At 39.2% G+C, this 203,769-nt stretch overlaps 5 protein-coding genes and 1 long non-coding RNA gene across 14 annotated transcripts in view; 2 read left to right on the forward strand and 4 right to left on the reverse strand.

Annotated features, from left to right (window-relative positions):
• LOC128614651 (uncharacterized) overlaps positions 1-1,325 on the reverse strand; it is a 4,131-nt gene extending 2,806 nt beyond the window's left edge. The window contains exons 1-2 of one of the 3 annotated variants that reach the window (XR_008387087.1): positions 1,248-1,280; positions 379-764 (exon numbers count right to left, since the gene is read on the reverse strand). This is a non-coding gene — a long non-coding RNA (uncharacterized LOC128614651). Of the gene's footprint in view, positions 1-378 lie in introns of all 3 variants that reach the window. The other 2 variants (XR_008387090.1, XR_008387080.1) reach the window with 2 other exon arrangements.
• A 13,068-nt stretch (positions 1,326-14,393) lies between these two features.
• si:dkey-22o22.2 (neural-cadherin) lies at positions 14,394-138,354 on the forward strand. The gene is made up of 33 exons (XM_053628027.1): positions 14,394-15,946; positions 71,922-72,110; positions 74,783-75,008; positions 75,852-76,056; positions 80,860-80,971; positions 84,670-84,919; positions 87,343-87,485; positions 88,593-88,765; positions 90,182-90,350; positions 93,950-94,120; positions 94,933-95,105; positions 97,165-97,332; positions 105,804-106,053; positions 106,853-106,980; positions 108,523-108,709; positions 108,963-109,106; positions 112,988-113,271; positions 113,650-115,267; positions 115,769-115,862; positions 118,238-118,422; positions 119,381-119,616; positions 120,953-121,230; positions 121,517-121,731; positions 122,571-122,698; positions 124,075-124,202; positions 124,533-124,656; positions 127,068-127,248; positions 129,860-130,026; positions 130,362-130,626; positions 131,813-131,993; positions 133,673-133,926; positions 136,259-136,416; positions 137,878-138,354. The coding sequence occupies exons 1-33, from the start codon at positions 15,001-15,003 to the stop codon at positions 138,352-138,354; spliced, it is 8,607 nt and encodes a 2,868-aa protein (XP_053484002.1). The 5' UTR covers positions 14,394-15,000.
• A 5,544-nt stretch (positions 138,355-143,898) lies between these two features.
• Positions 143,899-150,142, reverse strand: ccne2 (cyclin E2). 2 transcript variants are annotated; one of them, XM_053634035.1, is made up of 11 exons: positions 150,114-150,142; positions 149,139-149,189; positions 148,954-149,029; positions 148,777-148,827; positions 148,111-148,256; positions 146,747-146,882; positions 146,506-146,652; positions 146,179-146,409; positions 145,958-146,069; positions 145,104-145,261; positions 143,899-145,010 (listed from the first exon to the last, which is right to left on the reverse strand). In XM_053634035.1, exons 2-11 carry the CDS (start codon positions 149,150-149,152, stop codon positions 144,903-144,905), a joined length of 1,179 nt encoding a protein of 392 aa, XP_053490010.1. In that variant the 5' UTR covers positions 149,153-149,189; positions 150,114-150,142; the 3' UTR covers positions 143,899-144,902. The 2 variants fall into 2 exon arrangements, with proteins under 2 accessions (XP_053490010.1, XP_053490019.1); XM_053634044.1 differs by having other exon boundaries at positions 149,872-150,119.
• A 2,878-nt stretch (positions 150,143-153,020) lies between these two features.
• Positions 153,021-161,128, reverse strand: tp53inp1 (tumor protein p53 inducible nuclear protein 1). Of its 2 annotated transcripts, none has more exons than XM_053634091.1 (4): positions 160,883-161,128; positions 158,792-159,122; positions 156,199-156,550; positions 153,021-155,402 (listed from the first exon to the last, which is right to left on the reverse strand). In XM_053634091.1, the coding sequence occupies exons 2-4, from the start codon at positions 158,913-158,915 to the stop codon at positions 155,150-155,152; spliced, it is 729 nt and encodes a 242-aa protein (XP_053490066.1). In that variant the 5' UTR covers positions 158,916-159,122; positions 160,883-161,128; the 3' UTR covers positions 153,021-155,149. The 2 variants fall into 2 exon arrangements, with proteins under 2 accessions (XP_053490066.1, XP_053490076.1); XM_053634101.1 differs by having other exon boundaries at positions 161,024-161,042.
• Positions 161,129-162,055: 927 nt separating this feature from the next.
• On the reverse strand, positions 162,056-182,963 carry nagpa (N-acetylglucosamine-1-phosphodiester alpha-N-acetylglucosaminidase). Of its 4 annotated transcripts, XR_008386874.1 has the most exons (13): positions 182,762-182,963; positions 177,808-178,284; positions 174,746-174,885; positions 174,481-174,589; positions 173,556-173,684; positions 171,491-171,693; positions 170,605-170,652; positions 170,164-170,292; positions 169,077-169,211; positions 167,313-167,394; positions 166,672-166,905; positions 166,028-166,557; positions 162,056-165,900 (listed from the first exon to the last, which is right to left on the reverse strand). XR_008386874.1 is itself a non-coding variant. In XM_053634056.1 (12 exons), exons 1-11 carry the CDS (start codon positions 182,845-182,847, stop codon positions 166,677-166,679), a joined length of 1,767 nt encoding a protein of 588 aa, XP_053490031.1. In that variant the 5' UTR covers positions 182,848-182,963; the 3' UTR covers positions 162,056-166,557; positions 166,672-166,676. The 4 variants fall into 4 exon arrangements, 3 of the variants coding, with proteins under 3 accessions (XP_053490031.1, XP_053490046.1, XP_053490054.1); XM_053634056.1 differs by having other exon boundaries at positions 162,056-166,557; XM_053634071.1 differs by having other exon boundaries at positions 162,056-166,557; positions 166,668-166,905.
• Positions 182,964-183,219: 256 nt separating this feature from the next.
• Positions 183,220-199,645, forward strand: ndufaf6 (NADH:ubiquinone oxidoreductase complex assembly factor 6). 2 transcript variants are annotated; one of them, XM_053634112.1, is made up of 9 exons: positions 183,220-183,504; positions 185,536-185,635; positions 187,706-187,828; positions 188,549-188,605; positions 189,259-189,361; positions 192,910-193,043; positions 197,050-197,151; positions 197,691-197,747; positions 199,129-199,645. In XM_053634112.1, the coding sequence occupies exons 1-9, from the start codon at positions 183,332-183,334 to the stop codon at positions 199,255-199,257; spliced, it is 978 nt and encodes a 325-aa protein (XP_053490087.1). In that variant the 5' UTR covers positions 183,220-183,331; the 3' UTR covers positions 199,258-199,645. The 2 variants fall into 2 exon arrangements, with proteins under 2 accessions (XP_053490087.1, XP_053490096.1); XM_053634121.1 differs by having other exon boundaries at positions 183,413-183,504; positions 185,536-185,639.
• The last annotated feature ends 4,124 nt before the right edge of the window (positions 199,646-203,769 follow it).

Raw genomic sequence — 203,769 nt, forward strand, 5'->3', positions numbered from 1 at the left:
ATAGCAATAAAGAATTATTATATAATAAATATAATTATAATAAACATCTTGATTGAATCTCCTGATTCATACACATTATGACCAGAGGTGTCAATTAGCAATTTCAGGTTTTCTTCAAAGATTTAAGCATGGCATACAGTACATGCATATTATATTTTATTTACCAAATCTATACATAGTGAATACATGGAAAAACGGTTGAGTTTTAAAAACCATCAGAGCACTGAATACAACAATAGAGGCTCTGATGCAGTGCTTAGATATAGAGTAATACACTCAAAGAACAGTAGCACATATTGTACAAAAACAGTATGTGTGTGCAGGGGAGTGTGTTTGTGCATAATGCTGGCCAGCAGGCCTGTCCTGGCCTGTGCTTACTCTTCTCCGAAACGAATGATTGATTGGCAGATAAAAAGTTTGGCACCTTCACAGAAGTCCTCATGCCTGACCTTCTGCCTCCAGGGATAGCCCTGTTTGTTTTCCCTCTCTACTCTGACTTTAGTCCTTTCTAGAGAAGACCACCTGCCAAGTCACCATATCACAGATTAAAGCGAATTTACCGCCCCTTTTGGAGTGCATGCTTTCTCCACTTCATGGTGTTAAATGTTCCCATTTGTCCTCACTCTGTGTAGTTTCTGAGCAGAGATTGCTTAGAAATTGGGTATCAGTTCAATATGAGATAAGAGCCGCTGATAATCAGCTCCTGCTGCCTGTGGCATCTCTCCAATCATGCTTTTTGTGCCCAGTTGCTTGGAAACTGTGCTCTGAAAGAGAGCCAGGAGAATGAGTGTACACTGTATTGCGGAAAAGCTGAAAAGTCTACCAAGGCTACTCTCTGTATTCAGTAATTCCATCAGATTACTTTTCTTACCAAATACGATTTAACTCATAGTTCAACTTTTTGTGTGTGCACTCTAGTTCGATTTAAATGTAGCGAATGTGTGAAATGCACACACAGAGGTAACACGGGTAGCTTTCAGCTTTTCAACAGTTTGACTATTAAATAATAAACGAAATACTTGAGACATACAAACAAACACACTCATTCAAAGAGAGAGAGAGAGAGAGAGAGTAGAAAATGTTCTGTATAATGTATAAAAGTTAGGTAGAATCGGTTATATTTGTTTATATTTGACATTTATGAGAAACATAAACAGGTTCATATTTGGGGATTACTATGTGGAAGGTCTAAGTGGCTTAAATAAACATGATTTGTCAGTGAGCTTAAAGAGCTTACATAAACTAACATTAATTTTTCCATATCTGTCTCTCTCATTTCCATGGTAACAGTGACAACATTCTTTGTACTCATCACCAGGATTCAAACACGGAATTCCAACATGGAATACATGCATGCACACACACACACACACACACACACACACACACACACACACACACACACACACACACACACTGTCTGCGGCCAGTAATCACAATCACATCCTGCACTTGTACACTAGGGTGTGATGATTAGCTAATGATTATGAAAAATATCAATATCAATGAATCAAAATATCAATGGATTTTTATAATCGTGTCAACAATATGTACATGTTTTAAAGTGCATAGGCATCCATGTAGAATGTAATACAAGAGTGAAGCTATTGTGCTGCTACCTACTGCATCACATAGTGCTGTGTGCAAAACTGTTTTCAGGCAACCCAGTTATCACAACTATTCACAGACAACATCTAAACACTGTTAATAAAACACAAAAGCACTGGTTTCATTTACAACATTCTGTATATTCTTCTTATTTAGGCAAAAGGAACCTTCAGACCAAGGTCATGTGAAGTTAAATGTGTCTGATAGAAAACACGAGGGTGAGCCGCAACACCACAGAACAAATCGCATATCGCAGTCAGACTGAATGATGGAGGCAACAAGAGAGAAGTTAAAAGAGCCATAATGGATGTTTTTTGTTTTTTTTGTTTTTTGCACCATTCTGTGTAAACTCTAGAGACTGTTGTGTGTGAAAATCCCAGGAGATCACCAGTTTCTGAAATACTCAAAGCAGCTCATCTGGTACCAACAACCAAGTCACATTTAAAATCACAGAAATCACATTTTTTCCCAGTCTGATGTTTGATGTGAACATTAAAAGAAGCTCGTGACCTGTATTTGCATTATTTTTTCGCATTGTGCTGCTGCCACATGTTTGGCTGATTAGCTAACTGCATATATGAGCAGGTGTACAGGTGTTCCTATTGAAATGGAAGGTGAGTGTATAAATTGTTAACATTATAGCCTCATATTAAATTTCAAGGAAGGGGCTTGATATTGTTTCATGTAGTAGTAATATATACTCAGCACAAAAAAAGAAATGTCCTCTCACCTTCAACTGCTTTTATTTCCAGCAAATTTCTTAATGTATGTAAATATTTGTATTACCATAAAAAAAACATTCAAGAACTAAGACATAAACTGAACAAGTTTCACAGACATTTGACGAACAGAAATGGAATAATGAGTCCCTGAACAAAGCGGGGGGGGGGGGGGGGCACAATATCAAAGGTAACAGTCAGTATCTGGTGTCCTCCAGCTGCTTTAAGTACTACAGTGCATCTCATCCTCATGGACTGCACCAGATTTGCCAGTTCTGGCTGTGAGATGTTACTCCACTCTTCCATCAAGGCATTTGCAAGTTCTTGATCACGTCTGGGGGAATACATGGTTACATGTAATTTTCCACTGCAAGGACGATCAGCTGTCCTTCCTGTATCCCTGTAGCAGTGTCTTAGTCTTACATTACAGACATTGCAGTTTATTGCTCTGGCCACATCTGCAGTCCTCATGCCTCCCTGCAGCAGGCCTATGGCATGTTCACGCAGGTGAGCAGGAACCCTAGGCATCTTTCTTCTGGTGTTTTTCAGAGTCAGTAGAAATGTCTCTTTAGAGTCCTAAGTTATTGTAACTGTGACCTTAATTGCCTTCCACCTGTAAACTGTTAGTGTCTTAAGAACTGTTGAACAAGTGCATGTGCAATAATTGTTTATGGTTCATTGAACAAGCATGAAAAAAAGAGATGGAGAAGGAGGCCAAAATGACTATATCTGCACAGGTCCATGCCCAGAACTATGTGGAATGCCCTTGAGCATAACTGTAACTCTATTTGTACATTAACCTTAATTTATTTTATGCAAGCAATTTAGATAAATGTGTTCATACCAGTTTAGGTGTAACAAGGCATAAGGAAGTATTTATATAATTGTATTTCATTAAAACAGTAACGTTAAAAATTATTTAATTATTTTTCTTAAGCTATTATGTATAATTTCTCATGCTTTCCTCCCCTACTCACTTCCTCAACCTATTATTGTAGTACTGCAAGCCAAAACCCTTAACTGAAGGGCAAGATACAAAGAAGAAAAATGTTACCCATGGATGCCACACTTTTCTGGCACTTCTCTCTTGTTCTTTCTCAGTCTATTGACAGTGTCTTGGATGATGTGCATGATATGCAAAGCTTGTGCTTCAGTACTATAATTTGCTGAAAATGTAAATAATTTCAAATTCTAAATCCTCTCACTTTATCTTCATGAAATTTATTGAACTATTTGATATATTAAATGTGACTGACAGATGGCCCCTAAACAGCTATATGCCCAAAACAGACATGTTAAAACAAGTGTGTGTTTTTACATCACACTTGCAGACCTACAGTGGTCCTTGAAAGTTTGTGAACCCTTTAGAATTTTTTATATATCTGTATATACAGTATATGACCAAAAACATCATCTGATTTTCACACAAGTCCTATAAGTAGACAAAGAAACCCAATTAAACAAGTGAGACAAAAATATTATACTTGGTCATTTATTTATTGAGGAAAATTATCCAATATTACATATCTGTGAGTAGCAAAACTATGTGAACCTCTAGGATTAGCAGTTAATTTGAAGGTGAAATTAGAGTCAGGTGTTTTCAATCACAGGTCTAAGTGAGCACCCTGTTTTATTTAAAGAACAAGGATCTATCAGAGTCTGATCTTTGCAACACATGTTTGTAGAAGTGCATCAAGGTGACTTCTGAGGACCTCAGAAAAAAGAGTTGTTGATGCTCATCAGGCTGGAAAAGGTTACAAAACCATCTCAACATTAAGAGTTTGGATTCCACCAATCCACAGTCAAACAGATTGTGTACAAATTGAGGAAATTCAAGACCATTGCTACCCTCGCCACGAAAGGTCGACCAACAAAGATCATTCCAAGAGCAAGATGTGTAATAGTCTGCAGGATCACAAAGGAACCCAGGGTAACTTCTAAGCAACTAAATGCCTCTCTCATATTGGCTAATGTTTAATGTTCACGAATCCACAATCAGGAGAACAATGGTGTGGATGGCAGGGTTTCAAGGAGCCACTGAAAGCCACTGCTTTCTGAAACTAACATTGCCCCTCTGCAGTTTGCTAAAGATCATGTGGACAAGCCAGAAGGCTATTGGAAAAATGTTTTGTGGATGAATGAGACCAAAAACAGAGCTTTTTGGTTTAAATGAGAAGTGTTATGTCTGCAGAAAGTAAAATACTGCATTCCAACATAAGAACCTTAGCCCACCTGTAAAACATGGTTTGGGCCTGTTTTGCTGCATCTGGTCCAGGACGGTTTGCCATTATTGATGGAACAATGAATTCTAAATTACACCAGTGAATTCTAAAGGAAAATGTCAGGACATCTGTCCGTGAACTGAATCTCAAGAGAAAGTGGGTCATGCAGCAAAGACAGTGACCTTATGCACACAAGTCATTCTACCAAAGAATAACTAAATAAGAATAAAGTTAATGTTTTGGAATGGCTAAATCAAACTCATGACCTTAATCCAATATAAATGTTGTGAAAGAACCTGAAGCAAGCAGTTCATGTGAGGAAACCCACCAACATCCCAGAGTTGAAACTGTTCAGTACTGAGGAATGGGCTAAAATTCCAGATATGCAATATGGGATCATTTTCCTCAATAAATAAATGACCAAGTATAATATTTTTGTCTCATTTGTTTAATTGGGTTCTCTTTATCTACTTTTAGGACTTTTGATGATAATTTTATGATGTTTATGCAGAAATATGGAAAATTCTAAAAGGCTCACAAACTTTCAAGCACCATTGTAGTTAAGCACAAGTGTTAAGGACATGTCTATATTATTTGCATTTATTAAATCTCAATTTAGACCTTCCTGACAACTGATAGTCAAACATAAGAAGAAAAGAGAAAAAGAGAGGGAAAAATAACATTATACATTTTCCAGTGATAAGAAAGTCTTGAGTATGACTCCAGTAGAAGCCGTTATGGACTGCAGGTCCCTCAGCATCTGTGAAATCCAGATGCATGAGTCATTTAGTGTGTCAACCCTTCAAAACACAGAGTAGACATGCTTTCTGCCCCAAATCAAAAGGTTAGCTGGCTGCTGTTTTTCATTTCAACCTGTCTCCTATACTGTATTTTTGTTTGTATGCACGCGTGTGTGTGTGTGTGTGTGTGTGTGTGTGTGTGTGTGTGTGTGTGTGTGCGAAGTGAATTTTGATGTATAGAGTGTCTGTGTCTCTAACAGTCATTTTCACTTTAATCCTGTAAGAATCCCCCACCACCTCCCCCTATTTCATCTGTGACCAATCAGAGCTGTCTAATTTAAACGCAATGGCCAATTTGAGTCACTTCTTTGCCAGAGCAGTGGCTCCTTTGTGTGTTGAAGAGGCCATCACGCTGACACGCACAACTTGACAGCTCAGCCATCGAGCGCTCACACTCACTCTCTGATTTGCCTTGGCCAGACTCCCAATCAAATAAAGCCCTCTGAAGACTCTCTGAAGCCACATCACACCTCACTCACTAACCTGTCTCAAAGCTTTCAGTTTGTCTTCCATTAAAACACCCATATCCAATAAACTTGGTCTTTGCACAATCATTTGTCTTGGAAAAAGGCTCTCTTTGTGTGGCAGTGATTGAGACAGTGGGGGATACAGAGACAGAAACTCAGTCATGCGCCAGATGTGGTGAATTTGCTTGTGCTGTCAGTCTGACGCCTCACGGCATATTGTGTATGAGTGCTGTGGTAGATTGTCTTCCTTTGTTTAAAAAATGATAAGCTGTCATATTAAAGGGAATGTGAAACATTTGTATCAAAAGGATGAGTGATTAAACATGAAAAGATCTGAGTTGCTCCTTAAAAAATACCAAAGCAGCTCCCTTTCTTTTCTCTGTGGCAGGATGTCAGCCTTTATGATGAGTTCTAAGAAGATAGCAGTGTAGCGAGTGTCTCAGTTGATGAACAGTCATTGCGGAATTACGCCTCAAGTCTCACAAAATTGCACGTTGTGGGTTTTTTCCTCTCTCTCACTTTGCAGCATGGATTTGATGTCTTAAATTCAGGCCATTTTGCCAGCAGTATTCATGCATGAACTCCAATTTTCTCTCCATAAAAGGATTATGCCTCCAGTATTATTACCATCCTCCCCATACACACCTTTCACTTATGAAGCACAATTGCTCTCTGATTTTCTGGCTCGAGACTACATGTATCCTGAGCTCAGAACTGGCTTGTTGTAATAGAAAGAAGAGTGTAATCAGGGAAGGTGAGGTCAAAAGGTGAAAAGGATCTCTATGATTAATCATTATATCCTTAATCTACTGAATCAAAACATGCTGAGATTTTATTCATCTCAGAAATACTGCATTGCATTACTGCTGAATGGTCCTGTGTCTACTGGTATAGACAAAAGTCAAATGAAAACCATGGGTGAAATGCTTTGAGGGTTTGTTGCCTCGCTTAAGTAAATGGTCTGCACTTATATAGCTTAGCAGTTATACAAAGTGCTTTACACTGTTTCTCATTCACCCATTCACCCACACACACACGCACGCACACACACACACCATGCAAGGTGCTAGCCTGCCATTGGGGGCACCTTAGGGTTCAATGTCTTGCCCATGGACGCATGTGGGCCGGGGATCAAATCGCCAACCCTGCGTCAACCCTGTGATTAGTGGACAACCTTCTCTACCACCTGATCCACAGCCGCCTCTCTCTTAAGGCCTCATACTTTGTGCAGAGACAACATTCAGCTGGCTTCTATGAGAAATATGGCATAATTACTGAGCAAACGGAAATCGTGCAGAGGTTTTGCATGCTGTGCTGTGCACATAGCAACTGGGTGAATTCCATGGATGAACACATTACATAACCAAGCCTGTGATTGGTCATTATAAAAAATTCAACATGCTCAAGCTGATTCTTTCTAAGATGGATGATTTTGAGAAATGGCAAACGTCTTCCTGTGGTCATGGAAATTGGCATAAAAGTTAAATAGCGCTACCTGCTGTACTGGAAACTCATACATGATGGACAATATGAAACCACAGAGAGTATGTGAAAGTGAGTAGTAAAGTAGTTGTGAAGGTGGTTTTTGTCTTTGTGCAATCCCTGCAGACATTGTCTATGCATGACATGTGCTGAGCCCTTTACACTTAGCATGATATTCAGTGTAAATTGGATGGATGGATGGACAGACAGACTGTCATGATAGATAGATAGATAGATAGGCTTGCTGGGAGATAGAAAGACAGACAGACAGTCATGTAGACAAATAAAATGTAGAAAAATAGGGAGACAGATGAACAGACAGACAGACAGACCGTTAGTAAGTTAGTTAGTTAGTCTGCCCCCCTTCTCTAGTTTAACATCTGAAACAGTCAGGAGCTCTACTGACATATCAAAAGATGGTGTGTCTTAAAGGTCAGGTAAGATCTAACAGGCTAACAGGCTGGAGGCTTGTCATGAACTCTCCTGTACTGTGAAAGGCAGTCTCCATTTTCCATCTTGATTGTCAGCAGATGTTTCACATTAGGGACCAATCTCAAAGACAGCTTCCACCCTCACACACACATCCATCAGATCGCTCTGACCACACTGTCACCTAGCAATTTGAGAACAATCAGGCTTAGTGAAGCCTATGTGAGCTGTGTCCATGTGCTTGCTGCATGTTACCCTCTGAAACTGACTGCAGCATTGGTTGATTAGCCTGCTCCTTCTGGAAAACTGGCTTTGCATAATGTCAAAGTAATGGCAGTCTTTGGAAATAATTATTCAGACTGAATGAAATTTCTGTATTGTACTTTGTCCTCATTATTGCTTCACTCCCCACTCCCCACCACCACCCCGCTACCCCCCACCCACCCAAATAGCACTAGAGCATGCCATAGTGTTTAAACATGTAGTTTTTTTTTTTTCTCTCATTGATTTTCATGCAATGTTTCTAAAATGCAATCACCACCACTGGTTGCCAGGTAGTAAAAGATTGGTTGTTTTACTGTGTGGAAAGCTGCAAGAGAGAAAGAGAAGGAATAAGGTTTTTTCCTCCACTGTGCAGTAAGATTATTCTTAAGTTGGCCACAGGCTAAAGGTGATTTACTATATTTTCCCTCACTTGCTGAGCTGATCTCTGACTGACAAATGGGAAGGCAAGTCAAACTTCATGCCAACTAATCTGGCATGTCTTCAGAATGAAAATTGTTTCTGCTACTGTTGCCCTTATTATTTTTTGCCTCCCTTTCTCTTCATTATATTTATATACAGTACATGTCTTATACCAGCATACCATATACTAACCAAATTGGTAATTGCGCAGGACTTACTATCCAAACTCATGTAAACTTCCCACATGTATTTTTGTCACTGAAAGTCTGCTGACACATTAGATTGATTTGCAAGTGCTAGATATTATCCTGGAATCAAAGCCACACAATACAATTTGCTTCACATGTCTGAGATTTTCAAGGATCCAATTTTGCCAGTGTTGATGGTAGAAAGCCTTATAATCTTATAATCCACCCTTCCTCAAATTTCCTAAAAATCTACACACCATTGTTTTTCTCTGAAACTGGAGCAGGTCAGATATTATTATGTTATGCTTACACTTGCATTTAAGAGTCATGGGTTTTGAAGCAGATCAGGCACATACACTATATTGCCAAAAGTCTGTGGACAGTTGACCAATCACACCCATATGTGCTTGTTGAACATTCCATTATAGATTTAATCCCTCTTTGCTGTTATAATAACCTCCACTCTTCTAGGAAGGCTTTCTGGAACATCGCTGTGACGGTTTGTGCCCATTCATCTACAAGAGCATTGTTGAGATCGGGTAGTGATGTTAGATGATAAGGCCTGCAGTGCAGTCAGTGTTCTAATTCATCCCAAAGGTGTTCAGTGGGGTTGAGGTCAGGGCTCTGTGTAAGACACTCAAGTTGTTCCACACCAATCTTGGCAAACCATATCTTTATGTTCCTCACTTTGTGCACAAAAGCATTGTCATGTTGGAACAGGTTTGTGCTAGGCACAATTGTGTGCTTCAAACTTTGTGTCAATAGTTTGGTGGGGAAGGCCCACATCTGGGTGTGATGTTCAGGTGTCCTAGTGTACTTCTACATTATGTTTATAACCATATTCCTCTATTTGTTACAAAAAAATATCTCACATCAGAGGCCAATACAGATTTGTGGCAAATTGGGTAGGAAGGGTCACTATGTACAACTCAACACAAAGATATTCTGCCTGATCACCTTCTTCTCATGATGAAACATTTTTATCCTGATAAGAGGGGATCTCCAGATCACAACCCAATTGCTATCCAGCGCTGTCCACCATTATCATCAAAACAGCAATTAAGGGATTATCTTTTGAAAGAATGGTGTTCATTGCTCCAGTACAGCTCCACATACAGTATGTGTCGAATATATGCTGAGGCACAGTAGAGCAGTTTTGGCAGCTTACAGTGTTACAACAGCTTACTAACACACTTTTTTTTCCATTTCCTGTAATTTGTCACCCATCTCACAAGCTTACAATACTAAATCAAGCCAAAAAGACAAACAAACACAGACAATTACTATTTAAAAAATCTAGTTGGATAACTAACAACTTCGAAACTGAGTAATGTTAAGTGATTCCGAAATTAAGGGTAATTTGGCTGGCTGTCATTTTGGTGGGCAACCTAACTTTAGGAAATATCTTATTTGTTTAGCAGGAAAAAAAAACTCAGTATCACGCTTGAATCCCCTCAAATTCCAAAACTTTTGCCAGCTCTCATCCCTGTTTTCGTTTGGGCTCTGACACTTACTCATTTTCCTTGTTGACTCTTTATATTTCTGTTGTTTTGTTGTTGTTTCTTTGACCACTTGTAATCAGATGTAGGATAACATGGTGTCAGAACAGCCCAAGACAGTGCCCCTCCACACCAACAGAGGTCACCTGAATATCCTGAATTCTAGTCATTTGCTCAATTTCCTCATGTCTACTTCCTGGTTCATTTACTATATAAAATACATATCATGCATTGGTTAAATGTGAAATCTTGGCCTATTCCTGAATTGCATAAGTTCTAAGGCATGGTTTTCTGTTTGCCTTAAAGATTTTGCTACGACCTGTTTTGGAGTCTCCTTGTTGGTTTGATGTCATTACTGTGTATGACCTCTGCCTGCTTAATGATTATGATTTTGAATTGTGATTTTCTGCTGGGCCTGGTTTGTTACTCATGGGCTGGAGTACAAGGATGCTTTCCATGTTCAAATGTCTCTGGTTTAATGCAGCCTTCACAGCACCATTGATTATTGTACCTGGGCCTTCTGTGACACTGAGATGTAGGATGCAGCACTGACGATGTATCAGTCTCACAAACCAAAATCAAGTTTCTCTCTCTCTCTCTCTTTTACTGCAATTACAAACACAAGAAAATAGGAAAGAACATCCATGTGAGATTCGTGCTCCTTAGTTTGAGCAGTGGAAAAAGTGATGATGGTGCTGTATCACAGTGTGTCATAGTATCAAAACCATGCATAATTACATGTGTTTGGCTATGCTTGGAATTAAACCAGAGTTATGAGCTTCTATAATTACATTACCGTCTAAGACGATGCTCACTCTTTATTTTTCTACCTTTCAAGCAGGGTTTTCTGTTGCTGCCCTTTTTGAGCTGTCTTGTGTATGCCTTGATTTGGTTTTCCTCTTCTCTTAGGTTTCATTAACCACTTGCATGTTTGATAAGGCTGTGAAATAGAAATTAAGCTGTTTATAAGTAATTATCTATACTTAATCTGCACAGAAATTGTGTACCTTTCTGGAACATTGGAGTTTTGTTTTTGTTATTATATATCATCAACTTGCTGGTCATGTACTGTGCGAAAGGCTTTAGAAATTCATTTCTCTGCTGAAACAATATGAGCTCTTTGCAGGACTGCAGGTGATTTTGCACCAGTATGAGAACTGATTATTCGCTTCAAATGATGCATTCTGTTGTTAGATATTATTAAATGCTTTCAAGGAGATTTTTAAATGGAGCAAACAGAATTTGGTTCTTTCATTGATTGCAATCAGAGGGGAGATTGCTGCCACTTTATGTGGAGGAGGCACAACAGAGGAATAGTTTACAGGTGGGGTTGGGGGTTGGACTGGAAGATGGGGGGGAGTGTGCTCCATTTAGGAACCAGAGTATGTGTGCCATGAGGAAGAGGAAAAACAACACTGATTACGCAGAAGCTGTGAGGCAGGGTGCTGATGGCTGAGCTGCTAGAGTGCTGATTGAGTGATTTACGTGGCTGGTGGCCAAAGAAATGAGGCATGTGCTGGGCACAGGTGGCCAATTCAGCAGCTCATAGAATTTGTGAAAGTGGCCTCTGCTGGCTCATGCTGGAATTTATCCTTATATCGAAAGCAAGCCAATACTTTTATGATGTATGTCAGTAAAGGGATCCTCCTTTTTTTTCCCCCCACAGCCATGTTTAACTATCATACAGCTGCACATTTCATGGTATTCTCTAGGATGTGTAAATGCACCCAGTCACATATTACTGGGCAAGTGTGATTGCAGTGTTGGGTTCCAGCCAGCATGAGCTACAGATGGAAACACAGATAGAGAGAGAGAGAGAGAGAGAGAGAGAGAGAGACAGCAAGAGGGAGAGGGAGAGAGAGAGACCAAGCTGAGTGATGCTCCAATGATGAGCCTTCTCTACTCCTGCTATGCCACAGGGTCACATGGGGCACTGTTACACTCCCTCACTTTTTTGTTTTTTGTACTTTTTGTGCTCTTTTTCTCACATTACAGCCACCTTCACACAGACATACTGTATATCTCAGTTCAATGCTTCAAAGGCTCCACCTGTCAGCCTGGTGAAGTTCCATATTCAAGAGAGAGGTGCCCAAAATAAGTCAATGATTCAAGTCAGAAAGCGTGAGAACAAGAATGTTGGCAGCAAACACATGTATTAATGCATTACGTTTTCCTTGGCTCAGAAATTACACATATATATGATGTATGGCAGTATTTTGTACTGAATAAGTAAAGGACAATTTGAAATTCATTTGTTTGGGTCATATTTTTATACAAATAGGTCACATGGAGATCTTCATACTTCCCACTAATGTGTTTCTGGCAACGTGTGTTCGCTGTTTTCTGTTTGTGTATGGTTGCCAAGTTCAAAGTGAAGTGATTTTAGGTAATTATAGGCCAGTGTTGGATTGCAATTTTGTGTGGGTGTGTGCATGTTTTAATCTTGCTGTCTTTAATTGCTATGACCTTAGAAGTGATCATTTTCATGGGATGGTGTCTGGCAGATTCCCCTCTATGCATTTACACTGTTACACAGAAGAAATAGTGTGAGCTAGATGGCATTATATTCACGTAGTGAGACTTGCTGGAAGAAGGAAAAAGAACCGAAGAGAATTTTGGCAACATCTTAGGGCACACTTCTTTTTTCAACATATGATAGTGCTATTCACACAAAGTGTATGCTTACTGGTGCATGCTGTTGTAGCATCTGTGTTATTCATATATTATGTTCACCAAAATTTTACAAATATGTTTTTCTCTGAATTTAGCAGACTAACTAAATGAACTCAATGGTTTTGCTGATGAAATCACGTCATTTCTTTGGTGATCGTGTAAATTAGGATTTTTTTAATGTATAAATGATGTGTATTGCTCCTATTTGGTCAGTTAATTACTTGCACACAGCAGATTCCACACAACTAAAGCTATTAGATAAGCTACTGCATAGCATTCCCTCAAAGGTGAATGACAGGTGTGGATGATGAAACTTAAGAATGAACAGAAGAAAGTGCATGTGGAGACAGTGAGGTGCTGATGTGAGGATGATCTGACAGTGGAGCAAATAAAGTCAGCCTGATTTTGGGGACAGGGTCTGGGACTGTTCTACCTTCCTATCAGTCTGTCAGAGAGCATCTGGACGATCAGTTAAAGATCTGATGCATAAAACAGAGAAAATTGATCTTAATGCAGAGGGTGGAGATGTGCTGCAAGTGGAGACAGGCAAATCCAGCTGGCATTCATTTAACTGTCAGTTGTTGTATTAGAAAGGGAAGGAGGCTGGAAAGATACGAACAGAAAAAGTACAATGACAAACTACAGATGGAAATGAGGAGGAAAGCACAACAGAAAGATGGAGGCAAGAAAAAAAAATAACTCGTCAGTCTTTGTGACCTTACATGGAGAAACTCAAGGTTTGTGAGATTGTTGCCTTTCTTCCCCCCAAGCCTGTCACTTTTTTCTGTACATAGGCATGCCAAAATATGATGAAAGACTGGCACGAGTGGCTGTGACATGACATTTGACACCATAAACTTGAAACCCATTCTGCTGTCACAGTCATGCTACCTCTTTGGGTAAATTGCTGTAATTTGTGCTATGATTCTCAGGCAAAGATTAGGCTCCCTGCTGCCAAGGATTATGACTGAGGGTTCAGGCTTAACAATCTATTTAACTTTGCAGAAAGTGAGAAATGTACAGGCGATTTCCTTGATTTTTGTATGTTAAAACATACTGATATGCATATTCATTGTAGTGAAATATCTTTTCACTCTGCAACTTTTAGGTGTACCATATACAGTTCAAGAAGAAGATGGGATTTAATTTTAGCTCACAATTCTCCACAAGAACAATTCGATTCCCATATTTTATGGTTTCTGTAATGGGGCACGGTGGCTAAGTGATTAGCACGCTTGCCCCGCACCACCAGGGACTGGGGGTTCGAATTATATTTTGTTCACAGAATATAGTCTTTGCACTATTCCCCTAAATGACAACCCTATATGCAACCTTCCGCCAGTATTTACACTCTTAGAGAAAAGTTCAAACCTAGAACCCTTAAGAGTTCTTCAGTTGTCCCTCTAGGCTGAAACCTTGAAGGTCCTATACAGAACAAAGTATTTCTGTATCAGAAATGTATCTAATAACTAAGAACCTTAATTACTTAGCGATCTACCTCATCACACATATTTGACATTTTTCGATTAATCTTTATTTAATCTTTACTTTAAATAAACACTTTATTTTATACCATTTATTTATGGTATTTATTTATTTATTTACTGGTTTGAAAAGGGCTTCCCTATGCTTTATTGATGGGGAGAATGGGTTAAGCCTTAAGATCGTTTTAGACTACCATTCCAGGATCGTTTGACGTGTAACTGAAGATATCCCGAGTTTGTATTGTGGACCCACGCCTCTTCAATAAAGAGCGGACAGTAATTTGAGGATGTGACCGTTTAAAGGGGCGGGGATTAGGAATACTGAAATAAGGAGCCCTAAAGCTCGCGTTGTGCATTTTTAAGCAACGCCTTTTCCCTTTCCACTCGTGTGGGCGGGTCCCGCGTTGTGATTGGTTGAGCGTGTGTGGGCTGGGCCGAGGACCACATGGAGTCTGTGCTGCTGTGGACCAGGGGATGCTGCTGCAACTCAGAGTTGAATGATGCCGGTCGGAGAGACGCAAACCGCAACGTCTTGAACACTTGGTTTGAGTTTCTTTCTTTCTTTCTTTTTTTTACTATTGCATCTTAAACTTTTAGTTGTTTTCTGTAGTTTCTTTAAAAAATATATATAGCCTATATAAATTTATTTATGTGCATTACGTAGCCTAACAAAGTTTCCAATCTATAATACTCATGAAAAAAGGACGTTGTGTTCGTATTAGAAAGTGACAGAAATACTTTAACCATGAAGACACGTCGACGAGAGACGAAACTTTTAGGATGGATTTGTGCGGTTTTTCTCGCCATCTTCCTTTCGTTCTCTGTCGCGAGCGCAAATCCGGTCGTTTATTTTGAGGAGATTGAGGAAAGCGCGCCTGTCGGCTCTGTAGTTCTGCAGTTCGGACGCGAATGCAGTGAGTCGGGCTCAGTGGGGCTCAGAGGCACTTTACTCGGGGAAGACGCGTCGGATTTCTCGCTCATCCACTCGGCAGAAAGAGGGTTCCTCCTGAAAACAACTAAAAGTTTGGACAGGGAACTCAAGTCGAGGTATGAAGTGACTGCACTTTTACCAGGGTGCGCGTTAAACCCAGTGGCCATAAACATCGAGGTCCTGGATAAAAATGACAACCCGCCGCAGTTTATCACCACAACTGATCGGATAGAAATTGATGAATTAACAGCAGTAGGGAGCGAGCTGCTCCGCCTGAGTGCACAAGACAAGGACGCAGGTAGAAACGGTGCGATCACGTTCTTCACGTCTCCAAACCCAAACATACACGTGGTTCCTAAAACCGGTCAAGTTGTGCTGGTCCGTTCTGTCCGCGCGCCCAGTAACCTGACTGTCCCGGTTTACGCGCGAGATAATGGAGACGTGGTGCTGCACAGTGAGCCGCTCCAACTTCACATCGCAGTCACAAGCGCGCGACTAACAGCCAAGGAAAGGACAGGAGGAAGAAGAACGAGAGCTGTTTCTGAGGAGCTCAGCTATACAGTAGCGCTGTCAGAATATGCCGAAGCAGGAGATGTGATCTTCACTGTCCCGGACCAGAAGTTTGAGGAGAAGCGCTTTGAGTTGCTGTCACCGGAAGCGGGTTCACCAGTGCGCGTGGTGCGAGAAACTGGACGAGTCTATTTAACGCATCAGCTCACTTCCTCCGTACAGGTGGTGGTGAAAATCCTAAATGTCAGAGGTAAGGCTGCACTTCTGCTTTCTGTCTCCATGGCCGGTAAAAATCCAGCTTGGTCTGACCAGCTGCCAAAACACAGGCTGAGCTGGTCACACTGGTAGCCCATCTGTGCCAGCTGATAAGTGTTGGTATAAATGAAAGGAAACACAGAGCTAATTATCACAGCTAATGCAACAAGTCCATCCATCCATCCATCTTCTATACTGCTTATCCTACTGGGTCGCATGGGGAGCATGGTGCACAAGATGGGATACACTCTGGACGGGGTGCCAATCCATCACAGGGCAGAATCACATACACATTCACACAGCCTTTCATACCCTGCAGACACTTGCATGTCTTTGGACTGGGGGAGGAAACCAGATTACCTGGAGGAAACCCCCACAGCATGGGGAGAACATGCAAGCGCTGCACACAAACCCTCAACCCTGGAGGTGTGAGCCGAACGTGCTAAACGTTAAGCCACCGTGTGCCCCACAGACAGGTCGTTTTTAGGAAAACAACACAACAGTGAGACAATTCAAAAAATCTCTTAACTTTTATTGATCAAGTAATAAAGAAGCTGGAAAATAACTTACCATCTGGCACAGATGGTCTACCAGTTTGACCAGCTTGGCCTATGGTTTGGCAGCTGTTATCCAATCAGAATGGGATGGACTGTGCTTAAAACCTCTTTCTGCTTCTGTGCTGTACTATAAAGCTTAATATTTCAGTAAAATACACCATATTGCTAACATCAGAATGTGATATGAAAAAATTTCCACCAGCAAAACAGTAGTGCAGGAGTGGCACATTTAAAAGCCTAAAATGCAATGGTATTTACATTCATTGTTTACAAAAAAAAATATTTAAGATGTGACAATACAATAAAACAGCCTGATGCCACAATGGACAAATATCCAATCAGCTACTTGTTACTATGCAGTTAGAGATAGACCAATCCCACTTTCTCTGGGTTTCGGATGATACCTGATGCCGATCTGATACTGAAATGCTTTTACAACTAAGCTGGCTCTCTGTAGGCTTCTGTTATATGAAACATCAAAGCTGTGATGGAAGCATGCTTTAAGACAAGTTGTGTCCAGTATACAGTATGTGTTAGTCAGCAGTACACACTTATAAAGCATAAAGTCTGTCAGTAGATCAGACTGAAACAAGTGTCAGATCCGAACCAATACTAATAACGTTTCAGGCCAGTCTGATCTGTCTGATACATCCATACTGTATTGTATTGTAGAAATGTTTTCATTGTCGTATTTTCGGTCATATCTTCCACCCGCACTGACATGCAGTTGGCCAGTGTTTCGAGAAGTACTGATGACAAAAATATACTGTAAAAGCATACTGTAATATAATTATTATAACAATAGCATATCATTGTATTGCCCACCTCTACGAGAAATTCACTTTTTCTGTAAAGTTGTACAACACTTTGTTTGTTGGCTGAAAAAATGACAGATAATGTAATGAATACAGCTGCATGAACTGATACGATGCATTAGGCTGGCACTGCACAATGTGTTGGTATTCTTAATGATGATCAAAATATTGTCTGATACACAGAGTAGTGCAATATGTAGATGCCCTCTCTAACGATTCATCATTTCATTGTGTATGGTAAGCAATTTGTTGTGTAGCTGTTCCTGATGAGTGTTATGTAAGTGTTGTTGTGAATCATGGCATTCATTGATCCAATAAACAGAAATCATTTTGGTCAGATTAATTCAGGTCAGTCTTCAATCATGAAACATCATGGAATTGCGAATAGTTTTTTATATATTGCAAAACATATCAAAATATGTTACCATATAATTATGTTATTTTGTCCATACCATGTAGCTCTGAGTCCTCTAATTTGCTTTCTTTATGTCATTCAGGAATGTAGATCTTAATTTAAGTTGTGTAGAATTTAATTTAAGTAATTTTCCAATAACAGCATGCCCTGTCTGTTTATAGTTACATTTAACCTTGTGGAGCGTCATTGTAACAAGTTAGTTTCTGTTTATTAGCGATAAACAGTCGTTGCCTCACCTTTACTGTCTTTTAACGTTGATTATACTAAAAAAAATGCAAGTTTAATGTTCATGAGAATTCACAAAATGCAATGTCTTCTGTTTTAAAAACTGTCAGAAAACTTAAAGTTATAGCTTTACTTCTGACCTCTGAAACATTGACACTAGAGACTCCTTCCAAAAATACTAAATTAATGTCTCTTTAGAGAAAACTTACTATAGCTATGATAACATATTAGAACTTGGAATTTGACTGAAACTACAGTGTGTCCCAAAAGTCTCCATACATAGGGTACTATGTTTACCAGCACCACGTCGGTTGTGCCTTCGTCAGTGGATGTTCATGGGCGTTCACTTCTCGGTTCTTCCAGCCTTTTTGATTTTGTTAAGAAGTTTGACAACAATGTTATGTGTGATTTGCTTGCCATGTGTCCTGTTAAACTGCATCACAAGCTTGCGACAGCTTCCCTGTCCAGCCATGAGAATCTTCTTTCGACAAAGGCATTCTCAAAGTCTATCTGTCTGTCTGTCTGTCTGTCTGTCTCTCTCTATCTATCTATCTATCTATCTATCTATCTATCTATCTAACTGTCTATATATATATATATATATATATATATATATGAGAGAGAGAGAGAGACTTTAGGGACACCCTGTATTGTCAGAGCTGCTGTTATAGAAACTTTATCAACAACATCTGACCAATCAGAATTGAGCATTCAACAGCACTGTGGTATAAGTGTTAATAATACTGAGCTACGCTAATGGAAAAAAACATTGGCTCCATCTGAATGTTCTGTCACTACTGTCACCTTGTTGAATCTGAACTGCTAATGTGCGACATCTGGCACTTTCCATCACCTGGTGTTTTTCATACGCTCCTGTAGATTGGGTTGGGGATTATCATCGGTAGATAATAAAATAAACACCATTAAAAATTTTAATTATTGCTTGTTTATTTGCGCTTTATAACACATAACTAGTGTATATTCGTTTACTGTAAATCTGACTAGATGAGCTTGTGGTGTTTATTTGTGACATTCTTTCAACAGATGTCTTCTGCTAAGTTATTCCTTTCTATATTATGGTGGTCCTATAATCACAGTATTGCTACGTTGAAGGGAACATGGTGGTTTAGTGGTTACTACGTTTGCCTCATACTTCCAGGGTTGTGGGTTCGAATTCCACCTCTGCACTGTGTGTGTGGACCTTGCAATTTCTTCCTGTGCATCAGGAGTTTCCTCCAGGTACTCCGTTTTCCTCCTCCAGTTCAAAGACGTGTTGTAGGCAGATTGTCGTTTCCAAATTGTCTGTAGTGTGTGAATGGTAAATGGTCTGCACTTAAATAGCGCTTTTTGAACCTTAGCGGTTCTACAAAGCACATTACACTGGTTCTCATTCACCCATTCACACACACACACTCACACCAATGGTAGCAGAGCTGCCATGCAAGGCGCTAACTTGCCATCGGGACCAACTTGGGGTTTAGTGTCTTGCCCAAGGACACTTCGGCAAGACACTCTATGATTAGTGGACAACCCGCTCTATCACCTGAGCCACACCCGCACCAGTGTGTGTGCGATTGTGCCCTGCAATAGGTTGGCACCCCGTCCAGGGTTCCCTGGGATAGGCTCCAGGTTCCCCACAAGCCTGTGTAGTATAAGCAGTATGGAAAATGGATGGATGATACACTGAACAGAAGAACAGTACAGTCGTGGCTATAGTCACTCCACTGATATGAATATATTGTGACACGTTGGCTAAACTGGTATAGGGTTAGTGTAAATATTATGATGAAGCCAACTAATTGCGAGTGTAAGTTTGTATGAAGTAGTTTGGGTCATGTCAGGCTTACTTTATTAATCAGGATCCAAAATGTGAGCCTATACTCACTGTTTGTTTGGATAAATCAGCAGTATTTACCCACCTGGAAATCACCAGGGACATATGCTTTGGGTATCTCAAATACCTTCTCCAGGCCAGTATATTCTGTTTTTGTGTGGGACACAAGGGTTTATTTTTGTATGTCATGGCCATATGCGGCATTATGAGACTGCAATGGACTTAGATTGTGATTGCAGTTAGGGAGTAGGGATTATTTTCTGAATTCAGAGGCTGAACAGCTTATGGCTCATGACAAGTTTACAAGAGAAACTCAGAGGCTCTTAATTACATATAATATTCATCTACAAGCTCATCAGTCTTCATATTTACCCAACTGTCTAACAGTTTATGTACACATAATCTACCTACTCTGCCATCTAGAGCTAGAAATCAGTTAACACTTCTACATGCTGAGCCTCTTCCATGGAAGCTTACTTTACCTAAATTGAAGTGATAGTTGTGAAAAGGCTGTGTGATAACAGCTAGAATGTTGCAATAATGAAAACATGATTTATCACAGCCGGTTTATATATAAAATATTTCTATTGCATCTTCTCCTTTTACAATTTTCAAATTTCAAACATTATAAACCTATGTTCCTATAGACCTTCAAATAAAAAAGACCACTTCTTTGTCACTTTAATTAAGTATTAATTATTCAGATGATTAGTGAGTGTAAGGAGTTATTATCATGCCATTAGAAATTTGAATTTAAATGAATTTTTTTTTGCATTTGCATCATATCATATGAAATTGAATTTTGACCTGTAATTGAATTCTGTGGTCTAAAGTGCAATCTAAAATCGCAAATGAATTTCATGCTTAAATGTGTGAGATTGATCATTTGAAATTCAAAATGAAGTAGGAGTGTAATCCATTTCTAAAAAAAACAAACAAAAAAAACACAACAACAACATTTAGCATTGATGAATTCACATTTTTCAAATTCACAGGTTTGCTTTCAAAATAACATCTGGATAACGCAAGCATGCATTTTGAATTTCAAATGTTCACTCAAATGTTCACACCAAATTCAGGTTCCGATTTTAGGATTTTACATTGCTGTATTGCAAGCCACAAAATTACATTTCAGTTCAATATTAAGTTTTAAATTCAAAGTAATACCGTTTTAATTCAGATTTTTGCCATTTAAATTGAATAGATTGCTAAATTAAATTAAATTCTAATGGCATGATTCGAACTCCATAAACCTAGCACTACACAGGTCTCTAATCTTTCGATATAGTACAGCCTTTGTCTCCTGCTTGTCACTTTATGCTTAGTTTTCCAAAATGTTTGATGTTGCGGGTTTGTGTGGTGGTCGTTGGAACAGACCTGTCACTTTAAACACAGCACAACAGGACAGTGCCCTCAGCAGAGTGGTGAGAAACGTGAACAGTAGAAACAGCATCTCATTCGCCACAGGTTTACTCTGTAGTTTGTATAGTGCAGAGATGTGGCCTGCAGGACGGTCTCCCCAAACACACTTGGTGAAAATAAGCCAGCACACAAGTCTTCTGGGAGGTAATTATGATAGAAACCTTTGTATGACTTAAATGTAACACAGTCTGTTTGTGCAAACACATAAAACGTGGTCACTAATTTGTTTTCCAAGTGTCTAGCATATCAAACTCTCCTACACCCACGGCGCAGGACAAACTCTGTACACGTATATGTGCGGTTACAGATGGCAGACACGATGTGGTTGATTCACTCCAGTGTCAGATACCATTTAATTAACAAGCTGCTCACAGAGTGCAGGGGGTTAACAGTTTGTCCTGCTCCATTACCCGCACTAGCATTAGCATGCAATGTGCCTCTTCAGGACTCCAGGGCAGCCTTCTAATCCCCATAAAGACCATCCCTGTGGTGCCTGCATTGCCTTAGTAAACACTGATAATGGCTTGTATGCTGAATGCGCAGAGGCTTCTCCATGCTGTGCTCCTACAAGCACTTTATTCACCCCCTCCAGGTAGTACAGCGCCCATGAAAGTTAGAAAATCCTTGCGAGGAACAACTTTATCTTTCTGGGAATGCAGAAAACACTTTGCATGAAGAGCTTGCCTGGGGTGCTGTGGAAGGGAGGTTGGAGGCTGAGGAAAATTTGTGATGAAAAACAAAAACACTGAGACTGTGAGGCAAATACAATAAAGAAAAAATATGCACATGTTCCTCTCAAATAAGCTCTGCACAAACAAATATGCAGAGTCCTTATTAGATTTGCATCTGGCTGGAAATAATCCATACTTTCTGAATGCTGGTAAGATTCACACCGTAAATAATCACCGCACATAGTTAGAGTTAGCGAACCTCACCAATTTGCTCATGCATTTTCCGTCTGTTCTGTGCCTAGTTATTGTACATTATTATCTCCAGTGTGGCAAGAGGTCGAGGGCACTGAGGAGGTTTAGTGGCGAGGCTCATGTGCTCACAACAAAGCCCACATCTCACTCAAACCTCCTCGTCAGAGTCTAGTGCCCTTTCTGTGACTCAAGCCCCCAATTATCTTCCAATCCTCCTTCTTGTCCCTGGCGTCTCACAGATGTGGCAAGTACACTGTAGTTATAATAAGGGCCACGTGCCCTTTCGCCTCCCACATACACTCAGTCATTCAGAAGAGTGCCTTTCTCATTGTGGCCAGCAGGAGCTGGAGATGTCTTCAGGTCTTCGAGAAGACATGATGGAACAAGGTGTTGGCTTTTTGGACACCTTCTGTTTGTTAGAGCTGTAAATGGAGAGCTGAATCAAATTCGTTTACAGCATGGCAAAATTTGGCTTACCATGCAGCAGGAAACTTTCGGCTAAGCTAAACTTTCACATGATGGACCACTTTATTTTATTGCATTCTTTGAAATGACAACATTTTTAAATTCTATGAAAATCCTTTATGTGCACTTCTATTAGTAGCTAGGTCATTTTCTAGTGTGAGTGACCAAGCTAGCTAGCTGTTTGAGTCTTGCGGTGGATTCAGTCGCAGTTAAAGGTTTTATTAAAGTGCAGCTATTATGTTTTTTCAAATATTACCTTTCATGCAGTGTGTTATAGAGCTGCTTGTGAATGTAAGAAGTATGCAAAGTTTAAAAAAATCAAAGTGCACGACAAAAGGAGTTATTGACTCCCAAAAGAAGGAACCGATTCTAAACAGCTGAAACGAGTCGTTAGTAATTCCAGACTTACTTCCTATACTAACCTACATAGGTTTGTAACAAAAATCCCCGCCTCTGGTCTTCACTGGCTGCTCGCTGGCAGCGGTAGACCAAGCACAACAGACTGGGGCATCTGACCAATCAGAGCAGAGTATGCTCTCTGAAAGGAGGAGTTTAGAATGAATCCTTTAGAACGGATCATTTAACGAGTCATTTGTGACACTGGGGAAAAAAAGGTAATGCTGCAGTTTAAATTATGAGCACATTAAAGTGTTTTTTGACCTTGGATGCATGTAAATCTATTGTATGTAAATTGTAAATTTAGGCACGTTTCAAAACCATAATAGGTGCGCTTTAAAAGGAAAATAGGTTAAAGAATCCAAAGCGTGAAACATAGGCATGGGCAAAACAGGCAGAGGGTCAAGCGAGTGGCAAACAGGCATAAAGATGGCAAGGCAAAGCACAAAATGAGAAACTAGGAACAAGATCAAAAACCAGAAACAAGGACACAGAACAAAGGCTTGGTACAGTGGAAACACTCAATACTTTGTGCCTGAACAGCGACACACAAGGGGTTTAATCAGGGGTGTAACACAAAACAACTCTGATTAACAAGAACACGTGAGGAGACATTCAATAACATAACAGAGTGGAGACAGGACATAACAAATACATATGTGTCAAATAAACAAAGTCAATGTCAACTCCAAACGGAAGGGCTCCGGGGAAATCGTGACACTAGCCAAGTAGACAGGCTCTACCCAACCACTGTTTATTCTCATGTCATTATAAGCTTTAATATGCAGTAATGCTGGATAATTTTCCACCATGATCTGGATCACTAGAAACACAGAAATATGATGCAAAAAACGCTGATGGCATTTTCATCAAATCTGTTCCAGAGCTTTGCACTGAACTATGATGTAGAAGGCAGGAGACAAAGAAAAGTTAAATTGCTTTTTAGATGCTCAATTTGCACCAGAATCAAGCAATTACTTGAAAAGAAATGACTGTAATAACACATGAAACAGAAATATCATTTGTAAAAATGTGGACTTCCTGTAAATTTTACTGGTAAGTCTACAGGGGAACATGTTTTTGCCGATGCAATGGATTTTATGCCATGTGACTGCTATGGCAGGTGTGGTACAACAGACATAACCATATTCATGAGGTGATGTATTTATATAGAGTAATGTCTATTTAGTATGAAAACAGAATGTTTTTGCCCCTGCTGTATGTGTGAGGCAGCCACAGGCAGCTGATTAGATGTGTCACTCACTCAGCATCCAAGAAGATGCTCAGCCATGCAGTCATACCTGGAGGATTATTTGGTTTATTAAGCTACCAGAACACATACACACACAGCTTCAGCTTCCTTCATAGATGATATGATGAAATTGTAAACAGATGAACGGTTCATCAATATAAAAACACTGCCTGTTTTTCTAACTGGAATGTTCTCTGTTGGTGTGCCCTTCATTGTCACATTTAGATGACAGAAGGAATTTTGGTGCCCAGAGGCTCTGCAGACAACCAATGTCTCATTAGATTTATTTAGTTTGTACAATTAATTCTTCTCCCATCTGCTGTGTTTAGCCTGAGGATTGGCCTGTGATCCTGCACTCACATGCTCTATAGACAGCCATTATAGAAATGTCCACAGGAGATTTCAACTTGCACTGAGGCATGCTGAAAATTATACCGTGTGTGTGTGTGTGTTGACTGGGGTGAAAGCATTAGGGTACTTGGAGGGGAGAAATGACTGCAGGATACATCTTTGCAAAGAAGCAAACTGGTCTTTTTTGGTTGTAAATGAAGCCCTGGAGAGATGTTTGCGTCTCTTTGAATCAGTGTTAGTATGAGATCAGGCCAGACATAGTTTCAGGGAGGGTTGTGAACTGGTGGTGAAGGCTGCAGGCAGACCCAGAGTGTGTGTGTGTGTGTGTGTGTGTGTGTGTGTGTGTGTGTGTGTGTGTGTGTGTGTGTGTGTGTGTGTGTGTGTGTGTGTGTGTGTGTGTGTGTGTGTGTGTGTGTGTGTGTGTGTGTGTGTGTGTGTGTGTGTGTGTGTGTGTGTGTGTGTGTGTGTGTGCGTGCGTGCAAGGTTTAGTTGCGTATTGTGATTGCCAGCAGTGAGGTGAGAGCTGTCAGTCAGGCAGACATATCAGCAGAGACCTGCTGCTGAGGCAAGAAGCAAGAGCAATTGCTCTTTTTTTTTTTAAAGGAAAAAAGCAACCTTGGTGAGCCCTACAGCACTGATTTAAAATGCCACCTTTAAAGGGGCACTGTGTAATTTTGAGAGTCCTCTGCTGTATGTGAGCCAAATTGTAATATCCGTTCAAACCCAGTTTCATTAGGAGATCAATAAGAAGTGACTACATGGAAATTGGGACCCTGGAAAAGGTTTTTCAACCTTCATCATTGTCTAATAGTTTTTGGAGTTATGAAGTGTAGCTCTTGCTATTTTGATTCAACAACACACTGGGCTGCTAATGTAATATTGTAAATTTAGCTTTAAAATAAATAAATAAATAAATAAATAAATAAATAAGCAAGCCAGAACCAGACCTTTGTCACAGTGTTGCTTTTTAGTCTTTGATTTGTTAAAACATTAACAAGCCTTCTCCTTCCAGCAACCAACTCCACATCCTCAACTGAAACTATGACCTGTATATCTTTGACTTGGCTTTTATACAAGGGCCAGAGCTGAGCATTGTTCTGAGCTTTGTTCAGGCTGGAAGTGAAGCTAAGGTCTGGGCCAGAAAAAAAGTCTAATATTAAGAAACAAGCCAAACTGGATAGTAATACTGGTCAGTATTACAAAAAAGTTATTCTAAAGTATCTTTAAAATTATATAAATATTATAAGTCTATAAACACTTTTTCAAACTTAAGCAAACATTACAAATGTTATTTCTTAAGAATTAAATATATATTTTTTAAAATAACCACCACTTTATTAGGAACACCTGTACCCCTGCTCATTCATGTGATTATGCAGTCAGCCAATCATGTAGTAGCAGTGCAATGCATAAAATCATGCAGATACAGGTCAAGAGCTTCAGTTCACATTAAACATCATAATAAAAAAAAAAGAAAAGTAATCTCAGTTATTTTGGCTGTGGCATGGTTGTTGGTGCCAGATGGGCTGGTTTGATTATTTCAAAAACTGCTAATCTCACAACAGACAGACTGGCCAGACTGGTTCGAACTGGTGGTAAAGCTATGTTAACTAAACTTCTTCAAATGTCCAGTTTTGGTGTACATTATTAAATATTTATTGAGCAAGCAATTATTTCTGCAAGCAAGTTGTATCATTTGGGATTCTGAGTTTTGTGGAATCACATTCTACACATAGAGCAAAGACTTTTAATGACTAGTTTAATAGCTAGTCCATGAAAAACATGCTATCCTTCTCTTTCTTGCTCTTCCTCTGCTTTCCTTTAGTCCTCTTTACTTGTCTGCTCAGTCAGTCATTTTGTGATCTCATTGTCCTCATCCCCTCCTTTCTGTTAATTGAACTTCATGGCAGTGCAGCAGCCATCTCCTCCATCATGTTATAATAGGTTATCGACAGGATACACAGAGTGGCCCAGAGCAGTTTTAATGATGAACTAGGACAAGGTCATCAGTGCTTCTCTTAGTCTGGGTTAAACTGCGCTGAGCTCAAGGCACACAGGGCCACCAGTGTTTTTTTTTAATCTAAATTATAAATTGGTCATGCTGGCTCAGATTTATTTTAATTCCTGAAGAGAGAGCAATGTCACTTTGTCTTTTTTTATCCTCTCTTTTGGAAGTCACTTACTTCCATGCTAAAGAAAATTGCACTCTTGGTTTAAATGTACTGATCTGGGATTTCAGCAGCAGCACCATTTATCTGGGTTGGCAGCTGGTGTTGTTAGCTGATTGAAGTTATATGAATGAGATTAAAAATAATGGAATGAACAACAGTGCTTTGGATTTCTTTTCCAACCCACTTTCATAAGGAGATCAATAAGAGGTGATTGTTTTTCCTGATATGGAACTGCGGCCACTGGAAAATGGTTTGCAAACTTCACTGTTATATAATAGTCTCTGGAGTTATGAAGTGTTGCTCTTGCTGTTGGAGATCAACAGCTGAGACACGCTGTGCTGTTGGTCCTGGTTTTTTCGTAGCCAGAGCAAGACCTTTGTCATTGCGCTCAGGTTCCTTTGCCTTCTTTACTGTGATTTGTTATAAACTAAACGGACCAATATGAGATTTGTGGATAGAGTTTCTTGGTCCTTTACTTGTTCTCTTTCTCTTTCGGGTTGGATTTGAAATGTTTTTCATATACTGTCCTCATGCTATTGGACAGTTTGGTCTATTAACATGAAAATTTTTATAGGTTGGCTGATTTGTGCACCTACTGTTGTGTTGTGGTTTGTGAGATCAGCATGTTTTCTCCCTCCTTTGCGGCTGAAAAATGAGCAAGCTAAAGCACTGACTCTCAGTAATTAGGCAAGCTCTGTTTACGACTAACATCTGTGGTGTTTCTCTCATCTTTCTCTCTTTTTCCCTCTCGCTACTCTATCTGCTGAATGTTTGCAAGTGTCTGATGTTGGTGCAGCCACTTTAGGAGCCTTAGGAATTGGAACCCAACACATAAATTTTTAAGAATTAATTAGATCATTAGATATTTTCAGGCTGCGGCTTGGTGTGTATTTGGGCTGGAGGCCTTTCTGAATCCTTTTTGTTTCTCTGTTTCTTTTTCTCTCTTTTTCCGTCAGTGTCTTGGTGAGTAGGGAACAAATGAGCATCCTGCGTTCACTGTATTCTGCCTTATGCCATGACCCACATAGACAGCTTCTTGTGAAAGAACACCTGTTTTCAAGCCCTGAGCACACAACTGGGGACACACCTGTATTACACTGTGTAGAAGCCATAAATGGTCACATACATATTACACATATTAATTGCCATTGCTGAGAGTGTAACACCGGCTGGCTGTTGCTGTGTGTATAAGGGACCAGTGCTGGTATGAGTGGATGTGGGAGTATAGTGGCATTACTGATGAAGTGTGAGTTAGAAAGGGCGTGGAAAGCTATCAACATATGCCGCAAAGTTAATTCTACAGTTTCACAGAATTAAGGCGCAAAATCAGTATTATGTAAACGTGGCAGTGAGAATCCCTCCTGTGTTATTACTGATTTCATACAGGAGTGCATTATAGCCCCAAATGATCATTTGCATACTGTTTTACAGCACCCCCTTCAAAATGCACACTTCAAAGCGAGAAAACAAACTGCTAAAAGCATGCTTTTTAAAAAAGATTTAAAGGCTGAAAAAATCAGTTAAGTAAATATGCAAACATCTCTTTGGTTTATACACATCTGAAAATCAGCAGTATTAAATTGGAGGCTGTCTCTGTGAAGTATGTGAAGGGAACACAGCTCATCTCATGAAGATCAAGATTCTGTAAGGGGTAAAAAATTCAGTCCTTGTCGTGTGTTTGAAAAAAAAAATCTTATTATGCCTAGATAGCATGGTGGGTGGGTAGTGTTACGTCCTCAGAGCACCATGGTCCATGGCTAAATTCTGCCTCCGGTTACTGTCTGTATAGAGTTTTGCCTGTTCTCCATTGTGTTTGTGTGTGTTTCCTCTTCCAACCTCACAAAAAAATATGCAGGTTACTCTAAATTGTCACTAAGTTTAAAGGTGCAATAGGTGCATGGTGCCTTGTGATGAACATGTATCATATCCAGGGTGTATTCCCACCTCGCTCCCAGGATAAGCTCCGGAATCACTACAACCCTGACTAATGACCCTAAGCAAACACAAACAGGTTATGTTTTGCTGCATCTCCTGCAGAGGAAGTCGACACACCTCAGGAAAGTATATAGTGTTAAGTAAAGCTTTGGTTGACAATCTAGCACCGATTAGATGCACTCCTCTTTCTCAGGCTTCCTGCTATATGTGATCCTGGTGCTGGCTTTAAGCTCCTCAGCATGACTGAGACAGGTCAGGGTAATTTACCTCACGTTTCTGCCAGATGACGGTGTAATAGAGGGCAGTTAACCCACAGGCAGCCCATGTTCAAAAGAGTAGAAAAAAAGATGTGGTCTCTTGATGGTTTGACTGAATAGCGACAGCTTTATGCGAGCTTGTATTATATAATACAGTTTTAACAGGACTTGGAAGCAGGACTTGGTCTATGGAAATCTGGATACTTTGTAGCTGGTAATTTGGTCTATGTGAAGAGATAGGACACTTAAGCAATGGCACTTATTTACCATTTTATTCTGTTGTTTTACACTGTTGTTTTACAAAGATAGCTTTGCCAATGATCAGAGTAATCCTTGTGTAGAATTGTACAGGACCCACCCACATGTCCATGCACATATAAAGTATGTTCAATGATGAGGCTTTTCTTTTTCTGAATGGGGTTCCTTTGTTTCCTAAGTATCCCACTATAAAATTTTAGATTATAGTTGTATGTCTCTAGCTCTGTGATTGCGCATATGTTTTTTCAATCATCTTTCTGAAATGGAGTGCTAGTAGTACCCAGAGTCCATCAGGTCATAAATATGGTCAGTGCAGAGAGGAAGCGCTGGTGTACCCCACACACCCAATCTCACCCTGGCCTCATGGAGCCAGATTGATTATCAGAGATGTGACTCAAGACCTGAAAGCAGCCCTGAATGAGAGACTATACATGCTAGGCTAGAGAGAAAGGTCAGATAACATGCTTCTCAAGTAGCAGTGAAACAAATGCACTTCTAGAAACTCTGGTTGTTATTCGCTGGAGCATTTGCACATCCACAGGCAACAATCTTGTAATAAAGAGGAAGCCAAGCTGCTTTTCTACACTGTACTTTATCATATCTGACTGCCCAGGCACTTAATTTCTATATTTGGTACACTTATTACACCTTTTTTTTTCTTCTTTTTTATATTTTAGCTCCTTGGCAGAGCTAGTGATACATTATTACCCTGGTTTATTTTGTGAGGAAAAGTTGTTCTTTGATGGCTCAATAGATTTTGTAGCGATTCTTATGTTCTGTGTAAGGAATAAAGCACAACAGAACAGCTTGTCATATTACTGTGAAACCAGAAAGTGCAAAGTCCTCTGTCCCATGGCAGAAAACCTACTGACACCCGGGACTCCTTCTAAAACTGGTAAATAAATGTCTCCTGTTAGTACCTGTTAGTTTCACATTCACTCACCCCAAACAAAAGCATTTCTACTTCATCGCTGACAGCAAACTGGTAATATATAATATAAACTGTTTTATACAGTAACATTAACTGGATATGAAATACACTCCTCTACAAATATATTTTTCTGTGCAATATATACTTTTTTCTCAGATGAATTCATCTTCATTTAAATCTTTCAACGGTGTACTGGCGCTTTAATTTAGTGCGAGGGTGAGCTTGCAGCTGGGGGGGGGGGGGGTGGGGGGTTTGGGGGGTGTTTGAAATTAGACTCGATGCCAAAACTCCCACTTCACTGCTGCTCACTTCCGGTGTAAAATTTTAGCAGTGCAGAGCTTACAGAAATTATAAACTGCAGTTTTGTCATCATTCCACACAAGAGACATCTTTACACACAGCATGAAATTGATTTGTTTTCCTGCCCTCTTTTGATTGACAGGATATAATCGGCCCTGATCATTGGATGCTTTTAAACTATCGGCTGATAGCCGACAGCGGGAAAAATAGCCTTAATCAGTATCGGCCGATACATCGGTGCATCTCTAATAAATATATATATATATGTGTGTGTGTGTGTGTGTGTGTGTGTGTATTATTTTATTTATTTATTTATTTATTTAAAAATTTTATATACATTTATATATCTAATATGTATGTGTAATTATATATATATATATATATATATATATATATATATATATATATATATATATATATATATATATATAAATTGTTCCTTTGTGGAAACCCTTAAAGATTATAAGAAGAACCTATAATTGAGGGTTTCACTCATTCTTCTGAACACAAATTCTGAATTTCAGATCTTTTAATCTCCAACGTATCCCATGTGTCCTTAATATCAAGTACAATTTCTCCAAAGTTTTTGAAACAAATATCACAGCATTATTAAATTCTCAAATCTGATTTCTTCAGACGGTGTTCATTAATTTTCTAAAATATACTTTTAAATTAATGCTCTGTTCCTGATATGCACAAAATGTGCATATCAGGATCAGATCATTAATTTAAAAGTATTATAGAAAATTAATGAACACCTTCACATATATACACCACACACACACACACACATATATATGTGCATATCAGGATCAGAGCATTAATTTAAAAGTATTATAGAAAATTAATGAACACCACACACACACACACACACACACACACACACACACACACACATATATATATATATATATATATATATATATATATATATATATATATGTGTGTGTGTGTGTGTGTGTGTGTGTGTGTGTGTGTGCATATCAGGATCAGAGCATTAGTTTAAAAGTATTATAGAAAATTAATGAACACCTTCTGAAGAAATCAGATTTGAGAATTTAATAGTGCTGTGACATTTGTCTCAGAAACTTTGAAGAAATTGTACTTGATATAAAGGACACATGGGATACACTGGAGATTAAAAGATCTGAAATTCAGAATTTATGTTTAGAAGAATGAGTGATTTTAAGAATGAGGGTTAAAAGAGTTTGCAACCCTCAATCATAGGTTCCTCTAATAACCTTTAAGGGTTTCCACAGAGGAACAAAATAAAGACCTTTCAGGATTGTAAATTGAACCTGTTTATAGTGTAGTGCTCACACCTGTTAACCTCCACCAGTCCTTGAACTTTTCTGATAATCTTTTAGTCACAGACACAGGCCTTTAACCAACAGGAGAATCACTGTCAGCAGATCTGAGTGCACTGTGTGACAAGTGATATTTGTGCTGAAACCCAAGAGGAGACATGTGAGATAACTAACATTTTTGGCTCAGGAGTAAAATCGGAGCGACAGGAGACTAAAGCATAAGTCTCTTTTACATTTCTATCTGATCTTGGTGCTGTCATTGAGAAACTATAGCGTTATTAATGAGACCTCTTTACTGATTTTCCTTATCTGTAGACATTTATATTATCTGTGCATTCACATGGATAACATTCGCAGCTGAGATGAATTTTAGGACAGTCAGTGAAACCTCTTTCAATTGCAGACATTAAAGCTAGTGACTGTAAATTATCAGCCGTGTTTATGGGCTCTCATAGAGTAAGTTTACCGCAGGGGTTGTAAAGGTCAGTCTAGCCTTTTGCTTGATTTATGAACACACAGGATATTAAGTTAAACATCAAAGAGGTGTTGAGCATGTGTGTGTGTGTGTGTGTGTGTGTGTGTGTGTGTAAGAGAGAAAGAGCGAGTGAGTTGGCAAGCCAGTAAATGAATAAAGGGAAAGATCTAGGCTATTCTTACTACTGTGATATTTAAAACATTTAAATCAGTAATTTTGTTTTTTTACATTAAAGGTCTAAAATCCTTTAAGAAAATGTTTTTATTTAAGTAAATGCAAGTTTGTCCAAATTTACAAGCACACTTTGAGTATTCCAAAAGTATTGATACTTATATTATTCAGTATTTTACCTACACTGGGTGCCAAGTAAGGGGGGAACGGTGGCTTAGTGGTTAGAACATTTGCCTTGCAACTCTGGCATTGGGGGTTCGAATCCCACCTCCATCCCGTGTACACAGAGGTTGCACCTTTGTACCTCTTGCTTCCGGGGTTTCATCCGGCCACTCCGGTTTCCTCCACCCATTCAAAGACATGTGTTGTAATCTGATTGGTATTCATTAACATGTAGTGCGTGAATGGTGTGATTGTGCCCTGCAATGGGTTATCCCCTGCCTTGTGCCCCAAGCTCCCTGGGATATGCTCCAGGCTCCCCATGACCCTGCATATGTAGTATAAGCGGTATGGAACATGGATGGATGCCAAATAAACTATTAGAAAACATAAGACTTTAACTAGCTTATACTTTCAGTATACTGTTATTTGTTCACTTGATAGACATAGTACACTTTTAAAATTTACTTACCTAAACACTGTGTTTCATAAGGTTTCATGTTAGCAATGTTTGTGTACAAAAACAGCTTTCAAATGGTATCAGAGAGATGCTTCAGCTTAAGCGCTGGCACTTGTTAGCATGAGTGTGCTGGCTGAGTGTTGTGAGCTCTCGATACCTCGTACACACTGATTGCACTTCCCAGTCCAGGCAAAGAAGCAATGGAGGTGACTGTTGCTGCTTAACTCTGCTGCTGAGAGAGAGTCTGGGGAATTTATGTCTCCTATCAAAGGCTTTTCATATTCCACTGCACATGGTAATAATTGAATGGCACAGTTATCACCGTTTGATAGTATTTTTGCATTAGACTCATCCAGGCATCAATAATGCAGTGCTCAACTAATACAGCATTCATCGCAGGGATCAGGGATTCATTTGCTAAGTAGTCCATCATCGTTTTTTCTCTTTTTCTTTGTCATTTTTACAGCATTCTGACACACTTTTCTCACTGCCTTTATTATTGTATTTTAGATTTATACTCCACTCAGATAGCATAGTGTATATTTCTGGCTTCCAGAAGTATTTTTTTTTCCTGTGCTGATTGAAAGTCAGTGTTTGTGGTACTGTTTTGCTGGTGGTGGGTGAGGTGTTGTAAGCTCTGTGTGTAAGAGAGGTGAGTAGAGCATGGCCGGAGGATGTCCGGATGCCTGCTGGTTATGCACCGCCTGCAGCTAACCTGTGGCTTGAAGGGGTCAGAGGTCGGGTAGCCCACCCTTGAGCCCCAGCAGGGCAAATCAGAAACACATGGGCTTGTTCTCTAGACCCTCCTCAACTCCTCCTTCACCTCCTTCCTCCCCCTTTTGGTGTCTGGGATTTGGCAAGAGTGCAGGAGAACCATGGATCCTGGACATCAGCCATGTGTCTCTTGGCCTTTATCGTTCTTATTTCTCTCTCTTTGTCTTTTATTCATTAACTGATATCTTCTTCCTCAGCCAGCCCTTAACTTGATAGCTGTTTCTAGAAAAAGCTAAGAATTTGAAGGAGTCTTTCTGTATGTTACAAAGTTTAATCAAGTTTATTGAAAAGATTGGAAAGTAATTGGTATTACTTTGCTTATAGTAAGTGTTCAGAGGGCAAATTAAGACTACATAAGCCCTTCATGACTACTGACCTAAACGTGCGATAGAATGTTCCCATCAATTTTAATAGCAAGTTGTCATAACAACTGAGTCAAATGATTTATTTGATATACTAGAAGTACACTAAGTTATACATTCATCCAACATAAATCATTCAGAAAGTTTATTGCACTTGACAGTTGAAATGGGCCAGTACTCAACAGCACTTAAATGTTTTGCTCTTTTGAGTACCGGACGTTTTTGCATACAGGTGCCTCTCATAATCTCATAGTATTCCACTTTACCCATACCTACTCACAGAATCACTTGATTGTTTAACTAATAATAACAGTATTTTTATGCAACATACCCAAACTAAGTGGAGTATAAGATCATGGCATATACTTCATATTGATTTCAGTTCATTTCTATAGAGTGTATGCTTCACTTCCATGTAGATGGATCGATGGGGTGTAAGCATTGTAGATACAGCAGCAGACTTGAGTGGAATTAAAGTGGCAGTGCAGTGCAAACATTGTCAGCAGTGTACACATTGTAAACAGTGTGAAAACAGACAAATGAATGGTTAAGTGGCTGTGCATATACATGTGGATGTGAATAATGGCTGGTGTTAGTTCAACTATTGTCCAATGAGCTTATCCTAAGACAATTTATAATCCTAATGTACAAGGGCTTGCATTTTACACACCTGATGTGGATTGGAACTCTTATGTAGATGGAAGTCTAACTGCTTTGTGTCAGGTTTGAACTGGCCTGAATGGAGCTAGAAGACGACATATAATCAGCTCAGAATGAGAGTGAGGGTCTTCTTGTTTTATTAAAACCAACGTATTGAACAAATCAAAGGGTTATGCAATTTACAGAAAAATGAGACAGCTGAAGTGATTGCCAAAGAGACATAAACTAGACAAGACTATATCAGTAAATGTGAAGCAGCTTATGGCCAAAACACTAATCAAAACAGGCAGAGAGCTCAGGCTTGGAATCATCACAGGTGCAATGTTGTACCGAGACTTCACTAAGAAATGTGGAGAGTCTGGGTTATTTAAAGGTGTAGTGTGATTACAAACAGATGAGTGTCATTAGTAATCAGGTGACTTTGTGCAGGGATAGGTGCTTTACTGGAGGTCATGTGATGGAGAAAAAAAAAACCCTTCCAGTTTAGGCCATGCCGAAAATTTAAGTATTGATACTGATATGAATATTTGGAGCACTAAACAGATAGCACTTGTCGCATTGTGTTGCATCCTTACACCGTGGAGCTTCAAACGGAATGGTTTGCTAAATCTAGTAACGCATATACAAATATGTCAAGAAGAGGAGTACCAGCACTTTTTCCAATTGTACTTGATTTAGATGTTATGTCTTTATGTAGCTGACCCCTTGGAATAATAATAATAATAATAATAATAATAATAATAATAATAAAATCCCTTAAGAAAAAAAAATTAAGTATAATGCAAGGGTTTTTTTTCCAAATATTTTTATTGAGAAAGAAACATACTTCCTGTCACATAGATACAATACAATTCATGTTTTGTTTTATGTTTGTTTTATTGTATGTTTTATATATGTTTAATTTTGTTATATTTTTATATATATATATATATATATATATATATATATATATATATATGTGTGTGTGTGTGTGTGTGTGTGTGTGTGTGTGTGTGTGTATACAAACAAAAAATAAAAAGCACTTTAATCAGAGTATAGAAAAGAAAAAAAAAGAAACAAATGAAAGAGTACGATCAACTGAACAACGTGCCCCTACCCCTCACCCTGGCTCATAATGGCTAACTAATATCTATATCCAGTTGTATACATATTTTAAAATCCAGCAACAGGCAAAAAATTCAAGGAGAAGTGCCTATAGCTCCATAAGATATTAAAGGGTTGACATTTGTAGAAAAACTTGTAACTACATCCCCTCCTCGTATTTTTTTTTCTCTCAAGTTTTAACAAAACCATCATGTCCTTAAGCCACTGGGAGATGGATGGATATTTAGCAGACTTCCAATGCAGCAGTAGGGAATGTCTTGCTATTAAGGATGTGAAAGCGATAATATCTTTTTGTACAGAGCTTAATGGAACTGAGGCATCAGGAACAGGAATACCAAATATAGCAATCAATAGGTAAGGTTTTAAGTCTACTCTGAGAATAGTGGACATAATTGTAAAGAAACCAGTTCAAAAACCATAGAGATCAGGGCAGAGGAAAAACATATGGCCAAGATGACAGGGAGAGCCATGGCATTTATCACACTTGTCCTCTACTTACTTCTGGATATATTACAGAAAGTCTCGACTTAGACAAATGGACCCTATGTAAAATGCTGAATTGGATAAGTCCAAGACGAGCACAAGAAGTGGTTTACTGTATCCTATCTATAGCACGTTCCCAACACTCTTCACTTATTTGTATTCCTAATTCCATTTCCCATGTATTCTTAATTTTGGTACTCGACTGATTAGTTAACGCCAGACTAAAATCATATATCCTAGAAATCATTCCTCTCTGATGTGGATTGTTTGAAAACAAGCTTTCCCAAGACTGTTCTGGAGGTGCAGAGGGGAAATTAGGAAAACATCTAGAAACAAAATTTCAAATCTGAAAATAACGAAACATAAGCATTACAGGGAGGTCATAAGTAGATGACAAGTTGGCAAAGCTATCAACGACACCATCAACATACAAATGTTTTAATTGTTTAAGTATAATGCAAGTTTATCCAAATTTACAAGCACACTTCAATAGATCTCATAGTATACCAAAAGTATTGATAGCTTTATTTTAGATACATTTTGTGCTGAATAAGGGGGGCATGGTGGCTTAGTGGTTAGAACATTTGCCTCGCAACTCCGGGTATAGGGGTTCAAATCCCACCTCCGCCCCATGCTCACAGAGCTTGCATGTTCTCCCTGTGCTTCAGGGGTTTACTCTGGGTATTCCAGTTTCCTCCCCCAGTCCAAAAACATGCATTGTAGGTTCATTGGCATTTCCAAATTGTCTGTGGTGTGTGCATGTGTGTGATTGTGCCCTGCGGCGGGTTAGCACCCTGTCCTTGTGCCCTGAGTCCCCTGGGATAGGCTCCAGGCTCCCCGTGACCCTGTGTAGGATAAGCGGTATGGAAAATAGATAGATGGGTGGATATCAGTTGTCATGGAGGGTTTATGTAGGTTGCGTGTAACACTATGAATGCCACTCTTATGTAAAGTGTAACCTATCATATTTCCAGCTCAGTTCATCAGTCAAATAACTAATGATTTATAAATTAATTAAATGGGAATTATGTGGCCTGTATCCGATGCAAATTAGCACACACGTTTTTGTAGTGTAAATGAACACAATAGTGGGTTGAATTCTAAAGAAGCGAGCTGCATGTATGAGCTTCATTTCAAGCACAAACTTTTTTCATTTTGCTTTAATGAATGTCCAATTGTACGGCTCGCCATGGAGAATAATTTTCCTGGCTGCATTCTACATAAGCTTGTCTAATTTCTCTGATTGTTCTACAATGACTATGGTTGTGTGTGTAAATTTGTTTATATATATATATATATATATATATATATAATTTATTTTAATTTTTTTTTTACAGTCTTTGGATCATACTCATACTTACAGTATAGCGTCATGTGGAAAAAAGTTGTCTATTTCTTCCAGAGACAAAAGAAGCAGCCTTTCATTGGCATGTGTTTATTCCTAATATGAGATGCCTTTCACCCTGTGTGAGTTTCTGAATGAGGGATTTTGAGGAAGAGAGGAAGAAGAGTGCATGCTGGTAGACCTGTGAAAAGCAGACACCAGATTATTTCTCACATTTGTTCCCTGGGGGTATGGTTTTCAGTGAGTGGACCGTTTGAAGGCAAACATACTGTAGTTTCGAGGGAGTGCAGAGCTTACAGTGTAAGTGTAACTCTGCTGCTAGGAAAGCCTCTGCTGCTTGTGCTGAGGTTAGTAGGCTGTGTACACATGGCAAAATTTAAGCTGTGTGTTTTAGCGATGAGGCCTGTGCACACACTTATACCAAGATGCTACACTACACTGTTTAGATAACACACACCCCTTCACACACACAACACACCTCATGATGGAGTGAAATGTGGCATTTGTGTGTGACATGGTGCACATCTGTGTACTTTTGTGTGCTGAGCACTTGCATAGACCCTGAGGAGTTCAGGATGCATGCTGTGTTTGAAGAGGGTGTCTGCTGTGTGTGCTGATGGGGATGTGCAAATTGTGTTGTGGTTTGCACCTTTCTGGAGGTTTTTTTCCCCCTTTATTCACTGAGAGAAAATGCTTACCTCCTACAGCCAATCATGTTCACTTTCAAATTTGCTTTTAGAAAAAAAAACCCTCTGTTTTAATCTATACATTTTCCATCACAAGTTTATAAAAAACAAAACAAAACAAAAAAACACACTTACACATCTAAGGTTGTTTATGGTTTGTTTGTTTTTTTGCTGCACATTCAAACAGCAACCGACAGAAATTAGGACAGTAGTTCCACCAACTTAAGAGGCTTGAGACTTTGACTAATTGGCTTTTTCCTTAGCCAGCTAATATTAAATAAAACAAAATTACCGACAGTTGTTTACAAACATTTATAAATGATACAATTTTTTGTCATAAATTAAATACCAACAAAACTACAACAAATCCATAGTGACAAAAAAGATGATGGGGCGGATGGAAAGAACAGCGAGTATTTATCAATGCACTAAGTTTTGATATGTAATAAGTCATATCAAATATGATCCAAAATCCAAAATATGTTTGTTTGTGCTGGGTTTGGAGTAAAGAACATTATACTGGCATAATTTCTGAAATAAAAGCTCTAAAAACTTGGACTGGTTAAAAAATATAAATCGGACTATTCATAAACTAACATGAATCATAAATTCATTTTCTATAATAGCAACTCTGACCGTAATCACAGGTTTATATAAATGCAGTGTTCTAATATGTTTTGACTGCTATTTGTTTACTCACGTTACACACCATCAAATTTAAATCTAAATGGATATAAGTATGACATTGTGCTTTAATTAAAAAAAAAAATGCTTGTTATTTTTGGCAAATTGCTGTGGTATACTAAAAAACCTTAGCACACTGTAAAACATTCCCCCTATAAGTTATGTGAGTGTATTTCTTCTCTATAACTCCAATTGTCATGCCAAGTTTTAGATATTGAACTCAAGTTGAAACAGTAATCAACCAGTCAGAATTGAACAATGTTGCTAGCCCAACCCTCCAAGTACCATTAGTTTCTGTTGGTGAAAATCTTGAGTAGGTACCAAAAAACAGAGCTTTGTAACTGGAATGATGTATTTTGTGTAATGGAAAAAAACATTGTGTAATGGTTATAAATTAACTTATTTGCTTATGTTGAGGATGATAAAGGTTTAAGAACGCAAGGGACTGAGAGAGGTGGACTCAGTGAACATCAGGTTCTCATTGTTCATTTAAATGTTTTTTTTCAACCTTTTTTTTTTTAACCGGAAGGAAACTGTGTGTTGAACCATTTTTCTGCCCTTACTGAGCTCTCACTTTTAATTACAACAAGAAGTCAATTCTCAGGTTGAAATGGCATCTGAATGGAGCATGAAATTACAGCAGTGTATTTGGAGCTGTTATCTACGGTGAGCTTTAACTGAACGCACATATTCACAGAGAGTAACACGTCCAACCTTTGAAGTTTCGATCGTAGCGCAAGGGACTGCTTTGATGTTCTGTGCCTGGTGTGTTTCTACTGGGACAGACCTGACACGGGGAGAGAGAGAGAGAGAGAGAGAGAGAGCATGCCTTAGATACCTCCAGGTCTGAAAGCACACAGATAAAAGAAAGTGTGCCTGCTCAGTCATCTTATGTCGTATTCGCTTTTGGGCTACAGAAACTGGAGTCTGCTGTGAGAACGAGAGACATGGCCGGAACGAGAGTCACACAGGGATACAGTAAGAGTCCATGTCCAGGCAGACAGAAAAGGAAATACATGTTTTCTCTGGGGAAAATGATGTCGCCGTTCCTCAGAGGTGTACCTCCAGTTCCATTATTCTATATTTAGCCACCCTTTTGGATTGAAGGAGGTGCAATGTAACTGATCAGACACAAACACTCACATACCCCTCCTCGCTCAGGAACCTGGGGTTGGGTTTTCTGGGTCTTCCTGACAGGCCTGAAAGTTACCAGGGTTGAATTTTACACAGAAATATGCTCCCTCGTAGGTAAAGATAAAATGAGAAAGGAGATTAATTGCTGTTCTTCTGAACTCCAGTAGTGGCCATGGTTATGAAAGGCAATGAGGATGTTACTACAGTTTTAGTGTGTTAGTTTATTAAAATGAGGGGAACAACCAAACACCCATGGGGTGACAAAGTAGAAATTAATGACATTGTTGCATTTCTTCATAGTTGCAGTGATTAACAAAGGATTTGTTTCAGTACATACAATGCTATAATGATGATTTAAGTCCCCATGAGTTAGACATATGTATAACATGAGATCTATTTTATTAATTAGGACAGAAGGATAAAACTATCAGTCTTTGATCAGAATTGGGATGATAATGCCCAAGGCATATTTGTACCCTGTGTTACCCATGAGTCCACACCCCTGCTTCAGAAGCACATTCTCATAAATGTACCAAACCATGCATTTCCCTGTCACTGGGGTAGTATTAGCAAGGATACATCATTTGTACATTTAGTGTGTATCTTTTACCTGCAGGAAATGCATGTGGTGAAGCTTTAATTAGCTTTTACAGTTTTAAAGGTACATCAGAAGTCTTTAAGGTCTAATTAGGTATTTTTAAATGTAAAAGATGCATTCAAAAGGTAGAAACATGCCCCCATAATGTAAGTGTGGACAAGAGGACACAGTGTGGACTGTATGGGTTCTGTTGAGGTTCTTTGCAGCGTTTAATAACCTGGATTATTAGGGTGAATGATTTCCATAGTGTTTCAATAGACACACACACATTTGCTTATTTGTTTACTTACTCTTACTCACACTGTCAGTCCCGCTGCACTGACTGCAGTCTGTTCTGTCAGTTTCTACAGCTCCATCTGTGCATTCAGATTGTCTCCTTTGTGTAAGCATGTGTATTTTTCAAATAAGCAATAGTAAATAAATTTACTGTTTGGATGAACTTTCATTTAAGAATCCTTCTGGGTTAAATGGAGACAGCCTCTAGAGATGCCTTGACTTTTCCTTCCACTGTCTCTTGGTTTTTTTGACTTATGAGTTACATGAAAACTAACCCACGCTCCTCACATGAGATCTCATCTTCATAAGAATGCTAAATATGTTAATTTTCAGAGGAAAGAGTGGAAAAGATATGCTTGTCTCATTTCAGACACTGGGTTGATTTTTATATCAGTCTTCAAGCAGCGTGTGTCCTCAGTAGCCTCATGAAATTCAAAACGTCTGTGGGTTTTGCATTGCTGGGTTGTCTTATGGGAGCCGCTTTATGACAGACATTTTTCCATTTGTGTCAAAGGCAGATGAAGAACTGATTTCTCTCTCTGGACTCCATGTGTTCTCTCTCTCTGACTCGGCTCTAGAGGAGGGGAAAGTGTGCTCTGGGACGCAGAGCTTCGGCAGCCAGCCTGGGCTTCCAGCTGCACTTCTGGATCTGGGCCTGAGCCTGACTGACCAGAAGTTGTCCTCTGCCAAATGCCTTCAAAAATACCCCACAGTGTCCTGGCTATGCCATGCTCCCTATCTGCTGATCCAGCTCCATACTGATTCATAGGATGCCAGTGTAGAAAAGTACACCCACACATATTACGTTTTGAACTTGAGGCCACGTTCACATATTAAATATTTAGTCCATTTAAATCAGAGCGGTTTGGACATTTGCCCTCAGGTGTAGACCAAAGCATCCTGTACAAAGTGTCTGCTGGAGGCAGTTTCAGTCCATTCTCACTCTTAATAAAAAAAAAAAAAAACATTCTGCCAGCACCCTAAAGGAATCTTCTGTCTGTCCCTCTGGAAGAAACTCTCAAAGGTTCAATTTCCCTTTCAGAAAAGGTTCCAAGTATAATCCATATAGAAACTAAACTTTTACCCTTGAGGAACTTTTTTTTTAAGAGAGTGGTGTGGATAGGCTGCAGATTCAATCCAACAACAGGAAATAAGAATCTGAATAACCAAGAAGGCTATGCATTATGGATTCCAGGTAGATATATTTATTTATTTATTTGACAAATTAAGTGCCAGTAAGGACCTGGACTGCTAGAATAAACAATATATAGTGTGTCCCATAGGTCCAACATCATAAGAGACCATTTCAAAATGGCATAACAAAAACGTTTATGTACAGAGTTTCCTCAGTATGTCCAAAATTTGTCTCAATACAAAAAAAAATCATATTAGTAGATTCATATGAGTAGTTATTTGCATTTTTATGTAATTATCCAGTTATAATTCAGCACTGGCTCCATATTTTTTTGATACTTGGGAGATTTCTGTGATTGATACTGTATGTATGCTTGCAGAGAGGGTTTGTTTTTTTCAGGCCAATCATCTGACCAATAAATGAGACTTCCTGCCCCACGTCTTCCCACACACCTCTTAGCAAATGTTTTAGGTTTTTTGGTTTGCTGATTCAGACCAAACCACACCACATTCATCAGTTTCTCAAAATCAGATTTAGACAGAACAGCTAAGAAAGTGCTCTAAAATGATAAAGAAATATAGAATTTAAGAAATGTAAAATCTGACAATGCTATTTGTTCTGCTCAGGCTCTGGCGCACTGAATTAAATGGACATCGTATGCAGTCATTGCTTTAGTTAAAGTCATTTTTTTTTTTGCACGTTTCACAGCACAGAGTATAGTCCATCCTACATAGTCTAGGATGTGTGCATGCAAGCATTGCTTTCACGCCAGATTTAGATAGCATTGTGTTCACTCTTGCCTTGTCCTGACAGAATGCTCTTTCATGCCCGAGCAATAACAGAGAGCAGGGCATGAGTTGACGCATCTCCATTTCACAGTACTGCATGCCAGCCTGAGCTTGTGTAGTGTCCAGAGAACTGCCAGATCAAAACCGATCTTCACACTTCTACAAAGCATGTTGAAAGTTTCCTCAAGCCCTGGGGTGACCTGCTTCCAAACTCACCATGCACAAATACTACATGAACTAGAGCGCTTCTCTCTCTCCATAGTGCTAAACTGAGAGTATTAACATAGAAAATACTAGCCATGGGCAGAAGAAAGACAGAAGGCACTTAACCCAAACTCTGACTTAAAATGGATTTATTTATGCTTTTAAACAATTTCTGAAGCCATTTTCTTAGTGTTCGATCTGTTTTTATTCTTGCAGATAACTTTTTGGAGCCCCTGAGGAACTTTCTGGCCTCATTATGAAACAATGTGTGATGCTTTTTATTTTACTGTTCAAAGCAAGTGATTTAAAATTGATCCAGAACTTCTGTCGATTAAGCTGTGTCTGAGGAAAATGTGTGGGCTTGTGTGCGTGTGTGTGTAGGCAGGGTGGTATTAGCCATGCTCCCTGGATGCAGAAAGGAGGGAAATGGTCATTCTCCAGGGGAGAGACCTCATTTGGACACACAATTCCTTCATTTCCATCCAGACAGTCTGCACCATTCTCACTGCTGTCTTTCCGTTTTTAGATTCGGAACACACACTTGTTCTCACACACACACACACACACACACACACACACACATAAATGTGAACATTATGAAACAAAGTGGAAACACATAGTGAGTCAATATAGGAAAGTAATATTGAGTGCATTGTTCTTCTTCCCTCTCTGTTCTGCTCCCACGTACCATTTTAACTCACAGTGTGATCCACTTTTTATTTCTCATCCCCTGCCTCTTTCCTCCATTTCTTTTCTTGCCATTCCCCAGGTTGAAAAAAAATAAGGGCGAATAAGGTAAATGCAGAGCAAAATAACCCTAAAGTGAAAGAAGCTGCTAGTTTGGGCCAGCTTATTTCATCTTTAATTATAAAGTGCAATGAATGAACATTGCAACTGAATGGAGAAAACATTTTCTTTCTGCTTCATTCAATTATGTGCGCCTTGCTCACTCTGCTTTTCTCCCTGCTGGTTTTATTTGCTGTGTGCTACACTTGACTGGCCTCAAAACATGGAGGCTAATGAAAAAGGAGGGATAGGATGAGCACTTGTTTGTCAGAGAGGGGTTCATTTCCGCAGCAGTGCCAGGAGTTCACGGAGTCACCTGCCTCCTTGTGAAGACGTGAGCGAGTTCCTGTCTATGTGCTGATGAGTGATATGAAACTACTTCCAACATGCTCACAGAAGCAGATGAAAAATGACACCACCCACAGAAAAGGGCCTACATGCCAAAACATCTTTATTGTCCCTTTGTTTAACCGACAGCCATCCTCCTCCTGCTGTCTTTTCCTGAGGTCTGTCTTTCTGCACATTCAGCTGTTTCAACACTAAGGTGTTAATAATCAAGCTTTTTTCTGGCCCACTCTTATTTCCATGGCTTGCCTTCTCCAGTCCCATTGCGCTCTGCTCTCTGTTAATTGATGTCATATTTCACACTGACATTAGGTTGCATCTCTTCCCCTAGAATTTACATTGTGCTTATCCCCTCTGTCAGCTATTCCCCAACGTCTGTGCTTCACAAGCAAATTTTCTTCCTCCTGCATTCCCCATCCTTCTTTATATATGTATAATGGCTTGCATTTCTGAAACATGGTGCATAGTTTGAGCCACTTGAAACCTGTGCCATTTAAATGTCAACCTTTGTCTTGCATGTAAGACTCTATAGAACATGGACAGGTTGTGATGTCACTCAGGGAAGAGCATTAATTGAATAACGGGGTTCAGGACTCATATGAAATCTCCAGTGACAGGTAAACTGGGAAGACCCTCAGGGTGACATGGGGTGAAGTAGAGCGAGGCGTGTTATCGTGCTCCACATGAGCCCATCTCTGGCACTCGCTGTCAGGTGACTGTAGCAGTATTTCTACTTGCACTCCTGCCACCTGAACCAGCAGCCCTCAGGGGGCCACATCCGTTTCAGAGACCAACCACCAACGCTAACTTCTTCACCTGAGCTCAGCTGAAGCGTGCAGACAGCCACGCCAGCCTGGATACCATGCAAACCATGTTACAGTGGGGGGGGAAGCAAGGCAGGTAGAAGAAAAGCACAGCAGGGCTCTTGTCCTGAGTAAACAGAGTTGTTGGAGGTGCAAGGACACAGGGGTGGTAGCTGTTAACATGCATCAAAAGCATCAGCTTGCTTAGTTATTGATGCCTTTGCATGCCTTGTTTTTTAAACCTTTAAATGTATAATTGAAGAGAGGAGAAAAATGTGAATAAATTCAAAGAGAATTATGCTTTTAAGCTGACTGATATGTTCAAAATGTAAAGGTGAAGTTCTGCTATGGCAAAAAGAAATACAAAAAATACTCTCTTTCACTCAGTATCTCTCAGCCTTGTACTCTCTCTCTCTCTCTCTCTCTCTCTCTCTCTCTCTCTCTCTCAGATTACAACTATGCTTGCTTACGGTATTTACAGAATGTAATCAAAAAGCTGCCTTAACCTTGTCAAACTGATGTCCTTAACATTTGATATAAAGCAACTATTTTATTTTAGAAAGCGAGTGTGAAACTATTTTATGCAGTGGTAGGATTTACTTTATTTGCTGTACTTGAAATTGATGTTTAATTATCTGTGCTATTTTCTTCCACCAAATACAATTTGACTTTTACTCCCTATTTAAAAAAAAAAATCTTTGCTTTCTACTCACTACATTTATCAATAATCATATATTCATAAGGTGACTTTTTAGCATCAGACAGCTTCAGTGATGTTCAGATACTGTTAATTAGCCTTAGGTAATGTTTTCCTTTGTAGGGTTTGTCTTAGAAGTCTTTTTCTTTAGTAAAATTTTATTGTACATTTACATTCATACTTTAAGTAAATATATAAGTTTTTTTATTTTCTATTTTAAATGGAGTGAGGAATTTTAAATTGTACTTCACATTTTATCAGAATATTTATTTAGATTGACCAAGTAAAGAATTTGGGTATGTTCACCACTTCTGAATGTATGTAGCTAAAATAACATTCAAAATCATATCAAAGTGTTTTTTTTCTTCTGAGTACCACAAAAAGATAACAGTGTAATGTTAGGTAGTCTTGTGCTATATAATGAAAGTAACCTGAGAAAGCCTGAAACACTGGGTATGAACAGCAAGTTATCATTAAGCAGGATCAGATGAGCTCACGTGAGGTATCTGAGTTGTGCGTGTCCAAAGCTGAAGAAACAGAAACAGCAGAGAAGTTGCAGGTGTGGAGAGCCACGATAAAGCACACACAGTCTTTGTTCTTTGAACTAAACAAACACAGATCAGGTCTGCCATCAGATCAGTGGCTGGAAATCAAAGCCACCTTTTCCAGGTTAGTGAAATGTGGAGTTGAAGTGCTTGACTGCTGGTGCTGAGAACCAGGCATTGAAACAGGAGGGTTAACAGCAGGAGTGAGGTGAAATCTGATCTGTGCTCCGCTTGAGTGCAATCAGATTGACAGGATTTGCTTTAGTCGTCTGATCTGTCAACTCTGCAGTTATATATGCGGGTCAGCATGGGTCAAAAAGACACTTTTGTGAAATTCAAGATTGTGCTAAATGAGTCCAGGATATTTAACGAACCCTTTAAGATAAGAAGACAGTTTAAATGGTGTGTCTGACAGCAGAAAGACGGTTCAAAGGAGTTCAGCAGGCCATGCAAGTTTTCATTTAGTCCAAAAGAACACCATATTAACACCAAATACTCAGCTTGAGCAAAAGGATGACTGCAGCTGAGTTAATTTAGAGTATGGAGTTTTGGTCTGCTTGTTTTCCCTTTGACCTGTCAGCACAACATCTAGACTTGGCTTAAGTGCTGCTGGAAGGTGAGAAGGCAAGCAGATTCGCTAAGCTGTTGAAAGTTCTGCTGCATGTGTGATGCCGTTCGGTGAATTGATTGGCCTTTCCTTTTACTGGTGGATGCTAGAGGACACTTTGATCAAGGAAAAATCTCAGTATGAAATGACAGATTTGATCTCAATCACATTCATCCTGCAGAGGTTCCTTTCTCTTTGAGTCCCATATGTTCATCCCTACCTCCTTCCTAACTCTTGCCCTACTTTCAAGTGATGAAAGTGGTTTCTGGGGTATTTTGTCAGGTTACCTTTCATTCATTCATTCATTCATTCTCTGTATTTTTTTTATCTGGAGCCTATCCCAGGAACTTTACATGTGAGGTGCATATGCACCCTTGATGTGATACTTTGATGAAGACATTACAAAATGAAAAGAAAAGATGTTACCAATGCACTAAAAATCTCTGTGAAGTCTGAAAAAAAATAGTTTGTGCTGATACAATATTGGAGAAATTTAATATTCTTGCAGGTGAATAAAAAAATACAGCTCTATTTTTAATGTGGAAATTAAACATTTTTTGCCACAGTGGAAAAAAGCCCTTAAGTGTTTCCCTTTCTTCCTCTGCTTCACTGTGAAGGCTGGTTGTTCCACCTACTCCTAAGTGTACGGCCTGTTGGCAAAGTCTCCACTGTGCCCAGAAGACACACTCGTACAGCATTTCCAATGCCGCCGTACCCTCTAACTTAAATAAAGCCAGGACCCCAGCATTAATGTCTAAGTTTGCTCCTGTCTGACCCAATCAGAAATTGTGCTCTTGTGGCTAAGCACCCTCACAAGTAACTGAACACATGAGTACTGATATAAACACACATGAACAGTGGTTAAATAAACACTTACCCAAACAATACTCCCACTCCCCCACTGATTTCCTCCCATAATGAGTAACACTGGCCTGAGGACAGGCCCACTGGTGCAGTTTATTTAAGCTGAAATTAGACTGGTGTTGATGGGCATAGAGAAAACAGGAAGAAGCAGCTCAACCTTGCAGCAGCTCGACCCTAACATCTACCATTCCCACTGCCCTGAAAAAGAGAGTGATATCATCTCTGCCTCAACCCTGCTTTCTACATTTCCCTCTTTTTCTATCCTTCTTTCCCCTGGTTATAATCAGAGCTGAGTTAAACGTGTACTGTGAGGATTTGATTGGCACACAATGGTATTTTAGAGGTAACAACATTGCTTGACATTTTAAAATGATTTTTTATTTATTTATAGTTTTAAACACGGTAACTCAAGAAACACCCTGTGATGTGAACTTGTCACTGTCGCAGTACTTTGATTTGGCCACCCAGAAAATCTGTGTAGCTTGACTATTAAAAAAAAATGTTATAGCTAAAAGTCTTAAATGTTCTTCAGTTTATCCCTCTGGGGAACCCATATGTAGAACCCTACAGCAGAGTGTCAGAGAGGGTTCCAGTAGAACATTTTAGGACAGAAGACAAGAAGCCTTAACTATCTACCCTTGAAGAACTCTTTTTATTATTATTATTCTAAAAGTGAGACTATTGATAACTTTTCCTGCGTATCTATTGATGTATCTTTTGGACTTAAATCATCAGTTGTGAATATGGCCACTATGTTGGTGGTGATCAATCCCACCATTTCCCTTGTTCCAGAATTGGGAGAAATATATTTTCATGGGAAGGTCAACTTTCCCAGAAACAGAACACAAAAGCCAAACCAAATAATACCACTCCCACCTTCTCCCACAGACACTCTTCATCAATTCTGCTCACTCATGCAGTTATTTATGTACCTACTCACAATAATTAATAAAGCCAGTTTCTCCCAAATATAAACTAATTAATCATTGAAACTACAGTGATAAATGAACCATGTGTGAACAAGCTGCCACGTGAAATGCGCTCCCATGTTAATGAATGCAGTTTTTCTTTGTCCTGTGAGTTTTATATCCTCTCCCACCTGCATGAACCTGTCTACTCCGGTGACAATGTCCCACCACTAGTACCAGGCTGAATCCAACCTTTTGAGCATAGTCTGTTGTTATAGATTCTCTCTGACCTGCTTCTTTTGATCATCAAATCAGTATCTAAACCTGCCTGGCCCTCTGCCATGATGTTGATGTGTTTCTGCTGTGCAGCTGTCTCTCGCATCTCAGATCAGAGATTTGGACAGAATTCTCGTACTGAAGCAAGTGTGGATCTGATTTATCACCACACTGCAAGCACACAGCTGCTGCCTGCTTCCCTGTGGGGAGAAACTTTTACAGCAATGTGAACTTTATTAGGAAACATCGGTTTATTTATCAAAGACCATGGAGGAGGTCTGAAACTTGAGCTTAAATATGTTTGTTATTAGTGCTGGGTCAGAGAAGAAAGGAGAAATGCAGGAAAGAGGAAAGGAAGAAAGTGAGGCATAGGGAAGGAGATGGTTCTGGGAAGAGAATCCAGGGCTAAGGTTGGAGGTGTGTGTGTGTGTGTGTGTGTGTGGTGATAATTCAACTGCTGCCTCCTAAAGAAAAGTTCTGTATTTACTTGCTTATCATGCTTCTTTGATAGCAAGCAAAGAGTAATAAATAAGTGTGTTTAGTATTTTGACTTTCACTAATATGTACCATGGGTGGATGGGTATTTGGATGGATGGATGGACGGATGGATGGATGCATGGATGGTTTGGATGAATGGATGGATGGGTGAGTGGGTTGATGGATAGATAATAGATAAATGAAAAACTGGGAAATTACTTTGTCAATAATCCAACCATTCTTTTTACTTGCACTTAAGTAATCAGATAACAGGTTCATTCTCAATTCTTATTCATTAGTCTGTTAATAATAAGGTTTCTACCATTTCAGTTGCTTTGCAGATTGTCAGTGAACACAAATGGAAGCACATGATGTTTTATTTTAAACAGTGACACTTTATTGATCAATATTTATTTGCACGCTTTTATGGTTGCAAATTGCGTGTAATGCTTTTCTTCATTTCCTTTGGGTATAGTGTTGAATTAATTGAATTCTTTGATGTAGAAAATTAATCTCGAACAGATTAACAAAGCACAGTTAGATTAATTAAGTATACAGTACGTGCATTGAATGACCTGATTATTTAGATAATATCTAGGTGATCTGATTGGATTTCCTGTAATCTGCTAATGATCTTAATCTGATAGGAAATGTAGTATGGCGTTTACTTGCCACTATCAATAAACTCAGAAAATCAGATATTAGTATTATTAATGTGCAACGGAAGAATCAAAACTTGTCTCTCACACATTCATTTACTTACTTCAATGTGCAAATGTACAGAATGTTAGAGAGAGAAACATAGAAGAATATAGCAAACAGCAACATTTAATAGTATGTGTTTGCTGCTTAAATCAGTGCTGAGCCTGTCTTGATGCATGCTGTAAAAATAATAATTAATAATTTTTTTACACACACACACACACACATCTGGCATGTTTTCTCACTCTTCTTAAAAGACACGCTCTGCTGGAGTCGTCTGCTGTCATTAGGCTGAGCACGCTGCAGCATGCGTCCCTGAAAGATGAGGATTTATTATTGCACATATAATTGATTTCATACTGAAATTCTGGAGGAAAGCTGCTTATGTGCTTCTGCTGTTTGTTCGGAAGGGAAAATCAAATACTGTCCCAAATAATTACAGCTGCTGTTTTCCAACAGCCCAATATAACCCCCGTCACAGCACTCCAGCTTCCTGCTCTTCCACTGCCAATTAAGCACTGGTCCAAAATACCAGACCTTTTAACAGGATTAACTCAGCGAGTTTAAAAGGTAGAGGAAATGATTAGTCCTATTACTGATAACATTAATCAGGTTAACCACCATGCCTCATTATGGAACCAGACTCTCACTCTCTCCTTCACATGCTCTCTCTCTCTCTCTTTCTCTTGCTCTGCCTTGGTCTAGTCCTTTCCCTCCTTAAAATTCGGCTCAAACACACGGGAAACCCATTGCTTCATTCTGTGGTTGATCTAATCAGCAAGTCGGTATCAATAAGTTAGGAAGTGAGTGCTGTTGGTTTGGGAGAGTGTGCAGCAGATGAAGAATGTGTATGTTTGTATATTCAGATTAAGATCTTCTGTATATTCAGAGCTAAGAGTCGTCTCCACCAGTCTGAACAGTATGTAAAGCTATTCTAAAGGATGATCAAAGCTACCAGTCTCTTCTCAGTCAATATCCATCATAAACACCTCTGTCTTTGCTCAGTGTCATCTGTGCTGCTCAGTAGATTGGTTTGTTGTAAACAGAAGTACAGTTGGACAAACTGATTTCGATAGCTGCATGAAAGTAGCACATACTTGAGAGCAGTATTACGACGCAGAAACTAAAGCATATTGAGTCTGTTGAAACCAAAAGTACTTTTTTCTTTCCTGGGAAGCCCTTAATTTCTTTTCTTTTTTTTACATTAAAAAGATCTCCTTTGAATAAATAAACAATCTAAATTTATTTGTAGTAGACATTAGAGAGTGAATGTTGAATGTAGAAGTTGCTATTGTGCTTATACGTATATTGTGAAAGATTTTAGCTGAAAAATCACTACAGAGTATGTGGGGGTGTATAAGGTTATTCAAACACTGATAACGCAAGAAACCACATATAAATTCGCATAAAAGTCACAGTATCGTATTAAAGCAGGAGCTAAAGAGATGAAACCATAGATTTTCATGTAAACATTAAGGAGAAAACTCTCATTTGTGACAGGATCAATTTGATCTAGGGTTTCATAAAGAGTTGGATTACTAATGCTGGACAAGAACAAATCCAATAAAATCTCTGTAATCCGGTTTGCCTGGATGAGGCCATCACCTCTGGGATATCCCAAAAATAAAATCTCTAATCTGGGGCCTGTGTCCTGCTGCTGGTGTAGTGGTGAAGCAGATGGACCGCTTGCTAGTATCAATATTACTTTTTTATATCAAAACACTTTTTTTTCATGAATATCATATGTTTGATGTATAGACAGAACAGAAAATGTGTGTATGAAATTCGAGTGTGTATGATGCACAAGATTTACTAATTTGACCCCAAATGATTGACATCTGCTCTGTTTATGTCACTTCAATTCCCTATTAAACACAAACGCTTCCAGTGGCTTCCCAATCAGATTTTCTAAAATTTCAGTGTGTTTCTCCTTCCCTCTCTGTCCCTCATGTAATGGCACTCATTCTGTGAGCAGGGCTGTAGGTGGCCTCTGGCCCCAGACTGTCACTCATTCTTTAGAATGAAAGATGAGCATGAAGACAGGGATAATAGCCATAACTGTGGGATGACAGAGGGATAAATAGGTCTCACCTTCATTCACATGCTGTGCTCAGAGTTGATCCATGAGATCAGACCTGAGGATGGCTATCAATCACCATTGAACATTCAATACAATTGTACTTGTATCAGTGTTTAGTCCAAATTTACTATCAAAACTTATAGGTGAAAAGCTAAAGTGCTTGTATAGTCATGTTTCATTTGCCCAGATGTTCAACTATAGTACACAGGTGCTTCAAAAAAAAATACTATGCTGTTATGAATTGGAAATATTTTGAATATGGGCAAACTTCTCAAATATTTCTCATTATGAAATTATGATACAACACACTGTTAGGCTTCAAAACAAGTTGTTTTGAAGTATAAGAAATACAAAATCTTCATTTGCTAAGACCATTTTTTGCAGTGTAACTGGCATAATTTTACCTAAATCTATGACAAGGTACACTGAAAAAAAAAAAGCTCTAGTAACTATAGTATACTGTCGTTATAGTACCTGTCAGTGCTAACATCCCCACAAGATTTCATAATGTAATTGGTTTATGTTAATACTATGTGAATTGATCACACTCACTTTACATAATTCAATATTGTAATTAGAAACTTAAATTAAGTTTAGTATAAGCAATTAAATATTTTTGCTCCACCATTTAACACAGAGTCTCATATCTTTTGTACACTTTCTGGCCACAAGTTTTAGAATCTTGAAGGTGACAAGTTGATGCCATATACACTGCTCTGTATATGTATTTCCATACACTGTATTCCAATGGGAAAAAAATCTTAAACACTGTGTCAATTTTCAGAGCAAGGTATAGTCATTTGAATGAAAAAAAGAAGTTCATGTCTTTACAGCTTTAAAAGTTATTAGAGCTTTGGTTAATTTGGTGACAAAGAACCATGTTTGGCTGTCAGTCAATTGTTATGAATGATTTATAGCTGTAGGCTTTTATTGATGAAAAGTTCCTTAGCGAAAGCTACAGTTTTGTTTATGAGACTGCGTTTAAAGAGACTGGGGTTTATATTTATCCGATTAATTAAAAAAAATCACACAAGCAGAAAATGTTCTCAGTTGATATCTTATCTAACGGGTAGTGGTTGGATTTTTTTTAACAAGGTGGAATGTTATGTTAAAGCGTATCAGTAAAATGAGAGAGTATTTAACAGCTAGTATGGAGAAGGGTTTTGGATGGCTGAAAAGACTGGTGATTTGTCCAGCCTGACATCAAGAGCCTTTGTTGCCTCCCTAGTGGTAGCTGGTTGATGATGACCACCCCTCTCTTTTTCCTACTTTTGCCCCACTTTGCTTTCAGTTATATTGAAATTAAGTGTGTCTCTGTACCACCACCAGGGGCATTTCCCAGTGTAACACCTGTGTTTCAGTTACTAAATATGCTGATGGTATCCAGAGTGGACACATTTTAACTCCCACTGCGCTCTGCAATATTGCTAACAGGAACACAAAGGGTTTTGCCCTCCACTTAATTAAAAGAATTAAAAGCCGTGTTTCCACTTTGTAGCCATGCCTGGCGGATCAATCCTCACCTGAATGCAGTTTTCAGCTGCTGACTAATTAGTTTCAGGGGGTAATGGCCAGATCAAAAGGCCTTGCATATAATTGGTGGAACCGAGAGCATGGATATCAGCATTACAGGAAACAAAAGCAGCTGTAGTCCTCAGAAATGCTAAATAATAGGGGTCAGGGCAGAACTTAGGAATATTGAAAAAAATCATCAGAAACTGCACAATTAGCGTAAATTGCACATATGTGTGAGTAGCAAGGTGGCCATGGGTTCTATCCTGAGCTTAGGGTTGCTGTGTGGAGCTTTGCATGTTGCTCCTGTGTTTGCCTGGGCTTCCTCATTTTCTTCTCACCTGCATGTATGTGGATTAGCTATGTGAAATTGCCTCATAGATGTGTATGAGTATGTAAATGTGTGTGCACATGGAAGACCTGTGATGAATTGGCGCCCTATCCGGTGTTTCCAGTCTTCCTGGGATAGGCTCTGGATCCAGTGTGACCCTGACCAGGATAAAGCAGCTACTGAAGATGAATGTATGAATCTAAACAGCACACTGCTGCCTGTCCCTGTGCTGGATCTAATATACTGGGATGCCTTGAGAAGTGGAAGATTCATAGCAGTCTGTTTTAATGTCCCAAATATGGAGTCAATTAAATATGGATGCCATTAAGAATGTTTCTGTGGGGGTGTGGAATTTTAGAGGCCTATAATTTCTGCTCCTTTCATAGGCTGAGGCTTGACAGATCACTACAGCAATCAAGCCTATGAAACACAGGCTGTATTTATTATTGTGCCTTCCGGATCCTCCAGATCACCTTGCCAATCACCACACACTGTGCGGAAGAGAGATTGAGAAAGAGATGGTTTTGAAGCTGCTCTGTAGGGTGAGGGAGAGTGTGTGATGCAAGGCCCACGGCTACATCTGAAATACTCCTCTGGCCAGACCTGGACGTTGGTTCTAAACCCAAATGCCCCACTTTCTTCCCTGCACCCTACACCCAGTCCCTATTCACTCACTCTTCTGATTCACTCTCTCGTCTTCCTGATTTTTACTATTATTCCAAGCTTGTTGTGCTGCCAGTGTTCCCGACGGCAAACACACATCAATCATTACTAATCCCTCTCTCTGTAGAATGAAGATAAATAACTGCTTCTCTCCCTCTCTCTCCTCCTTTGCTGTAATAGATGCAAAATGAAGTGTGGTGTCTGAGGGGCTTTTGGCAAAATCTGAAGGCCTATTACATTTATTTTTAAACTAATATGCAAATTTATTTCCCCAACTAGGAATATATACACTAGGATGAGCTGGGCTACAAAACCGTGTTCAAGCAAACAAACAGTTGAGCTCAGAGGGAGTGTAGATATATCCAGTTGGACCATAAATTGCTCTTGCATTTGTAGGACTATATATATATATATATATATATATATATATATATATATATATATATATATATATATATATAGTCTTCCAATTTCTGGTGGAGTTATGGGAGTCTAATTGATAGGTGAGTGATGGGTGAAGGAGGATTTGAGGCACCATTTAATCATTAGGACTGTTTTTGGTAGGACACTTATGACCTTCATGGAGGTATTGAATATTAATAGAGTGAATAATAAAACTTAGGAGAGCTCTAATGGGCTAGTACCCAGGACCTGGAGACCTCTTCAAGAGCAGTTCTCTCTCTCTCTCTCTCTCTCTCTCTCTCTCTCTCTCTTTCACACTTTCAGTGTTTCACCATTTCTCCCTCTTCCCTTCCTCCCAATCTCTCTTTCTCGCTTGCATGGAAAGTCAGTTTAATTTGAATATATTAGCACCATCTATGATTGGGAATAATACATGAAAATAACCAGTGAAATTAGACCAGAGAAGTGGAAATCTGACTGGATTACTCGAGTGTGCTGAGGCTTCAGTCTGTCTAAACGACAGATTGTTAGAAAAAAAGCATTTTCTTGGTTGAAAGCCTACTCATACATGTGATCAAATCCCCCATACAGCTTATACCCCCCTAGCCCACTCTCACACATACAGTTCTCTGTATTGAGAAAATAATTAAAGGAGTACGCCAACAAAGTGGGCATTTAACCACAGCAGGGTGTAGTTTGTTAAGGACGGCCATGTCTTGCTGTGGAGGCACAATGGTCCAGACCCTCTGAATGCCTCTGTAGCACTATCACACAACAAGACTGGTAAAAACAAAAAAGTCCAACACATGGCAGGAATCGGGCATGGAAAAAAGTAAGTGGGGCTCTAATGCTGATTGATGGGTGAGGAAAGTAGATAGCAGTGAGGGATTAATCAATGCCATACGCACCAGTGCAGGCAGGTGGGCACTTCTCATGCAGACATACTCTCACACTATGTAAAGAGGTAATAGTTGATCCACACCGCTGTTATCTTCTTCATAGAGATACGCCTCTACATTATTCATAAAGCTCTGTGCAAGCATTTCACCCTTTTATAATCTATCATTGGACAACAGTGTGAAGTATAGTAATGCCGGTATTAGCCAGGGAGATAGTAGAACAGTGTTTTATTAATTCAACACATTAGTGAAGACATGATTAACACCTCAAGTGTCCAGTTTGAAGAAGAAGCACCATTAGCGTAAAGCTATGTATCTCTGCCTCTCATCACCCATCCTTCTCTGGCACTCATCCTCTCACTCTGTCTCTCTCTCTATGCTTTAGCTTTGCTTAAGCACTGTAATGTCCTCACCCTGCTTGATGTGACTGAATTGCAAATGCTCATTATGTCAGCGAGCAGTCCTCCACCTGTCTAAATCTCCCCACCAATGGAGATGCAGGCTTGCTCTTTTGTTCCACAGATCGAAACAATGCTGGGGCATGAGACTCTGCCAAAGAGACACAGTGTCTCAGTATTAGGGTTGTTGTTGTTTTTTTTATATATGTAACTTTGTATAGGGTGATTAATGGGCACTGAGGAGGTCTCATATGAATCAGTATGGTATGTTCCTGTGGTAAAAGTACAGTGCTATAGACATACATGTATAGTCTTTGTACAGTATACAGTAGAATTACATAGTTCTCACAAGCTTCAGTAGGTAACACAATCACTGGCTTTTGCTCTGAATTTAAACAGTTGTACTAAGGAAGAATGGTATGGGTTGTGGATGAAGTGGATGTGTTTCATCTGCAGTAACCTTTCCAAGAACCCAGGAAGATTTTCAGGACTTTACCAACTTTAGGCATGCTTTCACTAGGGGAATCAGCCATAATTTTATGACCCTTTTCAGTTCCTACTCTATAATACTTACTTTTTTCAAAAACTATTAGGGCTGAGTTTGCTGTACTTAACATCACTGATTAGTGAAATACAGCTTCAATTATTAATGTACGTTTTACATAAGAGTCAGCACAGCATGACCAGCTAAGCGCAATATTTTGGCAGCATGATTGCTTTTAGTGGCATACCACTCATAGCAAGCGGCAGGTGTCAAAAAGTCCTGAAGGCTTGAAGATGGTTTAAAAACATACCTTTAGTTTTTACATTATATTCACTCAACAATGTAAAAGCAATAAAGAACACTAACTTCAATCTGAAATTTGTTGTGCCTTTTTTGGATTCACTGGCAGTTTGCATTATTTCTGTTACGGTCATGTGTCCTGCAGTAAGAGGAATTCATCCAATAAATGCCCAGATGTTGTTAGGAATAGTTCTGGAAATCTTTAGTTCTAACCTCAATGGGTGCACACACAGCTAATGACGCACCTCAATGGATAACAAGCTAAAGCAGTTAATAACTTGTTTAAATTGTGATTCTGGTGTTCAGGATTTTGAAGAGTCTTTTAAAGGCTCATCAGTGGAGGTTTCTGGGCCATGAGAAAAGACATTGTGAGGTCTTCTTTTGAGCTCCTCTACTTTCATACCAATGTAAGGAGGAAACGTGAAGTGAATTGAAGACTGCCTGCTGTATTGAGACTTCTGTCTTTCTCAATCACAGATAGTGTCCATGAACTAACAGTGCTTAATACAAAACAGTTCTTGCATATATATATATATATATATATATATATATATATATATATATATATATATATATATATAATTAGTTTTTTAAAGCTAGCAATATACTAGCGGTGCCTAGCATGTATTGTATATAAGCGGGTTTAGATGGTTTAGTGTTTGGCTTGGAGGATGAGCTACGTGAGGGCGAACTAAGGAACAGGAAAGTGAAGTAAACAGGTTTATCATCGGAGGGAGCAGCAGAGAGCTGGGGTGAACGGTTTGTCCTTATCAAAACTGCTTCCCAGAGAGAGCTGAGAGATACCTTAAGTAAGTGAAAGAGACTTGGGTTTTTCGATTAGTGCCTCACCATGACTCCAATCTCAAGAGGCTCCCCTGCGCTATTCGAATATCATTGAGTGTGAGCTACGGTGAGGAATTTTAAAAAAGAGAGGAAGATGCAGACGAAGGCATGCAGTAGAAAAGATGAGGGTGAGGTTCGAAAGAAGAGCACAGAGCAGGAGTGACGATAGACTATCAGCGGCCGTTCTCTTAATCACACCCTAACTCCCAGAGTGAGCACTCCAGACTAATCCTCAAATCTCTACAGGCTTCTGCCTCGTAGTCACTGCAGTTTCGTTCATAGTGATTGGGAAAGTAATGGTGAGAAATTGGGAGAAAGTAAGAAGCTAAGTTTAAATTGAGGCAGGACTTGACTTTCCCATGGCTCTACTCTCCTGGTGGAGGAAACACCAGTGTGGAGATTAGATGAGATTTATGGATTCTTTAAGACGTTGTTAGGCTTCTGTCTATGAGTAATCTCTGCATGACAAAAAAATAAATCTCCCCACCACCCACCTACCACCACAGTCCCTTTATTCCTCTTAATTTTGGTTGCCATTTATTTAAACAAATGGACAAATCTTCCACTTGATTACTGGAGCATGTTTTTTTTTTTTTTTACTTGGATGTGATTGTGTGTGAATGAAAGAGAAAGAGAGGAAGGGGTTGTGTTTTTGTCTGTAAGCTTATATAAAAGGTGGGTTAAATGGCTTTGTACTTGTGTTAGTGCAGGTCTTGTCTCTCCTAAGACTATGTAAAGAGTGACCGAGGTCCTAATTTGTGCCACAGCTGTAGGTGTTCCCTCTTTTGTCTCTAGCTCACACAAAACCTCCGCTTTCTTCTACATCTTCTTGTGTTTGAAAACATTGGCATTCATCAGGCTTTATGTGTGTGTGTTTGTGTGGACTGGCTCAGCATGACTGTCCCTGTCCCGTCCAGCCCTGGGTACCATTTCTTTACACGTCTACTTGAGTGGAAAATCTGGTAGTGCTGGATTTATTTCAGCTGAATGGCATTGGGAGTCTAGGCATTAGTGTCTGAGAGAACCCCATAGAGAGACCAGACCAGGCCTGAATGAAAGTGCAAAACCACCCCAACGATCACCACACCGATTTTAGTCTGCCAGCGAGACTAGCCAGTTCCAACCCCACTCTTTTCAACTTAAAGGCAATCGGACTGTCTGCAGCTGATAAACCTGCATACATTTCCTCTTCAAAGAAGGGCAGTTCTGTTTGTGTTCGAATGCACATGAATATTAGATGTCTTTTGTGGCTTATTTACTTTAACAACTTAGAGTTTCTGAACAAAAGTGGAATCTCATTCAGGTTAAATAATAAGGTTAAATACTCATATTTCATAAGGGAGGGAACACACACACACACACACACACACACACAGCCATTTACTGCTTCTGGACAGCAAGCTCTTCTGGTCTCTCTCTTTTAAGTCTGTGTCTGTGTTTTCGTGTGTATACATGAGAGACAGCTTGTCCTGAGGCCTGCAGGACTGACAGATGGGCAACTTGGAGTTTTTGCCCACCACAAGTGTTTCAGTGTTGCCAGTGTTCTTCTTTGCTACAGACTACCGCCTAGCTGAACATGAATGATGGTGATTACATCCAGTAAGACATCAAGACATCTGGCTAAGGCTCACCCACATGCTCTTTGCTCTTTGTGGATTTTTTTATAAGAAATTTCTTGACATAAATTATTACTAAACCATGAACCTTATGCATTAATATTTCAGCGTTTTATTTTCAATTCGTCAGCTATTCATAATTTACGTGACAGTTTCCATGTTTTAGGTTACTTCAGGGCTTTGAAATGTAATGTTTGTGCTTGATGACGAAAGTCGTCTAAAACAGGCTTTACTCATTGTGCTCATGTTGTAAATGTGAAGACTGGCGAGTTATTAGTGTTTTCTATAAAGTTATCGAGTGTTTTCCAACGGTATGGAGAGAAATATGGCTGCTATTGAATGACATTGTTGAAGCCACCCTTCTTCTCCTCCACTCTTTCTCTCACTATTAGATGGAATTAGATTTGATTATACATGGTTAGTAATGTTGAGCCTGTTATCTCTCTCTCTCTCTCTCTCTCTCTCTCTCTTTTTTTTTTAATCTTATTTTGTCCATGCCAATTTTATACCGATCTGCTTGGGTAGAATGTGTCTGTCTTTCCTGTCCTAAAAGGACTGGTTACATGGTGGCTTGTTGCTTTAAACTTTTACTTTGTGTTTTTTAAAGGCACACTGCATGGAGAGCACTCAGGGCTTGTTGGAACTGAAAATCGTTTTTCATTTTGTAGGTCTTGAGTCATCTGGCATGTAGAAAAGTGTACTTTAACAACAGCTTTGCTGTATCTACAACACTACAACTGGTTTGTTTTAATGTTTTCCTGTATATGTAATATCATGAATTTTTTTGTAAGCTGAATAACAGGACACTGTAATCAGGTGTTTTTTGTTTTTTTTTTTGAAGTTTTGTTCATATTGTCTGTGTGTGATTTTCCCACATGTTGCTGTTAAAATCCATTTTTTTTAAAATAACAGTATAGAGGTATTTGCATTTCAGTTTTTGCCAAACCTCCAGTAATATGCACCCATACCCTGCTTGTAGCCTGTTTGCTGAAAATTCTTTGAACATACCTGATTACATAAATGAAGTATTATTATTCATTAGTTTAAAAAAGGAAATAGGACTGAGATAGGAAATAGGATTTGCAGCAGGTTGATGTTTGGTAGAGAGAAAAGCCTGATTTACTGACCAACTTCAGGAGCCCTTATTGTTCAGCAGAGGCCAATTGGAAATGTTTCCCCTGGTCCCCTTTCCAATAAAGCCTGTCAAACTTCATCTTCATAATTGAGTTTCTGTAGAAGACAAACATAAAGCGCCTGCTTTAGAAGCAGGCTGAAGGTTTTATTTTGTTTTGTTTTGTTTTTACTGGCATTTGCCTTCAGTCTACCTCTGGCACGATTGATTCGGATCAAGGAGCGGAGGAAAATCAGATAGCTGAGTTTGACTGATCCAGAAACCAGCTGTGAGCCTAAGCCTAAGCTGTGAACCAGCATCTCCCTTCTACCACTGGGATGGGAAATATTGGTTTAGCAAAATACATAAGATAAGAAACGTACAGTATATCAGTCTGTAACTATCAGATATGATCTAAAATGCGTCAATTACAGTAAATGTTAATAGGTTGTAAAAAAGAATCTGTTGACTCTCGCTATAACTTATGCATTTACATTTATGTTAATGGGCTTTTGCAGAAGTGTTTGGTTTCCTATGTGGAAAACAAATATCTCCTTATGCTAGTACAGATCCAAAGAGTCTAAATATATCAATATGCTACATCCAGAAACAGGAATGTGATAATAGTGATGATAGCTAGGTAAATATGTAATCCATTTTGGGTTAGGTGACTTTGCTACCTGTATAGAAAAGAGTCCGTCCTCTATGCGGGCACAAGGTACGGATGCAGGATTTCACCACTGGCATTAGGCTGATTGCTTGTACTTTAAATGACTTTTTTTAGACAAGCAACAAGATTTTTTTAAATCCATTGAAATATAAACATTTTGAGTCTTTTCACTGACGGAAGTCATTTGAGTCTGTTTAGTTAAATTATTCATTCAGATTTGTTCACTGCTTCGGTGAGTTGCTCAGAATGTCCACATATGCAGCTGCCATCATTCTGCCATCCAAAGCAGACAACAATAGCTAATAATCATTGCTATTTTGTGTTATTTTCTAACATTTTTCGTCTGCCTTTATATAAAAAGTAATATTTTTCACACCCAGTCAAACGCAGACTATTATTGTGTGCATGAGCACTGACCGAATGAGCTCTAACAAGACTCTGTGAAATCACAGGCTTAATTCAACCTTTGAACATGAGAGGAGCGACTCTAGGTCATGGCTGAAAGGATTCACTGACTCAAGGAATACTGATCAGGTTCATCATATATATCATATGTTGCATAAACACATACTAGTTATACAATTCATGAATGTTTAACACTAACAAATATGATGTAAACCACAGTAATCTTTGATCATCATGAATTTGATTATAAATATGTATGGAAATGTAGTGCTTTGATTTCCACATTTCAGCTTTATGGTTTGAGTTTCAAAAGCTCAACAATAGCAGCAAAACAAAGGATTGGACATGGCAGTAACCAATACTGATTCGTTCACTTCAGAGACTCGTTCAAAAAAACTGCATATATGAAGTCAGCTTTAAAATAAACTACCTAATCAACAGGTTTATGTCTTAAGAGATTCAATGTTCTACTGTATTTGTGTGAAACATTCTGGAAATGGTAGTAGAGCAACTTAGAATGTGGACTGGATCCATGCATCTGCAGGTTCAGAGAGAGAGAAAGAAAGAGAGAGAGAGAAAGTGAGAGAGAGAGAGAGAGAGAGAGAGAGAGAGAGAGAGATGGGCTACCAGGCACCTATGAGGGATGTGTCCTGGCACTGGTCATGATCATTAACTGGCCAGAACTTTCCAAAAGCTTTCCCTTAGACTACACACATACACACACACACACACACACACACACACACACACACACACACAGAGCGTGAGTGTTCAGTGTAATCCTGGTTTTGTCACTGACAAAGAATTTAGGAAGTTAACATTTTGGCAGACACACTTTTATATATTTTAAACAAATAAGACACAGATAATTGGAGTTCAATATGCCTTTATTGATATCAGTGTCAATCTATCACTTTTAAAAAAGACAATGATATACATATACTATACACATACAAATACAACACTTTATAAACACTCTTACAACTTACAAAGGCACAGTTCATAATTGCTAAATGTGTTAGTAGACCTGTAGTATCATATCATTTCTAGAAACGTAATCACTAGAAAAACAGTGGGTCATAATAATTCAGTCCATATGGATTTCGCAGAATTTTTGGGGGGATTGTTGCGGCCAAATATGCTTGATTTTGCTGCAGCTTTTTTTTTGCGGAAAACTGTTTGAATCTGTGAAATTGCAATTGCACAAAATTGTCTTTCACGGTGATGTTTGTTGGTAAATGAGACCTTTTGGCTGTACTTGTGTTCAACTCTTTCATTCTCAAAAGTGATCTTACAAGGCATATGTATTTTCAGTAGAAGTTGGTGAGGGAAAGGAGAAGGCTGGTCAGGGTTTTTGTTGCAATTTGCAATTCACCTCACAGGCAAGCACAGATCTCTAAATATTGCAGACTGCTTCTTTAATTCAATGCGGATATGTGGCAGCCTGGGAAAACCTTTCACATGCTGAAATTTGACATTTTGCCATATTCTAATTTATGTATATATATATATATATATATGTATATATATATATATATATATATATATATATATATATATATATATATATATATATATATACACACAGTGTTTAATACTTTTTTCCTGGGTCATTCCTCTTTATTAAACATAACTTCATTTATGGACTTTAATGTTTATATTTCTTCATATGTATGGATTTCTTGAGTTAATACCAGTCTGGTGAAAATTTCATGTGAATAGCCTCATTGTTAACTTTTATCCTTTTAACCAGTATTGGGGAGGGTTACTCAAAAAAGTAATCCACTACAGCTAATTACTGCTATAAAATTGTAATCTGATTAAATTACTGATTATTGCATGTAAAAAGTAATGAGATTACTAATTACTTTACTTTCACGTTACTTTCAAAACCTATCAAACCTACAAAAATACACTACAAAGTGAAACTCATAGTTTTTTCAGTACTTTTAGCGTGCAATGTATGACATGATCAGAAAAAGTTGGATTTATCATAAAACTTGCCTCGGGTGTTGTCACTGTAGAACTACCAGACCGATAAAATATAAAACTTTTATAACTAGGCTAGTTTGGTGTCGCTAGTCAAGGGGAGGCACAACTAAGCTATCATTGTCTGGGTTTAGCTATCACTGTCACTGTTTAACAGTGTCATGCAAAGTACATTACACATGGAACTCATATAGACATTTACACACCTTGTTTTCCTTCTCAGCATCAGAGGATTTTACTGTTTCAGTTTCAACCCCTTTACTACTTTAAAAAAAAAATATTCTATAATATAAAAAAAAATACTCAGTTTCCTCTGAGTACTCTGGTTTCATCCCCAGGTCCAAAGACATGCATTGTAGGCTGACTGGCATTTCCAATTTGTCCATAGTGTGTGAATATGTGTGTGATTATGCCCTGCAATGAGTTGTCCCCACGTCCAAGGTGTCCCCCCCACCTTGTACCCCAAGTTCCCTGGGATAGGTTCCAGGCTCATCTGCTCCCCCTACATAAAATGGATGGATGGATGGATTGCCATAGGGAGAGCAAAACTACAGTAAACTGGGTTCACACAAAGTTATTAGAAGTTATCCATAGCCTTAGCACCAAATATCATCACATTCATCAATGCAGGTTTCCTATAAAACATATACAGTGACCTCTCGTGATACTGGAAAATCAGCAGGAGCCTTAATCCGGGTTCACACTGTACGATTTTGGCCACGATTTGGTCGTCTAAGACAAATTTTGAGAATCCTGAAAGATTCCTGTAATCCTAGGCCAAAGTCTGTAGTCTTTGATCGCTAGTTTGACGTGTTCCCTGACAGCCGATTAACGGCCATTGCGATCAAATTTGTCCTCCGATTAAATTCTGGCAGTGTCAGAAGATTTGAGGCACAGTCCTGTAGTGTGGCTTCTCCTACTCTGTACGAGTCTTATTGCGTGTGTCCGTTTTTCACGTCGTGACTGGTGTACAGTCTGACATTAATGATAACTGAGATCCTACGGTGTGACATGGCTTACAGCGGGGATCGTGTCCGTACAGTCTGACAAACAACAGTCACAAAGGACTATTAAAAATCACACAGTGTGCACACGGCTTTAGTCGTTCACATCTTAGTATGATACTGTATGATGCTTTCAAGCAAACGCTACAGAAATACATGTGCACTTGTATCAGAGAGAGAAAGACAGAACAGTGCGGTTTGCTTTAGCTCTGTGTTGGACTGTTGATGTGCAGCTGTCTCCAGTTCATTTTATTGAGTAGCGCTACATGTCCACAAACAGCCTCAGGCCTTTCGATCAAATCTCAGCCAGTGAAATGAAATGAAAATAAATCGAGTGCGCGAACAAGAAAGCGAAACCATATCAGTAAAAAGGAGCGATCCTACAGCTGTGCGGTTGTATTCGTTCAACATGTTCTTTTGACATGTTTCCTCTTTGGCGTAGGTCGGGAGGGGTTTTTGTTTTTCAGAGTGCTTGTTTTAGTCATTGTTTAAGAGATGACAGGGTATGAAATATACATCGTGCTTCAGCTTCAGTACAATTGGAAGGAGAGTAGAGTAGCTGAATTTGTAAGAGACAAGGACAGGGTGTGCATCTGTGTGTGTCCACACGTACGTACATGTCACATAGATGTCAGCTTAAAAGCTACAGGCCAAAGAAAACATAATTATATGGCTTGTCTGTCCCTCCCTCCTGCTCTCTCTGTCTCTCTCTCTTTCTCTCGCTCTTTCACTCACACTCTCTCGTTCTCTCTCTTTCACTCGCTCTCTCTCTCTTGGCTCTGCTCCATCATTGGTTTGAGAAATGGCCTAATTAACCTGCACAGAATGTTGTAAATGGTTGATGGCCCACGTTTGTCATTGTGTTCATTTTTCTTTGCTCAGATGTGCCCCATGTTTTTATTACACTCTCAGTAATTCGAAATGGTCCTGTTGAGTGTGTGTGTGCGTGTGCATGGCATGCGTAAACTCTGTTGAGTGCCGTTAAGGACAATAAAAAATGCTGCAATGTGTGTGTGTGTGTGTGTGTGAGAGAGAGCGTGTCCTTTTTAGAAGACAAAATGTCCCCATTATGATGGCATACAGCATGGTTTGACCTTGTCGGGATGTTTAGCTGGTGTCTTTTAAGAAAAGTGCCTTTCAAACTAGAATTCAGGATTTCATTTGGAAGTTGGATTCATTTGAAGGTTAATGTCAATGTAAAATCAATGTATGTGTGTGTGTGTGAGAGGGGTGTGTGGGGGGGGGTAGGGCTTGTTTTCATATTTTTGTTGGGACCAAATGTAGGGATAGGAATATCTGACAGTTTTGACCTTCTGGGGACATTTTAATTTTGTTTTTAATTATTTTTTTATTTAACAAGAACTGCAGCTTTTATAAGAACTGAGGTTAATGTTACTGTAAGTGTTTGGTTTACTTGTAGGCATAGCTTTATCTATATTTATAATTATGTCAGTGAAAGGTCCTCACAAGGATAAGAGTGTGTGTGTGTGTGTGTGTGTGTGTGTGTGTGTGTGTGTGTGAGAGAGAGAGAGAGAGAGAGAGAGAGAGAGAGAGAGAGAGAACTTCTTGGTAAAAGTGGGCCAGTCTATAATATCATTAATTAGGGCTCACAGTGCCCTGGTGGAACAGATGGGAGGCAGTGGCTCCTGCGCTGTTGATCCAGGGCATTCAGCCTCTGTTTTCCCCCCACAGGCCACATGCACACACACACACACACACAAACACACACACACACAAATGAAACAATGAAGCCCTGTCTGTTTCACACACAGCCCTCTGTCCATGCCTACAAATTAGCATGCATACTGACATACCTTACACTAACGGTCTACAGTCCATTACCGTTTCCATCCCTGTCACATTCACTCTTTCCTTTTTCTATCATTCAGTCTCCCCACTCTTTCTCTCTGACTGTGTGTGCATTTATGAACCCTCCCCTCCTGAGAGATTTCAATGTGTAGCTCATGACAGGAGCAAAAACAAGACAAAGGCCCTGAATTGAAAACTTAATTATAGCCATGGAAATGCATGTCATCAGTGCGACAATGAGATATACGTGGTTGAGTAGTTAATTGTGCATGAAAGGGCGCTCTTATTAGTCCGCAAAACCCAAAACACCTTCTGCAAGGCTAGAGAGGATGGGGTGATTATGGCAGCTCACCCAAACGCTCTTCAGATGCCACAAAGATTTAACGCTGCCAAGGCCTGCCTGAACACAGGGGACGCCTGCTCTGTGCCAATCGCCATGACAACACAGCCCACGCTGTCACTTATGCAGACACCTGTGAGCCTCTCCTGGTTCAAAGTGTGTGTGTGTGTGTGTGTGTGTGTGGGCAAGAGAGGGATGGAGAGCTCAGGTGGACTCATAGATGCGTTAAGGAAGACGAGCCCATGGATTCTGGAGGCATTAGTTATTATTATTGTATTATCATCCAGAAGCCAGGTCACTTACTGTCAAGGCTATCTTAATGAAAACGCAGAAACTAAGTTGTACAGAGCCCTCCACTGATATTGGCACCCTTGGTAAATATGAGCAAAGAAGGCTGTGAAAATTTGTTTTCATTGTTTAACGTTTTGATCTTTAGTTAAAAAAATTCACAAAAATACTCTGCTCTCGTGGATATCAAACAAATGCAAACACAACACAGATTTATCAAAAAATATCTTTGTTAAATATAGGTGTGCAACAATTATTGGCACCCTTTTAGTCAGTACTTTGTGCTACCTCCCTTTACCAAGATAACAGCTCTGAGTCTTCTCCTATAATGCCAGATGAGGTTGGAGAATACACGGCAAGGGATCTGAGACCATTCCTCCATACAGAATCTCTCCAGATCCTTCAAATTTCAAGGTCCATGCTGGTGGACTTTCCTCTTCAGTTCACCCCACAGATTTTCTATAGGTTTCAAGTCAGCAGTTCTGTTTTCTTACACCTTCTCACACAGCTGTATCAGAAACACATAACTACAAGTTCATTCTTTTGCGGGGGGGAAAAAGTAGTCCATCTCTGACAAGGGGAATTGTACAAATACTTTTTATAAATTGTACAAATTTTTCGCCCGAAACATTTGTCCCCAACATCTGTCCTTATACTTCTGTTGTAAGTACATTTAAAGGAAGTAGGATATCTTTGTTGTTTTCTCAGTTATGGAAAATGTGTCAAGTAGATTGAAGTCCAAATCCGTGACTCACGCCTTCAAAAGACTTCATTCATATGAAGTGTATGAATGAATAAATGAATGATAGTACTTTGAGGAGAGCACAAACTCTACATGTCCTTGTTTAAAAGCTGACTATGGTACAATGCTCCATTTCAATGCCATCTAAATCTGTCTAGTTTATATTGGCTCCTTTCACACAGTCTACGATGTACTGTATGTCAAAGCAGGATGCTAAACAAAAACTCCTGCCAAACACGATTTCCATCTCTTTTCTCCACACTGCTCTTCCGTCTTTTTGACATAAATATCCGTGACATCTTATGTATTGATATTCAAATTAGTACAGTTTTGGAAGGATTCAGAGTGCATTCATCAGCTATTTATACAGAGAGCGTATTATATACAGCACATTGCTTCATTACTGCTGAGGCTTAGTCAGGAATTATTGAGGCATAAACAAACACATGTAAGCCTTTCCTCACTTCTTTTGTTCTTTTTATCTCTGCTCACAAGCATTGGTGGTGAAAAGATTCAGAGAGAGAGAGAGAGATAGAAAGAGAGATCAAGCGAAGGAGTGGGTCAGACAGTGAAGGAGTCTGAAATTAAAGGTGAAATTTAGCAGAAGAGGGAGAAACACAGTCGCATAGAGAAGACAAGTCACATCCCAGCATTTCCCACAAGGCCTTGTTATTTTCATCATCGATGAAAGGTCAGCAACTCTCCATCCCATATTGTGTATGTGTATTTTTTTTTTTAGCATGTCCTGCCTTAAGAGTCTTTCTGACTCTCTGGCTCTCAGAGGGCTGTTTATGTTCCATCAGGATCCTCTGGTACTGTGACAGCTGCTTAAGGGAGTGTAGAGAAGGCCAGGCTTAGAGCTGAGTCGATCTTCCCGGTCGGAGGTGTGTTGATCGAATCTGTAGCCCATTAGCTGTCCGAGTGTGAGCACCTCCCACTGGGTTGGTGATGTGTGTGAGGCCCGAGTGTCCGTGTGGTGCAGGGATCCGTACAGACCCACACATTCAGAATGAAGAGGATCAAGGTGTCTTCTAGCCCCCTCACACCACAGGAAACTTCTCCTGCCTTGTGACAGACCAATTAGGACAGGGCAATAGAATGATAATGAATAGATATCAGCGATGATTAAAGTCAAGTGCACAATACACAACTTACAAAATCTCAGAATCGCTGACTCACTCACATCACATAGCTTTAATTGCCTGTGATCAGATGTTTAGCGGATGTGCTGGTGTGCACTCACAGAAAAGGGTCTCACACTACACAACCTTTGATTGCAGATAAGCACACCAGATGCCCGAATTCTTCTTTCTCATGAAAATCAATGTGAACGCTGTCTATTATGTGACTTTGTTCCTTTGTGCAGAAAAAAGAGAAACAAGAGAAAAATGTAGAGGAAGGATTGGTTGAGGAGATATTTGCAGCCAGGATTGTCTGTTCTGCAAAGAGAACTGGAGCTATAGTGCAAGGAAAAAAAGTTATTTTTATACACTGTTTATGATTGCTATTTTCGTACCATTTGGCTATGAGAGGAATTATAGAAGCTTCATTATAGAAGACGGATAAGAGTCTGGATGGGCTGGGGAGTGTTTTGCCACAAAATGAGTTGCCGACTGGGAGATCAGGACTAAATTCACATATTGTGCACTAAACATTTAATGGGTTAATGACTGACTGATGTTGATTGCTCATTTCTGAGAAGGAAATACATAGAAAACTAGAGACCGGCTTGTGAAATCAACTAATTACCTGTAATATAATCTAATATTTGCATTTTACTTATGCTAGACTGTAAGAGCAGCTTACCACAAATACTGCAAACCTGTGAATATGTCTAGCATTGGAGTGGCTACAAATAAATGAATGAAACAAACTGTACTTCCCGACAAACTGTACTTAAAGGTTGCTCTTTGATATCTCCTGAAATTTTATAGTCATTCTCACTTGTGTTTTATTTAAGTATGAACTACGATCTCTTAAAATCCTTTGAAAATATCATTGCTTCTCCTTAAATTCCTAAACCAGAGTCACTGTTTCTCCTAACATTCCTAAAAAAACAAATTCAGAAAGGAGAAATAGAATGAAATGAAAAAGAGACACGATTAAAGGAGTCAAAACAGAGAGAACAGCAATGCTTGGCATCAGCAGGATTCAAATACATTACAGGGCAATCATTTTACCACTACACTGTCTGGAAACTAGCTAAAATGGACTCTTTTTTTTTTTGCTGACATTTTCAGTGGTTAGTTTATTGAGTGAAGTTATTTTTCAAGGGTTGCACGTAGAGCACCTTAAAGCTACATTTGAGTAAAAGGAGATTGAAATCCCTTCTCTAGTGTTTAAAAGAGTTTAAGTGTTTAAAAGGTCTGCTGGGAATTTAATCAGTCAAGGTCCTTAAAAGCACCACATTTCATTCAGTGCCTTCCAAAAATAATTAACAAATTGGCAATTATTTCTTCCTTGTACAATTTTGAATGTATAGCGTGCATCATGTTTAAAACAATGTCTTGCATTGGGGTTTTTTTTCAATTGGAAACTCTTTTTCATGTGATTAGCGTACTGCATTGTGAATTCAGCCACGTACACCACAAATAATTGATGTGAATTAGTATCAGGCTCTGGTGAACAATAGTTATGGTTTATTAGCCATAGGTCATGATTCGACTGCTACGTTCTGTTTCATTAACATGTTTGTATACACAGTGTCCAATTCCATGGCGCATCTTCAGGCCATCTTTGCCTTCAAAAGCACATTGAGGAAGAGAAAATCAATCACATCCCTCTTTGTGAGTCTTTGCCTATTGATAAAGCTAAATCCATGTGAAAATCCTATATGCTAACTTCAAACCAGACACAAAACTGGAAAACAAATTTACTAGGTCTTGTCAGGAGTTTTTCCCACTCCTCCCTCATCTCTCCCCCGACCTCCTGCTCTCCCTCTCTGTTTTTTCACTTTCTGACTTGTTTTGTCTCCCTCGATCAGTCTCTGTTGACATCTTTCAAAGCCTTTGCTGTGATAAGGCAAGAAGTACAGGAAGCACCGTGATCATCTCCCTCGCTTTGGTGCTTAGATGTGAAGTTTCCTCTTATATCTGCCATTGTCTTGCTGTTGCATGAGATGTCGAAAACAACACAGTGCAAGTCTGGAGACAAACAGTAGTGACAAAAAAGAGAAACAACCAAAAATCTCTGCTGAGTCTTCGCTCTGTTTGTATTCGAGTCTCCACTTCCTGCTCTGTGACTGATATCATGACTGTTTGAGTGCACGCTGTGCATCTGTCTGACAGCAGGTGACTTCCTGAAAATGTGGAGGGGGCAACAGTGTCGAGGGTTTCTGTAAACATGTCATTTCTCTTAGTAGCCAAGGGTCCTTTGACTAAATAACTGCAGCTCAGAGGAGGAGGCTAGGTATAGGTGTACAGATCTCATGGCTATTTCATCTTTCTCTTTATTTCGAAAGCCGGTGTCACTCCCTAGGTGATTAGTCTTAAGAGCAGGGTGCTTTCCTGTTACTGCCCCACAATGCCAGAGATTTATTTCATAAGATTTTGGGAGATTAAAGGGATTTCAGTCAGCACAATGATTGTCCCAAAAAAATAAATAAATAAAATAAATCAAGAAACAGTGCATTTTATCAGAGCAGACAGGCTTTTCTGCTCATTTTAGCTTCCAGTATTCACTACAGTATTTATAATTAAGATATGTACTATTATTGTTCAAGCTATGTATGTATTCATTCTCTCTTTCTCTTTCTATCTGCAGGTGATGAGTGGTACCTGTGCAGACTATCTGTAACCCTTCCTGGTATGTCAGATCTGCAGTGGGCTATGTTTCCCGAGCCGTATCTCGCCACAGTGGAGCCTGGCGCAGCTCCAGGCTCGGTGGTTTACAAACTGGTAGTCCGACAGAGGGACGGCTCTTTGGAAGTGGCCCAGTTCTTCTTAGTGGATGGTGAGTGTGTTTTACTCTTAGCCCAGAATCCACAACCTTCTTTCATCATTAGGAAGCAGCCAATCAAGTCAAGTAGCTAATTAAATCTCTTGCTGAATTACTAAGGAAGAGCAGGGATGGGAATATGAGTGGAGAAAGCAATAGTACAGATTATACCATTATAATATTTAAACACTTAATACTATTCTTTCGTTACTCCATATTCATGTGATTGTGCTACAACTGTCGCTTGTGTGGAGAGATTGTGAAAGTTGAGATGCTTCGTACATTTAGTTATTTTTGCTTTGAATATAAATGAGAGCAGGTGCAAGGCACCATGCCTGCAACATGCGGTGAGATACACAAAATGGTCGTGTCATTAAAACACCAAATGAGGGATTATACTGCCGATTTGCTGCTAATGAATAACAAATGGATTCCAAGCTAATGATTATTGCTGTTTCTGAAATCTCATCTGCTGGGTTTTACTGAGCTGACAGTAATGCCACAGGAGCAGTGAGGCTATAATTGCTCAAAAATAATAAAAATGGCATCTTAGGGTGGCTTGGAGCTATTCTACATGCTGCTCTGACTCTACAGACCAGTAATCTGAAGCAAAACAAAACACAGTTTCTGTTCATTTATTACACATAATGATGTTTGTTAGTTACAATTTTTATATATATATATATAGAATGATTTTGAATACATTATATATATATATATATATATATATATATATATATATATATATATATATATAATGTATTCAAAATCATTCTAAATAAGACACTTTTTGTCCTATTAAATCATATTGGAGGAATTTAATTTGGGTGTTCAATCTCGTAAAATAATTGTAGCAATTGTCACTCATTAGATTGAAGTTTGAGAAGATTGAAATGAAAGGAATACTAGAGCGTCACTGTAGGGACCTTGAGCAAGATTCGTAGCTTTCAACCGCTCAGCTATATGCTTGAATCTGCACTATAAATAAACAGAGGTAATAAAATGAATAAAATATAGTTTTTTTTTCTTTTGATTTTATGTATTTAACCAGTATGGGGAATAAATTTGAATGCACAGGCCTCTCCAAATGCAAAAAATAAATAAAACCCCATTACTACAGAGATGGGAAAGCTGGAAACCTCTTTGCTTATTGTGTCATAAAATTTAAGAGCCTGTCAGGTTCCAATATACAACAGCAGTGTACCAGGGGATGGAGGTATAGAAGTCTACATGAAATATATACTATATAATATATCATTTGCATATTCATAGAATCCAGATTACTTCATGGGTTTCAAGTTTGTTTATTTTTGGAAGATGAAGCAATTTATTATTTAGCATAAAAAAAAATAAATCTTTAAAACAAATTTTGATTGACTTTACATCGTACCAAATTCAGTATCTGGAGTGTGAGATGAGTTGTGAAAGTGCAAACACGGTTTCTGACAGTTTCTCTCCCCGTCTCTTTCTCCGGCTTTGAAATGATGCTCCCTCTTCTGGGACACTGTTAGCAGTAGCGTATAAGGTGTGTATGTGTGAGACAGGCGTATTGCAGATCGAAAAATTTAGCTCTGGGTTTAGAAAAGCAAATATCATCTGACATACAAAAAAAAAAACTCTGCTTTTTGCAGCAACGGATACATATTATATCACATATCATATTATGTGGCTTCTTGTCCACGATTGTAGAAGTAGCAATATTTTTATTAACAGGTAAAACCTATTAACAGGTATATCTATCCAGCTTATTCATGCATACAGTTCAGAAATGTCAGAATTCGTTGGCCTAAAATAAAAAAAAGTCACATTAATGACATGTATACTTGGGTTAACTAACAGAGACACAGCATATCCACAGCTGTGACTTCTGCTCCACGATAACAGCTGTGCTTCATCCTTTCCCCCTTCATCGTCTCTCCCTGCACTGTGCTTCAGGCTACAATGCTTAAAACAGACTCTTGTTCTGTTATCCTGAGGGGGATTTGAAGGCCACACACACACATAGCTGACAGAAGCGTTCTCTGACCCCTTTGCCCTTCAAGTTTCTCATTTTCTTTTCAAAGGTTGACATCAGTTTTTCCAAAGAAATGAATGTGCTTTGGTCCTTAAATGATGAATATCTGTGAGTCTGGGCCTATTGTTGCTATAGGTTCCAGTTCTTGGCTCAGAGGAGAGGAACCCAGTGTGGTCATCTAAATGGTCTGCACTTATATAGCGCTTTTACCAAAGCGCTTTCTACTGTGTCTTATTCACCCATTCACACACACACTCACACACCAATGGTAGCAAAGCTACCATGTAAGGCGCTAACTTGCCATCGGGAGCAACTTGGGGTTCAGTGTCTTCCCTAAGGACACTTCGGCATGTGGAGTCATGTGGGCCGGGAATTGAACCACCAACCCTACGATTAGTGGACAACCCACTCTACCACCTGAGACACAGCCACCCCATCTGCATTAAGGCTCAATATTATGTGTACTCTGAAATGCTTTTCTGCTCACCATGGTTGCACAGAGTGGTTATTTAAGTTACTATAGTCTTCCTGTCAGATTGAACCTGTCTGGCCATTCTCTTCTCCAACACCTCTCCTCAACAAGGTGTTTTCACCCACAGAACTTCTGCTCATTGAATGTTTGTTTGTTTGTTTTTTTTTTTGCACCATCTATGTGGGTGTGCGTTTGCTGCAGGCGGTGAGGATTGTTTTGAGGTGGACAGAAGCTTGGGAGAGGTAAGGACCACAGGACGACCTCTGAGCCCTGGTAAAGAGTACACTCTGACTGTGCAAGCTGTGGACACTCAGGGCAGGAAGGGTCCTCACGCCTCAGTGGCCATACTGGTAGGCTTGCGGCCCCCTCAGTTCTCCAACACCTCCTACTCCATCTACATCCCAGAGAGCACCAGAGTGGGCCATGCGTGAGTATCCTCTCTCCTACCTGTGTATATGTGTGTGTGTGTGTGTGTATGCGCAGAGATATAATTATATACATGTGCATTTGGGGTTGTGCAATGTTTTGTGCTTATTAGAGGGTGAATAAAGTATTATGTGTCATTGCTGCCCTGTGGAGCAGTGAAGCCTGAGCTTGAGGAGAGAGAGGAAGACAAAATAGACCGATGAAGTGATGGAGGCAGAAAATCTCGGAATAATGAGAAGCAGGAAGTGGGAGTAGAGGGTTAGCGCAGGACGCAGATGCAGCGTTTTTGTCCCCAGGCTCTGAATTTGAAAGAGTGTGAGTTTGAACATGCAAATTCAAATATTTATTAAAAGAAAGTTTTGGATAAACATGAAGAGCAGTGTGTGTGCCCCCTCTGGGCACTGGCACACAACAGAGCATATTAATCTGTGAGGAGGAGGAGGAGAAGACAGCTAAACACATAAATACAACACACACACACACACACACATACATATATATATATATATATATATATATATATATATATATATATATATATATATATATATACATATATATATATATATATATATATACATATATATACATATATATATATATATATATATATATATATATATATATATATATATATATATATGCATAGTGTGAATAAAATGAAACAGAATGGACCCTAAAAATGAAATGACACCTTTTCTGCTCTGCACTTGTTTGTCTTCTCCTCTTAGCAGTATTTCCATATTCTGCTTAATTCATACTGCATGAAACAAATGCTGAATTGCCCTTTGATGTCCTATTCTATCCCACGTGTTTTTATTTGTGTGTGTGTGTGTTTGTGCAGGGTGGCTGTGGTTCAGGCTGTCTCTTTCCAGAGGAAGACTCTGTCCTACATGCTGTTGGTGAACTCAGGCAACCTGTTCAGTATAAACCAAGAGAGTGGGGCTCTGAGTCTGACCCACACTGTGGACTATGAGAGCGGACCTCACCTCCACCACCTGCAAGTCCGTGCCTCTGAAGCAGACACAGGGCTCAGCAATGTGGCAGAGGTAATCAAACACACATATACACACACCTGTGAGAACCCAGATGGCTGAATTAGACACCCAACTTTCTAAACCCTTCTCAACCACCTTTGCTTGCACATGGTCACACATGTGCTTAAAGAGTGTGTGTGTGTGCGTGTGTGTATGTGTACCATCCCTTGGGCTACTTCCTTTAGGTGTTGTCGTAGACAACACACACACACACACACACACACAGACACACAGACACACACACACACAGACACACAGACACGCACACGTACCAACATGTAATGTGCAGAATATCTTTAATAACGAGGGGCTGTTTCTCTAACTCAACAGGGCTGAAGCAATTACACACTCACACCCCACATCTGTGGCTGCTGGCAGGGGTGTGTGTGTGTGTGTGTGTGTGGTAGGTGAAATGACAGTGAAATCAGTTCTACATGCAGGGACAAGGAGAACCAGTGCCAACCAAGCCCGACTGACCACATCGTACCATCAGCTCACGTCTTAACGATAAAAGTTGCACTTAAACATACCATATACACAAAAGCTGATGATTGACCACTTGCACTCATATACTTTCTGTGCCTGAGTAAAAATTTATTTTTAAAAGCTCCCCACACCAGGTAATTGCAGTAGTTTATATTTATAAAAACCAGAAGCTCCAATATCAGGGGAAAAATATGTGGGTCCTAAGTAACATGTATCACCCTACAACACTGAAATAGTATGCTACCTGCCAGTATCAGTGTAAACTGTACTACTTAGAAAGGTAGTATGCAGACTGGGATGCGAAGAAACAAACAAGCCTAATTACCAATTTCACACCATGGCGAATATGTTTAAATGGTCTATTCCGACATTGCGTTGAGAAATAACGAGCAGAAGTTGCAAACTGAGATACTGTATGATTGTGTGTCTTGTTTCTTTGCTTTGTTCACTGACATATCTCTTCTTCTGTGCTGGTCCCTGATTCACTTGGATGACTAGCAGAAAAGAGAACTCTCTCTTCTGTTAGTCGTTGACTGCGATTGAACAGTCAAGCTCTGACTACACTCCTAGGAAAAAAGATATCATTCTGGATCTGTATCTAGAGCCTTACAATAGAGCAGTGGTCACCAAACCTCTTCCTGGAGATCTACCTTCCTGCAGGTTTCATCTCCAACCATACCTGTTTAAGTTGATCAAGAACTTCTTAGGTTGGTCAAATGGACACGATTATGACTGGAGCTAAAGTCTGCAGGAAGGTAGATCCCCGGGACCAGGGTTGGTGACCACTGCAAGAATGTTTCTCTTTTATAAAGCTAAGAACTATTTCAAACATTTTTAAAACCACCCATTTTATATGTGTGCACTGCCAGTAGTGTGGAACACACTGCAGAACCTACAGCCGACAGTCAACTTGATGTGTCATGACACTTATAGAGGGGGAATATTTCCTAATATACTCACTCTTATTGGTGTGTATGTACCTGTGTTGCCCATTTTCCACTGACATGGTACTGAAGCTCCAAGGGAACAAGGCAACCTTTTTTTGGGTACTGGCCTGCATTTTCAGTAGTGTAATTACCAATACATAATCAGTCATGGGAGTTTCTTAATGCAGGGCACAAAAGTAATAACAATGACTGGGTGTGTGGGGTTTTTTTTTTCAAACCAAGTTCCACTTCTTAATTTTATTACAGAGATGGCAGATAATTTTATTTATCTCTCTAAGAACTAGAGCAGGACTTTACTAACAAATAGGAGAATTGCCCAAGCCCATATAACTTGCCCACTAAAGGCTTTGAGAACAATTTTCTAATATTATTTATACCACAGTGTTGTTTAAATCTTGATACTGATTGTTCAGATTGCTTATCTTTCTATAACAGCATGACTCTGACATTATTGCAAGGTTTATATTCAAGCTCTTGACTGTCTGTAGCAAAAGTAACAAGAGGAACTAAATCTGAAGAGGTTCCACAAAGCTAAATGTCACTGTGAATTGACAAACCATACAGCAGACAATTCATCAAATTGTTAGTGTTAGCACATTGTTGGGGTGTAAGCATAATAAAACACTTCAGGAAGTGCTGTTATAGAAAAAGAATCAACTGTGGGGTGGTAACAGTAACTCAGAGCTTCATCACACCACCCTGCCATTGATTATATTGCTATAACATTTACTTGACCTTTTATGGCTTTATTTTTAGAATAAACACATTGGTTTAACATTTACAGCTGCAACGGTAAGCACGTACTTTTAGCTATAACTAAGGGGTTTTTTTTCAACATTGAGAATGACATACTTATAAATTTTTGCTTAAATTGCATGGATGATTGATCTAAAGGCAACATGGGGAAAATCAAACAACATAGCGCAGACTGCGTGAGACAAGTCGTATAGCCCATAATTCAAATAAAATGATATTCTTTGAACATAAACCAAATCAAATCTGGAGATTTTCTGAATCGGCTGTGAATGATTAATGCTTGTTGATTAACTTGTATAGTACATACACTATAATCAGCATTAACTGGTAGAATTATGATGTAAAGGCTGAAGCAGGTTGAACGGGGCTGTGTGACATCCTGCCTGATGCCCACACCATCTGGTTACAAGCCTTTTCTCTCTCTCACTGTGTCTGATTGCTGTCCAGTAGACAGAGAGTGTCGGCGCCCTCTTAGTGAGACATAAATATTTAACAGAGATCTCACTCCTACTGAGGCTCTTAATCTGGTTTAAGCACTCACAGCTCTTATTAGCAGTAATAGCTCTTCTACAAGTGGACAGCAGAGGACTAGAGTCAATACTGTCTCTCCCTGGCACAGACAAGAAACAACAGTGTAAGAAGTGTAACTGCAATGGTCAACTGTGTGTGTGTGTGTGTGTGTGTGTGTATGTGTTCATGTTTTTATATCTTGATGCGGACGGAGTATCCCCACAAAGCTAGCAATATCTGACAGTTTTGACCTTGTGGGGACTACAGGATTTTTTTTATGCCTCCTCCACTAGGAGGTGGAAGCATTACTTTTTCGGGTTTTTTGTGCATTCGGCCGTTAGATTCTTGTTAGTGCGCTATCTCAGTAACGAATGGTTGAATGTTTGTAGGATTGATATGGAATTATCATTGTAACCAGCAGATGAACTGATTACATTTTGGAATTGAGCCAAACAGGTCAAAAGTCTGAAATAGTTTTTCTCCAATAAGTTCCTTCCTGTTTGAAGTCCATTTAAAGGGTATTTATCGCATACAAATAGGTAGCAAGAGGATTTGTTGGTGTTTAATTTTTACAAAAAGAACAAAATTTTACAAAAGCAACAACTTTTTGGTTACCGTAATTTTCGGACTATTGAGCGCACCTGAATATAAGCCGCAGCCACTAACTTTAAAAAGAAAAATTTTTTGTACATATATAGGCCGCACTTGTCTATAAGCCGCAGGTGTCCACATTGTAACATTAGATATTTACACAGAAAGATGTTACACAAAGATTTTTTTAAACTTTTAATTAAATACGTACTGTATGTAAATGCTTTTTCCGAACAGTGCCTGTAACAACTGGTTAAAAAAATAAAAAATACAGTTGCCTACAAGGAAAAGTCATTGATCGCGATCTTCATCTTCCTCCTGCGCACTAAAACCACTAAAGTTGTCTTCTTCAGTGTCGGAATTGAACAACCTCAGAATTACTGGTACTTTGTCACACACTTCCTCAGTCTGTCTTTCGTTGTCGCTCTCAATGTCACTTACGACTCGAGGCAAATTTGCCCTTGAGCTTGTGCTGTCCTCTTCATCACGCAGCAGTCCAGCCTTTCGAAACCCGTTGGTGATAGTAGATTTTTTGACACTGCTCCACGCTGTTAGGATCCACTGGCAGAGTTGAGCAAAAGTTGCTCTTCGCATGCTATTTCCTGATCTAAATGACTGATCTGAAGAATTTAGTGTGAGTGCGTTTGATTTAATTCAAACAGTTTCATTGGTCCACTGTGACTTGTTCGGTAATTTCATTGGTCCGATGTGACGAGGCTAAATGTTTTGGCGGCATGAAGCTCGTTAGCCCGTAAAAATCCATAAATTAGCCGCATCATTGTTTAAGCCGCAGTGTTCAAAGCGTGTGAAAAAAGTAGCGGCTTATAGTCCGGAAATTACGGTACTGATGTTAAGATTAGGATTAGATTTAGGTATAGCATAACTTTAAGTAGCTGCATTAATAATTATCAGTGGCAGGTCCTTACATGGATGGAAATGTGTGTGTGTGTGTGTGTGTGTGTGTGTGTGTGAGAGTGTGTGTGAGAGAGAGAGAGAGAGAGAGAGAGAGAGAGAACTTTTCCTCCCTTTTGGCAGTGCTGTTCCTCATAGATAAGCTGAGCTCTGGGACACTGTCCTCAGCATGACTAACACACTCCTCCTATCTCCCCTCCCCACCCCCCCCACCCCCCCTCACTCTCACTACATTTATATTTGGATATTATATTTCTCTTTCACCTTTTTCCCCTTTTACCCCTTCTCTTCTTCTCTCTTTACCTCAAGCTTCTCTTTCTATTTCATTATCTCTCTTCATCACTTCTTTCTCTGCTTTTGGTCTGTTTTTCAAACAGTTGCCCACCGTCATCAGTGATTTCAGTGCTAAAGTATCACCACTAACTAAACTACCACCAGCCTTGCTGCATGCACATGTACCCACATTTAGAAAATGTACAATGGTCTCAATTATAGAGCATCAAGAAGATCTTCAGTGTTCAACCCCTCATTGTTTTTGATTATGTTCCCTTACACTCATCTCTGGTTCTTTTATTTGAAAGGCATCTCTGTCTCTCCGGTTCTGTCCCTGCAGATGGTGGTGCATATCACAGATGAGAATGACTGCACTCCAGAGTTCATGCATTCCATCTACAGCCGAGACAATATTCCAGAGACGACGCCACCTGGAACATCTTTACTGCAGGGTGAGTGAAGGACATATGGATATATGTAGCTTCTCCACATCTCAACTCATCAAAAGATAACATTTGCCTAGACGTCCTTTTGGTTTTATATAAATTGTGAGTCAAAAACTTTGCGTAAGAGTAGTTTGTACGGACTATCAGTGGCATGCCACTTGCAGCAAAGTTCAAAAATAGACTCAAAGCATGAATTTTATCTTTGTACACGTGAATATGATATAAAACACTAAAGTAATTTTCCCACATGCTGAACCACTACTGTTATTACCATTTCTGTTATTTTATGGAAAGCTCAGTGTTTATGCACAAACAGAAAATTATCCAGGAACTCTAGTTCTCGTTCACCCTCAGTGGACACACGCTGCCTGTCTCTATATGCATGTTTCTCCTGTGGTGTTTCTGGTATTGCAGCAGGTGCACTGCTTGTGGGTGTGAGCCTGCTTGACACAGTCCTGTAATTAAGAAAAAAAACTCGTTACACCTCATGGCTCTGCATGTAGCATGGTAAATATAACATAATCAAATGTTCAGGATGAAGAGTTTCAGCTGAAGCTTTACTTCACAAAAATGCAAGAATAAATACCGAACATGACTGTTCATAAATGTAACAAAGTGTAAGGTGTCAATAAAATAAAATCATATTGTAGGTACTGTGGTTAATGCTTGACCTACATTAACTTGCTTTGCAGTGACTACGTTTACATGCACATCAGATTACGTTTATGGTCTATTTTCGGGTTGCAGCCATATTCCGAATACGATGTTTATATGCGTACAGGCATCGGAATATTCCTGTATACATGGTTGATGGAAATATGCCTGAGTTGCCAATCCTAAATACCTAGCCTTCTAGGCTATATATTATAGGCTATATATATATTCCTTGCGGAATTGAGCGTGCGCATATAGCTCCCTTCAGTGGATTTTCCGAATAAGGTGTTTACATGCAATAATTTTCCCATTAAATCCGGCATATTCCAGGGGTGGGAATCAGAATTTGGGGAATCAGAATATTGTCTTAACCTGAATCGGGCAATCAGATTGCAGCGACGCAATACTAATTCGAATATTGCCAAATTGGAATATTGATGTACATGAAATCGACAATCGTGGTACTTGAGAGTTTTAATGGTTTGTTTTCATAGTGATACTGCAAACTAATATACTACTGCATCTCACTTTGTTACAATTTTTAACCCAAGTCAGCACCCATGGTTACTAAGGATATTTAGGGAGGAGTATTCAGTATTCTGTGTTAAATTTTTTTTTTTTTTTGGAGTATTCTCCCTTCCATGGTAAATGATCCAGCTTGTTTATCATGAGTATTAGAGTTGGACAAATTAGAGGGGATGAGAGGAGGTTGATGTGGATGGAGTCAGAGAGGACTGTGAACTCTGCTAAGCATTGACTCTAATGGCAGAGGCCTGCACAATGATCCTATCGCTGTAATGGACAGTGTTTTAGGGATTCCTAAAAATGGATGCTGTGATTTGATTAAGAAGTATAGAGGGCCCAAGAGATGCATTGGACGTTAAATTCATGTCGACACAAACATAAACGCAGGGAAATGGGAATTTCTTTTTAAAATACACAAGCGAGCACAGGGACATAAATGAAAGATGTGTGTGTACTTTGGGGAATGTGTGTGTTATCTCACATGTCTGCACACATCAGTAGGGATTGTATTAACATTTGTATCTCTGATGAGTATTAAGTAGTTGGGAAAAAGCTTTGAGACCATCTGTCAGGAGAATGAGAGGCTGCTCCGATGTCCAAACCTTAGAATGTCCACTATTTTGTGTCTACTACCTCGTAGAATAAATTCCCGATGATTAATGATCTTTAATTTTGCCTAGTTCTGCGCCAGCCAAAGCCTCGAAAACAAAGTGAGGCGTGGGCATTAAAAAGTATACATGTCTTGTGAAGCAGATGCACACATCCGGAATGCCAACCGCATTTATGAAATTCAATTATGTTCACATATTACCATGCGGTGCAGAACATTGCCTCTTTTTTTAGCTATTGCACTTGCTCTGCTCCGTATACAAACAGAACGAATCCTGCCTCTGATTCAGCTGATGTCTTCTCTTTTTGTTGCAGCCTCGGAAACAACTTTATATGTTGTCTGTTTTTTTTTTTGTTTGTTTTACTCTCTCTCTCTCTCAACACTGAGGAAGCAGCAGACTCACACAAACAGCAGATAGAAATGGAATTTGCTTATTGAAATGATTTCCGTTGTGTGAAGAAAAAAAACAAAGCATAAGCACAGAGCTCTCACTGACTGCAAAAGAAAGCTGAGCAGGAGGGAGTGAAAATTATTGTTGTTGTTTACCTTAAATTGGGATTATACTGTAAATTAGGTGTGGACTTTTAATAGGAACCAACAGGAAGAGAAGTGCAAGACGCTCCAATTATCGCATGAAAATATTTCTTGGCGAGGATTTAGCGTAACGTCAACCTGGCACAGACGAAGAACTGATGTGTTTAAATTATCCAGAGCTGTGAACCCAGGTCCTCACACACATGGATTAAAAATGGAAATAGCAGCCTGTAGAGATTTGCTATCAGGCTTTGTGTTTTAATGAACTGTCTGTTTGAATCCTGTTAATGGCAAAACTCTTTCTGTCCACAACCAGTCTGCATGCAGAGAAGTAGTGAGAAAACACTGCAAATGATGTGTGTGTGCGAGTGTGTGTGCGTGTGTGTGTTGCCACAGCTGTAGGCACGCAGCTCACTATTTGCCTTAGAGATTAGAGGGTCTTCATCTGCCTCTACCAAATGAGTGTGTTGGCTGGGTGCAGTGACAGCTTGCCTGAGGTAGAATGATGCAGGACTCTGCCTCTGGCTCAGTGCCTAATGACTGCAAAGCCGTCTTCGAATTTTACTTTTGATCTGCACCAGTCAACAGTCTCTTTCTTTCTCGCCACTGACAGATGGGCTCTTAAATTTATCAAATAAAGAATTGGCCCCCACGACATAGTTTTAATTAATATCGGCTCTTTTAACATGAGAGTACTTAATTAAAAAAAGAGTGTACGAATCCAACAGGCCACAGCCACAAAATGAAGATCCTTTGGCTCGTGCAAGACCAGGGAAACTCATATATATGCGCAGGGACTTTCAGACTTTTCAGTTTCACTATTTTTAAAGATGATGTTTATAATATTGGATAATATTAACATATTCAAATGCAAAAAAAAAAAAACCACAAAAGAAAAGCCACTTATTTTACTGTTTACTCTAGCCACTTATTTTACTGTTTACCTGATACTGAATCTCAAACAGGGATATAGTCCACTATCTAGGTCCTACAGTGATATTACTGAGAATATATAATTACTGAGAAGTTATTCTGGATTTGGATAACCTGGGTAGAAAATAAATTAAAATAAATATTCCTGTGTGAATGCAACTTGAAGATGGTGGATTTCTATGCGGATAGAAATTAATCTGAAACTACTGTATAAGTTTATGATTTAAAAAAAAATTATATTGCCACTTTATGATTGTGTTTAAGAGACACAATTTTCACCTTAATTCATGTATACTGTATCCTGTGTCTGGCAAATTGAAATGATAGGCTTATTAATGTTGGAATGTAAAGAAATTTGACAAATATGTGCACACAATAGCTATACACTTACACATCTCTTTCTCTCTCTCTCTCTCTCTCTCTCTCTCTCTCTCTCTCTCTCTCTCAGTGCTGGCCAGAGATTGTGACATTGGTCTGAATGCAGAGATATCCTACTTCATCCAGAGTCGGGACTTTGCTGTTTCATCTCAAGGTGTGGTCAGCCCCAGCAGGAAGCTGGATTACGAGAGGCCCAATCACATGTATGAGTGTGTGGTGGTGGCTGTAGATAAGGGCACACCCTCCCGCACAGGCACCGCCTCCATCCGCATCCGCATGGCCAACGTCAATGATGAGGCTCCTGTCTTCACCCAGACTGTGTATGTACGCTTCACGACAGCATCAACATTAACTGACAGCTCAGAGTAAAACATTTTATTTCATTTAAACACCTAATTTGGAGTACAGTTAACCTACTGAGACAAATCTAAATGATATATCAATCAAAAGAAGTGGATAATCCATTCATCAATTAGTTATGCAAGTAAGGAATAATTGGACGTGATTGGATGTACTGTGGTTACCGCCCAAAGCTGATTATTTTCCAGTACATCATGTCCCAAAGTGTTGTATTCTGCTTATACCACTGCTATCTTATTTATTAATGAATGATACATCATAACTATTATTCATTGGTAGTTGTGTGTAATGTTGTGAATCGTCCACAAATTCAATACAGTCATTCCCTCACCAGCATTTATTTTTTCTTTCTTGACCTTAATAAGACAATGCAGCTTGTCATGTTACTAAGAAACTGCAAAGCCCTCCGTCATAAATGTCATTCCAATGTCAGAAAACATAGTTACAGCTTTAACTTTGGAGTGTCAGAGAGCACTAACACTGGAAACTCCTTCCAAAAATGCTAAATAAAGGCTTGTCTGAGCTGTGTTGATGTAGAAGATGAATCAACACCTTCTGACCAATCAGATTTGAGAATTCTACAGCAGTGTGTTATAGTTTCCCAATCTGAATTTTCACTTGCATTCTGCACGTCTTTGAGTTTTGGAATGCGTTTAGATATGGCTGTTTTTCTCACCAGCTCTGTGAAGTAAAGAATTCATGTTCTTAATAGTGAGGTTGGATATGTCAAAAATAACATCCCTCTGTTTAATATGGACATTTGAAGAGTAGACTGACAATTGAATTAACTTTTTTAAAACTTGGCTCGGATGCCATTTACCAAGTTTAATGTACATGCAAATTGTTCGGCTTGTCAAAAGTCTTTGTATATAAGCATTTATTTGTCTATTTCATATTCTCTAATGTGGGGAACATGGTGGCTTAGCACATTTGCCTCGCACCTCTGTGGTTGGGAGTTCGATTCCTGCCTCTGCCCTTTGTGCATGCAGCTTGCATGTTCTCCCCATGCTTTTGGGGTTTCCTCCGGGTACTCCGGTTTCCTCCACCAGTCCAAAGACATGTGCTGTAGGCTGATTGGCATTTCCAAATTGTCCATAGTGTGTGAATGGGTGCGTGATTGTGCCCTGCGATGGATTGCCACCCTGCCCACGGTGTCTCCCATCTCGTATTTCAGTTTTTGTCTCACTGATGCTGATGGCAGGACCCAGCAGGCAGCTGCAGGCAGGCTGGCATCAAGTTTGATGGGGCATGCATTTCCTGAGAGTAGCTACAATAAGAAGCAGTCATTTGGACCGATTCATTGGAATGACAGCTGCAGTGAGGAGCTGCTGATTCACCAGATCTGCATTTCAGTGTCAGTGTAGGAGCAGAACAAATAACAGCGGGGCTGATGGGTGTTGTGAGTGAATGTGAACCTTGTTTCTATGATCATAATGGAAGCCCAAAAATAAAGCATAACACTGCAGCATGTAGGTGAGGCAGAAGTATTTTTGATATTTTTGTTTCGTGGTTTCTTTTGCCACTTCATGGATTGGGAGCTTGTTGTTGTGATGGGGCTTGTGTACTTTGGTGAACCTCAGGGCTATGTCACTGGGAGCCTTGGTGCACAGACCTGAGGGGAGAGGTCAGAGATTAAAGACCCCGTGAAAGGTACAAAACGTTTACCCTGTCTAAGACTAACAGTTACTAGCAAGCACCCCTGGAATCGTGTCATGGAGGTGGTGTCACCTGGTGACTAGGCCACTCACATAAACTTGTCAGGCTTGAAATGTAGTGGGCTTACCACTTGCAAGATGAGGGCTGGGCATCAGGTACAGTACTACTGCAGTGGCAGGCTTGTGATGGACAGTCTTCAGTGGGTATACCAATCACATTGATATTTTATATTGTAGAATTTTATTCTGTTTTGACTGTCACTTATCGATTTTACATGGGTATTTTAGTTGTAGTGTCACAAATGTGAAGACTTGGATACAAGAGCAGACAGATTTCAAGTATCATCCCCTTTTGCACCACTCAATTGATTTCAGCGGTGGCACAGTCATTACTTTTGTACTCCACATGTCTTCTTTTAATGCAAATTTATTATTAATATTTAAAGCAACTTTTAAAAACTTGCGACCCTAACATATACAAACCTTGTTTTTGGCTTTTCGTTTTTGGCTAGGCTCAGTATAAGGTTTTAAAAGCTTTAAATATAGTTACAATATAAAACCACCATAAAGATGGTAGAGGGACTTGTACTCTTCAGCAGCTGAGAGCAGAGACTGCCTGGTTGTTTGTGAGTAGTCTGGGACAAGCTTCAGAGGAAACAGATGGTGGGTTTGTGATGTTCATAGCCTGATCTCTCAATGTCTCTCTTTCTCGCTCTTGCCGTCTGCAGCTATAAGACCTTTCTGTCAGAGGATGCTGGTCCTGAGACTCTGGTGGCCATAGTGCATGCCAAGGACCCAGATGGGGACGGGGTGACATATGCCATCACTGGGGGAAATGAAGACAGTAACTTCGAGCTGGACAACCAGAAAGGTGGATAGAGGAGGTCATGACCTCTTAAAAATACACACACACAATGGGGAATGGAGTTTAGGAAGAGGTTTTGTCGTCACATGGATAAGACAATAAATAGCCCACAAGAGCATTAAGGAAAATCCCAGTGTAATGATAGTGTTTATTGTTATTTGTCATGTCTGTAGTACTCTGTAGTACTCTGTAGCACAGTATTGGATCTCTCAGCCTTAGTGCTTGGGCAGATTTCAGAGTTTTGTAAGTTTCTTTGTAAGATGTTTATGTCCACCCACATTTTGTCATTATAAAACCCAGAAAGCGTTACGGACGTGCGTATTACACTCATTGTGAATTCTCACTGCGACCAGCCAAGTGATATGGAGCTTGTGGGGAACAATTTCTAGTCAATCGCACAGGAGGAGTTATTTATCAGAATACTGTTTGCAGTAGATGTGTCGAAGATAATGATCATTGATGAACGATGTGTGAAGTGCGGCATTACCTGGTGTGGTAGCTATTAAGAGGCAAATACTTATGGTGTTGTTTTTCGACGAATATTTACAAGTCTTTGGCAAAAATTCAGCATTGTTCTGCGTTAGCTATTAATGCAGCTAGCAAAAGGATTCAAACAATCTGTTCACATGAGTCCAGGCCGGGAGATTCCCATTATTCAAACTGTAGTGTCTTGCTCTAGAGACTCCTGTGTCAATGCTGTAAGAGATGAATGGACATGATTACAACAGATGTACTGATGATTACATTTTTCTTGTACCTGTAATAAATGAGACCTTTTTACCTCCTCATTTTGATTTTCTTTCATTCATATCTTGCTGGCTTTTATGGGGAAAATAAATGTTCTCTGTGCTGCTTTCTGTCATGACCCCACACATTCAATTTGCTAGCAATAGCTCCTTGTTGTGCAGTTAAAAACTGTGTTTGTGTGAGTTTATTGCATTCACCTTTATACGTTTCTCTATAATATCGTATTGCCATCTGGCTAGTGTCTGCATTAGATCATAATGGATGCTCATGGGAGACATTTTCCTCACACGGACCACCTTATCGATATTGGGGAGCTTTTTATTTTTTTACAGTGTAATAACATGCTCTGTGCTTTGCATGCGTCAGGCATCATCAGGTTGCGCCGCAGTCCTCCTCCTAAACTGCGTGGCCTTCAGTATGTACTCAACGTCACGGCAACCGACGACAACGCAGCTGGCGGCCCGCTGCCCCTCAGCAGCTCAGCACAAGTCATCGTTGGCATTAATGATGTTAACAACAACAAACCTGTCTTTGAGGAGGTGAGACACAACATACATCAATATCTCACTCACTTGGCAAACACACATTTCACAGCAATTCTTCTGAAATCATTTAAAAGCTTAAAAATAGCTTTGTAGTTGAGAAGAAAATTGAAGGGCATCTGTAAAGAATAAATATTACATGATGTCATGCCATGATTACTTCTTAACTGTTCAGAATAACACAAACAAATGTTTTAAGAACAGTTACATACCGTTCATCTTAGTTGTATGTAGTATATCTCAGTAAATATTATATTACTTTTTGGTGATTTGAAAACTCTTTCTACTGTTGACCCATATTCACTGGCTCAGAGCAGAGGATAGGAAAGGATCAGACTGATGGGTGAGAAGGTGTAAAGGAAAAAGAAGAAAGGCAGAGCAATAGAATGATTGAATGAGCTCCTACAATCTAGTGTGTCCATGAGTAAGAGCTAAAAAAAGGACTCAGGATGATGGAGAGGTTGAGAGAAGAAGATAAATAAAAAAGAGTACAAGTGGATCAAAGATGACTTTAGGGAATTTGGGCACTGGAGAGATGAGGAGAGAGAAAGACAGCTGGCGGCAGGAGATCTGAGGGCTGTGGTGTTCGGCTGAACGGGCAGAGGCTCTGTAGTGTGTCGGGAGAGTAAGATCAGCGGAGAGCTGACCAAGCTTCCGTTCTGTTGCTGCTCTCCATGAATATTTCAGGGCAGAAATTAGCCCCCGGCACTGTGGATGCATATGAAAGAGGAGCACTAAGTGTGCCCAAGAGGCAACAACTGGCCATTCTCCAGTCACGCTGCCTGTCTCTGCTCGCATGACCAGGATTTGCCCACTGCTGCTCATTCAGGTGCAGTCGAGCCCGGAGCAGGATCAATCGAACCAGGCCACAGCATGGAAAATTTGCCTCCTTTGTGAAAAAGTGCCCCCACTGTTTCAATTTCTCCTGTACACACCAAACTCCTGCTGATTTGCAGTCATGAGCTATCTCTGCTTCTAATTGCACAATAGATTACAGCTACAGACTATCAGTTAAAATGTTTTCCCTAGCTAAACTCCATAATCCCCACTAAGCTCTTTGTGCCTTCTCTAAAGTGCGTGTGTGTGTGTGTGTGTGTGTGTGTGTGTGTGTGTGCTTGTCTCTGTACGTGTGTGTAAAAGACAATGTAAACTGCTGAAAGAGGATTGGGCTAGTTCATTGTTTTAGTCCTGCTATTGATCCAGTTAGTCGATTAATTGCCCCACATTTACACGGCCTCCCTAGTGGGCGTTGTATGGTAGACTGGGTCATGAACGCACAACGTGAGGAGGAAGAGGAGGAGTAGAGGGAGGAAAAGATGAAAGGAAAAGGAGGGGAAGAAGTGAGAAAGTATATGTCCTCATTAATTTGCAATTCTGTTTGGCCGGTGTAAACATGTTCATGTTCTCTCTCAGTGCCATAATTACAGCTTGAACGCTCTGGTGCCGGAGAACCAGCCACCAGGAACAGTGGTCCTGCACGTGCAAGCTCATGATGCTGACACTGGGGTCAATGGAGAAGTCAAGTACGGAATCATGCAGCGAGATGGAGCCTCACCGGGGTTCACCATTAACCCAGACACAGGTAGATCTGGCATCTGGAAGCTGTGTCCAAAAAGACATAATTCTAGCTAATATTCATTAGACATAGCTGTCTAATGTGTTCACGCTGAGAAATATGAACACGTTTAATACATTTTAAACCTGTATGGTGGAGGGTTTTTTGCCAGACAAATGAAATGTGGCCATTTAGACATAATCTTTTGCTAATTTGTCTTTGTCATGCGCCATAGAATGGAAAAAGAGTGGTTGTAGCATGTAACAGACAAGACCACTATATATACCAATGCTGGCAGCCGTGAGCTTTTCAGTAGTGCTGCTTCTGTCTCAGTATCCAAACCAGATTTGTTAATTTAAAACATAATTTTAAAAAAAACAACAACATTATATGGACAAAAGTAGGAGGGCACCTGACCTTCAAACCTGTATGTGGTTCTTTTACATTTTTATATTTACATTTATGTAAATATAAATATGTGGTTCTTCCCCAAACTGTTACCGCAAATCAAAGTTCATCAAAGCATACAATTGTCCACAATGTTTTTGTATGCTGTAGCATTAACAATTTCCCTTTGCTGGAAGTAAAAGGCCCAAACCTGTTCCAGCATGACAATACCATCCATCCATCCATCCATCCATCTTCTACCACTTACTCCTTCTTCAGGGTCACGGGGGATCCTGGAGCCTATCCCAAGGCAGGGTACACCCTAGACAGGGTGCCAGTCCATCACAGGGCAGAATCACATACACACTCACACATCCATTCATACACTACGGACACGCCAAGTCTTTGGACTAGGGGAGTACCCGGAGGAAACCCGCAGCATGGGGAGTACATGCAAACTCCACACACACATGGGGAATTGAACCCCAGACTCTGGAGGTGTGAGGCGAACATGCTAACCACTTAGCCACTGTGCACCCCTGCATGACAATACCCCTGTACACAAAGCAACTATTATACAGACATGGTTTCCCAAGTTTGGTGTTCAACCCTATTGGTTATTTTTGGTATGAATTGGAATGCTGAGTGGTGTCCAATGTTCATTTTGTAATGAGATATTGAGTTTTACAGTTTAAACTTTCAACATGTTGGTCTATTTTGACGTCTGTGCTTGTCATCTTATAGATCGCTAACTAGTCAAGTTGAGTCCCTGCCTGAGTCTCTGTTATAACTGTAAGTCCAAGGTTTGCTGGCTCACCACATCTCTGTTGGATTTCTCATTAATCCTTGAATTTTTTTTCTCCTGAAATACTCCTTTGTAACTGTGTTAACAATGTCTTCCTGTGATGTCAGACAGCCAGTAACTCACAGGAATAATGAAAGTACATTACCAGCCAAACAAATTAGAGTTGCTAAGCATAGTCACAAATATCCACCCATCCATCCATCCATTTTCTATACCGCTTATCCTGCAGGGTCGTGGGGAACCTGGAGCCTAGCCCAGGGAGCATCGGGCACAAGGTGGGGTACACTCTGGATGGGGTGCCAATCCATTGCAGCGTAGCCACAAATATTAAAATATAAATATTTCAGGGTGGAAGTAGCAACCCAAAAGCAGTTTCTAATCCTTTTAATTTATCTCACTAAATAAATTGTAGAGCTGCACCGATGTATCTGCCAATAATCGGTATCGGCTGATAAAGGCAACTTTTCACGCTCTCGGCCATCGGCCGATAGTTTAAAAACATCCAACGATCAGGGCCAATATATTATATCCTGATATATCCTGTCAATCAAAAGAGGGCAGGAAATCACATCGATTTCGTGCTCTGTGTAAAGATGTCTCTTGTGTGGAATGACGACAAAACTGCACTTTGTAAGCTCTATAATCTCTGCACTGCTAAAATTTTACACCAGATCTTACAGCAGTGAAGCGGAAGTTTCGACATCAAGTCAGTTTTTTTTTTTTTGCCTCACTGCTCGGGCTAAATTAAAGTGCCAGTACACTGATGAAAGATTTAAATAAAGATGAGTTGACAAAAAAGTACATATTGCACAGAAAAATATATTTGTAGAGTAGTATATTTCATATCCAGTTAATGTTACTATATATAAAAGTTGATATTATATATTACCAGTTTGATGTTCAGTGATGGAGTAGAAATGCTTTTGTTTGTGGTGAGTGAATGTGAGACTAACAGGAGGTTTTTAAGAATTCAGTCAATTAATTCTGTTAATATGAATTAATAACATTCAATAAGTTAAGACATCTTACTTTAATCTTCAGAATTTAGTTCATGTGTTAATGTTAATTTGAGTAATGTGGTTTCTGTTTATGAGACCAGTTACTGTGAAACAACTTGTTGAAATGGAGAGAAGTTTTTTATTTGCATTTCTTTCAGAATTCTGGAATTAATTATTATTAATTTAAAATAAGGTATAAAAGGCAGAACTATCAGTATCGGTCGATATCACTCTGAATAATCAGTTATCGGTATCGGCTGAGAAATTTAGTATCGGTTCATCTCTAATAAATAGTGTAGTTCACATCCTTGACCAGTCATCATGCATTTGTAAAAGCTGATCATACCTTTTGTTTTTGAGGTTAATTGGGGCTTAAGTGTAAAAGGCTTCATTACTTTGTTTGCTGTTAGCACTCCCCATAAAATATATGGCATTCCTATCTGTCCTCAGTGTGAGAAAAGCATACTATACTTAGTGTAATGCAGTCTGTTCAAGGCCACTCTGTGAAAACTGCCAAACTGCTTTGAGAAATACGGTGTGCGAGTGTGCTTTATTACTAGGCTGGTTTAATTTTCATTGTAGTCTCATGTGAGAGCAAAGTGCCAAGTACCTGTAAAAATACTAGGACTCCATTATACGTTCTGTAAAGGAACAAAAATAAAAGGTTTCTTTTTTATGGAGTAGATGAACTCTCCTGTGACCTACCCTATGTGTGCTCATGAACCACGAGTTTAAAACTGGTGTTTAAAACACCAGTAAAATGGTTTATATTTGCATTTTACACCAGCAAAATGGTTTACATTTTAAAACACCAGTAAAATGATTTACATTACATGAATTTTTATTTTGTTTCCCCATGATAATAAAATGTGTTGAATATAATAAATCTCGCACAGATAAACCCACTTAAAAGTATTACTAAACTTTTAGATCATCTAAATTAGTGCCGGGGGCATGGTGGCTTAGTGGTTAGCACGTATGCCTCGCACCTCCAGGGTTGGGGGTGCGATTCCCACTGCTGCCCTGTGTGCATGGAGTTTGCATGTTCTCCCTGTGTTTTGGGGGTTTTCTCCAGGTACTCCGGTTTCCTCCCACAATCCAAAGAGGCTGATTGGCATCTCTAAATTGTCTATAGTATGTGAATGTGTGAGAGATTGTGCCCTGTGATAGGTTGGGACCCCATTCAGGGTGTTTCCTGCCTTGTACCCAGAGTCCCCTGGAATAGTCTCCAGGTTCTCCCGTGACCCTGTGTAGGACAAGCGGTACAGAAAATTGAGGGATGGATGTATAAATTAGTGCATTAACTATTAAGTCATTTGAGGCATGGCTTGCATTTTTCCCAACAAATATAAAATATAAACTGCAGAATGTACTTTGGATGTATTTCCAGACTGACTGAACAGTGTGTGTGTGTGTGTGTGTGTTGTGGTGTGCAGGGGTGATCAGCACAGTGGTGAGTTTCGACCGGGAGAGGCAGAGAGAATACACACTGTCCGTCACAGCCACAGATCAGGCTGAGGAGCCACTCATTGGCATCTGTCAGATCACTGTGCTCATCGGGGACCAAAATGACAACGACCCCAAGTTCGAAAACAGCCGCTATCAATGTAAGAGACCGCAATCTCTGTGTCTGTGTCTAATTACCAACACAAACTGTTCTATTTGCTGTTTTCTAAAGAGTCTGCCCCATATACAGTTCCTGCCTTATTGGAAAATCCCTGTGATTTGGCTTTAATCACAAAGCTTGCCTGTGGAATTACTATAGAATTGTAGCCTGCACTATGTTTTTAAGGGCTGTTTAGTTGCTTCAGTGATGCTAAGCAAGACTGATATTTACAGATTATATTTTGTTTATACAGAAGAAACTTCTGACATATACTTCTGACTATCTTTCATTATGATGCAGCCCAGTGAATAGAGAGGTGGTGATTATCTCTCCACTCAGGCATTGACCTTTACTTAAATATTCGTCCCTTTTACTTCACATCACAGGAATCTGACACATGTTCAAAGCACAGGCTGCAGTCTACACAGAGTGCATTAGACATGAATATTAAATCTGGAAAGCAAAAAAAGGTGGAAAAAGGTGGGCCTGAGCAGCAACACTACATCATCTTAAGTCAATATTAGAATCCTTTAAAGTAACTGGGAATGAGGAGAAGGAATTTTTTTTACTGCTCTTCTAACAGATTGGTAATACGTGTTCAATAAGTTTGATGTCAGAATTCCTTTTCATCATATTAAAAGCAGTACTGGCTTAAGGGAAACTGGCTCATGAAGTATTTAACATGGAGGCTGAAATGTTTCTGGGGAACGCATTCATTTGTGCTGCAGTAAGGGTGTGACAGCAGCAGGCATTCAGACAGATGGTGTTGTTGTTTACGGATACCTGTGCTCACATTAACCCTTCCTGTGCCAGACTTCTTGAGAGAGGACACCCCCGTGGGCACAAGCTTTCTGCGAGCAGCCGCCCACGATGACGACCAGGGCACCAACGCGGCCATCACATACTCCTTAACTCCTCAGACCCCTGCCTACTTCCGCATCAACCCAAGCACCGGATGGGTGTACGTCAATCACCCTATTTCACAGGTGCGTTGTGCAGGTTACATACCGCGATTTACAGTCCCCATAAAATAGCTTCTTAGCTGTGATTTGATTCCATATGTTGATGGATTTCTTTCTGAAACATGGAGTCAGAGTGAATTGTTGAGTTGCTTGACTGACTTTCACAGCAGCCAGTAGTGTTCGAGATTCATCACACCTCCAGATCCAAATAAACCTAGCTGTATATGGAGAACAGTGATGGATTCATGGGCCTTTTTACTCTTCCTGATGAAGAAGCCCAAATGGTGAATGGAGACGGAATCACGTTCACACCTAGTCAACGATACAACATATTCTCAGTTTGATATCCAGCGCGGAGGCTGTCGCTCATTTCAGTCTTTGTTTGTTCTGTCAGCATTTGCATATTAAACATGACACATTCCAGAAGAATACCTCAGCCATGTCTGTATATATAGATATCCAAACGTGCCACAGAAGAAACAATTGCATTCTCTCATGCATAAATACATTCACAGGGAGCTGTTTCTGATGTTTCACCAATTTCCTCTAGACATGGTGTATGATGCTGTTTATTTATGAGCAGTGCTTTCCTCCTATCCTTCATTTGCTCAGTTTTTCTGTCTCAGCTCTGTGTTCTTTTTTATACTTTCTTTTGTTTCCCTTCTTTGTTTCTGCGCTGTGTGGATGCGTGTGTGCGTGTGCGTGCGTGCGCGTGCTTGTGTGTCTGTGTGTGTCTGTGTGCGTGCGTGTGTGTGGTCTTGTTTTGCTTGTGCAGAAATGTCATATCCCTGTGTTTCTCAGCCCAGCAGTGGCTAGCTCTGTCATTTTTGTGTAGGTTATATAAAACCTCAGGCTTCACTGTCTGACATTAAGAAGGATCTGTGGACGCGCACACACACCGACAGAGAGACAGGCTGTACTCAGATGATGTTGACAGCACGATTTGGCCAGGCAAGCTGCAGCAGCAGCCATGATGAATTAGTTGCATTGTGGAGTGTCAGAGCGGGAGTGTGGATCATGGATTTTCTCCCCATTCGGCAGAGCTTTTAAAGAGACCCAAATCCCCGCTCTCACACACCCACACACATACCAATCACTGCCGACAATAAGACAGAGGCTGGGTGGGAGGGGAGTACTTCAGGTGAAGCATTACACGCAGTGAATTATTAATGCTGAGTTCACATCCAACACCTTTTTGCTTTTAACTTGTCTAGATTTGAGAAGGGCTTGAGGAGTTGTTGGGAAGGTGATGAAAGGTTGAAGGCATTAAACCCCCTTCTCTCTAATTTTGCCTGCTGATGCCTCCCACCTTCTTCTCGCTTTCTACAGTGATTATGTCAGTGCAGGTCATTATGGATGTGTAGGTCTGGGCCATTTTTTCCATTAACTCAGTTGAACTCCCCACATCACATTTGTCAGAATGGATCACTGCTGGAGAACTAGGAGATGTCACCTGCATTTAGTTTACCTGCCTTCAAACAAACAACTTCTATTACGCTCTTACTCTCTCCGTCTCTCTCCATCTCTCCTTGTCTCTCTTTCTCTCTCTGTCTTACATTTTTTTGCTACATGACCTGAAAAGAGGCAGGCTTTCAAAGTGTGTTAAGTGAAGTTTTACTGCTGACTCAACTTCAGAAGTGCCTCTCCATTATTAATCGAGCAGTAATTTGAATGAAATGATGTGGAATATGTAGTACAAGTGTACTCCCCCTTTGTTGCGCAAGGCCTTGTCTTGAACGTCAAATCGAGAGGTAAAATATAGATGGAGACAAGGACTGTGCGCTACACGCTGTACTTTTGAAGTTATGTTGCCATTGTCCGTTGAATAATGCTGACAATTTTTTCATTCTTTCTCTTTCTGTCATTGTTATAATCTTTTAACAAAGCCCTAAAATCTACCACTAATAATAATTTTAAAAAATAATCTAGCTCTGAGGGAAATATGGAATGATGGAAATGCTCGCTATGTTCTCCAGCTTATATTAAAAACCAATTCCCCATCTTTAAAGAGAATGGGGCTTGCTTTAGATAAGGTCTAATCACAGGTTTGGTCTTAATCTCCTTTCTGTTCTTGTCTCATCAGACCTCACGGATCAGTCAACAAATCATTGCTACAGATGGAGGAAACCTCAGCAGCTCAGTGGACCTCACTGTCATCATCACCAACATGCACAACCAGCCACCACAGTGGGAACAGGAAGAGTACTGGGTCACCATCCCTGAGAACACTGTCCGAGACACCAAGATAGTGGTGAGTTCCTCACAGCCATCGTCCCAGCTCACTGTCAGTTGATATAGTCCTGCTGCCAAAACCTTTACATAAAAAACTACATGTACTACATAAACTGTTTGGGGGAAGTGTAAGTTTTTGGATTATCCGTGTGGGAATATCCACAGCTACATGAGGTGAATCATAATACAGAAAGATGAAGAAGCAGAAGGAACAGAGCAGGATTAGAGCGTCAGGATTAATGTGGCAGGTCTGGAGGGCAAGCCCTGGAATTGGCATTACATCACATGTTAAAAAGTTGGATTGGATCCACCTGATTTTGAAGCACAGAAAAACATGTGGTGAATTCCACACACTCATTGTACAATACAGTATGATGTACAGATGTACAGTATTGTCAGTATGCCATTCGAAATCTTAAGACCATGGCTGCGTCCGAATATCCTTAACCTACTACCTACTATACAGTAGGCAAAAAGCAGCACGCCAAAGTAGTAGTATGTCCGAATTCTCAGTATTCATGAAACAGTTCAATTCAGTTAAATTTTATTTGTATTAACAATGTTGAACAATGGACATTGTTTCAAAGCAGCTTTAGAGAAACATATAAACACAGGATACAGATTTTAAATGTGTGAATTTATCCCTATTGAGCAAGCCAGTAGTGACAGTGTTAAGGAAACTCCCTAAGATGATATGAGGAAGAAACCTTAAGAGGAACCAGACTCAGAAGGGAACCCATCCTCATCTGGGTAACAACGGATAGTGTAAGAGTAAAGGAAAGTTCATTATGGTTTTTATATGAAGTCTATTTTCTTGAACTAATCCACGGTTCAAACAGTAGGAGAGAAATACCCGGATGAGTTACTGCTTCCACTCAGATTCTGCAGTGTGGAAACAATAGACACTGCGCTATCCCATAAGGCAATGGGACTGGAGCAGAAGAGCTGTCAGAATAAAAACTGGCGGAAGGCAGCGCGTCGGCTCTTTTGAAGTTGCAGGTCACATGACAGTGTCAACATGTCCGGATTGTATTCATACTACACACGTATACTGATCAGTACATACTGTATCAATGAGCGAGCAGTAGGTACTGAATCGAATGCAGTAGGTACTGTCATAGTGCGCGATTTCGGACGCAGCCCATACTTTTAAGTCAAGTTCATGTGATTATGTTTTGCATTGAATGGTCAACTTTTAATGCATTTGAAAAAAAAACAACAACAAAGAAATCAGGCTTGCTTTAATTAATGTGCTGCAGATATATTCAGTCTCGGTATGCAAGTCGCCATAAATATTGCATGTTTCTTTAGAATTTTTTTATAGTACAAAGCTGCCAGTGTGCAGTGGCCTTTAGGGTAAAATACCTAAGGTGGACTAGTGGCTTTGTTTGTAGCTAATCCTTGTCACATCTCATCTTGTGTCATGTTTGCAATTTCAGCGTATTTTATCTGCTGTCAGCTTTTACAATCACCTCCACAGTCACAGACAATCCTCATCTGTCTACCTCACTCAGAGGGCATGCTTGTCAGACTTTGCCTTAAAATGTTTATTTTTTAAAGGAAAAACCCCATCAAAGATAGCCTGAAGGAGGATTCATTCATTCATCAGCCATTCGTTCTTCAGTGTTTACAAGCAGAAGGGCTCAGCTATTTAAGTTGCCTAAGCTGAAGTAGCATTGCATGGATGACGCAAGTGAACATTGTGTTGAATTGACCTACCAGTTAAGACTTACACTGCAAATGCTTTGCTACCACTAAGCAAAATCTGTTATCAGTTTAAACTTCCTGATTATACATAAAAAAAAAAAAAAACAAATAGTTTAGGACATGGGATAGAGGATCACAGAGCTGGCATATTAAGACATAGAATATTCTCTTAATGCTCAGGACCATGCTAAGGAAGATCGTTTAATTAATATACTCATTTCCTGACAGCACTCTCAGCACTCTCATCTCCCGATGCTCTAGAGAGTGTTCTTACCATGGATAATGATTCCTGGTCTAAACCATGTATCAGACTTTAATTTTAATACTGATATTCCTCCCTCCCTCGTCCCTTTCTCTGTCAGCCTCTCTCTTTCTCATGACCTTTCCGTGCTCCACCATCCTCCACCACCATGTTCCCAGGTAGGTTGTTGTTTAAATTTAGCAGCACTAATCTGATGTGTTAATTACACTGTGCCGAGGCATGGTTATGGATGCTTAATCTCCATATCAATGAGGTTCTTGCTCATGCTGTACACTTCTTTGTGTTCCCTGGGTTTTAGTTCTGGCCAGATTTACAGACATACATAATTACACACATGAAAATATCTCTCTAAATATATTCCCATATGGAAACACCAACAAATAAACACAGACTACATTAACTAGTTTTTCGTAACTAAAATGTATTCCATATTAGAGCTCCAGTATTGCGTCTCTGATCAGCTTATTCGTCCCTGAACTACTGTGTAATTACTAATTACTGTTAATGCCGAACCTCTGACTTGTGACTGAAGGGTCATTACAGTATCCTACACACCAACCAACACAAAGAAATGAGTCGATGAAACGCATTTGTTTTTCAAACTCTGACAGACTTTTGAACTTTTAAACCTCTATTCCATTTTCATCATGAATTTTATCTGACTTTATCTGGTGTACTTGTGTACCTACAGTCCTTATTCCATGTATGAACTTGTTAGTACAACATGATGCTTCTACACAGTGCTCTTTTGTTGGGTTGGTTTTGTTTAACTTTACACATAAGCTGTAAATTATGGTCTTTCAGTAACTGTAATCTGTTTTTAAGCTTGCGGTCTTTGTAGTGTCAGTTTAACCAGTCATAAGCCATTTCTCAATATGTGTTCTCATGTGAGCTTGCGTCCTTGTGTACTCGTTCTACATCGTCATCCACTGCCGAAGTTCAATTCAAATACGCAAGAAAGCGAGTACCGGGGACGCATGAAATTACCCGGATGTGTTCTTGATGCATCAGATGCAGACCTGAGCACACCGAACCCACTTGATGTACCAGAAGTCATTGCAGCAAAACAGTGGCATATGATGGAAGCCTAAGCTATAACTGTAGTTTTAACATCTTTTTTAATGTCAGTAATCTAAATAAATATGCATCTAAAAAGAATGATTTTGATATATGATTCAGATTGACATATATGAGGTTGTTGAAAAGTCGAATTTATCCCTCAGAAATATTTCAATTAAACTATGCTCACTTCCATCCTGAGGTAACGGTAAATTCATTAGCTTAGCTTTTAGGTAACATGAGGTTGCAGTTTCAGAGAGCTTACTACATTGAAACATGCTTAATTAGCTTTTGGTTAATCAGCCATTTAACAGTAAATCTATTAACCAGCTGAAACACATTACTTAGGGGGAGCACTGAAAATATGAGGATCCTGTCCCACTACTAGAAATGTGCTGGAACGGTCCATAGCGGAACAAGAACATCGCAGCATCTCAATTCTTGCAAAGATGCATCCTGTGTCTTCCTGTCCTTCCGAGTTTGTTTTTCTAAGGTATCCTGGCAAGACCAGTCTTCACGAGTCCGTTCTTAAATCCAGCCTGTCTGGCTGGATTTAAGTTGTGTCTATAGTTGTTGGTTTGTTTGTTTGCATTGTTAAGTTTGGATTATGGCTTTTGTATGACCACAGTTGTCACAGTTTTCTGAGTCTTTGATAAGAAGTGTACAGCAGAATGATGTGCCATTAACACCAACAAAGATGTCTTTTTGAGGTCTTTTAAGCATCTTTGAGTTGAATTTGAGGAAACCACTTGAAGCATTTGTTGTGTTGAACTATTTCAATTGCTTTTGTTTGATTTGTTTATTGCAGACAGCTGAAAGTCTGTACATTTTGACAATAAACCTGATTTGCAATGGGGGTTGAATAATTTCGATTGCAACTGTACATAGTCATGTTCCTGGCAATATGACTTGAACAACAAAGCCCTTCAGAGCAATTACAGACATTTTCTCCCCCCCCTCCACTTTATCCCTCTCTCTCTCCAAGTGCATGGTTTACTTCCTAATGCAGAGAAACTACTGCAACTGACTGTTCAAATCTGTTTCGTGCATTGGGAGGCTTCATGGTAATTTATCCTTAGAACTCTAAATACAAATTAGGCTCGTTAAACAGAATAATGCATTCATTAGGTACACCGAGCTGCCTTGTTGTGCACCAAGTGCTCTTATTCATCTCTTTTTTTTTTCTTCCTCTGCCATCCATCAATCTGTATATCTGTTTCCTTAATTAAAAATGTAAAAATCAGTTGGCTCGTTGCGGAATCATTTCATGGAATGACAATTAGCAAATTTTCAAATGCAGTAATTGCAACCTTGAGGAAATAATTAAGCGGCCTTGTTCTTGTACACGGAGACCATAATGGGGATATCATTCTCATCAAGCCCCAGTGCCGCTCACTAATAAACTCATGGGGGAGATTAATCAAGTATGGATTCACAGATCAGCCAAGTTTGTATTTCTCAAAACATTATCAAAAATTCGTGATTTAGCTAATCCATACTTGCATGAATGTTTCATGGCTAAGGACAAAAGAATGAACACAATATTTTTAGTAGGTGGATCAGGAAAGATCGGTGAGGAAAAGAACTCTAGTGATGTGTAAGAGCGTTTTGGTCTTCCAGTGCTGTCAGATTTTCTGTGCCTGTGCAGGCAAGGTGAATCCCTGTGTGTGCTTGATGTGCTCTTTAAGTATATCTTGTTCACTGAAAAATTCGTAACATATAAGCAATTGTGTGTAACAGCATCTGATACGGATGAATTTATCAAGATCTCTGTGACATACAGCATCCACTTTCACTATATGAAGTAAGAGAGACTATCTTTGTCTGTAAAGTGTTCCAAATAACCATTTCTGTATCTGTATTTGGACACAAACATGAAGTGGGCATGGACTAAACCAGATTTGTTTTATGAAATATGAACCTATGGAAATATAAATATTAAATATGGGCTACAACAGTAGAATACCACATTGGGTTCCACTCCTGTCAGCCAAGAACAGGAATCCCAGACTATCACGGGCACAGACTCATCCAAACTGGACGGTTGAAGATTAGGGGGAAAAAATCACCTGGTCTTTTTCCAGTGTCCAGTTTGGGCGAGTCTGTTCCCGTGATCGCCTCAGGTTCTTGATCTTGACTGACAGGACTGGAACCTGATGTGGTATTCTGCTGTTGTACCTCATCCACCTCAAGGTTTGATGTGTTGTGCATTCTGAGATGTTTTTCAGCTCACCATGGAGTAAAGAGCTCTTATTTGAGTTATTATAGACTTCCTGGCAGCTCAGACCAGTCTGGTCATTCTCCTCTGATCTCTCTCATCAACAAGGTCTTTCAGCCTGCAGACCCTCTGCTCACAGGATGTTTTTTGTTTTTCACATCATTCTGTGTAAACTCTAGAGACTGTTGTGTGAAAATCCCAGGAGATCAGCAGTTTCTGGCACCAACAACCATGCCACGGTTAAAGTCACAGAGACTCTGATGTTTAATGTGAACATTAACTGAGGCTCTTGACCTATGTGTGCATGATTTTATTAGAGCTGTGATTTTAACGTTTTAATTTAGTGCAATTAATTATTGGAACAATAATGCGTTCAAACGTTCAAAGCATTTAATGCACTCACATTTTAAGTTCAAAACGCCTCCAGATGGAAGCACTCATAAGACCAAAGTCTTTTGCACTATCTGCAATAAGGAATTTGCATACTATCGAAGCAGTTCTAGCCTGAATTACAGCCTGAACTCAAAGCATGTTTTAGCGAGCTCAACAGTTAGCACAACAACAGCTGTGGTCAACATACTCTGGCAAACCACCGTGACCGAGAGCACAGAAGCACAGAGCAGGCAGTATAGAATTAGTTAGTCTACACTGGAAAAACGAACTAAATCCGATAGCTAAATGGATTGCTACGGAAGTCCTAAGTGGCCATGCATTATTAATTTCTTTCTTTCTTGTTTTCTTCTGTGAGCTCGACATTTATTGTTCTGGAGGCAACAAAACCTTAGTGCAAACCCGCAGCATCATGGATGAACAGATTAATGTTTACTCACTCAAGGTGAAATAGCTCTATGTTCATCAGTGACTGACAACTTACATATTCGTGACTAACACTTGAGCAGGAGACACGCCTCTCTCTTAATGCAGAGATAAAGACCATCTCTACAGCTTGCAATTATTCCATTTTTGATGGCGATGACAAAGACGTCAACGTTCATGCAACACCAGTCCCATTGACAAGGTACGAGATTTTCTCATGATAAAATGGCATCGTGAGAAAAGAACTTTTATATCGAGATCACGAGAGAGCAAGAAAGAAAAACAAATAAAGAATGCATGGCCATTTAGGGCTTCTGTAGATTGCTGTGGACTGTAGGCCTGTTAATACGGTGGAACACAAGGGGTTGATGAAAGCATTTCGAATTAGGTCCTCCGATACAACCTAAACATTTATGGGTAATAAATTCTAATAATATCTAATAAAATCAAATACAGTACTATATTTCTTTTTGTAATGTCTGTTCAATGCTTTTCTCATCTAACGCAACAATGACTTTAAATGATCAAAATTGAGGTGTGATTGATTGCGATTAATTCGATTAATTCATCGGCACATCATGTAATTAATTTGATTAAAAATTTTACTCGATTGACAGCCCTAGGTTTTATGCATTGCGGTGCTGCCACATGATTGGCTGATTAGATGCATGAATGTGCAGGTGTACAGGTGTTCCTAATAAAGTGGAGGGTGAGTGTATATTTGTATCAATTTAGAACATATTATCTGTTCAGTCCAGATAATGTATTCATATTCTGTTGCATCCCTACTGTAGTGGCACATACCATTGGGGTAGAAATATAGCGGTGGTGTTTGGGTTCACTGTTCCCCATGCTTAACATTTTGAGTTGGTAGTCAGTTCAGGAGTAGGTGATGTGTCTCGAGGGAGCAGGCTGTTGTCAAACTGACTACGACAGGAAAGGTGAGAGAGTAGGTCAGCCTGGAGTGGGAACATCCTGGATGTCAGAGCCATGAAAGCAGAAAGCACAAGCCACAGAGCTTTTAAGGTTCATGTTCTGTGTGTCTCAGCTGAGAACATGTCCTTTCCAGAGTCAGTCAGAACCTCGGCCATGGAGGATGTCATGCCTGCCTGAACGCTTGAGCTCTGACTACTCTGAACACTTTGCTTCTTCATATTTCCCTCTGTCTCTATTCCGACAAACAGTCTTTTCCACATTACACATTCATCATGTTACAGTACTTCCATAGATGGTTTGGAAGTTGGATTTCCATTTATTTGGGCCTGTGTCGGCTTTGCCTGGACCATCGTCTACATTGTACTGGAATGTGTTTACTTTACGGTGTCAGTTGTTTGATAGTAGTTTGGGGCTAAATGTTTTTTTTCCCCCTTACGCTTGACAATTCACAGTTCATATACAGACAGATTGCAGCTGTAGCTTTTGATCGCATTTTCCCAAACCAAACTTGGTATGATGTTTTCAACACTTTAACTGTTTTTGTTCACCACTTTTCATGCTTACAAAATGCCTGAAGTGATCCATTTCTCTGTTCTGCCAATTTTTCTCCTGTTACTTAAAGCCATGAATGTGAACTGTGTCATGATGTGTCCTATATCATGATTATTAGTTTGCAAAAAATGTGGTATTTTCATGGGTCATGATGATGACACTCACAAAAACATATCTGTACCTTATAATATTGGTCAGAATTCTCCCAAATCACTCTGAGGATGTTCCTACTTAATAATCTTTTAATACCTGCATTGTTTACTTTCACCTAAGCCTTTTAAAGACATTCAAATCCTAACGTCTTGTCTCTGAAATGTCGTTTTTACCAATCTGTGAACCTAGCTGTGTGTTACACTGGTGTCTGTCCCATTCTTATGCTTGTAGATACGCTTGTTTCGCTGTGCCTTAGCTTAGAGTGACGTAACAGGGAGAAATGGAGATGAAGCTCAATCATGGGGGAGTCCAGAGTCTTTTTCAGCAGAAAGTTACTCTATAAATGTCAATATGAATTCAGTAGGAAATGAGATGGGTTACAGGTGAACTGTGCCTAATGAATTCAAGTGCTGGAGTCAGCAGTGCTACCGTATAACTGACATTTCTGCTGATCTATAAAGCCCTTTGACATATAATGCTAATTATCCTCCATGAATTTAAGCAAAAGAGGCACTTTTAGTCAGCACCTATGCTTTGTCATTAATACATCTTTTAAAATAAAAAAATAATAATTTTAAAAAACCACCTCACCCTGAACAATTATAGCACGTCCAAGCAGATTTCACTCAATTAGCTCATACTGTCACTCATTCAAAGATTTAATTCCAGCCACATACATAGACCGGTACATAGATATGCTGGAATGCCAGGTAATTAAGTGCTTCCTACGGGCACTTGTGGATGGAGTAAAAAAACAGTAAACCACTGATTTCTTTCCTACTCACAGACCATAAAAGCAACCTCTCCTCTTGGTGACCCACGTGTGACCTATAACCTGGAGGAGGGTCAGGTTCCCGAGACTAACATGCCTGTGCGGTTCTACATCAAACCCAACCGAAGGGACAGTTCAGCCTCGATTCTAGTAGCTGAGCCACTGGACTACGAGACCACTCGCTTCTTCACCCTGCGTGTCCGTGTGCAGAATGTTGCAGCAGTACCACTCGCCTCTTTCACCACTGTCTATGTCAACATCACAGGTAAGAACTGAATTAACACACTTTTGAGTGGTACTGTCAGTTACAACAGACTCTTACTGTAATATAGACTTAGAGACACATTTTAATGCCATGGAAAATGTTTCTATATCTTGGTGGGGGCCCAGTAAGCTTGGAATATCTGCTAGTTTTGATCTTATGGGGATTTGGCTGGTCCACATGAGGAAATTTTGGATTTTGTAGATTTTATTTAAAAAACGAAATGAACAAGGTTACTTTTCGGTTACTGAGATTAAGGTTAGGATTAGATTTAGGTGTATGCATAGCAATATTTTACTGTATTATTAATTATGACAACAGTAGGATAGTGCATGTGTACGTTTGAGGATGGGGCAGCAAAGAAGCAGCAAGCATCTACAGCAGGGAAGAGCAACACTTGAGACCACATCAGCATTAATTAGGGGGAAAATGGAGATTGAAATGGAATGAAAGGAAGACAAAAGTCCTCAGAAAGCTCATTTGAGAGACGTTGTAATCAGCGCTCTGCAGGGAAGAGCCAAGCTCCTCTTACTGCCACTCACCCACACACACCACCCCTGCCTGCTGTGAACTTAACAGCCTTCTTCTCAGCTCCCACTCTCATGGGGAAAGCATACGCTACACCACTCAGTAGAAATAGGGGATTTTATTCATGTCGCACATCATTATGACATCTGTAGTGTCCAGTATATTATGTGTGTGTGTGTGCTCTCTACAACCATAATAGATGTGTCCTTTTTCTGTATCTCTCTCTCTCTCTTTCTCTCTCTCTCTCTCTCTCACTGTCCTGTCTATCACTCAGATGTGAATGACAATGTTCCGTTTTTCATGTCGAGCACGTATGAAGCCACAGTACCTGAAGGGGCTGAGATTGGCACTTCAGTGGTCCAGGTTTCAGCCTCTGACCTGGACTCTGGCCTACACGGCATGGTAAGCGGACACTGAGCAAATTCTGCAGCTCTGCATGCATCACTGCTGCTGAGACACCTATGAGGGCATTATTTTCATTTGTTAAATTATGACAGATGAATTTGTAGCTTAATTCAGAGCAGAGGTCTCAGTCTCATGGTTTCAGTCTTGGCTAACAGTTTTGAAAAAGAACAGCGTCTCTTTCCTGCATGCTGTAGACACAATGCCCTCATCCCACCAAGAGTTTATGCTTTAACTTCCTGCCAAGGCTTTTTGGGCAAGGACTGAATAGAACACAATCAGGATAGCTACGTATTTAGAATATGCATGCATCTTATGTTCAGAACTAATTATACTTGTTTTATATTATGTTTATAACTAATTTTATTTACTTCTTAAAATTCAATGCCTAAAGTTCGGTACTTAAAACATGTATTATGCTTTCAAAATTCTTAAAATCAACACAACATTCTCTCCACTTTTCTGTCCATAGGCTATAACTATATAGGTTTGATGCCAAGAGAGAACTCTTTAATGCTATTGAGTTAATATTGAGTAATGAATTAATTAGATCTCGTTTTAGATCTTGAAACTTGAATCTAATGATAGGTAATTGATATCATGATATGTACTTGTATTTTTCTACACCTTTCGTTCAGTGGTTTTGATACTAAGAGGTACTGCTAGGAAGAAATGTCTTCATATCTGCAATGTAGGAGTCCACTGAAGCAGAGTTTGACTAGCCACCACAGTGATGTCTGCCACACTGGCATGCTGTGTGGATTTCAAACTTGATTAGCAGGGCAGTGGGAGCTTGTCCATGTGGGCAGGTGGGGCAGAGTCCAACCATTTACACTGACTGGCCACTTAGGAACAGCTGTACACCTGCTCATTCAATTATCCAATCAGCCATGTGGCAGCAGCACAGTGCATAAAATCATACAGATACAAGTCAAGAGCTTCAGGTAATGTTCACATCAAACATCAGACTGGGAGAAAAATGGACACGCACCGGCTTTTAGAGCAGACTACATTTGTCATTTTAAACAAATTGGTGCACGTAATTAATTTGTTCAAGTTCAAATCTCATCAACGCTCAAATGCCTATTATGGGGGCCTATTACGCTAAAACATTCACTAGATAGTACTGAAAGTCAGATGTGATAGCCTCTAAACTTAATTATGTTTGAGGCTATGTCAAACATGATTAATGTCCTGCCCCACCGAATTTACTTGGTCACGGGCCACTTCTGTAGTAGGGACAAATAAATAAATAAATGATTGGGGGGGGAATAACACTGACAACATACACTGTTACTCATGTGACTGGTACAAGAGTGGTACAAATGTTTGTTTTTTTTATGTCTGTCAGTAGCGAAGGGGTTCTAAATGTCATGACACCTTACAACAATTGTGATAGTCCGAAAATTGTATGATGATGATGTTATATCATGATGTTGATATCATGTTGTCATATTGCGCAACCGTATTCCAAGTGGCACTTCTATCTCTAGTTATACTTATTTACATGACATGACAAAATTAAAAAAATTTTCCATCAAGGTCAATTACATCATTCTAAAGGACCAGAGTGGAGATTCTCAGTTCTTCAGCATTAACCCATACACAGGCATCCTCCACACACGTGCCACCTTTGACCGCGAACAGAAGAGTTCTTACCTGATTGAGGTTCAGTCCCAGGACAGCTCAGAGTCGGCCCGGCCCGGACAGCAGGGTCAGCCAAACTCAGGTGTGCTTTCAGTCATTATCCATTATTCATCCACATCCATGTATACAGCGATAACAACCGAGCAGACCTGAGTAACCAGCTCTCTCATTACTAATGCAGAAGTGATGTCACTATAAAGACTTGTGTCTTGTGAATAATAGTGATCCTAATAAGGTTATGTAACATAAAAGGCCACTATATATACACACTATTCCATAATCTTTATTAATACTCACTGACATTAATGACTGTGGTACATTCTCCTTCTCCACAGACACAGCCTATGTCAGGATTTTTGTCACGGATGTAAATGACAATGCCCCAGCCTTCTCCCAGTCTGTATATGAGATCAGTGTGGAGGAGGACAAGGAAGTGGGCTACGTAGTCATTACCGTCACTGCTAATGATGAAGATGAGGGTAAGACCTTTGATTGCTGTCACGATGGCAACAACAGAAAAGCCCATCCCTGTTCTATAACTTTACTTGGTAGAACAATTTACACCTGCAATATATGCTAGTGTAGAGGTGAGATAGCTCCAGGCCCTCCCTACAGAACACAGCTTATTTACGGATAGTGTCACCTGTCTGATTTTTAATGTGAATTTCTCATACTGCATGAATCTGTAATGTTATTTTTGACAGCTGGAGGCTGGAAAAATAATCATAGTGTGAGGTAAACCTAGGTGGAAAATGCATTTTTTCCCCACTGAGCTTGTTAGCAAGTCTCTATGGTGATTGTGGGAGTGACACATTCAGGCCCCTGAGGTAACTATTTGATGTTGGCGCCTTTCTTTTGTTTGTCTCAAGCTGTTTTGCAAAAGAAATAAATAAATAAAATAGGCTGCTGTAATGACAGGTAAACCCTTTGTGGGAATGATGCTGAGAACCAGAGGAAGCACATTTTATGATTCTTTGCCAAAATTCACCTTTACAGAGCACTCAGGCAAATTTTCAAAACATAATATCCTGTGTAAAGTAGACAGGTTCCACATTTGCCCTGACACAGAATAGTGCTTTGGTAAGTCTGTAGCTGCGTCAAACTCTACTTCTTCTTCGAGCTTCCTGTGCTTGTGATTCATCTTCTGCTGCTGTAGATGGTTCCATATGGATCCTCTAAAGATTTGCACTTCCCAAAAACAGTTTATGGCCAACCATAGCTTCAGTGGATAATCTCACCTGGATACTGTAGATTTGTACCCGCCGTTGTAAACATAAAGACTATCCTGTGGTATTTCCAGGACTCTTATTCACAATAAATTCATTCTGATCATCCTTTCAGCATCCTTTCAATATAATATAGAGCTGAAAAAGGGTAATGATTTATAATCTCACTATTTGGTGTCACCCAGAAGAGGATAGGTTCCTCTCACTTCATGTCATCTCTTGTCACTGTTACCTCTGGTTTGCGCAGTACAGATCTTAATCTCCATCCAGATTTGTGTAAAGTTGTTTTGTGACAATATCTATATCTATTTGAACTTCATTTTAATGAAATGCTCCATCACTGAATAACTTAGAGGCATGTATTAAGCAAACTAACTCCACTTAAGTCTTAAAAAGAGTTAATCTGTTGCTGACAAGAACATGTGGATTTAACTAGAAAGGACTATGATAATAATCAGTTCAGTCATGTTCCTACGCTCTTGGCACAGGTTTCCAGGAAGGCCGATTATCTGTATTAACCAAAGATAATCCATAAAACATAAGACAATCCTATTAAGCTGTTGGCTTGCTGATCAGGCATGTCTTCTGGAAGATTTCTTATCAGTCACACTTGGCCTCAGTGTGGAGCTTGCCTTTCCTCTGATCACATCTCTCTGAGAGTTCCTCCTGCTTGATCTGGTGTTGTGTATACTTTTATTTCTAGAGGGAACATCATGTATGTCCCCTACAAGCTCTTAGAGGGAAAATGTTATGAAAATATAAAGTTGATAAAGACTGAATCGCTTAACCATTGTTTGCTAGAGCAAGATGCCTTCCTGAGAAGCAAAACTTGAAATGACTTTTGGTTGTTTATAGTGTTTTATTTATGTATTCTGATAGATGAACTGGCACAATATGCTGAAACATCTCCGAGCAATACAATGTAAAGTTTAATCAGTGGCAATGTCAATTTTTTTGCTTAGCAGACATTCATTTAATCCATAATTAGTCTAGGTTCAACAGTTTACACTGAATAACCAGAAATCCTCTGAGATTTAGCACTGACACATACAGCGTTGCCCCTGTCCATCTGAGTGATACAGGTTTAGGCAGGTCATTGTTCTGTCCAACATAGCATGCCAATCTGCCTGTTTTCAGCCCCCATGTCTTTTCACTTCGGTCCCATCAGTCCTTGCTGGTTCACTAATAGATTAATGTGCATGATGTTTCCTATCCTCATTTGCACGGAACGTGACCCATGCTCGTCTGTCATCATAAACAAACATGCAGGGCTGTGAGGGCTCTCGCCGTCCTGACAGTGCTTCACCTGTTAAATATGCTACACAAGTTTGACAAATATGGTGTGGCATGTAGCCACCATCAGCAAGAAAAGAGGAGGGGGAGAGCCCAGGGGAAGAGTGCTAGCAATAAGTGAATGTGGCTAAAAGTTCATTATGGATGAGACAGTAGCCACTGCGTAGAGGTGAAGGTGTCACGATAGCTTGCCATGCTTGGAAGGCACCGCAGTTCCTCCAGACAGCTAATATCTCAGGCTTGTCATGTGCAGGAATGCAAATCAGAGCCCAATGCCACTCTTTAGAAGGCACCCAATTCATTTTACACTGACTAGGATAAAAAGGTGGATATTAGAACAGTTAATGCCTGTTGTACGGACATTATTTATTACATGTTTTGTAAACCCTAGGAGATTTATCCTTGTTTTTAAGAATCATTCTTAAAGCTCATAAATAGTGTTATTTTGCTGAGGTGAGAATTGCGGATGGACAGTAAAGCACAGTGAATGCACTAGGTAAATTGAAAGTTATCCCAGCTTTGCATTCTTAGACAGCATGTAGTGCAGGGTGGCAGTGTGTAGGTCTTGCAATCCATAGTGCTTCAGGGAGATACACTGTATTAGGCAGCCAGTCATTAAAGAAACGGCTTTAGGCCAAAGCACCCGAGATGCCTTCAGCAAGTGCCGGGATACATTATGTTCCACAATCCTGATGTCTGGGGCTAGGATGAGTATGACACGTCTTAATGAAATTTTCACACATTCTCTCACATCACACACAGATGGTGTTTGTCTCATAAAATCTGATCCACGCTGGTAAACAGAGTCAGAGTAAAAGTTGTTTTCCTTTTTCTGTATGGCGGGTAGGCAAGGCAGGGAGGGTGGCTGGCCTAAGACAGGATACATTTTTTTTTATTCCTTATCTGTTTCAGGTTCTGCATTGACAGCTTCTTCTTGTATACATCCTCTAATGCAAGTCTAATGAAAGCCATTCCTGCGGCCTGTTTTCTATACTAAATTGCATTACCATTTTGAGGGTCACACAGCATGGCCAGATCAGTATAGACACGTAGTTGATTTGCTGTAGTTTGCTGTAAGATAAATGGATAGCATAACCTGTGATTATGTGACACCAACTGTGTGGGGTTTAATGATGAGATGGAGAAGAAAAGGAAAAGGGATGAAAGGCTTATGGACTTCTGATGTACCGCTGATGCTGGGCAACAGCCAAAGAAATTATTAGTAGAACTAAGCCTGTTTGCATACACGGCTAAGATTTATGCAAAAAGGTCACAGGAAATTTTAGATTTAATTGGAGGGATAGAGTGTGCACTGGCTTTTTAATATTTACTTAAAAGAAAATCCCTTTTTTTGAGATCTAAAGAATTTCTCGAAACCTTACTGCTAAATGTGGAGACTTACATCACATCACCTTTTCATCACATAGGAGCTAGTCTTAATCAAAGCTATGACAAGTGTGGTAGAAGCACAGTAGAGTAACTCGTCTAATCTTTTTTTCCTTTGGGGTATGCTTTGGTGGCCTTAAAAACTTTAGCTTTTCTATTTACTAATGTTACTTAGTAATGTTAATTAGTAGGGGCACTGAAGCAGCTTATTCACAGTACCAAAGAAACATTTACCCTGTCTGGAGAGCAAAAAGTCAATGAATGCAATCATTCGTACATTTAAATAATACCACTTAAAACTCATGATCCCACCTAGAACCTTGCCTTGCACCATTAAAGTCCTTTGTGTCTCACTTTCCAATCCAAAAAGCATAGATTGATCTATGATTGAGTTGACTTGGTTACCTAGCTACCACCCCAGACCAAATTTCTGACACAATCCACATCCCTAACAGGTGCCAACGCAAAGCTGCGCTACCAGATAACCTCAGGAAACACTATGGGCACCTTTGACGTTGAGCCAGAGATAGGCACCATCTTCATCGCCCAGCGGCTGGACTATGAGCGAGTGCAGCGCTACCATCTACGGTTGGTGGCATCAGATGGAAAATGGGAGAACCAAACAGTGGTGGTCATCAACATCATCAACCAAAACGATGAAGCACCTATCTTTAGCCAGACCGAGTATCATACCAGTGTAACAGAGGAGCTGATTGAGCTGCCCGTTCCCGTGCTGGAGGTGAGTGAGGGCTGAACTTTCAAATATACAAACAGCTAAAAACAGTTTTGAGTAGGCTATTTTCAACCTTCTGGTTTCCCGTGAGGGGAAACTGACTTGATGTGGACCTCCCGTTTAATATAGCCTAGTAAACTGCTTGTTTAAGTTCCTTAGCAGTTTTGTTGTTTTAATAATGACCTTTCTGAATTTAAACAGAGCAAAAATTATTTGAAATGAATATATTTGACATACCTTGTCTGTAGCTTTATGTAAACCAACTTGGAGTGAGATGATGAACGTTTTAGATTATTGTTTACAGTGTGTATTAATCTTTGTCCTTGATATTAAAAGGGGTTGCTGGGATATATTTACAGCTACTTATTGTTGGTTATTTTCCAGGTTTCAGCTACAGATCCAGACCAGGAGGCAGACCAGAGTGCAGTCAGATACTCATTACATGGACAGGGTGCTGGGAGCGAATTCACTATAGAGGAACTCACTGGAAGGATTTATGCCCAAAAGCGCCTTGACCGAGAGGACCGTTCAGCCTGGCGATTTCTAGTGTTGGCCACTGATGAAAATGGCGATGGCCTAACTGGCTTTGCTGATGTGTTGGTGGAAGTGCGTGACATAAATGACAATGCTCCCCAATTCCTGTGTGCCTCAGAAGGATGCTTTGTGGGCCATGTGCCTGAGAACTCCCCAGCTGACACCTCCATCATGGAGATGCAGGCCACTGACCTGGATGACCCTAAAACTGGCAAGAACGCTGTTCTCACCTACAGGATTGTACAGAATGTCCGAAATGAGATCAATCTCAACCTGTTCTCCATCAATCCAGCTACAGGCACCATCTATACAGTTCTGAGATCTTTGGACAGGGAGGTGGAGGACCATTACTTGGTAGTTGTGGAGGCAAGGGATGGAGGAGGCCTCTCTGGGACTGGAACAGCCACGATTGTAGTTTCAGATGTCAACGATCACCCTCCTGTGTTCACACAGAGAGTCTACATGGCCACCATGGCGGAGGACCTGGATATCAACAGTGAGGTTCTGGCAGTGGCTGCAACAGATGTGGATGAGGGAGAGAATTCTGTGATGACTTTCAGCATAATAGGTGGAGATGACGACCGCAAGTTCTTTATTGAGACAGACAAGGGGAATCGACAGGGCGTGGTGCGACTGAAGAAGAAGATTGATTTTGAAAAGCCCCATGAGCGCACCTTCAATCTCACAGTCAAAGTGGAGGATGCAGACTTCTATAGCTTGGCATATTGTGTCATACAAGTGGAGGACTCAAACGACCATGCACCTGTGTTCTTCCCCCAGTTCTATGATGCAGGGTCCATGTTTGAGGATGTCCCTTTGGGCACCATTGTGGCCCAAGTGACTGCCATGGACCTGGATTCAGGGCAGAATGGAAAGTTCTCATATAGCATTGCCCCAGAGTCTGACCCGTTTCAGCAGTTCCTGGTGGATAAGAGTGGGTGGGTGGTGGTAGCAGACTCTTTGGACCGAGAAAAGGTATCACAACATAGGCTGATAATCTTGGCTACGGACATGGGCAACCCTTCTCTTACCGGCTCTGCTATTGTTCTGGTGACTGTACAGGATGTTAACGATAACGGGCCTGAGTTTGAGGTGCCATACCGCCCCATTGTATGGGAGAACGACATTGCGCCGCAGCTTGTCCATATGAATGACACTTCCGTTCTGCTCCATGCCATAGACAGGGATAGCTCACCTAACGCAGGGCCTTTTTCCATTCGCCTGCTGATGATCACCTCAGACGCCACAAACTTTAACCTGACCGATCTGCGGAATGGCAGTGCCATGATAACAGCCCTTCGCATCTTTGATAGGGAACAGCAGAAAGAGTACCTTCTTCCCATTCTGATGACTGACAGTGGCTCTCCTCCAATGAGCTCCACCAGTACACTGACTGTTGTAATTGGGGATAAGAATGACCACCCACATGCACCCGGACACTCAGTGTTTATAGTCTACAATTATGAAGGTATGTTTTGTGAAATGTTCATCCATTATCTTTCTTGAGTGCTTAAAGTCAAATTCTACAACATTCATTTAGCATTTAACACCATCTGTTAGCTCGTCACAAACCTTAGTGGGAAATATGGTTTGGATTTTATGTAAATTTAGAGTGTTTCCTTCTAACAAGAACTCATCATGTAGCTCAAAACATGGCATGAAGCAAATAATTTACTTAAGTCCCAGGTCTAATGGGCACATAAACAGGAGCCATTTTAAAAGCTGGTGATTTCATGCCTAACGGGATTGCAGTTCTCTGTTTTGCCTTTTGGTAACTAATAGCATTTGCCCCCTACCGTGCAGCATAAGCAAGTACATGTGGGTGGGTGGTGGGTGGTGGGGGTGGGGGGGCTTCTCCCAAAAAAAGAAGGGGAGTGAGGTTTTTTACTCTCCTCACACACACAAGCACAAATGCACACAGCTTCAGGTATTGCAGTCTGTGTAAGGTGACTTTCTGCTTTTTCTGTAGGTACTCTTTCTACCACTGTACTTGGACAAGTTCAATCCCCTGATGTTGATGACTGGAGTGAAAAGGTTTACAAATTTGAAGACAGACCCCCTAGGTACTTTGATCTTTTATTGAAATTTGGTACTGGCAGCTGACACTCAAAGTGATGAGAACAAAGCCGAGCGAGACAGTGCGGACAACATCACTTGATATTATATTGGATGCTTTTAATAGTTAATCAAAATGAGATTCCGAATTTCTTCCAGAGACACAGATTCTTGTGTTGCACTTGATTAGAAAATTGATGTGTGACAGACTCTAACTCTAATGAGCAGCACATGAAATAGTGACGAGCTTCATACTGAGCCGGCTGCACAAGCTGTGACAGACATGGCACTTCTCAAAAATAAGCAAAAATATGCATCAGTATTCATAGAAGTAACAAATTTCACGTGCAGTCTGCTGAGATGAGGCCTGTCTCTTCGTATACAGTTTTCTCCGAAATTAGCCTCCTCGAGGTGTTTTGGAAAGTGTTTGCTCCTGTTAATTAGAATAAGTAACACATGAATACATTAGCAGTTTATCAGAGGCCAGTATGGCATGATGTTTGGCACACATAGCATCACTTCAACCTTGGCAGTGTTTCATTTGCTTACTTGATGGGTAATTACCTCATTTGGCACATGAGCTGGAGGTCACTAGCCACGTGGAACTGAATTGCCGTTATGTGAACATGATTGCAGCTTTTAAATTCTAATTTGAACGCCAGCCAGTGTGAGTTTTGCGACCTTGGTGTGTTTGTCCATGGTGATAAACACAGTTAAACACTTCTGTAGTACATGCATCATATTATCAGCATCAGTAGGGTAATATTAAAGGTACATTTCCACTGCATATTGATCAATATTAGGTGCTTTTGTATGTGTCACTGATATCCTTATAGATATTCTGCTTTAATGTTGTGTACAATGCCTACTCATTTTATGTATTTGAGTGCATCTGTTTACAGTTGTTTAATAGTTTATTCTCTCTCTTCACTGATTATGTGTGTCAAGTGTTGGCACCAGCTTTAGATAATATTTCAGATAATACACATACACTAAATGCTGTACTGTGCTAAGCTCTGGAGTATAATCCCAGTGGTATCATCTTAGTGTCCATTTTAGATGCAGATTCTGTGCAGTGGCTTGAAAAAGCAGCACGACGGCATTCATTTTCAAGGATAAAGGGTGATTTAAAGTCTTCCAAATTGCATACTCGCATACTAAATAGTATGCCCTCTATGGTAACAGGTAACCTACACCACTTTATAGTTTTGCTATGCAGTTTATTGCACTGGTGTGCACTTTGGCAGGCAGCCAGAGACAAAAGGCAAAGTGACCGAAAAATGTATCTGTCGGGGTTTTTTTTTTATTATTTGTTTTTTAACAGATTTTTTTCCCCCTTATCACAGCTCCTGCGCCAGTACTCACAGTGCTGCTAGAGGTTTGAAGTGTTGATTACTCAAAGGGAATGATGTCAGTGTTTTTTGCTGCACTTAGTCGGCAGCGTTTGTGAAGAGCAAACATGTTTCTAGGCTCATTCTGATACTAAACAGTAATACATGGTCGTTTCACGTTTCATTTTTGGTCAAAAGGGGCAAGACAGTTTACTTTTAGTGGGAAGACATCTGTTTTTTGGTCAGATGGGTGATTTTACATGTCTTCTCACTAAAAATATAATGTTCTTCGCCTATGCAGTGGCTACATAAGGGATGGACGTTAGTCAAGCACTATCAGGGAAATCGTAGTGAGTAGCACTGGAAGGAGAAACACATTTGCTTTGAGTAGTAAGGTACGCCTCTAGTGGTATAATTTTTATACTTGGGATATGATATGCTCATTATGAAGGCTGTTATTAGGACTTCATTTTGTACCTCTGGTATTGGGTGATCCTGCTGGCTGGATTGAAAAGATTGTATGCCACTGCTCTGGATGTATCCAGCCAAACATCTTTGACATATAAGGTTCAGCAGTGGCATATTTCTCATATTACCACAGTGAGTCAGAACTCTGCTTAGCCTGTCCAGGCTGACAGTGCCTGTGTTTAGCTGAAGTGCTGGGCTGTACTAAAGGACATCACCATGAGCCAGTGGGCAAGACCCTCTGTAACTCTATGAAAGTAAAAATGGGCAGGGACTAACAGGCTATGGGCTGCCATTTTACAGTTTAATGCCAACAGTTTGGATGGTGGACCTGTGTGAGGGCTGCAGAATCAGAGGGTGTGATGCAAAGACGGAAACATAAAGCCTCTTATTGGACTGCTTAGTTATTATTATGTCTGGTCAAAGATGATGAAAGGGAATTCAAAATGTCTACTTTGTTTAATTAGCTGTTGTTTCAGTAATCACTACTAAACCCCCAATATATACACATCCTAACTCCGTCTCTCTCTCTCTCTCTCTCTCTCTCTCTCTCTCTCACACACTCTTTCTCTCTCTGTATCTCACAGGCAGTTTATCCTGAACCAGAACTCTGGTCAGTTAAGCATAAAAAGCGGCACCCCGGCTGGGACGTACAGACTGCAGGTGCGAGTGGCCGATAAGAGTTGGCCAGATGTCACCTCAACGGTGCAGATTACAGTCAAGGAGCTGGAGGAGGAGGCGCTACTCAACGCTGGCTCGCTCCGATTCTGCAGTGCGTGATTTAACTCCTGTTTATTCACTGCAACATTCACCTCCAATATGGTCTGCTGAACAGGACTATAAAACATCTCTGTTCCCTATAATTCATTATTATTATGATCATTATTATTGTTGTTATATTATTATTACTATTATTATTATTATTATTATTATTATTATTATTATTAGGAGTACTCCAGTGCATTCAAACTGATCTTTATTCACTGCACCCCTAGTGTAGGTACAAGAAATTTGATGTAATTCCCTGTACTGAGAAAAAAACTGAAATCGCATTGGTGGCCTAAGGGCAGGGGGTTTGAATTTACATTGTCAGCATATAACCATTAATTCTTTCCTCTAAAAATGTTCCATCTCTGAAAGGACATATTATAAAGATTTAGTGCTTATGCCTTTGACTGAAGAATTCATAAGCATATTCTGCATAAATACTGAATGTATTTCACACAAGTGTTTGTCAGTCCCAATAACTGCCTTTAGACTTCCATATTAAGCAAACCCCCCCCCCCCCCCCCCCACCAGCATAGATTTTTAAATTCAAAAACTATTAAAAAGAATTAGCCCCATTGTTTAAATGTGTACAGTAATATTTTGGATATTTACTGGAGCCATAGAATCCTTTTTTTTATTAAAATTTTAATTAGATTCATGTCGAACACTGTTTATAGGTATAATAACTTTGATAATTGTTATTTTGATTCCCGCCACTGTAATATTAAAAAGAAAGAAAGAAATCACAGACCAAGTTAGAGCAACAACACTTGTGTTATGAGCATTATTATTGTTCATTCATGGTTTTAATATTATACCACTAGTCTAGTTGTTTTGATTGTTTTTATTTACTATTACCAGACTCTGATAACTACAAACCTCCACACACTTCTTCAATATGTGTTTTTGATAAGTTAGCATGGGTGTATATAAACCTGAGTTTTGGTGTTTATTGTGTGCAGATGTAACAGCAGAAGAGTTGTTTAGGGCCTCAGATGGTGAGGAGAGTTTGTATGAGCGTCTGCAGCGTCTGCTATCTGAGGTCTTACAGACAGATCTGGAGAAAGTGCATGTCTTCAGCCTGGCCAACAGCAGTCATTCTACACAGCAGCACCTCAGCTTGTGGTTTGCTGCCCATGGCTCCCCATACTACAAGCCAGAGAAACTGCATGGCAGTGTGGCTATGCACAAGGCCAAGGTAACAACAATCACACACACTCACAAACACACCCACATGCAGAGTTTGTATTTACATCACTCAGACACATAAGCGCAGACAGCTACTAACACATTACACTTTTACATGAAGTGACAATCTGCGTGAAGCATTGTGAATATTTCATGGCCTTGTAAGGTATGACACAGCGTAGTGCAGCCATGGCCAGTGAGCTGAGAAGGGAAGGAATGAAGGAGGGATAGAGGGAGGGAATAAATGGATCTGTAAATCAGGTGTGAGTGGGAGCTGTGTGAAGCCTCCGACTTTTGTTTATGCCCAGTGTTAGAGGCTGCTCTGAAAGTTTTACAAAGGCTTGTAATGAATGTGACATATTGCCCTTGGACATGGATTTCAGCCAATCGCTCTCTCTAACACACACACACACACACACACACACACACACACACACACAGAGCTATGAGATCTCATAAGGTGCCTTCATATATGTTTGCCACAGAGTATAGACTGTGCTGTAATTAGAAAATGTCTATTTCTCTATACAGTATATCATTAGACTGTGAGGTTATGCTTTGTTCATAGTCATACACACAATAGTGTGGATACCACAATTGACAGTTAAGTTCTGTCTTTCATGTTCAATCTTCTGCCACATTATGGATTATCTTGTTTTCTCATGTAAATGTGTTCCATATTGGTAACGCAACTAAAATTCATGAAGGTCCAGCTTCAGACAATTCCTTGCTAACAAAACATCAGGATGAGCAACTAGCATGACTGAATAGTGACCTTTTAACCTTTTACTGTAACCATTAGTGATTTGTTTATTAGTACTTCACATTACTCATGACATGGAGAATAAATATATACAACATTCTGTTTTCATCATTGACTTTTTTTAACAAGCCCTGTCATTACTTCACTAATCAGATTAGAGATGGAAAGTGAAAAAAATATTTTTGAAAGTGTGTGAAAACTCTTTTCTTTCTCTATATGGTTCCTTAAATAGTTTACATAAATGCATGTGACTGATAGCAACAAGCTGCAGTAAAGGATCTGCTATAGAAGCTGGAGTACTGCATGTTTGGAGTCGCTGAATTTTCATTTATTAATTTTTTTTTTCAAGTTTGACCTGTTGAAATACTTTGCTGGGTCCATCTCCGGGCTGCTTCCACTGTTTATGACCCCTGATGTAATGTTACAGACAAAATCTGTCCATTAAGAAGAATAACAACCAGTACACAGGATCAACCATCCAAACATTCAGTACTGTAATGTCATCTGTGTTTCATTTTCTGCATGGTTTTTGTATACTCCACCAATATTGGAATCTGCAATCTGTGTCTTTCCATCTTTTCAGTTGGAATCAGCCCTGGGTGTGGCCATTCTGCAGGTGGGGGTGGATGAGTGTGCCTATGCAGACTGCAGTCCTGCAGGTGGCTGTTCCAGCAGGGTGACGTTTAGTGACACTCCTTCAGTTCTGAATGGCGGGAACGCTTCTCTGGTTTCTGTCTCAGCCACTGTTACAGCTCTGTGTGGCTGCTTGGCCAGAGAGAGCAAGCACATGTCCTGCTCCTCTTACCCCCACTGCCCCTGCCTTAATGGAGGCACCTGCGTGGATACAGACATGGGCTACAGGTAATATCTCATCAAAATGGGGTGGGCAATAGGATGTATTGATGTAGTGATACTTTTATAAAAGCTGATTGTTATTTAACTAATCATTAATCATCTAATCAACATGATTAAACTTTTAATAAGGCTCTTCTATGGCACTGGGTTTTTTTTCTGACATTATAAGCAAATCCAAAAAAAGCCGCACTCAATATCACGATTTATAATGTACATATATTGTGAAAATGTCTCATATTATGTGCAAATGTTACATATTTTTTGCCATTTTGGCAACCTATGCCTGTCCTAGGTGTCAGTGTCCACCCTTGTTTGACGGCCCAGAGTGCCAGCAGACTAAGCACACGTTTCTGGGAGATGGCTATGCCTGGTTCCCTCCCATAAAGCCTTGCTTCAAGAGCCACATCTCTCTGGAGTTTATCACAGAGTCAGCCGACGGCCTGCTGCTGTATAACGGCCCTCTAGGTGTCCTCCAGCCTGGAGACAAGGGGGACTTCATTGCACTTGGTAAATTTACCCAAATGCCACAACATCTTGTATTTAGCTTGTCCCCTGCACTGTTTTTATTTCTAGTCATAAAGAACACCCAGCAAGTTGTAATCTTAATAATGAAAAACATGACAAAGCAATCGATACCATCATGATTGAGGGTTTCTACATTGGCCGTGCAAGAAATTAATTTTCCTTAACAATTAGCTGTGGGAAATAGAGTCAATAGATAATGATGATGATGATGATGAATGATGTACACTTAGTGATGAATTGATCTGAATGGAAATGTCTGTGGTCAGCACTGTAAGGGCAAATGGGATCAGAGGCAAGGCCCTCTAATAAAGGTCAAACTTTGCAGACATGCTGTCCTATCTGTTCTGTCCTGACCTCATATGATTCCAGAGGAAAACCTTAACAGGCCTTAAAAAAGCTTAGATCGTCAGTATGCTCTGTGCCTCCTGTAGGCACTTAATTATCGAGCTGGCCTTGTGCTGTTCTGATTGGAGGTGGAAAAATCGAACTTGACCACAAATTGATTGCACTGAAGCATTTTTTTTCCACCAGGGGTCTGGCTCAAACCTAAACTCGATGCACTACAGGACTCGATGCACTGTCAGTGTGTGATGAATTAGTGTGGGGAAAATGAGAAATAGCATCACCGTTGAAGCATATAAAAGAATGCATTAAGAGCTGACAGAAGAGAGGCATGGTCAGGACGTTAACACACTTAAAAGCGATAGATTGACTCACTTACTGAAAGTTTGAGAACTCAGGAATCTGAGAAGCCAATACGATATCTTATCATCAGTCTCTGTCCTTTTCTCTGACATGATGTCATCTCTGTCTCTTTCTAGAGCTGAAGAAAGGCATCCCAGTGTTGAGTGTTAATCACGGCTCAGGCACAGTCACTCTGCAGCTTCCTGCACATGCCTCTTTGTCTGACCGTCGCTGGCATCACCTCGACATCATCAGCGATGGAAAGGTAGGACCAGGACTAGGGTCGGTTACCTCCTAGATCCTGTGCTAGACTAAAGTCTCAGAGTCGGAATTCAACCAAATTTGGCAGCCCTGCTGAAAAATCCAGCTTAGTCTGATCAGCTACTGGCTAAATTACAGGTACTAGTGCAACATCATACTCATGCTGTTTTAAGGAAATATTAATGCAATTAGAAATTCATATATTTTAATACATTTACTCAAGTAGTAATAAAAATATCTTACTAGCTGGCCAAGATGGCCTACTATAGAGCTGGAAAACTGACAAAAAGTATCTAAATATGAATTTGTAAATTTTTATTGATTTTATCTTTTTTCTTTTTGTATATTTCAGTTATATACTCTTTAAATTACTCTTTGGTGTGTTTTTCTGTGGTTTATTTAATACGTTTACATTTTTTAACTTGGTAGGTAAGATTTGCCTTGAAAGACATAAACAAACCCCTATCTCAGAAAATTTTAAATCCGAAAATACAGATTTGATGTAAATGAGAGCACAGGTGAAGCAGCTGGGATTCCCGTGGAAAAATAGATTCTTTCAGAGTGGCCAAATTGTGCAAATGGCAAATCACAGCCAAATCTCACACTTGGATTCATGTGATTTCAAGTGAAGAGGTTTGGACTAGATGTAAACGAAATCAAAAAAGAAGATATGAACGTAATGATGCAAGTGCCATCAAGTCAGGTTTTTATATGCTACTGAACTAGCTAAATTCTTATTCAGCTAACTTTTTTTGTTAGCTGCTATTGATTGCCAGCAAGCCAATGTTAGCATAGCTTAACTAGCTAGAATAGTATGCTGAGCATATATTAAGCATTGAGTGTTTTCCATGACTGTAGAAAACTAGCTGTTCGAGTAGAACATAAAAATATTTTTATTTGTTTGACCACTCTGAAAGTGTCTAGTTTTTCCTGGGAATCTTGGAGGCTTCCCATTTTGCCGAAAATGACATAAAATCTGTACTGTTGTGGTTTGAATTTTTGAGATTTGTATTTAGAGTTCTGTTGTTGTTGTTGTTGTTTTTAAACAAAAAAATGTTTTTAAAATCAAATCTTGTGCCTAGTTTAAAACAAGTACATTTATTTTAATACACCACAGAAAAAAAAATTATGTAATGTGTATCTAATTGAAATATACAAAATCCATATTCAAATTCTTTTGTCAGCTTTGTCAGTTACAAATCAGACCAAACTGGATTTTGTAGCAGGGCATGGAAAATGACAGACGATCATATCTTTGTACTACTCAGAAATTAAATGCACTTTAGTCGTTGAAGTTTCTGTTACACTCTAGATTTAGTGAGTGTAAATACATTTAAGTGTGCACTCTGTATTTACTGTGTGTGTAAATATAATTTACAGGAAGTACACTTGATTGTGGACCATTGCACTGGAGCCATGGTGAACGAGGTGGAGGGGTTGGGAGTGGACATGTTTGAGACGGACCAGTCAGTGTGCAAGGTGTCTGCACATACTCCAGGCACTGAGAGGTAAAATAAAGTGAAAATAAAATTTTCACTTTATTATTGTTACATCACTTCTTTTTCCAATCACAGAGTACACACTATATAAATATGCCTTTCATATGTTATAATTGTCTCAAGCAACTTCATGTATGTATATGTGTGTGTATATATATATATATATATATATATATATATATATATATATATATATATATATATATATAATTACAACAAATGCTATACATATTTCATATAATTAGAGGACAATTAGTTTATGTTACTGTCATTAGTGTGTATTTTATTGCAGTCTGAGAGATTTCAGCTGTATTACTGTGTTGTTAATTTTCTCTATAGATTCCTGAATGTGAATCAGCCTCTACAGCTAGGAGGCGTGAAGGACACATATCCACTGCGTCACGCACACACGTACTATAAAGGGTTTGTGGGCTGCATCAGAAACCTGGTGGTGGACACTCAGGTGTGGAGATTATTCTTCTTTTCAGTCTTTATAGTATCTCTGTATTATTCATGTTTTCAAGCCATATAGTATCTCTGTCTCTCTCATGAGAGGTGTTAGCATTGTTAACAAGAAGATCCTAGCAAGTAGGGAGAAAAAAGCGAGAAAAACATTTAGAAAAATTTTGATTCATGCAACAATAAGAAACAATGTGACAAAGGTCTGGAGTGACCATTACTTAATAATAAACAGCATCTCCTTTTTTTGTTTTTAACTGAAAACACCCACTTCTTTTCTATAGGCAAGTCTGTGGCTTAGGAATTCACAGTTCAAAGTTGGCATAAACTGAAAAGTGCGTCTTTTACATACTGTGTGCTTTCTCATTCAGTGAATTGGCTTTTCCTCTGGGTGAATTTTATTCACCTTTGTTCTGACCATTGCTTTAGCTGAAAAAGCAGAAAGTGTCGTTTTCAGGTGACTCTTTTATTGTCAATGCAGTAGTGCATGCTATGATTAATTGGGTATATTTTTGCACCTTTGTATATTTAAATAGCAGTTGTTAGGGTCAGGGAGCTTTAACCTTCTTTTCAGTTAATAGACATCATGCACAAGCTCATACAGAGAAATAAGTTTCTATCAAATCTAGCAACAAGGACACATACTGTATCTGCTGGTGTTGCACATCCTGGTGTTTCTCCACATGCTGATTGAATATTGATGTCAGAACAAAATATTTAATAAATGAAGCTTATTCATATTCATGCGAAGGTTGTTTTGTTTTTAACAGAGATATGGTAATGAAACTGAAACGTGTAATAAAGAGTGACACTAGACCACCATGGGCATCTGCTTGCTTGTGAGCGCCTCCTCCAATTATGTTGAGCTGCCCAATAATTTTACATAAGTGGGATTCTAAAATATATAAGGTGACCAAATTTACATGGCTCAGAAAAAGCACGTTAGCATGCCATGTTACAGCAAGGAACTAGATGGTGGACTAAACTGGGAGAAATATTGGTGACATTGGAAAATTTTAGGTGATATTGGAAATTATTTGGTGATATTGGAATTTTTTTGTGATATTGGAATTTTTTGATGATATTGGAAAAAAAATGGTAATATTGGAAGTTTTTTGGTGATATTGGTTTGTTGGTGATATTGGGAAAAAATTTTGGTGATATTGGAAATTTTTTGGTGATTTTTTGGAAATATTCTTTTAAAAGAGTCAGAATTTGTAGGTTCTAAGAAGATTAACCTGTAACGTTTTGTAACACGTTCCTGTATTCTTCTAAAAACATTGGCTGTAATAAATGTTTGCTTCACAGTATTATACTAATTCCCAGTTAGTCCAAAACTAACTAGAAATGTTAGTGTTGTAGAAACATTGCAAGAATGTCTACAAACATTGATTAAAATGTTCTCAGAGCATCCAGAAAACATCAGTTAAGCATTCTTTTAATCCAAAAGTTTGTAGAACTGCAACGTTCATAAAATACGAAACAATTAGCTAAGAAGTATACTGTGTATATACTGTATCTAAATATACTGTGTCAGAAAAATGTTATTTTCAAATGTCAGCTGGTACAAGCACTCAAACTACAGATGTGTATAATATTGTGACCTTTCAGATACATACACTTAATTGTGCAAACATACACTTGAGTGCAAACATATGAACGATGTCAGATATACGCTGATGTGGGTTAATGCCAGTTTCCTCCCTTTTAACAAAAGCTTGTGGAACAGCTCGCTCTTTTGTGAGTAAGCAGGTTAGTTAGCTAAATAGTTAATTGCAAAACAAGTCCATGACATGTCTCACATCTAATCAAATCAAAAGTCAAACAGGAGTAATGGTTAGCTCCCTACGAGTACTGAACTGATTGGATCCATTCATCCCTACACATGGATACAGTACCAGACTTTACCCCCCAACTTTTTCATCAGTTTTCACAAACACAGAGTTGACACTCTTTCAGCGTGTGGGTGAGGGATTTATTTCCCACCTCCTGACGAGTCTGAGTCACACTGACTATTTTCTGACATGTCAGACATTTTTGTCAAGTGAGCAGAATGTTGCAACATAGCATGACATTTTGTGATGATCTCAAGTGAAATGCTGTACTATTATGCCAAAATCGGATGCATAATTGTGTAGTTTGACTGCCTGTGCCAACCGACACTTAATAGTACAATTTTAGAATGCTGTGTGCCATGATGGAGACATTTCACATAAGGAAAATCTTGTCAGTGTCTTACACCTACTTGAAGAAATATGGATAGAAAGATAGATAATTCATTAAAAAATGGTCAAATTAGACTAACCTCTATGTCTAAGGATATGACATATGAATATATACCAGTGAGGTCACCCATAGTGCTGACTCAGACTCATTTGTGTGTGTGTGTGTGTGTGTGTGTGTGTCCTTGGTCAGGTGTATGACCTGAGCAGTGCAGCGGAGAGTATGAACAGTGCCCCCGGGTGCAGTTTGACTGATGGAGTGTGTGTGACGGCGGGAGGGCCCTCCTGTGGCCTGCGTGGAAAGTGCCTTGGGGAGTGGGGCTCCTTCAGCTGTGACTGCCACCCCGGATACAGCGGACACAAGTGTGACAACGGTGAGTCGGCATGTCCGCATTTTAGAATTTATAAGCTCATAGCATTAAATGGCTACATTTTTTTTTAGAGATTTCTTTTAAACGCACAAATGGATGAGTACTACATTTATTACCCTAGTTCAAAAGTAGTATTATATTTACATTTATATTTACATTTATTCATTTAGCAAGTTCTCTTATCCAAAGCGACTTACAAATGAGGAAATACAAGCAAAGCGATATATCAAATGGAGAACAATACAAGTAGTGCTACTATACAAGATCTTCAATTGAGTTCTAGAGAAGCAAAGTGCACAGAGTAGAGGTGTGAGAGCCAGAGTAAGGTGTTTTTTGTTTGTTTTTTAAATAATGTTGGGTTGGCATTTTAGGGGTTAGTTAAGTGCTCATGGAAGAGGTGGGTCTTTAGCTGTTTTCTGAAAATACTGACAGATTCTGCAGTCCGGATTGAGGCTCATTCCATGACTGAGGGAATTCAATTCTGTTGTATTTATATAGTACTTTTAACAATGGACATTCTTCTTAACTAGCTTTTATTATATTTTATTACCGTATAATATTTTAATCATTTTTAATTGCATAATAATAATAATAGTTACATGTTTTATAACTGCACCTTATAGTAACTATGAGTGTTATATTCTTGAAAAGGGCATTGTTGTGATTTTACTGTGGTACTTAAGTTAACTGTTACTCTTCTGACACTGTTATAGGTTGCTATGGTACTGTACATGGATGCCTGCTCAAGTACAAACTATTCAGTTTCAATTATGTAACTGCCATTAAAAGATTAGAAAATGAAATAGAAGAGCTCACTTACAGAACTTTTTGCACCCTCAGTGTGAAATTACATCGTATCAAAATGAAGTGAAAAACAATCTGAAACATTTTTACATTAACCCTAAGCAGCCATGAATTATTATTATTATTGTTATTATTATTATTATTATTATTATTATTTTCTTTCTTGTTTTCTCGTGACCTCGACATAAGTTGTTTTCTTATTATCTAATAATTTAGTTTCATACTTTTACTTCACAAAACCTGACAGTTTTTTCCATTGTAGTGTGGCACTTTAATGTAAGTCCATGAAGCTGCCCCCCCCCCCCCCCCATGTAAAAAGAAATGTAATAAGATGTATGACATTTGTTTGTGCTGTGTTTGTGCTGATTTTTGCAAGGTTAGTTTTTGAGAAAATGTAGTGTTATATAATAATGTAAATAAGTGCCACAGTGAACTGAACATGTACTATGTAAAAAAAAAATAATAATAATTTTAAAAAATTTTATTAATACTGTGACATCACTCTCAGCCATAGACTTAGACTGAAATGTAGTTGTTATATCAAAAACCAAACCAGTACAAGCTAAATTAATTATGTTGCACAAATCAGCACAAACACAGCGCAATCAAATGACGAGTTTTATTCCATTGTCTTTCATATGTAATACAGTGAAACATAGCTGTCTTGCATCATACATTAAAGCAGCGGTACAGAACTTTTGCCTCGCTATAGCCATCTCTGTTTGAAACATAAAATTGCAGGTTACTTGCTGATTTTTTTTTTTTTTTTTTACCTGGGCTGTGCTTTGGCACTGCTCTTCTGCGTGGGTGATTCTGATGGTTTGAGGTATACATATGGCTTGTATATTAGCTCCAGTACTTGATAACCGACATGTAGCGGGTACGGTTTTCTTGGAGTAGAGGTGAGTTGCTCACTCTCATAACTAGCAGAAAATAAGTGCAGTTTAACCACTGACTATAGCAAAACAAACAAACACAAAAACAAAATAGGAAACTCGATATCTAGCTGAATCAAGCAAGTGCGCTAATGTTAGCTAGCTACCTATTGAGCCACTGAAATGTCTTACCTTTTCAGCTGAAAAAAAGCCACCTCTACGTCAGTCTTCAATTCCTTCAGATCTCAGAGTTTTGACAGGTTTCTTAGTTTTGACAACAGTTGATTCCTCAAATGTCACCGATGATTGCGTTTAGATCTATCCAGATTAAAAGCAGCCGTCTAGACGATACGTTTAAAGTGTAAGCAACTGTTGTAAGAACAAGCTACAAACGCTCCACCATCCTCAGCCTCCACACACAAGATATAGTAGCCGGCTCTTCTTATTTTCGTTTACGGACGTGACGTAACCACGCAAAGACGAATGACATCAAACTGACATTTTCCGTGAAATCTGACCAATCGGCTCAAATTATCAATCATTACTATAAGCTTAGCATTGCGAATCAGTGTCAGGTGAGAAGACATTGATTTTTTTTTTTTTATGTACTTGCTCAATACTTGATTTTTGTTCATTTTTAACCAAAAAAAGTTCCATACTGCAGCTTTAAATAACCTCACTCAAATTCCCTTCAAAGTTTAGTCACTTTCAGTTCTTTTTATGAGAGGTATGACAGTGATTCTAGTAGTATTAAAACTAGGAAAGACATCTGGTATCATAGCAACCACATTTGTAAACACAGAAAAACCGGGTTCATTTTCATAAAGGATGTTACAGTGCTATTTTTATTTTGTGTGAAGTAGTTTCCTGGCATGTTGTAAAGTGTGTGTGTGTGTGTGTGTGTGTGTGTGTGTGTGTGTGTGTCTATACTTTAGCTCTTCCTGAGTGGTCCTTTGAGAAGGAAAGCATGCTCAGGTACCAGCTGAGAACAGGAATCAGTTCACGCAGGACACACGCACAGTTCCTCATCAGAACCCGCTCCTCATCAGGGATCCTACTCAGCATGGGCTCCCGGGACTCGAGTGAGTTCATCATCCTGGAGGTGAGGGGTTGGATACACACACGGTGTCTCGCACAAACATACACAATTATATAGACACTCAGGGGCTTTCCACAGATTTCTAGGCCCATTGCAAAAGCATGTTCATGTTTCTTCCCTCACTGTTTCTTAAGATATTTATAGTTCAAGCCCTTTTACTTAGGGACCCAGATTAGGTCAGTTCATTCATTCCTCCCGCTGTGACAGCCCCGAATTTCAAAATGTCAAGCTAAATACTTATATAGTATTGCACAGTATATTGAATTAGTCATGACTTGAATTTGCTGTCACATTGTGTTGTCTCTAGTTTTAACATCTGCACCTATGTGTTCATGTAGATAGTAGATGGCTACGTGTGTGTTCGTGCCAACCTGGGTGATGGCCCACACACACTGAAGCTGGGGAGCCAGCGAGTGGATCACGGCCAGTGGGTCCTGGTCAGATTGAGTCGCCATGACAACGTGTTCATCCTGCAACTGGAGCAAGGCGGGGGGTCACGAGAAGTCACTGGGGTGCTTGGAAATAAACTTGAGATTGTAGTACATTCCTCCAATGTGCTTCTGGGAAATGGTGCCTCTCAGAGCACACAGGGAGACTTCCGAGGTACGTCTCAGTCTTTTCCTCCACCTCTCTCTGTCTGATATCTAATCCATGTCTCTGTCACTTGATGAACAAGACACAGTGAGCTTGTTTTAATGGCAGCAAGCAGCTCAAACACAGCCATGTGTGCCAATACTTTAATCTGAATGAAAATTAGCTCAGAAATGACATTCTGTTGTGCATAGTAGACACTACAGAGGCCTACAGCACCAGCACTACATCTATGTAGGGTGAAAACAAAGTGAATAGAAAGCTATTTGGGATTCAGCCTCACTTCATGGCAAACTTTTAACTTGCTTTTTTTTTTTTTTAAGAAATAATTAGCAGCACCAAGAAAACAATGCTGTGTGTACATAAATGTAAAGAAAAAAACAAAACATTAAACTGTTTGATAAAATGGTGATAGAGCCTCCTCAATTAGCCAGAAATAGTGCATTTGAAAAGAGAGAGTAGTTTGTGCTACATGCACTTCAGTCACTACACTAATGAACACCGATGTTTAAGTAAAAAAAAAAGTTTCAAGCCAGAGACTCCATCAGAGCGAGTCTGGGAAGAATTTGACTGAATAATGGTCTGCACTATTTCTAGCTCCTCCTGTGTGTTTCAGTACCTCAGCAAGAGAAATAACAAAGTCAGCATGGGTACATAGTTCCATTATAGATCACTTTGCAGTGGAAATTATGAAATAAGAGGCAGTTGTTTGTTAAGAAGTACCATATCACTCCATCTGGTAAAAAAGCTATAAAGGTCTCTTTGTCTTGGCTTCTCTGTCTCTGTCTCTGTCTCACTCTCTCTGTCTTTTCCTTTTCACATCTCAAGATTTTTTATTTGTCACACACACACACACACACACACACACACACACACACACACACACACATATATATATATATATAAGAAACACTAAGAAAAAAGATAATGAGAAAAATATGTACAGGAACGTGCAAAAAGGGAGGTACAAAATATGCAGTATGTTACATGTGCAAAATTATGTGTACTGACAACACAAAGTGCAAGCTAGCGCCTGAGTGTGTGTGTGTGTGTGAATGGGTGAATTAGAAACAGTAAAGCACTTTGTAGAACTGCTAAGGTTAAAAAAGCACTATGTCTTTCTCTGGAGATCCAGCTTTGTTTGTGTGTTTGGTTTAGACCATTTACCATGAATGTTTGTGTGTGTGTTGCTGTGCAGGCTGTATGCGGGACGTGAGGCTGAACAGTCACTCTCTGCCCCTGGATGGTCAGAGCAGTGAGTTTGTTACGGTATTAGAGCGGCGGGGAGTTCAGGCAGGATGCCACTCTGATGCATGTCGTGCTAAACCATGCCTGAAGCCACTGTACTGCGTGGATCTGTGGAGGAAACACGAGTGCAGGTGAGACTACAGCGTACATCATGAAACTAATGACTAGACTTTTAAGAACCACTGAAAATGTATAGTGTAATTGAACCTTGAAGTCAAAATGGCCTGTTTCATTTTTTGCTGAAAGTTCAATCATACTAGTTATATATTATATTTATTGGCTTGTCTATAATTTCATGAATGAACTCAAAAATCATATTTACACAACAGAGATTTTTAGAAGGTCATTTTGACATGTTAATTAAAATGTAAAAAATACATTTCAAATATAGCAAAAAATAAAAATGTTAACATTTTTGTCTTCAGAAATGTCCAAAAATATTATTCATGTTGGTAATATTTAAGATAAAGTTATATTAGGTGTATTATGTATACAGTTGTGCTCATAAATGTACATACTCTTTGCAGAATCTTCAAAATGTTAATAATTTAAATAAATAAATAAATTAGAGGGATCGTAAAAATTGCATGTTGTTTTGTATTTATTCCTGCCCTGAATAAGCTATTTTACATAACAGATGTTTACATATAGTTCACAAGACACAAGAATAACTGAATTTACACAAATGAACCAGTTCCAGAAGTTTACATACCCTTTATTCTTACCTCTGTGTGTTGTTACCTAAATGATCCACGACTGTGTTTGTTTTGTGATAGTTGTTCATGAGTCCCTTGTTTGTTGTGAGCAGTTAAACTGCCCACTGTTCTTCAGAAAAATCCTCCAGGTCCTGTACATTCTTTGCTTTTCCAGAATCTTCTGCATATTTGACCCTTTCCAGCAGCGGCTATATGATGTTGAGTCCATCTTTTCACACTGAGCACAACTGAGTGACTCGTACACGACTATTACAAAAGGTATAAACATTCACTGATGCTCAAGAACGGAACACAACACATTAAGAGCCGGGGGATGTAAACTTTTGAACAGGATGATCTTTGTAAATTGTTATTATTTTGTTTAATGCTCTTAGGTTTTTTTTTCCTTTAGTACTGGCCTTCAGAAGCTATAGATATTTACATGTTTCCCAGAAGACAAAAAAATAATTATTTACACCGATCATAATGTTTAAAAGTTTACACCCCCCTGGCTCTTAATGTATTGTGTTGCCTTCTCGAGCATCAGTGAATGTTTATACCTTTTATAATAGTTGTGTACGAGTCCCTCATGTACTCATGTACTCAGTGTGAAAAGACGGATCTCAGCATCATATAGTCGCCATTAGAAAGGGGTCAAATATGCAGAAGATGCTGGAAAAGCAAAGAATGTGCAGAACCTGGAGGATTTTTCTGAAGAACAGTGGGCAGTTTAACTGCTATCAACAACAACTATCACAAAACATAAAAACAGTCATTGATGTAAGAATCAAGTGCATGTAAACTTTTGAAATGGTTCATTTGTGTAAACTCAGTTATTATTGTGTCTTGTGATCTGTGGACTGACATCTGTTATGTGAAATAGCTTATTCAGGGCAGGACTAAATAAAAAACAACATGCGATTTTTATGATCCCTCATTTTTTTTTATTATTTAAATTTTGCAGATTATGCAAGGTTTATGTAAATTTATGAACACAACTATATACTATATAATCATTTAAGAGAACACCCGTGTAAAGAGTATATGCACTGATGAGAAATATGATGTTCTGCTTCTTTAGCATGTCCCCACATGGGTGTCTTCTCTCCATGCAGGTGTCCAGCGGGTCAGTTGGCTGTAGTGGATGAACACACAGGGTTGGTGAGCTGTGCTATGTCACCTTGTGGTTTCTCCACATGCCGCAACGGTGGTACCTGTCTGGCCCACTCCACCAAGAGCTACCAGTGTCGCTGCGCAGAGGGCTTCCGGGGCCAATGGTGTGAGATCAGCCAAGTTAAAACATCACACCTGGCCGCACTCAGCCCCAGCTCCATCCTCGCTATAAGCATGTGCCTGCTTGTGTTCTTCGGTAACTAACACTTTAATCCTCACCTCAGTCCCATCGACACATAAAAGGCATAATAAACATGGAACATAAATGGAAGGTTTTATTACACAGCTCCATATCAGCATTGTAGTTGGACTAGGGTTATAACTATACTGTTATAGACTTAAATGTACAGTTTTAAATGTTTTTGTATACTGTTTGATAAAAGGGGGGGGGGGGCAATACTTGTAGGTGCAGGACCCCTCTGGAGACATCCATTATTAATTAATAATGTGTGACTACAACTTAACATATAATAATAAGATCAATAAGTCATGGCCATGAGGTAATAAATATATATTTGAGCATCACTGACTGATTACTAGGCTAGGTTTATGTATATAAATCAATATCATAAACACAGCAAATGATTCATCATCAGACTTCTCAATTTTATATATATATATATATATATATATATATATATATATAAACTATACACCAACCAATATTTGACTCAAGTTCCTGAAATTTAAAATCACAATATAAAACATATCTTAACTCACACTTATGAGTAAAGCTCATGGTTATATGTGGGGGGTTTTTTTCCAGTTAGGAAAATTTCGTTTTATTTGTTCTTGAAGCTATGACCTATGAAGCGCAATAATACATTCATAATAATTTGTCCACTGCTTGTGAGGATCTTGGAGAAAGACACAAGCTGAGAGATGATTTTTGTCCATGAGTGTAGATAAACTGTCTGATGTCCATGGCCACATTAACCTGAAAAGCGTGATATTGGGCTTGTAGTTATTGTACGGTGTGTTTTTACACCCTTCTGTAGCTAATTTGGACCATCGGTGCAGTGATAGAGATACAGTCTGTTCTTCATTAGCATTATTAGTTGCACACAGTTTTGTTGTGAGAGTGGCAGCATCGGGAAGTCAACAGATTGATAATGAAAGAGAGATTAAAGAGAGAAGAGTCCTGGAGCAGAGACAGGTGTGTGTGTGTGTGTGTGTGTGTGTGCAGACAGTTTTGTGTGTCACTCCTGACAGGTGACAGCTACACTGCTAATATGATCGGTTGACAGTTTCCTTATCAACCTGATCAAAGGCATCTTTCCAATACATGCACACAGAACCTTTCCTCATACCGGCTGTAATGAGAGTCAAATAAAGCACAACAGAAAAAAGAGAAGCACACAGCATTGCTTTAAATAGGTATATCATAGTTGGTGGGAGAGTGCAGAACGCTGCCAGTAGAGGGCGTCAATTTATTTCACATGTTTTAATGCAGCGGTTCTTAAACTTTTTTCTTTTTTTTTATAATCAGGGGCCACTAAAAGAAATTAGGCACATTATTTAATTAATTATGGCTGTTTTAAAGCCAGAAAGTTTTTTTTTAAAGTTACTTCCACCCATTTTTATTAAAATTGTAATTTCGATTAACATTACTTATAGGCGTAATAACTGTACGGGGGCACGCTGGCTTAGTGGCAAACCTCTGGGGTTGGAGGTTCGTGCATGCCCTGTGCATGTTCTCGCCAGTGCACGCCCTGTGCACGCCTTACATGTGCTCGCCAGGCTTTGGGAGTTTCCTCAGAGTACTCCGGTTTCATCACCCAGCAGGCTGATTGTCATGTCTAAATTGTCCGTAGTGTGTGAATGGGTGTGCGATTGTGCCTTGCCGTGCATTGACACCTCGTCCAGGGTGTCACCAGGGTGTTCCCCGGGATAGGCGACCCTGTGTAGGATAAGCGGTATGGAAAATGGATGGTGTGTTGTAACAACTGCAAAAAAAAACAAAAAAAACAATCAGACCCCACTTTGTGAACCATGGCTTTAATGTAATAGTGGAGAACAATAGATATTAACGGACACTATGTATATATGTATATCCATGTATATGGGCAGTGGTAACTCAGTGCTTAAGGTGTTGGCTTACTGATCAGAGGGGCATGAGTTCAAATCCCAGCACTACCAAGCTGTGACTGTTGGACCCTTGATCAAGGCCCTTAACGCTCAACTGTTCAGTTGTCTAAAAAAAATTAGATAAATGTATATCCCTCTGGATAAGGGTGTCTGCCAAATGCCGTAAATGTATAAAACATTTATAGAAGACACATACATATTCAAACACACACACAAACCAGTTTTAGGTTCTATTCTGAGGAGATGTGATTAAAAATGTTGTGTTTAATAATAATATTATGAAGTTATTAAATATGTTCTACATTGAATTGTGACACTACAGTTTCTGGGGTAACACTGGGATTAAACGAACAATTAGGCAATTGCATTCTTCTATTTTCTTGTTTTATCACTTCATGTTTTCTTCTTCTGATTGAACACTTTGCTCTTGCCTTCTGTAGCTGTGCTGGTGGCGGTGACTGTGTGGAACCAGAAGGGCAGTGAGAATAAATTCCGGAAACGCGGTGTGTACCACATTCCAGCTGAGCACGAGAGCTGGGAGGACATCCGGGAGAACATCCTCAACTACAATGAGGAAGGCGGAGGAGAGCAGGACCAGGTACATTGTAATCAGAGCACTGGCACAGAGCACAGGGATGATATTAGATTAGATGATGCATCTAATCTAAAGCAGGAGGCTTGTTTGTATGATTTCCACTGGATGGCAGTATAGTGTCAGTTTTAGGCAGGATTATTATACAGCGAACTAGGGCAACAGATAAGCAGTGAGATGATGGATGAGTTGAACTTTATGGAAAATTTATATTAATGAGATAGCACAGCTGTGACAGGTGTGAAGCATGAAAATATATGAATTATACAAGCTTCTGTGAACACAAGAACAAAACAAAAAGGCCAGTGTATCAAAGCATAAGAAAGTGATAGTGACTACATTTACATTGAAAACAATAATCTAATTATTGACCTTATTCTGAATAAGACAATATTCTGTTTAAGGTGTTTACATGAGTTGCTTTTAGAATATCCCTTTCATGTTCCCGTTTTACGTTATAGGACATAGATCGATAAATGGCACACATCATGACTTTAATCGGATTAAGGTAATCAATAATCGCTGTTTACATGGACGTTTATTAATCAGAGTATTGTCTTAATCGGGTTAATATCAGATTATTGCTGTCCATGTAAACGTAGTGAGTGATGTGTTTGTGTGTGGTACCGGTACGAGTGGATCAGGTTCCTCAGTGATACTGGGGTTTCTAGGTAACTTTTGGTCCAAACTGGAGCAAAATTGATACCTTTGATTGTTTATTATTTGTATGGTATCATTCTCCAAATAGTTCAGTGAAAAAAAGGTCAACAAAGCTTAGAAATCACCAAAAAAAAGTGGAACACTGAGCCGGTAAACGCTCTCTCCAGGTCAGGGCTGCGGTGGATAATACTGGGTACAAGGCTGGAGAATTCACCCTGCTTGAGATGCCAGGTCAGCATAGGGCACCATACACAATCACACATTCACACACTTATTCACAAATAAATGCAGTCTGGCATAGCCTATGTGCCTGCCTGAACTGCTGGTGGAAACCAGAGAAAAAAATAAACCCATGCAAACACTGTTCTGGTTTAGGCCACACCCACTTCAGGTTTAAATCCAAACAGAGATACAGATACGAATATATGGAGTAATAAACAGATGTAGTGTCATCAATTTACACCCCTAAACTGAACACTTATAGGTGGCTCAACAAGATAGATGTGTCTAATAAACCGACCAATAAGAATACACAGTGTCTAAAAACCCCAGCAATACTGGTGTGTCTGAAACATTGAAACCAGTGCCACACCCACAACCATGCCCAGTCAGTGTTAGGTATAAGGTAGCTGCCTAACATTTTGGACAACTCTGTGTATTTTATGCATCAGCAGTTCCTTACTTGTTTCAGTGTTTATACTCTATCACACAATGAAACTATTCTATGCTTACCCACGAAGCTGGTCTATCAGGTTCTCTGCTATTAGTAGTTTCCTCATTCTGCACGTTGTTTTTAATTCCCCCAAGAATGCCTACGACATCACTGAGCTGAAGAGACCGTTCTGCTCCAGCTTGTCTCAGTCCTCCTCATGCACTACAGCGCCCCTTATCAAGTCTTCTCAGGGTTCTCAGGAGGAGGTGCGTCCTGGTGGAGTCCAGCCCATCCACCACCACAACCCCAGCACCGCTGCCCATTGCGCCATGGACTTCAAGAACTACGTGGCACGCATCATCTGGGAGGCTGATAATGACATCTTGGCATTCCCCATGGATACCTACCATGTGTACTGCGTCGAAGGCGCAGGTTCAGACACCGGCAGCCTCAGCTCTCTGAGCTCAGCCATTCCAGAGGAAGACTTCAGCTATGATTCTCTGCGGCACTGGGGGCCCAAATTTGAGGGACTTAAGGAGTTGTATCAAAGGCCTGAGGTGGGCTTTGTAAACACAGATGTCATGCAGAGCCACAGCCACACCGGGGGCAGGAGCTTTGAGCAGCTACACTAACTCAGCGTAAGCCAGTGAAACCCCAGTTTGCCGTATTTGTGTGTGTTATTTACCGAGTTCAAGCAATGACACGTTACACAGAGTGAATCTCTGCTCTTGTTTGGTTGCCAGAAAAGCTTTAAGAGGAAGAAGAGCCTGGAGACTGGATAGCAGGCGTGCTTTATTTATTGAGTTTACTCAATGTGAACTGTTAGTGCTGTATTTATTTTCTCCTTGACAGATGTTTTACAGACGGAACAAAGCCACAGTATAGCTCTTTTTACACTGAAATGCATTTTCTGTCAGGATACCCCAGAGCTATATTTACACATCTACGATGACAAAAAACAAACAAACTTCATTACGTTTTGCAATCAGCGCAGCACAGATTAAGATTGAAAAGTGTCATCAGAATTACTCTAAGCAGCAGTAAATGAATCCTTTATTGAGTGCTGATGTTCCCAGGTGGCATTGTGGCGCAATGTTTAGCATTACCACCTCACAGCTTCCCGGTTCAATTCCGAGCTCGGGTTACTGCCTGCGTGAATTACCTCTGGGTTCTCTGATTCCTCCCACCTCCCAAAAACATGCCAGTACTGGCATGACTACTCTAAATTGCCCCTACCCTAAAATACAAGTACTGGTATTGGCTACTCTACAATGCCCTTTCCCTAAAATACCAGTACTGGCATGGCTACTCTAAATTGTCCCTACCCTAAAATACCAGTACTGGCATGGCTACTCTAAATTGCCCCTACCCTAAAATGCCAGAACTGGCATAACTACTCTAAATTGTCCCTACCCTAAAATGCCAGAACTGGCATAACTACTCTAAATTGTCCCTACCCTAAAATGCCAGAACTGGCATAACTACTCTAAATTGCCCCTACCCTAAAATGCCAGTACTGGCATGGCTACTCTAAATTGCCCGTAGGTGTGATTGAGTGTGTGCATGGTGCCCTGCAGTGGACCAGCATCCTATCCAGGGTATCCCTGCCTCACACCCACTATCCCCAGGATAGGCTCTGAATCCACCTCTATCCTGATCAGAAAAAAAGCACTTACTCTAGATACAGGACGCTGCAACACATATACAGTTGATAATCTCTTGCTATGGTACAAATCCTGTCATGGGTGTTAAGTCTGTTTTTTTCCATATAAAGTAAGTCATTTGCATTTCTTTACTCCTACATTTGAGGAGCCATGTGAAGCATTAATTCCTTAATTTCTAACATTTATATAGTGCAGCTATATAAATGTTGGGTTGTCCACTAATCGTAGGGTTGGTGGTTCGATTCCCTGCCCACATGACTCCACATACCGGCGTATCCTTGGGTAAGACACTGAACCCCAAGATGCTCCCGATGGCAAGTTAGCGCCTTGCACAGCAGCTCTGCTACTATTGGTGTGTGAGTGTGTGTGAATGGGTGAATGAGACTGAGTAAATCGCTTTGGATAAAAGCGCTGTATAAGTGCAGACCATTTGCTATTCTAGACACTCAAAGCACTTTACATTGTATGGGGGAAATCTCCTCAACCACCACCAGTGTGTAGCATCCACCTGGATGATGTGACGGCAGGCACAGTGTACCAGAACCACACCATACACCAGCTATTAGTAGAGAGAAGAGGAGAGTGATGTAGCCAATTCCTGGATGGGGATTATTATGGGGCCATGATAGATAAGGGCAGATTGTGGAATTAATGTCAGCGTTACATCATACTTTTCAGTCTGACCTGATCATTTAAATCTACAAAAATCACTCTGCTTTCCTGATGAACTTGCATCAGTGTGCAGGCTGCAACATTTTGAGTGGATTTTAAAAAGCGAAAAATACAATCACTAAATTCTGTCATTGTTTAAAACTTTTCAATGCTTTAAATGAATATAGTTCTATTTTTTGCTATGTGGAAGAACCTCTCTGAAAATTTGAACTTTATATTTTGTATGAACAATGAATCCGAAGGAACAATGTTACCATTAAATGGTGTTATTAGATAGTTCACCTGTTTCATTAACGGATTTCGTTTTCAACCTCTTCAACATTGGGTCTCATTGTGACCGAGGTTTTCAAACCAAGCAGTGGCATGCACATGTTCAGTACAGAGGACTGTTCGTGTTTCAGTGATTACAGTTAAAAACAAAATCCAGCTCAGGAGCGCAATGGAGAAGCCTGGGCCTGTTTCGCAACCCAACGGCATTCAATGCAAATGAGATGCTGAGTGTGGGAACAACGGCACATGCACCAACATTCCACTCTGTCCCTGTCACAACCATTATAGTGTCCATAATACTGCATATATTTACATACTGACCCTATGACCTTGTGTGTGTATATATGTATATATGTATGTTTTCTAGGAATTTAATGTCAAGTACTCCTTTTTGCATATATACGTTTTAATAAATAAAGCTTTCCTTAAAGCATTTCAAAATGTTCAGTCACTTTATCTTAATCTAGAGCCATCAGTTTTTGTACACAATAAAAAATAGTTTATTTCATAATGTATTTTTTATTTGCAGGTAGTATAGCTCAGCTGAGTGGAAGTCTAACAGAAAACAAGAAGCATGTTTTTTTGGATAAAAAAAGTTGCATGTGGCACACTTGAAAAAAGGCAGCACCTCTTAGTGAGACTTATTGCTTCTGCTGTGTGTGTGTGTGTGTGTGTGTGTGTGTGTTGGGGGGGATTTGGGTAGCTGAAGCCATCTGAGCTCTCAGAACTACACAAAGACTCACACAACAGTGGCATTGTGAGGAAAGGAGCCCAGTGGCTTCTACACCATCCAGCTGTCTGAAGAAACGGCTACAAGCCGGGGGCCCAAAACACATGTGGCTTATGAGTGCAATATTAAATAGACCTCAAGTATTCAAGTATTCTATATATATATATATATATATCTATGTATATACACACACACACACACACACACACACACACACACACACATATATATATATGCACAAAACTATTTCACAGTCTCCTGACAAGAACAGACTTCACACTGCATTATTAAAGCAGCTTGTTATTATTGGTCCCTCACATCTCTTGTGTTCTGCAGGCAAATGATAGGTGTTTCAACAGCACCAGCTTTTCTGAGACACAAATGTGAAGCTAGCATGACCTTTTGCTCCAACTATAGTCCAAGTCTGGGATTTTTATAAATAAATTTATCTAAAGAAATGCAGAAAAAAATGTGCGTGTGTGTGTATGTGTGTGGCAGCAAAACATTAATATTGTTGGTTTACTGTTCTTTTAAACTTCAAGTAAATCAAACATTACCAAGAAATCAGCAGCAAAGGGCTCCAGTTGTACTCCAGCTACATTGATGCATTATTGATAGAGTTGCCAAGTCAAATCATTTAAACAATGTAATGAAACATGACAGGTGCAGTACCAGGCTTTAACTCAAGCTGTGCTCCATATTCATGTTCAAGAGCAGCCATCTTAGTTATCAAATGTGAACACAGCATAAAAAGGTCAATAGATGGGATCAGAAAGCATCAGATCTAATTAAATATCAATTTAGAGCAGTTTGGTACATCCCTAGTCTTTTCCATTTTCATAACACCCTAACCATAAAAACATACAAGCCTGAAAGAGATTTATATATATAGGTTGTGTAAACTAAATATGAATTCATTTGCTCACACAAGACAATCATTTGTTTAAAATATCCTATTTCTCTGGAAACAAATATACCATTCTGCAAAATCTAACAATGTCCTCATGTCTGCATTTCCCAGAAGTAATTATATATATATATATATATATATATATATATATATATATATATATATATATATATATATACAGTGGTTCTTGAAAGTTTGTGAAGCCTTTCGAATTTTCTATATATTTGCATAAATATGGCCTAAAACATAATCAGATTTTCACACAAGTCCTAAAAGTAGATAAAGAGAACCCAATTAAACAAATGAGACAAAAATATTTTACTTGGTCACTTGTTTATTGAAGAAAATGATCCAATATTACATATCTGTGAGTGGCAAAAGTATGTGAACCTCTAGGATTAGTTCATTTGAAGGTGAAATTAGAGTCAGGTGTTTTCAATCAATGGGATGACAATCAGGTGTGAGTGAGTATCATGTTTTATTTAAAGAACAGGGATCTATCAAAGTGTGATCTTCACAACACATGTTTGTGGAAATGTATCATGGCATGAACAAAGAAGATTTCAAAGGACCTTGTTGATACTCATCAGGGTGAAAAATGTTACAAAACCATCTCTAAAGAGTTTAGATTCCACCAATCAACAGTCAGACAGATTGTGTGGAGCAGGAGTGTGGCCCAATACAGTTCACTCAAAGAGCAAGATGTGTAATAATCTGCGAGGTCACAAAGGACCCCAGAGTAACTTCTAAGCAACTAAAGGCCTCTCTCACATTGGCTAATGGTAATGTTCATGAGTCCACTGAACAGCAACGGTGTGCATGGCAGGGTTGCAATGAGAAAGCCACTGCTCTCCAAAAAAGAATACAGCTGCAGCTCAGGTGGTAGAACGGGTTGTCAGTTTGATTCCTGGCCCACATGACGAAGTATCCTTGGGCAAGATACTGAACCCCAAGTTGCTCCTGATGGCAGGCTAGCACCTTGCATGGCAGCTCTGCTACCATTGGTGTGTGTGTATGGGTGAATGAGACACAGTATATAGCACTTTGGTTAAAATTGCTATATAAATGGAGACCATTATCTGCAGTTTGCTAAAGATCACGTGGACAAGCCAGAAGGCTATTGGAAAAATGTTTTGTGGACGGATGAGACCAAAATAGAATTTTTGGTTTAAATGAGAAGTGTGATGTTTGGAGAAAGGAAGACAGTGGATTCCAGCATAAGAACCTTCTCATCTGTGAAAAATGGTGGTGATAATATCATGGTTTGAGTCTGTTTTGCTGCATCTGGTTCAGGACACTTTGCCATCACTGATGGAACAATGAATTGTGAATTATACCAGCGAATTCTACAGGAAAATGTCAGGACATCTGTGCGTAAAATTAATCTCAAGAGAAAGTGGGTCATGCAGCAAAACAACAACCCTAAGTACAAATCGTTCTACCAAAGAATGTTTAAAGAAGAAAAAAGTTAATGTTTTGGAATGGCCAGGTCAAAGTCCTGACCTTAATCCAATAGAAATGTTGTGGCAGGACCTGAAGCAAGCAGTTCATGTGAGGAAACCCACCAACATCTTAGAGTTGAAGCTGTTCTGTACTGAGGAATAGGCTAAAATTCCTCCAAACCGCTGTGCAGGACTGGTGAACAGTTTTTTTTTCCAGAAACGATTAGTTGCAGTTATCACTGCACAAGGGGGTCACACCAGATACTGAAAGCAAAGGTTCACATACTTTTGCCACTCACAGATATGTAATATTGGATCATTTTCCTCAAAAAATAAGTGACCAAGTATAATATTTTTGTCTCACTTATTTAATTGGATACTCTTTATCTACTTTTAGGACTTGTGTGAAAATCTAAAATGTTTCAAGTCATTTATGCAGAAATATCGAAAATTCTAAAGGCTTCACAAACGTTCAAGCACCACTGTAATCAAATTTCTATCACTGCTTTAATATTTCATATGTAACAACTAAGACAGGGAAATCATGTCTTGACATTACCATATGTACACATTCTCTTATATACAGTTTTACACCATGTTCTTTACAGGCAATGTATTTGACTCCCACTTCTGAGAGTTTAAAAAAAAAAAAAAACACCACACATGAGTTATGCTACAAAAGTAAGGTCCAGTACAATACTGCATCTTACAACATTTCATAAATAAGCACCCTTTGAATTAAATATTTGCCTTTGGCAATAGAATGAAAAGAAATTCATAGTATCATGAAAGTTCAATAAATTTAAAATAGAAAAGGTGACACCATAAATATGCAAATACTTTTGCAATTGTAAATTTCATCAAACTTCTTTCAGAGTGAAATAATAGGAACAGGTTCCTTAGACTGGCTAAGAAGAACTCAAATGACGCAGCACATGTGAGAACGACTCGACTCACCCACACCAACTTCCATGTCTCCATGCTGCAGTTCAGCTTCACAATGACCAGAGGTTTAGAGCAGCACTGACTAGAAATCCTATGGCAACGTAGTTTAGTCCATAAAACATTCACATCACACATTTTTCTACAAGTGGAAAAATAAAATAACACACATACACAATCCTACAAAGTGAGCCATCTCAGATACAACACTGCATTGCTCTGGGTACATTTCAGAAATGAAAGCCCTAAAGTCAAGTATAGGACTTAAATACTTGTAAACAATCTTCAAGAGTCTTTGATAAAAAGGCACATATCACGGCTTTGAACACCATCCTGTGAGGTCATGACCACTGCTATTCAAAACACAGCACCTTGTCTCATTCTGTAAAGCTCTTCTCTACACTGATATGAAACAAGCCCAGTTCTAGAAGTGTTGAAACCGCATGTGGGTCCAGAGGTCCTTTGCACACAAACAGAAAGGCATGCTTGTGCTGTTGACAGCCAGGTGGTGTGGATCATAAACGGGAACAGCAGTTTGTTCTTGAGCCTGTCACACATTAGTGGGCTTTTCTGTGCTTTTAGGTGGAGTCAGCAGGCCTCCTACAGCCACTGGAGACAATCGGTTCAGGTTCTCCTGCTGTCGCTGCTGAGCGTCGTTCTAAAACGCACAAAGCACTCATGTTCACAACTTCTGACTTGTGGTTGAAGAGAAAAAAAGTAGAATAACTTCAAGCAGGAAAACAATACTCACCAACATGGACAGATAGTCCACGTGAGTTTGGATGTTGTGCCGGTCCTCTACTGCAACCTTTTTGAAGTCCTTCAGTTTTGGCTGGCCGTATTCATTCACAGCCCTCACAAAGGGGGCCATCCAGCGTGCACAGCTGGATATACTGTCCCATGTCAGACCTAACACAAGAACCAGACATAGATGAGCTACTAGTCATAATCACTGCTTATTTCACTCAATCCAAATATTGACTGAAGAACAGCACCTTGATGATCACATCTCCATTTACAATCAAACATTCATTTCTGCCAACACACTGGTTAGTATTAAATGTACCTTAGTCTAGGTCATGGTTCAATTAGCAAATGTACAAATTAACTGTGGGAAAGAAAATATTTAATCCATGTTCAATTCTACAAAATCAACACACACACACACACACACACACACACACAGTCAGAAGTTGAGACTTTATTCATTTCTTTCATTAGAAAACTGGATGACTTGGAACAAAATATTCCAAAAAGCAGCCACTAAGTGTCCAGTGTAGGTGGGAACTCTTTAATACTACTTAAAAAGCATCTCAGGGCAATTCCTCTAGAAATCGGTTGAGAAAATGCCAAGAATACATTTCTGTCTAGGCAAAAAGGGTATTTACTCTGAAGATGCTAAAATACTAAATTATTTTTGCTTTATTTTAGATTTTTTTGTCAAAACAATGTTTTGATTTTATTATTCCAAAATTCGGAAATAAATATAAAAATTAAAGAACGAACGTGTATAAACTTTTGACTGGGGTATGTATGTATGCATGCATGTAATTTTTTTTAGATAATATAATAAAATATATATATATTTTAAGTTCATGTTCTTACCAGATACTTTCTGCACAGTTTCAATTGAGGTAAAGTGACAAAACGCAGCAGCAGCCAGAACTCCATACTGGTAATCTAACGAGTTAATGTCCAGTATACAAAGATCCAGCAACTGGAAGAAAGAACAGTGAACGTACATCAGTACATGCAACAGTGTACAGATCACACTACTACTGTATTTACAACGAGAGAGTGCTAAGCTTCTTTGTCACCAGATGCACCTGAGTCATTTGTATGTAGGCTTCCTGAGAAAACTGAGGCACGAGAAAATTTGGTCCTTCCTTCAGAGAGCCCACTTGAGCATAAAGCTTCAGCCAAGAGATGGGAGTTTCCGGACAGAGGTGCCAGTTTAACGCCTTCAGCATGATCAGCTCCATTTCCAGGATTTCATCTTCATCGCAGGCACCGTCTGTGACGTACGCAAACTCTTGAAGCTTTGGCGGGTAGATTTCCTGTAATTACAAAATAGACCAACAGGTTATGCATTTTTTCCCCCCCACACATTTATACAAATCTCATTATACAGGCAACCAAATCAACAGTCTTACCTCCAATTTAGACGCAACGAATAGTGAAGTAATGCCAATGAGTTGCAACTGGTTCTTCCCAATGGCTACCTGAGTCAGCATGAAGCGATCAAAGAAGTCCTGTGCCAGGTAAAAGGTCTCACGGTGAAGCATATACACCTCACTCACCTAAAGCGATGGAGAGATGCATTTAAGCATCTTATATTATATGCCAAAGTAGCTCCAACTTTTGAAAATACAAGTGACACGTTAAATCACAAACCTCTAAAAGCCAGTCAAGGAGAATAGCCCTCATTTTTGGTTGCAGGCTAGGGTGCTGCTGCATGAAGGTTTTATCATGGATGTACTTCAGTTCTTTATTCAGCATCTTAATCCACACATCATCAGAGCTGGCCCAGCTGTCAAAAACACGCATGCAACACGTGAGGTAATGTGACGAAGAAATGCTTAAATTGTCCTTTTCCACTGCATGGTACGGCTCGACTCTGCTCGCTTTTTGGGGGCTTTCCACTGTGGATAGTACCTGGTACTTTCTTTTTTTAGTATCACCTCAGTCAAGGTTCCAAGCAAGCAAAGCCTAAATGTGAGCCACGCACTGAGGGAGTATGGATTCTCCTTAATAAGTGGTTCTGTATTGTGAGTCATTTAACACATACTTTGCGTATAGTAAAATACTACTAATTAAACATAATGCATCACTTTCATTACAGATAAAATTACAACAAAAGGTTTCTGTCCTAGATTCTTACATCTCGCTTGTTACAGATTTCCAAACCAGCGTTTATGGAAGTAGTAAAGCAAGCCAAGCCAATCCATGCAGCTGAAAAGTGGCTAAAGATAACAAAGGGACCCTTATCTGTATTATGAAGAGTTCATTTAGGGCTATCCATTGGAATAAAATCATAATACACCTTTTAAAAAAAAAAAAAAAAAAGGTACTTTTAAACAGACCAACTTGTTCAACGATCACAGAACAATTCACAGATTTCGTGCATAATTTATACACATCCAAATTCTCTCTCTCTGAACACTTAAAATTGCATGAGATTAATATATGATTGTCGAAATATTATTGTCCAAGTATTAAAAGGTAAATAGATTGTCCATGAGGGGGAAAAAGGCTTATATTTCAGTATGCCTGAATTAATAATAATAAATAAAATGTGACTGTGAAGACATTTTAGAAAATATCATTTCGAACAAATTTACACAGTTTGACTATTGCATGATGCAACAAAGTAAAAAAAAAAAATTAAAATCCCAGTCTGGCACAATATTTTATATTGAGACTGACAGTCTAGAGAGCCAAGTGCGTAAGTGTTGACACTATGCAGGAAAGGGTTAATCATACATCTAAATCTATATCCAGATTTCTAAGACACTGCTTTGGGACAATGTCCACTGTTAAAAATCTACATAAACCAAATAGTTTTCATTTAATGTGACATCATTCCAGTTCTCATTTTTGTACATATCAAACCTATAGATTTGTGGAAAGCAGTACTACAGTTGTTAAATCTTAAATCATGATATTACACATTAATATGTTACATACTACAAAAAAATCTCTTCAATACTATACCATGTTGTACATCTCTAAAAATTATTCTTCCCATGTTTTCCTACCTGAGGCAAGGTAGAGGAGAAGGCTTGATGAACAGATTCTTGAACCGGAAGCGTTTAAAACCAGACAAGTTACTCGTCTCTTCAAGTTCCTTGTGAGGTGTCTCGACAAGAACGCAGGGGCTAACATCTCCTTCCACCCACCGGTTCTGTACGAGAAAAGCACATTTCATATTACCTTAAAATAAATAAATAAATAAATAAATAAATAAATAAATACACAACACAAATGAAGCACAACCTCTTCAAAGACTAGGCACTTAAGAATTAGTACCACTTAAATTTTAATTGTACACTTGCACAATACATACTGTACATTAGAAACATTCATACCCACCCTTATAGTAAATACATACATGTACACACAAAGATATGTGAGGAACAAAAGCCCTCAGGCCAGCTGAACAAAGCTCAATTTGGCGGGAGGAGGCGGGACAAAGGGGGAGGGGCTAACCGTGACGCTGACCAGCTGCTGCGTCATCACGCACACACACAATTAACACACTACACCGATTTATAGCGACCACAGTATGTGTTTAAACAAATTATATAATTTTATATATTATATATATATATATATTAAGAAAACACATTAATCGAAATTGATACGTGTTTTTCTATCGGAGTCACTCCAGTACATCTGAAAGCAAGCTTAATAACATGACTCACCTGAATTTCATAGCTTTGTTTCTTGGCTGCTGGAGTTTTCCTTTTGCATTGCTGATGATAAAAAGAGAGAAACACACAATGTTAGCCTTTACTGAATCAACACCACCACACGTGTAACTATAATCATTATTAAACGCATGAAATCCAACACTGAAAATTAGGAAGACATCCTGCTACCTCAGCTTTTCTCTTCCTTGGACATGTATTTTGGTCTGCTGTGTTTTCATCTCTTTCTTGCAGCGTGTTACGGCAACTTCACAAAATAATAATAAAACAATAACGTTAATGTTTGTAGATTTGAATCACAAATTTTGTCCTGCTAACATGAAATCGAACAAATTTGTCCAAGACTGGATTCTCACCTGCGTCTTGACATTTTTTTTTCTCTCCAAATGACAAATTAGTTCAAACGCCTGAAAAGTGAAAACAATACCAAACATTTAGGTTTGTTATGTTTCCTAGACACAAAATAGGCCTAACGTTTATATTTTTGAGAGAAAGCTAAAACAGAACAAAAACCCAAAACAGGCCAGACTGCTGCTAGCTAAAGGAGCACCATCAAGCATAACTAACTCAACCAGTCTGTCTTATGAGCCTTTTAAAAGAATAATATAGAAAAACCTGACTTAATTAATCACACAGCAACAAAATAAGATCTTCGTTAGACACTTATTTATATATAACGTACAAACATGTAGTTAAATCCCTGTTTGAAGTGATAGTTTTCTTTACCCGGGTGAGGTTGTGAAAGTCGACTCCCCGCCAATTTAAGAAGCGGGAGGACAAACCGCCTCAAACAAAACCCAGCCAAAACAAGCAATATCGTCTTTAAAATCCAATACTTCTCAAAATCTAACAATACAGCATATATATTTTTAATCTTACAGTAGTTCAGGCTTTATTTCCCTCTAATTATTTGTGTCTTTCTCCCTAAACCTGAACAAGAGATTAGCTAAGGAGTTAGCAACCAACCCAAAGATTTTTACCGCACTAGACTGGCGGGACTAGGACCAAACTCTCTGTGTCCTTGACTAAAAACACACTTACTTTACACACTCATATACTGCAAATTAATATGATAAGAAAGTCACAAACATCACTTAGGGTGGCTAATAAGACGGACGACTTGTCCAAGCAGCTAGCAGCAGTTTAGTACACCTAGGTTAGCTTTATACTACTTTGCTAACAATGGGAATAACAAAATCATAAACATCGCACAAAGGCAGTTCAAAGCATCCCTAGAGTACTTCCTGTTAACGACTACAAAAGTATTATTTTCTTTAAAAAAAAAAAGTGATAATTAGCTATATTTCACTGTTAGAAAAACGTCTACTCACCAGCTGCAGAATAAATGAACAGACATCAGCTGGCGCCGGCGCCAACCTTTATAAAGGGCGCGACTGCGCATGCGCGGAGTCTGGTCACTCTGGAAGTTTTACATATTTAAATAGTGAACCTTCGCGGTTTTGTATTTAAACTAATCCTTTAACTCAGGCACGTTGACGATGTAAAGGGATCAATATTAAACAGTTTTTACAACATTTTAACGTGTTTAAGCCTGACAGCTGGAGTCTGAGAGTGTGTTTGCTATGTGGTATGAGGTACTGTGTTCACAGGGATTGTTTTTTTTTTTTTAAAAAAGGCGCTTTTCTTATTTCGCGGTCAAACGAAACTGGCGCCCAAGAACACAATACACGTATACTGTGCACTTCCATTACAGAAAAACACATTTAGACCACGTTTAACAATGTTTTTTTCGTATCAACAGACACTTCCTGGTATGGGACCGATAAAGAGGTGGAGCTTAGGATCTGCCTGACCAATCAGACAAATTGTTGCAGAAACAACGTGCTGCTGCTTGGAAATGTAAACAAACCCAGACAGGAAAGTTGTCAGATGGGCTGAAGTCATACCCGCCAGCAACTGATCATTTGTGCCTTGTTATTTTGCCAAATTGAGTATCTAATTTATATATAATATAGTCTCACGACAAAGGGAATTATTTTGTTACCAGGATACCGACTAATCTGTGAGTTATATTATGTAGATCGTGGGCCAGTAATGAGAAGTGTTAGCATGTATTGTGAAAATGTTACATGTAAAATGATTAGTTCATGTAATGTACAAACAGGATATAATGTGCAATTTTCTGAATTTATCCCACAGTTGGGGTCATACATACAGTTTACGCCTTGCCGAATCTGTAAAATGGTAATAAGAAGAAGAAGAATGAGGGATCATAAAAATTGCATGTTGTTTTTTATTTAGTACTGTCCTGAATAAGCTATTTCACATTACAGATGTCTACATATAGTCCGCAAGACACAATAATAACAGAATTTACACAAATGAACCAATTCAAAAGTTTACATACGCTTGATTATTAATACTGTGTGCTGGACGATCAACGACTGTGTTTATGTTTTGTGATAGTCGTTCGAGTCCCTTGTTTGTCCTGAGCAGTTAAACTGCCCACTGTTCTTCAGAAAAATCCTCCAGGTCCTGCACATTCTTTGGTTTTACATCATCTTCTACATATTTGACAACTTTCCAGCAGCGGCTATATGATGTTGAGATCCGTCTTTTCACACTGAGGACAACTGAGGGACTCGTACACAACTAATTTATAAATTAATTTAATAAATTCACTGATGCTCAAAGAAGGCAACACAATGCATTAAGAGCCAGGGGGGTGTAAACATTTGAACAGGATGATCTTTGTAAATTATTATTTTGTTTAATGCTCTTAGTTTTTTACATTAAGTACTGCCTTTCAGAAGCTACAATAGATATTACATGGGTGTAGGAGCCATTATAGATGGGGGAAATGTTCCCCCCACATTTCAAAATCTAGGTCCCCCCCCCCAACCACTTTTTCCTAATTTCAAATTAAATTTCGCATTGCCTCCAAATGAATCCATTCTGCAACTTTTAGAAACATAATTCAATAAAAAATAAACAAACTTTCGCTATAATAAGTGCAGGGGTCAGACTCGAGTAGCTAGGGCTCGCTGAACCAAGCTTGACAAGAGTAAAGTGTCTGTCACTGCAAGGTATGGACTGGTATGGATTTTCAGAGCGGTGGCTACTCTTACACAGTGAAAGCGGAATGGATTCATTTGGAGATAAATCGAATATTCTGTGACCATCTGTGGAAAAAAAAACCTTGCGTCCTGAGGTGAGGGCAGTTACAACACAGCATTCAAACACTCTTGAGCACACTAACTTATAGATGAAAGATTTACCACTTTGTATTTGAGGTAGGATATCATAGCTATGTCAACCCATGAAATTGCTGATTGTTTACTTAGCCTATGAAACTGTCAAATATGCCTAAGTTTGCAAGCGAGCTAGCACACCAAAATTGTGTGTATGTGCCATTGCTACGTGTCCATAAACGATTTAATGGTAACGTTCGTCATAATGTTCACACTGAACACACTGTACTGTGGCTAGCTACATTAACTAGCAGCTCTTCTTAATGATTATATTAGCTAGAGTTTCTCAATCTCAATTCTCAATCTTCTGTCACTGCAAATACCCTCTTACAACCAAACTAATTAGTACATTGTGTTCCCAAAAGTCATTAGAAATGAGCATTTAAGTGCTTTATTTAAAAAAATAAATAAATAAATAAAAAATAAAAAAAATCTTTTAAGGAGTACATGCCCCCAAACCCCCTTAGCATTTCAGCATGCCCCCAGGTTCAAAATTGTTCCTACACCCCTGTATTTACATGTCTCACCCAGAAGATAAAAATAACAACTTACACCAAACATCCTGTTCAAAAGTTTACACCCCCATGTCTCTTAATGTATTGTGTTGCCTTCTTGAGCATCAGTGAATGTTTGCAGCTTTTGTAATAGTTGTGTATGAGTCCCTCAGTTGTCCGCTTCTCATATTCATCTATTGATCTCAAACACAAATGTCTCCAGTCTACAGCAAAAACAAATGAATTAGCCTTGCTATTCCAAAGGAGACTGTAATGATACACAATATTTATAATCAAGCGTATGTAAACTTTTGAACTGGTTCATTTGTGCAAATTCCTTTATTATTGTGTCTTGTGGACTATATGTAAACATCTGTTATGTGTAATAGCTTATTCAGGGCAGAAAAAACATGCAATTTTTATTATCCCCCTAAATTTATGCTTATAATTATTATTTTGCACGTTCTGCAAGGCATATGTAAACTTATGACCTCAACTGTATCTTTTTGAAAGTGAAAGAACGAAACGTGTGTTCGTTTAAAAACCAAAGCATTTATTGAAAAATAAACAAGCATAAATTATACTGAAAAGAGGCTTTACGACAGTAAATTATGCAAGTTACAAATAAAAGATGGTGTACATTTTAAATATGAATCCACAAGGTAAGAAAGGGAAAATAAAAACACATGATACTTAAATCTACTCATTTGGCAAAGTGCCGTTTTAATTCCAGTAAACTGAAAATCATAAAATTGTCTGACTGACACCTAGTGAGCAGGGGCACATTATTAATGCCCTCCACAAACACAGAACCTTTGCTACATTTTTATGGAAAAACAAGGACAGAGTGAGTGGCTCACAGAGACAATTTTACTCCCCATAGTGCATAGTGAGTTAAAGTCCCTTTGGACAGAATTCAAGTTCTTCACTAATGCATTGTCACACTGTTCACCTGGAAGGCACAAGATCCTTAACAGATTTCAAGGTAAGGTAAAATAAAAATCCCTGTTGTTAACATGAAAAGTTAGATTGCTGAAAACGAAACGAAACGCTGCTCCTCCAGACAAAATCATGCAAAGTAGACAAAGCTGCCGCGTTACTAAAAATCCCAATAACTGCAGAAATAATGCTAAAGAAAACAATGTTACGTGAAATAAGTCAAATAACACACATCATATTCCTGTGCCCAGGGACAGAGTATCTTAGGTGTGCTATTCATTTTGCTCACTCAAGTACAGTGAATATTTTCATGAATACCAGCTGTGATTGTTTGCCATGAATTAAGCTTGCACTTCATATCGATCAGTCGAGTTCATCTGCATAGGACACATTCAACGTGTCTCAACAGTATTTTGTGATTTCTGACAGATCAATGAACACAAATACAGACAAAATGACAAATCTGAAGAAAAAAAAATATGTATATAACACTACTAACATGTAAGTTTGTTGCTACATTAGGTTTAAATATTGAACAACTTTTATGTAACTAATGAAACATGAGGCATAAAAGTGAGAAAAAAAACATTTCTGAAAAGACATTTTCAGAAAAAGATGAACAGTTTTTACTCACTGTTTGCAGATTTTAACAGTCAAGAGAAAGACTGTTTTCACAGCCCTAGGACGAGCTAGCCTTTAGATTTCATTCAGCTTAGTTAAAAGTGATTAATTACAAAATATTTAAACAAGGCAATGTACACAATGACAAATTTGAGAAGTTCTTCAGTATGTACAAATACAATTAACAATTGTCAAGTAATCTGCATTTTAGTAGAGTACAAGTGACTGCATTGTGACCCTGAGACATGTATGGCAGATTCAAAGCAAACCAACAATAAAACACGCAACTGTTTTTATGCACTATAATGTCATACAAAAATGCCTGCTACCATAAAAAAGCTACATACATACCTCACACTGCAGATAACACAACCTCATACAGGTATATACAATATATGCAAGTTTTTTTTGTTCTTTTTTAAAAATATTTCAATAGTTGTTTTTTTCTTTTTTTTTAAAATATAAATCTTACATATTTGGAAATTTACTATTAAAGGCTTTTAGTGAAGAGTAATTCTAGACTTAAAATATTGTAGCAAAAGGAATTTTTCTGAAACAGAAAATGCAATCTGTTATAGATTGAGTGCAGTTAGTGATGCAAAAAAAAGAAAAATTATAGAAACAGAACATTGTTGCATCTGAAGCAAGTAGACACAGGATGATACAATTCCTGCATGTCCACTAACATACAACATGCAAAATAATATTAATAATAACAATAATAATAATAACAATAACAATGATGATGACAAAAACCTACATTCACACTACATGAACCATTGCTCTCTAGCTTGTGACACAATTAAAAATATATTGTCTGCTCCAGGTAGGAGAACCAGAGCTAAACAGAGCTTGATTTGGACATGTGCTCGAGCAGATTGGTACCTGCACTGGAGTAAAGTGACCTATGCTATTGATTCTGAAGGATCCCATTGTGTCTATGTAAGAAATAATAACTCCTAGCATAGAGCTGGGAAAAGAGAATGAGAGAGAGAAAGAGAGAGAAAGAGAGAGAGAGAGAGAGAGAGAGAGAGAGAGAGAGAGAGAGAGAGAGAGAGAGAGAGAATAAGTATTATTTGGGGGAGCACAGTGGCAATGGTCTCAGTAGTTGTACTGCCTCTGTCCAGGCTGGTGGACATGACCTGCGGTGGATTTGGCCTGCTTGGCTCCCCCATCACGGAGCAGGTTCAGGCGGCGGAGCGCGTTACGGGACAGCTGCTGGCGCTGCACACTGTCCCGAATCCTCTGAGCCAGGCGTCCATTTTTGGCCTGCTCCAGGAAGCTGGCACGTGTGGCAGTGAGAGCGGCTGCATAGCAGCCAGTAGGGTGACTAGATCTGCACTGAACTTCAGACCTGCACAGGGAACAAGAACACACTATTTACACCAAGCCAGCCATGTTGCATGTTAAATGACTTAATAGTGGACACTTCAAATCATTCTCATTAGTTGAGTAAGAATACGTGCAATTTTGGAGGAAGACTGCCTACAGTACCTTGCATAAGTATTCACTTCCTTGAACTTCTCACATTTCTGTGTAGATTCACTACAGTTAAGTCTGTTTTAGTTCCGGGGGGGACGCTTATGCATGGCTCTGTATCCATTTTCAAAATAAATCCAAAATCATCATTGCATATTTTCTTCTCAGCATTATTTTTTAACACTCTCATTATATCCATCCATCAATTTTCAATACTGCTTAGCCTACACAGGGTCATGGGGAGCCCAGAGCCTATCCCAGGAAACTCGGGGCACAAGGCAGGGGACACCCTTAACAGGGTGCCAACCCATCGCACGGCACAACTGCGCATGCATTCACACACTACGGACAATTTGGAAATGCCAATCAGCCTACAGTGCATGTCTTTGGACTGGAGGAGGAAACTGGAGGACCTGGAGGAAACCCCTGAAGCATGGGGAGAACATGCAAACTCCGCGCACACAGGAGATTCGGATTCAAACCGCTGACCTCAGAGTTGCGAGGCAAATGTGCTAACCACTAAGCCACCGTGCCTCTCCCCCAATATATATTTCTACAAAATATAACTAGCTACTGTAATGCAACGAGGAACTACATTTAACTTTCTAGCTAGCTATGTTAGTCAGCTCAATTTTCAAAAAGCCTGAAAGATGATAAACAGTTAATGTTACCTGAGGATGCAGGGTTCACAGGAGTTTTCCTTCAGCTGGCGGTGGGGTGAGCTATGCACAGCATAGACAGACATGCTGGGGTGCTCAATGAGCAGATTCTCCAGAGGACTGGTCTCCAGAAGAACTGGACCTCTTCCTCCAGCTGTGAAGCATGGCGGTGGCGTGATAAACCAGCTCTCCTCCAGACCACACTCTGCATCCAGGCGCAAGAACCCTTGGTCATCAGGGTCCGTGTCGGCTGCTGAGTCCAGAGAGGAGCAGGAGGAGCAGCGCAGAGGGCAGTCAGGAGCATCTATGTTCTCTGAGCAGACCTCTATCAACTCATCCTCACAGGCACTGGTGCATGCTTCAGCTAGAGGATCACACAGTAGAGATCAATATTTATGCTCTTCAACAAAGATCTTTATAAAGAAATAACAAGAAGCAAGCATGTCAAAACACTCAATTAAGGAAGAGGATTTATGAAATATCCTACCAAAAAAAGAAAACAAACCAAATAAAGCCAAACCAGCCATTAGTGTTTTGTCAGCAACCCTAGCGCAGAGGCATGTTTTCATAGTTCAATGCTATTTTTGATCTTGGCAGCCAATGGTGTAAACAGTGGGAACCTGATAAGGTGCCTTACATGACATTACCCATAGAGGGCACAAGGCACAGTGCACACACGATCAGTCAAACAAAAATAATGGCTTTTAGCAAAATATATCTGCAGAGCAATCCTATTACAAGAGTGGAAAAGAGAAATGAAGAAAACTAAATAACAGAAACAAATTAAGGTCAGGTTTTTTCATGGTCTGAAAAGCCGTTCATGTATCTTACACATTAAATATGCCATAATGTCAAGATTGCATTGAGACATTATCAATAAAAGTTTCATTAAAGCATTCTGTTACAGTGGTCCAACCTGGAAAGCCGGTTAATTCTCTCAGTCCAGTAGTTGTTTTTGTAGAGGCAAACAATGGGATGATTATGGAGCAAACAAGCTGGTATTTCTTATTGATTTTGCTAGGTATGCAACCTCAATAATGAATGGTGCCTAGATAGACAGCTCAACTGTTTATCCTTCATCTCCAGACTATTACACAGATATATGGTGTGTACCCATGGACTATAGGATCGCTTATTCTTGGCTCTAATGGCATGCTTTGTGCAACCCTTACTTATGGCCAGGGATCCACCATGAATCTGTTTTCAATCATGCATTGTGGTTTCTCAATGGATTTTCTTTCTCCACTATTGTGAAATTCTGATCCCTCAGTCTAGATTAATTAAACCTATGATTGCACTTCTGTTCATCTCCCAAACTATCCATCCTTTCTCAAATTATCCCTTCCATTTCCCCAGATTGGTTTTTTTGCAGGCTGGTTTTTCTTGGTTTCCTAAAGGGTCCAAGACTGAATTTGGCAACTATTAAGGGCTTTTAAAGCCCAGTGAGGCCATCAAATGAACTTGTATTCATTTGTTTTATGTTCTTAAACTACAATAGCTAATAACCACCAGTGGTAAACAGTCTGCACTCATCCCTGGCTCTATAAAACCAACGAAATCCTATCCTCTCAATCTCATGGAGAGACTGAACAATGGCATCTACCAATTGAAGTGGAAAGATTGCATGATATCATAGACTACAAAGTCAAAGCCATGTCTGCATTTTTATCCTACCCAGCTAATCTGGCAACAAGCCAGTATGTGGTATTACAAATTTACATTTATTCAGTTCTATTTATTCATTTGGCTTACAGGTTTTTCCAATGTAACATATAACTGAAATAGGATACAACCCAAGCGAAGGCACAAAAAGGCAAACAAGGCAACAAAGCAAAAACAGAAAGCTGTAATTTTTCAGCCAAAAACAAAATATAAATAAATAAATAAATAAATAAATAAATGTATGACAGATCTCACTCATTGAGCATTAGCGACCTTGATTAACAGCCTAACAGTGGCTCTCCTGGGATTTAACACTACATCATTTCAGTCATTAGCACAGAACTGAGCCACCAATGTTTCTTTAAAAGTGTCCTGACCTTGGTTATGGGCAAAAAAATTCTATGTGTCACATCTAGGTGCTGTGCACTCACATCTCCCAGCTGGGCCTCAAGTCATTAAGGTGAAAGTGACCAAAGCAGTGCTATTTTTACACCAATGATCTATTAAGAGGTTTGTTGGCACCAAACACCCCCACCTCAGGGGAGAGACCAGAGCTAGACAGATCTCCTTGCACCTGAAATATTCACACCCTGCATGATGCGAGACACGGCTGTGCAGTCACTTGTGTTGCTTTTTGAATAGCCAGCATATGGCAAGCATCAGGGCTCTTTTTTTCTTTCAGCCTAGCTTCATAATGCCGCTTGACATCTGCAACATGTCTCTCACTAGCACGATAGCACAGCCATGCCATTAGCCAAGGTTAGCTGAGGTCACTGCAGACAAGACTTTCCAATTAACAGTGTTTTACAGTGTGCTGGGCCTTTATTTAGTACTAAAAACTACAATCAAGTCTGAAAATGCAAGTCTTTAATATTCAAACTGAAAGATTTATATGGATTATAGATTTACTTTATACGGAAATGGTGTATGGAACCTCACTAACCGAGATAATCAACGAGGATCCAGTCCTCATCATCTTCATTTCTGTTAAAGCCCACATCAGCCGGACATTCACTGGCCTCCTCCAGGGCATCTCCGAACAGGATACTGGTGAACCTCTGGAACATGGTGCGGGAGCTGGGAGAGGAGGAGTGGGAGGGGGCCAGATCAGTCCTGCTAGTGTCGCTTGAGGATGGGGCTCTTTGGTCATCAGCTGCTATAGCCGCTCACAGAAGCCTTGAGAAAGGTGCTGAAGTGCATGAGTTTCTCCTTCACGTATTAGGAACACTTAAAGCTCAGTCATAGCTTTCACCAGCTGTGCAAAAGTTAAGGCCCTGTGAACAAAACATGGGTGATAGAGAGAAATCGTCCATCATTTCAGTGTAGCAGCAGCCAATGAAATTAGAGAAGAAGACAAGAACACATTGTTCGAACAATATTTATTAATCAAGGACAATCAGTATCTTTTATCTGGCATTTTGCATGCAAGAGCTAAAGCTAGCACCTCCAGCGCTTTTATCTGATGACAGACACCTCAGTATCTCACACCTTCTCACTGCAGTTGGTTTTGCCTCTACAGGGGTCAGTATATTACATTGCTTTGTTGATAAAGGGGTCAGGACATTGCAGAATCCCAAAAGGAGAGCATCAGCCACGGAAATCTCAAATCTCAAAACACAAAGCCAGAAAGGAGTTCGGCACTTTAAAAAAAAAATACACTCCAACTCTAGCTCATGCATGTGTAGCATATTGGTGACAATAATTCTGACACGTTTCCCTGTACAGAGAAATGACTGGGAAAGAAGTTTGGTTCAAATTTCACTAATGGAAGGTGAACTTGTTTTTCTGTTCTATCTGAAGTACAGGGAAATGAGTTAGAAACTACTGTCTGAGGTAAACACATGTGCTACAGAGTGGCAGACATTACACTGAGGAGAAAAAAATAACAGTGGAATACTCCTTTAAACCAAATATTTAAAATAATAATAATATTATTAATAATAATAATAACAATAATCATCTACGTATTAAACACTGAAAGCCCTATAGGAAATCCTGCAACTGAATCATAAAATCCAGTTGTGTTGAGTGCTTGCTTGTTTGTTTATTTGTTAGTAAATTAACAACCATGCCAGCTACCATGGTGAGAAACAGGATATGAAGAATTTACAAACGTTTATTTTTAAAACTATCTAAAAAATATCTAAAACCTCACGTCATTAAAAAAAATCTCTTCATATGAATCAACCGAATAATAATAAGAAGAAGAAGACGAAGAAGAAAAAACAGAGTCTTAGAGGCGCTTAAACTATCACAATGCCTCAGAAATAGTAAGTGTTAAGTGCAGCATTACACCAGCAGGGGCGCTAGACAACTCATTCTGCTGGACAGCTTTTTGTTCTCGCTGTCCCTCTGTATGTCTCCTCAGGGCCCTTACAGACATCCCTTTTTACGGAATCCTTCACAAAATATACATAAACACACGGCATTGCATGGAGCTCCTTATCGCCATGACCTCAATCGTTATTAAAAACAACCGCAGTAACCAAGAATGAACAAAGACCACCAGTTAAAGTGAAGTAAATGTTAAACACGGCGGATTAGAGAATCCCTCAGCGGGCTTTGGGTATAGAAGTCCCTGTGTGGCTTAAATATGCGTTTTATAATATAAAATAATAATAATAATAATAATAATAATAATAATAATAATAAATATATATATATATATATATATATATATATATATATATATATATATATATATATGATGCATCTGTGTTGTGTTAGAGTGTCTGTCGATACACACAGGGAGGATCCGTACAGAAACTCTACACCACCCGGGCTGGAAAGAGCCACTGCAGGCCTACAGCTGAGTAAAAATAAACAGCCAAATAGGCGGAACACATGTTTTCACATGTTTTGCAACACAAAGGCAACCCCCCGAAGCTTTCAGTAAGAAAGTCTGACTATGATATACCGCATACGGTTTCAACATAACACTACAAGTACTTTGGTTAACATTTTACACGCACAAGTGATTAAAACTCAACACGTTTTAAACACTTAGAACTGATCGTCTATAACAAAGACTCACCTGCGGCACAGAACACAGAACGAGTGTAAACAGGAAGATTGTAACTGTTTCTTAGAATTAAAAAAAACAAAGCAAAACTCAGCTCGCTTTGAAGGTTGAGGTAGAATATGTTACACAATATAAATATATCTATATAAATACTTCTTCTCTGAAGAAAACACTATTTTTGTGGACCCTTAAACGCGAGCATATATCTCCTTCTCTGTCCCTCCGAGGTCTCACTGCTTTCCTTTGTTATTGTTGTGCAAAATGAGCAGCTGGTCGTTCTTGACGTCACTTCAGACAGCCTATGGGACGGGCCTATTTAAACTCGTCTAGCCAATCAGCGGCCGCGCCTAGCTGTGACTGACTGTCACCAACGCACGTGACCAGTCCAAAGAAAAGCAAGACTGGGCAAGTTTGGGAGAACCTCAATACTCATAATGATTAGTAAAATAATGGAGTGGGGTTTGATGTGGTGTTGATATCTAGTGCTTTATGGGTGGACTTTCTTAGTTTGAACGGAAAATAATGCGAGTGGAGGCTAGTCATTTTGCAAAAAGCTCAATGACATCGCACCATCTCATATTGTAGATGCATGGTATTGATTTATTAAATAGGTGCATGAATTAATAGGAAAGGATGGGACAGCTTCTCTTAGGCTTGTCCCCTGAGAGACAAACAAAAGAATGACAATGGACACACAGCTGCCCAAGATGTAGCCTAGGTCACCGTTTTGGGGGATGACAAAAGACGTCCTCTCATACAGGTGGATCTGAAGAGCCTGTTATTTAAGAAGTCTATGGAATAACAATAGTAATTCAAATAGGGTGTTAAGATAATTAAATCTCCCAGTCAGGCAAACACAAAGACACCCACATGGACAGCCTGCAAGGGTGGACACTGGAGACTGCAGAATGTGTTTAACAAAATAAATAATAAAATCCCACTATTCCTTCATTCTAACTACACTAAATCATCAATGTTAGTAATATTTCACAACCTGGGTACATATGTAATGCATGATTAGTTCATATCTAACACTATACAATGTAAGGAAATTACACAGCATAATAGCATAATACCACATTTATGTTTCTCAACACCAATATTTGAGAATTATTTTGCAGTTTAACAGATAGCACAAGCCAGGATTAATAATTTTACATTATTTATTCACAACACAAATAAGCAAATGATAAAGACAAAGTGTCATACCAACTGAAAAAGACTTGAATACATATAACCAGAGTGGATTATTTAAGGCATTTGTTAATGAGGTGAAGAGTCTTTTAAGGACTTGTTTAGGAGTTTATTGTGGAAGTTATAGAACAATAAAAGTAAAGCATAGTTATGTTATTTGAGCCGCTGAGTCATACGCTGCTGATGAAAGAGCGATCAATGTTGGATCAGTTCTTGAAAACATTTCGTCCTGGTTCAGGATCAGTGATCCTGTCAAAATTACACTCTTCTTCTAGAAACTGGCTTCCCCCGTGACACACTGTTTGATTAATAAGAGAGGTGTACTCTTTCTACAAAGTAAATATTTTCTTACATCTTATTTCCCTATTGCCCTACTAAAGTAACAAGTATGTGAACTAGACCTCTTCACACAATACACTTTCATACACAATACACAATACACAATACACGATTCATATAATGGACAGAATCTGTATTAACTGATAAATATGTATTCTAATAGAGCCAAGATGAATGAATCGGTCAATTTTTTTTTTTTTTTATAAATTTTGAATAAAAGTACAAAAATGAGTATTAAAAAAATACTATAGCCAATCTAATCTAAAATTTGCTTGAGATAATGTCTCCAGGCAGTATGTAAACACTAGGCATTCCATACAGCAAATCTCTCAGCATCTGGGTATCTGGCTGATGCAATTTTGTTAATGTTTACGGCATGTTCTGAACTTCTTGTGCAACTTCACCGACAAGAGTTCGCCGTGAACTGTGTTATTAAAAACACCTAATCAACTAATGTCATTGTAGTAGCAGGAGTTTTTTTTTTCCCCCATTCATTTCATTTCTTGGAATTAAGACAAAAACATTGTGTTTGGGATAAAGACAAACAGTGAGTTTAATTTCTTTAAAAATATTTCAGAAAGGTATATAAGGTTCCCAGAGAGGAAAAATTCTGACAGACTGACAGTTACAGTGAACAGATAAAACACAATACTTTCAGCAGATATAAGCTGTCAATTAAGTAGGTTAAATCGAGTGATATTGACTCCCCAGGGAAGAAGTCAGTGTTAAACAAAGCTGAAATTTGGTGGTCAAGGCTATAATGATGTGTAGGTACATGTACACCATGTACACCATGACATAATTTGATGCATCATTAATTTTGCTAAATGAATAAAGCCACTTAATACAGTTAATAATTTAATTTAATTTTTTTTGTAAGCAATTATAAATATTGGCAAACAGCACAGATCTGTAAGTAATATAATACCATGCTCATATGTGTAACACATAGTAGAATGCAGATAATATGTAACACACGGGGAGGAAATGTGAGATCATGTAAATGATCTTACAGATTGATATCTGGGTGGAGGATTGCATCAGCTAAACAGCACACACCATGGGCAGTGTCCCGCCTGAGGCGGTCTAGAAAGTGACAGGTGGAACACCCTGTCATTTAATGCAATTAACTAAACAATGCAGCTTTTATAATGGCATACCAAAATGATGATAACCCTAACCCTAGCAAAATCAGGCATTAATTGCAGAGGATGGTGGAGAGACAGAGAGAGAGACAGAGAGAGAGAGAGACCTACAGCAAATATGTCCAACCCTGTCAACTTTGAGCCCACACAAGTATCGCTGAATTGGCAGTAATCAAGCATAACAGTAAATAGTTCACTGCTGCACATGTAGACTGGAATCCTATGGGACTAAAAAAAAAATAAAAGGAGAGGGCCTTTTCTACTCTCTTATAGACAGGACTAAGTGGACAGATATGAAGCTTTCAAGACAAAGAAAGGTCACATTCATGAACATAGGAATGCACCGAATGCTACAGTTTGCTTGTGCAGAATGGGGATACATTCAATTTCAGTAATGACTTTATCCTGGCCAAGATTACTATGGTTTAAATTACTCATTTATTTACATTTTGGGAAATATATCCAATTAAATTCATTAGAAAATATAGGCAGATAGAAACAAAAACAATAACTTTATGGCCAGATGAGATTGGTCAGAATTCCTTGAGAAGTGGGAGTGCAAAACAAACAAAATAATAATTCACACTTAGAATTAGTAGAATTAGTCTTGAGAACAAACATCTGTTGATCATCACATACCACATTTTAATACAGAATTTAAAAAAGTGCATCATTTTAAGCATTGAACATTTTCAAATCTTTAGGAATTATTATATTACATGATAATCAAAGGATTAGAATGCTGTAGTAAATTGCAGTGAAATACTATTGTTGAATATCAATCCAAAATTAGGTTCTATCCTAATATTCTATGGCTTTATAACATTGAGTTTGATATGAACTCCTAGAATTTATACATACTGTATAGCTTCAATATTTTATTTGCAATTTTCAAATATCATATTCAGGGTCCTCTTAACAAAATAGTCATAACAAAAATTTTTGTCAAAAATGCCACTTAGAAACTTTTAAATCCAAGGTTTTGATGTGTAAAATGTGTGAATTATACATTATGTTATTTATCTCAATACTTAAAAAAACACCAGACCATTAGTAATTGCTTACATTAATTTAGAAAACTACATTGAAACATAAGCCAAAAATCATCAATACAGAAATAAAACATACTATAAATAACTGACATGTTGCTTTTAGATCAAGTGGAACTACTAAAGCAAGGGAAATAAAAAGTACTGGTCCAATAAAATGTGAGACGGGAATACTGGGTCAGACAAAAGCAGAGTGGGACAAACCCACAGGAACAAAGTTCTGAGAGCCAGAACAAACAAACATACAAAAAAAATGGTAAACATAAGACAAACTTGATAATCTCTTAGTAGTACACAAAAAATAAAAAAGCCCAACTGTTCCTAAGCCTGCTTCAATCACATTCACGTCATGTGGGAAAATTTGAGGGGACAGTGTTTGCACATTACCATTTTGTTTAACATATAGCTGTGGTTATGTTAAAAAGTTAGCATAATTCTGTCCTTATTTTTTGAAACTTAATACAAACTGAAAAATAACCTGAAAACTGGACACACAACATTTTCAAGTAGTCTTTTGCCTCACTTACAGGTTTGGTTCGGGAAATCGTGAAGATCCCAAAATTCTGGCTTTACATTTCCAATCAGAAAATGAGGTAAAATATATTCCTCAGTCGAAGCATGGTAATAACAGTTATTCTTATATGACGTGACTGCAGTATCAGCAAGGGCCTGTTAATTAGACCAAAACTAAAGGACAACAAAATGGCAGAGAAGGGTTCCTCCAGAACAAGGGACAGGAACCACTGAATTACACAATCATATAAACACACTGGCATTGAACTTCCTCCTTCATAGTTAGTATAGATGGGAACATTGTAGCATAAATGTAAATTTTTGGTTGGGTAAGTCATCAGGGTGGAGGGTGGAGCTCCATAATTATCAAAGTTAAGTACAAAACACTGAAGCTGTGCATTTTCAAAATGATTCATAAAATTAGTCATAATACTATCCTCACATGTTAAATGGCTAGCGATTAAAGCAGCCCACTTTCTATGTGTTCTAATGCTATTAAAACTGTTGAATTCACAGACAGGTCAAGGATTCAAATGATACTCTATAGAAATAGTGTACAAAAAAAAAAGAAAGCGAGACACCATAAAAATGCTTTGTCTTGGAGTACTGAGTCAACAGGTATTATAAGGCACTAAAACTGAAGGGTTGACTCTGGTAATCCTGCCCCTTCCACATCTCATTTATTTAGGTGTAATGCCCCTTCATTTGGGTTAACACATCCTGCCAACCAGACTCGCTGTGTCAATGATCAAAGTCCATTTGAAATGTTCTTGTTTCGGTTTCTTGGAATCTATCAAAACAAATCAGTGCATGATTTTTACAATGTATGCCCAGGGAAATTGCATGTACTAGGCTGTGAGCCAAGCAGGGCAAGTCTGCTTTCCACAAGAAAATAAAAAGTAAATACAGTGCCATACCTTATTATGGGATTTCACAGTTCAGTTCTGGTCTGCTTCTATGGCAACAAGTAGTACAAAAAAAAAACAAACATCGAGAACACAAAGCAGCCCAGAAGCGGCCTAATGATTTCACATGTCTCTGGTTAATATTCAAGCCTGGTGACCGAAATTTGACGTTCCTGAGTCATCGAGTAAATGTAAACCAAATTGAGTATGAAGAAATCAAGACACGCCAGTGACAATGCCTGTTTACATGACGGTGTTGTAAAGGCCATGATATGGATACTGAAGACATACATAGATGTGCATATTCACAAAAAGGGATAAGTCATTGGTTGAATTTAGAGACTCAGTGGCTCCTGTTTGCTTGTGGGTTTTATTTTGACCACAGTATTGGCTGTGAGGAGCTCTGTGAACTCACTGACTATCAGCAGGTTGACATGTAGGAACGTCTGCTTCTCTGTGTGATGAATAAACTTCAGGGTTATTGAGGACATACCCCAAGAGGCATCTTATTCCTGATTGCACAGGCCATGTAGGGGACAGACCTGCATGAAAAAAAAAAACACTTGCTTATTGTTATTGGTAATGCACACACATACAGACATACAGACATACAGACATACATACATACATACATACATACATACATACATACATACATAGGCTAGGAGGAGTCTTGTGAGTCTGAGTCATCTGGTTGAAAGAGGGCTTTGGCGGGTTGCGTCCTCGAGTGTCTCGGACGGCCCCTAGATCCGTTAACTTCCTCTAGAGGTACATAGGAATATTCCTGCTGTGGATGCCCTCTGCATTTTCCACACACTTGGATTAAGTTTCCAGTGAGACTGGTCAGCAAGATTGCAGCCAAGACGGCAGCGATAACCATCCAGCTCTGCCTAGACACCCACACACATAAACAAACAGCAAGAGAGAGAGGCTTTATCTTTTAAATCGGCCACTGTGGCCTACACAAAGCATTACACAAAAACTACCGCGAATCCTCACAATCTCTCACTTGCATTTGAAAGGCAGGTCTGGCTAATAAATGCACGTCTGCCTCTACACTGAATGAGCTCTTTACAGGCACAGTGGGGACACTCAGTGCAGATTTGCTAAATAAAAGGTGTGAGGCATGTGATCCTATTTCCATGGCAATCATCTTACATGTACTATACACACTTTTTAAAAGAACATAGCCGAAGTATGAGCTTTTCCAAAGTAACAAGAGGAAGCTGGAATTATTGATTCGGTTGCATAACATAGCCAGGTGACTAAGGGAAGGCACATGTTTGTGAACACTTACTCAGACAGATAAGGCTTGTGCGTATGAGCCTCCTCTTGCTCTCTCCACTCCTTCCACATTTGGGTGGCTAGGCAGTGGCCAGCTGAAAGGGAGGAAACAAACATTTCAGTTCCTCACCAAGCCTGCATTTCCCCCTTGTACAGCATTGCTACAAACTGCTACAAACACAGATCCACTCACTATTTTAGATTCAGATCTGAAACAGAAGTCATGAGAAAGAGACACAGCTGTGTTTTTCATCCACGCAGAGGAGCAGGTGCTCATTCTCTGAAGTGAATGGAAAAGTTCCCAAGTGCAAATCAGGGATGAAGTAAAAGGTTAAATTAAAGCACTTGTGTTTTTGATAAACACTCAGAGAAGGCTTAAAAAGTAAGGGCAGCGATGCTTGACGAGAGCTAATTTTAAAACCTGCATTTGAGAGAATGACTGAAGCAGCCAGAGCACGGCATGAGGCCAGGATCAGAGCTAAAGAAAGACACTGGCTCATGTCGGTTTCATCCTAAAACCTTAATGGATAGAACGAATATATTAAGGATTAATAAATGCCAGTGATTTTTTTTATATTAATAAAACACCACATCATGCTTTATAACCATTTAATATTAAGGAACATCTGAAAAACAAGATCCTGTTATCATTTACGTCATAAACAGTTGTTCTCTCACCGGCTTCTTTTTTTCTCTCTCGAGAAGTTTATAAGAAAAGGATTTCAGCTTGTCATGTTATTGAGAAAAAGTGAAAAGGCCTCCATCCTGAAGACTCTCCGGTGTTGGAAAAGCTTTACCCCTGACTACTACAAAACACTGACGCAAGAGAGTCCTCGCAAATATGCTAGATAAATGTCTATTCACAGAAAACAAACCTCTGACGTTTTTTTATTTTAAAAACCCGTTCCTGTGTAAGTTGTTACTATAGAAATGATAACGTGCAAGAATGAGTGCAGTAATGTAAACCCTGCAGCTGACGTTATTGTCAGAACTCTTGTTATAGAAAATTAATCAACACATTCCGACCAATCAGAATCAAGCATTCAACAGCGCTGTGGAATAATGGAATTTAATGTCTGCCCATACACCTTTTCACCTTTGATGATAAAGGAAAGTATTGATTGTAGTAATACACATACACTACATATGCGGTAGATTGGGATTAGTATTCTTTCAATCAGAGAGAAAGCTAGCCATTAGCTGTTTTCTCAGGAATCAGCAGCCTCAAAGTTCATTTATCTCCACCAGACAGTGACCTGCTGGCCAGTAAAGATCAGGGAGCCGACTGGTCTTTTTAATTGGCTGAAGGACTGGGCAATTTTGTGCTTCAAGCCTGAGTGAGATTCTCCCAGGCCTGCACCCTAAACATCTCAAGGCTTTGTTTATCTATGTGAGAGATAAAGATATGATTTGACTTAAGAAAAAATACCTACAAACCTCATGCTGGTGAAAAAAAAATCATGCAGCCTACAGAAAGCAGCAACTAAAAAAAAAAAACGAAAAGAAAGAAAATATGCAGAGAGCTCAAATTACACCACATTGTAAATGCAGGTCTGCAAATGATAAGGCAATCACTCAACAGTTTTACATAAAGATATACCTCATGCACAGGCATCATGGAGAGATAGCAAAAGGTCAAACAAAGCTCAGTGCACTGCACTAAAAAAAAGAAAAAAGAAAAAAGGACGGAGCCATTTCCAAGGATTTATCTAGAAATAACAAGATATGAAACATATACAGTGGTGCTGTTGGCCCAACAGTGTGATATAATCAGTACCTCTCTGCAGCACACTGGTATTTCTCTGGCTGTGGAATGTTGCATTGCAGCTTCCCGTTACAGGGTCACAAGGGCAAAGTTCACTACACTGGCACTCCTGCAAACATCGAAGCCCATAGAAGCCTAGAGGACATTCTGGGAGAAGACAGTGTGCTGTTATCAACAGATTTTATCTACCATGGAACAGAATCACTTTCATGCATCTTCCAAGTCATGATGACAGATTTGTGGAAATTATATGAGGAGTCATTTTTATGGTCATGTATGTATGTATATACACTATTTGGCCAAAAGTATGAGGACACCTGACCATCACACCCATATGTGGGCCTTCCCCGAATTTCTGCAACAGAGTTGGAAGCACACGATAGCACCCTGCCCCCACACCTGCCCTTTGCGGATAAGATTGGACACCCCTGACAGAATGTCTTTGTATGCTACAGTATTACAACTTTCTTTCACTGGATCTAAGGGGCCCAAACCTGTTCCAGCAAGACAATGCATGGCCCCGTGCATAAAGCGAGGGCCATGAAGACATGGTTTGCCAAGGCTGGAGTGGAAGAACTCGAGTTCTGAGCTCAACCCCAATGAACACCTTTGGGATGAACTGGAACACGGGCTGCATCCCACACCTTCTCGACTCAACTTCAGCACCTGACCTCACTAAAGCTTTTCTGGCTGAATTGGCACAACCCCACAGCCCCACAGCCCCATAGCCCCACAGCCACACTCCAAAAATGTAGTGGAAAGCCTTTACAGAAGAGTGGAGGATATTAAAAACAACAAAGGGTGGACTAAATCTGGAGTGGAATGTTCAAAAAGCACATACGAGTGCTATGGTCAGGTGTCCACATACTTCTGGATACACTGTATAGTGTGTGTTGAAGTTACACACCATCAGCGCTCTACAAAATGACAAGTTTCCAGCTGGTGGAGTTGAGTTTGACTAAGACAAGAACGGCTTTTACAAGTTGACAGTTTGTAAGTACTATCATTTCATGACATGACATGAAAGCGCATTAAGTCAAGTCAATCATAAATCCAAAACTGGACCCTGTACACTGCACAACTGACTACTTTTACACACCTTGCTCACAGGAAACTCCATGAAAACCAGCAGGACAAGTGCATCGCCCATGGACAGGGTCACAAGATCCTCCATTTACGCACATGCACGTCTTCTTACATTTATCGCCATAGAAACCTGCTGAACACTCTACAACGCAGGAAACAGTGAGTGATGTAGGTCAGTTGACATGTGAACATGTGAAAAATGGGTGGGTTCAATAACTACTAAACGAGTTTATAATACACATCTGGATTAAGTAATGCTAGGCCTAAACACTTTCAGTGATTTGACTGAAATTATATTATAAAACACAACTAAATGATGAGAATATATATTAATCTTGCAATAGACACATCATCAAATCTATAAGGAAATTTTCCAGTTGACACATTTCATAATATACCCCTTTGTTGTATACTGTGTGAGTTGGAGTGCTGAGTTGAGTTTGACTGTGTTTACCCTGACTGCAGTTCACACCTATCCACCCTGCATCGCACACACAGCCATCTGTTCAGAGAGACACAAGGGTGAAGAACATTCTCAACATGTTCCCCATGTGCACAGCTGAGACATTCTCCTTATTAAATACAAACAGCATTAAAAGTACAAATGCATTCAGGTAGTTAATTAATTATTGCATTGTTTATTTGTACACACTGAAAGAAAACAAACCTTGATAGGATTACAACATTTACTACTTTTTAGCGGTGAAAATCTGCTTTTAGCGTGTGTCCATGGATCTTAAATAAACAAAATGTAATTTAAGTGGGGGTGAAAAATGTCTGGAGCCTCCTTTAAACACATTGAAACACCTTTAAAACACCTCCTTTAAAACACCTCCTTTAAACACATTACATATAAGTGAGGTCCCTGGTGTCTGTTTTTGGTCTTTAAAGTTACTTTTAAGAAAAACCAAAAAAAAAAAAAAAGCAGGAGATAATTAATAAATAATAGATAATACAAAGTAATAGCAAACAATAGACTACCTTCCAGATTAAAAAACAAATGTAATAAACAATGATATAATGTGTAGACTAAATTAACTGAAACAGTAACAGCTGCGTAGTGAGGTATATCCACGCTAAAATGACAAGGATGTATGTAGGTGTGGCAAGTTTAACCTTCAAATCATACAACATAGTAAATCATAGCAACAAAGACATATCTTTAATAGTTTTTTTGACAGTTGTGTCTATAAAAAAACAAAACAAAAAAAACATTCCATGGTTGTTTTTGTCAGATGCATACTAATGTAATTCTAACGCATATAGCACACTAATATAAGTTAAATACTTTACTTCATTAACACACAAAAACAGACACATGCACACATGCATAATGTCACCTGGCGTGCAGAGCCCATGGTCTCCACAGTCTGCTGGCTGGCAGGTTAAATTGGCACAAGTGGGCGCGGCCCAGCCGGGTTGGCACACACACTGGCCGTCCACGCAGGTCCCGTGCTGGTTGCAGTCCTCAGGCTGACAGAGACGCTCGTGCACACACAGCACAGTGGACACGGCCCGAGGGCAGCGCCACATTGGATCCGCACTACACACAGCAAGTAGAGAACACGAGAACAGTTAAACGTGGCAAAGCTAGCAAACAAGAGTGCGTGTATTTACAGTATCTCACAAAAGTGAGGACACCCCTCACATTTTTGTAAATATTTGATTATACCTTTTCATGTGACAACACTGAAGAAATGACACTTTGCTACAATGTAAAGTAGTGAGTGTACAGCTTGTATAACAGTGTAAATTTTCTGTCCCCTCAAAATAACTCAACACACAGCCATTAATGTCTAAACCGCTGGCAACAAAAGTGAATACACCCCTAAGTGAAAATGTCCAAATTGGGCCCAAAGTGTCAATATTTTGTGTGGCCACCATTATTTTCCAGCACTGCCTTAACCCTCTCAGGCATGGAGTTCACCAGAGCTTCACAGGTTGCCACTGGAGTCCTCTTCCACTCCTCCATGACGACATCACGGGGCTGGTGGATGTTAGAGACCTTGTGCTCCTCCACCTTCCGTTTGAGAATGCCCTACAGATGCTCAATAGGGTTTAGGTCTGGAGACATGCTTGACCAGTCCATCACCTTCACCCTCAACTTCTTTAGCAAGGCAGTGGAGGTGTGTTTGGGGTCGTTATCATGCTGGAATACTGCCCTGCGGCCCAGTCTCCAAAGGGAGGGGATCATGCTCTGCTTCAGTATGTCACAGTACATGTTGGCATTCATGGCTCCCTCAATGAACTGTAGCTCCCCAGTGCCGGCAGCACTCATGCAGCCCCAGACCATGACATTCCCACCACCATGCTTGACTGTAGGCAAGACACACTTGTCTTTGTACTCCTCACATGGTTGCCGCCACACACGCTTGACACCATCTGAACCAAATAAGTTTATCTTGGTCTCCTCAGACCACAGGACATGGTTCCAGTAATCCATGTCCTTAGTCTGCTTGTCTTCAGTAAACTGTTTGCGGGCTTTCTTGTGCATCATCTTTAGAAGAGGCTTCCTTCTGGGACGACAGCCATGCAGACCAACTTGATGCAGTGTGCGGCGTATGGTCTGAGCACTGACAGGCTGACCCCCCACCCCTTCAACCTCTGCAGCGATGCTGGCAGCAATCGTACGTCTATTTCCCAAAGACAACCTCTGGATATGACACTGAGCACATGCACTCAACTTCTTTGTTCGACCATGGCGAGGCCTGTTCTGAGTGGAACCTGTCCTGTTAAACTGCTGTATGGTCTTTGCCACCGTGCTGCAGCTCAGTGTCAGGGTCTTGGCAATCTTCTTATAGACTAGGCCATCTTTATGTAGAGCAACAATTCTTTTTTTTAGATCCTCAGAGAGTTCTTTGCCATGAGGTGCCATGTTGAACTTCCAGTGACCAGTATGAGAGAGTGTGAGAGCGATGACACCAAATTTAACACACCTGCTCCCCATTTACACCTGAGACCTTGTAATATTAACAAGTCACATGACACCGGGGAGGGAAAATGGCTAATTGGGCCCAATTTGATCATTTTAACTTAGGGGTGTACTCACTTTTGTTGCCTTTTGTTAGACATTAATAGCTGTGTGTTGAGTTATTTTGAGGGGACAGCAAATTTACACTGTTACACAAGCTGTACACTCACTACTTTACATTGTAGCAAAGTGTCATTTCTTCAGTGTTGTCACATGAAAAGATATAATCAAATATTTACAAAAATGTGAGGGGTGTACTCACTTTTGTGAGATACTGTAGTGGTTCATAGTATAACGTTTATGGTCAATACGGTGACTTATAATCATCATCACTATGTACTTTCAGGCCATCTATCCTCATTTATACATAGTACCGCACTTGAGGTGTACAGTTACTTATGATGGCTAAAAATGGCCAAGTAGGATTTATATACCAGTGATCTGAGGGGAAACTTGCCAGTGACCCATTAAGGACATAAGTGGAAGAGCCACCTCCGTCCAGATTGATGGCATTGATGACTCCCTGCTTCTTCAGGAACTCCGCCACCTCCCACAGGTTCATACTGGGTGCACACACACACCTTCTAATTAAAAACTGGGCTTATAAATATAATGATTCAAATATTCTTAATTCCTTACAACATGAAAAGTGGTGTACATTATGGATATTAATCCAAAACCTAGTAAATGTACATCAGTCTGATTTGTATAAATCAGCTAATTTAAAAGTGCACTGTTTTGAAATGAATGCATTAATAATTAAAAAGTGTTTTATTAGGGGATGAATATACCTGGGTGCCTTGCCCAAGATCACCTAGGTATGGGAAACACTGGTGTCAATATCAAGACACTTTGTACACATTGTATTATCAAACAGGTTCCACGACGCCTTAACGTAAAACAGGTTAAACACTGTTTAAGTGAATCATAGTGTAGGGGACAATAGTGGGAAAGATGTACACACACACACACACACACACACACACACACACCCACCAACCACACCCACCAACCCACACACCACCAAGTTGATTAGATAACTGCATGAACCAGTAGGCGTAAAGGTGTTCCTAATAAAGTGCTCTGTGAGTGTATTTTCAGCGTTTCATTTTCTTTTTTTTTTTTGGTTATTAAAAGAGAAAATATGAAATGAGAAAACACCAAATATTAACAAAAGAATACCCATACACGTTCAAAGCATTTTCTTTTGTAACTTTTGCACTTTTTCACATCTGGAGTGTCTTTAAATTGTATACTTTCCACAGCATCTGTAAACTCCACTTTGTGTTGGAGTACATCAGAATTTGTTATTAGTGTACACAATCCACCGCAGACAGACTCTACAATATCTGTTCTCACCCTCTGGTTTTTGTCTGGCCATCAATGTGGAAGAAAACGAGTCTGCCCTCCGCATCATGGCCCACTGCTGTCCGGGCTGAGATCACATCGACGAAAGTCTGGAATGTTCCTGGAACATACAGGATGTGTGATATTCTCCCTTATTTGCAATGCAGTCAGTAAAGTTATACGAATAAACAATAAACAGAGTTTAGTTCGGTGCTTCTGAGAAATTGAGCTCCCACAGTTCTGAACTATTGCACCAGCTGAGAGCAGTGCGAAGTACCTGTCTCCTGAGTCTTGGCACATTCAGCCTGCAAACTCTCGTTGATGTAAACTTCTCCCGACCTGAGCAGCCACACCACCCCACTGACCAGCTGCACAAAAGGGTTTACTCTGTCCAAAACCTCCTCCTCGGATAGATACCTACCAGCATGGAGAAGAGGGGGATGACAGAGAGAGAGAGAGAGAGAGAGAGAGAGAGAGAGAGAGAGAGAGAGAGATATAAAGAGAGAAAGAGAGAGAGAGGGGGATGACAGAGAGAGAGAGATAGAGAGAGCGCGAGAGAGAGAGCGACAGGCCACATTAATCCGGATAGATCTGAAAACTGCATTTTCATTATAAAATACTCTCCGTCTACACTGGCGTTTTCAAGAGTTTTCCAAAAATTGCTCGTCCACACCGTCATGACTGAAAATGCTTACATCCCTTTTCTGCGCATGCGTAAAAACGTAAGAAGCATTGGCCAGTGTCATTTCCGTAAGGCACATGTTTAAAAGTGAATCTGAAAGATGTACAAATTGATATTACTCTTCATCAACGCTATAAAACTGGATATACTGCAGGCACAACAACTGCAGTACAACATCGTCCACCATCTTGTTTGTTTTGAATGTAATTGGTCACATGACTAAAAATACGTCATAGTTTTTGAATATCTCCATGTTCTCAGGCTGCACTACAACACCAATTAACTATTAAACAAACAAACAATTTTTGTTTAATAGCTGAACTTTCTGGCTTTGTGAAACATACCTCAACCAAGTTAGATGAAATGATTTTAATTAATGGCATATTTTATTCCAGATCATGTAGAGAAAAAAAATGAAATCACTCAATGTTGAGGAAAACATTATGGAATCACCTCGTAATTTGCATTTCTAAAACAATGCCTGCACAAGTCTAAAAATGAAAATTAGTCTTCAGTTTAACCCCCCCCCCAAAAAAAACCAAAAAAACAGTGCTTACAGACCTTAACCTTGGGCTTTTTGAAAGGAAACCTGGCCCCAACAAGAGAATTGTCAATTGAAACAATGGAAAGGATTATAAAACTGTGGAATAAAAGTAATAAAAAATAATAAAGTAATATATGTATAAAAAAGTGTGGAAAAAGATGTCGGTTGTTCCCAGTCAGCTGTGTCTAAAATGGTGCAAGTATAAACAAAACGGGAAGACTATAAAAGGAAAACATATGGGTCGACCGAGGAAGATGGCAAACATCAGGATAGAAAACTCAAAGCCCTATGCCTTGAAAATAGTAAATGCACAACAAAACAAATGAAAAACAAAATGGCAGAAACAGGAGTCGATGATTGTGACAGAACTGTAAAAGAGAAGCAATCGTGATATTCAGTGATGAATCACGAATCTGTGTTGGCCAAGGAGATGATGCTGGAACTTTTATCTGGTGCTGTCCTAATGGAACATGTAAACTGCCTGAAGAAAACAATCAAATTTCTACTCATTTATGATATGCGGTTTCATGTCAGGTAAAGGACTAGGAGAGACCTCAACAGTCAATGTACAGGTGTACACTGAAATGTTGGACACTTTTCTCATTCCATCGCTAGAAAATAGGTTTCATGATGAAGTCCTTTGTCAGGATGATAACGCATCTTACCACAGAGCAAAGAGTGTTAAGGCGTTTCTTCAGGAAAGGCAAATCAACTCAGTGACATGACCAGCAAACAGTCCGGATCTCAATCCCATTGAATATTTATGGTGGAAATTAAAAAAAATAAAAAATATTGGTCCATGGCAAGGCTCGATCCTGCAAAGCTGAGCCGTCAACCGCTATTTGAGAAAGTTAGAACCAGCTTGATTCAGAATATTGTTTTTCATTAGTGAAGTCCATGCCTCAAATAATTCAGGCCATCATAGAAGCCCGTGGAGGAGCAACAAAGTACTAATTGTGAATTTTTTTTTTTTTTTTTGATGATTCAATATTTTTTTTCTCTACTTGCTCTGGAAAAAAAACATACCATTAATTAAAACAATTTAATTGAATTTGTTTGAGGTATGTTTCACAAAGCCAGTATGTTCAGCTATTCAATAAAAATTGTTGTGTGTCATATCTATGATTTGTTTATTTGCTACTGAGAACTGTGGTGCATCCATAATTTTTGCCAGGGGCTGTAGAAAAATGTTCACTTTACTTGAAGAAAAGGTGGAAAACCGACTGCACATAATTTTTAAATGGCTTAAAAAGGAAAATTAAATCCATGTTGAGAATAATAGTATTTAGGATGCTTACAGTTACATTTATATAGCACTTGTCTAGACACTCAAAGCGCTTTACATAATATGGCGGCGGGGGGGGGGGGGATCTCCTCAACTACCACTAGTGTGTAGCATCCACCTGGATGATGCGACGGCAACCATAGTGCACCAGAACCACACCAAACAACAGCTATTAGTGGAGAGGAGAGAGTGATGTAGCCAATTCAGAGATTATTAGGAGGCCATGATATTACGACGCCATATGCCAATGGGGGAACTTCACCAGGACATACCCCTACACTTTTACGATAGGTGTGCTGGGATTTTTAATGACCACAGAGAGTCAGGACCTCGGATTAACGTCTCATCTGAAACAAAGTGCTGTTTTTACAATATAGTGTCCCAATCGCTTTACTGGGGCATTATGACCCACACAGACCACCAGGGTGAGCACCTGCTGCTGGCCTCACTAATACCACTTCCAGCAGCAACCTTAGTTTTCCCCAGGAGGTCTCCCATCCAGGTACTGACCAGGCTCAACCCTGCTTAGCTTCAATGGGAAACCAGGTGAGAGCTGCAGGGAGATCTGGCTCGGGCTCTGTTAGAATGTTCAGTGTAAATTAATTCTAAGCAAGTTTCAGTTTGGTCTCAGTTCAATAAGTTACATACACAATTTTAATGCTTAAAATTGTAACTTTTATATTCATGAATCATAATTGCACCTAGAAAACAAGTTTGATGTGCTTTAATTCACATTCCACCACTTTATTAATATTATATACCTAAATTATCAGTTGCAACATTTTAACAACCTCTGCTGAAATTCATCCAAACCAAACAAAAACTTACCCAAACACCATCGTGCCATCCTTCCTGATGCCGAACTGAGCGTTCTGCACTCCTCCGCTATTCTGTACCAGTCTGCCATCGCTCACAATGTTCCCTAAGCACTGTCCATCTTTAGTGACAAAATATCCACTATTCTGCGCGATCAGACACTTCCTTGTTTTAGCAGTGCTTTCCACAAGTTCTCTACGGAAACTCTTACAGCCTCCGGGGCCTCCAGGCTCCAGCACTGACACTGTTCTCAGCGGGTCATGAACCACTGTGATGTGGCCACTCACCCATTTCACTGCACTGTTGCCGATTCCTGAGACAAAAGTCTTGGATTCTACTACAGGAAGTCCAGGGTGCACACTAGCTGGCCAGGTTTCATGGGTTAAGTTTCCGTGGATGAGAGGCTGACAGTCCCTCACGTACCGATGGGAATGAGACGGGCCATGAGTACCAGCATAGGGCAACAAGAGGTCATCATCCATAGAGTGCCTGTAGGAGTGGGTGGATAATACAGGAATATTAACATATACCCAAAGCGATCGCCTGCTTATATGATCTCATTTCATAAGCTGATCTCATAATCCTTTGTGATTATGGACATTTATCCACGAGTGAATCCTTTAGTTATGTTAACTAACAAAGCACAGATCTTGCATGTGAAAAAACAGGGCACAAACTATGTTTCCACACACCACCATTACCCCTCTGATGTTTTGTGTAACTTGGCAACAAAAGCTTGCTGAGAGGTGCCACATTTACTAAAAAGCATGTGTAGAAGATTTCTACATTTTGGGTAGGTTGAAATGATCAGAAATGTGTTTCAGAGATACCAGGGAAACAAAGACTGGTCATCTGAACGGTGTTTAATTACAGTGTTTCTCGGGGCATGTTTGGTATCATTTTTATTCATACTTCATAGTGAAATCATAAATATCATATAGGTTTAAAAACAAGATTTACAATATATGTTGCAATATGTGCGCTTTCTTCTCTCTCTCTCTCTCTCTCTCTCTCTCTCACACACACACACACACCCACCCCTGGTTTGCATGGGGGACATCTTTCCTTTTGATCCCACCAACCCATTCTCAGGAACTTAATTAGCATACAGCTCCTTAGGGTGAGCTAATCAGCAAGGGGTTCCATTTTGCCATAAAACAATCATTACCATTTGGTATCTTGGTCACTATACATTTCAAAGAGGCTCGGGGGTATAAGAGGATATACTTGGGATAACCCAAGGGGGCTTCTAACATAGAGAGTGGCTTATAACATCAGAGGCTGCCCTTTTGCCATTAATGCCATTACCATCGCACATCCTATGTCAGACGTTGGTCCACATTTCTGTAAGTTACATTTGTCTCTATTCTATGTCTTCCTTTTTGTTTAATAAAATTAATTTGTTATTTCTATCTTTAAATATTCAGCAGTTCTTCTGTAAGAGAGTATGCTGCATTAAAAGTGCATGATCGGTATTTTTATGATTGTTAGGAATAGTTTCATAAGTGAAAGTTGTTGTATGTTAGACAAGCTAGAATCGACCTCTGACAAGTAAATAGGAAAGGGCTAGACTTGTAACGTCGATATAAACCTCTGAGCTAACAAAAATAAGTTTTATTATTATTGAAAGCTTAGCATAAAACTGTTTTAGACTAAACATAATCAGAACACTGAGGTATTATCCTTCCAGCACTAAGATTATATTTTGTCAGATAATTAATTAAATGGAGTCAGATAAATAAATCATAAATTAAAAACACGCATTCAACCTTCGACTGTACATGTTTCCATCCTTGGTTATAGGAGAGCAGCGGGCTAAGTAATTAACCCTTAATATTTTAGCCCTACATGTGTCAGTATTGGATCAGTACTGAGTATCAGTATCAGACACCACAAGCTCTGGGACTGGTAGTGCATTTAAGATGGAAAGAGAACTGGTAACCACTGAACACAAATGGTCAGTTCTTTAGTGGTTAGAGACTTTTTTTGTGAATTGACCCTGCTGAAAAGAAGCAAAAAAACAAACAAACACAAAAACAACAAAAAGCCAGTTACTCAGTCGCACATGATGCCAAATTCCTGCAAGCAGTATGTGAAATTTACACAAATTAGACCTGATTATTTCACTGATAATAATGCTGGAAATAATACAAACCTTTAACAAAGATAGAAAACAAAGACATATTAAGTGCTATTTTACACCATCATTCAACTCTATAGCCTTTGCAATTACTTCCTGTCAGTCACACCCATGCTGGAATCCACTGAGAACTCCACCTCCCAGACTGCACCGCGTCATACAAACCTGGCTGTCACAGACTACAATCCCATACACCTCTCCTCAACTGCATGTTCTCGCTTACCCGAATACTGATGAGAAACACCTGATCCCAATCACACACACTCCCTATATAAACACAGACTCTCAAAGGAACTTTGTGAAGTAATGCTCAGAGTTTTAGCAAGCCTTTTTGATGTGTTTGTGATGCTGGTTTTTGCATTTAGTCTCTGTATTGTCGTTTGCTGATAGCCTGACTTTCTGCCTGCCCCTGATTATGAGTTTGCCCCATGTTTTGGATTTGTTTACAAGTTTCATTAAACTTTCTAAGTGCAGTTGCGTCCGTCTCTGACACATGACACTTCCACAGAGGTTCAAAGATCTCTGAGGGTGTTCCAAGTTAACATTGTGAAACATGTTAGTTCCTGTTATCACTTATTACAGCAGTTATATACAGTTGTTCCCTCACCAGCTTCTCTTTTTTTGCTCCATCTAGTTAATACATTTGTGCAGAGAAACAGCAAAGTGCAAAGCCGTCTGTCCTAGGAAAGTTTTCTGATATGGGAAAGTCCAAGTTTTTCTTTTTGTAAGTTTGGATAAAAGTGTCTGCTAAATGAATAAATGTAAATGCAATTTATAGCTCTATCTTTGATTGAGCTGACAGTGGAGTCTCATCCATAAATGCTGAATAAATATATTCTCCTAAAAATTTAACCGTAGAAACGATGTGAAGCGTCCGTTATACAAGTGTTTACAGTGCATTAATAGAAGCCTGAGACTTGACCTACAGAATTGAGGATTCAGCAGCTCTGGGGTACAATGAAGAATATTCCACGGCTAAAAACTGCAAAACTTTAGTCTGAGATTAGTCTGAGGTTAGGCTGGAGCATCAGTACACTGCATGATCACAGTTAAACAACCTTAAGTTTCAAAAAATTTTATACAATCTGAAAATTGTTTTATTTATGGGTTTTGAATTTGACAGGTTTTATTGATCACTGGGCTGGTCTGATCATTTGGGCTACTTTTTTTTTTTTATGAACAGTAAACTGTTTTTGTTCTTATGTATTAACTGAACTCACATGACTGCTGCATAGTGGTCACAGCACCGCTTCTTCCACAACTTATTTTATCCATCAATTTGCTAGGCTCAATCTGTCTCACATGCCCACTGCTTCGCTTCAAAACCGAACATCTTTATGCACTTTCTAGAAAACCAGGGTGTTTTGTTCAGTTCACTTCCTAGTGGTTTGTGTCTTAGATTAACACACAGCTAGCTAGACTTTGTAAATGTGCTGGGAAAAAGTGTTGTGACTGAGCTTCACAGTCTCTTCACAGTTATAAGGATAATATGTCAACAAAACTTTTAAACCAACTCTTTCTACCAAAATATTTCCTGAAACCACTGAGCACTTTATTAGAAACACTATACTAATACTGGGTAGGGTTTCCCTTTGCTCTCAAAACATGACATGGATTCCACAAGATGTTGGAACCATTTCTTTGAAATTCTGGTCCATGTTGACATGATTGCATCCCAAAACTCCTGCAGATTTTTCCAGGTGCACTTTCATGCTGTAGATCTCCAGTTCTACCACATCCCAGAGGTGATCTTCTGGATTCAGATCCGGTGACTGGGAAGGCCACTGAAGAACACTGAACTTATTATACTCATGAAAGCAGTTTGAGAGGACTTTTGCTTTGTGACATGGTGCATTATCAAGCTAGAAGTAGCCATTAGAAGATGGATAAATTGTGGCCATGAAGGTATGCACATGCACCAGCAACAATACTCAAACAAGCTGTGGCATTCAAGCAATAATTGATTATCTACCCAAAGTGTGCCAAGAAAAGTTTCCCCACACCATTACACCACCTCCACCAGCCTGGACTGATGACACAAGGCACGTTGGGTCCATGGATTCATGCTGTTGCTGCCAATTCTGATCCTACCATCTGTATATCTCAGCAGAAATCAAGATTCATCAGACCAGGCTATGTTTTACCAGTCTTCAACTGTCCAGTTTTGGTAATCCTGTGCCCACTGAAGCCTCAGCTTTCTGTTCTTGGCTGACAGAAGTGGAAACCGATGAGGTCTTCTGCTGTTGTAACCCATCCACCTCATGGTTTGACATATTGTGCAATGTTTTTTCTTTACTGCACCATTCGCAGTAAATTCTACCTAGAGGTGGTTGAAAATGTGTGAAAATCCCAGGAGATCAGCAGTTATAGAATTACTCAAACCAGCCCATCTGGCATCAACAATCATGCCACAGTCAAAATCACTCAGCTCACATTTTTTTCTCATTCTGATGGTTGATGTGAACATTACCTGGCTTGTATCTGCATGATTTTATGCACTGTACTGCTGCCACCTGATTGGCTGATCAGATAATTACTGGAATGAGTAGGTTTACATGTGTTCCTAATTAAGTGCTCAGTGAATGTATAATATTCAAACTATTTTTGCATTTTCATCTCTTTTCTTTTAAACTGAGTCATTTGATGATTTAGTACATAAACTGTTACTTTAGACCTTTGTGATTAAACAGCCTCTAAATGCAAATACTAGTTAGACATATTTTTGTACTCCCTGTGCTATCTGACCGAGTATGGGCCATCCTCATACACCACTGGTTGATTTAATATAGCTCAAAATGAAACAATAATGTATTAAATGTACCTTACCGCACATTTTTGCTCTCCGTCATCCACACTGCAACCCATATTAAGAGAAAACAAATATGGGCCAAATTTACTAACAATGTTGCCATGTGCTGAATACTTGCCCAACTACATTTAGAGAACCGTACAGTATCATGTGCAGCTTTTGACACGTTAAATATCAAATACCGTCCTACTCCCTATATAAGTGTATTACTTAGGCAATAAAAAATGGTTCTATCCACCCTATCTAGTGCACTTGATTTTCAAATTGCAAGCCATTTGAGATTCACCAACACGATGATAATAACTTCCGGGAAGATTGTCATGTGACTTAAATCATGTGCTGAACTATTTAAACAACTTCAGAGATTAGTGTGTAGATATGTATTCCTAAATCATAATTTGTCTGTCAAAATATGTTGTATAAATTTACGGTTTTATACCAAAATGAATTTTCTTTAAACAGCTGTTGACAGGCGGAACGAACAACGCTTAGGTGTAATTTTGGGGACCGGAAGTCGGATGCACTAGGTTAAATGTGAAGGGGACCAGCATGTCTGCTGGTGTGTGTATTGTGTATTGTGTATTAATATGGCTGCAGGCGTCAGAATAAAATGTGGACTTTTAAACCCTCGGAGTTTATTTTGTAGTAAAATATTTCCACATATTGTAGGGTCTCAGACACGGACAGAGGTCATGTGCGTGAGATTGGCAACACATTCAGCCTCGCAACACGACCAAAAGTACTGTATTGATCTTGTAAGGTAAGCAGCACCGAATCACAAGAGGTCAGTTGTTGTCAGTGGTTGACAGTTCTCATCCTCATCCTAAAATGTGCACATCTTGCTGTTTTCTCTGCTGTAACCCACCATGTTAAAGTTAAACTCATGATTGGATTAGAATATATTAGCTGATGTCTTGAGTTCAATTGATAGAAAAACAGATTTACTAACAGGGCTAAGCCCTTCCTCTCTTTCAATGGAAAAACATCTCGGGTTTTTTTTTTTTTTTTTTTTTTTTTTTTTGTTGTTTACATGCACATCGTCTTATTTGATCTTACTGAGTCCCTTAAATTAAAATGTGTGTTTCTGAGATTTTTCTATCTATCTTTTACAGATTTTCTTATTTCTTTTTTGTTTGTTTTAGCCCTTTACTGCACAGTGTTGCCATATGACAACAACTAATTTATCTCCAATTTTTTGGCAGGCAATAATACAAAACTACTATTTTCCTATGTAATTGGGAAAAAGGGGCTTTAACGTTGACATAAAAAGTGCCATCTCATACATTTGGTGTTATTTGACTATTATGCTATACTATTTGACTGTATATACTATATGATTATACTTTCCACCATTGCACATTGTTGCCATATGGCAACAATTTACCAACTTAACCATCTAAAAACAAGTCACATTTTTAAAATGTATTATTTTACTTCAACTAATTCAAGTAATAAAAATCCATTTTTAAAAATATATATATTTTTTTATGTAAAAGTGATAATTTATGCAGTAGAGGGTTAATTTTGTAGTTTATTTCTGGGGAAATGACAGACCGTGCTTGCTGCGGAACCAAAAGTTCAGGGGGTGATGCTGGATCTGATTCAACTCCTCCTACAAGCTTAAACCTAACCCACACAACCCTGTACAACATGAAACAACATGTTAAACAGTCTTATCTTGAATGCAACACACAAAGTTGTCTCCACTGCCTGAACTTTTGCTCTGATTCTGCTCGGGTAGGAGGAGCTGGATCAGGTCTGACTCCACCCCATGGATGTGTTTTTGTTTTGTTTTTTTTGTTCCACAGTGAGGGATACTTAGAAAACAATTAAAAATGTTTTTTGATAAATCGTCCTGAACTAGTCTTGTGTGCATCCAATTAAATGTTCTCTAGAATTTATATGTCCCGCCCACTGGGGCGTGTCTTGATCTACAGTACAGCAGCTTGTTTGCATCTGACACGGTTTTTCAGCATGTTCTGGTGATCAGGCTTCCAGCACCAACCCTTGGATGAGAGAATTTAGTTTGAAGTTTATTCATTTGGAAAATGGAGGATTCCAGAGGTTAGAGGTTATGTGACCAGGACTTTTTAGAGGGCTGTTTTACCAGCTTGACCGTTGCTACCTCAGACTGATCTAGAATGTGATTCTGTCTTTATACATTGCTGGGGCTTCTCCATTAGTAGGGATAAATAATGTTATATCAAGTAGTATAATATTTAAGTTAATGATATTAAATACTCCATTTATTTACATGTTGTTAAGGTTTAGCCATTAACCAGAGATGTCAGATGTCAGTATGGACACCTGTGTATTGCTCCAGAAACATATGGCATCCTATAGACTGGGATATGATCCTTAAAGTCGAGAGGTGTGGATGAAGGAGTCAGTGAGAATTCCTCCATGTTTTAAAAAACAGGCTTTAGCTAAACTGCTCACTGTTCTCTGTACTTGGCTAGTTACATAAGCTACTGCAAATTTTGTGATATCTATTATTTAATGTGTTACACTAATAAAATCAAATTACATTCTTTTTCAAACATACTGTATATAAACTCTGTACAAGTGAAAGATTAGACCTCAGTGCTCCCGGAAGTTTGAGAAGGCTGTGACTTAAGTAAATCTTTACATGTGCTTTGCCACTGGTAGCACACTGTATGCTAAGGCGAGTGAAAATTGCATTTCTGTTTGGAAATGTGTGTTTGCAGTGTTTCAGCATGTTACTATACCAGTGTAATGCTGAAATGCATATGTAACAGTGACTAATGTATCTTTATGTTCTCACTGACAGATTGCGAGACTATGAAGGGTTTGTGGGTTCTTTGCTTCTTCCTGAGGCTGCTCGTCGCTCCTCCTTGGCACTGAGGGCTTTTAATGTGGAACTGGCACAGGCAGGTATTTATAATAACTGATGCTTGTATACAAACATCTTTTAATATTATTGTATGTGCTTTAAAGATATATGGCCAAGCAAGATGTCCAGATCATTAAACTAGATGAGAATTAATATGATCTGGTGTTTTGCATTAGTACTTATTGAACTTGGTGACTTTTCAGCAGCATCTTTCTAGGCCATGGGCTTTGAGTTGATGGACCACTGTCCAGATGCAGAAATAGCAAAGTATTTCAAAGGACATTATCTAGCACACAGAAATACTGTAGCAGAACTGATAAACCTATGAAAAAACCCGGCCTTGTTTCAGCAACTGTAAACATGAACCAGCGCAGCTTCTTTAGCAGATCCTCTGTTGATTAGTACAGCGATGTGGTGGCTTGTTTTTTTAAAAAAAATCTGACTCCTTACAAAGTGGAAGCCATTTTAAAGTTTGTTTTTGCATTATGCTTTCAGTAGCATGTTGAGTCAAGGACAACTCCCAATACTGTATATCTTCAGTCCTTTCTCCATGACTCTCATTTAAACAATGACCACAGGAAGCCACTCATCCAGTTTTTATCATCAACTGAATAGGATGATGAAATGATCTAAGGCTCATCTGGTTTAAGCTAAATTAAGCCTTGGGTTCTGGCATTCATGTGAATGTTACTTTGATATGTACCACCTACCTAAACATTGTTGCAGACCAAGTACACCCCTTCAAGGCAATGGTATTCCCTAATGGCAGTGGCTTCTTTCAGCAGGATAATGCACCCTGCTACACTGCAAAAATTGTTCAGGTATGGTTTAAAGAACATGATAAAGAGTTCGATGTGTTGACTTGGCCTTCAAATTCCCCAGATCTCAGTCCGATTGAGCATCTGCGGGATGTGCTGGACAAACATCTGTTTTAAGCCGAAAGTGCTCGATGACCCCACATGCCTGATGATGCAATAAGGTCTTACCAAGTTCATTTCAAGTGCACTTAGTAAAGATGATGCAGTCCCCAAGTTGCATCAGAATCTAGATAATACCTTCAATTCCAAGAAAAATTAACTACAAAATCTGCCTTACAATCATAACAAAAATTTTTATGTACATATATTGGCAAAACATACAAAAAATCTATCTATCTATCTATCTATCTATCTATATATATATATATATATATATATATATATATATATATATATATATATATATATATATATATATATATATATATATATACACAGTATCTCACAAAAGTGAGTACACCCCTCACATTTTTGTAAATATTTGATTATAGCTTTTCATGTGACAACACTGAAGAAATGACACTTTGCTACAATGTAAAGTAGTGAGTGTACAGCTTGTGTAACAGTGTAAATTTGCTGTCCCCTCAAAATAACTCAACACACAGCCATTAATGTGTAAACCGCTGGCAACAAAAGTGAGTACACCCCTAAGTGAAAATGTCCAAATTGGGCCCAAAGTGTCAATATTTTGTGTGGCCACCATTATTTTCCAGCACTGCCTTAACCCTCCCTCTCTCTCTCTCTAATATATATATATATATATATTTGTCAACTCCTCTTCATTTAAATCTTTCAACAGTGTACTGGAGCTTTAATTCAGCGCTAGCAGCTCGAGCAACACAGCAAAAAAAAAATTAGACTCGACACGAAACTCCCACTTCACCGCTGCAGCGTCCGGTGTAAAACTTTAGCAGTACAGAGCTTACAAGCTGCAGTTTTGTCATCATTCCACACAAGAGACATCTTTACACACAGCACAAAATCGATGTGTTTTCCAGCCCTCTTTTGATTGACAGATTATAATCGGCCATGATCATCGGGAAAAATAACCTACATAGGTGCATCTCTAATTTAAATCATTGCAGATACATCAGTTTTTGGCACATTCTGATTCCACATCAAAAGTTATATAAATATACCAAGTTTCATCTTCATAACTTGTTTACTTTATGAGTTAAGGAAAAAGTGTTTCAAAAAAAGTATCATGGCCGATCTGTACTGTAGACCTTACTGGTGAATGTGTATATATTTGATTACAGCCAGCACACAATGATGAATTGTTTGTGTAGGTGAAGGACTCAGTGTCTCAGAAGACCATTGGTCTAATGCGAATGCAGTTTTGGAAGACAGCAGTGGAGGACATTTACAGAGACGAGCCTCCAGTGCAGCCTGTTAGTGCAGAGTTGTGGCGGGTCAGTTTCACTCACCTTATAAACTGTTTAAATAATGTGAAATGTTCTAAATTGTTTTGCATCTTTACTGAATTAAATGTTTGCTTGAATTTTTTAAGATTATTTTGTGAATTGAATGCATTTGGAATGTAAATGTGGTCACATTTAAAACCATTTGGTTAAAGGTGTGCTCGAGATCTTTTTTTTTTTTAATCCTACTCCCGCCCACTCCTGAAGGAATTCTGACCAATCAGTCTGCTCCCGCAGTTATCTCTGCACGTATCCATCCATAGTAATTTGGGTTGGCTATAGCAGTTATTAAAGATGAATAAGTGAACATGGTAAAAATATTGTGTGGTGTTTTTTCCCCCTACCCAACTACCAACTGGGGAGGGTGGGGCAAACACTTACTTCCTCTAAAACACATGAAGCCAGAATCTTTTCAAACTTCTGCTCATGCTGCATCACATGGCAGCATAACACTTGGTGGTAAGCGCTATCTGCCTTCATCCATATACTGTGCATGAGTTAAGCCCTTTCATCATCCCACAAGCTTCATATCTGATCCTCCACTCTTGCCCGGATTCGACTAAAAGCCATTCACTCACATGACTTTTCATTTGGCTCCTACAGAATCCCAGTCCCAATACACACCTCCAGTTAACTCTGTCTACTTTAAAGGTCATTAAAATGGCAAAGTGACTGTGATTCAATAATGTAAATTGGTGCTTGTCTTTGCAGGCTGTAAGGAAACACAAACTGACGAGAAGATGGCTGTTGAGAATCATAGCTGAAAGAGTAAGTTCTGGCTTTTGCTATCACCTTGTGGCTAATTTGGAACAGGGTCAGCTCTTGTGTGTGTGTGTGTGTGTGTGTGTGTGTGTGTGTGTGTGTCTGTGTGTCTGTGTGTGTGTGTGTGTGTGTGTGTGTGTGTGTGTGTGTGTGTGTGTGTGTGTGTGTGTGTGTGTGAACTGATCTTAAACTTAACTTGAGGTGGAATCAGCGAAGTGCCCGAGCAAGAACACTCAACTAAATTTTCTTAATCTTACACCTTCAGTGTAACAGCTTTCAAAAACACACACAATACCAATAACAATTGGAAACATATTTAGAGATATTCTGATTTGCTGTGTTTTACTTCAAATACCCAATTTATGCTTTCTTTTCATTGCAATAAAAACAGAAAATCGTTTGTCTACTGTTGAAGGTTTTTTTTCCCCATTTCGGTATAAAGTATATGTTAGTGAGCGTGTCCAAGCCGAAGTAATTCGAAATGAATTCCCATTTAACTGTGCAATTTGGCATTCCAGAGCTGTCAGCATAGACCCGAGTGCTTCCACCATTTCATCCATTTAGTGTATGTTTTCGAGAGAAACCAAGAGCTGTTACTTAACACATCCTGGTGTGTATTATATTATTCAGTAACCAAGAACTGGTGTTGCTTTTTGAAGGAGAACGATCTGGAGGACCGAGCATACAGGAATCTTCAGGAGCTGGAGGCGTACGCAGAGAACACCCAGTCGTCCCTTCTCTACCTCCTGCTGGAGACTTTAGGCGAGTCTGCATTTGTCATTGAGCTCGCATATACCATAGAGAGAGACATTTTAAGCTGAAAAGAAGTGAAAGTGCTCGAGTAGTGTACATGGTAATAAAAAGACAATTAAGTCCAAGTGCGTAAATAATAATGCTACAAATAAACTAAAATCAGTAAGACAAAATGCAAAAGGTCATTGCAGAGATAGTGATGTGTTATTCTAGATAGGGGCTAAAGAGGAATGTCTACATTTTTGAGAAAGGAATGGCAATACATGGCAGAAGCGCAACAGGACTAGCTGTACTAGGGTTTTTTATTTATTTGTTTATTTGTTTGTTTTTAAGAGGGATCATTAACAGGGTGGCCCAGCTGAGGACATGTGTATGTATTGTTGACTTAGACAAAGTTCTGAATAAGCAATTGCGTAAGTAATAAACAATAAATATTATACACTTGCCCTCCACTTTAATAGGAACACCTGTACACCTGCTCATTTATGCAGTTATCAAATCAGCCAATGTGTACTATGTTAAAGGGATTTTTTGAGTTTGTGACCTTCATCTGCTTTCTGATTACGTGGTGTTCTCAGAGCTTCAACAGACTCGCTAATGCAAAACACATCCCAGACTGTACCATTACCACACTGTACCATTCATTTAAAAAAAAAAAAAAAAAGTTTATCGTCTGCACAAAATGTCTGGCACAATTGTACATTGAAATGCTTGTTGTGAGGCTCAGGTACTGTACATCTTTGCAATACAAAAAGTATACATGAGAAAATGAAAGAGAGGGAATGATATTATATTATATTATTCACAAGTACAATATATACATGATTAGCCATAACGTCAAAACATAACACACTGAGAGGTGACATGAATAACATTGAATATCTTGTTATAGTGGCACCTGACATGGGTGGGATATATTAGGCAGCAAGTAAACACTCAGTTCTCGAAGCTGATGTGTCAGAAGCAGAAAAAATGGGCAAGCACAAGCATCTAAACAACTTTGACAAGGGCCAAATTGTGATGGCTAGACGACTGGGTCAGAGCTTGTCCAAAATGACCGGTCTTGTGGGGTGTTCATGGTATACAGTGGTTAGTACCTACCAAAAGTGGTGCAAGGAAGGATAAACCGTGAACTGAAGACGGGGTCATGGGTGCCCAAGGCTCATTGATGGAGGTAGTGTGATGCTCTGGGTAATGTTCTGCTTGGGAAACCTTGGGTCCTGGCATTCATGTTGATGTTACTTTGATACTCAATCGAACGTCTGTGGGATGTGCTGGACAAACAAGTATGATCCACAGAGGCCCCATCTCGCAACTTACAGGACTTAGAGGATCTGATGCTAATTTCTTGGTGCCAGATACCACAGCACACCTTCAGAGGTTTTGTGGAGTCGGTGCTTCGATTGATCAGAGCTGTTTTGGCTGCAAAAGGGGGACCTACGCAATATTCGGAAGGTGGTTTTAGTGTTATGGCTGAGAATAATAATAATATTAATCTGATTAATCTTTTTCATTTTGACTCAGGTGAAACTTTTATTACTCTTCCAGTGACTTGAGGCTTTATTTTGTTGTGACTTCGCTGTGCTGTTATTTGAGTGCTCTGCTGGCGAAGCTTGATGAGCTAAGATTAGGTTTGTCATCTTTTCTGGTTAATGGCTTCGTGTGATTTTAATCATGCTAAGTGTAGAGTCTTGACTTCCAGGTGTACCTGCGTATGAGTAATGAGTGTTTTAATGGAGGTAATCAGATAAAAATACAGCTTCCCGCTTATTAAGAAACCTTTCAGTCCTGCCTCAAAGTGTGTTATGATTGCACGTGAGCCTCTCAAACATTCACTTAGTCTTAAGATTTCAAACCTGGTTTGCATAAACCTAATCTTTCCCCATTTATGTGTATGTGTGAAAGAACTGCCTCTGATTCAGAAGGTATAAGAAATTGAGCAGATTCTGTGATCAGAAACGTTGTATTGTTCTGATGTTATAAAGAAGAACTCTGTGGGATCTGGTAGTTGATGCAATGCGATTGGTGTTAATCAACTAAAAATCACACCAGTATTCCTAGCTCTGCGTCAGATGGACAGGGGGTGGTTTCTGTGGTGATTGGCGGGTACAGCAGAGTGGAGTTATTCGCTGTATATGAGTTCAGTTTTGTCAAGGTTGAGTTACAGATGCTGAATCTTCCTCCAGGAGGATGTGTGAGAAATGCAGTCTGATATCTTCTCAGCAGTGAGAGTGGAGGATGTAACAGCTTTGTTCATACTTATCTCTTACAAATAGCATTCAGATAGCTTCCAAAACAATCTCTCTTTGGACTGTTTCTTTTTTCCCCTTATTTTGTTGAAGATGATTGAAATTCGGTCACACACACACACACACGCACTCAAATTCATGCCTTGAATTTGTGCTCAACTGTTGAGGCAGATATTCTTCGTAACCTCACATGTCTGGCTCTCCATGTAATTACGCATCTAAGTGATGGCATGACATGGAGTTTTATTATAGTGGTTCCTTCTTAAGCCTCCAGTAGAAAAGCTCAGGGTTCAGGCAGTAAAGTGGGGAAGATGGCAGAAGCGGAGAGACTGTGATAATTGTTGTGTCCCAAAGGCAACAAGCCTCATAAAGCTTTAATGCTCTGACCAGCAAAGGGCATTACTAAAAAAAAGTTCAAGTAACATTACATTGATTTTCTTCTTTCTAATTTCAGCAAAATTGCTGCCTATTTTCTCCTATTATTATTATTATTATTATTATTATTATTAATTTTTTATTTTCTAAAGTACGAGTACAGTTACTTTTAAAAGAGCTGTCCTTTTGGAACCTCACAAACGTTGTTTAGCAGTTTGCAATTCTAGACCTCTTATGCCCAGTGTATTTAATATTTTATAATATATGTATATAAATATAAAAATGTTCTGTTCAGGATGACAATTGCATAGTCTTTTATTCCAATTTGGTTGAAGAAAAATTTGATTATAAATGGTCATTGATATCTGGTAATATCAATTATTTATGACAAAACTGAAGACTTCATCATAAAATGCACTGCTTTTTAGTTTTTCAACAGTATTTATCTTCTTCTGGTTATATGTAACCACTATTTCTTAATATTTTGGGTCCATAAGCGACTTTATACTTATATACTTATTTTTAATTTTTTTTTTCCTTCATTCTTATAGGGTTACCACATATACCACCTGCAGCTAGAAACGATCTTATGTGTAATTGCATGGACAAGAATTTCAATACACTTCCCTGTTTTCCCCCAGAAAAACAAACAAAAAACTGTTGTCTTGAAACTTTATTCATAATGGAAATCTGAGAGTGATTATTGGCCTGTCTATACACATTTTTGTAGAACACTTTCATGAATTCTTCAGTCAAATGCATTTGAAAATGAAACTCCAAACCTGTATATTTCTTTCTTTCAGAGAGGAAACTACTTTTTAGTGAGTAAAATGTGTAGTTATAAGATGCAGGTAAAGCACATGGATAGCATAATCCCTTCAGGATAGAGTAAATAACAGGAAATTCTTAATATTCTTCCATGTGTTTGTAAAGGAGTGAAAGATGTCCATGCGGATCATGCTGCCAGCCATATTGGTAAAGCACAAGGGATTGTGACTTGTCTGCGAGCCACACCGTACCACAGCCGGAGACGCAGAGTCTATCTCCCCATGGACATCTGCATGCTGGTGAGTGTCCTACAATATTAAATGATCTTTCAGCTTATCCGTTCTGATCATATCGTGTTATTGTCATAGCCAGTCCTTCATCAAACCTGGTGTTCAGCAAAGAGCAAAAATGTGACGGTCTGGGAAAACCTGTTCAATTTTGCTGTGACTGAATTATAGCAAACAGTCAGAATTAACAGAAATTGGGTTTTCACCAAAATATGGAAGGATTTTTTTCTGCCTTTCTAACCTACTTCTAATCTGGCTGTCTGCCTATAAACATCATGTTGAGTAAAGGTTCAGTTTAACAAACACTGTGGTAAAAAGTCAGTCTGCTTGAAGATGTCTATAAGGAGGATTTCTGGCTTTCATCAAATTGTTGGGTAGCAACATGGCATGACGAAATGGACATATGCGTAATCAGTTTAGGTTGTAATCAGATATTAAATTGTCTTTTGATGCTCTTGCGCTGTATTCGGAATGAAATCTTTCATTTTGGTGGTAACCAGATTTTAAAATGCTAGTACTTTACTTTTACTTGAGAAACATGCATAAGAGAAAGGTGTTTCCATTCAGGAAGATCCGTAGTTTTCAGAAACATGATATATTTAATAAAAAGGTTATATACAGGACCCTCCAAAACTATTGGAATAGCAAGGCCAATTCATTTGTTTTTGCTACAGACTGAAATTTGGGAGATTTGAGATCAAAAGATGAATATGAGAAGAAAATATATAATTTCAGCTTTTATTTCCTGGTATTTATATGTAGCTAAATGACATAGAACATAGCACATTGTGTATCAGACCACCGAATTTGTAGGCGAGCAAAATTATTGGAACATGGTTCTGACCGGTGTTTCCTTTTCGATTGATTGTTTAAACAAAAATAGCGCTGAACATCTACTCTTGGTTTTAGTCTTCAGTTCACCTGTGAAGATTGCTGTTTGTTGTTAAAAAGGATAAGCCAACATGAAGATCAGAGAGCTGTCTATGGGAGAAAAGCAAGCCATTTTGAAGCTGCGAAAAGAGGGAAAATAAATCGGAGGCATTGCACAAACATTGGGCATAGCCTATACAACAGTTTGGAATGTCCTGGGGAAAAAAGCAACCACTGATGTACTGAGCAACAGACACCAAATGGGTTGGCCAAGGAAAATGACAACAGCTGATGACAAACATTTTGAGATTTGTGAAGAAAAACCCAAAAACAAGTCAGTGACATCACCTACAACCTCCACAGGGCAGGGGTGAAGGCATCACAATCCACCGTATACAATCCAAAGAAAGCTTTGAAAGCAGAAATATAGAGTCCATACCACAAGATGAAAACCACTAATCAGCAGTAAGAAAGCCAAATTGGAATTTGCAAAGAAATACAGAAATGAGCTTCAAAAGTTCTATAACCAACATTAACCTTGACCAAAGTGATTGAAAGGCCAATGTGTGGAGGAAAAAAGCATCCTCTCATGATCCAAAACATATAAGTTCATCCATGAAACATGGTGGAGGTGGTGTCATGGCCTGGGCTTGAATGGCTGCTTCTGGAACAGACTCAGTAATCTTTATTGATGATGTATTATGGTATGAGCAGAATGAATTCAGAAGTTTACAGGAGCATTTTGTCTACCAATTTACAGAGAAATGCATCCACATTATTCAGAAGGAACTTTATCACGCAGTAAGACAATGATCCAAAACACACTGCCAACTCAACAAAGGACTTACTCAGGAGGAAAAAGTGAAAGGTTTTAGACTGGCCCAGTCAATCATCAGACCTTAACCAAATTGAGCAGCATTTCACCTCCTGAAGATTAGACCCCTCGAAACAAACAACAACTGAAAGAAGCTGGTGTGTAAAAGTCTGGAAAAGCTTCACAAAAGAAGAAACCAACAGTTTGGTGATGTCAGTGAGTCGCAGGCTTGATGCAGTTATTGCATGCAAGGGATATGCAACCAAATATTAAGTGTTCTTTACTTTAATTTACTTCAAGACTTATCTGTTCCTATACTTTTGTGCACCTAAAAATCGGGTGGTCTGATACAACCCAAAAAACTGAAATCCTAATCTTTGATCTCATATCCATATTTTTATCTCAAACCCAAATATCTTTGGTGAATATCACAAACAAATGAGTTGGCCTTCCATTCCAAAAGTTTCGGAGAGGTCTGTAGGACTACCACAAATGATCAAAATGTTACCATGGGAATGGTTGTCCCAGTCTTTCCCTCGCTGTGTGTGAAATACCCACCCCAACATATAAATTTTTTTTTTTTTGAAGAGTTAAGTGATTTTCTGTAACACATACAATACTCTGCAGAAGTCAGAGGCCACACTTATGTTTTCCACCAAATGGCCATTCAGTATTTATTGTTAATTATTTGGTGGCAAACAATACTGATGGGAAAATGTACAGTACATATTTTACAGATTTCATACTGTTTTTACTGTTGAACTTTCTGTAAATGTGACTTTCTGTTAAAATCTCAATCATTATTGTTCTTGTCCATGAATCACACAAAGTAAACAGTAGAAACTGTAAATATTTGATTTATAATATTGACCTGCATAAATAAATACTGCATGTCTGTTTGACTGAAAATGTCATTCATGTACTGTACATTTTCCCATCATTATTGTTTCCCATCCCATTAAATAATTAGCAATAAATACTGAATGGCCATTTGATTGAAAACAAAATGGTGGTCTCTGACTTTTGCACTCATAATTAAATGTTGTATATTTATATAATTTATATACAAAGTTGTGTGCTCCAAACATGTATCACTATGCAGTGTGGTGCTTTAGTGCAAAATTAGTGTGCATGGGTTGTATGCTGGATTTACAGTGCACCCTGGGTATTTAACATAGTGCACTATCCACGAAACGGCACCCAAATTATGCACTGTATGGTGAACAGGGAATGAATTCAGACACTGCAGCTGTGACCAGCGTCAGCACACAGTCTGTGAGTGGGTTACACACATCAGACTGATTCTGAACATGGGACTGATCCATATGGCAATCACAGTACAACTGTGTTTTATGGAACTAGTCTGTGTTGTGCGAAATCTGTTGTAGAAATATGGACATGCTGGAAACCAGACTGAAGGATTTAGCTCATGGTCAGAAAGAATATTCCATGGCCTGGCCTGTTACAACATAGATGAGAGATTACTGAGTGCTGTTTTACTTTTTGTTTGTTAGTTTGTTTGTTTGAGGCTATGTTGTAATCCAGACTGCAGGGGGCGCTGTTGCAACGTGATGTGCATATACACATGCTGATACACAAATACAAGCAGCATTGCTTCATCTTTTAAATTGGAATGAAATTTTAAGATCTATATAGGTTGGTTATTTGTGTTTGTTTGGTTGGTAGGTTGATTCTTTTGTTGTTTTGTTTTATGCATTTTTATTCTTTTAAATGTATTATTCAGTCACTATTTTTGAAGATATATTTCTAAAGCAGTGAGTTGAAGGGATAAATGGGTGAATGCCTGGGTTTTTTTTTTTTTTTTAGGATAAAGGACAGTAGAAAATGTAATACTTGAGCGTTCAATTTGGGTTTAATTGCTTAGTTACCTGTTTACTAAAACTTGTCTGAAGTGTGTGTGTGTGTGTGTGTGTGTGTGTGTGTGTGTGTGTGTGTGTGTGTGTGTGTGTTCGTGGCTGTAATGGCCATTTGGATTAAAGGATTAACCTGTGAGGCTTTGGGGAGTTTTTTATGTTGCAGTAGAGGTTGGGACATCTGTCTCTAAGTAATTAATAAATTTAATCCATAAGGCTACACTGAAGTGGCATAAATCTTTTTTTTTTTTTTTTTTTCTTTTGTAAATGTATCCAATATAATGATATTGAATGTTACAGTATCAGAGAACATTTTTAGATTGATTACTTGTTCAGAGCTGAAATGTGCTGCTCTGGATAGCATTTACATTCTTGTTAGGCTCTACTGATTGTGTCAAACTGTCAGGAAATCTGCGTGGAAAAAGCGATCGAATCTGACTGAGCTCAATATCTTTCTCAGCACGGCACCTCTCAAGAGGACTTCATCCGTGGTAGCAGGGAGCAGAATGTCCGGGATGTTGTGTATGACATTGCCAGTCAAGCACATGTTCATCTCCAACATGCAAGTGTATTTTCAGATCTTCATTTTATTTTTATTTGTTTGTTGTTGTTTTTTTTTGGCTTGAACAGATTGTTTCACCTCAGTGTTTGGTGTCCTTTTGCATGCACTCATGATTTATGGGTATGTTTTTTTTAGATTTACTGCTAAAATGTATTACTAAAAATGAAATGCATATGATTTATTTAATGTTTGAGTCACTCAAATGTATATAATGAGAATTTAGTCCTCAAAAGTTGCTTCCTGTTGAATAATTAGTCCTGAATGAATGTTTCTCCATGCTGTGATTATAAGCATTTGAAGATTACAATATGACAAGAGTGACATTTCTGTTCTGCGTATTCAGATGTGAATGTATGATCTGCTCTAATTTAATCTAATTAACCAGTAAGTAGTATGACTGAGACTCTGTTCAGGCTTCACAAAAAACCTGCCATCAACATATACTGTATGTATTTTGTAGATCTGTTATATTAGGTGCTTGACACATGACAGATTTACCAATCAATAATCATGTTTATTATGTTTTCGTTTTTTTACAGGCGAGATCCTTCAATAAAAATGTTCCAGACGCTGCCTTGCCTGCTTTTCTGCAAACAGTAAGTGATTTCGTATCCTCTGCCTTGTACTACTGCTCACCCGATGATCGAGCGTGCAATTCCTCGTAACGTCTCGTGTCTGGCACTGCATCTAATTATGCGTCTAAGTGATGGCATGACACGGAGTTATTGCTTTTATTATAGAGGTTCTCACTCAAGCCTCCTGTAGAGAAGCTCAGGGTTCAGGCAGTAAAGTGGGGGGAGATGATCGAAGCAGAGAGACCGAGTGATAATTTTCTGTCCCCAAGGCAACAAGCCTCATAAAGCTTCTGACCAGAAAGGGATTACAAAAAAAAATAACCTTCATTTTCTTCTCCTTCTTCTTTCTAATTTTCACAAAATTACTTCGTGTATTCACCTCTTATTTTTAAAAGGACATTTTACTGTCAATTACATTTAAGATGGCTTGTTGATCATAATGTTATTTTTACAAGTGCAGAAAGGTCTGATTGTACCACTTGATATAAAGATTGAGGACTTGATGAAACAATTCTTTTATTTATTTATTTTACAGTTACATAGCACTTTTCTAGACATGCAAAGTGCTTTACATAGTGGGGGGGGGGTTTCTTCAACTAGTGTGTAGCATCCACCTGGATGATACGACAGTAGCCAAAGAGCACCAGAACCACACCAAACACCAGCTATTAGTGGAGAGGAGAAAGTGATGTAGCCAATTCAGAGATTATTAGGGGCCCATGACAGAGACAGGCCAATGGGAGTATTTCACCAGGACACCGGGTTATACCCCTACTCTTTTTGTCCTGGGAATTTTTAATGACCACTGTCAGTCTCGTCCGAAATACGGTGCTGTTTTTACAGTAGAATCCCTGTCACTATATTGGGGCATTAGGACCCACACAGACCACATGGTGTGTGCCCCCTGCTGGCCTCACTAATACCACTAATACCACTGGCCTCACTAATACCACTTCCAACAGCAACCTTAGTTTTCCCCAGGAGGTCTCCCATGCAGGTACTGGCCAGGCTCAACCCTGCTTAGCTTCAATGGGAAACCAGGTGAGAGCTGCAGGGAGATCTGGTTCTGGCAGTTCTGTGTGTAGCTGATTAGTGATTCCTTACAGAAAATAATCAATCACAAAGGGAATGTGAGGCTAAACATTAAAATCCCATGTGGAATGTCCCATTGACGGGACATTCAGGCCCGTATCTGGTGTAGCGACTAAATTGGCAATCTTACATATTTACTTATAACCCAATGCTGTGTTATAGATTTAATGAGGATTTAAAAATTGACCAAGGAAAAAAAAAAAAAAGACTTTTTTTTCTGGACTGAGTATTGAACAAATAATTATTGGATTAGTTTATTGTTTACTGGTATATTTAACTGTTGCAATTTGTGTGTCTGTGTGTGTTGCAGGTCGCTATTGATGATTACCTGGAGAGAGTGAGGAAGGTAGATTTCGATGTTTTCCACCCCAGTCTCCAGAGGAGAAATCCGCTGATGCCCATTCAACTTTATTTCCGATCATGGAAGAAAAAATACTGACGTTTTGTCAGAAGTAGCTCCTCTAATTTATACAGTTATGTTCTTCTTGCCACTGCCAGTCCAAACACTGACTCTCTGTGTTGCAGGAAATATCTATATAGATGTAAAACCACTTATGTAAAAAAAAAAAAAGTCTGATTGTATTCAGAATTTTTTCTTCAAAACACATTGAAAAGAAATTCATTACAATTCCAAATGAGTATCAGTAAGGACAACAGGATAATAACATACAGCACTGTGTCTGCCCTGTCTGTGAAAATGAGGTTTGATATTCAACACACAACATTTTCGTGTAAATGATGCAGTACGCAGAAAACTCCAAAGTTGGTGCACGTCTGAGAAATGATGCATCGTTTGTACACAATGAAAACAGGTTTCGAAATTTTGACTCGTCTCTGTTTTTCTTTTGTTTTGTTGTCTAACGTCTTGAATAAGCTTTCAGAAAGACAATGTAACACGTTTTTATTTATTTAACTTGAAGCATGAATAGAATGAATAGTCTACCTTTTTAAAATTCTCTCTCTCACACACATCTTGCTCTGAATAGAAGCACCAGCCATAAAATGACAGTCGTATTTTTGTAATTAGAAAACAAGATATTTAAAAATATGTATTATCTGTGAATGAATAAGCGACCAGTTGCTTTCCTCTTCCTCAAAGTCCATGGGTTTCAGGTGGATTGATTTTAGCGTGTCGTACTGTAGAACCTGAACACTGTCGTGGTGATTGACTGCATTCGCTGCAGACTCGATGAAGATCAGAGCAAATAAATAAAAGCATGTTTAGTGTTCCAATTTGTCTTGTACTTGATCATCGGCACACTCTCTTATGTAGCTGTGGTGCTGTGTTTTGTCTATGCCTTTCAAGCTTTAATACATTACACATAAAATGTTTGAGTATGATTGAGTTTTCTCTCCAATAGTTCTCTGTTGTAATTAGACAGTAAGAAGGATAAGGATTGCCCTGAAATTGAAAAAGTAATTAGGAAATCAGACAATGAAAATGGAACTGCTGAAAATAATTTACTTTAAAAAGTGTCAAAAAAGAAGTACTGGATTAATACATTCGTGACATTGCTTTTGATGAACTTAAACCAAACGTGCACTGATCTACAGAGGTGTGGGTGGGGGGAACGAGATATGGTCAGATGAGTCAACCTTGTGGTCGAGTGCATATGTGGCGTACACCAAGAGAGCAGTACAGGACTGAACACTTGACCACTATGTTGAGGGGATTCTCTGTCTCTGTTAGGCTGTAGGAAATATTTTGCTGCCATTTTCTCCCATCACCGTTCCTGCAGTACTACCTGTCCTGCACATTTGATTGTTTTCCCTGCTAGAATGTGTTTAGCTGATTAGTCGAATCAGGTGTGTTCGAGCAGGAAGGACAGTAAAGTGTGCAGGACAGGGGGTTCTCCAGAGGGGGGGTTGGGAGCATGAGCCTTAGATAAGTTATTCTGACTGATGGTCAAGTGGTCTTTTATTTTGGACTTTAATTTTCTTTTCTGATTCCCCCCTCCCTCTTTTTCATTTACCTTTTACTTTCCCTGTTACATTTTCCATTTACTTCATTTATGAAAAGTGTCACAGACCTTGACTGCACTCTCACTAGTCATTGCAGGAGTGCTGTAACAACATGAGCCAGATTCACTTTGGTTTTACGTTAGTGTAATCTCAGACATGTTTGTGGGCTGAGGTTTACAGCATTTCACCTGACTGGTAATGAAAAGTTCATTTAAAAAAAAAATTGCCAACTGAAAGGAGGTCTAACTGCGGTTTTCCACCAGAAATAAAAGCTACAAGGTCTAACGCATAAAAGTGAATTCAGTCAGAAATATATTACTATTGCTATATTACTATTTGTACCCCAAATAAAAAAATATTATTGTTAAGTATTATTCAGTGCTATACTAGTATTACAAAATAGCAAAGGTTTTTTAAAAATATATATGTTTTCTTCTTTACAAAAATGTATGTACATTTATAACACTACTTGTATTACCCTGGCATTAAATTACAGCAAAAAAACCTCGTAAACACTGCTGCCAGGGAGTGATGGTAAATTTGACATCTTTTTCTCTTCTGACTGCCGTAACCCCATCTCTCTCTATATATATTTTTTCCTCTCTTGGAAAGTCATGGAAAGGAAATAATGGATTTGTTTCTTTCACTGTTTGATCAAATGGTAATGCAAAAAGTATATTTGCTCTGGTCTCCCAGATCCCTCTATAGAAGATTACCCTGCTATAGTTTACTTAAACCCAGAAATGGATGCATATGCACGAACACAATCCGTTATAGCTGTATCGTGTAGCATGATTGAAGTGACGTGCAGGTCTTAACATTTTTTGGAAATGTCTTGAATGTGATATTAAAAAGTATTCAATTTGAAGTGCGGAAACCTGCAGATACCCTGTATACTGCATCTTTTTAAGCTGTAGTCTAATAACCAGAACAGCTTGGTGAAAAATCAAATGAACACCTACACAAAATATAATCAGTCATCCAAGATGTGCATCATGATTCTTTAAAACTGCCTTGGAGCCAACAGGGTTATGTAGCTAACAAATAATGGATGTTGGCCTCTAAAATAATTTCCACACAAGCTGTAAATGTATTCCACAAACCACAGTCTTGCTGATAATTAGCACACAGTATAACTTGTAACCTATAGAAATTTTCAACTTTTCAATTTCGTGGCATTCTGCAGGAGATAAGAGAACTGGGCAAACTAAAGGACTGATTACTGTGTAAACTAAAGCTGCTGCATCACTCTCTTTAGGTAGAGATAACACAAGGACTAAACTGTCTGAACTAAAATGTCACCTCTAATTCATTGCAAAATGGATGCCATTGAAGATCACGCTATAATTATACAGATTAATATCCAAATTGCTCAGGGTGAATTTTGGATTAATGAGATTATGGAACACACACTGAGACAGATAAGGTCTCTGAGGAAACAATTTGCTATGCCATCCTAAGAATATGGCAAGTGATCCCTAAGGGCAGATATTTTGTGTTTAAGCTGTCTAATGTTATGTGAAACCCTGTAGCTAAACAGATTTAATTGACAGTTTTGTAAGACTTTATTGACATCCAATATAGTATTCAAATAAAATTACAGCTTACCCACATTTAGTCTATATTAATGTACAGTTACTGCAATTTATTAGAACACATTACATTACAGCATTTGGCAGACGCCCTTATCCAGAGCGACTTACAATTATCTCATTTATACAACTGAGCATTTGAGGGTTAAGGGCCTTGCTCAAGGGCCCAACAGTGGCAGGTCCAATGTCTTAACTGCTGAGCTACCACTTCCCTGACACGTGAATATATTATCATCATTCACACACACACACACACAGGATCAGAGAGGGAAAAAAGTTCCATATTAAAGCGCTGAGCCAATGCTTAAACTCTCTTTGTACTGGATTGTGCCAGGATGATATGACGGGGGTGTACTTTTAAACAGTTGCAATCAGCACAATACTGGTGCATATAATTACATTTCTAAAGGATACAGTTCAGAGTAAATAGAGACACCTGGCAATGTTTTGAAAGAACAATAATACCAAGAGAGGTAAGCTTTTTGTTAGTCTACAGTGCAATTAACTCCTCTTGTTATATCTTAGCAGAATTGATTGCACATTTAATGTGAGAATCCAGGTGATTTAACCTTTAAGAGTGTGTGTGTGTGTGTGTGTGTGTGTGTGTGTGTGTGCATGTAATGACTATACACGCCACAACATCCCAACATCCAGCAGGTCTCATAGTGTTTTTTCAGCTACATGACGCAATGATGTCCTTGACACCTTGCACACTCTAAACCCACACTTTGCAGCTTGTGTGGATGAGATGTAAGATCAGCAAAAGCGAATACAGTTCCAATATTGGTTCATACAGTAGTAACCCTTGTTCACAAGGCAAGGGATTGTGTAACTGTGCTGTGTTCCTCTTTTCTATTTCCACCTGTATTGTTTTCACACATCCAGCTTTGCTCCTCTCTCAGATCAACACCAATAACATTGTCTTTTTCATTGTTTCTCCTTTATTTGTAGGCTGCTTTGATTTATACTCCTGAATAGGTTATACTAGTCCTACAATTGATACTTAATCTAAAATGTAGAGAAGCTGATTATACCACATGAGCATCTCCTCCAAGCTAAAGCAAAATACTGTATATGTCCTCAGTTCAATTAAGAGCTCAGGTTACTGAGGTCTGTGTGGTGTTTCACATGTTCTCTCCATGTGTGTGTGTGTTTCCTCCAATCTCCCGAGAGAGGTAGGTTGGTTGGCTGCACTAAATTGCCCTGGGTGTGAATGAGCGTGTGTGAATAGTACCTTGTAAAAGACTGGCATCAAATTCAGGGGTTATTCCCATTCATTGTTCTTCAGAATTAAGACTTTATACATATGCAAAAATAGGACCCCCCCCCCCCCCAAAAAAAAACCCCAAAATGTGAGGTTATCATTTTTTGCTCTGCCAGCCTTTGAATTGTTATTA

Source organism: Ictalurus furcatus, chromosome 1, assembly GCF_023375685.1.
Source record: "Ictalurus furcatus strain D&B chromosome 1, Billie_1.0, whole genome shotgun sequence".
Taxonomy (NCBI): domain Eukaryota; kingdom Metazoa; phylum Chordata; class Actinopteri; order Siluriformes; family Ictaluridae; genus Ictalurus; species Ictalurus furcatus.

What these genes read in the sequence shown, in the direction of transcription:
- si:dkey-22o22.2 (XM_053628027.1), top strand. Translation starts at nt 15,001, where the DNA reads ATGAAGACACGTCGACGAGAGACGAAACTTTTAGGATGGATTTGTGCG. An exon ending in TGCCCGTTCCCGTGCTGGAG is followed by an intron (nt 113,272 to 113,649) that starts GTGAGTGAGGGC and finishes GTTATTTTCCAG; the next exon opens with GTTTCAGCTACAGATCCAGA. An exon ending in GTGAGTTCATCATCCTGGAG is followed by an intron (nt 130,027 to 130,361) that starts GTGAGGGGTTGG and finishes GTGTTCATGTAG; the next exon opens with ATAGTAGATGGCTACGTGTG.
- ccne2 (XM_053634035.1), bottom strand. An exon ending in AACAAAGCTATGAAATTCAG is followed by an intron (nt 148,257 to 148,776) that starts GTGAGTCATGTT and finishes TTTCTCGTACAG; the next exon opens with AACCGGTGGGTGGAAGGAGA. An exon ending in CCTACATACAAATGACTCAG is followed by an intron (nt 146,070 to 146,178) that starts GTGCATCTGGTG and finishes TCTTTCTTCCAG; the next exon opens with TTGCTGGATCTTTGTATACT.
- tp53inp1 (XM_053634091.1), bottom strand. Translation starts at nt 158,915, where the DNA reads ATGTTCCAGAGGTTCACCAGTATCCTGTTCGGAGATGCCCTGGAGGAG. An exon ending in GATCCTCGTTGATTATCTCG is followed by an intron (nt 156,551 to 158,791) that starts GTTAGTGAGGTT and finishes GTGATCCTCTAG; the next exon opens with CTGAAGCATGCACCAGTGCC. An exon ending in TGTGAACCCTGCATCCTCAG is followed by an intron (nt 155,403 to 156,198) that starts GTAACATTAACT and finishes TTCCCTGTGCAG; the next exon opens with GTCTGAAGTTCAGTGCAGAT.
- nagpa (XM_053634056.1), bottom strand. Translation starts at nt 182,847, where the DNA reads ATGGCAACATTGTTAGTAAATTTGGCCCATATTTGTTTTCTCTTAATA. An exon ending in TACCAGTGTGCTGCAGAGAG is followed by an intron (nt 167,395 to 169,076) that starts GTACTGATTATA and finishes CCTCCCTTTCAG; the next exon opens with CTGGCCACTGCCTAGCCACC. An exon ending in CACAAGCCTTATCTGTCTGA is followed by an intron (nt 166,906 to 167,312) that starts GTAAGTGTTCAC and finishes GTGGGTGTCTAG; the next exon opens with GCAGAGCTGGATGGTTATCG.
- ndufaf6 (XM_053634112.1), top strand. Translation starts at nt 183,332, where the DNA reads ATGGCTGCAGGCGTCAGAATAAAATGTGGACTTTTAAACCCTCGGAGT. An exon ending in TTAGTGCAGAGTTGTGGCGG is followed by an intron (nt 187,829 to 188,548) that starts GTCAGTTTCACT and finishes TTGTCTTTGCAG; the next exon opens with GCTGTAAGGAAACACAAACT. An exon ending in TGCCTGCTTTTCTGCAAACA is followed by an intron (nt 197,748 to 199,128) that starts GTAAGTGATTTC and finishes TGTGTGTTGCAG; the next exon opens with GTCGCTATTGATGATTACCT.